The sequence below is a fragment of the Sciurus vulgaris genome, assembly GCF_902686455.1.
Source record: "Sciurus vulgaris genome assembly, chromosome: 15".
Taxonomy (NCBI): Eukaryota; Metazoa; Chordata; class Mammalia; order Rodentia; family Sciuridae; genus Sciurus; species Sciurus vulgaris.
This window is the reverse complement of record NC_136476.1, coordinates 33,947,686-34,236,043: the sequence shown is the minus strand read 5'-3', so window position 1 is coordinate 34,236,043 and position 288,358 is coordinate 33,947,686. Positions and strand designations below refer to the sequence as shown.

At 38.8% G+C, this 288,358-nt stretch overlaps 1 protein-coding gene, 2 long non-coding RNA genes and 1 pseudogene across 9 annotated transcripts; 3 read left to right on the top strand and 1 right to left on the bottom strand.

The window, feature by feature from the left end:
- Positions 1 to 19,389: 19,389 nt before the first annotated feature.
- Positions 19,390 to 38,384, bottom strand: LOC306645219. Its single transcript, XR_013759570.1, has 3 exons — positions 38,241 to 38,384; positions 22,194 to 22,306; positions 19,390 to 19,537 (listed from the first exon to the last, which is right to left on the bottom strand). It is a non-coding gene; the product is annotated as an uncharacterized lncRNA (long non-coding RNA).
- Positions 38,385 to 98,175: 59,791 nt separating this feature from the next.
- TTC39B (tetratricopeptide repeat domain 39B) lies at positions 98,176 to 229,754 on the top strand. 6 transcript variants are annotated; one of them, XM_079112676.1, is made up of 21 exons: positions 98,185 to 98,369; positions 137,331 to 137,365; positions 138,072 to 138,123; positions 177,293 to 177,388; positions 191,719 to 191,829; positions 194,079 to 194,210; positions 195,135 to 195,211; positions 201,107 to 201,174; positions 204,282 to 204,346; positions 207,256 to 207,361; positions 208,735 to 208,800; positions 210,571 to 210,679; positions 211,234 to 211,301; positions 211,392 to 211,451; positions 212,899 to 213,060; positions 213,642 to 213,733; positions 214,874 to 215,000; positions 218,154 to 218,262; positions 222,805 to 222,922; positions 225,276 to 225,392; positions 228,388 to 229,754. In XM_079112676.1, the coding sequence occupies exons 1-21, from the start codon at positions 98,365 to 98,367 to the stop codon at positions 228,476 to 228,478; spliced, it is 1,866 nt and encodes a 621-aa protein (XP_078968802.1). In that variant the 5' UTR covers positions 98,185 to 98,364; the 3' UTR covers positions 228,479 to 229,754. The 6 variants fall into 6 exon arrangements, 5 of the variants coding, with proteins under 5 accessions (XP_078968803.1, XP_078968802.1, XP_078968804.1 ...); XM_079112677.1 differs by lacking the exon at positions 138,072 to 138,123 and having other exon boundaries at positions 98,176 to 98,369; XR_013759568.1 differs by lacking the exons at positions 225,276 to 225,392; positions 228,388 to 229,754 and adding an exon at positions 219,490 to 219,563 and having other exon boundaries at positions 98,182 to 98,369.
- On the top strand, positions 185,366 to 189,168 carry LOC306645216 (cell division control protein 42 homolog; annotated as a pseudogene). Its single transcript has one exon. The product of its transcript is annotated as a cell division control protein 42 homolog (transcript).
- A 16,018-nt stretch (positions 229,755 to 245,772) lies between the features above and the next one.
- Positions 245,773 to 282,160, top strand: LOC306645218. Its single transcript, XR_013759569.1, has 5 exons — positions 245,773 to 245,840; positions 247,744 to 247,847; positions 251,024 to 251,116; positions 261,689 to 261,778; positions 282,054 to 282,160. It is a non-coding gene; the product is annotated as an uncharacterized lncRNA (long non-coding RNA).
- Positions 282,161 to 288,358: the final 6,198 nt, after the last annotated feature.

The following is a 288,358-nucleotide window of genomic DNA, read 5'->3' as shown; positions in this document are numbered from 1 at the left end:
GCCCTTAAGGCAATTAGAGATTGCTTCTGCATGAGGAACCTTGAATTTGGCTTGTGTTTATGTGTCATAATGATGTCACATTTGGTTAGCCTCTGGAAAAAATATGCCAATAGCCTTGACATTCTTCTTTATTCCTTTGCTGTTCCCCCCCCCCCCCCCCCCATATAACATATGATTGAATGAAGCAGTTTTGTGTGCTCACAACTTCATCCAACATTCCTGAGGAAGCTTGAATTTACCGTTTCTTGAGTAAAATTTGGTGTATTGTCTCCTTTACTTCCCTGGTCTATAAAGGTTATTTTAAAATGTCTTCTCCTACTGGAGTTATCATATCAACCGCTGTAATCCCAGCAACTCAGGAGGCTGAGATAGGAGGATTGCAAACTAGAGACTAGCCTCAGCAATTTAGCCAGGCCCTTAGCAACTCAGAGACCCTGTCCCAAAAGAAAATAGAGAAAGTGCTGGGGATGTAATTCAGTGGTAAAGCATGCCTGGGCTCAATCACCAGTACCAACCAACCAACAAACAAACCCCTTCTCCTCCCATTTTTGGTAATAGAAACTTTTTTTTTTTTCCAAATGAAGTATCTATACAGAATTCCAAAATGTAAACCAAAAGTACATGAGTATGAAAAAGAGTTAGCATATCAACCGCTAAGAAAAAAAAATCCTGTTGGGAAAAAAAAGGTTTTTGTATTGGAAAAGACTTATGGTTAAAAAAGTGAGACCAGTTTAGTGCACTAGAAATTAACATACATTTGGAGGTAGAGGAATTGCACAGAGGTAGGGTTCAGCAATCTTGATAAGCTAGAGTTCAAGGCTCCTGAAATTGGTGAAAAGACCTTTTTAAGAGTAGATGTGGCTATGGCTGTGGCTGTAGTTCAGTGGCAGAGCACTTGCCTAATGCATGAGGCACTGGGTTTGGTCCTTAGCACAACATAAAAATAAACAAAATAAAGGCATTCTGTCTATCTATAATTAAGAAAAAAACAAAGAGAGAGAGAGTAGATGTGTCTAATGTTCAATTTTGAAGGGTTAGGTTTCTGGGATGCAAATCCTATGCGTTTCCCCAACATTGTCTGCTGTACACATACACACTCTTATTGTGAGGGTGGTTCTTTGCTTGTATGGAGTGGGTAGTGGGGGTGAAAACTAAGAAAAAGGACTGAAGTTCCTCATAAATGAAATTGATTCATCGAAAGCAGAAAGTATCATTTTGTCAAGTTCTTCTGGGCTCTTGGCAATATACTTGGTGCATTTACCCTTCTAAATAGCTCTAGGAAGTGAATGCTATTAAGCCCAGAAAAAATAAATTGTATGAAGTTACCTAAGGAGCAAGTGGTCAAGTGGTGAGTAGGACTTGAATCAGATTTGCCTGACTATAAGACACATTTCCTTCTCTCTCTCTCTCTTTTTTTTTTTTTTTTGCAGTGCTGGCAATTGAACCCAGAGCTTTGTTCATGCTAGGCAAATGCTCTACCACTGAGTTATACCCCTCTCTGCAATACACATTTCTTATCTAGTCACTGCCCTAAATGGTTGTTCATGTGGTTAGGGATTTAATCATTGGGATTTGGAGCTAGTAGCAGATTATCCTTTTTTTTTTTTTTTTTTTTTGCGGTGCTGGGGATTGAACCCGAGGCATTGTGCTTGCAAGGCAAGCACTCTACCAACTGAGCTATATCCCCAGCCCGGTTTTTTTTTTTTTTTTTTTTTTTTAATTAAAATATTTTGTATTTCACAAGCCAAAGGAATTTATAACTAAATATAAACATGAAATCAAATTTTCTTGATAATAATACATAACAATTTGAAATCTGTTCCGCATTATAATGTATAAGGTAGAGAGTCACATCATAGAAGGCAGTATAACCACAGTTAAGAGTGCAGTGGTAAAGCACCTGTCTAGCATGTGTAAGGTCCTGGGTTTGGTCCCCAGTATTACTCCCCTTGTCAAAAAAAAAAAAAAAAAAAAAAAAAAAAGAAAGAAAAGAAAAAAGAAAATCCAAAAAAACAGAGTGAAGGTCTGAACTCTTCGCTCAGACATTTCTTGCCTACATAGAACCAGGCTAATTACTTAACCTATCTGTGCCTTTATTGTCTGCTTTATAAAACAAGGCCTATAGACTGGTGTTATTATTTTATAGTCTCACCTTCATTTTCTTACCTAAACTGGATCACCCACTTTGATTGTCTTATTTTTCTGTTCAGACTTAGATCTTAATAATAATTTTGGCTTGCTCCAAAAAATATAAAAGTTTCATAAAATAATAGTTACAGATGAAGCAAAAACAATGCTCTGAAGGCAACTCATTATAGAAATTTTAAAAATGTTTCTAGTAATAGCCTTCTTATCTATTTGAGCATGTGGTTTCCCACGGAGGTAATATTGAATGGGTCAACATTACTTCATTATTATCTGAAGTACTATAAAACTAAAGAAATCACACACACCCTTTGGGGGCATCTGAATCCAGACAACTGGGAACCCAGAATGATATCCTGGAGAGATGTCCTAAGAAGTGTTCCCTAGAAAAGTACACTGGAAATTAGGGTGCAAAACATTAAGGTTGAAGGATATAGTTCTTAACATTAAGTTTGGGGATGTTCTTAATTTCATTAATAACAAATCCTGTTAGCTACCCAGTTGGTTTGGTTTGAATGTGTTCATGTATTGGAAACCTAGTCCCCAATACAATAGTGTTGGGAGGTGAGGCCTAATAAAAGGTGATTAGGTCATGAGGGCAGAGCCCTCATAAAAAGATTATTGTTATTGTGGAACTGGATTAGCTACCATGAGAGTAGGCTTGTTATACAAGCGGGTTTGGCCCCTCTTGCTCATTTGCTTTCTCAGACTCTCTTGCCCTTCTGTCCTCTACCCTGGGATGGCATAGCACACAGGCCTCACCAGAGGCTGGCACCTTGATGTTGGACTTCCCAGCCTCCAGAAGTATGAGAAATACATTTCCTTTCTTTATTATCCTGTGTGTTGGATTCTGCTGTAGCAACAAGGAATGAGCTAAGACACCAGTGTTCCCAGAGGCTAGGTGGACTCTATCAGTCGTCATGTCACCTCCAACCCTCTTGTCTGCTATCTATTCAACTCTTTGCAGTTATATTGCCTACTTCTTTTGGAATTTGCGAGTAGACTGCCTTTTCCCTACTTAGATAGATACCTTGGACCTGTTCTATTTGGATATTAGCCAGTAGCATTCAAGTTGTCTTTTGTTTCTATAATACCTGAATGCCTGATTGTCAGATTCAAGTTTCCCTAAATGAAATGACTCCCTAGTTTGTTCCTAAGTTCATATCTCAACTTCTCTGGTTGTGATCCGGTCAGATACCACCCACCATCTAGTTACAACATAGTCAACCTGTATTCTACAGCCTGCAGGTGGAGACAGGGACATGCTTACCCTTGTGTAGGAGGATCTGGTAGGTGAAAAACAGGAGCAGAGCCAGATAATAAGAAATGAAACTAGCAGGCTGAAAAAATAGGAAAAAGGTCATAGGGTAGAAAAAGATAAATCACTATCAGCTTGTCATTGGTCAATTGTATTTTAATCTACCCAGGCAGATATGATAAGTGAATAATATGGCATATCATGATATCTTCAATATTTATTATTGCAGTGTTATTGATAGTAGAGAAGTTTACAGTAATTTTCTATTTCAATGTAGAGAAGATTATATGCATTTGAACAGTTTTGTCTTTTTTGTTTGTCACGTGGTGGTAAAAAACAGTTGTTGATATATCATGTAGTATATTTGAAATTGTTTTGATATTTTAAAATCAAACTCTATTTGAGTGAGACAATTTCCCATGAAGAAATTGCACCAGTTTGGGGATGGAGCCAATACTGTCTTTTTTTCATTCATTTATTCATTCAACAAACACACACTTTTTAAGCTCCTCTTATTTGCAAAGCATTCTGGATATATAAACAAGAATGATTTGTGTGGCCTCTGATTCTGAGAAGCATAGGGTTGTGTAAGGGAGATAAAATTTGTATTCAGTAAGTAAATTACAATGCAGGAGGGACAATGAGAGTTCAGAAAAGAGATGACTTTTACCTTGAAAGTTTAGGAAAAACTTTCCAGAAGAGATGGCAATGTAACCTGTTTTTGAGAAGGCCTGTTCAAGGAAAAACTAAGCAAACATACTTATATAGGAAAGCACAGCATATCTATAATGATACATTTACTTTATCATCTTGGATTAAAGATGAGATTATATTCCATTTGATAACCAAGTTCTGAATTAATATCCTATCTGCCAGGAAAATGTCTTTTTTCTCTCTTGGAGTTCCTTGCTCTTTCCCATGATGAATAACAATTTGCTTCAGGGCTTATTATCACTTAATAGAGGTCCTGATGGTCTGTTTTTGTTTCTAATTAAAAAAATTTTTTTAGATGTTGATAGACCTTTATTTTATCCATTTATTTTTATGTGGTGCTGAAGATCGAAAATGTTTCACACTTGCTAGGCAAGTGCTATACCACTGAGCCACATCCCCAGCTCCCTGATGATCTATTATAATTTCTGTATTCACAGGGAGAAGTACTTTAGACCCCTGTCATCACCCCAGATCAAATGACTATACACCAGGGATTGCTCTAGTTTCAAAAATCTTTTTCCTTAGTAGTATGCTTATTATGATAGCTCCATGCCACTTCTGTTAGTTAGATTTGCATTATTGTAACAAAATATCAGAGACAATCAACTTAAAAATAAGAAAAGTTTATTTTGGCTCACAGTTTTGGAGGTTTCAGTACACGTTTAATTGTCCCTGTTGCTTTTGGATCTGTGCCAAGGCAGTACATTATGACAGGCACACATGACAGAGAAAGCAGTTCACTTCTTGGTGGCAGGGAAATGAATGAGAAAGAGATGAAAAGGGACCAGCATCCTGCAGTCCCCTTCAAGGGCACATCCCCAATGACCTAAGACCTCTCTCCAGGCCACATCTCTTAAAGATTTCTACCATCTTCCAATATTGCTAAGCTAAGGGCTCAACCTTTGTTTTGAGACAGGGTGTCATTATGTTGCCCAAACTGGTCTCATTTCATGATTTGCCTGTCTCAGGCTTCCTAGTAGCTGGGATCACAGGTATGCACCTCTGTGCCCAGCCTAGGACTATGCCTTTAACACATTAGTCCTTAGGAGACATTTCTAAATTCAAACTATAGTATCACTGTAGGCATGGGTCTCAATGTGTTAGTTCTTTATTCAAGATGTTTAATTTGTCCTCCCTGCAAAGCATACAACCTATCCCCCTGGTCCAACACTTACACACATCTATTTTTCCCAACATACTAGAAAATGTCAGGGTAGTTGAATCAGGGAGAGTTTCTAGTCTCTGCCACATGTATTCCTGAAACTAGCTCTTTCCCCAACCCTCCATACATCATCATGAAAAATGGAAAAGGAAGACTAACTTCTTTTTTAAATATTTTTTTTTAGTTGTAGATGGATACAATGCCTTTGTTTTATTTATTTTTATGTGGGTGCTGAGGATTGAACCCAGCGTCTCATATATGTTAGGCAAGTGCTCCACCACTGAGCTACAACCCCAGTCCAAAACTAACTTCTTAATACAAAAATTTTAACCACTTTCTGGATCAGAATATATGTTATTTCTTTTAGATGTAGATTTTTCCCGTGCTTAAAAATGGAAGATCCATGGAACTGGAGTAGTGGCTCAGTTGTAGAGCACTTGCCTGGCATGTGTGAGGCACTGGGTTTGATTCTTGGCACCAGGTATAAATAAATAAAATAGGGGTCCATCAACAACTAAAAAAATATTTTAAAACAATGGAAGATCCAGACAGTTTCTTTTATACTGAACTAAGTATAAGTTCAACATTTAAATGCTTTCTTCCATCAAGATTTATTAAGCCCTTAAGGATTAAGTAAGAAAGAGCAAAAGAACTCACTTTTTAAAAAATTCTGAGCGTTTTGAACTTCCGTGTTTAACCTTGAAGGAATGCCTGTTTTATACTCTGCCTTCAACCATAAATAATTCTAAATCTGAATAAAGTACAGATAGTATGGGCTATGATCCTTTAAAGAAGGGAAACATGAGGTGAGCTCCAGGTTTTGCTGTTTTCTGCCTGTGGGAACTCTCTGGACTACAGAAGATAGATCCTAAATATAGAGCAAGGGGCTTCTGGTGCCACTGAGACAACAAACCATTGAGTAGGCACTGCCTCAGAGAGAAAAGAGGAGAAAGGGACTAGAAGTGTTCATGAGGTAATTCCCTTGGGTTCCTTGGCCAGGGTTGGAATACTTGCACACAAAGCAAGGACTGGCAAAGCCCAGTAAAGGCAAAAAGTGGAAGAACTGATTAGGAGAAGCAGACAAGTCCAGGTTATAGCTGGAGCTTTTAACCACCTTTCAGTAACTGATAGAACAAACACACACACCCACACACACCCATATACACACACACAATCACAGACACAGAAAATTTGAAAAATACTATCAGCCAGCTTGACCTACTTGACATTAGCAAGTACTACCCCAACAACTGGAGAGTACAAGTACACATGGGGTGTTCACCAAGATAGACTATATCCCGGACTATGAACAGAGATAAATAAAATTAGAAATGAATAACCATATATTTTAAAACAATATGCTGGGCCTAATGGCATACATCTGTAATCCCAGCAACTTAGGAGGCTGAAGAAGGAGGATCACAAGTTTAAGGTCAGCTTCAGTAACTTAGTAAAACCCTGTCTCAAAATAAAAAATAAAAAGGGATAGGATGGGAAAGGGTCCTGGATTCCAACTCCAGTTCCAAAAAAAAAAAAGAAAAGAAAAGAAAGTCCATATATTTTGGATATTAGACAACATACCTTTGAATAATTTGTGTGTCAAAGAAGAAACCATGGGTTGGGGATATTGCTCAGTTGGTAGAGTGCTTGCCTCGCATGCACAAGGCCCTAGGTTCAAATCCCCAGAACCGCAAAAACAAGAACAAAAACAAAAAAAACCAACAAAAAAACCTAAGTTTCTAAAACTTAGAAACTTTTCAAACAAATTACAAAATTTGTAAGATGTAGCTAATGCAATGCTTAAGAGGAAATTTATAGCCTAAAGTGATTATATTAGAAAAGACAAAAGGGTTGAAAACAATGATGTGAGATTCTACCCTAAGAAGTCAGAAGAAAAAGAAGCAAATTTATAAATTAATAGAAGGGACTGGTGCTGTGGCTCAGTGACAGAGTGCTTGCTTAGTACGTGTGAGGCACTGGGTTTGATCTTCAGGACTGCATAAAGATAAATAAATAAAATGCATGTATTTGTCCATATACAACTAAAAAGAAAAAAAGTAAAAACTAAAAACTAATAAGAAGATTGCAGTGGCAATGCCTGTAATCCCAGGTACTCAGGAGGCCAACTTGGCAACTTTGCAAAATCCTGTCTCAGAATGAAACATAAAATAGGATATAGTCAGAGGTAGAGCACTTGCTTCAGACGTCCAAGGCCCTGGGTTCAAATTCCCAGTATTGAAAAAAAATAAAGAAGATAAAAAAGGATAAATCACAGAAGAAATAGATCAAATTACTAAAAGCAATACATTAATTCTTGTTGGGTGCTTCTCAGCAATTTAGTGAGGCTTAAGCAATTTAGCGAGACCCTGTTTCTAAATAAAATACATAAAAAGGGCTGGGGATGTGGCTCAGTGGTTAAGTGCCCCTGGGTTCAATCCCTGGTACAAAAAGAAAAAAGTTAATTGTTTGAAAAGATGACTAGAATTAAGTGCTAGGGATGTAACTTAGTGATAGAGGACTCGTTTAGGATGCCCTAGGCCCTGGGGTTCATCCCCAGCACCACAAAATAAACAAATAAATAAAATTGAGGAAACTTAATAAAGCAAAAAAACAAAGAAAAGGCAAATCACAAATACCAGGAATGAAAAAGGAGACAATTACAAATCCTGTTTTGTTTTGTTTGAGATAGGTCTTATATTTCCCAGGCTGATGTCTTAACTCCTGAGCTCAAGTGATTCCCCCATCTCTGGCTCCTCAGCAGCTAGGACTAGAGGTGTGAAATACCATGCCTGGATTTTAATTTTTTTTTTTTTTTCCCAACGGTGGGGATTGAACTCAGGACCTTACACATGCTATGCAAGCACTTTACCCCTCCTCTACATTCTTAGCCCAACAAAGCTGAAGGATAATGAGGGAATATTTTGCTGACCTTAATGCTAATAAGTTTAACAAAGAAAAGGTAAAAGTCTTAGGAAAACCTATTTTACCAAAACTGACAAAAAGAAATTGAAAATAAGTATAGTCCTATAAGTGCCAAACAAATTGAATTTGCTATTTTAAAAAACCCCAAGACAAAAACTCAGGCCCAGATTACTTCATATAAGAATTATAGCACAAATGTGTGTGTGGGGTTGTGTGTGTACGTGTGTATTATTCTTGGGACTGAATCCAGGGCCTTGTACACACTAGGCAAGTACTTTATCATTAAACTATATTCCACAGTCTTATCAAAAATCTTAGGAAGAAATAATGCCAAATCTTATATCAACTCTTTCAGAAAAAAAGGAGAAGATAATAGATTATTCTGAGACCAGCAAAACTCTCGTAACTATACCTGACAACAAGGGTATTATAAGAAAAAGAAATTGCCTTAATACCTCAAATGAATAGAGACACAAAAATTTAAGCTATTTATTAAGAAACTGGATCTAGATAAAAATACATATGAGAATAATATATCACAGCAATGGACTTTAGGCATTCAAAAGTCAACCCATAGATTTATCACATTAACTGAATAAAGGGAAAAAGTTAAATCTCAATAAATACAGAAAAAGCATTTCACAAAATTCAATAACTAATATGAAAAATTTCATGAAACTATAAAAACAAGAGAACTGGATCAATATAATCAAGAACATCTCTAAAAATTATAGCTAACTTTCTAGTCTGTGATGAAAGATTGTTGCTTCCCCTTTAAATTGTGATGAAGGCAAGAATGACTACTCCAAATACTTCTATGTAATATTGTATTGGAGGTCCTAGTTACTTTAATAAAGCAAGAAAAAGGAAGAGGAACAGAAGTACTAAAAATACCACAATCAACTTGATTGTTTCCAAAGGAATTCCTAAGGAACCTACAAAAAAAGCTAGAAATAATAAGTAAATTGGGAAGGCTAAAAAATAAATAATAGAAAAGAAATTATAGGGAAAAATGGAATTTAAAATTAAAAAATCGATGGGGGCTGGGGATATACAGTTCAGTTGGTAGAGTGCTTGCCTTGCAAGTACAAGGCCCTGGGTTCAATCCCCAGCACCACAAAAAAATTTAAAATAAATAAAAATAAAATCGATATGATTTAAAATATCATCAAAAAACACAAAATACTTAGGGATAAATTTAATGAAATAAGATAAGACCTATATATTGAAAATTATAAAACATTGTTAAGAAAAATTAAAGACCTACTTAGGATATGTACACATGTTCAGGGATTGGCAGCCTCTATACTCTTAAAAAGTTAATTCTGCCCTCCCTCACAGCTCAAATCATCTATAGGTTGAATGCAATGGCAATCAAAATTCCAGTGGCTTTTATGTAGGCAGTGACCAGCTGTTTGTCAAGTTTATATAGAAGTGCAAAGGACCTAGAATAGCCAAAATACTCTTGAAAAAGAAGAACCAAACCAGAAGACTTCATACTTCCTGATTTGAAAGTTTAGAATTAGCTGCTATAGTCAAGACTATTAAAATTATGTTGGCAACTGAATAGTACATGAAATTTCAAGCTATACCCACACACATAAGGTCAATTGATTTTCAAGTTTCCATGCAGGAGGGTCTCAAAGGGTCCTGGATCAACATTAAAACATATAAATATTAAAAAATGGACATTAGTGGTATATACCTAGAGTCCCAGTTACATAGGAGGCTGAGTTAGGCTTAGAGGTTTGAGACCAGCCTGGGATACACAACAAAATCCTGTTTTAAATAAAGAACAATGAGTAAAAATTAACTTGAAATCCCTAGTAGATGCAATGATAAAAGAGCTAAAACTACAAAATTTCCTAATGAAAGCAAAGGAGAAAAATCTTTGTGATGTTGGGTTAGGCAGTTTTCTTAGATGTGACACAAAAATATGACTATAGAAGAAAAATGAATAAATTGGGCTTCATCAAAATTAAAATTTTTTATTTATTCAAACACACTTGAAGAAAATTAATGGCAAACCACACAGAGAAAATATTTGGGAATTTGTACATTATAAAGGACTTGTATTTAGAATATAGAAATATATCTCTATATAAATATAATAAATAAATAACGCAATAAAATGGGAAAAAGAATAGACATTTCAACAAGGAATATAAAAAATTATCAAATAAGTCTATGAAAAGATATTTAATGTCTTCATTCATTAGGGAAATGCTAATTAAAGTCACAATAAGGTAACACTACAAAGCACTAGAATGATAAAATTAAATGAATAACAATACTAATTTTTGTTAATGATATGAAGCAATTACTACTCTGAATAATAGTTTTTTGTTAGTTTACTTTGTGGTGCTGGGGCTAAAACCCAGTGCCTGGCATATGTTAGGCAAGTGCTGTACCACTGAGTTATATCCCCAGCCCCAATAAATTTTTTTTTTTTTTTTTTTGCAGTGCTGGGGATTGAACCCAGGGCCTTGTGCTTGTAAGGCAAGTGCTCTACCAACTGAGCTATATCCCCAGCCCCCTAAATTTTTTAATAAATTTAAAATAGGCTTATAATACATTCTAGCAACCTCAGTACTGAACTTTTTTTTAAAAACATATTTTTTTTAGTTATTGATGGACCTTTATTTTATTCATTTATTTGTATGTGAGCTGAGAATTGAACCCAGTGCCTCACACATGCTAGGCAAGCACTCTACCACTGGGCCATAACCCCAGACCCAGTACTGAACTTTTATCCAAGGAAAATAAAAACATTTATCCATTCAAAAACCTGTACTCAGATTTTCATAGCAGCTTTATTTACAACAGTTAAAACTGGAAATAACCCACACATTCACCAATTGGTAAATAGCTAAAAAAATTGTAATAGCAGGGGCTGGGGATATAGCGCAGTTGGTAGTGTGTTTGCCATGTAAGCACAAGGCCCTGGGTTCAATCCCCAGCACCATTTAATAAAATTGTAATATTAAAAAGAATCACAGAAAGATGTAATAAATGATTCCATGCAGTGCTTCTCTTCCTTAAGATGGAAAGGACTGCTGATCTGCACAAAAACACTGGTGAATCTCAAAAGTTGGTAAGTGAAAGAAGAATTTCATTTATATGAAAGGAAAAACTTTCGGGATAAAGAACTGGGGACTTGAGGAGGGAACTTTTTGGGGTGATGGGATGTTCCATATTTTGACTTTGTTGTAAATCAAAATTATATATTAGTCAAACTTACCAAAATGCACATTTAAAATGAGTGGATTTTATAGTATAAAATTACATTTATAAATTGTATCTCAATGAAACTACTCCTTAGGAAAAAGATATTGCCTTTACAAGGAGCAACTTCATTTACTTGTCAAATCAAGTAAATCAACTTATAGCTCTTCATATAAAAGAAAGACAGGAAGGAATAAAGAAAAAAGAAAGATGAGAGTAAGCTTCAAATGACTTAGCAATACTCAGAGTTAAACTCTCTAAGACTTACTAGAAAAAAAGAGATCTATAAAGAGGGTGCTTCAGTTGAGGATATTGCTCAGTGGTAGAGCACTTACCATGTGCAAGACCTTTGAGTTTAATCGGCAGCACTGTAAAAAATAAGTTAGATAGATAGATGGTAGATAGATAGGTAGATAAAATCCAGAGGCTGCTTGAAGATAGGCTCCTGGAAATTGATTAGCTAGATTTAACCAGATCGCATAGGCCTGTGCTCTCTGCCATTTTCAATAGAGGGTGGCAGTCAGAGTAAGCTTACCTTGCCTTGCCTTTATAAACCGTGTGGTCTTTTTTTTTTTTTTTTTTTTGAACCCAGGGGTGCTTAACCACGGACGAACATCCCAGTCCTTTTTATTTTTTATTTTGAGACAGGGTTTCACTAAGTTGCCTAAATCCTCAATCCTCACTAAATTGCTGACCTTGAAGTTGCAATCCTCTTACCTCAGCCTCCTGAGCTGCTGGGATTACAGGCATGTACCACTGAACCTGGCTGCAGACCATGTCTTGGTTAAATTTAGATACCAAGATGAGAGTTGCTTAAAAAAAACAAAAAAAAGAAGAGAGTTGCTATGTATCATCACTACAAACTCGGCATAGCCCCAAGTGAGCATCCTTCTAAATGACAACAGGCTGTGCTCAGGCCTGGGCTGGCCCTTATGTGTTCCCTAAAGGCTAAACACAGGCCCATATTCAGATCCTCTAAAGATCTGTCTAGGAAGGCAGACAACTTGTAACGAAAAGCAAGCTCTTGGTAAGAGTGCAACATTACCATTTTCAGAATTTTCCTGAACTAAATAGCTGTACCATATGTTATTCAGACCCCTTGGGACATGCCCTGGAAATTATGCATGAAAGAACCCTCACACTCAGGGTTAAACAGGAAGGGCAGTTGTTTCATAATGGGCTTCAAATAAAACAACCAATGAGCAGAAAGCACGAGCAAGCAATTAAGGAGGTCACATAGGATTTAGTTTCTTCAACAAGCTTGACGCAAAGTCATTCCCAGCGGAAATCTCAGATCTCAGAACCGAGCTCAGTTGTTTGCAATGTCCAAGCTAAGGCGGGGTGATAAAAACAAAACAAATGATGAATGGAAAAGAATTGTTTTCTCTGTTTCTAGAGTTAATCTGGTATGGAAAGATAGTTTTGTGGCCTAAGTCACTTAACTACTCTGTATGAGATCCTCTCTCCACTTCCTCGATCTCCTAATAATTCTCTTTTATTAAAGAATATAATAACCACCTTGATAACTATTGTGAGGTTAAAAGAGAAAACATGTAGGCACCCAGCACCATGTCTGGCACCAAGGAACTCAATGAACAGTAAATAGCATGTGTAACAGCATACTAATATCATATGCTGAATATGAAATTGTATATATCATACAGAAAATAGTAAATAACATTTGTGTGATGTTGTCTGTGGACAGACAGAAGCTGTCACCATTGCAGGATTAATTCCCAGGGGGTTAAGAATGTAAGCATAGGGGCTGGGGATATAGCTCAGTTGGTAAAGTGCTTCCTTATATCCTTATAAGCACAAGGCCCTGGGTTCGATCCCCAGCACCAAAAAAAAAAAAGAACGTAAGCATAATAGAGATGCAGTTGTTCTCATCAGGGAAGCAAAGATGAGATTCCCAGTGAGGAGTTTGTTCTGGTCATCTCATCGTCTCATACCCATCATTCTTCCAGAAGGCTATCCCCTGAGAAATCTATTACGGGAACTCCTTTGCTGGCCAGAGACTAGTTGAGATTGATCTGTGTGAGGCACTGTCAGGAGCTCAGACTGAGCAGGAGGAGGGTGTTCTGGGTGTTTTCTCCTGCCATCTCCCTTGTGTTGGCAGTATGTCTTGGGTGGTGTTTGAATCCTTCCAGGACTATACGAAGACCAATGGCTGCTTCCTCACAATCTTGGTGCTCACTGGATTCTGGTATTAACTATTCCTTCCCTTGTCCTTTTGTGCTTGAAGTGGTAATGACTTTCCCCTGTTATGAATATATATATATTCATATAATATATGTATAAATATATATATATATACATATATATATTTTTTGCAGGGGTGTTACTAGGGATAGAACCCAGGGTCACTTTACCACTGAGTTACATCCCCAGTCTTTTATTTTGAGACAGGGTCTCCTTAAATTGTCGAACTGTCCTCAAACTTGCAATTCTCCTACCTTACCCTCCTGAGTCACTGGGATTACAGGCATGCGCCACTATACCTGGCTTCCCCTGTTATGAATTTTTATGTGACACTGTCTTTCCTGTATTCTGTTAATACTATACATGCCTTTATAAGCATGCCATTCCTTAGCATCTCTGATTGAACCATCTGAGGCAAGCACTGTTTTATGCTAGCATCCTGATTGATCAGAGGCCTCCAAAGAACTCACAAATGTACCTATTAGAGAAAGACAGTTTTAATCATTTGGCATTTCCAAAGGGTGCCAACTACTTAGCCACAATAGTGCAAGTAATAATTTTCTTGGCAACATTAGAAAGCTAACAAGATGGAGGAGGAACAGCAAACACCCAAGTGGGAGAGAGAGAGAAGCTCCTAACTTCTGGTTATAAGCCAGAGCTAGAACAATGGGGAGAGAAGACTCAATTTAACATGAAATTCCATGTTGCTGTATTTGTTTGTGTTTGGTGTGTGTGTGGTGTGTGTGTTGAACTCAGGGGTGCTCTACCACTGACCTATATTCCCATAGCTTTTTTAAAAAAAATTATTTTGAGACAGGATCTTGCTAAGTTGCCCAGGCTGGACTTTAACTTATGATCTTCTTGCCTCAGTCTCCTGAGTAGCTGGGATTATAGGCATGCACCATTATGTGCCCAGCAAATTCAAAGTTTTAACTATTACATGAGGCTGATGCATTAAAAATTAAACAGAGGACTTTGTATTACCTCAGGATAATGAGAAAATTCAGAGGACTTGATTCAGTTTTTATCCAGGGGGAGGAGGAGGAACAAGATCAGTGAGTATATTTAAAGGGAGCATATAGAGTTAAAGTTGCAGCCCACTAGTACAGCATAGGTGAGGCCCAGCACCCCCAAAAAACTAAAGTTAAAAATAAAGGAGGGGGCTGGGGATATAGCTCAGTTGGTAGAGTGCTTGCCTTGCATGCACAAAGCCCTGGGTTCAACTCCCAGCCCATTAAAAAAAAAAGGAGGAAGTAAATTTGCTCTACTTTATATATCAAGGTTATGCTCTTCAATATAATGCTTACCTCATTCAGTGGTATGAGTCATAGTTATGGCTCTAGAAAGACTTATTGCACAGAAGCAGTCATGGAGGTGTCTCAACTACTGGCTGCATGCCTAGTCAGTTCTAGCCTGGATACCAAATCATTAACCTTATCATACTGGAATAGCAAAGAATCTGTTCATTTCCTTGTTATTTTATGGACAGAGAAATGTTTCCTTCCTATTTCTTTGCCCTTCCTTAATTTTTTTACACATGCCATACTAGTCTATAAATATATGGTATTTTTATCATTTTTTTCCTGGTACTGGGAATTAAACCCAGGGGTATTCTACCACTGAGCTATACTCCCAGCCATTTTTCACTGTTTATTTGGAAACAGATCCCATTGAACTGCTGAGGATGTCCTCAAACTTGTGATCCTTCTCCCTCAGCTTCCCAAATATCTGGGATTACAATTGTGGATTACAGTAGGTTTGGTATTTTTATTCTTACATGGTACCACATCATAAATCACATAATGTTTTGTTGGGGGCTGTGCCATGAGGACGTCGCCACAAAGGCGCCTGATCACGAAGTCAGTGAGGAGGTTAATTAACATAAGCACCCTCAGGTGATTTATCACTGGCCGTATTCACTTAAGTTCATGCACAGTGCGCATGTGTTCTGGAGCACTCCTAATCGTGCCTGCTGGGACCTAGCTTCTTGCCTAATCTTTGCATAAGAGGTGTGGCCCTACTCTCCGCCTCCTGGAGGGAATATAAGCGGGCAGCAGGCAGGGCGCGACAATAAGGAGCAGCAGCAAGCAGAGAAAAGCGGGGAGCAGAAAGAGAAACAGCGCACCTTTAGTTCACAGGATGCAGGATGCACCTTTAAGAAGAAGCTGCAGAAGCCTAAGAAGAAATAGATCTCTGATAAGCATAGAAGCCTTTCTTTCTCTATCTTTCTCTCAGTCTCTCTCCCCTCAAAGATTCTTTCTTATGCAAAGTCTCTCTCTCTCCCTCCCTAAGAAAAAGCCTTTCTTCCTCTATAGCCCAGGGAACAAGGGAATAAGCGAGAAAGCAGCCCACTAAAGAAAGATAGTAAAAGTAGTTAGTTTCTAGTCCACCACCCATAAAGACCCGCACAAATTGTTGCTGCAGGTGGTGACAAATACCCGCGGATTTGGTACCGCAAAGAGCCAGCAACAATGTTTAGTTTTATTAGTTTAACTATTAATGTGAACTCTCAGAGAAGTGTTGTTGCTGCTGTTGATTATATCAGAAGTCAGAGGTGGATGTGCAGGAAGGCGGTGCGACACGCTACTCAGGAAAGAACTGCCTGTTACCCTAACCCAACTCCATGTGGCTGCCATCTTTTCTGATTGCTATATTCCAGGGAATGATAATTGGTTTCGTTGGTTCTGAAATTCAATTGTTAGGCCATCCAAAGGTGTTTGAATTATAGGAGACTGACACCCTTGGACAAACCCTCAAGTATATATGTATACACAAAAGGCCCATTTGTTAATTAAAAATGAGATCTGTAGATATTATAACCAAAATAGTTGTGTGGCTGATCAATGCATTCTTGTCCTATCTGCAGAATATACATGGGAAGCCAGCACCTAGTAGGATAATTACTTGGTAAGCTTAGAATTAGCACAAGGGGAATCAGTTGGATGACATTAACTATTAATGTCATCCAGTCATGATAATTAGCGGGATCTGGCTATGTCAGGCTATCTGGAGCCATGACCCAGGGGCCTCACTAACTAATGATTCACTTACCAACCCAAATGCAATCTGATAGATAATTCTTTCTTTAGTTGTGTTAACAGTGATGCTTGAAGTTATGGTTACATTTTACTGGTCCAGGAATCTTGCCATCTATCTCTGTACCATAACTTTGCTTATCTTTGATACAATTCTTTCTTTGCTAGTATTATATAATCCAGCTCCCAGAGGTTAATCTTCTTTATCTCTGGTTTCTCAGGGAATCCTCATTCTTGACACTGTATGCCACCTATGGCTACCATATGGGAGTGCAGGATCCATAGGACTTGTCTTACCTAGTGCAACGCTACTCTTAATTTTAAGCTACCAACCAGAAGGACACATGGCTATCTTTCAGCAGCTGTTTCTCTGTATTTTTCTGATCTCTGGACCTTTTTAATGGACACATTTTGGACCCCATAACACCACCAGATCTAAAACTTGAAAAGCCTGCACGCGGATCACAGATTCCTGTCATTTCCAGCTATCACATCTTTACTTCTGCAACTCTTAATCCTCAGTGCTGGAGGAAATTTAAATTACCTTGATCCCTCTATCTATCCCCTCCTGGCCATATTCCTTCTTTAGCTATTTTCTAACCTGATAGACTATCACTTCAACTGTTCAAGGATCATGTCCTGTTGTTCTTCTATACCTGCCCCATAGTCCGTATTGGTCTTTCTTGCTTCCCCATGGGTAGTAGAGTATTGCTGAAGGAAAACCAAACATTAAGTATAAGTTGGAACCAATTCAAATTTATAATTTTAACTATATTCATCTTTCAATCATTCCTCTACTTGATGATGATCAGCTCCTTTCCTATTTTGCAGTTAGAAAATTGCATGAGTTCTCAAGGCCCCTAGCTAACCTCCAACACTGTCTCCCTCAATTGATGATCGTACTTATTTATCTCATAGATAAAATAGAGGCAATTGATAGACACTTACTTATCACCCCCATCCCCAGATTAAGAATGTGTACACAGCCACATGCTTCCTGATTTATTTGCTCCTTGCTCAGAGAAGTAGCCATCTCTCCCTACAGTACTCCCAGGCTAATCCTTCCACCTGGGTTCTGACTCAGCTGTGGCTTTTAAAAATCATCCCTTTTCTTTCTAACCAGAATAACCTTCCTCTACTGGTTCCTTCTCAGCCTAGAAATATGCTCAAATCTCTTTTATCTTCAAAACACAAATAAAAGCAAAGCCCTTCCTTAGTTCTACATGGTCTTCTACATATGAACCTCTCCAACTTGCTACCATCTACCTCCTGCCCCCAGATTTTCACTAAAATTATTCTAGAAAATGTTATCAGTCCAGCTGGAAAACTCAATTGACTTTTTTTTGGCATGGGGAATTGAACCCAGGGGTGCTTTACATCCTCAGCCCTTTTACTTTTTATTTTGAAACAGTCTAGCTAAGTTGCTGAGGCTGGTCTACAACCTGCAATCCTACCTCATCCTCCCTGGTAGTTGGGATTATAGGCATGTGTCACCATACCCAGCAATTGACTCTGATTTGATCTTGATACAGAAGTTACCACTGTTTGCCATACGTTCCTTGGTGGACAATGTTAGCTTCCTGTTGCTGTGAAAAAATACATGAGGTAATCAACCTACAAGGAAAACTTATTTTGGCTCATGGCTTCAGAGGTTTCAGTCTGTGCTTGATTAGTCCCATGGCTTTTGGGCCCCCAGCAAGGCAGCACAACGTGGTGGGGAGAGTGTGCTTACTTGATGGCAGTTGGGAGCAAAAAAGAAGAAAAAGACTAGAAGGGGTTAGGGTCCCAATATCTCACTTAAGGGCAATGCACCCAATGACCTAACTTCCTTGCAACAGTCCTGCTTCTTAAAGGTTTCACCACCTCCCAGCAGCACCACAAGCTGGCAATCAAGCCTTCAATGCATGGGCCATAGGGAGCATTCAAGATCCAAATTGCAGGGCTGGGGGAGATAGCTCAGTTAGTAAAGTGCTTGCCTTACAAGCACAGGGCCCTGGGTTTGATCCACAGCACCACCAAAAAAAAAAAAAAAAAAAAAAAATCCAAATTACATAGCTGGGTGTGATGGTGCACATCTGTAATGCCAGTGACTTGAGAGCCTGAGGCAAGAGGATTGCAAGTTCAAAGTCAGCCTCAGCAATTTAGGGAGGCCCTGAGACTCTTAGTGAGACCCTGTCTTTAAATAAAACTTAAAAAGGGCTGGGAATGTGGTTCAGTGGTTAAGAGCCCTGGGTTCAATCCCCCGTACCCCCCCCCCCCCAAAAAAAAAAAAAATCCTAACTACAGTATGAGTTTTTTGTCATCCTTTTGGGAATTCAGCATAGAATCCTTTTCTTATGCTGAGTGATTTTTTTCACTTCATGAATCACAGGAGAGGCAAATACTACATTTCAAAATTTTAAGGCATTTCCAGACTCCCTTGCAGCTAGGACATGGGCCATCACCTAGGCTTGATCATTCAAATGTGTTTGTCCTGGAAACTGAATCCGTAGACACTGATGCAAAGGCTCAAGGACAATGACTTCTTTCTGATGGGGAAGAACATGGCAGCAACATTAAACTTCTCGAAGCAGTAAAAGTGGTCCAGTCTTCAGACTGTGGTATCCTGTGAAACCAATTCTGTCATGTGGTTTGTGGTTGTGATTTGATTGCATAGCCTCTGGGGCCTTCCAAGTGATTCAATGAACTATTCAGTAGCCTTCATTTATTTTTTTCCCTTTATTTTTAAATCAACCAGAACTGGTCTCTTCCATTTGCAACTAAGAACTCAAGATTGTGATACTACTTCATTTTTTTAACAACTTAATTTTTGAAATGCCTCCTTTAGTTGATAAATTCTTCATTCCCATTTTCTCTTCCTTCACTAGGCACCATCTGAAGAAATAAAAGGGAAAATAAACTCAAACTCTAATACACTCAAAGCACAGATCACTTCTGACACCAGATGTGTAGGGTTCCCCCTCTCCCACACACCAAGCAAGCAATCAATGTTGGAGTAGGCACCAGCTGGTTGTCCTTTAATTCAACCCAGTTCTGACACTATCTACCTGAGATAGCATTAGATCCCATAGGATGGGGGCTCAGTTTCCCAAACGGCCCCTACATTTTTTTATGCCAATCACAAACCCCAAGTTGTTTTACCTGTGCTTCTAATTGACCAGCTACAAATTTGTGTTCCAACAACCCCCTCCTCAGGTTCAATTGATATACTCCAGTGGTTCACAGAACTCAGGGAAACACTTTTGTTTGCTGGCTTATTATAAATAATACAGATGAAGAGATGCATAGGGCAAAGCATGTGGGAAGGGGCACAGAGCTTCTCTGCCCTCCCTGGGTGGACCTCCCTCCAGGAACCTTATACACATTCAGCAATCTGGAAACTCTGAGCTCTGTCCATGATTGAAGCACAGACAACCATATTGAAATATGATTTGACAAAAAGAATATGATCTGATGCTGTTAGACTGAGTGGGGAAACCCAGGAAGCACTGTCTGTTCAAATTCCTCTTGGCCTCTCTGTGCAGCATTCCTTCCTCCCAGGTACAAGGCAGAGCCCCTTCTGAAGTTGGAATCCTATGATCTACTCTCAGATATGGTAGGTCATACAATTTCTTTATGGATATCTCCAAGGTATAAAGGTGGGGAAAGATTAGAGTTTCTATGGCATACCTTATGGAAAAGAAATTCAAGGGGTTGGGGGTTGTGGCTGAGTGGTAGAGAGCTTGCCTAGCATGTGTGAGGCACTGGGTTCAATCCTCAGCACCACATAAAAATAATAAATAAAATAAAGATATTGTGTCCATTTACAACTAAAAATAATTAAAAAAAAATTTCAGATTTCTATGGCCTGTCTTGGGGTAGGGGTTATGAGCCAGGAACCAAGAATGATAACCAAGTTATGTAGCCATTTTAATGTATGAATATGTATCTTTGAACTTAAATGTGTTCTTAAAAATATGTGATTTTGTGTGTTTTTAAAATTTATATAAATAGTATTTTTGCTAGGACCTCTTTCTTTGCTTTTAAAATAAGTTATTATTATTATTATTATTATTATTATTATTATTATTATCATCATCATCATCATTACAGTGCTGGGGATCAAACCCAGAGTCTTATTCATGCTAAGCAAGTGCTGTACCACTGAGCTATACCCCAGCCCCCTATTTCTTTTTAAAACTCAGCTCTAAGCTTTAAAAATCCATGTAGTTATATATTCAGCATGTTGTATAAAGGCATTTCTACCTCATGTCTGAAGTCTAAGACTCTCCTAGTACACATGACCCCATGCTTAACTATTTGAGAATGTCTGATATATTTTGCCAAAAGTGAAATTGCTGGGACATAAAGAATATATTTATTAAATTTGGGTTGTACTGCTGTATTGCCCCCCACCATGGTAGTTGTACCTACCAATAGAAGTCACCTACCAATAATGTTCTTAGGCTCTATGTTCTCACCAATACTTATTATACATCATCTTACTTCTTTTTATTTTTAATTTTCATTTTTTTAGCTGTAGATGTACACAGTACCTTTATTTGTTTATTTTTATGTGGTGCTGAGGTTTGAACCCAGTTCTTCACACATGGTAGGCATGTGTTCTACCACTGAGCTACACCCCCAGCCCAATACACATTATCTTAATTCTTAATGACTTTACAGTCATGGTAATTTTTTTCACAGTTGCTGTAGAAAACTAATACAAATCACTCAATGACTTTTTTTTTTTTTTCTTAACATAGCCTACATCTGTGATACCACCATCTGGAGCACCTGGGGTTAAAGGTGTCCCATAGAAGTCGGGTGGGTGCAGTGGCTTTGGCCAGAGGTGAATTTCCCTGACAGTAGTGCCCTCAACAGCAGATTTCTCTGCAGGGAACTAGAGCAGAACATGAAGATAATAAGAACTACCACCAGGGTTCCTAAAAATAACAGAAAAACTTTGGGAGGAGATGGATTACATTGAGAATTTGACCTCCATTTGATTCCATTCCAGGTTAGAACATGCTCCTGGGAACATGTAATTATTCTCTGCCTGCCCTCTTGTCTGAATGCTCCTTGAACCCACAGACTATATCTTTTACCTGACCATATTTTCAGTTCCTATATTTCCTGGCCAACAGTACATAATTACAAAATGTTTGTTGGATGAAGAGCTACTTTCTTCTCTCTGTATAAAATTAAGAGCTTTCTCTTACTATAAATGATGTTTATTTTTTCATTTTTATTTCAAAGCCCCAGATAGCAATTAATTCTAAACTTTACTCCCAATCTTGGCTTTGAAGTTTCAACATTGGCCATCTTCAATTTCAATATACCTTTCACAACTTGATTCCCATCTTCTCTGTCTTGATCTCACAGCACTTCATTATGTACATCTGCAATATCTGGGCTTTAGGATATGTCCTTGAATATAAGAACCCTGAGCTTGATTACTCTAAGGCCTTTTCCTGGATAACACCTCTTTCACCCCTACCCAGCCCTGGGAATGTCTACTTACCCTCCAGACACATAAAAAAAATCTCACCTCTACAAGTACAACTTCTTCAATCTCCCAGGCAGAGTTAGTCATCTCTTTTAATCTCCTCATCACTTTATTCTCACTCTAGTAAGTCTTTCCTTGAGGTGTTGAAATTTCTTCTGCATTCAAGAGAAAGTATCCCATCAATAAATTTACATGGGTTCTCATTGATTAGAACAGTGCCTAGCATACAGAAGGTGCTTAATACTGCACAGAAATAGTACCAATAAAAAGAATGGAGAGGTAGATGATGTGTGTTCACATGTACATGCTCAAGTGTGGTGCTGGGGATCAAACCCAGGGCCCTGTCATGCAAAGCACACATACAAAGCACACAAACTCTCCCATTAAGCAATAGACCTAGCCCTAGTTTTATTTATTTTAGGAAATTGGCTCACATATTCGTGCAGACTGTCAAGTCTGAAATTTGCAGCCTGAAAATTCAGATACAAGTTGATATTATAGCCTTGAGTCCAAAATCTGCAGGACAGGCTGGGAAGCTCAGGTTGGATTTCATTGTTTTCTTTACTTCCTTTCTCTCTCTTTTTTTTTTTTTTTTTTTTTTTTTTGGCGGTTTCCAGGGATTGAACCCAGGAGTGTTCAACCACTGATCTACATCCCCAGAACATTTTTTTTTTTTAAATTTTAAATTTTGAGAAAGAGTCTCACTAAGTTGCTGCAGTTGGCCTCAAACTTGCAATCTTCTGGCCTCAGCCTCCCAGTTGCTGGGATTATAGGCATGCACCACCATGCCCAGCCTCAGGTTGGATTTCTATATTTCAATCTTGAGGCAAAATTGCTTCTTCTTCAGAAGAACCTTAGTATTTGTTTAAAGTTTTCATCTAATTAAATCAGTCTTTATCAAGGTGATCTGTTTTACTAAAAGCCAACTGAGTTTAAATGTTAATTATATCCATAAATACCTTCATAGCAACATGTACATTAGCCTTCAATCAAACAAGTGGGCACAATAGCTCAGTCAAGTTGGCACACAAAGTTAACATCATAGTGCCTAATAAGTGTTTGTCATATAAATAAATGAACATATCTGTAATAAATATTTCAGAATTTTAGAGAAGAAAGCAATGGGTTTGGCATAGATTTATAAACTTGAAATGTTCTCAACAAGTACAAGAATAATATTATTTTATTCATTAAGCAAATAGCCACCAGAACCCCACACCAATAACTATCTATATCAAATATGAATAAATTTCACAATTTTAAGAAAAATGATGTATGCATGGCATATGATATTACTGGAGTCCCTGGCCAGAGATCCAACCCTGAGGGTTCCAAAAATCAAATTTACTTACTCATTCCAAAAACCAAATGAGAAAAGAAATGTTGGAAAGTAGGAAAGGAACTTTAATCAATATGGTCATACTGAAAAGATGACTGAGATCCAGCATCTCAGCCTTATCTTTTGAGGGTAGTGATATAAGCTGTAGGTTTAAATAGAGGAAGAATTAGGGAAATGGATGAGAAGTATGCATAATTAAACAGTTTTTGTCAAACAGTGGTCTGGTTGACCATTATCTCAGTTCTGGTCAGAGTCTTATTGGTGTCAGGAAAATTGCTGCTGCTTAGGAGGCAATTTCCATTTGTTTCACAGAATGTTCATTGACTAAAACTGTGATTTTTGGAGGGAGGCAACTTAGTTTCCATGAGACAATTGCTTCTGCTTGGGGGTGAGGAGCAGTCTCATCATGAGGTGATCTGCCTGTAAAGCTCTGCTGTTCCTGAAAGGTGGAGGGAAATAGAGACTTCTAGGTACCATACCATGTGTGTCTAGAACAGAATATGTAAAAGTTGGCAGTTGAGTGTTTCTGAAAATCTTAAACACCTAAGTTACGCTTATCTTGGTGTCCTTAGTATTGAATGGAGAAGAGACAGGTTAGGTGTATTTAGGGTTATGAAACCTTGTCTTAGCATGCTAACATGCAGAGCTGAGGAAGAATCTGAACTGAAGTTTGGGGTAATAAAGAAGATAAAAGAGGAAAGCAAAGATGCCAAGCCTTATCCTGCTCTTTGTTTCCCACTAGGCATCTGCAGGACCAAGTGAAGAGTCAGTGTTTTTTTAGCAAAAGTAACCTCTAATTCTGTGTTGTAATGAAACATTTATCTAAAGTTTAGAACTTATAAATCAATACTATGTATTATTTGTGGGTCTCTAAATGCAAAAAAAGAACCTACCTGAGAATTATGAATACAAATTCATGATAATAGTTACATTTTTAGTGGGAATGAACAATGCCTGTGGCATTTTGTGCCTGTCTTTCTTTCGAGGAAGAAAAGTATTTTGGTTCAGTTTCAGAGGGTCAGTCCATGGTCAGGCAACTCCATCACTCTGGGCCCAAGGTGAAACAACATCATGGTGGAAGGGTGTGGCAGAAGAAAACAACTCAGGACATGGCAACCAGGAAGGGGTGGGAGCAGCGAGCACGCTCTGCTCACCAGGGACAAAATATAAACCCCAAGGGCTTGCCTCCCAGTTACCTACTTGCTTCAGTCACACCCTACTACCTATAGATACAACCCAATTAATCCATATCCAGGGATTAATCCACTGATTATGTTAAAGCTTTCAATATTGAATCATTTCACCTTTGAACATTCTTACATTGTCTCACACGAGATTTTTTGGGATACCACACATTCAAATCATAACATTCTGCCCCTGAATGATGACCATCTCACAGTGCAAAATACAATTAATCCATTTCCAAGAGTCTCAAACTTTTAAAGTTCCAGCATTGCCAAAGTCCAAGTCCAAAGTCTCATCTGAGACTCAAAGCAAACTATTGGATGTTTTTCCTCATAAAGATCAAAAGCAAGTTATATATATCCAATATATAATGGCACAGAATAAACATTTCCTTTGCACAAGGAAGGAAATAGGGTCAGAGAAAGAAGGGATGAAACCAAGCAAGACTGAAATCAAACAAGTCCTGTAGCTCATTGTCCAGTAACTGGAAGCAAATGGCATGGTGATGCTCTATCCAGCAGTCTTGTGTAGCTTCACTCCATGGCCTTGCTGGTTACAACCCATATGGACTCTCTCTTGTTTGTCTCTGCTTAATTCCTACATCTTTCCTTTGCAGATGTTCCACATTAGTGGCATCTCTTAATCTCAGGGATCTGCAGTGAAGCTTTGGTTTTCTTCTTGCATCTTCACGCACTGTTCTCTCAGAGTCTACCTACAGGGATTCCAGCCCTGCTACACTTTGTGTGGTCTCCCAGGCCTTCTTTTGCAATCTCAGTGGAGCCTCCATGGCCCAGTAACTCCAGCATCCTGCATTCTTGCAGAATAACTACCATGTGGTTGATGCTGAGGTTTGCCACCATCTTGAACAGCAGCCAAGCACATGGGACTATGGCTGCAGTAACCTCTCAGTGCCTGGGTAGCTGAGCACAGTGAAACAACTTCCTAAGCCCACCTGTGCAAGCAGGGCAGCCCCATGGTCTCTTCTCAAAGGAATTTTTATTTTTATATCTTTGGGCCTGAGATGGGTGTGGTCTTGCCAATTCCTAAGATGCTCTTAAGCCATCTCTATTATTGTTTCTGGGTAACATACTTAGTATTTCGTTAGTGGCTATAATGTCTTTAACAACCACATCTTCCTTAGCCCAGTTTTATTCCCACTTTTCTGCCCAAATTGTAATTTTTCCAAATCTTTATACTCTGCTTTCTTCTCCTGATTATCACATAAACTTTACAAAAACCACTAGAAATATCCATGGCACCTGCTGAGTGCTGGGCTACCTTGAAATTTCCTTCATCAGATTATTTTGTTCATCACCTTTAAATTCAACCTCACAAGTCTCAGGGTGTGGGCAAAATGTAAGCAACTTCTTTGCTAAAATGTCACATGAATGACTCTAGTTGAATTTCCAATAGAGCTCTTCTCTTTTGAAACCTCATGAGATCAGTCTTTACTCTCCACAATCCTAGCAGCAATATGGTCTTCTGAGTTCACATCAGAATCACCAATTAAGGTCCACTCACAACATTTTAAAGCTTTTCCACCTTGCATCTCTCAACTTTTAATTCCTCCTACAAACCAATCCCAAAGACTCCTAAATCACATGGTCAGGTTAGTCACAACAACAGTCCCACGTCTTGGTACTAATTCCTTTTTAGTCAACTATGTTGCTGTGACCAAAAGAACCGACAGGAACAACTTAGCGGAGGAAATGTTTATTTTGATTCCCAGTTTCAGAGGTACAGTCCATGGTTGGACACACCATAGCTCTGGGCCTAAGGTGAAGCAGAACATCATGACAAAAGGGCCTGGTAGAGAAAAGCAGCTCAGAGCATGGCAACCAGGAAGCAGAGAGTGGCATTTTATTTCTTATCTGAAGCAAACATAGCATAAGACAAAAATTTGATAAATCTGAGAGTTGGATCCACAGATACCAATTAAATTTTGTGTTTGAAAACCTCACAATAAGTAAGCACATTTTTAAAAATTTTGCAAAATGTTTTCTTTCTAAGTCACTGTCCCCAGAAATGGTTGTTCCTCCTTTCCCAGTTTGGAAGTCTCCCACACATGTTAACATGCTGTTTTAGTTACAGCTGTTCACACTGTTTAATGTGTCATTAGTTGAAGTCTTTTTGTTAAATGGGCTCCTTACATGCTCACTGTAAAGAGATTGGTGGGCGATCCATGATGGCGGACTAGAGGGTGACTGCATCTCCAGTCACTCCAGAATCCAGGATTCAAGAAGGGGAGGCATTGAGAAACTTGGACTAAAATAGAGCCATGGGGTGAGTGTCCCCCACCGGGTGAAGCTCGGCCGGGGCTAGGCAGGGCAGCTAGAGTCTTCCCTACATAGCCCTGCTCACTCTGGCTATGGGCTCCTCCCACACGGCCAGCTTCTCGGAGCAGGCCACCAAGTGAGAGCCTTTCTGCACAGAACCAGCTCCAAGTCCTGCCAGTGGTGAGCTCCGGCCGGGAGGCAGCTTCAGGGACCAGGACAGGGCAGCCAGGGACTTCCCCAAGCAGCCCGGTTCCCTCCGGTGGGAGGCACCTTTCAAGGCTAGCTTCTCAGAGCAGACCGTCCAGTAAGAGCCTTTCCGCACAGAGCCAGCTCCAAGCCCTGGAACCAGTAGCGGGCTAGGGAGGGGCAGCTTTCTTCGGAAGCACTGCATTATCAAATTCCTCCAAGACTTCTGGCTACTGAAGGCTGGGAGGTGATACACTAGAAATTTACAGAAACACTATAAGCCAATAGAGGAAATCTGCAATATCTCAGAGTCCCACTGACATCTGACCAATATGAGAAAACAAGGGAAGAAAATGTCCCAAACAAACCTAGATACTATATTAATAAAACCCAATGACAGCACAGTAGAAGAAGTGTCAGAAAGGGAGTTCAGAATGTACATAATTAAAACAATCGGGAAGCAAGCGAGGAGATGAAAGAGCAAATGCAGGCATTGAAGGAGGAGATGAAAGAGCAAATGTAGGCATTAAATGATTGCACCAATCAAGAGTTAAAAGAGCAAATATGGGAAGCAAGAGATCATTTCAATAAAGAGTTAGAGATATTGAAAAAAAACCAAACAAATCCTTGAAATGAAGGAAACAATAAACCAAGTTAAAAACTCCATAGAAAGCATAACCAATAGGATAGAACACTTGGAAGACAGAACCTCAGACATTGAAGACAAAATATTTAATCTTAAACAGTTGACCAAACAGAGAAGATGGTAAGAAATCATGAACAGAATCTACAAGAATTATGGGATCTCATGAAAAGGCCAAATTTAAGAATTATTGGGATTGAGGAAGGCTTAGAGAAACAAACCAAAGGAATGAACAACCTACTCAATGAAATAATATCAGAAAATTTCCCAAATCTGAAGAATGAAATGGAAAACCAAGTTAAGAGTCTTATAGAACTCCAAATATACAAAATTACAACAGACCCACACCAAGGCACATTATAATGAAAATACCTAACATACAAAATAAAGACAGACTTTTAAAGGCCGCGAGAGAAAAGAATCAAATTACATTCAGGGGGAAACCAATAAGAATATCAGCAGATTTTTCAATCCAGACCCTAAAAGCTAGAAGGGCCTGGAACATTTACCAAGCCCTGAAAGAAAATGGATGCCAACCAAGAATCTTATACCCAGCAAAACTTACTTTCAGATTTGACAACGAAATAAGATCCTTCCATGATAAACAAAGCTAAAGGAATTTACAAAAAGAAAGCAGGCATTACAGAACATTCTCAGCACAATATTCCATGAGGAACAGATGAAAAACAATGATGCAAATCAGCAATGGGAGGAACTAGCCTAAAAGAATAGCCAAATAAAGGAGAAACCAAATTATGTCAAAAAACAAAAATGAGTCAAATGACTGGGAATACAAATCATATCACAATAATAACCCTGAATGTTAATGGCCTGAACTCATCAATCAAAAGACATAGACTGGCAGATTGGATTAAAAAGAAAAATCCACTCTTCCTGCTAAGGGTTGCTTTAGCTATTCTGGGTTTCTTATTCTTCCAGATGAATTTCATAATTGCTTGCTCTATTTCTGTAAGGTAGGTCATTGGGATTTTAATTGGAATTGCATTGAATTTGTATAGCACTTTAGGTAGTATGGCCATTTTGACAATATTAACTCTGTCTATCCAAGAACATGGAAGATCTTTCCATCTTCCAAGGTGTTCTTTAATTTCTTTATTTGGTGTTGTATAGTTCTCATTGTAGAGGTCTTTCACCTCTTTTGTGAGATTGATTCCCAAGTATTTTATTTTTTTCGATGCTATTGTGAATGGGGTAGTTTTCATAATTTCTCTTTCTGAACATTCATCACTTATGTATAAAAATGCATTGGATTTATGAGCATTGATCTTGTAACCTGCTACTTTACTGAATTCACTTATGAGTTCTAAGAGTTTTCTGGTGGAATTTCCAGGTTCCTCTAAATATATAATCATGTCATCAGGGAACAGGGATCGTTTGAGTTCTTCTTTTCCAATTCATATCCCTTTAATTTCTTTGGTTTGTCTAATTGCTCTGGCTAGAGTCTCAAGAACAATGTTGAATAGAAGTGGTGAAACAGGGCATCCCTGCCTTGTTCCAGTTTTTAGGGGGAATGCTTTCAGGAAGAGTGAAACAGGGGGTATTGGAATACCAGATCTTCAACTCTACTACAAAGCAATAGTAACAAAAACGGCATGGTATTGGTACCAAAATAGACAGGTAGATCAATGGTACAGAATAGAGGACACGGACACAAACCCAAATAAATACAATTTTCTCATACTAGACAAAGGGGCCAAAAATATGCAATGGAGAAAAGATAGCCTCTTCAACAAATGGTGCTGGGAAAACTGGAAATCTATATGCAACAGAATGAAACTAAACCCATATCTCTCACCCTGCTCAAAACTCAACTCAAAATGGATCAAGGACCTCGGAATCAGACCAGAGACCCTGCATCTTATAGAAGAAAAAGTAGGTCCAAACCTTCAACTTGTTCGCTTAGGATCAGATTTCCTTAACAGGACTCCCATAGCCCAAGAAATAAAAGCAAAAATCAACAACTGGGACAGATTCAAACTAAAAAGCTTTCTCTCAGCAAAGGAAACTATCAGTAATGTGAAGAGACAGCCTACAGAGTGGGAGAATATCTTTGCCACTCATACTTCAGATAGAGCACTAATTTCCAGAATCTATAGAGAACTCAAAAAACTCTACACCAGGAATACAAATAATCCAATCAACAAACGGGCTTAGGAAATGAACAGTCACTTCACAGAAGATGTACAAGCAATCAACAGATATATGAAAAAATGTTCACCTTCTTTAGTAATAAGAGAAATGCAAATCAAAACTACCCTAAGATTCCATCTCACCCCAATTAGAATGACGATTATCAAGAACACAAGCAACAACAGGTGTTGGCGAGGATGTGGGGAAAAAGGTATACTCATACATTGCTGGTGGGGTTGCAAATTAGTGCAGCCACTCTGGAAAGCAGTATGGAGAGTCCTCAGAAAGCTTGGAATGGAACCACCATTTGACCCAGCTATCCCACTCCTTGGCCTATACCCAAAGGACTTAAAATCACCATACTACAGAGATACAGCCACATCAATGTTCATTGCTGCTCAATTCACCATAGCCAGATTGTGGAACCAACCTAGATGCCCTTCAGTTGATGAATGGATAAAGAAACTGTGGCATATATATATACAATGGAATATTACTCCGCTATGAAGAATGATAAAATTATGGTATTTGTGGGCAAATGGATGAAATTGGAGAATATCATCCTAAGTAAGATAAGCCAATCTCAAAAAACTAAAGGACGAATGATCTCGCTGATTAGCGGATGAGGACATATAATGGGGGGTGGGAGGGGTTAGCATTAGGGTTAGGGTTTGATTTAGGGTTTGGGATAAGGAGGGTAGTAGGAATGGAAGAAGGAAGGACTGTATAGAGGGAAAAGAGGGGTAGGAGGGGTGGGGGTGGGGGTGAAGGGAAAAATAAACAGAAAAAAATGCAGTCTGTAAAAAAAATTGAAAAATAAATATTTTTTTAAAAAGAAAAGAAAATAAATAAATTGGTAATACTTATTCGGGTATTAGATAGTCTGATACATGAAATCATATTGGTGATTCTTCTATTCATTCAATTTAGACAATTTCCCCCACCACCCTGATAAAGACTTCTAGGATCACTTTCTTTAAAATAACACTGACAATAATAAATAAAACATTGCACCAATTATTTTCAGTTTTGCAAAAACAAAACAAAACAAAAAGGGGCTGGGACTGAAGCTCAGTGGTAGAGCGCTTGCCTAGCATGTGTGAGGCACTGGGTTCAATCATCAGCACCACATAAAAATAAAATAAAGGTGTTGTATCCACAACTAAAAAAAAAAATAAAAAGAAATATAATTTAATAATATATTTGAAGTTTGACATGTAACCCCATTATCTTATAGAAGTAATCACTATCCTGTCATTCTTTTCTTTGCCACTCCCCAAGCACACCTATTAATGTTCTAAAGAGTGGCTATATAGTTACTTCCTATTCTAAAACAATGTCCATGCACAAATGATAACCGTATTTAGGACCTGTCAATCCCACCAAAATTTGCTTACAAACTTATTTGCTTTATGCAAATTCGCCCCAGCCTAGACTTGTTATTTTGCCATTTATAGCTATTATTTTTTTATTGTAAACAAATGGGGTACAACTTGTTTCTCTTGTACATGAAGTAGAGACACACCATTTGTGTAATCATACATTTACATAGGGTAATGGTGTTTGATTCATTCTGTAATTTTTTCCTTCTCCTCCACCCCTCTTTTCCCTCTATACAGTCCCTTCTTCCTCCATTCTTGCCCCCCTCCCACCCCCCATTATGTATCATCCACTTATCAACGAGATCAACAAAGATCATCCTTTGATTTTTTTTTTTTTGAGCTTGGCTTATTTCACTTAGCATGATATTCTCCAATTTCATCCATTTGCCTGTAAATGCCATAATTTTATTATTCTTTGTGACTGAGTCATATTCCATTGTATATATATACCACAGTTTCTTTATCCATTCATCAATTGAGGGGCATCTAGGTTGGTTCCACAATCTGGCTATTGTGAATTTAGCAGCAATGAACATTGATGTGGCTGCATCACTATAGTATGCTGATTTTAAGTCCTTTGGGTATAGGCCAAGGAGTGGGATAGCTGGGTCAAATGGTGGTTCCATTCCAAGTTTTCTAAGGAATCTCCACACTGCTTTCCAGAGTGGCTGTACTAATTTGCAACCCCACCAGCAATGTATGAGTGTACCTTTTCCCCCACATCCTCGCCAACACCTATTGTTGCTTCATTTATACCTATTTTTAATCCCATAAAATTGTGTAAAATGAAACTAAATTTGGCTTGAGGTTTCCTCCATACTTTGAGTTCTTACCTAACAAACAACAACCTAACTTAGTAGGGAAACCAACTGAAAACCTAACTTAGAATATACTTTTGTAATAAATAGCTAAATCTCAGGCAATCACAGCAGCCAAGCATCTGTCAATCACAGACTGCTAATCCATCAGACCATATTCAAGGAAGAGGCCTGGCCTATCAAGGTGTTTCTATACCTCACTTAAACTTTCTGTCTATAAATGCTTACTATCCACATTGGGCAATGGAGCTCTCTGAACCTCTTCTGGTTCTGAGGAATACTCAACTTGAGAATTGTTCTTCACTCAACTGTTTAATTTGTCTAAAGTTCTTTTTATCAGTATCTTTATCATATAGTCAGAATGAAATTGGAAAATATTTGGAAGGTAAATGAAGGTGACTGAGAGTTGCTGACATAGTTTGGAGTTTCCTAATTCAAGATACGGTACCTAAAGAAATTAATTCTTTTTAATCCTGGGGTTCTCCACCATTGAGCAACATCCCCAGCCCTTTTTACTTTTTATTTTGAGGCAGGATCTTACAAATTTGCCCTGGCTGTCCTCCAACTTGCCATTCTTCTGCCTCAGCCTCCTGAATAGCTGGGATTACAGGCATGCACCATGGGCAGCTGCCAAGAAAAAAGATCTTGATATGGTTTATGGAAGCCAAGTGTGCATAGCCGTGTTGGGAGCATGATGCATTGTGGTTTTGAAACCCACCTTTAGGGTTGTTCTTAGCTGCTAAGGGCAAAGAAAGGTGCTTGCTCTATTAAGGAATATGCATTTCTGGGTAAAACTAACTACTAATGAGAAATTTGACACTTTGAACCCAGTGTCTCACACATGCTAGGCAGGTGCTGTCATTGAGTTAAAACCTCAGCCCAATATTTGACACTCTGAAAGAAGATAATCAAAATGAACAGTGGGGGCAGAGTTGCCGTAGCTCCTCTAGAGCATGCCCTAGATACTGGCTCCATTCCCAGTACCATCTTAAAAAAAAAAAAAAAAAAAAAAGGCTGGGTATAATGGCACATACCTGTAATCCCAGCTCCTAGGGATGCTGAGGCAGAAGGATAACAAGTTTGAGGTCAGACTGGGCAACTTAGTGAGACCTTGTCTCAAAATAAAATGAAAAGGATTTGGGATGTAGCTCAGTGGTGCAGTGATTGCCTAGCATGCTTGAGACCATGGATTCTGTTCTCAACACCACAAACAAGCAAAAATCAGCAGAAGTTGTAATGGACACAAATGATTGGAAGAATATAGGGAACTTTCTTTAGAAAAGATGGTGGGAAAGATGTCTATGGTATTGTATCAAACAGTTGTCTAGAGGTTTACTGTGTATCAAATAGATGAATGGTTAGGGGAGTAAAGACTAAAGAATTAGATTTTAAATTGAAGTGCGAGCTGACCAGGTGTGGTGGTGCATACCTGTAATCCTAGCAGCTTGGGAGCTTGAGGCAGGAGGATCACAAGTTCAAAACCACCAGGCTCAGCAACTTAGTAAGGCCCTGTCTCAAAATAAAAAAATTAAAAAGGACTGGGGATGTGGCTCAATGACTGGTTAAGCACCCAGGGATTCAATCTTTGTTACCAAAAGAATAGAAAAATCAAGAGCTAAATAACATAAGTGGGAAAATATTCCTGTGAAGATTTGGCTACTCAGCTGAGTGAAGAACAGAGCAGCCAAGAATATCCTTCTCTTCTTTTAAAGGAAACTGGAAAAAATAGTTAAAAAGAACTTACTGAAGTTTATGGCAGAACACTGACATATATTGTGAATTTGAGTCACAATCTTTAGATGTTTTTCTCTGTTTTTTATTTAATCACTCAAGACCAAACTGACCTGTTAGCAGGGCATTTAATTAACTCAGGAGAAATTGTTTTATTCTTCTCTTTGTTCATCTGTGTTTTTCAGACTCTTCTTTGATGCAAAGTAGGCTTTTGTAGTAAGAAAGTTATTTTAATTCTTAAAAAGCTAATAAGAAAGAGCAACATTAAATTCCTTTGACAGTGTCATTTAAAAACATAAAACTAGAGAAAGGCCCCAGCAGAAATTGTAGAGTTCTCCCCCTGAGATAACTTTTTTGCTGGACATTTTTTGTATCTGTGGGTTTACTTGTTTCCATAGTAGCAACCTAGATCAACTGAGAGCAGGTGTGTTGACTTTGCTGTTGTCTATGCCCTTTTAATATCTTATAAATTAAGATTATGCTATTTGGACTTATGAGACCAAGGACAAGAGTAGCCAAAGAACAAACTCATAAAAGCAGATTTTTGAAAAAGTTTGTTTAATAGTCTTTCTGTCGGGCTGGGTGTAGCTCAGTGGAAGAGTGCTTGCCTAGCATGTACCATGCCCTGGGTTAGATCCCTGGGTTAGCACCAAACACAAATCAGTGAAAAAATGAGTAAATACTTATCAAAATTTCCTCTGCAAATAATTATGTATTATACTCCAAGATTTAGTATATGTATTATATGAACAGAATAACAAAGTGTTTTCATGGATGATATTTCTCAAATTCCCCAAATAGTCAATTGCATCTTGTTCTTCATTAGTCTATGTTAATAAGAAATGATCTACTAACATCTAATGGGTCTTATAATGTTAAAACTTAAATAATATTGCATGTTTTATTCAATCTTTTTTAAAAAAATGATAGTTTCATTAACTCTTTAAAGAGTTATTAATTCCTTAGTTAATAAAACAGAAGTTCAAACTCAGCTCCTAGGGTTGATAATGGGAGAAGTATGCGGAGTTGATTAAATTTGAAATGTTTGTCTTTTGCCTTCCTGCCATTTGTGTGTGTGTGTATATGTACACACACACACACACACACACACACACACACAAACATATACACTCTTTTTATCTATCTATCTATCTATCTACCTGTCTCCCCCAGGCAAGTTGAAAGTTAATTTTTTTCCATTTGATCATTCATTTAATAATTAACTAAGAACTTCCTCTTTTTTTCTTGCCTGTACAGGGCCTCACACATGCCAGGTAAGCACTACCACTAAGCTACACCCCAGTCCCAGGAGCTTCCTGGATGAGATTAAATGTCTCTTGACTACTGTTGCTAATAATGCTTTGAGCACTGTACTCATTGTGCTTATAAACCTGAAAGCAGGTCAGAGGATTTTGACTAGCTTTACAAAAGTATGCTTAGCCAATTTAGACTTTTTCTAGTAAAAGTGAACCATAAACCCTTAGCTACATATAGAAAAAGTATGAAATTATATTTACTTTTTGGGGACAACTTCTTTAAAATGTACCTTTCCTTTCTTCCTTCTATGGAAAAGATGTACTCCCCCTCCCACCCTGTATCCCTGATCTCTTACAGAAACCAGTTGTGTTAGAATTCTCCAGATATATATGATCTGTATATAAGATATATAAGATACATGTACAGGAAATTGGCTCATGCTATTTTTTTTTTTTTTTTTCGGTACTGGGGATCAAACGCGGGCCTGGTGCTTTCGAGGCAAGCACTCTACCAGCTGAGCTATCTCCCCAGCCCTGGCTCATGCTATTGTGGAATCCAAGGAGTCCCCATTAAATGACATCCGCAAACTGTAGGATCAGGAAAACTGGTGTTGTAGTTCAGGCTAAGCATGAAGGCATGTGAACTTGGGGAGGCAGAAGACAGATGCCCCATGTTCCACCTCTGGAAGAGAGTACATTTTTTTTCTTCTACCTTTATGTTTTATCTGCTTTCAATGGTTTAGATGTTGTGCTTCCATGTCATTGAGTACCGAAAACCACCGCTTCCTAGCCCGGGTTGCTTCAAGCGGCTCGGGCTACTTCTTGCTCTTTCGGCCGGACCAGCAGGACAAAAGACATGTACTCTTCCAAAGTTCATGAAGCAGCTTCCCCTTTATTCAGATATCACCCTCAATATATAAGCAGTCTCATGCATAAGCAATTGTAACCAGATATGTCCATCCAATCCTGTTAAAGGTCAAGTGATCACTCGCTCAAGCATACATATAAACTATATTTGTCCACGTGCTAGGCGGCTGAACTGATTATCATACAGCCAATTGTAAACGCTTCCTGCCTCTCTCCAGGCATAATCAGGACACCGTTTGCTCTCTGCCAGTCGCCATCTTTAGATGCACATGGCGTAACCCTTGGCCCCGGGTCTCGCCCGCCACAATTGAGGGCTGATTTTTCTTAGTGTGCTGACTCAAATACTAATCTCTTCTGGAAACAACTTCACAGACACACCCAGACCTAATGTTTCATCAGTGATTTGAAAGTCACAACCCAGTCAAGCTGACACCTGAAATGAATCATCAGACCAGTTCAATTGATTTTCATTTATCCATCCATCAAACTTTACTTAAAACATACTACATACTGCACACTATGGCTGGCAGTGGGGTACAAAGGCATAGTCTCAGCACTCAAGGAGCTCACACCAAATTTTTTTTTTTGTTTCCCCACAAGTTATCCTTTTTAAATTTATTTTATTGTAAACAAATGGGATACATGTTGATTCTCCAAATTTTAATTATTATGATGGCAAAGATAAATCAGAACAAAATAGTAAGTAGATGTGGAAGAAGAGATGTCAAGAAACGCTTCCTACAGAAAGACAAGGCTGTGTACATTGTCACTTGCATGGCACAAAAACATTTCAAAATAAACACACCTAAAACTAAATCCATTATCTTCCTTCTTCTCTGGGGAGCTGATATCTAGCATCTGTTGTCACCTCCATCCACCTAATCATCTAAGACAGAAACCAGGGAATCAGTCTAGATTTCCTTTCTCCCTATCCTTGACCCTCTTAAGAATCTAGAGCCAGCCACTCCCACGGATGACAGCGGCCCTAGGATAGATGGGTCTTGAGCCCAGTCAAAGCAGGAAGGGTGTTTTCCTGTGACACAGCAAGGTGGAGAAATAAACTGTCAAATAAGGTGGAGTTTGCAGCTAGAAAAACAGGATTAAGCATTGAGTGGGAAATACAAGGCAAAGGGAAACACTGGAAACAAGGATCAAGGTTGGTAGCTAGCAGGTTTGAAACCAAGATAGTCTAAGATGCCAGGTTGAGAAGAATGGATCAGAAGTGAGTTTTTGGGTTTGGGGATAATGCTCAGTTGGTATAGTGCTTGCCAAGGATGCACAAGGCCCTGGGTTCTATCCCCAGCACCACCACTAAAAAAAAAAAAAAAAAAAAAAAGTGAGTTATTAATAGTAGGAGTGAGTGGCAGCTTTCCTTTTAATTTCCTTTTAAGTTGTGGTAAATTATGTTGCTGGGTATTAACATGGTGGCATAAAGGATGATGCCACATTTTTACTGGCAGCTCTGAAAAGAAACTCTCTGGATTGTAATTGGTCTATGAACCCAGATGAGAATGATATTTTAAAAAAATTACACAATGTATACACATCAAAACATTACATAGTATCCCATAAATATGTACAATTTTTGTTTTTGCATATCAGTGAAATAATTCTAAAATTAATGACATAAGGAAATTTTATATTTTATCTAAGTTAAAACATGTAAGCATATATTGATTTCTTAAACTTTTTTTTTTTTTGTTGTTGTTGTTGCTAAGGATTGAACACAGGGCCTTGTGCATGTTAGGTAAGCACTCTACCAGTTGAACTATATCTACAGTCCAGTCTCCCAAAGTTTTGGTGTAGGTACAAGACCTTCCCTTTGAGGTTAGGTCTACTCTTCAAATTCCTCTTTCTTACTTGAATTACCCCCTTACTTTCCATTACCAGAAAATTTTCCACTGGTCAGTGTTGGCTGTCACTTAAACATCAAAATGCCATGAAAAGACCCTGTTTTTCTTTTCAACCTTGCTGTCAGTCCCTTATGCTCACCATCTGCTTGTAGTCATACTAAATAATAGGACCATTTACAGACCTAAATATAACAGCTGCTTCTGATTTCAATGCATTCACATGTAATTCCTTCAGAGGAACACCTTTTTGCTTGAAGGGAGTCTGTTGAATTCCTACTCAATCCTTTGTGATCTGACACACTGACCGCCCCCATAATCTTTCCTGATTCTCCCAGGTGCAAATAGCTGCATTGTTCTCTTTGTTCCAACAGCACTGTGTACATATTCTACAAAAGCACATACCTCATTCTCTCTTTCCAGCAGATTGAGTTCTTCCAGGCCAGGAACCACAGATTCTTCATCTTCATATTGCTTGTAGTTAACGCAGTTCCTGAAACAGAATAGGTTTTTCTGGTTTTTATTCTTCTGGGGACTGAACCCAGGATGTCACACAGCTAAGCAGGTGCTCAATCACTGGCCTATCTTGATCAATGTTTATTGAATAAATACAGTCTTATAATAGCTGTTTAAGTGTGTATACAGTATCTTGTGCAAGATTAAGCTCCATCTCATGTGACAACCTCGATGCTGTCTTGGGGAGGTATGTGAGCTCTGTGGGCAACGGTGTCCTTATTCTGGGCAGCCATATATTTGCTCATCCTGGGCTCCATTTTTTCCTTTTTTTTTTTTTTCCAGTTTCTGCCCCAGACTGTATAGTGCTTGATTATAGTCTGAATGATATCACATACAGAGAGCCATATTTGCCATACTAAATAATAATTTGGATTACTAAATAATAAAATGGATTTCCCTTGCATGTATACAAATTGGAAAACTAATTATTTGCGATTCTAGCTGTACATTCGATTCATCTGTAGAACTTATGCATTTTGCATGTCTGGGCCCCATTTCAGATCAAATGAACCAGAATCTCTGGAAGGGAGCCAGACATCAGTTTTTTTCAGAGCTCCCCAGGTGATTCTTTGTGTTGCCAGGGAGGCAAAGGGATGACTTATATCCGCTCTGCATCTTACCATTGTTTGGCTCAGGTTGAGTTTTTCTTAGTCATCTGGATCCAGAACATAATGGAACATATGAAATGACTGTTATTACTAGTGCAGTTTAGCTGCTTCATTAGCTGTATTGATTGCAAGACTAGTGGCAGACAGAGCAAATAAAAATAAGGTCAGCATCTCTCTTTGGTGTTTTGCATGAAAAAAGAATTAAAGTCAAATTTGAAGGGAGTGCCAACCTATCAAACTGACCTGTGGTGATACTTATAGGTCCCTGCTATGTGTTCACCAGTGGGGGAAAGGAAAAATAGCAGAGATGTTGTCCCTCACCTTGAGCAGGGAAGGGGAATGGAGGAGCAGTTACAAAGCTATTCCTATGTCTAAAGCACGATGATGCAGGGCACTTACTGTTATAATCCTCACGACATCTGGAAAATAATGACTGTCTTCACAAGAAAATAAATTCTTTTACACAAAGTGAGAATATTGTTTTTAATCTTCCCGGGTTATTCTGAAGATTAGTTAAGTTATATTAAGCTCTTAGCATCACTGGCACATAGAAAACACTCAATAAAGGTTGTAATTATTGGTATGCCAAGGTCTCAAAACTAGCAAGTGGAAAGAGAAGTAGGATTAAAAAGACCACCTGACTCCATAAGCCTTGTACTTTTCCCTGTGAATTGTAACCCAGATAGGGATTTAAGAATTCAGGGAAGCCGGGTGCAGTGGCACATGCCTATAATCCCAGCGGTTCTGGAGGCTGAAGTAGGAAGATCTCAAGTTGAAAGCCAGCCTCAGCAATAGCGAGGAGCTAAGAAACTCAGTGAGACCCTGTCTCTAAATCAACTACAAAAAAAAAAAAAAAAAAAAAAAAACTGAGGATGTGGCTTGGTGGTTGCACTGAGTTCAATCCCCAGTACCCACCCACCTCCCAAAAAAGAACACAGGGAAACTGCAGCATGAAGTTGCAATAGATGCAGCATATAATGAAGTGCCAGGGGAGGCAAGGGCAGGAGCATGAGTACTGTCATTCATACTCAACAAGGGAAGATGCTGAGCATGGGGCACAGAACGCAGAAACTGAAGATCTGGATTCAAATCCTGCCTTCGCCGTGGACTAGTTGTCTGATTTGGGTTCAACTATATCTCTAGTGGTCTTAATTTCTTCATTTGCAAAAATGCTACTAATAATAGTGCATATTTCATGTGGGTTTTTTTGAGAAATTTAAATCTGATCATTATACAAGAGGCTTATGCTAATTAAGTCATTTGTTTTTAGTTAGGGAGAGGAAGAGGTGTGGAAACACAGCTTCTAGTGTTGGGGCTACCATTACCTAGCTTTGTCATTTAGACATATTCCCTGACATCCTAGCTTTGGTTTCACCTCATATTAAATAGAAGGGGACAGCATGGTAGGCATTCAGGAAATGTTAGCACCATCTTTTTCCTTTCAGTGTCTTGTAAAATGAGATAATTGGAATATGCTATTGTTTCACAATGCTGGCCTGCTATTAGTGTGTGGGTGGGGGTGGGGAATTCCACTGGACTAGATGATCTCTGAAATTCCTTCATGCCCGAATGGTGGGGTTATTTTTAACTTCATGGAGAAAATATGACTTAAGCTTTAATTTAATTTAATTTGGTACTGGGGATTGAACTCAGGGTCACTTAACCACTGAGCCACATGCCCAGCCCTTTTTTATATTTTATTTAGAGACAGGGTCTCACAGAGTTGCTTAGTGCCTCACTAAATTGTGGAAGCTGGCTTTGAACTCAAGATTCTCCTGCCTTGGCCTCCGGAACTGCTGGGATTACAGGTGTGCACCACCATGCCTGGCTTGAGCTTAATTTTAAATTGTTTATTCTCTTACAAATTATTTGAGCCACTTTCTAACATTAGGCTATGACAAAAATAAAAATATATGAGATCAGGAAAGCTTGAAGGCTTACTGTGAGGGTAGGATGTGGTAATGCAGTGGAGGCTCAACAAATGGCAGCTACTGTTATCTGGGTGACTGGATCAACCAAAGCTGTCCCTAAATGTCACTTTTTAAATGGGTTTGGAGAAACATGAGGCAGCCAACTGATGTTAGAGTCTCTTGAACACAGTAATTCTTATTTTTGATTAATGGAGGATTGAAGGAAGCCTTGTGCAGTGAGGGAAGGACTTTCCAGGGGAAGAGGACAAGGGGTGGGTCCAGGTTCTGGCTTGGTGTGTCTGGGTCATCAGCGAGACTGGCTGAGAGGTGGGATGCTAGGAAGGCAGGTCAGATTACAGAACCTTGAAGGTTGAGCAGAAAACTGTAAATCTGGTGTGCTAGGAAGGGAAGTAGAAGCTACAGTGTAATCCTTAAATTTAAACCCTTTCTGTTATAGTTTGCCTCACTCCAACTGCAGCTGTTTTCAAGTGATTGTAGTCTCTTACCCCAGACAAAGTTAGACACCTGCAGGGGTGTTCCTCTTCCCTCTTTTGCTTCTGGGATTCTCATTAACATGGAGGAACCTTGAGGTCAGGGACTGAGCTTTACTCTTCTTTCATCCGCCACCATATGCTGTGCACAGTACTGATTGCTGCTAGGAAAGTGACGGTAACCGGGGGCTTGAATTTATCCAGTGCAAACGTCCTGCTTTCAGTTTACAGTGAGCGTAGTGCTCTTTGTTCACAGAGGGTGACTAAACCTGAATCTGCAGCCAAACTCCCACTCCTATATGGTAATGGTTGCATTTTTTTCTTGTTCCAAATCCTATCGGCAAAGCTTATTGGAAATCTTAAGACAACACTACCAATAAGTGTAAATGCGTATGTGTGGTATTCTAAGTTTCTTGGTTAAGATTTTGGAAATATGCTGGTATTTCAAGTGTGTTTGTCAGAGGGATGGTCAAAACACCTAATTAAAAGCACTATTCTGGGGCTGGGGAGATAGCTCAGTTGGTAGAATGCTTGCCTTGCAAGCACAAGGCCCTGGGTTTGATCCCTAGCACTGCAAAAAACAAATAACAAACAAAAAACCATTATTCTGGTTGTATTATGTTCATTCCAAACTGCCCAGAGATAGAATTGGATTGATGCTAAACATTATAAACAATATCCAGCGATTTCTTTTTTCCTTCTAAAGCCAAGTTGGAACCATCCATGAAAATATAAAAAAATGAACCTTGTGATAAACAAATACAATATGTTCCTTCCCATGTTATCTTTGACCATTTTTTTTTTTTTTTTTTTTTTTTTTTGCAGGGGGTGGGGTGTTTGTTTTGAGATGGAGTCTTGCTCTGTTGCCCAGGTGGTCTCAAGTTCATGGGCTCTGGTGATCCTCTTGCCTCAGCCTCCTGAGTAGCTGGCATGTACCACCATGTTCAGATTTCTTGGCAAGTTGCCAAGAAAGATGCCTAGAGAGGCATCTTTGCTTTTGCAAATAATAAGGTCTTAGGAATGTATTTACACATTGAATATCTGAAAGTCAAGTACCTGACTCACATGTTATAAAGAGCATTCCACTTTTAGATAGCTGAACTATATCAAGCAGTTACAGTTTATGCAAGACTTCTTTCCTTGGAAACAGGTAACTGGGCATGAGATAGTTCAGGAACACCTTGCTCTGGGGTTAGGGGAGGGAAGGCAGGGGGGTGAAGGAAAGGTGTTTGACCTCCTCAAGTAATGCTAGGTGGATTGTCCAGAGCATGGTACGGCAGAGGGGTAGGTAGTAAGCTCCAGGGCTACAGAGACAGGAATAAGATCATGATAATACCTGGAGGAGCATGTCTGTACTAACAAGATTGTTACTACCATAACTGAAGGCAAGCAACTTTCCCTGACCCCTTGCCTGATACTGACATTGCACAGTGACTGGTCCTTGAAGGTGATGTCATCGTGTGATAGTTTAAAGTTATCATTGGTCAAGTGAAGTAGGAAGACTAAAACCTATCCAGAATGCTTTATCTGTATGAGTGTACAAAGTATGTCGAAGTCAAAGGCTTCCTGTTGTGGAGATCCTTCACATAATTGAACATTAGTCTTACTGCATGTAAAGAAGCAAACAGAAATACTCCATGATTTGCAGGATATTGTCTCTATAGACTACCGGATTAAGTTGCAACAGGAAATTTCCAGAACACTGCAACCCAAAGGCAAATACGTTCTAGCAGTTGAAGTCATTTAGAGAAAGGATATGTAGTCATGTGATATATGATGACATTCTGGTCAGTAATGGATCACTTATTTCATGGTGGTCCCATAAGATTATATTACCTAGAAATGTCGTAGCTGTCTTATTTTGTGTAAGTACACTGTGATGTTCACTCAGTGAGAAAAATCCCTTAATTGTTTCTCATAATGCACCCCATTGTTAAGGGAGGCATTTCTGTATGGTCCTTGTGGTGGGTTACAGCTGTGCTTTATTTTATCAATGGATGCTTTCCAAGTTAGTCAGATATTAAATGTTTACAAATTGAGTCATATGTTAAAAAAAATTCAAGTTTTTTATTTAAATGAATAATAATAATTAACAATCTACTTTTAGTGAAGAGTTCATTATATGAACTTCATTCTTTATATATCTTTCAGGTATTTTAAAAATTTTTTTGAAAAATTGAGTCCAGTAGCTAAGTTGACTCTTAATGATCTTTACCTTCTATGATCCCCACCCATACTGAAGCAGGGTTGGCCCTGTGTGACTAATAGAGTAGAAAAGAAGTGACGGTGTACAACTTCAGAGAATAGGTAGGAACAAAGTAGCAAAGTAGCTTCTGCCTTAATCACCTGGATCACTTGCTCAGCAGAAAGCCTGCCGCCATTCTATGAGGACACTGGAGGATCCCTGTGGAAAGGCCACCAGGAGAGGAGCTGAGAGGCTCCTGAACAGCAGTCAGGAGCCAGTCATGTGAGTCTCAGCCACATCCCAGGTCACTGCAGATCTGGCTCTCATCTGACTACAGACTCATGGGACATGAAATCAAAATGGGACATGAAATCAAAATGGCCTGGTGAGCCACTTCTCAACTCCTGATTCACAGAGACTGGGCAAGAAAACACACTATTACTATTGTTTTAAGCTATTAAGTTTTGGGGCAATTTGTTGATCAGCAATAAGTAACTAATATATTAAGTTCTTGAAAGTAGCAGGAACTATCTGTGTTATGTAGTCCAACTATGAGTTTTAAATTTTTATATATTAATCTATTTATTTATTTTACGGTGCTGGGGAATGAATCCAAGGCCAAGGGCATGTTAGGTAAGTGTGCACCACTGAACTGCCCGAAGTTTTTGTTCTTGTATTTGAGATTTGATAACAGTGATAGGTATTCTCTAAAATGAGATCTGACTGGAGATTATGTTGGGGTTTCCCCTCTTGCGTTCTTATCAGGCAAGACCCGAGACTGAGTAAAAGTATAGCAAAGTTTATTAGAAGGAAAAGAAGGGAAAAAAGACACTCTCAAGGGAGAATGTAGATCCTCTCAGGAAGGAGAGTGACAACTCACCTCTCTGTGGTCCACCTTTTATTGGAGTTGGAGGGAGATTGCTAGAAGGCCCAACCCAAGTGTCACTAGCTGTAGATTGACAGACTATATTAAGGCAGACTCTAAGGGCAACTCTTGGTCGTCTTGAAGCAAGAACAGGTCAGGCAGTTAGTGTAGACAGATGAATAGGGTCGGGCTGGGAAGATGGAAGCTGGTTCAAAGAGGAATGGAATGTTAATAACTTCAGGACACATCTCCCTCACTCAAGGCCAAAGTCACCAGCTTTTGGGGTACTGGAATGTTAAGACCTTCAGGACACTTCCTCCTCCCCTAACTGATAACCAAAAGTCACCTGCCTTCCGGACAGTGTCCCTCACAGAAGGGATTTATGAATGAGTATTTCCTGGACAGCTCCCCCTGAATTGCACCCCTCCCGCCTTTTTCACCCCATGGCCGGGATAAAGGGAGGGGACTGAGAAGTAAGACACCTGGAAATTATAAAAAGGACAAGAATAACCCCTCCCATGGATACCCGGCTCTGGGCATCCTCTGTGGAGAAGTATGTGTTACTATTTTTTAAATAAAACTTCTTTTCTACATTTCCTGGGTATTCAATCTTTGCATCTGGGGAAGTAGAACTCATAATCACTGGCAACCAGTGATAACATAATCTTGGTCCCTGCTGACAAATCCCAAGTGGAACTGATTTTGTGGAATTTTAAGTCAGTGAACTCCAGTCTTATTTATTCTGCTTCCCCACATCTGGGACTCTCTGGTCTGTGTCGTTTGTGTAAGAGCTTGCTTAAGATGTCTTATCAATTAGGCTCTTTTGAACAAACATATCCTTGTGCTTTGGTTCTTTCCCCCTGAATTTGTCTTCCTCTTGTTGTAAGAGGAATAGATTTTAGAGCTGAGATCATACAAGGGTCCTGATATAACAATCTTGTCAGATCTTGTGGTACCACTGAAGCAGGGCTATCAATTAATTGATTTGTTTCACACTAAGTATTTTCTTGAACTCCTGACCCACTGTTCATGTCTAACTGCTACTGACCAGGTTGATTAAGCTTCTTGGATTCATCAAATTTGGAAAATTTTAGTCATGTCTTCAAATATTTTTTTCTGAAAGGCTGGGGGTATGGCCCAGTGGTAGAGTGCTTGCCTAGCATGCACAACACACAAAGATGTGTGTGTTGCTGGGGATCAAACCCAGGGCCTCGTGCATGTTAAGCATTCACTTCACCACTGAGCTACAACCCAGTTCATAATAACAGTTTAAATGTCCATGCTTACTAATTCATCTATGTTGTTTCTGGATCAGTGTCTATTGACCCCCCCCCCCCCCCCTTCTGGGTCACTGTATTAGTCAGGGCTCTCCAGAGAAAGAGAAACAATAGGAAATTCAGCGATGGATCAATTGATTGACTGGGTTATCTCATGATTGTAGAGGCAGAGGAGGGTAAGATCTGCAATTGGCAAGTTGGAGACCCAGAGGACACAGTGGTATAGTTCTAGCCTAAGTCCAAATGCCTGAGAACAAAAAGAGATGGTGGTGTAAATACCAGGTCTCATCCAAGTCCAAACACAAGGGAACACTGATGTCCCATCTTAAGTCAGACAATGAGAACAAGTTCTCCATTACTTAGCATCTTTGTTTATTTGGGCTTTGATAAATTGAACGAGGTCCACCCACATTAGGAGAGGCTCCAGATTGAAATGTTAATCTCATCCAGAAATAGCCTCACAGATACATCCAGAATGTTTAACCAAACATCTGGACAACATGTGACCAGTCAAATTGACACATAGAATTAACCATAGTAGTCATTTTTTCCTACTTTTTTGGATGCCTGATATTTTTTTATGAAATTCCAAACATTGTGAATTTTATCCTGTTGAGTGCTCTATGTTTTACTATTCTTTTAATTCTTCTTGAACTTTTTCTGGGACACAGTTAAGTTACTTGCAAATGTTTGTATCTTTCTGGGTCTTGCCTTTAAGCTTTGTTATGCGAGACCAGAACTGAATTTGTTAAGGACTAATTTTGCATCACTACCAAGGCAATTCCCTTTGGAGTACTTTATTTAATATCCTGTGAATATTAGCACAGCTGTGATCTCCTGGATTCTGTGTGTGTGTGTGTGTGTGTGTGTGTGTGTGTGTGTGTGTGTGTGGTAGTTACTGGGGACTTAACCCAGAGGTGCTTTACTGATAAGCTGCATTCCCAACCCTTTTTAAATTTTTGAGACAGGGTCTTGCTAAATTGCCCAAGCTGGCCTCGAACTTGTGATCCTCCTGTAATAGTGGTCCAGCTCATGCTTTGAATATAACCCTTGCTGCTCTGCTGCTGAGGCTTATTTTAGAAAGGACATGTTTTTCTTTTCCTCTTCTTCGTCTCCCCCAGCCTAACCTCTGGAGAGGAACAAGCTTATCTTTTTCACATTCTAGGCCAAGTTATCTGTCTTTGATACACACATCTACCACAGGAACTAAGTAATTTAGACTTCAGGGATGGCCAGATCTGGGGAAAGGCCATCTCCCAAATTAACAAGTGAATCACAGTCCCCCTACAGGGGACATCTGGAATGGAGCCTTTGAATAGCTTCTTTAAAAACCCTCTTTTCCCCTATAATATAAAGCTGCTCCCTCGCCCTTTCCGCTACAGTCATTTCCCTGCCTCCCAACTTCTTGTCAGTCTGTGAACATTCTAGCTAGCTGTTGGTTCATCAGTCAGCTTGCAAGTATCCTTCTCCATTATTGGTCCCGATAACCCGCGGAATTCAACTGCTTAAGGATAGCTCCCCACCATTCTCTTTCTCTCCTCCTCGCTTTCATACTCTCTCCTCCATTTCACTCTCTCTTGCATGCGCGCTCTCTCTTTTCCTCTCATTTTTTCTCTTACCCTGCAGGGAGACACTCTGTTTGCTTAATAAACTCTCTTATGTGAGTTCCCGTGTCCGAAGTGGTTTCTGGGTTCTCCCTCCTGGGAGAAGTCTGTAATATTACTACTTTTTAATAAAACCTGTTTAATCTGCTTGCCTTGGCATGCTTCTCTAGTGTTCAAACTTCAATATTAGGGGAAGCAGAACTTGTCACCAGTAAACAGTGGTATCACCACCACACTTGGGATGAACTGTCAGACATTGTGATCTTTATTTCTCCTAATAGCCAAAAATAAAGTATAAATTCCCTCTTTGTAAAGAAAACTTCCATTTGTAAAGAAGGTATTTTTGTACCTACAAGAAAACTACTTTAGGAGTAGCTCTTATCATTTAATCACTCATGTGCTGATAAGTAATTACTTGAGGACTTTCTAAAGATCTCCAGATTCTCTTTTCTGTGACTTTTTGCCCTGTGAACCCTAACTGCATTGGCCTCTTCAGACTTCTACCTGCTCTTTAATTCAGGGAGGCATTTGGGCTTCATCTACTTTACCTCATTGTAAACCGAACTGGAAACTCTGGACAGAAAGCTTGGGCAATTATGGGCTCACTTTGCTTCCAATCTCTCAGGGATCACTATCTTGTACTTCCTGATGCTAATGTCTAAAATGCATTGTTTATGTACATGGGTTACATACACTAATTTTCAGTCATTTCAAGCAGCTAGATATAATCTGGACTTTGCTACTCTTTTTTAGGAAGCAGATGTCACTTCCTTTTTTATTTTTGAGGTTGGCATTGGAAAATGTCGGAAAAAGTCTCCTTGAAATATGCCTTTTTGGCATATGAATTATTTTGCACTAAAGGCAATTGAGAACCAGCAGTTGCAGGAAAAGTTCTTTATTCCCTTTAACAGCCAAAAATAAAATAGATTCCCCCTTTTGTAAATAAAATTAAAATTAAAAATTTTAAGGAAAGTGTCCATTTGTAAAGGCTTTTCTGTATCAAGAAGAAAGCTACTTTGGTAGATACTGCTTATCACCTGAGAGACAAGCCTTATTTTTCGTGTATTCCCTCCTCCACTTCCTAGAACATGTCACCCTCACATGGAAACCCCAAACTTCTTTTCTGTAGCCTAAAATCTTATATAAGCCCCAATCATCTGGCCATCTCCTTGAGTGTCATTTCTTTGTGAGATTCTTCTTGTACATAAACATTTAACCTTTTCCTCCTTGTCTGATTAATTTACAGGCCCCAGACAAATCACCTAGGAGGTTAGAAGGGAAATTTTTCCCCATTCCCTACAACATATGTGATAGAATTGCTCCTTTAAAGCTTGCAGTGTGTGTGTGGGTGTATGAATGTGTGTGACAAGGTGGTTAGAATTGAAGGGTTATGGAAAATAATATTCCTATAAGATAACTCCCCAAGAAAATGGAGGGACAGTATGGCTCAGGAAGTGGGAAAGGAAATTGACCAAACATTAAACCTGTCCCAGAGCATTCTTTCCTGATAACAATGGACCCTAAGAAAAGGGGTGGATATGGAATGCAGGCCCTAAACCTTGGCCTTCCCCATGTCCACCTAGTCCTCAATGATAGTGGGCAAGATTTGAATACTCATCCTTTGGGGTCTGACTTTAACCTGTACAACTAGACCCTGATGGTCAAAACTGCAAGTACACAATGATTACATCCTCCTCCTCCTCCTACCCTATAAAACCAGAATCCTCTCTGTAACTGAGGGCCATTTTCCTATTCGGAAAGTGGACACGAATGATGCCTGAGTCTGCGGAGGAATAAAGGCTTCTCTGAGTCTGTGAGGTCTGCTTGCCATCCTTTTGCGCTTACACAAATCATGGAGATTGAGGTCATTTTTTTCTTTTAAAAAACAATCTCCAAGCTGGGCATGGTAATGCACACCTGTGATCCCAGCAGCTCTGGAGCCTGAGGCAGGAGGATCTCAAGTTCAAAGCCAGCCTCAGCAAAAGTGAGACACTAAGCAACTCAGTAAGACCCCATCTCTAAATAAAATACAAAATAGGGCTGGGGATGTGACTTAGTGGTAGAGTCCCCCTGAGTTCAATCCCAAGTATTCAAAAACAAAAAAATTAATCTCCAAGCCTTGTGTGATGACATGCACCTGTAATTCCACCTACTTGAGAAGCTGAGGTAGCAGAGATCACAAGTTTGCAGCCAGTGTGGAAACTTAGACATTTTCTTAAAAAGGACTACCTAAGTGTGGTGGCACATGCCTGTAATCCCAGCAATTTGGGAGGCTGAGGCAAGAGGGTCCCAAGTTCAAAGGCAGCCTCAACAATTTAGTGAGGTCCTAAGCACCTTGGTGAGAACCTATCTCAAAATAAAAGATAAAAAGGGCTGGGGACATGATTCAGTGGTAAAATGTTCATGGATTCAATCCCTGGTACCAAAGGGGGGGAAAAAAAGTTAAAAAGGGTTGGAGATGTAGCTCAGGGTAGGGCATTTGAACATGTGTAAAGCCCTAAATTTTGTCCCCAGTACTATTGCTGAAAGCTCGGTCCTTGTCCCCGATGCCAATCCAATGAGGACATCGTTTTGAGAAAAAGGAAAAAGGTTTATTGTTTTGCTAGCAAAGGAGAAACACAGGACTCCTGTCCCAAAGGTTGTGATTCTGCTCATCAACAGGAGCAGGGGACTTTTAAAGAGGTGACTCAAAGGCTACACTGCATGTGTTCTATGTTGGGGTTGTAATTCACTTGGTAATTTGGGGGACAGTCATTTCTGAGATCTTCTGGTGCCAGTCCCAAAGTCTGGATTACTTTGTTCCTATGGTGGGCATGCACTCAGGGACAGATAACTGACTAGGATGGGGAAGAAAGGTAATCCTGTTTCCCCTGAGAATAGGGAGGGGGAGAGATTAGGAGGAGCAGGGAGAGAGGAAGAGAGAAACATGTCCATTTTAAAAATAAGTTGAAGTGGCAGAGCAACAAGGGTCATATTCAAAGGACAAAGTGGACCACTATTACACTGTCAAGGAAGAGAGAGGGTCCTCTTAGAGAGGAGAGGGTAAATGTACCTCTCCTACACTCTAGTTTTATTGGGGATCCTGGAGAGTCATGCCCAGGTCCATCTCTTGACTTTTGACTGACAGCAGGGTTAACAAACTTTCAAGTCCCCATTGCCATTATAACTCTGTGTTCCCTTGGCCCATGCTGACTGGTTCTAATTGGATTCTTAATCATTTTTACAGGTTTTATAGTTAGGAGAAATTATCCTTATAGTCTGGGGTCTGGTTTATAAAAAGGGTCACAAAAGTCTCTGTTTTCAAAGTTACTTGGGTTCCTCTTATCAGTGTTATCTCCTGCCTATATTTCCTTGCAGATAATGATACCACCATTTAATGGTGACAAGTTCTGCTTCCTCTAATGTTGAAGATTGAACAATAGAGAAGCACACCAAGGCAAGCATATTAAGCAGGTTTTATTAAAAAGTAGTTAATATTACAGACTTCTCCCGGGAGGGAGAAGGGGAGGCATGGCTGATGTTCTAGAATCCCCAGAAGTGAGCACACCCTACATCTTTTATAAGTTCAGGTGTCTTTTGTTCTCCAGTTTTCTCAGTTTTCTCTCCCCTTATCTCTCCTTCCTGCCAACAGGACTAACCCTGGTTTTATAGGTGAGGTGTAAAAAGTGAGAAGTGAATGGGGCAGGAGGAGGGCCAAAGTGATTCAGCCAGGTAAGGGCCCAGGGGAATTAATTAGCAGCTCCTTGCCTGCAGTCCCTGACAAGCACAGATAAAATTGATAATCAATGGGCTCTGGAGATCCTTGACATTCCATTCTCCCAGGGGCAGTCTCCAACTTCCAGAGGCAGATGACTCTCATGGCCTCCATCTCCTCAGGTTTGACTTGATCCCCCATTTCTACACTAACTGCCTGTCCCCAATTCTGGCTTCATTCCCCCCTTTTGTTTAGGAACTCCTTACTGCTGTAAGGAAAGGGGGCAATGATGACTCTGGCTGCTTCCAGCTGGAAGGGGACGGTGTGGGGCAAGCAGTTTGGAGTTCGCTTTTAGAAATCTGGTTAATCCAGGGGTCCAAGGTAGAAATCTGGTTGGGGAAGAGCAGGTTGTAAAGTTGTCTGGGGGTGGGTGCTTCTATGAGAGAGAAATAAAAAGGTCATGAGTACTAAAATGAGATCAATACAAAATAAATGTTGCAGCATCTGGAACATGTCCATGAATATCATGAAGATAACAGAAATCCATCTCTCACCAGGAATTGGAAGAACTGAGAAATTGTTCTCAGGACTAACAAAGGCCTAACAAAGGTTGGAAAGGACAAGGCCTTTATTTGGGAAACTTTAACATTGTCCAAGTTCTCAGGAATGTAAACACAACACTTAATTTTTAATGTCATTGATGTCCCCAGAAAAATATAGTTAAGCTAGTTAATGTCATCTGATTTTTGTAAGATATCCTTTTTAGTATAACCTGTGTTTAGTAGAGATTTCTGTTACTTAGGGTTAGATAATTTTATTAGCAAACATGGATATAAGCCTACCTGTGTAGTTTAGGAAGACCTGTAGGCCTTAAACTGAATAAAAATTTCTGACTCTGACAGTTTCTCTTGATAGTTATCAGACACATTTGCCTAAGAATCTCTCTTTTGTAGCTTCCAGTCTTTATTTATTCTAGGGGGCTAACACAAGTGTACACTTTAAGTTACATTTAACTATTGTTTTTGTAAATGCTCAAGAATGGCTGTTTTGGTTTTAACTGTTTTGCTAGATGTTTAAGATCAAGCTGGTCAAATTGACCTGTTCCTGTCAGAGTCAGCTCGTGGAGAACTTGAGAGCAGCTTCTTAGCTCCTTTAGTGTCATTCACTAGGTAGGGTCTCCTTGATGAGATGCCTTCCCTTGGAAGCATGAGGCATGTCTCCCTTTCCCAATAACCCTCCTCTGCATCAGGTGCACTGATTGGCTTTTCATCTTCCAGTGGCCTCATAAATCTCCCCGATCGGGAGGTCGTGTGACCCAGAGTTGCAAAGCTCCTTAGAGAAGTTCTCTTGTTTCCTGGGTTCAGGCTGACTCTGATGGTAAAAACCAAATACTGTTTTTTTTTTTTTTTTTCCTTTTGTTTTAATCTCAATCCCTAAGTTCAATCTTAACCATCCAGAAAGCCAACCTCACCAGTCATACAATAAGACTACTGGGCTTTAACTTCAATGTCTATAACTTTACAGTTATTTACCCTTTTATTTAACTGGAGTCTGTATTAGTTCTGGAAGTTACCATTATATACTATCTGTCCTGTAAGTGATGGCTTATTACATGTTACCTATGTTGTGTGTCCTTGAAGGAGCTACTTCTGCAAAGCATTAACAGGTAACAGTTTTACAAAATGAAATTAGCAAGAGTAAAAATATATTCAGCTTGTATGATACCTATCTTGAATTTTGGCTGAGCTATACATTAGAGTTCCTGTTTGAGATCACAGTAATTCTACAACAAAAACCAATCTTCTGAATATAACTTTAAATAAGCTGGATTCTGGTTTATTTTGGAGCCATTCTGACATGCAGCAGGGTGGAAGGCACAGCCTTATCTCAGGTAAGCTAGGGCTCTTTACAAATCTTAAAATGTTCTAATTCTGATGCTGATCTTTGCCTTTTTCTTAAATGTCATTTTAAGAAGTTTACATATATCGTTTCCTGAGTCTATATGAACATTAGTTAACACAATTTAACATTATATCATGAATCAAAGAAAGGCTGAGGAGTTGGGGATTTAGCTCAGTGAGAGCGCTTGCCTCTCATGCGCAAGGCCCTGAGTTTATTGGCCCTGAAAAAAAAAAAAAAGGAAGGCTGAGAACTTTTAACTTTCTTTTTGTGTGGCAAAGTGGCAAAATGGTTGTTTTTTTTTTTTTTTTTTTTTTTTTTTTTTTTGTGCTGGGGATCGAACCCAGGGCCTTGTGCTTACAAGGCAAAATGTTTTTTTTCCCCCCACATATTATATGATTTTATTCATATACAGAATAAGTAATTCCAAAGAAACTGAAATAATGCATCATGTGCCTGAAAACATTTATGTAGAGTAATTTTCTTCAAGGCATATTTTAGTAAAAACTTCTGTTAAAAAGCAAGAGAACACCACTACAGTATGTAGGCAAAAACAAATCCATGACTTTATAAGGGGAATAAAATTATAATGTTACACTGATAGCTTATTCTCATGCTTTTATGCCATAAGAAGATAGAATACATATTTTAGATATCAAGGAAAGAACATGTGATCCAAGGATTTTATGTCCTGCAAAAGGTAAAATTTTTTTTGTTTCATAATTTTAACCTTTAAACAAATCAGCCTCTCACTACTTTTAGAAATACATTTACATTTAAATTTTTTATCTCAGTGTAAAATGTAACAAATTTTACTTATACTCTATTGATAACAGATCCTGTAATAGAACATTAAATGATAGAAATAAGTCCCCAATAAAATTTACTCTTCTTATGAGTTTATACCATTACGGACAAGTTTAGTTTAGAGAATAGCAGCTTGATAAATTTTCTGCCTTAAAAACTTGTATACCTGGAAAATATAAACCCATTTAATATACAAAGAATGATCATTCCACAATTACCTTGATACTTTTAGATTAACCAAATTTGTTTGTTAAAGAAAAATTTAGACTCTGTAACATAGTACAATATTCTAAGAGTTGTTGTTTAACCATAATTGTATAAACCAATTTTTAAGACTAATTGTTCTAAAGAATAAAACTTAACAGACATAATGTTAAGAGTAAATTAGTGTTTTTAAGAAATCCTTGTCATTTTAACATATAGATTAAACTCTAATTTATATCAGTACATTAGTATTTGATCTTAGGAAAAACCTTAAATGTCTTTAACTGATTGTCTCACACATAACCAACTTAGTGAAGCCAGAATTGGGAACAGGTAGTTAGTGTAGAAATAGGGGATCGGGTCAAATCAAGGAAATGGAGGCCATAAAGTCATCTGCCTGTGGAAGTTGGAGACTGCCCCTGGAAGAATGGAATGTCAAGGATCTCCGGGGCCCATTGATTACCAAATTTACCTGCCTTTATCAAGGACTGCAAGCCAGGAGCTGCTAATTAATGCCCCCTGGGCCCTTACCTGCCTGAATCACCTTGGCCCTCCCCCTGCCCATGGTTTCTCACTTAATGCAAAACCAGGCCCAGTCACTCAGGCAGGAAGGAGAGATAAGCGGGGAGAGAACTGGAGAACAAAAGAGAATGTAACCTATAAAAGATGTAGGGGTGCGCTCACTTCTTGGGACTTTAGAACATCAGCCATGGCCCCCTTCTTCCTGCCGGGAGAAGTCTGTATTATTACCTTTAAATAAAACCTGCTTAATATGCTTGCCTTGGCGTGCTTCTCTAGTGCTCAATCTTCAACATTAGAAGGAGCAGAACTCGTCACCGGTAAACGGCGGTATCATTAGTTACATGCAAACTTGTTGAAATTTGCTCTTTACTTACACACTTTCTTAACACTTACTTTGACCCTCATGTATTTCATCACACAAGCACTTTTTTTACCCAGAAACATTTTCTTTTCTCTTCTACTAAATATATTTCCATACCTAGAACCTTTTATTTTCTCTTTCCTATCTATTGACCCCTTTTGTTCATTCTGATACAACTCTTATGAAATTTTTGAATTTAAATAAATTACTCCATTTTAATAATATGAAATACTTTGTCATGTACAGTACTCTAATTGAAACACAGTTGAAATTTTTGGAATCCTTTCTATATAGAATCAGACCTGTTAGGACTTAACTCTTAGTAACCTTGTTTTTAGTGATGACACAAAGCAATTTTAAACCCTTTTTTTAATCGATCTATGAAAACACCAATAATGTTTAAATATGTTACCCCATGGAATTTAAGGAGTTAAGAGTACTTGATGTTATTTAACAGTTAACATTTTAACTTTGTAAATTAATCAAATGTCTCTAACAAACACATTTGAGTAATCCTATATATGTCAAATGTAATTTATTTTACTGTAAAAACCAAGATATTAGACAAGTGTATTGAATAGTATCTGCTGTCTCTTTCCTGTTGAAAAGTCCTAGAAACAATTGATATTAAACATTTTATAAGTGATCAACATTTTATTAGTTTGACCACTTAGAGACTTGTGAGTTAAGTAATTTTAAAGACATTTAACCTTCACTTGTTTACCCAATTTAAATTGGACCTCTTAAAAATCACTGGAATTAAAGTTATCTCAATTCATTTTTTAAATTTTAATGAGTGCTCAATTTTGATATCATGTACATGATATTTAGATGGACATACAGACAACATGATGTCAGACAACACGATATACACATAACATAAAAGCAAAGGCCTTGTAACTTTATAGGTGAATCGCCATTGCAATGTTAATTGATGTTCAAAAACTCTAGTTGAATAAAAATAGAACTAATCAAAAACATAAATGTCATGAGCTCAAAAATATATAATTTAAGGAAAAAACAAGAGTCCTGGAAAAAATTGATACGACTATTAATTGTTTGGGTAAAGCACCATACAATTTAGTTTTGCTGGAGTTCAGGTAAGACTCTTTTTGCTTTTTTTCCTCAGGTTTGAGACTGGTCTCCTACTGAGCCTTCTGGCTTCCTCTATTTACATTTCAGCCTTGACTGAGATCTGAATGGAGCTGAGAGATAACGGGTTCCAGCTGAAACTTGATGCCTAGGGCATTTTAACGATTTCTATCAGGACAGGTTTGAACGTCAAAGAAAATTGAGACCTTATTTTCCATTACTTTTGAGAATGAAGCTACTATGATAAGCTCCTCACTGAGATATACCATTGGTTATTGACCTGCTGAATATTTTTAGGATTATTTTCCTCTCAGTGACAAACAGGTCAAATCTTGCTTCATAGGTAAGATGAAGACAGGGGCTTGATGTAAGGCCCCTTTGTGACATTTTTAGGGCAGAGGATATTGTCTTATGGTGGTTATTTTCCTATCCTAGCTTGTGGGTTCCTTGAGATACAGTTGCAATTCTAGGTATTGAACAAGTTGATGGCATAATTAACCTTTATTCTTTGAGATCTTATAATCCCTATCAGCTAAGAAGTTTAGGAGCTCTGTAAAGGTCTTTTGATATTTCTTGTGGGTGGAGACATTTAAAATATGTCATTTAGAGGAGGTTTCAAGATGGCGGCCTAGAGGGTGGCTGCATTTCATGTTGCTCCAGGACTCAGGATTCAAAAGAGGAGATATTGAGACACTTGGGACCAACTCAAAGCAGCCGGGTGAGTCTCTCCCATTGGGGAGGCGTCCCGGATGGGACAGTGGTCCCGGAACGCAGGAAACTTTGTGAAGTAGAGCTGCCAGTGAGACGCCCCTCCCCCCGCTGGAGCAGTGAACTCGGACAACTAGGAGCGCCGAAAAGGAGGCCACTCGGCACAGCGCTGGGACTCGGAGCAACCACTGGGGATCCGGCGGCTGCCCAGGGGAGGAGTGGCGAGGAGAGCTGTGTGGACTCAGGACACCGGGGCCTGCCCTGAGGAGGAGGAGGAGGAGCGTGGCCACTTGGATTCGGAGAGACTCCACCAGAGCTACAGGCGGTTGCCAGAAGAGAAACTCCGCGGCGAGCTGTTTGGACTCAGAACGACGCTTCTGAACCCCGGGGCCTGCCCTGAGGACGAGGAGGAGGAAGAGGAACGCGGCCGCTTGGATTCGGGGTGACTACAACAGAGCTTCAGGCGGTTGCCAGAGGAGGGGCTGCGTGGCGGGCTGTTTGGACTCGGACCACTTCTGAACCCCGGGGCCTGCTCGGAGGAGGAGGAGAAGCGCGGCGGGTCCTTTGGACTCGCAGTGACTGCATTGGCGCTCCAGGCGGCTGCTCAGAGGAGAAGGCGAGTGGTGAGTTGTTTGGACTTAAAGGGACAGCGCCTGAACACAGGGGGGCTGCCTGGAGAGGAAGCGTGGTGGGTCGCTTGGTCTTGAGTGGCCGCACCAAGAGCTCCGGGCGGTTGCCCATAGGACCCGTGCAGCGGGTCACGTGGATTCAGAGCCACCCAGAGCGACCACTCCTGAACACTCGGGGGGTTATCTGGAGGAGGAGGAGGAACGGGGAGGGTCACTTCGACTCGGAGTGATTGATTGCCCAGGGCTACGGGTGGTTGGTGGGAGGTGGAGGCACGCAGTGAGTTTCTTGGACTCCTAGTGACCGCACCGGAATACTGGGCAGCAGTCTGGAGGAAGAGGCGTGTGGCGGGTCTCTGGGACTCAGAGAGATCGTACGGGGCCCCAGGTGGCTGCTCAGAGGAGGGGCCGCATAGCCAGGCAATTAGGGGCAGAGCAGGGTCCCAGGATCTAGGAGGCTTCTGGGTGGAAGAGCCGTACAGAGACAGGCTTAGGGCGGAGCAAAGGTTCCAGGCCTGAGGGCATATTCTCTGAGGAGGGGCAGCCTAAGGAGATTCATCTGCGAAGGGTGAGGCTCCCAGGCCCAGGAGGTAGGGCCGGGCCCCTGAGGACTTTGCAGAGGAAGGCAGCCCAGCCCAGGTGGTAGCTGTAATTGAGGGGAACCTCTAGGAGGGTACTGACCAGCGAGACCTCCCCACCGGGTGAGTCTTCCCTGCCGGGTGAGGTTTCCCCACAAGGACGGTAAAACTAGAGACTCAGGCCCAAACAGGCCTTGCCTCAGCCCGCAGCCTAGGTCCCCTTTGGATGACCATTGGTCAACAAGTGGAGGCACCTCTGCCCACTAGCAGGGATTATACCCCTCCTGAAGGCCACCACTCCTAGAGAGGCAGCTTCCTTGTGGAGCTCCGCATTATCAACTTCCTCCAAGACTTCAGCCTACTGAAGGCTAAGGGGGGATATATATAGAAATCTTCAGGGACATTGTAAGTCAATAGAGGAAATCTGCAATATCTCAGCGGTCAACTGATACCTGAACAATATGAGAAAACAAGGAAAGAAAATGCTGCAAACAAATCTAGATGTTACATCAATAAAACCCAATGACAGCATGGCAGAAGAAATGACAGAAAAGGAGTTCAGAATGTACATAATTAAAATGATCAGAGAAGCAAACGAGGAGATGAAAGAGCAAATGCAAGCATTGAATGATCGCACCAATCGACAGTTAAAAGAGCAAATACAGGAAGCAAAAGATCATTTCAATAAAGAGTTAGAGATATTGAAAAAAAACCAAACAGAAATCCTTGACATGAAAGAAACAATAAACCAAATTAAGAACTCCATAGAAAGCATATCCAATAGGATAGAACACCTGGAAGACAGAACCTCAGACATTGAAGACAAAATATTTAACCTTGAAAACAAAGTTGAACAAACAGAGAAGATGGTAAGAAATCATGAACAGAATCTACAAGAACTATGGGATATCATGAAAAGGCCAAATTTAAGAATTATTGGGATTGAGGAAGGCCTAGAGAAACAAGCCAAAGGAATGAACAATTTATTCAATGAAATAATATCAGAAAATTTCCCAAATCTGAAGAATGAAATGGAAAATCAAGTTCAAGAGGCTTATAGGACTCCAAATACACAAAATTACAACAGACCCACACCAAGGCACATTATAATGAAAATACCTAACATACAAAATAAAGACAGAATTTTAAAAGCTGTGAGAGAAAAGAACCAAATTACATTCAGGGGGAAACCAATACGGATATCAGCAGACTTTTCAATCCAGACCCTAAAAGCTAGAAGGGCCTGGAACAACATTTTTCAAGCCCTGAAAGAAAATGGATGCCAACCAAGAATCTTATACCCAGCAAAACTTACCTTCAAATTTGACGATGAAATAAAATCCTTCCATGATAAACAAAAGCTAAAAGAATTTACAAAAAGAAAGCCAGCATTACAAAACATTCTCAGCAAAATATTCCATGAGGAAGAGATGAAAAACAAAGCAGCAAATCAGCAAAGGGAGGAATTATCCTAAAGGAATTGTCAAATAAAGGAGGAAACAAGTTGTGTCAAAGAAATAAATAAATAGAATTTAAAAAATGAACCAAATGACCGGGAAACCAAATCATATCTCTATAATAACCCTGAATGTTAATGGCCTGAATTCATCAATCAAAAGACATAGACTGGCAGATTGGATTAAAAAGAAAGATCCAACAATATGTTGCCTGCAAGAGACTCACCTCATAGAAAAAGATACCCATAGACTAAAGGTGAAAGGATGGGGAAAAACATACCATGCGCATGGACTCAGCAAAAAAGCTGGAGTATCCATCCTCATTTCCGATAGTGTGGACTTCAAGCCAAAGTTAGTCAGAAGGGATAAAGAAGGTCATTTCATACTGCTTAAGGGAAGCATAAATCAGCAAGATATAACAATCATAAACATCTATGCCCCAAACAGTGGCTCATCCATGTATGTCAAACAAATCCTTCTCAATTTCAGAAACCAAATAGACCATAACACAATAATACTAGGTGATTTTAACACGCCTCTCTCACCACTGGACAGATCTTCCAGACAAAAATTGAACAAAGAAACCATAGATCTCAATAACACAATCAATAATTTAGACTTAACGGACATTTATAGAATATACCATCCAACCAAGAGCGAATACACTTTCTTCTCAGCAGCACATGGATCCTTCTCTAAAATAGACCATATATTATGCCACAAAGCTAATGTTAGCAAATACAAGAAGATAGAGACACTAGCATGTATTCTATCAGATCATAATGGATTGAAGTTAGAAATAAATGAAAGAGTAAAACACAGAAACTATTCCAACATCTGGAGATTAAACAATATGCTATTATATGATGAATGGATAACAGAAGATATTAGGAAGGAAATTAAAAAATTCTTAGAGGTAAATGAGAACAAAGAAACATCATATCAAAATCTCTGGGACACTATGAAAGCAGTACTTAGAGGGAAATTTATTTCATGGGGCGCATTTAATAAAAGAAGTAAAACTCAACAAATAAACGACCTAACACTACAGCTCAAAGCCCTAGAAAAAGAAGAACAGACCAACACCAAAAGTAGTAGAAGACAGGAAATAGTTAAACTCAGAGCCGAAATCAATGAAATTGAAACAAAAGAAACAATACAAAAAATTGACGAAATAAATAGTTGGTTCTTCGAAAAAATAAACAAAATTGATAAACCTTTAGCCACACTAACAAAGAGAAGATGAGAGAAAACCCAAATCACTAAAATTCGGAATGAACAAGGAAATATCACAACAGACAGGATTGAAATACAAAACATAATTAGAAGCTATTTTGAAAATCTATACTCCAACAAAATAGAAAATTTCGAAGACATCAACAGGTTTCTAGAGACATATGAATTGCCTAAACTGAACGAGGAGGACATAAACAATTTAAATAGACCAATTTCAAGTACTGAAATAGAAGAAGTCATCAAAAGCCTTCCAACAAAGAAAAGTCCGGGACCAGATGGGTTCTCAGCCGAGTTCTACAAAACCTTTAAAGAAGAGCTCATTCCAATACTTCTCAAAGTATTTCATAAAATAGAAGAGGAGGGAACCCTCCCAAACTCATTCTATGAAGCCAATATCACCCTGATACCTAAACCAGACAGAGACTCATCAAGGAAAGAAAATTTCAGACCAATATCCTTAATGAACATCGACGCAAAAATTCTCAACAAAATTTTAGCAAATCGCATACAAAAACATATTAAAAAGATAGTGCACCATGATCAAGTGGGCTTCATCCCAGGTATGCAAGGTTGGTTCAACATCAGGAAATCAATAAACGTAATTCACCATATTAATAGACTTAAAGTCAAGAATCACATGATTATTTCAATAGATGCAGAAAAAGCATTTGATAAAATACAGCACCCCTTCATGCTCAAAACACTAGAAAAAATAGGGATAGTGGGAACATTCCTTAACATTGTAAAGGCCATTTATGCTAAGCCCATGGCTAATATCATTCTAAATGGTGAAAAACTGAAAGCATTCCCCCTAAAAACTGGAACAAGGCAGGGATGCCCTCTTTCACCACTTCTATTCAACATCGTTCTTGAGACTCTGGTCAGAGCAATTAGACAAACCAAAGAAATTAAAGGGATACGAATTGGAAAAGAAGAACTCAAACTATCCCTGTTCGCTGATGACATGATTATATATTTAGAGGAACCTGGAAATTCCACCAGAAAACTCTTAGAACTCATAAGTGATTTCAGTAAAGTAGCAGGTTACAAGATCAATGCCCATAAATCCAACGCATTTTTATACATAAGTGATGAATCTTCAGAAAGAGAAATTAGGAAAACTACCCCATTCACTATAGCCTCGAAAAAAATAAAATACTTGGGAATCAATCTCACAAAAGAGGTGAAAGACCTCTACAATGAGAACTATACAACACTAAAGAAAGAAATTAAAGAACACCTTAGAAGATGGAAAGATCTTCCATGTTCTTGGATAGGAAGAATTAATATTGTCAAAATGGCCATACTACCTAAAGTGCTATACAAATTCAATGCAATTCCAATTAAAATCCCAATGACGTACCTTACAGAAATAGAGCAAGCAATCATGAAATTCATCTGGAAGAATAAGAAATCCAGAATAGCTAAAGCAATCCTTAGCAGGAAGAGTGAAACAGGGGGTATTGCAATACCAGATCTTCAACTCTACTACAAAGCAATAGTAACAAAAACGGCATGGTATTGGTACCAAAATAGAAAGGTAGATCAATGGTACAGAATAGAGGACACAGACACAAACCCAAATAAATACAATTTTCTCATACTAGACAAAGGTGCCAAAAATATTCAATGGAGAAAAGATAGCCTCTTCAACAAATGGTGCTGGGAGAATTGGAAATCCATATGCAACAGAATGAAACTAAACCCATATCTCTCACCATGCACGAAACTAAACTCAAAATGGATTAAGGACCTCGGAATCAGACCAGAGACCCTGCAGATTATAGAAGAAAAAGTAGGTCCAAATCTTCACCTTATTGGTCTAGGATCAGACTTCCTTAACAGGACTCCCATAGCACAAGAAATAAAAGCTAGAATCAACCACTGGGATAGATTCAAACTAAAAAGCTTTCTCTCAGCAAAGGAAACTATCAGCAATGCGAAGAAAGAGCCTACAGAGTGGGAGAATATCTTTGCCAATCATACTTCAGATAGAGCACTAATCTCCAGAATCTATAAAGAACTCAAAAAACTCTACTCCAAGAATTCAAATAGTCCAGTCAACAAATGGGCTAAGGAAATGAATAGACACTTCACAGAAGAAGATCTACAAGCAATCAACAAACATATGGAAAAATGTTCAACATCTCTAGTAATAAGAGAAATGCAAATCAAAACTACCCTAAGATTCCATCTCACCCCAATTAGAATGGCGATTATCAAGAATACAAGCAACAACAGGTGTTGGCGAGGATGTGGGGAGAAAGGTACACTCTTACATTGCTGGTGGGGCTGCAAATTAGTGCAGCCACTCTGGAAAGCAGTGTGGAGATTCCTTAGAAAACTCGGAATGGACCCTCCATTTGACCCAGCTATCCCACTCCTTGGCCTATACCCAAAGGACTTAAAATCAGCATACTACAGAGATACAGCCACATCAATGTTCATAGCTGCTCAATTCACAATAGCCAGACTGTGGAACCAACCTAGATGCCCTTCAATTGATGAGTGGATAAAGAAACAGTGGTATATATATACAATGGAATATTACTCAGCCATAAAGAATGATAAAATTATGGCATTTGCCGGCAAATGGATGAAATTGGAGAATATCATGCTAAGTGAGATAAGCCAATCTCAAAAAGCCAAGGGACGAATGATATCGCTAATAAGTGGAGGATGACACATAATGGGGGGGAGGGAAGGGTTAGTGTTAGGGTTAGAGTTAGGGTTAGGGAGGGGGGCAAGTATGGAGGAAGGAAGGACTGTATAGAGGGTAAAGAGGGGTGGGAGGGGTGGGGGGAAGGGAAAAAATAACAGAATGAATCAAACAACATTACTCTATGTAAATTTATGATTACACAAATGGTATGCCTTTGTGCCATGTACAAACAGAGAAACAACATGTATCCCATTTGTTTACAATAAAAAATAAAAATAAAAAAAAAAAAAAAAAGGAATTTTGGTTCAACACATAAGACACATGACCCAATCAGATTCAATGAGATCCAAGGGGACTTTGAGTAAGACTATTACAAAAGAGGTTTGGTGTCCTCCTTAATGAATTTGGACCCTGGAGATAGAAGGACTATGGGTCATAGCAACCAACTTAACCCCCAATGGAGCAGAAAAAGAAACCAATACAGAGAGCAGAGTCCAAAAGTAGTGAAAGTCCAGATCCTGGGTAAAATGCCTCAATATCCCAGATTAAACCATGTTTGAAGTAACAGATTTTTCAGAAAAATGAGCCCATACAGTTGAGTTGAACACTATTTAAAATAACATCTTTAAATGTTCAGTTGTTACTAAATTGATAATACACATGAAAGATGATCTGTATTCATTCCAACTTTTATTGAGTAATTACTATGTTTCAAGTACCAATATTATCTAATAAAATCCTAAATGCAAAAAAATAAAAAATAAAAAAAAATAAAGTATGTCATTTACATATTGGAGAAAAATTACAGATGTTTTATCTCTGAATTTTTTAAAGTCCTTAGCTAGGGTTTGTCTGGACTAGGTGAGGGCCATCTCTAAATCCTGAGGCAACACTGTCCAGGTTGAGATCAACTATCTGGTTCCTCAAAGGCAAACAGATATCATGATTGAGAGACTAGGGTATACAGGAAAAGTCATCTTTTAAATCTAACATAGTAAACTTAGCAGGAACTGGAATCCAAGATAAGAGAGTATATGGACTAAGAACTACAGGGTGGAGGGAAATGACTGCTTAATTATTCTAAGGTTTTGGACTAGGCAATTTGCTTTTTAATTCCTAAAATGAATGAATTGCATTGACTGTTGCAAGGCATTAAATGTTTCTGTCATTTTGAATAATCTTTAAGGTTTTGAATGATCTTCAATAAGCCCTTTTTCTTGTCCTTATGCTCCCTTTCTTTTTCTTTTGATCTCTATTATAAAAAATGGAAGATGCAAGCAGGAGAAGATTATCTATGGATTGATCAGGGCCATGTGCCAATTTTTGTAATGTCCTCTAAATGTTTGGGACTGACTGAATGATAAATTTACCCTTTAGAAGTAGGTGGCCCTCTCTGGATTCAGGATCTAGGGTGGTGTGTTTTCTTAGTGCCTTCCTGAGTCTCTCCAAGAAAATAGCAGGACTTTCCTGATGACCTCATATAATAGTTTTTCAGGCATCCTACTCATTATTTAAATCCCAGTTAGGATGTTTTTGGGGGACTTCCTGTGCTCTAGATGGTTAAGTAACACCATAAATTTTCCAGGTGAAGTCAAATACCTGGCATGAGTTTTGAAACATCTCAATATATTTATTTGGATCCTCCAAAAACCTTCCCCACATTTATTTTTATCTGTCTTAATTTGGGGGGGGGTCCCCTCTTTTCCCTTAGTAGGTGATTCCTCAAGGCTTTCTCCTCTCATGGTAGAGCTTATTGATATCAAGCCTGGTAACATATGAAAGGCACTTTTCTTGATCATTTCTATTTTGCAGCATGCAGGCTAGTGGTGAACCTGGCAATACTGTCGAGAGAGAAGCTCCCATCTGAGTTAGAAGTCTTAGGGACATCTCCCTAATTTTGAGCTTCCTTACAGTCCAGAAAAACCCGTTTCTCACTAGCTGGCTTTGCCAAAGTTATTTCTGGCCTTTTTCAGCAAAGTGCTGAAAGAATGGACATTTTTTTAAGCTATCTGTTTTATCTCAACTCCCTAAGGTTTCCCTCCCAGTAATGGGAACAAAGCCCTTAAAGCTGTTCTCTGTTCCCAAACAGAGAGTAAAAGAGTAAATTGAGCCTGATAGCCAGATAGTGCTCAAACAGTAGGATTACCAGAAACTATTGACCAGAATCTACAGCCTGTTGTAAAACATTGTGAAACATTTTGTCAGCAAACCCAGACCCCCTTTGAAATTTCCTGGCAGCTTTGTCCCCCTTTTCCCTTTCATGTGTGACCCCTCCCGATGTGTGGTTTCTGCCTTTATAAACCTACAAGATTTTCTGCTAGGGACTCGACTCCTGGAGTTGGGTCCCAGCGCGCTGGAATAAACACCTCTTGCGGTTTGCATCAAGTGACGCCTCCTGCGGTTGATTGGGGTTGCCGTCCATCCATGGGACAGAGTTGGGGTTTCCTTTTTGGGGGGCCTTACAGTGCTAGGGTCCCAGTTTGCCCTGTAGCTTTCCTCCCGCCACTATAAACTCCTAATTATGAAAAAAAAAATGGCAAAAGTAAAAAAGTGTGCATTTTTGCCTATCTTTTTGCCCTGTAGACTAAAGGAATCTCCAGAGGGTGAGGGGACATCTATTGGTTCTTAGCCCTATAACACCCTTTTCTTGGAGGGCCTCATGGGAGGGTTTGATTTTAAATGCCTCCCTCTTGCAGTTTAAAGAGAACACAGTGAGCACATGTACGCACAGGAACGGTAATGGAGATTCTAGAGAGACTAGTGAAGGCTAACTACGTGAACAAGGGAACCTGGGTATTTTCTTACTAATCATTCCAGGTCTTTTAATTTCACAATTTGAATTCCTAATGTCTGACTGGCAAGGAAAGGGTAGGATCCAAGAGGGAGTAAATGTGTGGGGGAGTGTTGTGTAGCCCATGCGGAGGCAAAGGTAACTGGCACTTTCCCTCAGGGCCATTCATCAACCCATCACCCTAGATACCCCTTAGGGTGGTGGTGGGGGGCAGTCAGAAGAAGGAACCTTTGAGATCTGCCCGAGAGTAGCCCAGGCCAGGGAACCCTGCAGTTCTTCCAACACTTCATCCACCTCCACGCATCTGAAGTCAGTCAGGACTGGGGACACTGTGTACTGATGGCAATTGCCTGGACAGAAAAGTAGGAAACAGCTTCATCAAGACCCAACATGCCTGGTCTGCATAGAGCAGGTGATTGGGAACTGCCTGGGCCGGGAAAACTTTCACCTGAGTCTTAAAGGATGGCAGCTGCACTAACTGCATTTAAGTAGCCAACGGGTGCCCATTTTGCCCTCCAGAAATAGATAGAAAGATGCACCTCAAACTGATGTGGGGTGCATAGAGAGAAGCTTACCTTGGTGTAGATTTTGGTTTGGATCTCCAAATCTAATACCGCCGTTTGCCGGTGATGAGTTCTGCTTCCTCTAATGTTGAAGTTTGTACACTAGAGAAGCACACCAAGGCAAGTGTGTTAAGCAGGTTTTATTAAAAAGTAGTAATATTACGGACTTCTCCTGGAAAGGAGAAGGGGGTCATGGTTGATGTTCTAGAATCCCCAGAAGTGAGCACAGCCTACATCTTTTATAGGTTCAGGTCTCTTTTGTTCTCCAGTTCTCTCCCCTCTTATTTCTCCTTCCTGTCAACATGACTAGGCCCAGTTTTGCAGGTGAGATGGGCAGAGGGAGGGCCAAAATGATTCAGCCAGGCAAGGGCCCAGGGGGCATTAATTAGCAGTTCCTTGCAGTCCTTGATAAGGGCAGGTAAATTTGGTAATCAATGGGCTCCAAAGATCCTTGACATTCCATTCTCCCAGGGGCAGTCTCCAATTTCCAGAGGCAGATGACTTTCATGGCCTCCATTTCCTCGATTTGACCTGATCCCCTATTTCTACACTAATTGCCTGTCCCCAATTCTGGTTTCAATAATAGGTAATTTGCTGAGGAATTGAAGTAAGAATTAAATACAGTCAATATAAACAATAAATAATTAGTCAATATAAACAATAAATGATCAGGAAGGTGGGGACTGATTGAAAAGAAAATCAAATGCTGCCCCTTTCCCCTTCCCAAACCCTTCCTCCTGCTCCTGCTCCAACCTGTTGCTAAGGTAACCTTCCCATGAATTGTTCCACCCTGCAGGGAGTAGTAGAAGTTGTTAATCAATGCCTTCTGGTCTGCTGCTCCCTGCCCATCTGCTTAGTACCTTGTGGCCAACCCATTGGCATCTCTAGTGGAAAGATAAGAGGGCAGAGAACAAAGAAAATCTAAAATGTATAAAAGGGGCAGGGGCAGGAATCTTGGGATTCCATCTGTGTAACTACTTTTTAAATAAATCTTGCTTTCTACACTTCCGTTGGTGCTTCTCTGGTGTTTAATCTTCACCTCTGGGAAACAGAACCGGAGGTATCAGAATGTGAATATCCTGTCCCCTTAGGCCAGGCAGAGTTGCAAAGAAAGCATGTGGGGTCAGCACAGTGGGCTCATTTTATAGAGTTATTCTTTTTCTGTTTCCACAATCCTCATGTGTCTGTCCCCTGACAGGTTCAATTTCTAGTGCCAAAAATAGATAAATAAAAATTTTTAAAAACCAATAAAGATAGTGCAAATAATTTAAAATGACATCTCCTGCATGACTCACAGCTCTATCATTCAATTCTATCCTTTTTTTTTTTTTTGCACTGGGGATTAAATTCAGTGGCACTCAACCACTAGCCACATCCCCTGCCCTATTTTGTATTTTATTTCATAAAGGGGTCTCACTGAGTTGCATAGTGCCTCACTTTTGCTGAGGCTGGCTTTGAACTTGCAATCCTCCTGTCTCAGCCTCCCCTGAGCCACTGAGATTACAGCCACCAGGCCTAGTTCAATCCTATCTTAATCCCCAGAATGAATCACACGAATCACAGCTTCATTTTGGGGCATTCACATGAAGTATTTCTGAATTGGAATATAGTGTTTTGTGTTCATGAAATATAATTCAATTCATTTTGGCATACTTGATCATTCCAGGTTTTCTTGGAAAAGTGATTTGTCAGTTGAAAGAGTCATTCTGACAAAAAGATGTGGGCAGGATTATGTGAAAGCACCCAGAAACCACTCCGATTGCAGGAACTCACACAAGAGATTTTATTAAGTGGATAGACAGTGTGTATGCCTGCAGGGTGAGAGAGAGAGAGAGAGAGAGAGAGAGAGAGAGAGAGAGAGAGAGAGAGAGAGAAAGAAAATGGCGGGGGAGCTTTCTTAAGTAGTGGAATTTTGCGGGCTAATAACAACGGACCAATGGTTGGCGAGGAGGTTCACAGGCTAACAGTCTGGACCAATTAATGGCTAGGAAGTTGGAGAGTTAACAATCTGGGTTGTAAAGTGGTGTGGGGAGCATAATGGTGGCAGTAAAATAGCAGATCTTATGCCAATGCTAGTGAGGGTCATACAGTGGATGGCTCATGAATCTGAGGGAATGGAGAAGGCTGTGCTAGTCAGTTTTCCATCACTATAATGAAATTCCTGAGATAACTAATTTATAAAGAGGCAAGGTTTATTTTGGCTCACAGTTTTGGAGGTTTCAGTCCATGATTCTTTGGCTGTTGCTTTGGGTCTGTGGTGAGGCAATACATCATGGTGGAAGCATGGTAAAGCATAACCCCTCACCTCACGGCCAAAATTCAAAAGAGGGAAAAAAGAAGGAGCCATAATCCCATAATCCCCTTTGAGGGTACATCCCCAATGACCTAAAGGCCTCCCACTAAGCCCCACCTCTTAATAAGTTTCCATAGCCTCCTCAAAATACCATCGGAGGTACAGAGTACTTAATATATGGTCCTCTGGGGGATAGTCAACATCTAAACCATGGTAAGGCTCATGTGATGAAGCACAAAAAGTGGACCTTAGTAGGCAGAGAGAGATCATGATGATAGGGGACAGACATGAGAGGTGGGAATATGAAGTTAAGAGAATTATTCTATAAAATGGGCCCAATGTGCTGACACTCTCATGCTTTCTTTTCCAAGAAGCATTTACCTGCAGTCCTGTTTGGTTTAGGATATGTTACAGTCTTCAGCAAACCACCTATTATCTGCAGGAGAAATGCAGGCCTGAAATGCTGATAAAAGGAACACAAGTTACCCTCAAGAGAGAGACGTCTGTGATGCTAACTCAGGGAGCTAAGATTGGGGAACTAAGCATAAGATGTTTAAGTGTAAAATCTGTAAGAACAGGTTCCAATTAGAACCAGTTAGCATGGGCCAAAGTGACCTAGAGTAATTACAGCAAGTGGGAACTTGAAAATTTGATGTCATCCTGCTGTCAGGCGAAAGTCAAGAGGTAATGCCCGGAGTAGTAGTGAAAGAATGGACATTTTTTTAAGCTGTTTTATCTCAACTCCCTAAGGTCTCCCTCCCAGTAACAGGAACAAAGCCCTTAAAGCTGTTCCAGGAAACAGCCCCAAACAGAGAGTAAAAGGGCAAATTGAGCCAGATAGCCAGATAGTGCTCAGACAGTAAGATTACCAGAAACTATTGACCAGAATCTACACCTGTTGTAAAACATTGTGAAACATGTTGTATGTTATCAGCCAACTCAGACCCCCTTTTTTTCCTTTTTTTTCCCTTTTTTCCCCTTTCATGTGCGACCCCCTCCCGATGTGTGGTTTCTGCCTTTATAAACTTGTAAGATTTTCTGCTAGGGACTCGACTCCTCGACTCCTCGACTCCTGCGTGAGTCACGAGTTGGGTCCCAGCGTGCTGGAATAAAAGCCTTTTGCGGTTTGCATCAAGTGACGCCTCCTGCGGTTGATTGGGGTGGCCATCGATCCGTGGGACAGAGTTGGGGTCTCCTTTTTGGGGGTCCTACAGTAGAGTATGCTGTAATCCCAGCAACTCAGGAGGCGGAGGCAAGTTTGAGGCCAGATTCAGCAACTCAGGGAGGCTCCAGGCAACTTAGCAAGACCCTGTCTCAAAATAAAAAATTATAAAGTGTCCCTGGGCTCAATCCCCAGTACTTACCCCCCAGGCCCCATCAAAAAGAAAAAAAGGAAAAAAAAAGTCAAGAGGTGGAACTGGGAGAGACTCTCTGGAAACTTCCCTGGAACCACCAATAAAATTGGAGGACAGAAGAGGCATGCTGTCCCATTACTCTCTAAGAGAATCCACTCTCTACTTTGAGAATGTCCCCTTTTCCTATCCCATCTACATATGCCTGTAACTCTGAGTGACTTGTCTGAAATCTTTCTGACTTGATTGCAAGTGTCAGGGTTTTTAGGAGACTTCACATTGCCAGAAATCCCAAGCCCTGTAACAATATCTCACTGGGCCCTGTAGGCCACATTAAGGATGTGAGGCTTTATCACAGGAGTGATAAGAAGCCATTGGAGAATTAAGAGAAGCATCAACATTAGATTTGTGTTTTTAAAAGGTCTTTGTCGCAAGCACCAGGCCCTGAGTTTGATTCCCAGTACCGCAAAACAAACAAACAAACAAACAAACAAACAAAAACGGTCTTTGCTAGTGGAGAAAGTGAAAGGACAACAAAAACAAATGCAGGGCGACTGGTCAGAATACTAAGTGGGTCAGGTAAGCAAGGATGGGTACATTGGGGATGTACCCTCAAAGCAAGTGAAAGTAAAAGTTATGGTAACGGGAGGATGTGTGGGAGGGGAGAGGAAGATATTATGGATGACACCTAGGTTTTTGGATTTCAAAAGTATGTGGACAAAAATATATAAAAAGAATTTTGCACTATGACTTATTAGGATTTAGCCAGGCACACAGGCTGGTTTGACATCCTAAATCAACAAATATAATGTGCTACATCACCAAGCTAAAGAGGAAAAAATTTATATGATTGCATCAGGTGACATAAGAAAAGCATTTGACAGACTCTAATATGAATCCATGTCTTAGTAAGTTATAAATGGAGGCACGTTGTTTCAACTAGATAAAGAACATATGTAAAACCTCTAGTTAAGGTTATAATTCATGGTGGAAGCCTACAAAGTTTGAGAAAAACTGAATCTCCAAAAAGGGCCTCAATTTAAAATGGAATCTGATGGCCATTCGCTGATGGGATGGGGTGTGGGGGGATACATGTACTTTCTGTTCTCGGAAGGACCATAAACTGAACTTCGAGGTCTTAACCAAGCATGTTGCTGTTTCGATTGCCAAGGTAAACGACCTCCAAGAAGTCCTATTGTTACCTGGATCTGACCAATGAGCTATGCTTACAGTCAATCAAGCGGGACTGAGGCCCCCCTGCATGCTTGCACCTCTCATTTGCAAAGAGTACCAGAGTGAGAAGTAGGCCGGAAGTCTTTCTATATAAGCCAGCCCTTTTTTGTCCCTGCAGAACCCACCTTCGTTTTGTACTGAAGTCTATGTCTCTGGGGTTTTATATAGAGCAGCAGGTTGTCTCAAGCTATTCCATTTTGTACAGAGCAGCAGTCTGTCCTGTGTTGCTCCATATTGGGTACAAATTCTCAGGCAGAATGATTTGGCATCTTGTTTGTACAAGTAAACAATCACCATCTGCCCAGCAGAACTATAAGATACAGACTAATAAGTGACTAGTTCATATTAAATTACTACCCATGAGCTTACTGGACACATCAGTCCAATGAATGATGCAATGGCCTCATCCAAGACACACAAAAGAGGCACTTCAGACTGCAGCCTGGCACCCAGGTCTATCACTTGGCCTCTCCATGGTCTCTGCCCAGGGGATCACCAGGCAAAGAACTCCTGACTGTCCCTGAACTTGGCTCAGTGCCATCCTCCCTGCCCTTGACATGCCTGCTTCAACAACACATTTTGAATCTTTTCTTTAACATCTATCTGATGGGTTTTCTGTGTGATTGGTTTGTTAACTCAATGCCTGACCTCCTACAATGATTCTTTACATTGATATTTATTCTTCATATGTATGTAATTGTGTGACGTGTGATGTGTGATCAAGTGCTGTAGATATTATTAGTTAGTTAAGACTGAAATAAAACAAAGAACTTGTGCTCATCAAGGTCAGAACTCCAAGTGAAACCAGGAATACTAGTTTGCAAATTTATTGTCATTCAATTCAATTCTGAAAGACCCAAGTGTGTTGATCTATGTTATTGGCACAGTATGCTCAGGACAGGTTTGCAATCTGTTTTGTTTTGAAATAAACCTCCCTTTTTGTCTTAGATATTTTCCTAGTGAATTTTTGTTGACATGAATGCTTTTCCCACAAGATCAGAGGAAGACAAGAGTGTCAGCTCATACTGCACACCCAATATTACGCTACATATGTAACACTGGAGGTTCTAGCTACTGCAATACACAAGAAGAAGAAATAAAAGTCATATAGATTAGTAAAGAAGAAATAAACCATCCCTGTGTTGTCTCAGCCAGTGGGGATCTTGATTTTGCTTGGACCCATGGAGTCACCCCAAACTTAAATTTTCTACTTTCTAGTAGCTCATCATAACACTTCCAAACAAAAAATATTCTCTCCTGTTCTGGTACTAGTGCTTATGATTGGGGAAAAAAAAAAAAAAAAAAAAAAAAAAAAATCCACCTTTTTGCTTGCTTCTTCTAGTGCTTCTTCTGTCTGGTGTTTCCTGCTCCCAGCTCAGTTCATTCTTCTTCAGCCTCTCTCTAAACTACCTCCTGGATAAAGATCACTTCCTTCTTTGAAATCCCCAAATGCTTTGTCAGTGTTTTGAGTGTCAGTTGATACTCCCTGTCTTACATGATAGCTATTCATATGTCAGTTTGTTTCTATTAGACTACCAACAATCTGGGGGCAGAGTCTCTCCTCTTTCCGTCCCTCATCATGCTGAATTTATTTTATAGTGCACTAAATTGTTGAGGCTGGTCTCGAACTTGCAATCCTCCTGCCTCAGCTTCCCGAGTAGCTGTGATTACGGTCATGTGCCATTGTGTCTCATTCTTAAAATAGTATTCTAGTACAATTTTAGAAACATTACCGATGGGCATGGTGGTGAATGGGAGCGTATAAAGCTGAAAGGGTACTATTTTGAATTTCAAAATATATTCAGCAGGAAGATGGTCCTTTCAAGGTAAGGCAAGCTGGGTAGGTTTTTATCTTATTATCATGACTTCTTTAAGTTCTTTAATTGGTTTTTTATTTCATCAAAATTGCTACATACATCTTATTGTCCATTGTGAACATCTGCCAGTTTATCTACCCTGCATCTATTCACTCTCCTTTTGGTAATGGTACCTTAATTCCCCCTCGGAACCTTCATTGCCTTGAGTTAGTAGTCCATGTGGCTGCACTGTGGCTGACCCTATCCCCAGAATCAGGGGTAGACAGATGACTTAGAGTGGCAATCAGAATACTCTATTCCTATGGTCACATTTACTAGTTTAGTGCTGGGTATGTGACTTACTTTGGTCCAATTAGATTGAATGCCAGGGCTTTTGCCCTTTCTGCTGAAGTTGCTAAGATAAAATAAGGTAATCCCATAACTTCTGGCAGCCATCCTTCTAAATAATGAGACTCTGAATACACTGTGATCACAAAAGAAAACAGCTGAGTCCTTTACACCTATCTAGAGTCCCTGCATCCAGAATGTCTAATGCTTGTTCTGCTCTTGGACTTTTAATTTATGTAGGTTAATAAATTTCTTGGTTTGCTTAAGCCAGCCTCATTTGTGTTTTATCACTTGCAAGTAAATGTATACAAAGTAAATAACTTTGGAAAATAAAATTATACATATTCATTTATCTCCAAATAACTAGATTTTTTTGGGTGGTTGCTGGTTCATTTGTTTTAGGAAATCTTGCATTTATTAGGGCATATCACCCACTTGGAGCAGTAGGATTTTTTTTTTTTTTTTTTCAATTCTAGAATCTGAGTTCATACTGAGTCTAAGTGCAACTTGGTATGGGCTCTGCTCCATGGTCACTCAGAGGGGCCCAGGCTGAGGGAATCTCCACCATCTTGTAGAACTGCCATCTGGAACACATGGCCTCCTTGGTTAGCCAATGGGAGAAAAAGCCTCATTAAAACTCCCCTTAAGGCATGTTTTGGCCCATTTGATAGAACTAGTCACATGGCTCCACTTAAATGCAAGGTGGCTAGGAAGTGAAGTTGCCATATGCCCGAAAGGTGAGAAAACAGTATATACTAGTAATATCTATCATGTGAACAAGCTTAGATTTTTTTAGAGTGCAGAGAAGAATTATAATAACAGCTAAAATGTACTAAGCATTTTCTGGGTACAGTGGCGCATGCCAGTAATCCCAGTGATTCAAGAGGTGGAGGCAGGAGGATTGCAAGTTTGAGGTCCACCTCAGCAATTTAGCAAGGCCCTAAGCAACTTAGCAAGACCCTGTCTCAAAATAAGAATGTAGCTCAGTGGTAAAGTGACCCAGGGTTCAATTCCCAGTCACACACACCAACACCCACACCCCCACACACAAATTCTAAGCATTTATATACACTAGACATTTTACATAGGTTATTTTACATATTTCTTGTAAGACCTTTATAAGTTATAATTACTACATGAAGAAATTGAATTTTACTTGGATTAAATCATTTGCTGGAAGTCCAAAGCAAAGCAACTGAGATTCCATTTGCACCTAACCTGGAATTTTACTGTTAATTCTGCCATATTGCTTTCCTAATGAGAAGAATTCATTGGTGAGGCAAGGAATTGGGGTCAGTGAGATCAGCTAACTATTCAAATGAGAAATGGTGAGATACTACTGGAGATGAGGCAATATAAAAATGAAATAAGATGCAGTGACAGATCAAATGTGGAGGAAGAGGGACAGGCCAATGACTTTTCTAATAGTTTAATGGGGGAGGGGTTTAATGTGCCCTGAGAAGTGTGGGAAGAGATGTCAAGTTGACAGATGGAAACAGATTTGGGGTTGGAGTGGAGATCTGACTGGAGCTGTTAACTTGGGAATCCTACACTTAAAGATGTCTGTTTAGAAAGATAGTGCCTGAGATGATCCAGGGAGAAGGTAGCATGCAATGAATAAAGGGTCAAGATAAAACTTTTGGGGAGGGGTTGGTGAAAAATGTATGGGATTCTATGGATGAAGGGAGGAAAGAGAATAAAGACTAAGGAATTCTAAGGAACAGAAAGCATCTATGGGAAGGACTTAGACCTCTGTCTCCATGACAACCTGGATTTTATCAACAACAAAATCCCTTTTTGAAATGAGTGATCGTGCTGGGCACAGTGGTCCATGCCTATAATCTCAGGTGCATGGGAGGCTGAGGTGGGAGGCTGAAGCAGGAAGACACACAGTCAAGGCCAGCCCAGGCAACTTAGTGAGACCCTGTCTCAAAACAAAAAATAAAATGGTGTGGGGATGTAGCTCAGTGGTAGAGCACTTGCCTAGCATGTGTGAAGCCCCAGGGCCAGTTCCTAGTAAGGCACATAGCACGGAGAGAAAAAGTTAGAGAGAGAAAGAGAAAGAGAGAGAGAGAGAATGTAATAACAAATATAGCAAAGAAACATGTATTATATCATATAGTTATAATTTTTGTGATAAGAAAAGTTAACATCTACACTCTTAGCACTTTTCAAGTGATTAAATAGTGTTTTCAATGATTTTCAATGATTGAATAGTATTTTTGTGTATATATGCCACATTTTCTTTTTTTTCAATATTTGGGATTGAATTCAAGGGCACTGGATCACTGAGCCTTATCCTCTGCCCTTCTTAAAATTTTTTTATCTTGAGACAGAGTCTTTCTCAGTTGCCCAGGGTGGCCTAGAACTTTCCATCCTCTTGCCTAAGCCTCCTGAGTCACTGGGATTGTAGGAGTGCACCATTGAGCAGCTCTATTATTAATTTTTTGAGGACCCTTCATACTATTTCCCATAATGAACATACTAATTTACATTCCTACCAAAAGTGTGCTAGGGTTCCCTTTCTTCCACATCCTCACCAGCACTTTTTATTCTCATCTTTTTGATAATAGCCCTTCTAACAGGTGAGAGGTAATGGCTCATTGTGGTTAACTTTTTTTTAAATGTAGATTTAAAAAATTCTATTGGGAAAAAAAATAAAGAGTGCATCTTCTAATCCATGGTAATTAAGTTTTTATTTTTTTTATTTTTGGTGTTGGGGATGGAAAGCAGGACCCACATGCTCTACCACTGAGCTATATCCTCAGTCCCTCATTTAAATCTTTAAAATAATTTTCCGCATTTATTTTACTTTCTGCCTTTATTTCGGTCTTTAAAAAATCTTTCACCAAATATATATAGTTTTCATGTAGTAGTTTTTATATCTTTTAAAAAGAGATTATTTCTGTGCATTCAATATTATTTAATGTTATTATAAATTGCATTTTTAAATTTTAAAAATAAAAACGCCACAAGGAAAATAAAACAAGAAACCCTAAAAAACAGAAATCTAAGTTAATTGGAGGTTAAACTCCTTTCAGGTCTAGCATACTTGTTTAGAAACAACATTTTATCAAGGAAAACAATGTAAAAATAAGATTAAAGAGAAATGGCTGGGTCTGGTGTTGTGACTCAGTGGTGGAGTGGTCACCTAGCATGGGTGAGGCACTGGGTTTGATCCTTAGCACTACTTAAAAATAAAAGTATTGTGTCCACCTACAACTAAAATATATATATGTGTATATATGTGTGTGTGTGTGTGTGTGTGTGTGTGTGTGTGTGTGTATGAGTTATATATATGTAAGTTATAGAATGATGCTACTTTAATTTTATTTTATATTTAGGTAAAGAAAAGTATTGAAAAAAATCAGAGTAGAAGTTTGGGAACATTCAGAGAAGAGATTAATCCTCTCCTCTGCCCTGAGAAAAATGAAATACAATTCCTAGATTCTAAAATAAACACTCTTTCTACCAAGTTCCCTGACTAGGGAATGATTCTCTCCCAGATCTTTCTGTATTTAATACAGGATGACACTTATACAGCATAGGCTAGTGGAGACACTGTGGAGTGGCCAAGGGTATGGGAGTTGTTTAATTTCCAGTCTTAGTGCTCACTAGCTGAGTGATTTGGAGCAAGTTATCTTTTACATTTGTTGGCATTCATCTGCGAGCAATGGAAAACCCCAAAACTAATGGGATTCAAACAAGACAGATTAATTTTGTTTGGCATTAAAGATATTCAGATGCAGGTACTAGAGGCCTGATATGGTGGCTACCTGGTCAAGAGGGATCTAGGTTCTTTCTATTTTGCTAATGCAACACCTTTAGGTGCAACCTTCAGGTGCAACAGAAACCATTTCTTGATAATTGAAACATAAAAGCTACTTAACAAAAGGATATTAAGAGTATTTTGCTTGTTTTCCAGAGGCTTCAGAGAACTAAATCAGAAGCTTCACAACCAAAAATGGTACCAAACAGCTTGCCACAGTGCAGATCCCATGAAGAAATCACCATTGACACTGCAGGTGGGGTTGCAAGTGCTACTGACAATGGTTGGACCGTGGTCACTGTTGCAAGGAGTGCTGCATCTGTCTCTAAAAATTGCTTGTAGTAGCCTCTACTGAAGGATTATGGAAAATAACATTCCTGCAAGACAACCCTCCAAAGAAAAGAAAACGAAGAGAGGTGTAACTTTGGATGGAGGAGAAACTAGCCAAGGATTAACCTCCCAGTGAATCCTTTCCTAATAACAATGGTCCCTAAAGGAAGGGGCGATACTGAGTGTTGGGCCCTGAACTTTGACCTTCCCCCATGGCAATTTAGTCCTAAATGGAGGCACAACACATATTGAAACTCCGGAAAATGATGGATCCCAGAGAAAGTAAAACAATGGGCAGGATTTGAGTACTCATCCCTCAGGATTTGGACTCCTATCTCCCCAGACAACAATGAGTTTCAACCTTCTCACGACTACCGTCCTAAGTTAAAGTTTTAACCTGTGCAACTAGCCCCTGACTGTCCAAACTGCACGTGTGCGGCTTCCAATGATTAAACCATGCTCATTGTACCCTATAAAACCCAAATCCCCTCTGTAACTGAGGGCCATTTTTGCATCCAGAAAATGAGCCCCAACAGTGCCTGTACCGGAGTCCAAGAATGCATAAAAGGCTTCTCTGAATCCCTTGAGGTCTGCATCTGTCCTTATGCATTTACATCTACTACCACTGCCCATTTCCAGAATGGATTTTGCAAGGTTCTTACTTCTTCATATACTAACAATTCAGTACCTGGGTTGGGCACTTGTGATAAGTGGAACCTAGGTCATAGCTCACTGCCTAGGAAGTCTCTGGCCAACTCAGCCTTGTAGGTTGAGTTCCCTAAACACAGTCAGGGTTTTAGATGCTGGTGGCTAAAGTGAATGAGAAATGCCCACGCCAGTGACTAATTCTTCCACCTTCAAATAGCAAAAGAACTTCATTACAGGACTGAGGGAAAAATCTTTTATGGCTTTAAGTTTGTCTCTCTCTCTCTATAATTCCCAGATGGAGGTTGCTGAGAATTTGTAATCAGTATAATTATTGCTAAAAATGAGCACTTGAGAAGAGCTACAATCTCAGTATGTATTGAGATTGAAAATCTCAGTATTAACAATAACCCTTTCCAAAACAGCACTTTATCAAACTTTTAAATCTTTGTCTGATAATTAAATATTTAAAAAACTGCTATAATTAAAAACTTGTAAAGAGTAGCAGTATATGCTACTCCAAAACATACTTGTAACAAAACCTTTATTACAAGGTTTATTTGGAGCTGAAGACAATGGAGAAGAAGCAGAAATGAAGAAAAGAAGAAATCTCTTCTCTCTCCCTATTTGCTTAAAAGTAAGACATAAATTTTAAAATGTCCTCTCCCCCAGCCCCCATCATCCAGGAAAGACAAAAATTAATCACTATCAACAACTCTAGACCCTTATCAGCCCAGAGTTGGCACCAGAGGAAACTACAAAACAAATTTTATTAACTAGCCTTATCTTCCAGTAGTTTCTCCACATAATTATCTTCCCATAATTTGTCACTTCTAGATGCTCAAAATCCTTTTCCTTCATCCCATCACTTTTCTAAACATCTGTCTTGTCACTTCTCAGTTTGGGGGCTGAGGATATAGCTTAGTGGTATAACATGTGTTTAGCATGTGTACCTCCAGCACTGGAAAAAAAAATAAAAATAAAAGATCTAGCTGGGTTCAGTGGCGCAGGCCTGTAGTTTGAGGTATTTGGAGGCTGAGGCAGGAGGATCAGTTGAGATCAGGAATTCCAGACGAGCCTGAACAACATTAAGATGCTATGTAAGCCCTGAGTACTAAATACCATTTCGAGTTATTTATCACTGAGTGCTCCCATGTGTATATATAATACACATTTAATAAACTTTGTTTTTCTCTTGTCCATGTGTTTATTATCAGTCTAATCTTATGATCTTATAACCAGAGAACTGGGGATGAGTAGAGATAAAAAGGAAAATTCCCCTGCCCTACATTTTTTACATATATTTTTTGTAAAAAATATTAAATATTTAGAATTTTGTAATTTAAAAAATGATCATATATTAAAAAAATAATAATTATTATTATTGCAGTGCTGGGAATTAAACCCTGGGCTTTGTATATGCCAGGCACATGGTCTACTACTGAACTATACCCTCGTTTAGCCTGCTATTTATCTCCAAGTGTTAAGATCCTAGAGAAGAATTATTGGATGTGCAAAATTTTAAATTCTTTTTTTAAATTCTTTTTTAGTAGTGGATGGACTTTTATCTTGTTTATTTATTTATATGTGGTGCTGAGGATCGAACCCAGTGCCTCGTACATGTTAGGCAAGTGCTCTACCGCTGAGCCACAACCCCAGCCCCCCAATTTTTAAATTCTTGATCCTTATTGTCCAACCTGTTTTTCAGAAATATGTGCCAATTTTTTCATTTCTACTTAAGTGTGAAAATAGACTATAAGGAAGTAAAGTGCAGAGGGTAGGAAAACAGACTTTACACATCAGGGTTTGATTTGGATTCTTTTAGATCTTCTGAAGAGTATTAAATTTTAAAAAAAAGTCAGTTGTTTCCTTCACTGAGCCCAGTAGACCTTCTTTACCCTACTGTGAATAGCAGCTTAAGTTTTTTTTAACAGCAGTAATAAACTAATATTTATTTCTAATCTAAAGTATAATTTCACAGGATAAATTTTTTGAGATACTTCTGTAAAAGATAAAACAAGTGGTTTTGGCATAATATTATTTTAAAATTTGGTAATTAAGATTTAATAACATGAATAGAACATTTTCCAGTTTTAAGCCAGAGGGTCATATGCTAACATTTAGTAGTTGTTAACATCTTTTTGGGGGGTGGTCATTCTTTTTTTTTAATTGAAGATTATTTATTATCATTACTGCATACATTACATGAATAAAAAATGAATGCTTCTTGGACTACACATAAACGTGTGTTTTGAGCACTCATACAATTTGGTTCTACACATTGATTTTTATATCTTCACATTCTTTTTTCCTTTAAATTTAAAAAACGTAAAAATTGTTCAAGTCTCTAAGTGCAAGTTTCTAAAATTTTTTTATTAAATTTTTAATTTTTACAGACAGCATTTTGGTTCATTGTACACAAATGGGGTACAACTTTTCCTTTATGTAGTTGTACACAATGTAGATTCATATCATTCATATAATAAAGCAGCTTAAATTTTATCTGGTTTCTTTTAACATTAGCTGGGCAGTTGGTATTGGCCTCGTGTGCACAGCCAGAAGTTTGGACTAGTTTCCACTCAAGCTAGAACTCCTCCTTTCCACCCCTCCTTCTCCTAGACTTCTCTTCTCCATTTCCGGTGGTTACAGTTGCTCTGAAGTCTGTCCTTGGGTTCTCTGAACTGCACACGTTCTATCCTTAGCCTTGGTGCAAACTGGGGTTTATCCTTAAGCCAAAATTCCCTCCACCTTTAGAATATGACTATTTTGGTTCTCTCTCCAACACCTTCGAGTAGGTTTTTGTTTCTTTTCTTTCCATTCTTTTCTTTCTTTTTCTGGTCCAGAGTTCATAATTGTTACCTGCGTGCATGCACGTGAGAGGGTTGATCTCCTGGAAGCTCCTTAGCCATGACTGGAAGCATCATTTCCGACACCTTTGTTTTGGTGCTTAGTGCCTCTCTGCATCTTACATACTCTTATTCCTTTTTAACTTCATTTCCCCCATGGGAGTGCAAACTTCATGAGAGTGAAAGTTTCGTCTTACTTAAACAATATACATTATGAACATCATAATACGTGCCCAATCAGTAGGACACATCCCTGAATGTCAGCAGTGATTTGAACTGAATATTAACTCCCACTAATAGTGCTAAGTGAATGAATTGAGTAATTTTGTACCTTTTTTTGTGCGTGTCACCAAGTGGTTTTTGAAAGCCCAGAGGTGCCATGAAGCTCCGTGGTCTGGCTACGTATGGAATCCGGAAGGAGAACACAGTTGGCTTTCTGAAAATATAGAATCACTTTCTTTTAAAAATGAAGTTGAATTCATGTACATAAAATTAACCACCTTAAACTGTATCATTCAATGGCATTTAGATATTTACAATGTGTAATCAGCAGTTTTATCTAGCTCTAAAACATCTTCATCATCCTGTACTAAGTAATCATTCCTCATTTCTCATCTTTCCCACCCTGGTAACTACTGATCTGCTTTCTGTCTATGGATTTACCTGTGCTGGATACTTAATTTAAATGAAATTGTAGGACCCCCAAAAAGGAGACCCCAACTCTATCCCTTGGATCGATGGCAACCCCAATCAACCGCAGGAGGCGTCACTTGATGCAAACCACAAGAGGTGTTTATTCCAGCGCGCTGGGACCCAACTCGTGACTCACGCAGGAGTCGAGGAGTCGAGGAGTCGAGTCCCTAGCAGAAAATCTTACAAGTTTATAAAGGCAGAAACCACACATCGGGAGGGGTCGCACATGAAAGGGAGAAAAAGGGGAAAAAAAGGAAAAAGGGGGAACAAAGCTGCCGGGAAATTCCAAAGGGGGTCTGAGTTGGCTTATAACATACAACATGTTTCACAATGTTTTACAACAGGCTGTAGATTCTGGTCAATAGTTTCTGGTAATCCTACTGTTTGAGCACTATCTAGCTATCTGGCTCAATTTACTCTTTTACTCTCTGTTTGGGGCTGTTTCTTGGAACAGCTTTAAGGGCTTTGTTCCCATTACTGGGAGGGAGACCTTAGGGAGTTGAGACAATGGGAGGGAGACCTTAGGGAGTTGAGATAAAACAGCTTAAAAAAAATGTCCATTCTTTCAAAATCATACAATATATGATCTTTTGCATAATGTATTTAATGTTCATCCTCTTAACAGCATGCATCTATATACACTTCATTTTATTTCATGGCTGAATAATTTTTCACTATATGAATATGCCACATTTTTTTCCCATTCATCCATGGAAGGACATTGTTTCTGCCTCTTGGCTCTTGTGAACAGTGCTGCTATGTGTAAGCACAAATAACATAGATAGGAGCAGACCTCAAATGGCTCAGCAAGCTGTCTTTATTAAGCATCAGGGGAATGGCACATGACACATTTTCAGGGGAGAAATTGGCACTAGTTACAAGAGGGGTCAGTTTTTTATAGGTCTTAATGACAGTTAATTATAGCAGAATGTTTAGTGTGACTTAATCATTAGAGACTTGTGCAGTCAGAAAGCTAGTTGTATAGGTTAAAAATCTAATCCAGGAAAACAGTTGTAAAAGCTCAAAATTTATTCTAACTCAGGGAAACAGCTGTTAAAGCTGGAAACTTATTGTTACTGGGATAAAAATTTAGAGCCCAGCATGCATTCGGTTTGCCTTCCCCTCCAGGACTCCGTTTTACTGGGAAAGGATAAAAGCCCAGAGTTTGGTGCTCATTGCTTATCTTCTTCCTCTGGGATCCAAGGTTACCCAGAGCTTCACTATTTGCTTTTCTCCTTCCTGGACTCACTGGCAATGGGAAAGTGTGAAAGTGCAGGGCCCAGGGCTCAGTTTCTGTCTCCTTCCTTCAGGACCCATCACTACTGGGAAAGGATGAACCTTTGCCTTCTTCCCCACTCCCTCCTCTTGGGCCACACTGTCCTCCTTTCTTCTGGGGAACATTATTTTTCATATTATTCACTATGAACATTTGCATATCAGTATTTGTTTGAACACCTGTTTTCAATTCTTTTGGATGTGTACCTAGGAGTAGAATTGCTGAGTCATATGGTAATTCTATATTTAATTTGTTGAAGAACTGCCCAAACTGTTTTCTATAGTAACTACACCACTTACTTTCTCACCAGCAATGTATGAGAGTTCTAGTTTCTCTGTATCTGGGCTGATATTTATTTTCCACTTTTTAAAAATATTACAGCCATTTTCCTGGGTGTGAAATGCTACCTCATCGTGGCTTTACTTTGTATTTCTCTCATGACTAATGATGTAGAACACTTTTCATGTACTTGTTAACCGTCTATATGTTTCATTTGGATAAAAGTCTACTCAAGTTCTTTCCCATTTTTAAATTAAAGTTCTAGCTATGGCTAATTGATGTGTATTATTATTTTTGTAGATTTTAAAATATGTATTCTGGATATTAGACCTTTATCCCATGTATGGTTTGAAAATAATTTCTGTGATTCGTATGTTGTCTACCCACTTTCTGGGTAATATCCTTTTATGTACAAAAGCTTTACATTTTGATTAAATCCAATTCATTTTTTTTTTTTTTTTTATAATTGTTGCTTGTACTTTTGGTGCCATATTTAAGCATCCATTGTTAAATCCAAGGACCTGAAGATTTACCCCATGTTTTCTTCTAAGAGTATTAGACTTTCTTTCTTACATTTATTGTTAGCGCAAATGAAGAAAGTGGGAAATGCAAACCTGCCATCAGCCAGCTCTTCTTTATTCAGTATTCAGCGGAGTCAATCAGTGGAACACCTGGTGAACACCTGGCGTCGCTCATTTTCAGGATAGAAAATGACAGCGGATCTGGGTCTTGTAGGCTTCCTTTAGGGTGGGACAGAAGGGTAATTCCTGGGGTTCATTGTATTGGGGTCTGATGATCCATTTGAATGGGACAGGAATGTGAATAGGGAAATTCCTGGGGCTTATTGTGTTGGGGTCAACCATTAGGGTTGTGGGGGGAGGGGGGGTCTCAAGGTACCAGTCTGCATTCCTTTTGTGTTCCTTTATTCTGGTTGAGGCCTAAGATTTTAAACGACAAAAGCTTCAATTTTACCCCAGACAAGGTGGATGGTGGAAGAGCTGTAGATAGGGAAATTGTCCTCGGACTTATTTATATCCTTCATTTGTGTCTTTGATCCATTTTGCATTATTTTTTATATAGTTGTGGGTAGTGGTTCAATTTTATTCTCTGGCATGTGAACATCCAGGTGTCCCTCACCATTTGTTGAAATGACTGTTTTTGTAGGTTTCAATGTACAAATTTCATACTCCCTCTATTATTTTTATTTCTAAGTATCTTATTTTACACTATTACAAATAGAATAGTTTTCTTAATTTCCTTTTCAATTTTTCATTGCTAGAGTATAAAAATACAACAGCTTTTTGTGTGTTGATCTTGTGTGCCACAATTTTGCTAAATTTGATGACTAGTTCTAAATTTTTTGGTGTGACTTCTTTGGTTTTCTATATGTAGGATCATGTCATCTGTGACCATAGTTTTAATTCTTTTCCAATTTGTATGTCAGTTATTTATTTTTTGCCTAATTGCCCTGGTGAGAACTTCCTGTACAGTGTTGAAGATCAGGGGTAAAAGAGAGCATCCTTGTCTTATTTCTGATTTTGGGGTAATAGTTTTCAGTTTTTCAAACATTGGGTATGATGTCAGCTACAGAGTTTTATTTTTTTTGGGGGGGGGAGGGGAGCTGGGGCTTGAACTTGTGCTTCCAAGGCAAGCACTCTACCAACTGAGTTATATCCCTAGCCCCAGAGTTTTTATATATGGCTTTATCAGGTCAGAGACACTCTATTTATAGTTTGTTGAGTTTCTTTCTTTTTTTTTTTTTTTTAATCATAAGAGGGGATTATACTTTTGTCAAATGCTTTTTCTGTATCAATTGAGATGATCATGTTTTTTTAACTTTCATTATAGTAGTGTGTTATATTATGTTGGTTTTTAAATTTTATTTTATTATTATTTTTTTGTGTGTGGTACTGGGGGTTGAACCCAGGGTCTTGCACACATTAGGTAAGTGCTTTAACTACTGAGCTATATCTCCAACACCTTAATCTTTTTTTTTTTTTCCTTTAATTTTCAGACAGGGTCTTGCTAAATTGCCCAAGCTGGCTTCTAACTTACAATCCTTCTGACTACCTCCCACTAGTTGGGATTATAGGCATTTGCCACTTACTCTGCTGTTGATTGATTTTTGTATGTTGAACCATCCTTGCATTCATGGGATACACCCTACTTGGTCAGGTATATAATACTTTCAATTTGTTGCTGATTTTGGTTTATTAGTTTTTTTTGAGAATTTTTACATTTATAGTCATGAAGGAAGTAAAATTATTTCTCTCCAAAATACAAAGAATTGTTGAGCTGAAGATGATCAAGATGCAAGAAAACTCTCTACCTTCTCTCTATTTCCCTAAAAGCAGGACAGAGAATCACAGAAATGAAAGGTCTTCCCACCTTCCTCTTTCCTATTTCACTGTCAAGAGTGAATATAAATTCTGCATCATAATGCTGCTTATCAGCTCAGAGACAGTGGCAGGAAGCCTGGGACTGCTTTTCCTTTATATTATCACTTCTCTAAAATTTATTGTTCTTTGTTGAAATACTACTTAAGGTAGCTTGCTAGGCTATTGTTCTGAGTGACTTTTCTTCCATGCATGTTAATTACTGCTTATTTTTCTCTTGTTATTTTTCTCTGTGTTTTGTTACAGGAATCTTTCTCAGCTACAAACTTATGAAGACTGGGGACCAATTATACTCCTTACCTGTAGTTGAAAGGAATATTGGTTTATAGTTTTCTCTTCTTGTGATATTTTTGTTTGACTATAGTATCAGGGAAAATATCTTATGTCAACTTCCGTTCTTGTTGGCATGATTTTTGACTATTTAAAAATTGAGCTAAAAGTATTTTAATGTTCTTTCTTATTAATATTAGTAAAACATGTTGACTTGTAACCTGGTAGTTTTAACTTGCAAAAACTTAATTTGGATCCAACTTTTATAAATGAATGAGTTTCATATATCTGTACCTAACTCATGGCTAAATGTTTTAAATTAATCTTTGTGTCCATGTATGTTTATGTATGTTTATAGATGTATACAAGTATACTTTTACATTATGTCTGTACAAAATAAAATCCTCTAAATGAATTCTATTCAAATTGTTTTAAAGATAAACACTTATAAATTAAATATAATTAAAACTGGTAATGAGAGAAACTAACCCAGATGTTTCTCAAGTTCATGTGACTTGGTATTGTGTGTGTGTGGTGCTGCGGATTGGACCCAGGGTCTTGTGCATGAGAAGCAAGTACTCTACTAACTGAGCTATGTCCCCAGCCTGGAAAATTTTTAATAAACAAAACTACTGTTGGTTTAATAAAAACAATTGTGTTTTCTGAGTTATCAGAAAAAACTAGGACATTTTATAAAAGGGCCTCACAATAACCAGGTCTGCTTTTTAACTACACTTATATCTTGACTTAGAGCAATGATAAATTGTTATCCCTAATTGTGATACCGCTGTTTACCGGTGACGAGTTCTGCTCCTTCTAATGTTGAAGATTGAACACTAGAGAAGCACGCCAAGGCAAGCGTATTAAGCAGGTTTTATTTAAAGCTAATAATACAGACTTCTCCCGGCAGGGAGAAGGGGGCCATGGCTGATGTTCTGAAGTCCCAAGAAGTGTGCTCACCCTACATCTTTTATAGGTTAAGGTCTCTTTTGTTCTCCAGTTCTCTCCCCCATTATCTCTCCTTCCTGCCTACGTGACTAGGCCTGGTTTTGCATTAAGTGAAAAGCCATGGACAGGGGGAGGGCCAAGGTGATTCAGGCAGGTAAATTTGGTAATCAATGGGCTCCGGAGATCCTCGACATTCCATTCTTCCAGGGGCAGTTTCCAACTTCCAGAGGCAGATGATTTTATGGCCTCCATTTCCTCGATTTGACCCGATCCCCTATTTCTACACTAACTACCTGTTCCCAATTCTGGCTTCAATTGTACACACACACACACACACACACACACACACACATTCACCAAAAACATTCTTTGTCTGCCATACATGGGCCAGAAAAAGTCAAAAACCCATAAATGACCTTTTGGATGTTTCACCTATACCAGGCCTACAGATGAAAGAGGAATCTGTTACTGATTTCCAAGCTTACCTTGGGGTTTTGATTTACTTGACTTTTCAGCCAAAGTAGGAAAATCAAGGCTTTCCAAAATAGTAGTCCTGTAATTACAATGATTCCAGAGCAACTGAAAATCTAGGAGGAACTTTGGACCTGTGTAATAAGTGACTCTTACATCAAGGCGTTTATCCGCTTAGGAGGGCTATATTTGTTCAATATCTTATGAAAATTTCCAAGCTTAGCTGCAAAGAACAGTAAGTTAAATGAGATCTAAGTGGCATAAAAGTTTATAAAGGAACTTTATTATGTTTGGGACTAGGGATGTGGCTAAGTGGTAGAGTGCTTGCCTAAAATGTGTGAAGCCTTGGGTAAAATCCCTAGCACCACTAATAAGCAAGCAAACAAAACGATAATTATGTTTTATAATATGTTTACTTTAAAAGTTTCCCAAATCTCTTCAGTAACTATGTCATTAGCATTTTGCATAGTTAAATTAAATGAGGGATAGTCATTGAATATTAGATCCTTTACAAATAAGATAAAATATTAAAACATCAACTGCTGAACATAGGTTTAAGTTTATTCACCTTTGACTTCTTAAATTTTATAAAAATACAACATATACAAGTTGGTTAGTAAACATGTCCTGCTCCACTTTGAAAAGTGTTGTAAGACAAAGCCTTAAGTTTCTAAAAATTATAAAATGGGTGTTCATAAATTGTTGGTACTTGACAGTTTGAAATTGCTTACTTAAGTTTTCACTAAAAATTAAGGTTACTAAGATTGAAATTCTTACATATGTAATTATGACCACTAGAAGTAAGGGAAGCAGTCTGTCTGCAAAGTATACAAGGAAAATGAGATGTGTTTTTTGTTGAGAAAAGTTTTTTTTTTTTTTTCAGAAAACATAATTTTGTTTAGGTAAAGATTATTTAAAGATTGTTTCAAAATGAATAAACGAAGAAAAAGTGATGTGGATATAACTGAATGCATTTAACTGAGAGGTGCTCTATCACTGAGCTACACCTCAGTCCTTTAAAAAAATTTTTTTTTTTTTAAACCAGGGTCTCACAAAGTTGTTCAAGCTGGTCTGCCTCATAAAACTGAATGTTTGAAATGATTGGTAGTAATTATTTAAATGTTGGATAGAATTCACCAATGAAGCCATCTGGTTCTGGGCTGTTCTTTGTTTGGAAATTTTAATTACTGATTAAATCTTTTTACTTGTGATAGCTCTGTTCAGGAGTTTCTATTTCTATTTGAAGTTTTGGTGGTTTGTGTATTTCTAGGAGTTTTCCATTTCATCTGGGTGATTTAATGTGTTAGTGTGTCATTGTTCATAGTATGCTCTTATACTCCTTTTTATTTCTGTAAGGTCAGTAGTCAAGTTTGCACTTGCATTTCTAGTCTGAGTAATTTGAGTTGACTCTTTTTTTAGACTACCTAGGGATCTGTCACTCTTGTTGATCTCTTCAAAGAATTGCCACTTGGTTTCATTGATCTTCCCTGTTTTTTACTTTCTATTTATCTCTAATCTTTATAATTTCTTTTCTTCTGCTAATTTTGGACTTAGTTTGCTCTTCTTTTTCCAGTTCCTTAAGGTGTAATATTAAGTTATTGACTTGAGATCGTTATTGACCTGAGATCTCTCTTTTCTTTAATATTAGGTGCTTGATCCTCTTCCCACTGACTCGACATTTTAAAATCTTTTCCTTCTGAATAATGCTTCAGTTTTAAATAAAAATTTCCAGAATTATTTCACTGTTCTTCACAGTACAACCTCTATAATATCTATAGGTGTCCTGTGCATGAGCAGTGCCATTAAAATACATTCAAGGGTCTTTGTTTCCAATGACCTTGGAATTGCCTGATAATGAACAAAATAGCATTGGGATGGTGGTGGGGTAACTGGGGAGCTTAAGAGCTTCTAGGGCTTGATTGTTGTACTGAGACAGCTTTTGGGGTATTATTTCTTTCCTAATCTTTCTCTGTAACAAAACAAAACAACACAAACTAAATCTCCATACTGGCTCTATCCTTCATAAAATACCCTTTAGAAAAGGTCTTAACATGTATTTTTTTTCTCATGCTGTAATGACTTTGGGCAAGTCATCTAACAGTTTGGAGTTTGTTTCCACATGTGTAAGATGTAAGCCCTGCCTGTGTCATGAGGTGCTGTGAAAGAGCTTGAGAGACACTGGAACAGTTTATGAAGACAGAATTGATGCTGGGCTGCCTCAGAACCCTGGTGGAACTGCTGAGCCAGACCAGAACTCCCAGACTGTACCTGAGCCCCATCAGCCTATGTTGAGAACAGGGTGACATCTGTGCAGCCATCTTGGGTAAACAGACCATTTCGTGAACTGGCCTGTAAAACCCCCCACAGGAAGGGGCACTAAGGAATGAAGAACTGTCCTAATCACCAGGATGCCTCAATACAGGACAAACAGGACATGCTGGGCCCCTGAGCTTCGCATAAGTTCACCCCTTCCCTCCTCCCTTCTTCCTCCAGGACCCTTCAGTTTTGGCCAGACCCAATGAGATTCAAATAGATCAGCGGGACCCAACCAAAAGGGGACAAATTTTTAGCTGTTCAAATGTTAACCAATTATGTACAGGTCTTTGTGTGTGAATGCTTGAAAATCCCTTAAATAGAGTGCTTTCTCACCCCTCGGGGCCGCTCCCCACTCAGAGTCGTCTGAGAGGCTGGTTGTGGTCCAAGCTCGAGCTTGCAATAAAACCTCGTTGTGTGTCTTGCATTACCGTGTGTGCACTTTGACTCTCTGGGGATAGGTTGGTATTGGACCCTAACACCTACAGCCCACTTTCCAACATTTAAATATGCTTCCAGATAAAGTTCTCTGTTGGAAAATTAAGGGGGAATTTTAAGTCAGCAGGAAACTTCAAAAAGAGGTGAATGTAGATACATAGTACGAAATACCTAGAAAGGCAAAAATTATGTCATCTTAAAACTCTTTCCCATCTAACACATTAAGTACCTGACATTTTGGTGAAATTATGTGATACTTGGTAAATTAGGAGCATGTAAAATGACCTACTTGGCTATTTCCATTCGCCACATCAGTCTCCACCAAAACTGAATTAAGGAGATATTCCTTCATTTCAATCACTAGAATCCCAGAATTACAGTCAGATATGGAAGGTTATGTAATTTAACCCCTCATTCTCTTTTTGTTTTGTTTTTATTTTTGTTTTGTTTTTATGATACTAAGGATAGAACCCATGTCCTGGTGCATGCTAGGCAAGTGCTCTACCACAGATCTATAGCCCAGCTCCTAACCCTTAATATTATTTTTAACACACACATAAAACTGAAAGAATTAAAGTGGATTGTGTAATACAAAGCTGATCTCCCGCCCCTTCCGTTGCACCACAACCTAACTTGCCAGTCTGAAAGTTGCTCTGCCCGCCCCCTTACGTTGCAGGAATTTCCCGCCTAGGTTACAGCCATTTCCTGCTTCCCACGTTACATCCGAGCTTGTCAATCTGAACATGCTAGCTAGCTATTGGTTCATCAGTCAGCTTGCAAGTATTCTCCTCCACTATGGTTCCTTCCAGCCCGGGAGATTACAATATCTGGGAGAAGCGTCCATGCCATTTATCTCTTTCCCTTCTTTTCCAACCCCAGAGTGGACGAGCTAGTCATCCGCATAATAAAGTCTCTTGCGTGAGGTCCTGTGTCCGTCGTGGATTTCTGGGAGCTATTGTTGACCCATAACTGAGACCGGGTGTACGGAGCACCAGTTCCGTCAGAAGGGCTGGAGCCACCACGGGTCCTGAGCTGCGCTGCATTTTTCCTTACAGATTGTTTAATGTCAGGGTGTTTGTCCAATTTTCAGTACCACATTGAAAAGTCTGAGGCAGGTTTCTTTGTAAAGGAAAGACATTTATTTTGGCTCTTAGTTCTGGAGGTACAAGGTCTTGGGCCTTATCTGGTGATGGCTTCCTTGTGGGCAGAGACTCAAGGTGGTGCAGAGTTACATGGAAAGAGACAGAGCACTTGCTTGTGTCTCTCTTTCTCTTATAAAGGCAAGAGGATCCAATATGAGGGCTGTACCCTAATGACTTTATCTGATCCCAGTCACCTACCAAAGGCCCCATCTCTAGACACAATAGTTGGATTGTTTTCACCCTCTTAAAAAACCCCACAAGGGACTTTAAATTTTTTTTTTTTTTTTTTTTTTTTTTTTTTTTTGCGGTGCTGGGGATTGAACCCAGGGCCTTGTGCTTACAAGGCGAGCACAACTGAGCTATCTCCCCAGCCAGGGACTTTAAATTTTAACCAATGAAACCTTGGGGGGTGCCCAAACCAATTTCAAACCATAGCAGTCAGAGCTAGCAGATGAGGCTTTCCAACTGGTGGTCTGGTATCTTGTGGGAGTCAGGCTGTGACTCCAGAGCAGTGAGACACTAGTTTTTTTTGTTTTGTTTTTGTTGTTGTTGTTGTTTTTGTTGTTTTCTTCACATCAATCATCTTGACAAAATAAAAACTTAAACAAATTAAATGAATTGGTTTTATTGAGTCACATAAGATCTATTCTTACCACTTTTTTTTTTTATTGTTGAACAAAAATCAAAGAGAAAATTGTGACAATTTTTCATTTGGATGGAACATTAATATTAGGCCATGAGTGTTAAGTAGTAACAAGACTTACATTTTTAGGGGGTGCTATAACATAATACCTTAGACTGGGTAATTTATTTTATTTCCACTTTTCTGTTGGTGCATTGTAGTTGTACACAATGATAGGATTCATTGTTATATATTTGTACATGCATAGAACATATCAATATAATTTGAATATCATTCCTCAGTATTAGACTGGGTAATTTATAAATAATAGAAATTTATTTATCATAGTTCTAGAGGCTGGGAAGTCCGTGCTTAAGGTGCTGGCAGATTTGGTGTGTGGTGAAGGCCTACCCTCTGCTCTGCAGATGGTGACCCTTGCTGTGTTCTCACGTGGGAGAAGCAGGAAGGCAGCACCTTTCAATCTTTTTTATAAGGGCACCAACCCATTAATGACGGTAGGACTCTCATGACTTAATCATTTCCTAAAAGGCCCCAACTCTTAGTACTATCGCATTGAGTATGAGATTCCAGCATATGAATTTTGGGGGATACTAATATTCAGACTTTAACACAACACAAAAGAACTCTTCCAGTTTAGTTGAAGTGAACATTTAGTTTGTGGACTGTGTCTGGAAGCCAGACAGGCTGCCTATGCCCAAAGGGACTCAGATTGCTTGTCATGCTTCAGAGCGGTAGTTCTCAAAGTGATTCTTGAATTAGCAGCAGCAGCGGTGGCACCAAGGGGGATCCACCCCAAACTTACATAATCAGAAACTCTGGTGGTTGGATTGGGACCAGCAATCTGTGTTTTAACTTGCATGTTCAAGTTTGAGAAACACTGCTTTAGAGATATTTGGAGCTAATCATTTTAGCATTGAGTTAAAACTGATGTTAAATATAGATGCTACTATGTTTAGGTCTTACGAAGAGCTTTTGTGTCTGTGACTCTTCTTTAGATTAGTTTAGAAACTGCCTGATACAAACCCAAAGTGCCAATCAGGAGTGTTGTAAATACTAGGCCTAAACGAAGCAATGAAAATAGAATTGCTAAAGATAGTCAAAGGTAATTATCAGTTTACTTGTACTATGCATGAAACACAATGAAAATGTCATGCAAAGAAGATGTTAGTATCCTTCAGAATGTTGAAAATATTTGGACTTGTGGGATACTAAGAGACCCTGGCAATATGAGGGGAAAGATGCTGGAAAAGAAGGCACAACGGAACCAGAGAACACAAAATAATAGTGGTCTAAATAATATAGCAATTGATTTATCATTCATATAATAGAAATCTGAAAGTTGGTAGTCCAAAGACTTGTGGGTCAGCTCCACAGTGATTAGGAACTCTGACTCTTCTTTTTTCAGTGCTGGGGATCAAAGCCAAGGCCTCACCCATACTAAGCAAGCACTCTACCCCTAAGCTACACTCTCAGCCTAAAAAAAATCCTGACTCTTATCTTGTTGTTTAATTATTCTAAATTATGACTTTTATTTTCAAGGTATTACCTCATGGTATAGGAAAGCAGCAACTGTAACCATCACATCTATTTTAGGCTATGGGAAGGAGGAGGGGGCAGAAGAGCAAAAGGGCAAAAAGGTACACACCCTAATTGGGTAATTTCCCTTCAGATAGTCTTCCTTCCTGGAAGTCAAATATAATATAATGTATTCCATTGGCCAGATTTTAGTTACATTAGCCATTCCTAATTGTAAAGGAGTCCTTAGAAATATTGTCTTTTAGCTAGCTAGGCACTATGCTGCCCTATATAAAGTCAAGTTCTCTTACTAATGGAACAAAGGCGAATGAACAGCAATTGGCAATGAAAAGCCTCTCCACAGATTCACCATTTATTCCCATTGGTTTTGTTTTTAAATCTTTAACCTTCTGCCTGGAGATCACATATTGTCCAAAGCGAGTCTTGGTGTTGTTGCTCTCCTTTCTGGGTCTCTTTTAAAAAAAAGTGTAGTGGGGGAATTGGTCTAAAAGTCACCGTGAAAATAAATAGAAAGGATATTGGAAAAAAATTATATATGAACAAGCAACAGTTAAGCAGGATAAAAGAAATGTTTACTTAGCTCCAAATGCCTGGAACAGGTATATTCTTAAGGGAGGGTTTCATCTCTACTGAATGATGAGGTCTTTTTCCCCCCTAGCATCTAAACCTCTCCCAGTGATGTGAATTATTCCTCTTTAGGCACTAAGGGAACTGGAAGTGCTTAGCTCTTGTATAATTTTGGGGGAAAAAATGAGTAGGCATTATAATTATCATGCCTGCTACATTACCCTAAAAAACAGTATTTACTTTTAAACTACACATAATTTGATTCTTTGAACGTCCCTCATTTTTACTGGATTATGCTAAACCATTGGTATTGGCATTGCAAGTTTAAACAATAATTCTCAATGTGCTATAAACATTTTGTACTTTTATTTATTCATTCAATAGCCTATTAAGTATCTATTAGTTTTTGACTGGTTCCTTCTCTCATAGAGCTTGCATTGTAGTGGAGGTGTGTGTTACTGAAGGACAAGACCTTGAACAAGTTAACAAGTAAATGAGCAAGGTGGGTTCAGGTTATTATAGTGCTGTGATGACAGTAGGAAGATGTGATGGAATGTGACAGAAAAAGGGGGGCTGTTTTCATCAGGGGAAGTTTTCCTTGGGGATCTAAGACATGAATCTGAGGCAGAGTCATTGTCAAACACACAATAATGATTGCTTATCGCATGGATCTGAGCTTCTACTACAAGTACAAGTGGTGAGATGCAATTTTTACTTAGGTCACATATCAACAAAAAAACCCTACATCAGCTAATAAATTCAGGAATCTTTTTTTTTTTTTTTTTTTTTTTTTGGTACTAGGGATTGGACCCAAGGACACTTAACTCCTCTTTTTATTTTTCATTTTGAGACAGAGGCTTGCTAAATTGCTTAGGTTCTCACTAATTTGCTGAGGCTGGCTTTGAACTTTCAATCCGCTAGCCTCAGGCTCTGAAGTCACTGGGATTACAGAAATGTACCATCACACTCAGCTCAGGAATCTTAAAAATTAGATTGTCTGTGATATTATATTTATTTTGAAACCCAAACAGCTTCTAGTATGTGTGACTTCAGAATGAAACAATTTTAACACTGCTCTTGCTTAATCCCTATGCTAGTTACTTCCAGGAAATGGAATATTTGAGTAATCTCACTTGACAGAGTATAACGTTACCAGGAATCTGGCAGGAGAAATTCTGTTTTAAAAACAAATCCATTCTGATTGTTTCTGGGAAAAAAAAAAAAAAAGTTCTTTTGAATTTGTGATCCATGATCTTGTAAAATTATACATGTACAGGAAAAGAAAGTTGACATCAAGGTAAACTTGGCTAGTTGTTCCAGTGACTAGAAGACATTTATCATTTAGTTTTTATAAATAAAATGAGGGTTGCTTATACAGTGACATGATTTTACAACATATAGTGCTTCAGATTTGATCCCTAACATAAAAAGAAACAAAATCTCACCACACTCAAGCTGTAGGTATAGAGTTTTGAAAAATTAAACCTGATTATCATTATAACATAGTCATGTCACTAATTAAAGCCAAGTTTTTACATCTTTTGAAAATCCGGAGTTGAAATTCATAACAGAATAATAAAGCATATGGGAAAAGAAGTCATGAGTGAGATAATTTCACATAAACAATATGTGATATTAATTTAAGAACCAATGAACTTTTAAAAATGGCTTCAAGCATGAGTAATACAGAGTAGAATCTGGACCCAGACAAGAAACCTAGCCTTGGAAAGTGAAGCACAAATGGGAATGGGGATAGTAGTAACAGAAACTTTCAGGGGTATTAGAATTAAGGGACCTCTAGGTGTCTTATTGTGATGGGCTGACAGATCTGACTCATGAGAATGTTATAAGCCAAACTCTAAGGGAAATGACAAAACAGACTCCATTTTGCTCTGAGACTCTCCATGTTATGTATGAAATAAGCTTCTCGCATGGGAACACCCCGCCTCTGTACCCATCCTCAATACTTAGTGTGACATATTTAGCAATACAAAATGACAATTCTTATGAAAAATTTGCTCTCTTTTGATCTCTATTGCTCTTAACCAATGTACCATGTAAATGGCAATTGTGTGGATATTAGTAACCATTCTTTAGTTTGTACCTAGGTAAGGGTCATTTTGACCCACTTCTCCCTCTGTTGATGATCTCATGATGTTAGTTTGTAATTTCGAATCATAGCAACAGACGCTTATGTTTGATGTGATTTTCAGTATAAGAACCCCTACAACTCTATGGTTGGGGCTGTTCTCCAAATAGTCATTTTTTTGGGGCATTGTGTGAGATAGTCAGTCGGCTGACTTAATAAAGACTCTCAAATTTAGACTTCTCAGTGGTGATCAGTCTGTTCTTAAGTTGTGCCCCATAACATTATATCTGGCTCTTAGCACCCGAAGTATGTATTAACCAGTTTTTAAAAACAGTTTAGTAAGTAAGTTTAGTAAGATCGTTTACACAATCATAAATTTCACCCATTGGAAATATACAGTGATTTTTAGTAAATTCAGTGTTGTGCAACTGTTAACCACAATCTAACCCAGTTTTTCAAGTTGTTTCTGGGGTAGAAACCATTTTTATCTTTCTTGTATAAAGGTACATGGTGACTCAATACAATCACAGAGCAAGTATCAAGGATGCAAAAATGATTCACTGAAATTGTGTGTAACAGACATGTGCAGGTAGCTGCTGTACTGAAACCAAGAGGGAGAAAGAAAGGGATGGCTGGAGGCAGTACTGAGCCACCCTTACAGTCAGCTCTAGAGTCAGACTGCTGGGGTTCCGATTCTGTCATCCCTACTAAGTTACTAGTTATCTGACCTCAAGAGAGTAACTTAACTTTCTGAGCTTCATTTTACTTATCTGTAAAATAATAGTACCCTACTTCATAAAGGTATGAAGAATAAATGAGATAATATATGCAATGGGTTTCATATAGACCCTCATAAAATATTAAGTTAAACTTAGGTATTTTTATAATTTTTACTGGGTGACTATTAAATAACATTTCATAAATTAGACACAGATGATCACATACTGTGTGATTTAATTTATAGGAAATTCTAGAAAAGGGAAAACTGGTGCCAGAAGGATGATCAATTGCCAAAGGCCAGGGAGTGGGGGTAGAAATTGACATCAAAGGGTCACAGGAAACTTTTTGGGGTATTCTACATTAAGATTGGAATGGTGTTTTGTAAACATTTATCAGGGAATTACACACTTCAGTGAATTTTATTGTATACAATTAAAACCAACCCCCCAAATTAAATATAAATTTTCCATTTGGATAGTTCAGTTGTTTTACAGCTCAGAAGCAGGAATCGATTCTAAACACAGTCCACTATGTGCAAGGCATGTTTCTCAGTCTGGGGTATGGCTTTGAAGAAGACAGTATCTTTATCCTTTTTGGAGCTTTTTCAAGCACGACTTATACACATATATTTGGAATTACAAAAGGAATCAGCGCGGGATGCTATTGGTAGAATAATCTGGACAGGGTGCGGGGAGACAGGGGGAGCTCTAAGTTGTTTTAACCTCTTTCCCGTGTTTTGTTAAGATTTTCAAACATGCACAGAAGGAAACAGTTTCTGTATCAAAAGAGGATGCACCAGACATAGCATCTGGGCAGGTAGTGTGTCAGAGGCCTCTCCTAACCGGTGACCCAAGGTTGTCCCCTGGCAACACCATCTGTAGACGCGGTGCCCACAGAGATAGGGAAACAGACTGGCACCAGACCAAGGACCAAGAGGACGCTTCCACGGGCCCCAGTGAACTCATGACCTTGTGAGCTCCGCACTTTCTAGGCTCCCGGCGTTAGCCAGCCCTTCGCAGGGAACTAGCTGCCGATACCCTTGGGATACTTTCCCCGAGGCCGGGTCAGACTCACCTCGGTCTCCGCAGGGCGACTCCGCCCACAAGAATGACTGGCTGGAGGCGGGAAACGGAGGCGAGTTGAGAGAACCAGATTGGCTGCTCCGCGGGCGGAGGGGCGGGGCGATGCCTGTGAGGGGGCGGAGTTAGTGGCGGGCAGGCTGCCGCCCGGCGTGCTTTCGGGAAATGGATGCTCCGCGGGTCTCCAGAGCGGTGGGCGGGGAAAGCACACGCTCCAGAGTGCGCGCCCCGCCCAGGAGTTGCCGGGAGCGCGGGGCCGCAGCCTTCCTCCCTTACCAGCTCTTGGCTGAGCACCCAACCGAGAAACAGAGTCGGCTGTCAGTTCTTCGCTTGGTTTTTGGGCGGCAGCAGTCGTAGAAGGAACATGGCGCTTGTAGGCAGCCGAGTGGAACTGGAAGCTGATGAGGTACTAGCGGTGGAGAACGCGGGCGCTACCCTTGGAGCCCGCACCAGGGCGCGGGAGGGATGGGCGAGCTCCCCTGGGATGACTGAGGTCCCGCCCCCTTGGTCCCGGGTCGGGGACCAGCCAGCTCCGGCTCTGAGGAAGGGGAAGCGGGGGGGTCTAGTTGCGGGTCACTGGCCTTGGCAATCTGTCCCTTTCGGGACCGGAGGGACCTTGCGGTGTGCCGGCGCCACGGGTTCAGGGATGTTGGATCCAGAGTTTGGCCCGGGGGTGGGTGGGTGCATGTGAGCGGGAACGCAGGACCCGGAGCTCGGAGCTGTTCAGAGCTTACCCAGGGACGCCCGGGCTTTCCAAAGTCGGACCTTGAAGTCCCGACACTGGCCCTCTGCGGTTCTGTGGAATCGTTCTGGACGTGGGAATCTCGCCTTCTATGGAAGTTTCCTGGTGGGAGAACTGAAAGGCTAACTGCCGATGAAAAAGAGGGCAGCCAGAGGAAAAAGGAGCCAGACGGCCGGGGCTGCCGGAGGAGCTAACCCCCAGGCAGTGATACTTCCTGCTTTTGCCAGGGTGCCGGGACACTTCCCAAAGTGAAGGACCTTTGAGAACTGTCAGTGGCCTCCGGTGGTCTCAACTATTTGATTAGCCACTTTCTCCTGTCGCAGCGCACCTGGGGCTGAGCACTCTGCGGCCCTGCCGCAGGCGCGCAAGACCTGTTGATTTACTGACGGTTCCTTTCAGCACTTGCCAGCTCCAGAGAAAGCGCTGTCTTGCTCTTGAAGTTGAGGCTGAGGCTCCCGCGGCAGCAGTAGGAACTGCAAAGCCCCGCAGCCGCTGCTCCTGCCATTTTACCTGACTTGAATATTACAAGTCGCTGCCTGAGAAGGCTTTGGTTTTAAATGATGTAATAGTGACGACCTGGAGGAGACGAGTTAAGATTCCTGTCCATCTCTTTAATGCCGGGAAACACCCGAAAACTAACAAATACTGGGCTTTAAATGTGGGCCTAATATAAAAAACGGAACTACAGTACTTTTGCACGACTGGTAGACAAGAGGGCCAGCACGATGTCCAGAACCTTTCTTAACAGTGTATCCCTTGCAGTGAGGGCCCCAAGACCACAAAACAGTGAACTAGAACATGCTTTAATGCATGTACGTTATTGAGACTTAAACTATACATAAAGGCCGATGATGAAGTAGCATATATTTGTTGCTATTTTTCAACTTCTTCTTTTTTTTTTTTTAAATAACTTGAGGCTGACTTTTTAATATGACCTGGAGCCAGATGTTTATTTTCCTTCTTCCAATCTTAGATCTGCTCTGTAATCAGGGTACTAACATTTTCACAGTTCTTTGACCATACATTCACTTCCTTCCTCAATGTTTTTTTTTTTTTTTTCCTCAATGTTTTTTGACTCCTGATTGTATATAACATTAAATATCCATGTTCCTGGTATGCACATCTCTCTACAAGTGTGATCTCAATCGTTTTTCCCAGGTTTGTCCCCAGCTGCCTCCCTGTGTATAACCATTTAGTTCAATCATATTTTAAACAAGGAAGAAAGATTGGGAGTAGCTAGTAAATGTGAAGACAAATTTCTGAAACTGAACTGCTTGTCCAAAATATTTGCTATGTTTAGGGCAGGACTATGATGCTATAAACAGGAAGCTATTAATGATTAGTTTTGGAACAATAGGTGTAAACTGGGACTGTTCCAGCTGTACTGAGGCATGTGCTAACTCAAGCTGTGCCCACTACCTACAAGATGAACCAAAGTACTGAGATGTGTGAACTGGTGGGGAGGTCTCTAACTCTGTTGGGGAAGTTAGGTTTCAGAGCAGTAGCAGCCCACATTTGGTAAATGTTTGTTGAATGAATGACTGTAGAAAAGATGTTGCTTGATAAAGTCTCAGTTTTTGCCAAATAATTTGTCCATGACTAGGCTCCTATTTATTACATGCAAGGTACTGTGCTAGCCTAGGAGGTAGCAAGGTACAAACAGAACTCATAGTTCATGCCAAATCCACGTTTGCCACTCATATATCATATAGGTAGTATAAATGTACCAAGCATTTATTGAGCATTTGCTTTGTGCTCAAACTTGGTAGGTGCCTTAGGAAAAAAGACAGTTTTGGCTCTTTAGAGTTCTCAGGGTAGAAAGATATGACCTATGTTAAAAAACAAAACAAAACAAAAAACCTCTAGAAAACAGCTAAAGGAAGGGTGAGCAAGTAAAAGGAGGGTGCTGTGTAGACTGAGTATTCTTGGCTTTTTTGGTAAAAGTTCTCTAACTGTAAATGGACTGAAGAATTTATACTCATGAATGAATAAGACCCTGTTCTTCAATTTTCAGGGTGTATAAAATGAATATAGCTTATTTTAACTGCCTTGCTTACATCTGATCCTCAGTGGTTTTTGTGTGTGACTTGAGATTTGAAGGTTAAATAAAAGCTTACATGTTACTATTTAATTCTATTAAAGTATGCAGCATTTTCTCTTTTCATCATTTAACAATAATTAGGTGCTGAAAAAAGGTTTTCATGCTCTTAAGAAAAATGCTGTCTTTGTGCCCATTATATGATACTCTTGGGAAGTAAAAAGGAGTCTACAGTTGGAAAAGTATTAGGTTAGGAATTAGGCAAACTGGACTCTCAGCTCTCTTTGCCCCATAGTCATTCACTATTATTATATGTACATTTATGGAGACTAATTTGCCCATAGTCATTCCGTCATTTATATGTGGAGACATTGGATTATCCTAGGTGCCAAGCCCTGTTCTAGCCTGAAGGTACAACAGTGAACAAGACAGACAGGCCCTGTTCATGACTAATGATCTTGATTGAGCAAGTCTGTCACCTCTAAGGGTTCTTTCAGTTTCCTCAACTGAAAAAGGTTGGGCTAGAGAACTCTGTTTCTCCCAGTTCTAAAAATCTATGCTCTCTCTGTGTGTGTGTGTGTGTGTTTTGAAGGGGATGGAGGAGGGGATCTTTTTGGGTGAAAGGCAGACAATATGGAAATCAGTTGGGAACACTGAGGTTAGAATTTGTATCCTCAATGGGAGTAAAAATTTGATTCTTGAGGGAGACAAAACATCTTAGATATTATGTTTTGTGGTTCTTCAAAGCTCAATCAACAAACTCTTAACATTTTTATTTTTCTCACATGGTTTTTCTGGGTATTACATGGGCAACATTGATATCAAGTTCATGGACAATGTAAAGATGTGTGCAAGGTCGGTACAACACATTCCTGGCAAATAGATGGCTATCATTAGAGGTTGTTCTATCAGTTGCTTGATCTTAAAGTCATATCTTAATTGGTGACTTTAGTTGGCTGCCATCAGTTGTACTGTGGATGTGGCTTACATTTGGCCTTCAGTTTGTGTGTGTGTAACTTGAGATTTGAGGATTAAATGAAGACAGTTTATATTTTATTTAATTCTATTGAAGTATTCAGCATTTTCTCTTTTCAATGTTGACAATATTTAATATTAAGTGCTGAAAAAGAATATTGACAATACTTGAATGAATAGTAGGTAAATTTAAAATTATTTTATCACATGAAACAAAAAGTTCACTAAAAATAACTTATTTATTCTTTATGTATGTATGTATTTTGTGACAATGATGATTGGACCCAAGACCTTATGTGTGCTAGGTAAGGGCTCTACTACTGTGCTGCATCCCCAGTACCTAAAAAGAACTGGAAAAATAGGTTTTGAATTTTATTTTTAATTGGTACTGGGAATTGAACCTGAAGTACTTTACCACTGAGCCACATCTGCAGTTCTTTTTATTTTGTATTTTGAGACAGGGCCTTGCTAAGTTGCTGAAACTGCCCTTAAACGTGAAGTCCTCTTGCCTCAGCCTCTTGAGTTGCTGGGATTATAGGTTTGGGCCACAGTTAAGCTAATTCTTTTTTTTTTTGTGGTGCTGGGGATTGAACCCAGGGCTTTGTGCTTGTGAGGCAAGCACTCTACCAACTGAGCTATATCCCCAGCCCTCAGCTAAGTTTTGATTGTTGTAAAACAATTTGGTTACATTGGTGTTATTATATAGAGACAGAAATTAGCAATCTGCATATATGATTTGATACATTTTATATTGTTAGTAAATTCTTGAAAGGTTAAGTGTTAATAGCTTTAAAATTTTGAATTTGACTTTTGCAGTATTTAGCTATTCTGAATTCATTGTTGAATAAAAAGAGTAAGCTCTACTTGTTAATTTTATGTATAAAACATATGTATGTTATTAAAATTTCATGGGGAGGTGCAATTAGGAAAATGAATGTATAAAGACTTCTTAGGAAAGTGATGATGAAGAAAGGTTGAAAAACACTGAGGGAAAGAAATTGCTCATGTGACAGATGCTTTCATGGCCTGTTTTATTTATTTATTTTTTTCTTTTTTTGAGATAGGGTCTTGCTATGTTGCCAGGCTAATCTCTAACTCCTGAATTTAAGCAATCCTCTTACCTCAGCCTATCAAATAGCTGGGACTATACACATGGGCCACCGTGCCTTCATGGATATTTAAGATCTAATTCTGATCTAGACATTTTTCCCTTTGAAATTTAGATGAAGGCTTTGTTTTTGTTTCTTGGTTGGTTTGGTTTCTTTTGAGGCAGTACTGGCTAAATTGCCCAGGCTCACCATCTTTCTGCCTCAGCCTCAGGAGTAGCTGGGATTATAGGCTTACCACCTGGTCTGGATGAAGTTTTGATAAAATTGATTGTCACAATTTTCTTAGAGTCAAATTCATTCTTTCATTCCACTGATGTTCGTTGGGCACCTCCTAGATGCCAGTAGTCTCTAGATGCTGAAAATGCACAGTAGAATAAGACCGTTTCTGTCCTTGAGCACATGGTCTAGCAAAGACAGTTACACAAAGCAGCTAGTTCTGTCTTTGTGTCAGAGTAGGGTTTAGGTAACTGAACTTGGTCCTGAAAGAAGATCAGGATTGCGCTAGGCAGAAAGCAGGATAAGGTGTAGGCCTTGGTAGAAGTCGAGGTGGGCAGCAGTGAAAGCAGAGCATCCACATGGTGGAAGGAGAGCCTCGAGACTGAAAGCCTGGTTCCGCTCACGTGCTGCAGTATCTGGAATGTCATGCTAAGGACTTTGGTTTGTATGTCCAAAAAAATGGAATCTGGAAGGTTTTTAACCAGGCAGTATGATCAGATTGTTTATTTTAGAAAGATAAACCTGGTGATGTTGATGTAGCCAGATTGTGAAGTTGGCAATCCTCTTACCTCAGCCTTTCAAATAGCAGGTGGGGCAAGGGGCTGTTGCAACAGTTCTTGTGGGAGGTGACAAGGACTTGAGTAGAGCAAAGGCTGTGGGATTGAAGAGGAGAGGCCAGATTTGAGGGACTTCTTAGTGAAAACACGGAAGAGGACTTGGCTTCATGGCCAATTCCCCAGTTTGAGGGTCAGTAATATAGGAAGGGAGAGAGGAGTCATTTAGTGATAATTCTGGGTTCCTCGTGTAACCATAGGTTGAGTGGTGATGATGTCACCTAAGGAAGAGAAGAAGGGTTTGGGTGGGTGCAGAGGATGGGGAAGGATGCAAACAGGAAAACCTGTGGTTCAATGAAAGTTTTCTTACTGAGGGGCGTGGGTGGTTCTTTATGAGGGTATGGATTTGAGCAGAGTTAAGAAATGATATTTATAACTTGGTAATGCAGGCTAGTGGAAGGAAAACTCAATTTACTATCAGTCTCAACTCCAGGTCAGGTTAAGCAATGAGCAATTTTGCCAAAACATTCAGTCTTATCTCTTTTGAAATCCCATCTATTCTTTGATTCCTTCTCCGTGAAACTTCCCCTTGGGTTCTCTTACCTTTCCCCTGTACCTGGATACCCCTTTCTTTCCTTTCAAGTTGAGTAAAACAGGTAAACTCCTGTAGGTACTTCTCTGTTCTTTCCTGTGGAGCTGTTGCCTTCTTGTCTTAGTTTCCTTGCCCATGGATGCTGTTACTAATGACCCACAATGTGAATCTGATACTGTGAATTTAGTGAGGTTCATGGTTTCCACCCAGCCATCTGTGGACAACCTCCAACCTCCCCCAAACTAGGGTGCCCCAGTAGTCATCTCAGTAGTCTCCTGGAGTCACTTTGCATTTGCTGGCTGGCTGCGTTTGTGTGTAAGGCTTCAGGGGATCGGCGGGATGGTTGCAGTTACCACCCTTTCAGAACTCTCCTCTTCCACTCCTGAGTTTAGTGAGTCTGTGCTTCCTTCTGATTAATCAAGATACATCAATTCTGTTTATACCTAGAGCCACTGTGGCCAAATGGTCATGTTGGTGAGGTTGTCAACACCTCTAAAGGGACTTCTGAAATGTGAAATGCCTGGGAGTTCATAATGCCATCTCACACCTTCAGCCCTTTAGTTAAAGGTGTGTGTGTGTGTGTGTGTGTGTGTGTGTGTGTGTGAATACTTTTAAACTAGATCTGTGGACATGTCCCCTTGGTATCGTTCATACTGTGCTGACACACATTGGACCTACATCTTATTAGATATTTTAGTAAAATAATAAATTATATGTATTTATGGGTGTGATGGTAACTAGTAACTAGTGAGAATGATTCTGTCTGATTTAATATATTGAATACTGGTTGCAGGGAAGGCCAGCAGAGCTTATGCCCTAGGTTGTGGTCTAGAGGGGGATAGATGAGAGCCATAAAGGCAGGGATGCCATGGTGCTTTAGGAGCAAAGAGGAGGACACCTCACTGGGAGAAGGAGTCAGGGATGGTTTCCTAGAGGAGGCCATTTCTTAGAAAGCTAAGTCTTACAGGATGAATAGAGTTAGCCCATGTAGGAGTGTTTTGGGGATGAGGAGAGCTTTTGGTTTTTTTTTTTTTTTTTTTTTTTTTTTTTTTTTTTTTTGCGGTGCTGGGGATCGAACCCAGGGCTTTGTGCTTGCAAGGCAAGCACTCTACCGACTGAGCTATCTCCCCAGCCCTGAGGAGAGCTTTTGAAGAGTTTTCCGGGGAGAGGGAATAGCAAGCAGGATAAGGTATAGAGTTGAGGGTTAGCCTACAGTGCCTTGGGTAGCTGGGAGGAAATGAGACTGGAGGGTAGTATATTAGGGTTCTTGAGAGACACAGAACCAATAGAATAGGGAAGGTAGATAAGTAGGTAGCTAGATAGAAGAGAACATTTTATTTAGGAATTGGAGGTTGCAATATGTTCATTATAGACTGTTGAACCAGAAAAATTGGTAGCACGGCTCACTCCAAGTCTAGAAGCCTCGGAACCAGGGGAGCTTGTGGCAAAACTCTCAGTCTGAAACTGGAGGCCTAACAACACGAGGGGTTATCAGTATAAGTCCTGGAGTTTGAGGGCTGAAGAACCTTAAGTTCTGACATCCATGGGCAAGAGAAGATGGATGTCTCAGCTCCAGAAGAGAGAGAAAAAGCAAATTCACGCTGCCTCTGCCTTTTTGTTCTGTTTAGGCCCTCAGCCAATAGAATGGTGCCTGTCCACATTGATGAGGGTGAACCTTCCTTACTCAGTCCACTGATTGAAAGTCCAGTCTCTTCTGGAACCACTTTATAGTCATGCCTAGAAATAATGCTTCATTGGCTATGTGGATATCTCTTAATATAATCAAGTTGACACCTAAAGTTCACCACCAGGAGGGCCATTTAGTTTTGTACACCACACTGTGGAGACCATTGTGTGCCTTTAAGGTTTTGAGTTGTGGAGGGATGTAGAGAGTTAACCCATTTATCTGTCTGATAAGACATGGAAGCTGATGGGACAAGACCAAGGTAGGGAGGGAGTTGGGTTCTGGTGTTTATAGATTGAGTATTAGAACCCACTGAAGGCTTGGGATATGCCGGGTTTACTAAGTACCGACTGACTCACCTATGATGGGTAAGCTGTAATTTTTGACTCCTCTTAAGAAGATGGTCAGCAATGTGGCCACAAATAGATAGCTCTGATGTGAGGCATGGGAAGAACCCGGAGAGAACATTTGTAAGCCCCGTGCTCCAAGGAGGAGAAAAAAACCGACTTTTATGGGGCATTCAGCTGGGATGTCACAAGTGTCCCCTAACCTTTGGGCCCTTGGTTTCCTCATGGGCAAAATGAAGAAGCCAAAATTGATCATCTGTAAAGTTCCTTTCAGTGTTGACATCTGTCATCTTGAAGGGGACATCTGATCTGGACTTGAAGGTTTGACATCTGTCATCTTGAAGGTGACATCTGATCTGAACTTGAAAGGGTGAAATTTCAGCAGGTACCAAGGAAGCAGATCATCGTCATTCTCCAGGCAGGGGAAACATGCCAGGGCATGGATGAAGCATGAGGCCATGAGACTGCAGGACAGGGCATGTGAGAGTTAAGTGGCTGGGCAGGAGAGCTATAGTGTGTGTTCTAGCCAGATATTTGTGTGTGTGTGTGTGCGTGCAGTGCTGGGGATTGGACCCAGGGCCTTCTGCGTGCGAGGCAAGCACTCTACCAACTGAGCTATACCCCTGTCCTCTAGCCAGATTTTGATAGGCCTTGAAGTAGTTCAGCAAAGGAGGTTTTTTTTTTTTTTTTTTTCCTTTCCGTTTTTATTTTTGACAGTGGGGAGAGATATAAATCCTCCTGTGTTTGGGAAATGTTTTCCCTTTTCTCCTCCCCTTCCTTTTTTATAAGGGAAGTAACAGTATCCCAATTCAGTAGTTTCACATTCCCCTCTTTTAACCTTACTTCTCAGACTATAAACTGAAATGCAATGGGTAGATCAGACACGTCTGAGGAATTCCAGAGGCTTACATTTCACCACATAGATTCTCAAGTTCACACTGGAGCCCATGGGACCTGCCACTCACTCATCTGGTCAGCAGGACCAGTCGCCATTTCTCTGAGCATGTGCTGGGCATTCCTTTGTTCCTGCCCTGCTTCTTCTAGCCACTGTGTCCTGCAGTTCTGGGATTACTGGACTTTTTCGATGCATGAAATGCAGTCCTTCCACTCAGAGCTAAAAAAACAAGCCTCAGATTCTTACATAATTTTTCAAGCCCCGTGGAATGTGGTCTTTTTGAGAGGAGGCAGACAAGATAGATAAGGAGAGAGTGAGACAGAGTCTTGAAGAGAGGAAAGTGAGGCCTGACTTACAGATCCTCTCCCAGAAGCCCTCATATGTCATCTGGTCAGAACCAGCTGTCAAGTACTCATTGACCAAGACCAGCCACCTCCTGTGCAGAGCAGTAGGAAGCTTCTGAGGGAGCATCCAGCTGGGTTCAGGTCCAAGTTTCCTTGTTGTCTGACCTTGGGTTCATTATGTAACTTCTCTGCTGTTCATTTATGAAGGATGAAATCAGATTATGCTTTGCAGAGTACCTGGCACATGGAAGTACTCCTTTTCCCTAATGAATTTACTTTAAGATACCTCACCAGTGTTCATGATTTATGAATTTGATGAAGAATCTGCAGATAGTATTTTGGTGTGTTAAAATACAGTTTTATCTTATATTTACAGTCAGTTGAGAAGAAATTCTGCAGGAGTACATGTCTTAGAAAAGAAAGAAAATAAAAAGCTTGGGTCACTCAGTTGGCTTAGGTACAGAATCAGGGTGAGAAGCCATGTGCTCTGACTCTAAATTTATGCCCTTTTCCCAAGGTCAGGGGCCTGAAAATTTCATAAAAAGGCCAAATGCAGCCTGTACTCCTACTACTTGTTTTTGTAAGTAAAATTTTTTTTTTTGGATACAACCATGCTGATTTATTTAGGTGTTGCCATGGCTGCTTCTGCATTATAAAGGTATATTGAGAAGCTGGAACACAGACTGTGATTCCTACTGCTGAAATACCCAGAGGTCCTTTGTAGTTTGCTGACCCCTGTAGTAGATTTCTGGGAATATGTATAAGTTTGTTTATGATATGTTATAAGCCTTATAAATTCAATTTGTGTAGTCCATTAATACTTATAGATATTATTATGGTTTGAATATGGGGTGTCCTCTGAAAGCTTTTGTGAGATAATTCAGGAATGTTCAGAGGTGAAATGATCATATTATGAGAGCTGGGACCTAACTGGTGGGTTAATCCATTTGATGAATTAATAATTTGAAAGGATTACTATGCTGGGTAATAACTGTAGGCAGGTAAGGAATGACAGGATGAAGTAGTTAAGTGGGGGCTCCACCTTTGGTATTTTTATTTTGTCCCTGATGCCTGGATATCTGTCTGCTTCCTGGCTGCTATGAACTGTGCAGTTTTCCTCTGCCACACTCTTGTGCCATGATGTTCTGCCTTAACTCAGGCTCAGACAATGGAGTTGGCTGACCATGGAATGAACTTCTGAAACCATGAGCCAAAATAATGTTCCTACTTTAAGTTGTTCTTGTCAGATATTTTCATCAAAATGATGAAAAACTAATAAATATTAAAAAATAAGGAAAAATAGAAATTTATTTGATATATCCCATTAAGTGGTATAGTACAAATTCTGGAGTCAGATGGACATGAATTTGAGTCCCTGCTGTTCCTCATATAGCCTTGGATAAGTTACTTAATCCGTCTTCAGTTGCTTCATCTATGAAATGGAGACAATAGAAGCTACTTCATGGGGCTATTGTGAGGATTAAAGGTCTATATAGTGCTTGGCACTCGAGGCTCAAATACTAGCTCTTAGCACTTTGTTGTTAAGGCTGCTCTGTGTCACTGCTTGGCACTGTTTTCTTGGGTCTGTAAGAAACGGGCATTGGATAAGGGTTGGCCCATCCAGGGTCCTGCACAACAGTCCTGCTCCACTGCTGGATCCTAGGACTGGTACAGTTGACTCTTAGGCTAATACCTGGGACTCCAGCTGGGTAAATTCTACAGATTTACAGTCCTCATGGCTTTCCTTTCCTGAAATGAGGGGAGAAACCACTTAACACAAAAGAGAATGGTAAACATAGACTCAAAGGGTCATCTATTCTAGCTCCATCTACAACTGAACAGTGTTAATACTTGTCAGCAGGTGAAGTCATCATGTCAGTAATATTTAGGAAACAGCATTTGCCACTGACACAAAAATCGTGTTGCAACCTCTTGTTTCTCTAAAAACAGTGTTCTTAGAGGGTCTTTGTGTAGCAACTATGTGTTAATAGGAGACACTGACCTGTAAGAAGCATGTTTATATTCAACTACTGTATTAGTTCATTTTGTGCTGCTATAACAGAACCCCTGAGACTAGGTAATTTATGAACAGAGATTTATTCAATACAGTTCTAGAAGCTGGGATATTAAAGACTTGGGGGCTATATCTAGTAAAGATCTTGCTGCATCATAATCTGGCAGATGACATCACATGGCGAGAGAGCATACATGCATGCAAGAGAAAGAGGAGACTGAGCTGGTTTTTGTCATATTCCATTCTTGCAAAATATAACTTATTTAAAAGTAGCATTAATGTCTCAGGAAGGGAGCATCCCCTCCAATGATGAGAGGGAGTGGGGTATAAAAAATGGTGGAATGAGACAGATATCATTACCTTATGTACTTGTATGATTACACGAATGATAGGAATCTACATTGTGCACAACCATAGAAAGGAAAAGATGTACTTTTGGGTAGATTTGTGTACAATGAATCAAAATGCAGTCTGTAAAAAAAAAAAAAAAAAAAAAAAAAACAGCATTAATGTATCATTCTTAAAAGATCCACATCTCAACACAATTGTATCCGGGTTTAAATTTACAACACATGAACTTTGGCGGATACAGTTTAAACTGTAGCAGTTACCCAATATAAGAAGCTAAAAGGTAAAGGGAGGAGACAAATGTGCATACACTCCTGGGTTCTGGAGGGAGCTCTAGGTTCTTGTTCTACTCCAGAGCAATGTGTCATGATAGACTGCTCTTTCTCAAGTGCACATCCACTCTCACCTTGTTTCTTAAAAGTTTGTCCGTAGCTTCTCATTGCCTTTGAGGTAAAATGCAATCACTCTAGCATAGCTTAAGGTCTCAATTCAGTGGTTCTCACATTTTAGTGTGTATAAAAATTACCTGGCGGGGGGCAGGTGGCTTGTTAAGATGCACATACCCGGTCCTACTGCCAGCATTTTTTAGTAGGTCTGGAGCAAGTCTTAGGATCTTGTCTTCCTAACATGGACCTTTCATATCTGCTATTTTGAAGTGCTTGTGGTTTCTTTTCTCATGCACATTCTCCCAAAAGGTGGTCCTTTGTCATTTTCCAACTCTTTCATCTGCCGTTACCACAACTGGCTAATTCTTTTCATCCTTTAAGATCTCCTATAGGGAGGCTGGGGGAATAGCTCAGTCGGTAGAGTGCTTGCCTTGCAAGCACAAGGCCCTGGGTTCAATCCCCAGCACCCCCCCCCCCAAAAAAAAAAAAAAAAAAAGAGATCACCTATAGGCATCCTTCCTCTTTCAGTCCTCCATATTCTGCTTTCTTCCTTTCCTTCCGGATGCTATTTAGCATTCCTGGCTACCTCTAAGGAGAAATATTAGCCCTTTGGCATACACTGGGATTCAGTAGGAAAGGGCCCGTTTCCCCCATAGAGACAAAACAGCAAAGGAACTTCCTTTAGTGCTTTCTAACAGCATGGTACTTTCCTCTTCTCAATGGGAGAGAGAATTTACCTCTATAGTCCATTAGCATTACCACAATACACTTAACTCCAGCATTATCAGTTGTGATTTACTTACCATAAAGTTCACTCCTTTTTGTTTGTTTGTTTGTTTTTGTGGTGCTGGAGATTGAGCACTGAACCTTTGCACTTGTTAGGCAAGCACTGTCCTACTGAACTACACCCCCAGCCCAAAGTTTACTTCTTTTAAGTGTTCTATGATTTTATTAAATTTATAGAGTTTTGTAACCATCACCACAAGCCAATTTAAGAACATTTCCTTCACTCTATAAAGATCCCCTTTTCCCTTTTCCTCTCAGCTTAGTTTAAAAAACCATCAGGCGAAAATAAAGTTTCCCAGGCAGAAATGAAAAATGAGCATATGTTGAAAGTAAATGAAAGAATACAAAAAGAAAAAGAAATGGAAACTGAGCCTCAATGGGTCAGCGATGCTTTATTAAGCAAAGGAGGGCCACATTTTCAAGGGGAAAATGGCAATGGACTACAAGGGGCTGAGTTCTATAGGATTTAGCAGGGCCTAAGATATGTTTACTAAGATGTGAGGCCCTAAAAGTCAAATCAGAGAGCCAATTACATTTGAAATTTAAAAGGTTAAGCTACCTAGCAGGGCCAGGTCATGGGAGGAATTTTGGTAGTTTTCTCATTTAGGGTGGGGCAGAAAGGTGGGTAGGGGAGCAGTTGTACTGTTGGGGACAGATGGTTCAACTATAGGTGGGTTCAGGTATGAGTTCCTTCTGTGCTCTCCCCATTTTCCCTTCCTGCCTTCCCTCTAGCTGAGGCCTAGGCTTCTATTTTATCCCATTGCAATGACAAAAGCTCCAATTTACCACAGACATCTCGCCACACGCATGACAAGAGGCAGGTTGGGGAACAGTTGTAGATACGGGAAGTTCCCAGGGGCCTAGTTTCCATATCCTTCATCTGTAATATATGATGAGGATAAAGCACAGATGTTAAGTACCAGTAAGCAAGGTTGGAGAGCAGAGTGCATTTGGGTCAGTGGTTGATGTGGCTTATACACTGTGACATCATGAGAAGGAAGGTTGCTGAGCTCTGTGCATTACCCCTGCCCACAAGAATAATTTGTTCCCTATGCGAGAAAGCAGATGTGTAGTTCATATGAATGTTTTTTTTCCCCTCTGATTGTCTAGTTAATTCCCCAAGACACCTGCTATTTGTTCAACATGTTCAGGTTCCTGCTGGAAGGATGCACAAGTAGTTGGCATTTCTAAGTCATTGCTGGTTGAGTAAAAGGAACTGTATCCAGTCTCAACTAGGACCCCCCCAAAAAAAAAACAACCAAAAACAAAAACAAACCCAACCAAACAAAATCAGCTTTTTTGCCAGCACACCTGAATTTCAGACTTGTATCTGTTCCAAGCAAGGCATGTGGGAGTGAGGAAATAACATGGACAGGCTTGGATTAGCGGGCATGATTGGACTTTTGCTTCTTGCTGGCAGCATGACCTTGGCCAAGTTACTTAACCTCTCTGCGAGCTTCATTGTTTTCATCAGTCAAATGGGGATTCCAGAGCCCACTTCAGAGTTGCTGGATGAAGCTCTGGCACCTTACTCACTGCCTGTCATACTATAAATACTGGTATTAAATATTTATTTGCTGATATTAATTTTAAGATCAACTTTAAGAAGGTAAGATTTCATTTTCATTTTTATTTTAAATTCAAACATGATAAATGCCATTTAGGAGTATTGATTCAAGTCAGGGAACCAAGGGCGAGGTACTTCAAGCCACAGTTTCCTAACTCATGCCGTGGAAGCGGAATGCAATGGCATCTTTGCACCCTGTTACCTGGGTGAATGAGTAGCACTCACAAAATGGGGATGATTGTACTTTATTCTTACAGTGCTCCTGGAAGTATTGTTTGAATGTTCACAGTTCTCACAACTTGCTTGTTTAGTAATAATAATTCATGTAGTATTTATTTCTCACAACTTTTCAAGATAGAAAGCATTGAGATTTTTGGAATTCTTTATCAAAACATGGCAAACCTAGTTTGACCTTCTAACAAAACTAGAGATGAGTTTACTAGGATGTGAGGCCCTAAAGGTAAAATCAGAGAGCCAATTATGTTTAAATTTAAAAGGTTAAGCTACCAGCTTAGGAAGAATTATTTTCCTCTATAAAGTTTTCCTGTCATTACCTTCCTTTATAGTTTATGGTGGAAGAGGTCACGTTTTAATTGACATAAAGAGTGCCTCATTTGAAGTACACAAAGCCCACCCAGTTCAAGTAAGAATTTGAGGTCTTAATGCTTGGGGAGGCAGGTTTCACAGGGGAGTAGATTAGGTTTGGACATTTTAAGACAGAGGGATCTGTGACATGTATAGTGAACTCTGTTGAAGGCTGCAGAGCATTCCATTTCTTTCATAGTTGGAGACAGTCTTCCTTTTTGTAATTTTCAGGAGCAAACACAGGGCTTTGAAGACTGATTCAAAACAGTAATGCACAACCCAAAACAGCATTGCTCAATCCCTCAAAATCATTTCCTCATCCCTAACGCTTTCCCTTCCTCTGCCAACACACTTTTGTCATCATTAGTCCTGTTGAGTCCTCCTCCAGGACATGACTCCATTCCAGCTCCCTTTTTCCACCCCCACTGCCACCTCCGGGGTCCCATACCATAGTCCTCTCTTGAACTCCTGGGAGAGTGTCCTGGTGTTCCGGCTTCTTCTCTGCCCTCTGCAATCTTCTTTCTACCCTGAAGCCCTAGTGTTTTTTTCAGATGTTAATGACATGTTACTCCCCTGCTAACAGCTTTTTAGTGGTTATCTGTAGCATTTAGAAGAAAACCCATGCCCCTTCCCCATGACCTGAATAGTCTGTCTTTTGCCTTCTTCCTCCAGTTTGTCTCCCGCCCTTCCTCCCATTTCCATCTGCTGTAGCCACCCTAGCTCCCATTCAATTTCCTGAACATTCCAAATTCTTTCCCACCACAGTGATCTTGCCTGGGTGCTTTTGACTTGTGTGACTAATGTCCATCTCTTCAACTTCCTGTCCTCACAGTGAAGGTCAAGTCTGGAGTGAGGCTCTCTTCAGGTCCTATCTTCAAAGCAGACTTTCTCTTTTCTGTACTTCATATCCTGTTTGCTTCCTCTCAGCTATGATCACTATCTGTATGCTTTTGTTTGTCATCTCTCTTGGTCCATCAAGTTTCAGTTGCAGGAAACAGCTATTGTAGTCCTTAGTTTAAGGAAGAAGAATTTAAGAAAGGGAACGTGCTGTTGAAGGAGTGCTTGGTTCTAGGCTGGTATTCAGGAATGGCTGCCAGTCCCATATAGAATTGACCCACTTAGGGGAGGTGCTGGTACTTTGTGGGTGATGAGTCTGTGTCTGTGTTAGCTTTCTGTGGATGTGACAAAATATAATACTTGTGATAAAGAACTTAAAAGGAGGAAGAGTTTATTTGACTCACAGTTTCAGAGGTTTCAGTCCATGGTCCCTTGGCACTGTGATTTAGGCCTGTGTCAGCACAAGTAAATCATGGCAAGAGCAGATTTTTCACTCTAGTCACTAAGGAAATTGCTCTTCTCATGACAGCTCTGAAGGACAGAGAGGGGAAAAGAGAGAGAGAGAAGAAGAAGAAGGAAGAGGAGGAGGGGGAGGAAGAGAAAAAGAGAGAGAGAGAGAGACAGAGACAGAGAGAGAGAGAGAGAGAGAGAGACAGAGAGAGACAGAGAGAGAGAGACAGAGAGACAGACACCAGGGTCCCAATATGTTCTTCAAGAGCATGTCTCCAATAACTGGTCTTCTCCAGAGATTCTACTTTCTAAAGGTTCCGCCACCTCCCACCAGTACTATCAGCTGGGGACCAAGCCTTCAACCATAGGGGACATTTGGGGGACATTCCATATCCAAATGATAATGAGAACTTAGAGTTCACAGTGTTCTGCAGTAGCTATGATCCAGGAATGGAGTGCCAGAGTCAGGAAGCTTTTCTGCCATTGCCTTTTATATACATCAAGTGGGAGAGTGGACTGTAATGCTTCTGGAATAACCTCAGTTTTATTACCTCTCTGCTGGACAGCAGAAGAAGTCAGAATGGGACAGGAAAGTGTCCCAGCTCTCTGAATCTCATACAGGTATCTCATAACAGGTGGAATCTAATTCATTATCAAGTATTTAAAACAATGAGTTAAGAGATCAGCTAAGGATTAATAATGAAACTCAACTTCAGACAGTAGCAAATCAAGAAGACCCTTAATATTCTCATTTTAATAAAGTCCATTTTAGAATATACATTAGAGCATCAAATATGAAAGTCAGTGGCTGTATACCTGAGTTTTCATTAAGAAAATTGGAAAAATGAGTGAGTCTTACTGCTAACGTTTAGATATGCCTTAGCTATGTGAGGTTAAGAATTCTCACAATATGAATTTTCATCATAAACAAGTTCTAAGTATTAGAACATTTCCCAGAGGAGGTAAGTTGTGATAATTTAAAAGTTATCCTGGCCAAATTGGGGACAAATTGAGCATTGTGATAATTAAGGGCAGTAGTGTATAGTAGAGCATTGAAAAATAATAGGAATCCTTGAATTCATATTGATGATAAATAACAATAAAAATGGGGGAAGTATACAGCTTTTGTTTTAGTAGAATGCCAAAGGCAGATTGGAAGGAATGGAGGGAGTGCTGAGGTTGGAGACTCAGTTTTTAGCTGTCATCATTAAGATTGATTCAGGAAGGACTCATCCTAGGTGCTGAATCTGGGGTCACATTTGATAAGGAGCATGATATCTTTCCTGGTCTTACACTATCTCATCACAGGATCCTTAGTAATAGATAAAAATAGTAACTTTTGCAGAGGAGAAATAGGACAACTGCATACCATGTGATCAAAATTAACATCACTGAGCGGATGGATGAACATCTGTGTCTCCAGATATAAATCTCCTGAGAAGGACACAGTGTCTCTTCTGTAGTAGTATAACCTGATTACTCACAAGGATACATCAGAGAAACTTTTTTTTTTTTGTACCTGGGATTTGAACCCAGGGGCAATTAACCACTGAGTCACACCCCCTCCCCTTTTTATATTTTATTTAGAGACAGGGTCTCACTGAGTTACTTAAGACCTCCTAAGTTGCTGAGGCTGACTTGGAATTGATGATCCTCCTGCCTCTCAGCCTCCTAAACACTGGGGTACAGGCGTGCACCACCATGCCCAGCCATCAGAGAAACTTTAAATGAGGAAGGTTATAAAAGAGAGAGAGGAGGGCTGTATACCTGAAGTTGTCAGTGTTATAAAAGATAAAGGCTGTGAAAATGTTCCAGATTAAAGAAGGCTAAAGAGAAATGACAGCTAAATGCAACAGCTGACTCTAGACCAGATGTTGTTCTGTAAGAGAAAAAATTCTAGGAAGAGCATTCTTGGGTCAGTTTATCAAATTGAACAGAATTGGGTAGAAGTGTAAAGTAGTTTAATATGTAGAAGTGAACAACCATATTTGGTTATGTGAGAGAATATCCTTGTTTTTAGAAAATATACCCTGAAGTATTTAGGGACAAAGTCCTGCAATGTTTGCAATTTATTCTTAAATGGTTCAAAAAAACTTATTATTTAGCTAGATAGGGTGGAAGGTAAAGGGAAGTAGGGTTGGGGAGAAGGAGGAACAGATTATAAAACAAATAGGACAAAATGCCAGTGGTAGATAAATCTGTATAAATGGCACACAGGTGTTCTTTGCTCTATTATTCTAAACTTTTCGATAAGTTTGAAATTGTCTGAATAAAGATTTTCTAAAAGTTGTCTAGAGACTGAAAGTATTGCTTGCACATACTCTGTGCAAAAGGATCTGACTTGTAAACAAATTGATTTTAGGAATTTCTAGAATGGGTCTCATTAGAACTGAGTTGTACAAGGACTTAGGTGAAAACCATTCCAAAGAATGTATTAGCTTTAAAGTGATAATGTTTTTTTCAGAGCTGTAGCACATAAAGAACTCACAATTGCTATACCAATTATGGACGAAAGTTAGGAAAAAATATTTCAACTAAAATGGGGAAGACAGTATAAAACATTTACAAAGGGAAAACAAGTTCAGAATAAAGGAATATTTACAGGATGATGAAAAAAATGATTCATCATTAACCATAATGAGGCCCCTTCAAACTCCCAAGACCTTTGCTTACTCCTTTCGTTCTTGCTCGTGTTTCTTCCATTGCCCTTCCTGGTCTGGAAATGAGGTTATTTTTGTTTTCTTATAGGCTAACTATATGTTCATTCAGAGACGTATTTTCTATGGATTGCTCCCTGGTTGTAGCTTTCCTTTGCATGACTCCTAGTTGGGTTGAGACAAAGTGGCCTTCTGGTCGTGGGCTAGTTTTTTACTGGAGACTGGAGTCTGTTGCCACTTGTCAAGTGACTGGGGTAGTAACAGTAGCGGAATCCCTTTGGTAATCTTCAGCTTGAATGCTCTGAGCACTGTCTGGCTTTTGGGGTACTCCCATATGTGGTCACATGGAAATTTTCTGGCTAGAGCCTTTGTCAGTGAACACGTATGCTCATTATCTCTAGTAACAGCTGAAAACTTGATATTCATTTTAGTTGCTGAGAAAGTGGAGTGCCTAACTGAGCCCTTCAGACACAGTGCTCCCACTTTTTTGGCAAACTTTCATTCTCTCAATATATTAATCAGTGAACTCCATTTCCTTAAAATGGACCTTGTGAAACGTTAAGTTTGGAGTGGTGACTGCAGTTCTTTTTATTGTTCCCAAGATTGGAAAACCCATCTGTGTAGAGAGACTTTCTTTCTGAAGGTATCCTTGAATCTTCATTGTTCTTTCTCATTTTCTAGAGAAAACTGCGTTCTTATTTCCTTGGGTCTGGTGTGGCAGGAAGGGAGCTTTTGCAGTACTTCTGAGTTCCTGATTTTCCTACTTTTCTTGATTCTGGAATTCAATGGGAACACTTATTTTTATGTCTGGAATGATCCTGCTAGGAGTTAGAGTGTATATAATATAGAGATATGTGCCCATATCTGGGTGTACACCAAAGGCTTGTCTTGTGCCTCCTCCTTGCTTTGGTGACATCCTCAACTGGTCCCTTAGGCTTACTCTTACCTGTTAATCAGTATCTCAATTTTATCAAAGGAGGATGTGGATGTTTGATTTTCATTCTGATTTTTATTTTCTTTTCTAGCTTGGTATTTAGGGTGAACTTTTAAAGTTTTTAACCACTTGTTGGCCCTCAGGTTAGCCTGGAGGCCCAGACTCTTGGCTAAGTAATGCAGGTTGCTGTATTTAAAGAAGTTCAGCTCCTCTGTACAGGAGTTGGGCATCCTCTTCTGCAGTCCAGGCAACACACTGAGGCTCTGTCCATGAACCTAAATGGTGCCGTTCAAAACTCTGGTGCCAGTCTAAGCGTTGACCACTATTAACAATCTCACAAATTTTTCCAACTATATGAGCCAAAGTAATATCACTTTTTAAGTGAGCATTTCCAAATTTGTTGGCTATTGGATTTCTTTTTCACAAGAAGAACATTATACTCTTTATCTGTTATTCCTTTTGATTGTTTCTATTGTATTTGGTACTGGGGATTGAATCCAGGGACACTTTACTACTGAACTACATGCACAGGCTTTTTACTTATTTATATTGTTTTAAGACAGGGTCTTACTAAGTTGCTGAGGCTAGCCTGTGACTTGTGTTTCCTGACTTAGCCTCCCGACTTTCTGGGATTGTAGGCCTGCATCACTACTCCTGACTTGGTTATCTATTTCTTTCTTTCATTAAAAAAAAAAAAAAAAAAAAAAAAATTATTTATTTATTTTTATGTGGTGCTAGGATCGAGCTCAGTGCCTCACACATGCTAGGCAAGTGCTCTACCACTGAGCTATAGCCCCAGCCTTTGATTGTCTATTTCTTATTGATGTTTTTCTTTATGGTTTCTGGTTCTTGTATCTTGCCTGAAAGATAGTCTCTATTTCTTTTCTTGTTTTTGGTTCTGGGGATTGAACCAAGGGCCTTGCACATAATAAGCACATACTCTACCACTGAGCTACTCTCAAGCCCTATTCCAATATTGTAAAAAAATTACCTTAAATTCATTTATTATATTTCTCTCTTTAATCTATCTGGAAATAGATTTGTGGGTTCACTTTCATTTGTGTCCCAATAAATAACCAATTTTCTCAGTACCATTTGTTAAATAATTCATTATTCTCTCCCCAGTGTAAAATCTTTTTTTTTTTTTTAGTACTGGGGATTGAACCCAGGGGTGTTTAACCACTGAGCCACATCCCCAGGCCTTTTAAAATATTTTATTTAGAGATAGGGTCTTGCCGAGTTGGCATGCCTTGCTAAGTTGTTGAGGCTGGCTTTGAACTGGCAATCCTCCTGCCTCTCAGCTTCCCAAGCTGTTGGGATTTATAGATGTGTGCCACCATCCCTGACTCCCAGTATAAAATCTTGACTGAATAATGAAATAAATTTCCATCTGTATAGGAATGTGTCTCATGTCTGTTGATTTCTTTCAACATATATATTCCTGGGCCAGTTCCATAGTTTTTGTCAGAACAAATTCTATAAAATTTTTTCCTTCCAGATAACTTTAGAACTACTTCTCAGGTTCCACTGAAAGTGATATTAGGATTTTGAATAACCAAATTCTATGTAAAAAAGTTCTCATGGCATAATGAATAGGTGCTTAGGCTATGGAGCTAGATAGGCTTTTTCAGAAACTATTTATTAGCTCTGATGATAATCACACCTAGTTTAGAAAAATGTCATCAGGTTCTGTGTAACAATATATAAAAATGCAAAAACCTAAGACTTGGTGCATAGATATGCTAAAAAACGTTGTATATATCCCCATAGTGACTGAGAACTGGTGTGTTCAATAACAGTTTTTTTAATTGGTTGTTGATTAGAATAGCCTCTACATTCATTTAAGAAATGATGTATATACACATGCAAACAAACATATCCACATATGAGTATAATTTTTATTTATGGTAGCAGTTGATGTATAAGTAAATGTATTAATGTATTCCTGGGCACATTCATTTGTTCTTTTTTCATCCTGCAAGTAGTCTTTCTGGTTCAGGTGCTGTGTGTAGGCACTGGGCTTGGTGATTGTGGATACAGCTTGAGGCTATGCCTCATGATACCTGTGCCTAGTGTGGGGGCAGACATGAAACAGACAACTACACATCTAATTTTGTAATTATGATTAAGATATGCCTTGTAACGATAAGTTAGATTATAACTCTGGGCTCAGTGTGACAAAGTTCACTTTGTTAAATATCTCAGTGTTTTGAATTTACAGATTTTACTTCTTATAAACAGTTTTAAAGTCTGTAAGAAAATGTCTGTCAATCAGATTCTAAGGTTGGACTCTGTGGGCCCAGGTCCTATTTCTGACACTCCATATGCTTTGTGACCATGGGCAAATTACTTACCTTCTCTACCTTAGCTTTTTCATTCGTAAATGGGGGTAGTACTAAGCCACTTCAGAGGGTTATGAAGAACAAATGAGTTAATATACATAGCATGTACAACAATAACAGCATCTACATTTTTAGCATAATTTAGAAAATTCATATTGAAAATTTACAATATTTTCCCCAAATTTTTAAAAACCAACTTTTATCAAGGTATAATGTACATGCAAAGAAATGCACCATGTTAAGTGCATGGGTTTAGTATGTTAAAAGTATAAACTCATTTAACCACCACTATAATCCAGATAAAAGAACATTTCCTTCAGCCCCAAAGTCCCCTGGTGTTCTCAGCATTCATTTCAAATTCTGTTTTTTTGTTTTTTCTTTTTTGTAGTGGGCATTGAACCCAGGGGTGCTTTCCCACTGAGCTCCATACCCAGTCCTTTTTGTTTTGTTTTTTTTTTTTTTTACTTTGAGACAGGGTCTTGCTAAGTTGCCCATGCTGGCCTTGAACTTGAGCTCTTCTTACCTCAGGTTCCTGAGTTGCTGGGATTAAAGGGATGTGCCATTGTGCCCAGCTTTATTTCCAAATTCTGTTTAATGCATTTAGTTTACTAGGACTTAGTATTCATTTTTAAAGCATGTTTAGAATTTTAAATTCATTTAAATAGATAATATATATGGAATTTGAGATACTAATTACATGGTCCATTATACTAATAATCTCTTCTGGCATTTCTCTCCTTTGTGCTAGGTTTGAATAAGTTTTTGTACTTAATTGCTTCTCATTAGAAACCAGAATGTCAGATTATACTTACAATGGTATTAATTCAGTTAATTTGTTTTATTGTATAAAGTTTTTTTTCTACATAATAAAAGTGTACAGGGAGGTATTTAGCTTTTTGCTAAAAATTTCTTGCTCTTGAGGGGAAAATGCTGGTGGGGGTAGAGGAGAATTTAGTTTTAACACAAACAATGTGACAGTCTTAGACTTTTTTCCCTGAGACTGGCCTAAAGGAATGGATTATAGTTTGCAGTATTTCTGCTTTGCTAGCATCTATAATTCCTATGAGGATAGAGACTATGAGAGGGAAGATATTGCTCAGATGGTCTGGTATTTGGACAAATAACTTTTCCTTGTAGCAATTACAATGAAAGTAATAATTGAATTAGAGCTGACATTATTCAGTACTATTGGGCCAGGCACCACCAAAGGCTGGTTACTGCTCATTTTATTCTTTCAGCTCCACAAGTTTGGGACTATTGCTGTTCCTATTTCATGGATGATGAGTATGAATCTTGTAGAGTCTAAGGAATGTGCCCAAGGCCACACATAGTTAAGTGATGAAGCTGATGGGGGGACTTTAGCCCTTATTTTTAGCATTAGTTCCCCCTTAAATTTAAAATTTAAGACCACTTGGATGACAGTGATCTTTTTTTGGGAAATAATTTCTCCTGCCAGTCCTTAAAACTTTATTGTATAGACTTCTCACATCTATTTGTCATTCTATCTTCAGGGCCACCAGTGGGTAGGGAAGGAAATCAAATGTTTCATTTGTGCAAAGGTAGGCAAGCTTTTTCTGTAAAGGGACAGATATTAAATGTTTTGGGGGACCATATCGTCTCTGTTGCAACTGCTCATTTCTGCAGTTGTTATAGGAAAGCAGCCTTAGACAATATGTAAAGTGACTGTGACTGTTTTTCAATAAAACTTTATTTATATAAACAGACAGTCACGATTTAACCCACAGGCTGTCATTTACTGACCCTGTGATGGTAGACCGATCTGTTTGGGGACATTATGAACTGTTGTCCAAGAGGAGGCAGAACCAGGATTCTTAATGCCGAATGCTATGCCCTCTCCTCTCTCTAAACTCCAGGCTGCAGTGCATAGTACTACTCAGCAGTGCCTTTAGGACACAGCTCACAACAGTAACGGTGATAATAACTAGTGTTTTCTACTGGATGATTTGTTCTGAGTGTTTTTTTTGGGTGACATTTAATCTGTGCATAGCCCAGTGATATGGGAAACTGTGATATGCTTGCTCACAGAGCTGATGGGAGGTGAAACTGGGGTTTGAACCCAGAAAGTGACTATAAACATGTGAGCTCAAGTTTTCTTACCTTCTGTCTCTGCTTTATGGGGTTTCTCAGTTTGAGGTCCCTGTTGAAACCTCATTCTTCAGGAACTACCTTCCTGAGTACTCACATTATGTGACAAGATTTTGTGTTCTCCTTTTAAGACATTTACTTTGAAGCAGAGTTATAAGTGAGGGAATGCTAGCTCTTCCATTTTTTTTTTTTTTGTGATAGCTGAAAAGTTTGAGGGTCAAACAAGGTGATGCAAGAGGTTTCTCTTTGTTTATCCCGGGCTTTACCAGAGACTTTGAGCTGTAGAACCATTTTAATGATAACAGTAGAGATTATTTTTTGAGTGTCTGTTATGTCAATGCTGTGCTGAGTGCATTAAATATCTTAGTTAATTAAATCTTAGCAATGCTAAGATTATTATTCCCATTTCATAGGTGGAAAAATGGAGGCTCAGCCATAGGTAAATTAATTAAATCTCTCCAAGTCTTGATTTCCTCATTTTAATGTCATAATTGTTCTTTCATATAGGACAGCTATGAAGATTTAATGAGTCAAAGCATCTTAAGGATCTATAGCAATGCTCAGACTCAGTCACGTTATCTGTTAGTATTGTTACTGTTTTAATTATCAGAACAGAGTGGTAGTAGTGGTAGAAGAAGTAATTGGAGAGGTGAAATGCTCATTTTTTATGATCATTTGTGAATTAGAAATAAGCATATAAGTATCCAACCAAGTACCTGGGTGTTAGTGAATTTATGATTATTCATAGAAAGAGCTATGTAAACTCTCTCCAATTTTAAAATGTGTCCATCAGTGATGGTTTTAAAAATTAAATAAGTTAAAACTAAATTTCTTGGCTCTTTTTGTTGTTGTTTCCTTTGTATAGAATTATCCTGCAAAACAGCCCTAGATGTTCCTTTGTTCCCTGTAGATTGGGTATATAAGGTAGGGCCAGCCCTAGAGGGCAGGAGTGCTTGACAAATTAAGTGATTTACAAGGTTCATTTTACAATTGTGAAAATAGCAGCTGAACAGTATGCACAGGGGAGTAAAATAATTTGCTCGTTTATGTGAAACAAATTCAACAATACACAATTGTAAACACCTACATTTTATATGTGCTCTTTGTTATATATGGACAATGTTGTGCACATTTGGTGTTTGTACTTCCCATTCCTCTATGGGGTTATGTCCAAAATTATGTGTACTTTATTATAATTGCAGTTTAAAGTATTTGTTCAATGGTAATTTTTACTGCACATGATGTTTTTAAAGTACTGACCTTAGTACTTAACTCTTGCTTTAAACTGCAATTCTCTATTTATAATGAAATGCAAAAAGGGGAATTTTTTCCTTTTCTTAAAGTTAACTTTCATTTTTAAAAACATGCTAATCTAAGTAATAGAAACTGAAGTCATGCTAGCCAATTAGTTTTTTTTTTTGTGAGAGCGACATCTGGTGGTTTGTTTTTAATTCTCATGGTTTCCTGGTTCTTGGCGAGAAGTTGTTGAAAATTCCAAAGAATCATAGTGCAAATTGGTTGTTTTGCTTGGTACTTCACACTAGGTGGCTATCCAGGATGAAGTTAGTACCATGGGTGTGGTTCCGACTTTAGATAAACCCAGTGTTCCATTCGGATATAGTCCCCCTAAATGCCAGGCTTCCCTGAGTAATTTGTTTTAGTGTATGTGATGGGCAAACAGTTGCTTTGGAAAATATTTTTGTTTAATACAAAGAATTTAGGGTTTTGAATAAGGGATGGAATATATGTCAACCTCTCTGCTTTACTCTCAAGGAGGCTAGAGCCCCAAAGTTTGAGTGCATTAACCAAAGTTATACCGTGTTAGCCAAAGTCGCTCTGTGTTGGCTAAGGTTGCTCTGTGTGAGACAAGGTTGTGCCGTGTTGGGCAAGGTCACTCTGCGTGGCCAGGGTTGTATTGTTCCCTGGTGAGCTGAGGTCCTGTGAGGCTTATGAAGTTCTGTGTCTATGAGTTATGTTTTTCTTGCTGGGCAATTCACTCAGTGAGAAGGGAGTATGTGTGAAAGAATGAAGGCAAGGGCATTTTAAAACAAAGAAAAGGCCCGTGCACACATATAATCCAAGCAGCTTTGGAGGCTGAGGCAGGAGGATCACGAGTTCAAAGCCAGCCTCAGCAGTGGTGAGGTGCTAAACAACTCAGTGAGACCCTGTCTTTAAATAAAGTATGAAATAGGGCTGGGGATGTAACTCAGTGGTTGAGTGCCCCTGAGTTTAATCCCCAGTAATCCCCTCCACCAAAAAAAAAAACAAAACAAAAAAAAAAATGAAAAAGAGGACAGAGAAAAAAAGGCAGATAATATTTTTTGAATACCTGTTTGCTACAAATATTCTCACATTTGACTTCTTTTCTCTCTTCTAAAGGAGCTGTGAAAAAGAGCTGTTGAGGAAGTACAATAAAGGACCCCGCTGTGTCTTCCTGAGTGTACTGATCTTATATCTGGGAATTGACTATCTGGATGGAATTGTGTTTATGGAGCCTGTTTTGAGTCAGACCTGTTCTATGCATTATCTCAGTACAGATAGTACCTATTAGGAAATGAAGGATAGAAGGGGCTAGACCTGCCTGTGATCAAGGGTGGAGGAGGCATGATTCAGACCCAGAGAGGACTACCTTCCAAGCCTGAATTTATGTTTTGCACTGTGCTACATCAGCAGTGTAACTAAAATTATTAACGTGTATTGACTTTTACAGTGATAGTACTTCGGGAGTAGAGACCGATTTGCTCTTTAGACAATTGAGCACATGCCACTTAGAATTTCCATCACGACCTATGGTAACTTATGGGAGTATTCTTTTGTTGTGAAGAGAGGAGGAGGGAGGGCTCATGTCATCATCATATCACAATTGCATTGATGGGCACTGACTGTGCTGGAAACTGCCTAGCACTTTACTTTCTGATCTTCCTAATGATTCTCTAAGGTAGGGACACTTTTTTTTGATGTCCCCCGTTTACAGATGGTAACTCTGGAATGGAAGGAAAGGATTTGCTATGGGGTAGGAAAGAAGAGGAAGAAGAGAATGGGTGGATGGTTGGCCCAAGAATGCTTGGGCTGTTCTGGTTCTCTGTGCTGAACCTGGTAAACCTGAGTAGAGCAGGAAGGTACACTTGAGCTACACTCTCCTCCCATTCATTGCGGCCTGCTTGCCACAAACCTGAAGAGCCTTTGCAGACTCAAGTAAAATGTCCTTCCCATCACCCCTGTGTATTTCTCCAGTTCCTCTACTGTCAGAGTTGAAACGAGAGCACAGGGCCCTTCTGTATCAGCTTCCAGTCCCTCACAGACAGGTCCCTGCTTGGTGAGGCACAGCTCCATGGCAGCATTTGTTCCTTACGTACATGAAGCTTGAAAGCTCTCAGGTGTCCCTTATATCTTCTTTTACTTTTAAGACATTGTCTGTGGATCACCTCTAGGCTGCTGTACTACTGGGTGCTTATAGATTCCATGCACATGACTGTCTCTCCGACTGCCTTGGCTCCCGTGGTTCATAATAGGGAGCCATGTGTAAATCATTATTCCTGTGTCTATAAAGAGGCTCCTATCTTGGAGCCTTACCTCATGCAGTTCTCTGTGCCTCCCCACTCCCTACCAGCCCTCCATCCAGTCCATTCTTCTTCCCCTCTGCAAAGTTAGGTCCCTCTTTTTGGTGGTCTCATTGTGGCTATATACTCTCCTTTCCTCAGGAGATGAATTTGTGAGAGCAGGGACTGTGTCTTTTGTTTCAGTTTGACTAGTGATTGGCATGTTGATGCTTAAATGTTTGAATGAAGCATTTGAATAAAGTATAACTTGTTGGTGATCTAAGATGGCGGACTAGAGGGTGACTGCATCTCCAGTCACTCCAGAACCCAGGATTCAAGAAAGGGAGGCATTGAGAGACTCGGACTAAAATAGAGCCACGGGGTGAGTCTCCCCCACCGGGTGAAGCTCGGCCTGGGCGGCAGGCCCGGATAAGGGCGGCTTATCAGAGCAGGGCAGGGCAGCTAGAGTCTTCCCCAGGTAGCCCTGCTCACTCTGGCGGTGGGCTCCTCCCACACGGCCAGCTTCTCCAGCTTCTCGGAGCAGGCCCTCCAGTGAGAGCCTTTCTGCACAGAACCAGCTCCAAGTCCCGGAGCCACCTCGGTGAGCTCCGGCCCGCAGGCAGCTTCAGGGACCAGGACAGGGCAGCCAGGACTTCCCCAAGCAGCCTGGCTCCCTCCGGCGGGAGGCGCCTTTCAAGGCTAGCTTCTCGGAGCAGACCGCCCAGTGAGAGCCTTTCTACACAGAGCCAGCCACAAGTCCCTGAGCCAGCGGAGAGCTCCGACCCACAGGCAGCCTCTGGGATCAGGGCAGGGCAGCCAGAGACTGCTCCAGGCAGCCCTGCCCCCTCCGGCTGCAGGTTCCTTCCATGGGGCGATCCAAGATGGCAGACTAGAGGGTGACTGCATCTCCTGTCACTCCAGAACCCAGGATTCTAGAAGGGGAGGCATTGAGAGACTTGGACTAAAATAGAGCAACGGGGTGAGTCTCCCCCACTGGGTGAAGCTCGGCCTGGGCGGCAGGCCCGGATAGGGACGGCTTATCAGAGCAGGGCAGGGCAGATAGAGTCTTCCCCAGGTAGCCCTGCTCACTCTGGCGGTGGGCTCCTCCCACATGGCCAGCTTCTCGGAGCAGGCCACCCACTGAGAGCCTTTCCACACAGAGCCAGCTCCAAGCCCTGGAACCAGTAGTGGGCTAGGGGCAGCTTTCTTTGGAAGCACTGCATTATCAAGTTCCTCTAAGACTTCAGGCTACTGAAGGCTGGGAGGTGATACACTGGAAATCTACAGGGACAATATAAGCCAATAGAGGAAATCGGCAATATCTCAAGAGTCCCACTAACATCTGACCAATATGAGAAAACAAGGAAAGAAAATGTCCCAAACAAACCTAGATACTATATCAATAAAACCCAATGACAGCACAGCAGAAGAAATGTCAGAAAGGGAGTTCAGAATGTTCATAATTAAAACAATCGGGAAGCAAACGAGGAGATGAAAGAGCAAATGCAGGCATTAAATGATCACACCAATCAACAGTTAAAAGAGCAAATATGGGAAGCAAGAGATCATTTCAATAAAGAGAGATACTGAAAAAAAAAAAAAAAACAAATCCTTGAAATGAAGGAAACAATAAACCAAGTTAAAAACTCCATGGAAAGCATAACCAATAGGATAGAACACCTGGAAGACAGAACCTCAGACATTGAAGAAAAAATATTTAATCTTGAAAACAAAGTTGACCAAACAGAGAAGATGGTAAGAAATCATGAACAGAATCTACAAGAATTATGGGATCTCATGAAAAGGCCAAATTTAAGAATTATTGGGATTAAGGAAGGCTTAGAGAAACAAACCAAAGGAATGAACAATCTATTCAATGAAATAATATCAGAAAATTTCCCAAATCTGAAGAATGAAATGGAAAGCCAAGTTAAGAGGCTTATAGGACTCCAAATATACAAAATTACAACAGACCACCCCAAGGCACATTATTATGAAAATACCTAACATACAAAATAAAGACAGAATTTTAAAGGCCGCAAGAGAAAAGAATCAAATTACATTCAGGGGGAAACCAATAAGAATATCAGCAGATTTTTCAATCCAGACCCTAAAAGCTAGAAGGGCTTGGAACAACATTTACCAAGCCCTGAACGAAAACGGATGCCAACCAAGAATCTTATACCCAGCAAAACTTACTTTCAGATTTGACAACAAAATAAGATACTTCCATGATAAACAAAAGCTAAAGGAATTTACAAAAAGAAAGCCAGCAATACAGAACATCCTCAGCAAAATATTCCATGAGGAAGAGATGAAAAACAATGATGCAAATCAACAATGGGAGGAACTAGCCTAAAGGAATAGCCAAATAAAGGGGAAACCAAATCATGTCAAAAAACAAAAATGAGTCAAATGACTGGGAATACAAATCATATCACAATAATAACCCTGAATGTTAATGGCCTGAACTCATCGATCAAAAGACATAGACTGGCAGATTGGATTAAAAAGAAAAATCCAACAATATACTGCCTGCAAGAGACTCATCTCATAGAAAGAGATACTCATAGACTAAAGGTGAAAGGATGGGAAAAAACATACCATGCACAAGGACACAGCAGAAAAGCTGGAGTATCCATCCTCATTTCAGATAATGTGGACTTCAAGCCAAAACTAGTCAGAAGAGATAAAGAAGGACATTACATATGTTTCCTGCTTAAGGGAAACATAAATCAGCAAGACATAACAATCATAAATATCTATGCCCCGAACATTGGCTCATGCATGTACGTCAAACAAATCCTTCTCAATTCCAGAAAGCAAATAGACCAAAACACAATAATACTAGGTGATTTTAACACACCTCTCTCACTACTGGATAGATCTTCCAAACGAAAATTGAATAAAGAAGCCATAGATCTCAATAACACAATCAACAATTTAGACTTAACCGACATATATAGAATATACCATCCAACCAAGAGTGAATACACTTTCTTCTCAGCAGCACATGGATCCTTCTCTAAAATAGACCATATTTTATGCCACAAAGCTACTGTTAGCAAAGATAGAGATACTACCTTGTACTCTATCAGATCATAATGGATTGAAATTAGAAATAAATGACAGAATAAAAAACAGAAACTTCAGAGATCCAAGATGGCGGACTAGAGGGAGGCTGCGTTCCTTGTCACTCCGTAACCCTGGATTCAAGCAGAGGATATCTGTTTCTCGGTGAGGCAGTTTTTGCTGCTTATCGATCCCCTGGTGTTTACCCCATTTGTCTGCTGTGATGACCTGCAATCTGTGAGCATATCAACGCCTTTTTTGAGAGCAGATTGCTCACTGTCAGGCGTCTATCATCCGCCATTTGCCTGCCTCTCGCCTGTCCATCGCCTACCTTACCCCTATCCATCACCTAACGCCCAAGGTTCACCTCCCGATCATCCGACAGCTGCCAGCAGACTGACTGCAGACCGCCAGTGGAGCACCAGCTGCCTGCTGTCGCCTGGAAGTTCACTGTCACAGTACCTGCAGGTTTGATTACACGTGGCTGCTGCCATTTTGAGACAACAGCCAAGCCCCGTAGGATCCCTGGCCAGACTGACTGAGCCCCATCTCCAGGATCCCTCAGCCCGACTGACCACTCCCTGCCTCTGGGGCCCTCACATCTACTGACTGCTCCCTAGAAAAAGAACAGAATAACGGCAAAATTAGCAGAAGACAGGAAATAATTAAAATCAGAGCTGAAATCAATGAAATTGAAACAAAAGAACAATTCAAAAATTGACAAAACTTGGGCTGGGGAGATAGCTCAGTCGGTAGAGTGTTTGCCTTATAAGCACAAGGCCCTGGGTTTGATCCCCAGCACCCAAAAAAAAAAAAAAAATCGACAAAACAAAAAGTTGGTTCTTTGAGAAAGTAAACAAAATAAACAAACCCTTAGCCACCCTAACAAAGAGAAGGAGAGAGAAGACTCAAATTACTAAAATTCATAATGAAAAAGGAAATATCACAACAGACACCACTGAGATACAGAACGTAATGAGACGCTACTTTGAAAATCTGTATTCCAACAAAATAGAAACTACCGAAAACATTGACAAATTTCTAGAGACATGTGCTCCTCCCAAACTGAATCAGGAGGACATACACAATTTAAACAGATCAATATCAAGCAATGAAATAGCAGAAGCCATTAAAAATCTACCATCCAAGAAAAGCCCAGGACCAGACGGATTCTCAGCCGAGTTCTACAAGACCTTCAAAGAAGAACTCATTCCAATACTTCTCAAAGTATTCCAGGAAATAGAAAAGGAGGGTACCCTACCAAACTCATTCTATGAAGCTAATATCACCCTCATACCCATGAGGAAAAGACACATCAAGGAAAGAAAATTTTAGACCAATATCCTTGATGAATATAAATGCAAAGATCCTTAACAAATAGTGGCAAACCATATCCAAAAACATATTAAGAAAATTGTGCACCATGATCAAGTGGGCTTCATCCCTGGAATGCAAGGATGGTTTAACATCCATAAATCAATAAACATAATCCATCATGTCAATAGACTTAAGGATAAGAATCATATGGTTATTTCAATTGATGCAGAAAAAGCATTTGACAAAATATAACACCCCTTCATGCTCAAAACACTAGAAAAAATAGGGATAGTAGGAACATACCTGAACATTGTAAAGGCTATTTATGCTAAGCCCATGGCCAACATCATTCTTAATGGAGAAAAACTGAAACCATTCCCTTTAAAAACGGGAACAAGACAGGGATGTCCTCTTTCACCACTTCTATTCAACATTGTCCTCGAAACTCTAGCCAGAGCAATTAGGCAGATTAAAGAAATTAAAGGGATACGAATAGGAAAAGAGGAACTTAAGCTGTCACTATTTGCTGATGACATGATTCTATATTTAGAGGATCCAAAAACCTCCTCCAGAAAACTTCTAGACCTCCTCAATGAATTCGGCAAAATAGCAGGCTATAAAATCAACACGCATAAATCTACAGCATTTTTATACACAAGTGACGAAACAGCTGAAAGGGAAATGAGGAAAACAACTCCATTTGCAATAACCCCCCAAAAAATAAAATACTTGGGCATCAGTCTAACCAAAGATTTAAAAGATCTCTACAATGAAAACTACAAAACACTGAAGAAAGAAATTAAGGAAGACCTTAGAAGATGAAAAGATCCCCCATGTTCTTGGATAGGCAGAATTAATATTGTCAAAATGGCCATACTACCAAAAGTGCTATACAAATTCAATGCAATTCCAATTAAAATCCCAATGATGTACCTTACAGAAATAGAGCAAGCAATCATGAAATTCATCTGGAAGTATAAAAAACCCAGAATAGCTACAGCAATCCTTAGCAGGAAGAATGAAACGGGGTATCGCAATACCATAACTTCAACTATACTACAAAGCAATAGTAACAAAAAGGGCATGGTATTGGCACCAGAATAGACAGGTAGATCAATGGTACAGAATAGAGGACACGGACACAAACCCAAATAAATACAATTTTCTCATACTAGACAAAGGTGCCAAAAATATGCAATGGAGAAAAGATAGCCTCTTCAACAAACGGTGCTGGGAAAACTGGAAATCCATATGCAACAGAATGAAACTAAACCCCTATCTCTCACCCTGCACAAAACTCAACTCACAATGGATCAAGGACCTTGAAATCAGACCAGAGACCCTGCATCTTATAGAAGAAAAAGTAGGTCCAAATCTTCAACTTGTTGGCTTAGGATCAGACTTCCTTAACAGGACTCCCATAGCACAAGAAATAAAAGCAAGAATCAATAACTGGGATAGATTCAAACTAAATAGCTTTCTCTCAGCAAAGGAAACTATCAGCAATGTGAAGAGAGATCCTACAGAGTGGGAGAATATCTTTGCCACTCATACTTCAGATAGAGCACTAATTTCCAGAATCTATAAAGAACTCAAAAAACTCTATACCAAGAATACAAATAACCTAATCAACAAAAATGGTCTAAGGATATGAACAGATGCTTCACAGAAGAAGATGTACAAGCAATCAACAAACATATGAAAAAATGTTCACCATCTTTAGTAATAAGAGAAATGCAAATCAAAACTACAGTAAGATTCCATCTCACTCCAATTAGAATGGCAATTATCAAGAATACAAGCAACAATAGGTGTTGGAGAGCATGTGGGGATAAAGGTACACTCATACATTGCTGGTGGGGCTGCAAATTAGTGCAGCCACTCTGGAAAGCAATGTGGAGATTCCTGAGAAAACTTGGAATGGACCTACCATTTGACCCAGCTATCCCATTCCTCGGCCTATACTGAAAGGACTTAAAATCGGCATACTACAGAGATACAGCCACATCAATGTTCATAGCTGCTCAATTCACAATAGCCAGACTGTGGATCTAACCTAGATGTCCTTCAATTGATGAATGGATAAAGAAACTGTGGTATATATATATACAATGAAATATTACTCAGTTATAAAGAATAATAAAATTATGGCATTTACAGGCAAATGGATGAAATTGGAGAATATCATGCTAAGTGAGATAAGCCAATCTCAAAAAACCAGAGGACGAATGATCTCAGAGATAAGCGGATGATGACACCTAATGGGGATGGGAGGGGAGCAAGAATGGAGGAAGGAGGGACTGTATAGAGGGAAAAGAGGGGTGGGAGTTGTGGGGGGGGGGGGTAAAATAACGGAATGAATCAAACATCATTACCATATGTGAATGTATGATTACGCAAATGGTATGCTGTTCCTCCATGTACAAACAGAAACAACATGTATCCAATTTGTTTACAATAAAAATAAAGTTAAAAAAAAAAATCTACTCGTCAGAATTCTGGGCAGCTCTAGAGTTCTGCAAGTTCTGCGAGTCTGTGGTACCAAATACAGTTTCACTGATCAGTAGGATGGACTGCTAGGTAAATACTCCAGCGAGGAGGGTCTAGTACTATGAGGGTGTGGGTAGGGACTTTTTCATTGAGAGGAAAGTGTCCCTAAGCCCCATCAAACCTTTTCATCTCTGTAAAGAAAGGGCTGTGGTTAAATGGATACATAGTAGCATACACTCATGGGACCATGAAGTTATCCATATGAGAAAAAAGGAAAAATAGAGGAAGGGACAGAGGAAGATGAGGGGAGGAAGGATGAGAATCTAGAGAAGTGATTCAACTTTTTGGATATACAGTACATAATTTTCCTATTTCATCCTTTTCTTTCATGGAGTAATATTTGCCATGTATTCCCTTTCATACCACAAAATGAATTAAAATCCAGATGAGGAGTCCTGAAAGCTACGTAAATCTGTTTGGTCTCTTTGGAAATTAATACAGAATATTAAAATCACTACTACTAATAGTATATTTGTCATCTTTACTCTTTGCTTTTTTTCCCAAGGGATAAAAAAATATAAATATTTTCATCATTAATTTCTTTTTATTTAAGAGTCTTAAATATTTATTAAGAACATGCTATCACTTAAATGAACTTGCATGCATTTTTGTACTTAGACTATGGCAAAATCAACATTTTAAGATGAAAATTATTTGGAAAAACCCTATTAGTTGATGCAGCATCTCAACCCCTTTCCTTCTCTGTCAGTTTCTGTCTGGAGCCTCCATCCATCAGGGAGCAGGGTAGGTTTCAGGCTGCCCTGCCAGTAGGGAGTAGGGTCTTGGGTGCTAGTCTTGCATCTGGGAATCCTAAACCTAAAAGGTTAGCCCATTTGCTAAAGTGCATAATGAACTGCTTAAGGTAAGGACCTTCCATTTCAGGATGAGGGTACTTAGCCAGCAGGGAGCCAACAATAATTTACTAAATGTCAGTAAAGTATAAAGTACTGTGCTGGGCTATCAAGTGGATTCAGAGAGTACAGTGGCCCTTGACTCCAACCAGGGAGTCAAAATAGACTCTTAAAAACTTTGGTATCAGATATATAATTAGGAGTTAGGTATGGTTCTATTAAAATGTTGTCACCCATGCTCAAGGGTTGTAGTATCTCCTCAAGTTTGGAATCGCCATGGGAATGGGACAGTCAAATGCAGTTGCCTTTGTGGAAGGAACTAAGCACAGGTTTTCCTATCAATATATCATATTTACTAGCAGCATGAGCTTTCCTGTTTTACTTTCCTCAAACCAGAAGAAATCTGGATGCCTCTCTAACTATACATGTTTTAACAAGAGAATACATGGTGAAACCTAGTACCGAGGGGTTTAAAGAGGAACCAGTTATAGTACGTGCTATGAAAACCAACACTGGAATTCTACTGGGACGTTGATGATGAGTATAGAGAAGCAAAATACTGTAGGTGGGAAAATTTAGTTATGCTCCATGATGAATATAGGTGACTACACTGGGTGCCAGGTGAAGACCGTGTAGCAGTAGCCAGCTGCAGGTCAAGTGCCAGCCCGAGTCCTAATGGGACTCCTGCAGAGAGAAGGAGCTCCCTGAGACAGATGCAGGAAAGGAATAGAATTTGAGTTGGATGTTGGGACCTTGAGTGATCCTCCATGGGATAAGGTACAGGATGGATGAGCAGTCTCTGACTTCTGGCATTTCCTCCCCCAGGTGGTACCCACATCACTTTTCCCAAGGAGCTCAGAAAGAGGTACCCAGGGGGAGAGTGTGTTGTCACTATTAATGTCAAAGTGTAATTTCCCTAAGTTAGGAGTATGACTCTCATAAAGATACAAAATAAATGTCAAATTTTGTTTAAAATCCCATCAATTAGAAAACTAGTGAGATGGTGAACTGACTGAAAAGGCATTTAAGGAAACTGATCAAATTATGTTATATGCATGTACCAATAATCCACATGAAATTTACCACTTGGTGTAATAAATATGCACCAATAAACAAAGAATTTAAGTACTAAGCTATGCACAAAGCTGGATAATGTCCTACACAGCAGTAAAACCAGAATCTTTGTGGTAATCTTTTCTGCCATTCAGTCTTCCATAAATTAATTGGTAACTCCACAGGGTCTGCACTCTACTCAATCAATAGCAAAGTCAAATAACACATTGTCCTGCCTTGGCAGGGCTCCTTAAGCATGTCTGCAACCTGACATTGGGAAGATGTCCTGCCTCCTCTTTTCCAACTCCCTCCCCATTTTCACCTGACTGCCTCATTTCCAAGTTTTGGATAGATTTTATTAACATTAAAAAGAATACTTTGGAGTTAAAGAAATCTGAGATTGAGCTCCAGTTTCCTCACTTACCTAGTTGCGTAACATGGTGCAGGGAATTACCTATAGTTGGATGTAGTTGCTGCAAATTAGAAGAAGCAAGTGGCACAGCTTTTGTAAAGTGCCTGGGATGAGATAGGTACACAAGAATTCCTGGTTCTTTACCAATATCCTCTTCTTGAAATGAAAAATGTTTCACTTTTTGTCTGGTTTTCATAGATTATGCCTTATTTACAGAACTCTATGTGATGTTTCAACAAAAATGTTTCAACAAAATGGAGAGATGTTGCTTAAGTGACTTCTTACTTGATATTCTTAAGGTTTTCAATTTTTGAAGGTGGGCTGAGGAAATATTTCTTGTTTTATGGAAATATTACCTGGTAGCCATGGTATTTGTCTGTAATTCTAGCTATTCAGGGGTGGGTAGGGTGGGGGCACTGAGGCAGGAGGATCCCAAGTTTGAGTTGCGAAGCCAGGCAACATAGCCACATCCCTTCTCAAATGATAAAAATGGCTGGGGATGTAGCTCAGTGGTAGAGCATCCCTGGAAGAGAAGGAAGGAGGGAGAAAACCAGCTTGCTTCCTTTTATTTGGAGAGGTGGTTTCCCAAGTTGTGAAGGGAAAGAGGTAGGGAAGGAGGAAGAAAGGAAGGGAGTTGTGACAAGGGCAGAGAACTGAAGAATGTATGGGAGGCTCCAAGGTACACACCTTGACAGTCCAAGCTTAATTTTTTCATTCATTAGGCAGCAGGTATTTATTGAGCAACATTTCTATGCCAGGCCCTGACGATTTTCTGTTTACATGTTAAGAGCCTGTCCTGATGGAGACAGACAGTAACGATATAAACAACGACGATGATTAGAGATTTTAGAAAGTATTGTGAATGAAATCAATCAGATGATGAGAAACTATAAGAAAATTGCTGTTTTTTGTAACTTTAATTAGGGTTATGACTAGAGACTATCTTTGAAGAAATGACTCTCTGAGTTGAAAAATGAAAAGGAGTCAGCATGGGAAAGGTTGAATGAAGGAGAAAGAGGGAACAGTGCAGAGAGGTATGGGATGAGTATCCTGTTCAAGGAATAGAAAGATCTGTGCCGATGTGGAGTGACTAGAGGCAGATGAGTGGAGATGTGAATGGAGGATGGCAGGGCTGTTTGAGGGCTCCAAAGTCATGGGAAAGAGTTTGGGTTTACTCTAAGTGCAATGGAAAGCTTTTAAGAGGTGGAATGGCATGTGCTTATTAAAAGAAGAGAGAAAAAAGAATAATTAAGGGTCTGTGGGAAGAAAGGAATGGTGAATAGGACTAGGGAGACAAATGAAGTGATCCTAGTAGGGGTTGTAGTGGATCTCAAACCTTTGTGGATGAGTGGCTCGGGTTTGATTTTGCTGCTATGAGAGAGCCATTGTGTATGTGTGAGTTTTTGAGTGAGGGTATGTGCGTTTATGAGTGTGTGTTGTATTACTGTGAGTCAGTACACGTGAGCATGGAGTGTGCATAGATTGTGGGTGCATATGAGTGTGTGTGTGTTTGGGTTTGTCTCCTGTTATACCTTTTGAACAGACTAGTGGCATGAAGGAAAGGGCTTTTATATGTGGCACAGATTCAACTAGAGGAAGGCTAGTGGCAGGAAAAGTAGCTAGGAGGGTAGTGCAGGTAGCTATGGAGTGAAGGCCTAGAGGATGCTCACTATCTAAACAAGGAAGTATAGAGAAAGAGAAGACTGCAGTAAGGAAGTCCTATTATTTATGTGTTATATTCCATGTGGAATGAATGAGACTGAGAAGTGAAAGATAGCTCCATTAAAGAAGTCATGCTCTCTTCAAAGCCCAGTTTGATTGCAGGCTGAATATTTTACCAATCTTAATTATAACATACACACACACACACACACACACACACGTCCATCACTTAAGTTCACAGATTTCTGTGAAAAGAATTCCACTTGTCAGAGATGAGTGATTCTCCTGCATGCTTTACCCTTTTACCAACCGCCCCCCGAATACATGCTCATTTCCTTTTTTTACAACTTAAATTCTTAATTCTTGAGAAATTCATTGTGTTTTTTATCCTCCCCTCCCCCAGGATATCTTTGAAGATGCCTTGGAAACCATCTCTATGTAAGTAATAACATAATAAAAACTGTGTTATAATGAAAAATTGATGATTTTCATATGTAAAATGTAAATTTCATTTTCATTTTTTTAGAGTAGTAATCAGTGTCGAGCAGTGGTGGGTGGAAAGTCACTACTCTGATATTAAAGTATTAGGATGTGATTATGCTAAAGAAATAATCTACCTAATGTTACTTTCATATACTTTTTAGTATTATTTCTTATAACATTGATGTAAAATAAAATGTTTTCTAACAAATTATTTTATATAAACTAATGCTTTTAATACTTACATTTATTTACATGGTTAACCTCTTATTGTATTTGCAGTAATTTTGTTACAGGCATTTACACTAAGCCTGTATAGTTTTTGTAATAATTTTAAATGACTAAATTATATTAGAATCAAGTAGAATACCACAACTTAACTTATCCTTTGTTAGATATTTAGATTGTTACTGGGGGTTTACAAACTTAAAAATAAGTAATACATATTTTCATGCATATAGCTTTATTGTATTTTGAATTATTTCCAAAGATCAACATTATAGATGTAGAATTTTTGGATTAAAAAGGATGCATATGTTTATTGTTCTTCATATATTTGACAAATATATGGATATAGAATTTTCCTTTCTACATTTGTTAGCTTAAGCTACCATAACAAAATACAATAGATTGGGTGACTTAGATAACAAATTTATTTTCTCAGCTTTTCAGAGACTGGAATCTTGGGAGCAGGGCATCAGCATGGTTGACTTCTGGTGAGGGCTCTATTTCTGCTTGCAAATGGCCACTGTGTTATCTGTATCTTCACATGACTGAGAGACAGATGGAGCAAGCTCTCTGGTGTCTTCTAATAAGGGCACCAATCCCATCATGAGGGCCCCATTCTCATGACCTCGTATAATCATAATAACTACCTAAGGCTCAGTCCTTAAATATGATCATATTGGAGGTTAGGGCTTCAAATGTGAATTTATGGGTGACAGTGGGGGAGGGCACAACACTTTGAAAAGAGTTTTATCTGTGTACAAGGCTACTAATACTGTGTAAGGAAAATTATTTAAACTGTAGCATTACCATCCCTGATATTATTTGAAAAATAGTTTTGCTACTGAAATGATACTGGCTTAAGTGTTTTCAATTTTTCCTTATCCTCTTATTCATTGCTTGTTACACAACATTTTCTTTTATATGACTTCTTATCTTTTAGCCTGTTTAACTCTTTCCTCTATGTTTCTTTTAAGTTCTTATGGACTTTTGACTATATATGCCCTAATTTTTTTGTCCTGTTAGTTAACAGTTATTTTTCTCAAACTGGTATTTTTATCTTAGAATTACAAATTTCATTTTGTCCAAAATTTTTAATGTTTATATTGTTGAATGTTCATATGATTACAAAAAGACTCAGTAGTGTTTAGGAGTTCAGAAAAAATATTCTGGTTATTTTGGAATAGTTTCAGATTTACAGAATTATTGTGAAATAGTACAATATCTGTATACCCTACACCAGTCTTGTTATTAATTTCTTCAGTTAGCATGTTACATTTGTTACAATTAAGGATCCAACATGGATACTGCTATAGTTTGAATCAGGAATGTCCCTCTGCCCTAAAAGCCTTCTTCCCCAGTTTGGCATTGTTGGAAGGTGGTAGAAAACTTTTAAGAGGTGAGGCCCAATGGGAGGTTTTAAATCACTGGGGACATGTCCTTGAAAGGGATTAGGGTACCCTGGCCTTTCTTCTTTTTCTCTGCTTCTTATGCCATGAGGTAAGTGGGTTTCTTCTACCATGTGCTCCTACTATGATATGCTGCCTCATTACAGGTCCAAAAGCAATGGGGCCAACTGACCATGAACCAAACCTCTACAATGTGAACCCAAGTAAATCTTTCCTCTTTTGAAATGAATTCATCTCAGAAATTCATTATAGTAATGGAAAATAAATTAACACAGATACATTATTATGAAGAATAGTCTTTATATTTTTCATATTCCTTTGGTTTTCAGCTAGTGTCTTTTTTCTGTCCCAGGATTCCATACTACATTATATTTAGTTACCATCTCCCCTTAGGCTTCTCTTTATTGTTAACAGTTTCACAGACTTTCCTTATTTTTGATGACATTGGCTGTTTTAAGGAGTACTGATGAGTTATTTTGTAGACTGTTCCTCAATTGGGATCTGTCTGTTTTTTTCTTATGATTTGTCTGAGCTCATGTGTACTTGGGAGGGAGACCACAGAGGTAAAGGGCCACTTTCAACACATCATGGCAAAGGCACATGATATCCGTGAGACTGACCACTGTGATATTAAACTTGATTTCCTGGTTTGAGGTAGTATTTGCTAGATTGCTCCACTGTAAAGTTATTCTTTCCCACTTCCCTTTTCATATTGTGCTCTTTGGAATTTGTTTGTTTGTGATATTATATATGTAAGTGTGTGTGTGTGTGTTTGTTTGTTTTCACCTGTGGTTCCAAGATCACAACTCTCTCCCCAAGGCTGACCATAGAAACTAAAATTTCTTCTCTTTAAAGCAAGCAATATCCATAGACCTACCCTGTCTGATAATATATCACAAGATCCCTATTCAGAAGGGGTCTTCTCCTTCTGAATTCCTTCTTCTGGGAAGAAGGAATGCTGCTTAGAGAGTCCAAGAAGAATCTGAACAGATAGGGCTTGCTGGGTTTCACCACTGTAAGCCTTACTTCATACCCTTTTTGTCCAACCACACTGCTGCATAGTTGTTTGTGCTTCCATCATGCCTACTTGATGAAATTTCCATAAGAACCCAAAAGGACAGTGTTCAAAAAGCTGGATAGTTGAACATGTGGAGGTGGCTGGGAGGTTGTGGGAGCTCCATATGCCCCTCCCACATGCCTTGCCCTGTTCTTCTCATCTGTATCCTTGGTGATATCCTTTGTAATAAACCAGTAATTGCATTTCCCTGAGTTCGGTGAGTAGCTTGAGCACATTAATCAAACCCAAGAAGGGAGTTTTGGGAGCCCCTATGTATAGCTGGTCAATCAGAAGCACAGAGAGAACAACTTAGTGCTTGTGAGTGGCATCTGAAGTGAAGGGAGCCAGGCTTAGCGACTGAGCCCTCAACCTGTGAGGTTTGAAGTTATCTGAGAGGTAGTGTGAGAGGATAAATTAGAGGACACTCAGCTGTTGTCAGCTGCAGAATTGATTGCTTGTTTGCCATTGGGAAGAAATTCCTGCATCTTTGGAATCCCAGATGTCTTCTATGTTGATGGCTATGGTGTGAAAGCAGGGGAAAAATTTTTTCCTGTACTCAGTGCAATGTTTTAAAAAATCACTTTTAAGGTAAGTGAGTCATTGCCATCCAGAAATCTTATAACTATTCAACCCTGATGCTATGGCTCCACCTGGGTGTTGGCAGGAACCGAGATTGGGCCACAGAGGGAGTCAGAGGTCCAGGTGATGGGAAAGGACCAGGCTGTGGGACTAGTGACTAGAATTCATAAGTGAGGAACTGCTCTCCCCAGCAGGAGGCTGGAGCACCAGACACATGCCAGGAAGAGGTTCTGGCCTCACAGAGGGTGACAGGCTGTTGCACCTGACAAGACCCAAGAACAGCACACATTAGTACTTGTGTATCTTCCAGCATGCACTTGCTGCATTAAGCTGGTAGCAACTTTGCCTTTGGGGTATATGAAAGGCTCTGAAAGTGATTTCTAATAGTTTTTAAAAATTGGGTTATACCACCCCCCCCCAAAAAAAAAAAAAAAGAATTAAAAGCAATATGTGAACTAAGCCATTTAAAGTTAATTTTGATCCCTATGTCATGCTAGCCCTAAAATTACTAGGCTATTATGTATTCCAGCATCATTTTCTTTTTTTTTTTTTTTTGCGGTGCTGGGGATTGAACCCAGGGTCTCGTGCTTACAAGGCAAGCACTCTACCAACTGAGCTATATCCCCAGCCCATCCAGCATCATTTTCTAAGTCCATGAAGGAAAGAAAATTTTTATATGATGTTTCTTTTATAGGATGATAAATATATTAAAATAATAACACTCTGTTTTGGGCTTTCTAGTCTGTTCTTTGATTTATGTGTCTGTGTTTGTACAAAAGTCGCTCTTTTGTTCAGCTGTTTTAGATGTTTACTTTAATAGTATGACTGATTCTCAGGAAAACAGTCATTCTAAGTGACCCTTGTGATGGAAATGTTTTTGTTTCATGCCTATCAGATACCTCTTCATATGCTTTTTAAATGAGGAAATCAGCAAGACTTGTGTGCCTTGACTTCTTTTGTTCTATTGTGAGCCATATTACAGTTTTTCTTATCCTGGAAACAATAGTTCCTTAACATTTCTTTACTTTGTAATTATCTAACATTTTCTCTTCATTGCCTCTTTGCCTGTCTTTGGCAAAGAGGCAATGTTTATCTGCCTCTGTATTTTCTTTCTTTTTCCTACTTTTAACTTCTCTGCCCTGCTCAGCTTAACAAATCCAAAGGCTTTCTGTGTTAGTTGACATTCTATTACTTTAGCAAAATACCTGATATAATTAACTGATAAAGAGAAAAACTTTATTTCTAGTTCACAGTTTTGGAGATTTCAGTTCATGATTTAGTGGCCCCATTGCTTTGGCACCATTGCTTTGAGGCAGCACATCATGGTAGGAGCACAACCACTTTCTACATTGCCAGGAAGCAAAAGACAGGAAGGGACCTGTGTCTCATTGTCCCCTATAGGGCATGCCCCCAGTGATCTAAGTTCCTTCCTCTAGGTTCCACCTCTTGAAGGTTCCACCACTTTCTAAAATTTCTACCACTTCTCAGTAGCACCAGCCTGGGAACCAAACCTTTTAGCACATGGGAACTTTGGGGGACTGTGAAGAGATCTAAATTATAGAATTTACCCATTCCAGAAGTTTCTTTGCTCTTTTTTAAGATTTCTGTGTGCATTGTTTCTTATGTCCTTTAAGATGATCTCTGAAACACTTTTGTGTTCTCTTTCAGTGTTGTGGAACTGTCCCCATACAGACTTCTCTTACCTTCGTCATAGCAGTACAATATAGTAACACTTTACCTAATAGAGAACTTCATCTTTGTGAATTAGATCTTGGGTCACAAGAGTCAGGCATCACTGCTCCTGCTCTAAAAATTTTGCACTTCACTTCCAGTACAGATCTGCACTGGAGTTTCTTTACAATTGGTTTTAATCTGATTCTAATAAACTTAGCTTTTTAGTTTCTTGCATACTTTTACCATATAGAGTTCTGGGAGGTGTTGTATGCCTGTGTGTGGGGGATTAGGTTTAGAAGTCAGGTCATTGATAATAGCCAAAATGGTAGTGAAAGAGGACAGTGGGTATTCCACAAATCTGTCCAGTTCCAAAGCACAGCAGTGTAGCTTCATTTTGTTTACATGTGTATACCTACATGAACTCTAGGACCCGTCTGCCTGTTACTGACTGGATGGCCTGGACTAGTGTCTCTGAGTCCATTTCCTCATCCTCTCATAGATTTTTTGGGAGGATTATATGAAATTTAATTTGAATGTATATAAAGCATACCTACTGTCCCCTTCATATTAGTCTGGGTTCTCCATATGTCCCAATGGGAGGGATATATCTCTATGTGAAGAGATTTACCATAAGGGTTTGGCTCATGTTATTATGGAGACTCACAAGTCCCAAGATATGCAGTTGGCAAGCTACATATCCCAGGGAATCTAATAGTGTAATGCAAGTCTCTGTTGGAGGCCTGAGCACCAGAAGATATGATGGTGTGAGTTCTAGAATGTGTCAGAGTCCAAAGGCAGGGATAGACAGATGTCCCAGCTGAAAGAGAGAAGGAAAAGCCTTCCTGGAAGGATCCCTTTATTTCTCCAACAGAGAATAGTGTTCCTTTCACTTGAGTATCCTGCATTACTGAAACTTTTTGAGATTAAAAATGTTGTAGAAATAATTTGATAGTATTTTACTTTTAAAATTTAAATGTTTCCTCTGGTTGTAAATGCATGTTGATGGTAAAAAATTTTGAAGTGTTTTTAATGTGAATTTTCAATTAATCTTAATTTCGGGGTTTGTCAATATTTCTCTCTTGTTCCTTTTAGATTTATAGTGCTACAACATTCCCTTTTTGACCCAGTGACTACTAAATTCAGTAGTTTTTTCCTGATGCTGAATGAACCACACATTTTGGTTTTGGGCTCCCAGTGCAGATAGAAATATTTCAGCAAGATAGGATGTTCTTGCCAAAGTGATGATTAATTTCTTCCAGTGAATATTTTCTCTTAAATTCCTAATGAACAGATTCACACAAACAGATGGAGAACTTAAATTGTTTTCACAAAGGAGATTCTATTTTTCTTTTTTGCCTGATGGATTTATCATCTAGATATAGATTTTTCTACTTCCAGGTCTTTAGGATAACAACTCTGTTATGGTAACCAAGTATTTTGGGAAATTGCCAGCTTTGCAAACTGGTAGATCATACTAAATTCTCTGTCAGTTAGAACTTGAGGAAAAATTAGAGATTAAAAACATATTAAAAACAAAAGTGGCACATTGACCATGTCCTTTTTCAAAATTAAAATTGTTCATGAGCTATATGACCTGCTTGGCATGAGGAGGTGATTTCCTAGGGAGGGACTTCAAATTAACCCAGTCTTATGATGTGTAGAAATTTGCCGTATATAACATGCAGTGCTAGATTAGCTCTCTTGCTTCCTGATTTAACAGCTCCTGCTGGCATTGACTTCTTAATGCTCTGCCTAGTATTCTCCTTTCTCAGTGTTTGTGCCTAATTACTGCCTCTGACAACATAAGAGTGGGTGTAATAAAGTCTGTTCATAAATCAACCGACATGGTACATGAAGAATAAATAAAATTAAGAAAGCAGTTTTGAAGGTAGTGGCAAGAGCACTGGGCAATGGGTGTGGAACTCCCATAGGTCATAGATGCAGGTCCCAGAGGATTTCTGTCCTTCCAAGTGGGGAATGGACTAGTCACTTGGAACTGTCAAGACTTGGTGTTTTTTGTTTTTGTTTTTTTTGTTTTTGGTGCCTTATAATTATTTATGATAGTTGGGTTTATTTTGACATAATCATACATGCATAGAGTTTACTACATTTCAGTTCCCTGTACCCCTGCTTTCCTGCCTTCCTCCTTCTCCCTCTTCCCCTTTCTTTACTAATTTTCCTTTCACTCATTTATTTACTTATTTTTAATTGGTGCTTTATGGATATACATAAGAGTGGCATTCATTCACTGTGGTATATTTATACATGTACAAAGTGTAATTTTGTCATATTCTTTCTGCTTTTCCTCCCCCTTCCTGTCCCTCTCTCCCTCTGTCTCCTTTTTTTTAAATTTAAAACTTGTTCTAACTAGTTGTCCATGACAGTAGAATTCATTTATATGTTTTCAGTCTCCTGATCTTCCCTCTACCACTGATCCCTACACCACTGATCTTCCCTATACCTTTGTGAATCCAACATCCCTTGGTGGTATTTTTGATGAACCTCTTTCATGAAAACCACAGAGGGCAATGGGACAGAACTCTTAACTCTGGGAGGTACTAGTTAATCAAGATTTTCTTCTCATGGTAGTTTAGAGAAGTCTGGGGAGATAGAGCAAACTTATGTTTAAAGACTGTTGGAACAGATGCAGTTTAATATGCTCTCAGCAGTGGTCTTTCATATTCCATAGCATCTTATTAAAGTTTTGGATTTATTCTTACATAGAAATTGGTAGGTGTTTAATAGAGTCCTAAGGCAGTACGAAAACAGTGGTGATGAATGTGTGATGTGCAAGAACAGCTGTGAATTTTTACTTACCTGTAAAAGTTGAAATAGACAGATATTTTTAGCCAGGTAATTAGACGCTTACAATGAAAATAAAAACATTTTGTAAAACATCATTTCTCATGAACTTTTAAATTCTTCATACCTTCTCTTTTAAACCACAAGTTATAGACTAGATTAAGATAAGGCTTTTGGGGCCATATTTTTTTTCTCAATAGATTAGATCAGTTGATGATAATACCATAGTTTTGTGTGTTTTAAAATTAATTAAGAGTGAATATTGGTGAATGATAGCTGGAAAATACCTAATTGATAATTTTCTTCATACTGGTTAAAATATGAATGTAACAATAGGCAGAGTTGAATTTATTTTCATTTTTGTCTGCTCTTTTTTTGGCTGCAACTTGCCAGGGGCCTTTTTTTCCTTCCTTAACCTTATTTTCCTAACCAGACTGATAGTTATTTTATTGGCTCTAAGATACTATTGTAATATATAATATTACAAAGGAAAGAAAAAAGATAATGAGGGATTTTATAGGAGACTTCGTGTACGGGAAAGGGAGGGGGAATACTATGCAGTGTAAGGCCCCAAAAAGGAAACCCCAACTCTGTCCCATGGATCAACGGCAACCCCAATCAACCGCAGGAGGCGTCACTTGATGCAAACCGCAAGAGGCGTTTATTCCAGCGCACTGGGACCCAACTCGAGGAGTCGAGTCCCTAGCAGAAAATCTTGTAGGTTTATAAAGGCAGGGACCACACATCGGGAGGGGTCACACATGAAAGGGAAAAGGGGAACAAAGCTGCCGGGAAATTTCAAAGGGGGTCTGGGTTTGCTGATAACATACAACATGTTTCACAATGTTTTACAACAGGGCATAGATTCTGGTCAATAGTTTCTGGTAATCCTACTGTTTGAGCACTATCTGGCTATCTGGCTCAATTTACTCTTTTACTCTCTGTTTGGGGCTGTTTCTTGGAACAGCTTTAGGGGCTTTGTTCCCATTACTGGGAGGGTGACCTTAGGGAGTTGAGACAATGGGAGGGAAACCTTAGGGAGTTGAGATAACTGGGAGGGTGACCTTAGGGAGTTAAGATAAAACAGACAGCTTAAAAAAATGTCCATTCTTTCATTTCCCCATTTTCTTTTCTGGCAAACTCTAATCATGGAACTTCTGTCTCTATATACTCTTCTCCAAAGCTATTTCCTTGGCGGAGGGACTGGTATTATTGCCTGAGCATTAGTACCTGTACAGCACTTATTCTCTCCCTGATGAAGGTGAACATCTCCGTGAAGGAGATGTTCAGAGGGTTACACCACCCTTGGTTGTTACATTTGGCTGCAGTAAGATTTTGCTGTACAGTTATTAAATCCCAGAAGGAGGTGGGGTGCCAATAAGTGTTGCCAGTAGTTTCATACCCTCATGCAGAGCAATAATAATGGTCTATACCTCCGCATGTCCTTGCCATATTCCGTGACCTCCCATCCCGGGGGCAGACATAGAAAGGGGTCTGTTTTAGATTGTCACGGGAGCATGGGTAGTTACATCCTGGGTTGTACCCTTCAACTAGGCGGTATTCTGTTCCCCGAAAGGCCTGGGTGATGTTGGCCAATGTCTATGGGCCTCCTCAGAAGTCAGGGTAGGGATATCCCAATTATCTAACCCAGCTACTAAGGTGCAGATGTCTGGGGTTAGGGACGGCCACCAAACCCAAAGGGGTTTCTCCCTGGTGGTGCTCCATATTATATCTCCAGTCTGGGAGAGGACTTGCCATGTTAGTCGTTGGGGAGCATGAGGGTTGGGACTACTTATCGGCGGGAGGTGCGTCAACAGGAGCAGGAACACGGTGGATGTGGAGCTTAAGGGGGTTGTCCAATTTTTCCACTTTCCACGTTGGGTCTGGTGGTGGTGCAGGCTTGACATGCAAAGCGTGAATCCAGGCAGTGATGCCATCGATTTTTCAGGCAGGCAAGAGCCCAGGGGGTGGGCCACCAATTAGCAGCCCCTTGTTTGCAGTCCTTGATAAACAGTCCTTGATAAAGGCAGGTAAATTTGGTAATCAATGGCCTCTGGAGATCCTTGACATTCCATTCTTCCAGGGGCAGTCTCCAACTTCCAGAGGCAGATGGCTTCATGGCTTCATTTGCTCGAATTGACCCGATCCCCTATTTCTACACTAACTACCTGTTCCCAATTCTGGCTTCATTCCCCTCTTTAGCTTTAGGAACCCATAACTGCTTGTTAAGGAAATGAAAAGGGGCGTCGGTCGTTCTGGCTGCTTCGAAGCTGAATGGGGGCAGCAAGGGGCAAGCAGTTTGGAGTTCCTTCTTTTTAAAAAATCGGGTCAATCGAGGGGTCCCAGGAAGAAGCCTGGTTGGGGAAGAGCAGGTTGTAAAGTCACCTGGGGGTGGCTGCTTCTATGATAGAAGAACAAAAAGACATGAGTACTGAAATGAGATTAGTACAAAGTAAATGTTGCAGCATCTGAAACATGCCACTGAGTATCATGAAAATGACAGAAGTTAATCTCTCACCAGGAGGTGGAAGAACTGAGAAATTGTTCCCATAACTAGGCCTAGCAAAGGCTGGAGAGGACAAGGCCTTTATTTGGGGACTTTAACATTGTCGAGGTTATCAGGAATGTAAACACGACATTTAACTCTTAATGTCATAGATGTCCCCAGAAAATATAGTTAAGCTACTTAATGTCATCTGATTTTGTAAAATATCCCTTTATTGGTATAACCTGTGTTTACTAGAGATCTCTATACTTCTGTTACTTAGGAATAGATAAGCATACTAGCAAACATAGATTAAGTCTACCTGTGTAGCTTAGGAAGGTGTGCAGGCTAAAACTGACTAAAAACTTCTGACTCTGGCAGTTTCTCTTGATAGTTATCAGGCACATTTGCTGAAGAATCTTTCTTTCATTTGTAGCTTCCAGCCTTTATTCTAGTGGGCTAATACAAGTGTACATCTTAAGTTACATTTAACTATTATTTCCTTTAAATGCCCAAGAATGGCTATATTTTGGTTTTAACTGTTTTGCTGGGTATCTAAGACCAAGCTGGTCAAATTGACCTGGTTCCTGTCTTGTTAAAGAGTCAGCCGAGTTCCCACAGGGGTCACTCGTGCAGAACTTAAGAGCGGCTCCTTAGCTCCACCAGTGACTTTGATTAGGCAGGGTCTCTTGATGAGGTGACTTCCTTTAGAAGCATCAAGGGATGTTTCCCTTTTTTCATGACCCTCCTCTGCAGCAGATGCACTGAGTGATTTTTTCATCCTCTAGTCTCAACAATCTCCTTGATCAGGAGGTTGTGTGACCCAGAGTTGCAACGCTCCTTAGAGAAGTCCTCTTATTCCCTGGGTTTAGGCTAACTTTGAGGGCGAGACCCAAATATGGACTTTTCTTGACCTCTGTATTTAACTCCAATCTCTAAGTTTGATCTTAATCATCCAGCAAGCCAGTCTCACCAGTCATAAAGTAAGAGTACTGGGCTTTAACTTTAATGTCCATAACTTTACAGTTATTTACCCTTTTATCTAACTGGAGTCTGTATTAGTACTGGAAGTTACCACTATCTATTCTATAGGCGATGGCTTATTATCACAAGTTACCTAGGTTGTATGTTCTTGAAGCAGCTACTTCTGCAAAACATTAACAGGTAACAGTTTTACAAAATGAAATTAGCAAGAGTAAAAATATATTCAGCTTGTATAATAGCTATCTTGAATTTTGATTGAGAACTACATTCTATCCCCTATTTGAGATCACAGTACTTTTACAACAAGAACCAATCTTTTGACTATAACTTTAAATAAGCTGAAGTCTGACCTATTTTGGAGTCACTCTAACATGCAGTAAGGTGGGAGGCAGAGCCTTGTCTCAGGTAAGGCGTGGCTCTTTACAGATCTTAAGTGTTCTAATTCTGATGTTGATCTTTGCTTCTTCCTTAAATATCATTAAGTAGTTTACATATACTGTTTCCTGAGTCTATATAAACTTTATAATTAACACAATTTAACATAGTATCTAAAACATGAATCAAAGAAAGGCTGAGAGAGCTTTTAACTTTCCTTTTGTGTGATTAAGTGGCAAAATGTTTTCATGTTTCTTTCATGTTTCACAATATTAACCTTTAAACAAATCAGACTCTAATGTTTAGAAATACATTTACATTTGAAATTCTTTATCTCAGTGTAAAAAGTAACAGATTTTACACATACCCTATTGATAGCAGGTCCTATAATAGAACATTAAATGATAGAAATAAATCCCCAATTAAAATTTACTCTTTATAAGTTTAAGATTACCATTACAGACAAGTTTAATCTGGAGAATAGCAGAACTTAATAAATTCCTTGCTTTAAAAACTCGTGTACCTGAAAAATAAGAACACATTTAATATACAACTAGTGACCATTTCACAATTACCTTGACACTTTTATCTTACCAAATTTAGTTTTTAAAGAAAAATGTAGACTCTGTAACATAGTACAATACTCTATAACAGTTGTTTAACCATAATTGTATACACCCCAATTTTTAAGACTAATTGTTCTAAAGAATAAAACTTAATAGACACAAAGTTAAGAGTAAATTAGTGTTTCAAATCCTTGTCATTTTACCATGTCATTCTACCATGTAGATTAAACTTTGGTTTATATCAGAACGTTAGTATTTCACCTTAGGAAAAACCTTAAATATTTTTAGCTGTCTCACATACATAAAACCAACTTAGTTACATACAAACTTGTTGAAATTTGCCCTTTACTTACACAGACTTTCTTCGCACTTACTTAGACCCTCATGTATTTCATCACACAAGCACTTTCTTACCCAGAAACATTTCCTTTTTCCTTTTACTAAATATATTTCCATACCCAGAGCCTTTTATTTTCTCTTTCCTATTTGTTGACCCCTTTTTGTTCACATTCTGAAACAACTCTTATGAAATTTCTGAATTTAGATAAATTACTCTATTTTAATAAGATTAAATATTCTGTTGTTTATAGTACTCTAATTGAAACACAGTTGAAACTTTTGGGACCCTTTGTATATAGAATTGCACTTGTTAGGACGTAACTCTTAGTAACCTTGTTTTTAGTTTAGTGATGACACAAAGCAAGTTTAAACCCTTTTATTTACCAACCTATGAAAACACCAATAATGTTTAAGTATGATACCCCATGGAATTTAAGGAGTTAAAAGTACTTGATGTTATTTAACAATTAGCATTTTAACTTTGTAAATTAATCCAATGTCTCTACAAACACATTAGAGTAATCCCATACATGTTAACTCTAATTCACTTATTCTGTAAAAACCAAGATATCAGACAAGTGTCCTGTACAGTATTTGCTGTCTCTTTCCTGTTGAAGAAAAGTCCTAGAAACAATTGATATTAGACACTTTATTAACATCAGTATTTTATTAGCTTGACCACCTAGAGGCTTGAGTTATTTTTGAAGACATTTTACTTTTATTAGTTTACCCAATTTGAACCTTTTTAAATCACGTGAATTAAAAGTATCCAGATCCATTTTTAAATCTTAATTTTAGGAGCGCTCAGTTTAGATACAGACAAAACATGACATCAGACAGCACAACATACAAATAACACAAAATCAAGGCCTTGTAACTTTATAGGTGAATCTCCATTGCAATGTAACAAATGTTCAAAAACTCTAGTTGAATAAAAATAGAACTGATCAAAAAATCATGAGCTCAAAAAACATATAATTAAAAAAAACAAGAGTTCTGGAAAAATGATATGGCCATTGATAACTTTAGTAAAGTACCATAAAATTTACTTTGCTGGAGTTTTAAAGACTCTTTTTACCTTTTCTTTCCCTGGGTTTGAGACCGGTCTCCTACTGAGCCTTTAGGCTTCTTTTATTTATATTTCAATGTAAGCCTTGACTGAGATCTGGAAGGATCTAACAGGTTTTAACAGAAACTTTGTGCCTAAGGTATTTTAGCCATCTCATCAGGACAGGTTGGATGTTAAAGAAAATTATGAGACCTTATTTTTCATTACATTTGAGACTGAAGCTACTTTGCTAAGTTACCCTTCAGGGCTGTCGGGAGGGGGAGTCCAGAGAAGGAACCTTTGGGGTCCACCCGAGAGTAGCCCGGGCCGAGAACCCCGCAGTTGTTCCAACCCTTCCTCCACCTTGTCCGCCACAAACACACAACAGAACCAGATACAGACGGGCACCAATCTCTGATCCACCAATTGAACCCGATCAGCGCCCTTACCGAGGGAGACTACCAGGTGTCCCTGGCTCTCCTCCACCCTTAGGGCGTCCCCCAGGGCTGCAACCTGTGGCCCCCCCAGGCACGTCTACTGACCACTGTTCGGCCACTCTCACTAGTCACCGAACGGCTGCCACCGAAACCGAAAGCGCGCTCACAGAACCAGACCAACTAACAAAACACAAGACAAAGACAGACAACTTCGGGGTACCCCTTCTTACCTCCAAGGTCGACTCCGTGGATGAGGGGGGGCCGTCTTATCCCGGGCGAGCCCCCAAATGTAAGGCCCCCAAAAAGGAAACCCCAACTCTGTCCCATGGATCAACGGCAACCCCAATCAACCGCAGGAGGCGTCACTTGATGCAAACCGCAAGAGGTGTTTATTCCAGCGCGCTGGGACCCAACTCGAGGAGTCGAGTCCCTAGCAGAAAATCTTGTAGGTTTATAAAGGCAGAAACCACACATCGGGAGGGGTCACACATGAAAGGGAAAAGGGGAACAAAGCTGCCGGGAAATTTCAAAGGGGGTCTGGGTTTGCTGATAACATACAACATGTTTCTCAATGTTTTACAACAGGGCATAGATTTTGGTCAATAGTTTCTGGTAATCCTACTGTTTGAGCACTATCTGGCTATCTGGCTCAATTTACTCTTTTACTCTCTGTTTGGGGCTGTTTCTTGGAACAGCTTTAGGGGCTTTGTTCCCATTACTGGGAGGGTGACCTTAGGGAGTTGAGACAATGGGAGGGAGACCTTAGGGAGTTGAGATAACTGGGAGGGTGACCTTAGGGAGTTAAGATAAAACAGACAGCTTAAAAAAATGTCCATTCCACCTCGTCTAGGGCAACTCTTAACCCTCACTCTCTGCCCTCCAGTTATATAAACCTTATTCGGCATTTTGATTGAGTGAGATGTTGTTGCTCTAGGTTTGAGCATTAAGGTCTCTCAGACTGCTGTGTGCTTCCTGCCTTTACTTCAAGAACTTCTTCTATGGCCATCTTTAGCATTTAGCTGGTATGTTCTCCTACCTTCTTAATGACTACACCCAGGTAGGTTGGTTACTCTTTCCCCATTTCTCTTTCTTGGCATCTTGTTTTTCTCACTCCATTTCTCAATTTGTAGTTAATTGTTACTTGTGTTTTGATGACTGTTCCTATGGGATCTGAGTTCTATAGGGATGGGTATGGTCTACTCATCATGGTGTACTCTGCACCTAAGTAAATCATGCTTGGCACAAAGTAGGTACTCAGTATATCTTTGTTATATTAATGAATTTATTAAATTAATATACTGTCTTAATTCATTTGGTCTACTATTACAAGTCCTTGGATTTGATAATCTATAAACAACAGAAATTTTATGAGAACTCTCATAGTTCTGGAGGCTGGAAAGTCCAAGATTAACGTGCCAGCAGACTCACTGTCTGTTGAGGGCCTGTTCGTCATGGATGGTGTTTTAGATGTATCCTCAATGGTGGAAGCAGGTGGGGGGAAGCAAGGCTTTTTATAAGGGCACTAATCCCATTTATAGGAGGGAAGCCCTCATACCCTGATCACCTCCCAATGACCCTACCTTTTACATTGTCACCTTGGGGGTTAAGTTTTAATGTATTCATTTTAGAGAAATGCAGATATTCAAACAGTAGCATGGACTATTCAGAAAATATAGATATTCAAAGTAGAATGCAAGGATTTTCAGTTCATGAAAAACACCAGCCATCACCAAGTTAGGCCCTCAGCATATGGCACAGTGGTCAGTTCTGTGGTTGTTCAAAAGGAGAGTGAGTAAAAAGGCCTTTTGGGATGTATGTATCTTAAATAATGATCTATGGCTGGCTGTGTTCATCAACTCAGACACATACATAATTCAGTAATGTCCAATTGTTTGGGCAAAGTAAACACTATTCTGAACTGGTAATGCTTCTTTGCTACTTCTCAATCATGGGCTGACTCAGTTTTCATTTGAAGCTTATGTAAATGAGCTGTCAGAATCCTAAGCAATACAGTGAGCTCATTTCCTTTTGTTAACTTTGTACATCTTTTATCTGCCCTTTTTTCTGACACATCTATTCTCCTTTCATCTCTTGATAAAAATAGCAACTTAAAATGACTAATAAAACATTCAAAAGCAGGCAGTTGGGAGTTTTGTCTTTTGAAATGTACCAAACCTCACTACTGTTTTGAAAATTATTCTCTTTCCGCTTCTCCCCCCACTTCTTTTTTTGCTTCTCATTATATTTGTAGGACTATACGTATAGAACTCCTTAAAGGCATAGCAATACTTGGTTTAGGTACATTTTTGTGTAATGTGTAGTTTTGCATCATGTATTTATACATTTAGTAAATATTCTTGTTAGGTCGGAAATTAGGCAACTGTAGGGCGCACAGCTGAGCAACTGGAACAAAGACCAGCCCACCAAAAGGTGACCAGAAAGTTCCCAGCAAGGTGGATGGAAAGTTCCACTGACCCTTCACACCCACCTGTCACTCAGCAGGACCCCCTCCAATCCTAGTCTATAAAAACCCTGGGCAGCCAGGGCCACGTGGGATTTTCTCTGGGTCCCTATACCCCAGGGATCTTGGAATTTCGCCGGAGAGCCAAATTCCAATAAAGCTTGCTTCAGCCACTTTCTGTCCCATTTTATTTGGCTGCTAACTGTGCCTGCCAAGCACGCTGAGTTTACATTTGGTCCCACTGTTAAGTCCGCCAAGCCCAATTGGGCTTACAATTCTGAAGACTTAAATAGCAGTGAACAAGTTGGAAGAACTCTGCAATTACTTAAAACTAAAGAGGGATTTGAGGAATTACATATAATTTTCATTATTATATAAAGTAATTTCAGTGTCATTTATTTTATTTTTTGTGTCTAGAATGAAAATATTCAAGGCAGCATTTTTTTATTTTTTTGGTACTTACGAGCAGAATATTATAAGTAGAAATACACATGTAGTTCTGGTGAATTCAGAGGTGAGGAAATTGTTTTGGTCTCCCTTATAGGCAATTTAGTTGTAAGGTTTTAGTTTTATTTATTTTGGCAGTTAAGAAAGTTTTCTGCAAAGGTAACTTTGCCTTTATGCAGTTAAAAAAAAGGTATGTGTGTGTGTGTATATAAAGTTATGTGTGTCAAGTCTCCCATTGACTTAATCTCTTAAGTCAATGGGAGACTTTGCCATTTAAAAATTTTGGACCCAATCAGGCAGGCATGGTGGTGCTCACCTATAATTCCAACTACTCAGGAGGCTGAGGCAGGAGGTTCACAAGTTCAGGTCCAGCCTGGGCAACTTAATAAGACCCTGTTTCAAAGTAAAAAGGTAAAAGAACTGGTTATGTAGCTCAGTGGTAGAGTACCCCTGGGTTAAATTCCTAGTACTACCAAAAAGGGGGGGGGGCAATTTAAAATAAATCACACTCATAATGTATAGTTTGCTTTGATTAAAATAATTCCATGTAATAACTACAAGAAAATTGACTCCATGATTTGTTGTTTAAAGAATATGTTCTCCAAAAGAGCATTCTAATTGTTTTAGTACAATTCAGTCATTGAAATAGTGTCAGGATGCTTTTTCAGACAATTCATTTAAGTAAAAATTGTTTTATAGTCTGTATCTTTAATCTATGAAATAATTTATTTAAAAGCATTTTGTAAAACTGCAACTTGTGAGTAGGCATGGTAGTTCATACCTGTAATCATAGGGACTGGGGAGGCAGGAGGATTGTTAAGTTCAAGGTCAGTATTGGCAACTGAATAAGACCCTGCCTCAAAAGTAAAAATAAGGCATGGGATGTATCTCAATGTTTGTATTTCCCTGTGTGTGTGTGCAGGATGCCAGCACAAGGACACATATATATTTAGTGTGTTTGGGATTGGGTATTTCAGTGTTGTGGGGTTAAAAGGTATTTATTTTTATTTGTTCTAATTTATTATTTTTAAGAAGTCTCTTTTATGGAATATATTTTATTAATGATCAGAAGAAGCAAAGTTAATTTCAGTTTGGGAAAGAGAAGTTTTTCCATAGTTTTATTTTTTTAAAAAACAATTTCAGATTTACAGAAAAATTAAAAAGATAGTACAGAGTTCCTACATACCCTACATCTAGTTTCCCCTGTTGTTAATATTTTACATTATCATCTCATGTTTCTTAGTTTGTGAACCAGTATTGATATGTTATCACTAACTAAAGTTAATTCTTTGTTCAGTTTTCCTTTATTTTTACCTAAATAACTTATATTTGTGTTCTAGGATCTCATCCAGCATACCCCTGTACATTTAGTTGTCCTGTCTCTATAGGCTCTTCTTGGCTGTATCAATTCTAAGACTGTCCTTATTTTTTCTTTTTCTTTTTCTTTCTTTCTTTCTTTCTTTCTTTCTTTCTTTTTTTTTTGTGGTGCTGGGGATTGAACCCAGGGCCTTTTCCTTGCGAGGCAAGCACTCTACCAACTGAGCTATCTCCCCAGTCCTGTCCTTGTTCTGATGAACTGTACAGATTTGAACAGTACCAGTCAAGTATCTCGTAGGATGCTCTCCTATTGAAATTTGTCTTTTTTTTTTTTTTTTTTGCTTGTGGTGTTATGGTTTGGATATGAGGTGTCCCCCAAAAGTGTGTATGTGAATGTGATACAATGCAAGAAGGTTCCGAGGAGAAATGATTGAGTTGTGAGAGTCTTAATCCAATCAGTGAATTAATCCCCTGATAGGGATTAATTTCGTGGTAACTGAAGTGATAGGGTGTGTTTAGAGGAGGTGGGAATTGGGGGCATTGTTCTGGGGTATGTATTTGTATCTGGCAAGTAGAGAACTCTCTCTGCTTCCTGATCACTAGGTGCTGCTTCCCTCTGCCACACTCTTTCACAATGGTGGTGATCAGCCTCACCTTGAACCCTGAGGAATAGACCTGGCTGTCTATGGACTGAGACCTCTGAAACTGTAAACCTCCAAATAAACTTCCTCCTCTACAATTGTGCTGATTGGGTCTGTTAGTCACCATGATGAAAGAACTCATTAAAACATATGGTCAGGGGCTGCAATTGTGGCTCAGTGGTGGAGTGCTTGCCTAGTATGTGGGAAGCACTGGATTTGATCCTCAGCACTACATAAAAATAAAATAAAGGTATTGTGTCTACAACTTAAAAAAAAAATTAAAAAAACCAAAAAACCCCATATGGTTTACTTTGGAGGAAGATCACAGAGGTAAAGTGCCATTTTTCAATATAACCTATCAAAAATGTATACTATCAACATGATTTACACTGTTGATGTTGCCTTTAATCAAAGGCTGGGGAACTGTGTGTCACCTCTTTCCACAATAAAGTCATTCCCTGTGCCTTCTTTCCATGTTGTTAACAGTCTTTGGAAGGAAAGCACTATATGCAACCCACTCTTTTTTTTTTTTTTTTTTTTTTTAAGTGCTAGGGATCACACCCAGGGCCTTGCACATGGTGGTTAAGCACTATAGTACTGTAATCTACTCTTAAAGAGTCTGGGGAGTTGTGCTTCTTTTCATTTAGGGCAGGGTATCTACATAATTTATTTGGACTTTTTTTCTCTTCGTTTGCATCAAAATGTAAGAAAAACAAATGCATATCAGGTGTTGCACCCCTTCTAACATTCTCAAAGGAGCCTTTTTCGCTTTTATGGGATTCTGAGCAAGTCTCATTTAAGTTGGAAATGCCTAGAAACTTGTGGTAACTGATCAGTTAGGAGATACTCTGAAGTTATGTGGGTGGCCTACCTTTTGTAATTTCTTTCCTTTTTTTTTTTTTTTCTTTTGGTACTGGGGATTGCACCCAAGGACACTTTACACTGAGCTATATACCTAGTCCTTTTTATGTTTTGTTTTGAGACAGGGTGTCATTGAGTTGCCCAGGCTGGCCTCAAAACTTACTATCCTTCCTTAGCCTCCAGAGTTGCTGGGATTACTGGTGTGTGGCATCTTGTCTAGCCCTTTCTGGACAGTAATTTCTGAAAGATTTGTTTTAATTGACTAAATGCATAAGATCTATACAAGTTTGATCAGTTATTTTCTTACATATTGCATATAATTCACAAAAGTAAAGTTGGAAACTAGTCAAATTTTTTTTGATGTAGGAAAAAGAATAAATATTAAATGATAGATATTTATATTGGTGGAAAAATGAAGGTGTGATATACACTGTACTTATAATTTTCCACTTGGACTTGCTGTTCTCTCTTCCTCTCTTGATAAACCCCAGCCATTACAAGACAGGCCACTTACAAGTTTCTGACATGTCTGTAGTTCTCTTTTGTTGTATAGTAATACCTACCACATTTGCTTACGTTTGGTGAATAAATGACTTCCCTACTGAACCTAGAGTTCCAGGGGAACAGAAACCATGTATGTTCTGTTCATTCTTTTTCCCCTCTGCCCACAAATAGATATTGGGTATGCTAACCTTTTTGAGTTCTTTCAGAAATATAGGTGGTTAACAATAAGTCACATATGTGGGCAAATCATCATAATTCTTGGTGAAAAGGGTAGTATAATATATGTAAAGCAATAGTATTAAAAAATGCATATAGTTGTCAGGTCTCCTTGATATGATGTATATGGAAGAAGACTACAAGTAAGTTTTTACAAAACATTAACAACTCTAGATTATGAGATTATGACTGATTTTAATCTTCCACTTTGTTTTGTAGTTTATTCCAAGGAGTTTGATACTTATAATCTGGTTACATCAGAATATATTACCTGGTATAATTTAGATAATCAGGTCCCAAAGGAAAAATGGTTCAGTTCTATTATGTGCAAAAGCCCTTGGGGTAAGATAGGAAGCTTGTCAAATCACTGACTATCTCATTCCCCAGGAGAGCTTTTAGCTATTCACAACCAAAAGGTATAACTGAACTTCAGAATTATGCTTATTTTAGAATCTTTGAACTTTTCTCTAAGCCCCATTTAAAAAAATTTCATCGAAGCCATTTCAAATATTATTCATCAGATGTCTATTTAAAAGTGATTGATATGATTGTCATGTCATATGTAAGTTTAGTTTACTTCGCTAGTTTAACCTGTTAGACTAAAAACTCCAGAGAAATTGGTTTTCCCTTATTGAGCTTTAAAAAAGCTCATGGGATATAAAATCTTAAGTCAACCTTGGCGCAACAGCCTGTTCTTACATTTTCCTTAAAACAAACAGTAATTCATTTTATCCCTTAATTTTCTTGAGATGGGAGATGAATCCCTAGATTAGGTAAAAAGTCATTAGAAGTTCTTGTAGTTTCTATAAATCCAAATCATTTGTATTTTTCTTGCCTATTTCTCTAGTGTAATTAAACAGTGATGGATTAAAACTAGGCTGCAGCAGAGATTGGGGGAAAAAAATCTCCCGGCATCCCTTCCTGCGGAAGCATCGCTACAGCAGTGAGTGCAGCTGCCACTTTAACTGACATGTCTTAAATTCTGCCCTGCAAAGCTCTGGGATGCTGTCAGTCGCCTCGGCAACTTCTTTGCTTGTGCCTGATAATTGAGAGTCTCATTGGAGCCAAAAGAATAGAACAAATTGAAGACTTTTGTTGGCTCTTATATTGACGATTGTTTCTTCTTTAGTGGCTTTAAAAAAATCTGGTAGAAGAGAGGGAAAGACATTTTCATAGTGGAACTGTATTCATTCCTCCAAAGTTACAGCTGCTTTAAATCTGTGAGTATCTTGTATGTATTTAGCAGTTCCTAGAGATATTATTACAAGGTTCTCTTTAAATCTGTGAGGATTTAAGGAAAGCTATGTAAAAATTTGAAACCAGAGTTAAATTTTATCGGAGAGCTGCATGTTTTGTAAGATGACATTGTCTTCATTAAAAGCTTCATGTCAGGCTTGCTAGGGTTCCCCTGCTGCCCTCTCTCCATCTTTTAACTTCCTAAGGAGGAGAGTTGCAATTGGAAAAAATAGGCTTCTGGCTGCTGCAGAGGCTCCAGTCCTCCCGAGATGCCATGACTGGTTTATTGCTGCTGCAAGGTGCGCATGGTGGGGGTTGCTGCAGAACAATGGCAGGATGATAATGCTTCACTTTGTATTTACTGTTTGTCTTCTGCTGGCTTCATTATGGATTTTGTTTTGTTTTGTCACAGTAATTAAAATATTAAAGATTAGTAAAGTGCCATGCACTCAGAAATAGTGTGTTGATTGTCCTAGACCTTTACCTCTGACCGTGCTATATTGACTTGAGCCTGTCTCTTTGTCATAGATTATAGTAAACACAAGCTCCCACAAAGTGACCCTTCATTATCATCCTTTTCTAATTGTACATTGAAATCAATGCTGGTTTTTTTGTGACGCAGACCCCGAAGTCTAAACATCTGTTCTTAGTCATCATGTCCCACTTTCCTACTTTGGAATTCACTAGAGGCTACAACTGTATCCTGGCTGAATTATGTGTAGAGGAATGAATTTTGAGCATTTTGTAAAGACAAAAGGTTAATTTTTGATTCTTACTATAACCCCCATATGTTCTTGATTTGTCTTTGTTAAATGAAAGTCTTATTATTTTAGTGAATGGATTCATGCGGTTGGTTACTGATCTCATTCCTCTATCTTAAAACCATATTAGCTAAAGTGATTTTTAAAAGCTGTTATGTTCAGAGATTAGTAGTTGGAATACTTTTCGACAGCCTTTGGTAACAGTCATCTTTGTAGATGCACAATATGCTTGGCTTAGGCTAACATAGTATATGAGCTTTTTTGGTGCCAGTATTTTGGTTGACTTCCTACAGCATAAAATAAATGAAGAATTTTAAAAAAGAAAATTTCTCCACCACCCAGAGATCAAACATCTGCTGTTTTTATTTTTAAACATTTTGTCATACAATGCAGCAACTTTGAATTTAATTAGGGAGGATTGCTAAAATTAGGAAATCCTGCCTTATTTAGACTTGCAGAGAACTTAAATTCATTCAATTATCATTCGTTCATTCAATAAATGTTTACATTTGTTGCAGAGCTCTTACCCGGCTCTGGGAATATGATGCTGAACAAAATATTTTATTTGATCTTATGGAGCAGATATTTTTAGCAGGTGGGGGAGGCATTTAAAAAAACAAATTACAAATTAATTTTTATTACAATTGTAGTAGTATTTTCAGCTGTTGAAATATAGATACTTTGTGGCCAAACAAATATAGGACATATAAACGCTTGCAAATAATTCTGCCTCAGATCTGAAGCTGCAGATCCTTAGAATGCTTGAACTGGAAAGAGATGTTAGAAATAATTTAATTTGCTAACAAGCATGTGATAGGCACTATATTAAGTGCTGGATTTAGATAAGAATTAAGCAATGATCCTTCCTTTGGAGGAGCTCACAGTGTAGCGGGAGAGGAAGGGGAATTGGTTACGTTCCTATATTCTGGGTCATCATTTTTCTTAGTGGAAAAGAACTAGATCCTTTTTAAAACTTGTTCTGTGCCAGTTCCAGTACTTATGGTTAACCTGTTTTTTGTTTCTGTAAATATATAACAACACTGTCTTGTCACTCTGGATTTGTAGATGAAGAAAAAGAGGTGCACAAGGTTAAATCCACTGGCCAAGGTCATTCAGAGTGTAGCCCATAACTGTTGTGTTCAAAGTTGGCAAACCTATGCTTCTTGAAGCTTTGTGTTAACTTCCTTAACCCTAGGTTGATTGGGAGAGCTCCCTCATTTTCTTCTTTTTGAAGCCATAGTACACTTCTGGATATAATGCATCATGAAAAATAAAGATGCTTAGTGTTTTTGGCCTCATGCCCAGACATTTTCCTAACATTTTGCACTTGCTTTCCACTTGTTAACACCACATTTACACAGAAATCTTTGGCTTATTTTAGAAAGTGTTGGCCTGTGTATATGGGCAGATTAGTGGCAGGTCAGTTAAGAAAGAAGTGCATCGTAGAACAGGGATGCTAATGGAAAAAATCAAGGATTTCTTGAATTTTGAGATTAGATTGCTGTCTATCATCAATTCCCTACAGAATTGGAATATTTAGAGTTGAACAGGACTTGCCTCTCATTGTAAGTTACGATTCTTATGGATTTGACATTTTTTGAGGGTAGAGAGTAACTTTTCAGTAGATATTCTAGCCAAAGATCTCCATTGACCCCCCAAACCATCTATCCATTCCATTTCTGAAAGGCTATTAGAAAGAGCTTCCTTAACCAAAATACACTTTACCTCTCGGCAGCCCCTCACCCACTGATCCCAGGATAAAATCATTCTGGCATTTTTACGAAGTAATCTTTCAGATATGTGAGCTGCTCTTCCTCCCTCACTGGTGTACTTTTGCATTTCTGTGTTCTGTCTTAGACCTATCACTTGTTTCTCATGTTTCATATTTCATATTTCTCACCATTCTGATTTCTTTGCATTTGACCTGTGATCGTTTCTAGATGGTGACAATTAGAACCTGACACTCTCTGGGTTATATTCTGGGTCAGCGGAGAGTGCAAATGGGCCATTTCTTCTCATGACTCAATATACTACACATGTGCTACTTATCAATAGCTGTGTAACAAATCACTGTGAAATCTAGTTGGTTTAAAATAATAATAGCAATCCTTTATTTGCTTCTGCATCTGCATTTTCAGTAGATCACAGAAGGAAAAGCTCATCTTGGCCCACTTGGAATCACCAGAGGTGGCTTAGCTAGAACTCAAGGATCTGTTTTCATGATGTCTTACCTGGCTGGCCATTTAGTGCTGGTTGATGATTGGGAACTTAGCTACAACTGTTGGTCAGAGGCTTTGTTCTTCTCCATGTGGTTGCTTGAACTTCCTCCCAGCATGGCAATGAATTTCTAAGTTTTAGTATTCCAAATAACCAGAAGTGGAAACTACTAATTTTTAAGACCTGGGTCCCCAAATGAAATCATTATTGTATTGGTCAAGTAGTCATTGAGACCACCTAATTTAGGGGAGGGACCATAGATCCCACTTTTTTTTTTTTTTTTTTTTTGGTATGGGGGATTGAACTCAGGGGCACTTGACCACTGAGCCACATGCCCAGCCCTATTTTGTATTTTATTTAGAGACAGGGTCTTACTGAGTTCCTTAGTGCCTTGCTTTTGCTGAGGCTGGCTCTGAACTCGTGGTCTTCCTGCCTCAGCCTCCCAAGATGTGGGGATTATAGGTGTGCACCACCATGCCCAGCCTGGACCCCACTTCTTGACAGGAAGAATTTTTGACCATATCTTATCTACCACACTTCCCAAATTATTAGTCCCCTTTCAGATGTGTTATTCCCCTTCCAGATGTGTTACACATCTTCTCAACTAAGCCTCAAATAGTTACATTTGAATTCTTGCTAAGTTGGGCTCCTCATCTCGTACTTGGACAATTCATATTTTGTTTGTTAGCAGTTTTGTTCTTCCGTTGTTTCTTTCAGCCTTACTCTTTTTAAGTTTATTTGGAACTCTCTCTCTCTCTCTTTTTTTTTTTTGGCGGTGCTAGGAATTGAACCCAGGGCTTTGTGCTTATGAGGCAAGCACTCTAACAACTGAGATATCTCCCCAGCCCCTTTATTTGTATCTTGACTATGGTTTCTTTCATATGAATTGTCCCTTCTTTGTGTCATCCACATATATAGTGAGAATATTTATTGTGTTCTCACTGAAGGCATGATCAACCTGTTGTACAGCACAGGTCTGTGGATATTGGAGATCCCTCAAAACATTAACCAAAATGTCTTGTGATGCTGGTGACTTAATCAGTAAGAAATGACTTAATAGAAAAAAAAAAAGAAAAGAAATGACTTAATAGTGCCATTCTACGACATTTACTGGCTTAGCTCAAGAGAGGTAGGTGCTTAAATTGAGGAAGACCAAATTGTAACATGAGTTTGATGGGAATTTCTTCTATGGTTCACTTTCCTTTTGATATTCCATTACAAGTGTTGAAAGCCTTTAGTGCCCATTCAAGTGGTATGAATGGATTTCTTTGGGGATTATCTTAGATCAGTGGATTATGGAATATCTTATTTGAAGTCATTACAGGTGACTGCATTTTAGAAAACAAGAAATTATGGAACCAAGAGTTGAATTTCTCTTGTAGTTTGGTGTTGAAGTCATTGTCTTCTTAGCTAGTGGGCACGGCAGAATTTCCATGATCCAGGAAACCAGGACCTAATCTAGACACATAATTTGCCATCCTACCTCCTTAGTATTAGCTTAGGTTTTTGTTTTGTTTTGTTTTGTTTTAAGGCATTAGCATCCTTGTATAGCAAAACCATTTTGTGTGTTTGCTTCATACCACAGATTGAATATAGCATATCAACTGAAAATAACCATACATTGAAAGAAGATTAAACTCTGGAGCTTAATTACTTGAGTATTTATCTGCTTCTTATTTGGTTTCAGTTGTTTCTCCTAATGGATGTTTGTGGGGAAAGCCCTTGTATTTACTGAAAGCTGCTTGTTTGTGCCTGGAGGTCTCTGTGATAATTTTTTCATGAGTATTTTCTGTGATCTACCCATATGATACAAAATGCCACATAAAATGTAAGAATACTATTTGGTTCAAAGGTGCAAATAGAATCAACAAAAAGGTAACTCATTTATCAAACACTGAGCATCCCTGGACCAAGATTATTTCTGTCCTTAAGAAGTTCATAATCTTCTTATCACAAGTAAAAAGTAGACCCATGTGTGGGCACTACATGGCTACTCAGGAAGCTGAGGCAGGAGGACTGCAAGTTTAAGGCCATCCTGGGCAACTGAGCGATACCTTGTCTCAAAGTAAAAAAAATAAGGGTTGGGGATGTAGATCAGTGGTGGAGCACTCCTGGGATCAGTCCATAATTCTGCACTTGTGTGTGTGCACACACATACACAAACACAAAAGATCAATAATCATATTGTGATGAGTTGTAAACTCCAACCACAAGAACCCAGAGGGGAGACAAACTACCTATTTTGACACAATAACTTTTGGACGGCCCTTAGTTTTTCTTCCCCTCATGGATCATGAGGCAAATGAAAGGAAAACTTGCTTTTGCCGTATAAAATTTTTTTTCTTTGTTATTCTTTGCTTTAGGTTGTGATGCTTTTTAAAAAAATGATAAATAACTTCTTCCCCTTCAGTGTCACAATGAAGGAACCTGCATTTGCTCTGTATCCCTAGGGACATGATGAAATTGGCAAAATGCTGCTTTCCTAGTCTCAAACCCATGACTGCTGGAAACCTTAAGCAGAACTGCTGAGCATCAGTAATGTCATGGTCTGTCAATGGGAAGTTCTTGGCTCTCATCACTTAACTCTACTAATAACATCACCTAATAACATTACATTTATGTGAGGTTTGAGATTAAAAAGTGATTTTTACAAAATGGAAAGTATTTCTTCCATATAACATATTTGTGAGGTGGGCATGGCAGGGATTGTCATGTCTCCTGTGCTTCTGCAGCTGGGGACACTGAGGCTCATAGGGGTGAAGAGATGATCCAAAATCATGCTGCTTACAAGTGGTGGCACACCTACGGTAGCAATCCTGAGTTCTGCCTTGTGTCCCAACCCACATTCTCCTGAGTCACATTGCAGTTTCATAGTGAAAAAGGATAAGTCTTAGATTAGGTAAGTTTTCTATAAGAAGTAAGAGAGTCCTGCAATAGGAAGGGATTCTTTCTTTTTTTTTTTTTTTTTTTTTTTTTTGCTTTGGTTTTCATTTTTAAAAAGATCAGCAAAGAGAACCAAGAAAATGAAACAGGAGCTGTGCATATCTCTTGCCAATCTAACATTCCATTGTGGTTTGTTTTCAATAATGTGAGGGACTATGATTTACTTTGCCTAAGGAAAGAATTTGAAAAGACATTTGTTGCGGCCCGCAGCAACAATCCCACAGGAAGGAATCGGAGGTGGACTGGGAATGAACTACTTATCTTTTTCTGGGCTGCTTTCTTGCTTGCTTACTTGTTCGCTGGTTTATAGAGGAAGAGAGGCTTGCTTAGAGGAAGAGAGGCTTTGCTTAGAGGTACTATGCTTTCAGAGAGGCTACTTATTAGAGAGAGGCTAGCTTTCAGAGGTGCTGCTTCTTAGAGGTGGGTCACTTCTTGGAGGTGCGGGGTACGGTGTGCAGCATGCGGCCGGCGACCTAGAGGTGTGTCCTTAGTCCTCCGTCCTGCGATCTCCTCTCAGGTGAAGAGAATGTCTTATATACACTAAGGCAGCCAATCAGCTTAGGATTAAGTAGCACAGTTGGAGCATGTGCCACGGTACCAATCAAGAAAGAATGAGGAACATCTGTTGACCACTAGCGCAGAGGAGACCTTAACCAATCAGGCAAAAAGTCATGAGAGATCACGCTGTATTAAACTAATTATGCACCACCTCTTGGTCCAACGCCAGCCGCCATCTTAGGGCTATTTAAACATGTCTCTATAGACATTGCTCTGGTTTTAGTTTCCTACTCTGTTGGTGCTTTGCTGTGACTATGGGCAAGGAAAATGGCATCAGTTGGGGATTGTTTCTGTTTTCAAAAGAAGTAGCAATTCCTACCTTCCATTTTCTTAGTAAGTAGGGTGTGAAAATGGTTTATATTTATATGAAAATGAATTTTCTTTTTAACTGTTCTGACTTTGCTCTAAAACTGTCACCCCATTGAGGACAGAAAAAAAATTAACTTGTTAAGTTTTCAATTAAATGTTACATCTGTTCATATTTTAGTCTCTTTTTGAGTGACTCAGATTTTTTAGAGAGAGGGAAGTGGTAAATGCCCAGTGAAGTAAAAATATGAACTTTGCACCAGGCCTGTATCTTTCTTCTCAAAGGATTTCCCCACCTCTCCTTCCAAGACGATGCTGAGTAGAGGAAGAAGTGGTGTGGGATGGTGCTCCAGGATGGGAGGTTCTGTCTGGTCCAAGGCCTCCTCCAGTGGTCTTTGCATTGACCTTTCTTCTCACTGACTCTGACTGCTGGCTGGTACACCCATGACCTGAGGGCTTTGCTTTCTCCCTTGGTGTTGGTTGGGCCACAGGTGACTGAGATCTACTGGTCACTCTTCATTTGTTCCTGACTCTGTTCTTTGCCACTAAGGTATCTTTAAAAAAAAAAAAAAAAAATCTTATTTTGTGATTGTTTTAGTCAGCTTTTTTGCTACTGTGACCAAAAGAACTGACAAAAATTAGTGGAGGAAAAGTTTATTTTGGGGCTCATGGTTTTGGTCCTAGTACATAGATGGCCTACTCCATTCTTTGGGGCCTAAGGCGAGGCAGAACATCCTGTGGAAGAGTGTAGGGGAGGAAGGTGGTTCAGAACATGGCACCAGGAAGGAGAGAGAGAGAGAGAGAGAGAGAGAGAGAGAGAGAGAGAGAGAGAGAGAGAGAGAGAGAGATTCCACTCACTAGGGACAAAATATAAACCCCCAGGTCATGCCCCCACTAACCCACCTCCTCCAGCTGTACTATACCTGCCTACAGTTACCACCTAGTTCATCCCTATCAGAGGATTAATGTATTGATTAAATTAAGGCTCTTAAAATAACCAATTATTTCAACTCTGTGCATTGTCTCATTCAGGAGCCCTTGGGACACCTGAATTATAATTATAATTATAATAATTATAATTCCCAATATAAGAAAACATGTAAGAATAATACAGAGGATATATGAATACACTTAATCCAGGTTTTTTTTTTTTTGGGTACTGGGGATTGAACTCAGGGGCACTCGACCACTGAACCACATCCCCAGACTTATTTTGTATTTTATTTAGAAACAGGGTCTCACTGAGTTGTTTAGCACCTCGCTTTTGCTGAGACTGACTTTGAACTCATGATCCTCCTGCTTCAGATTCTGAAGCCGCTGGGATTACAGGTGTGGCCACCCTGCCTGGCTTAATCCAATTTTGACATTTGGTCATATTTGTTTTATCATCTGTCCATATAAATATTACATATTTTTTCTTTGTCATTTGAGAATGGATGAAGCTCCAGACAAGGTGATTTAGAAGAATGAACTGGAATCTTCCAAGTGAACAAGGGAGATTTTATATTCTTTCCTTTGCTTTCTTCCAACTCTTTTTTCTTGCATGTCCCAGTGTGTCTAGGACCTCCGGTAGGCCAAATAAGACTATTTTGACCAAAGGAGAGTGGTGCTGTCCTTCAGTTGCTTCTTTGTTCATTTATACAGTTAGTCAGCAGGATGTTGTTGAAGATGTCCACTTGCAAGGCATCGTGCTAGATGCTGTGATACAATGTTACCTTCAAGAAGTTTGTATTCTGATAGAGATGATTATTTAAAAAAAAAAGCTAATTAAAAGAAAATTAGGACAAACCATCACTAGGACAGACTTTTCTTACTCTAGATCCTGCAATTCTAATAATACTGCATAAATTGCATCAGAGTTAACATTCTGTTGTGTTCATCAGTTCACTTTTAAGTAATTCACAACTTTCACATCTCTTAAAGGGGCTAAGTCACATCCTTTTTATCCTGCTTTTATTCATTTGGATCTTTTGATTCAAATTCAGGAATTTATGATCTGTTCTCACTCAAGATAACATCTTTGAGAGCAGAGGCAGGATGATTTTAAATGTCTTAACACTTGGTACAATGCTTGGAATATGGGACTCTGAAATGTTTATGAATGAAAATTAAATTCTAATCTATTAAACATAACCAACCCATTTAGACCATTCTTTTTTTAGGTTAGGGTTCATTTACTGCTGTCTTTCCTAGCTTTATCGGTTTCTGCAGAGTGGCTTATCTTATTTTCTCTATTTTAATCCCAGTTACTAATAAAAATGTAAAACAGGATAAAGGGAAGAACCTTTTGAGCAAAGCTGTCCAAATTGTTATGGGTCTACCTACAGTAGTCCTCACTTATCTGTGGTTTCCTTTCCTGTGGTTTCAGTTACCTGCATTCTACTGTGATTTGAAAATATTACTGGAGTCCAGAGAGGAATTTATTTGTATGTATGTGCATTGATATAAATACATATATGTATATACATATCCATATATAGAGAGAACATTTATGTGAACTTTATTAAAATATATTGTTAAAATTATTCTATTTTATTATTGTTAATTTCTTACTGTGGTTAATTTATAAATTAAACTTCAGCATAGTTATATATGTATAGGAAACCCACATATAGGGCTCAGTTTCAAGCATCAACTGGGGGGGTCTTGGAGTGTCTTACGTGGATGAGGGGGACTGTGTTTGTATGGCTCTGTCATTCCCTTTCTTTCATACAGGGCTTTGGGACACTTGACAGATACCTTCTGACACTCACACAGGTTCCATGTATTACATTTTTCTGATCTCCAGAGTTGGCAAATGAGGCTGATTTTAGAGAACTCATGATGGTGCCTGCTGATTGCCATCTCTTAGCTTCCTGTGAGTGCAGTTCCTTCAATAAGGAATAAATCATAGTTAATTTTCAGCAAAGGTAAATACATTCAAGACCTGGTTGAGATGGTAAATATATATAAAGTAATAATTTTGAGAACAATTCAAGAATATGATAATAGAGCTATTTTAGTTTAAAACTTAAAATACCATTGAAGCATTACCAATGTAGGAAATAGAATAGGAGAAATTAGAAAACCATAACATTTAAATTCTGACTTTTCAAAGTAATGAAAATTTAGAAAATTTCTGAAATAACTTTAGAAACACATTGAATAGTGATGTATTTTGACTTCTTCATGTGTAAATGACTAAAAATAATAAATTACACTGTTCTTATATATTTTTAGAAGAACCATTTTGAGCTATGTGTGATATAGAAAATGATAAGAAGGTAGTTTCTTAAATTAATATTCATATATTCCTTTCATGAATTTTAAATTGCTCAAAATATATACTTAACTTTAAAACAAACAAACCTGAGCCTGGGGTTGTGGCTCAGTGGTAGAGTACTCGCCTAGCATGCATGAGGCCCTGGGTTCGATCCTTAGCACCAAAAACATTAAATAAATAAATAAAATAGAATAAAGGTATTGTGTCCACCTACAACTGAAACAAAAAAATATTAAAAAAAAAACTGAATGAACAGTGCATGATCATTTTTGAAAATCTGAAAAGACGTAAGCCAAATACAGAGGATTTCAATTCCCTCAACCCCTGCAGGTTATATTAAGGTTTATAGTTTTGATTGAGGAAAGCTTTGTAGTATGTCAATCATAGGTTACTTAGGGGAAGATTATCTAGTTTATCAATTTGCCAATTTCTTATTTAATAGAATAATTAGTATATTTATATTGCCCTTTGTTCTCAACTTTTAGTTTTTCCTTCTAAAGGGTCTGCCTCAGAGCAGAGAGAAAAAGTTGAAATACATTCTTTTGATTCTGATAGCATTGGTGACAGGCCGGTCAAATGACATTAAGGGTGACAATAAAATAGCATTTGGCAGGTCATCTGTTGAATTCTGCACTGTCCTTACTTTCTTATCAATAGCAGTACCTGTCCCTTCTGACCACTGGCCATGAGAATTGCCATTTGAAGGGATCATCCACTGCGCAGAGTTTGGGGTTGGTGAGCAGTTTTCTTTAATAAGAAAGACAAGCTGTTCATATGGTCATTAATAGTAAGCAATAGATTTCCAGGGGTGTTTCAGAGTCCTGTATTTCCTACTCCAGAGGATACCAGACTGTGAAATATGTAAATGGTGACCCAGGGTAGGTCACTTGGCCTATTTTCATGGATTCCTCTTTTCCCCTAGGAAGAAATTTTAACTTTGATGAAAAAGTTTGCTGAACATTACGTATATTTCTATTAATTTTTTTGAAAAATTTTTTCTTTTTTTAAATGGGCTAGCTTTTATCTCCTTGTGCAGGAATATGACATGTTGTGTTGGATTTGGGGGGGAAACTAACTTTCATTTGGTATTGCTAATTATGGTTTGATTGAGAGAAAAAGTGCAAGTAAAGATAGCTGTGGTCTTTTCATTTGAAAATAGTTCTACCTAGTTGTTATGGTTTAGATGTGAGGTGTCCTTCAAAAACTCATGTGAAAGACAGTGCATGAAGGTTCAGAGAAGAAATGATTGGGTTACGAGAGTTTTAACCCAATCAATAAATTAATCCCCTGATGGGGGTAGGGTGTGGATGGAGGAGGTGGAAATTGGTGTGTGACTTTGGGGGTATATATTTGTATCTGGTGAGTGGAGTCTCTCTGCTTCCTGATCTCATGTGAGCTGCTTCCCTCTGCCACACTCTTCCCTCATGATATTCTGCCTCACCTTGAGCCCCGAGGAATGGAGCTGGCCTTCTGTGGACTTAGACCTTGAAACTGTGAGCCCTCAAATAAATTTTCCCTCCTCTGCAATTGTTCTGGCTGGGATCTTTTAGTCACAGCATCGATAAAGCTGACTAAAACACTAGCAATTGAAAATTAGAGCAGTTTTTAAATCAATAATAAAAAGACAAATAATCTAATTAAAAATGGGAAGAGTATCTGAATAGGTATTTCTCCAAACAAGATATGCAAATGCCTAATAAGTGCCTGAAAGGATTCTTAGAATTATTAGTCATCAGGCAAATGCAAGTTAAAACCACAATGAAATATCACCATAGCCACTAACATGGACAATAACAAGCATTTGCCAAGATGTGAAGAAATTGGAAATTTCATACATCATTGGTGGGAATATGAAATCACACAACCCCATTGGAAAACAGTCTTGACAGTTCTTCAGAGTTTCAGACAGAGTTACCATATGACATAGTGATTCTATGTTCATACAAGAACTTGTAATTCATGATATCAAAAAAATGGAGATAATCCACATATCAACAAAGGGAGTGATAAGCAAAATGTGATGTAGCTAAACAATGGGATATTATTTGGTAATAAAAAGGGATGATGTAGCTGGGTGTGGTAGGGCATGCCTGTAATCCCAGTGGCTGGGAAGGCTGAGACAAAAGTTAAAAGCCAGCCTCAGCAAAAGTGAGGTGCTAAGCATCTCAGTGAGACCCTGTCTCTAAATAAAATACAAAATAGGGCTGGGGATGTGGCTCAGTGGTTGAGTGCCCCTGAGTTCAATCCCCAGTGCCCCTCCCCCCAAAAAAAGGGATGATGTATTGTTATATGCTATAACATGAATTAACTTGAAAACATCTCAAGTGAAAGAAACCAATCATGAAAGACCATATATTGTATGATTTCTTTAATATGAAATGTCCAGAAAATGCAAATCTATAGATGAGAAAATTGTTTAGTGTTTGCTTAGGACTAGAGGTAGTAGGAAAAGTGGAGAGTGATTGCTAATGGATGGATACATTTGGGTGACAGAGTGTAAAATTATATTGTGATAGATGCAAATTTATGTGACTATATTAAGAAAAGCATACTGATTGTATACTTTAAATGTGAATTTTATCTCAACCTGTTTAAACTTTTTTTAAAAAAGAAGAGTAGTTAAATAAGAGCATATTTTCCAGTGTGGGTGCCATGCCTATAATCCCAATGACTCTGGAGGCCCAAGCAGGAGGATTGCAAGTTCAGAGCCAGCCTCAGCAACTTAGTGAGACCCTAAGCAACTTAATGAGACCCTGTCTCAAAAAAAAAAAAAGTCCCTGGAATGTGGCTCAGTGGTTAAGCATCCCTGGGGTCAATCCCTGGTACCAAAAACAGAAACAAGGGCATATTTTCCAGTAATAACATTTGTAATTATAATATGTCATGTTACTTTCTTTAGCCTCCATCAACCAAATAATACTGTTTTTCTCTAGCTAAAAATACATTTTTTTCTAACATATGAGTGTGATATCCAGGTTATACTCAGGAGTGGAACAAACAAGTATTTTGTTCAGTTAAATTTTTAATGACTATGCTTACTTTGGTGATATAGATTCTAAAATTAGAGCAATATAAGGCTCCAACATGACTATTTTGCAAGGATAGATGAGCGTCAGTGCAATGTGCATATACTAAAAACCTTTAACCAGCAAATAAGGCTTGAATAAATGTATTAGTCAGCTTTATGTTACTTCAACAAAGTAACTGAGTCAAAATGGAAGTTTTCTTTAGTTTTATAGTTGTATAGATTTAATGTCCAAGATCAAATGGGGTGAGGGCCCATTGGTTTGACCTGTGGTGAGGGCAGCATATGGGTAGCACATCTTGGTGGGAGCTCCTGAAGGATTGAGCAGTCACATCTTGACAGGAGCAGAGAGAAAGAGGACCACCAGATTAGGCTTTCTCCTTTTATAACAGTGGCCTTGTGAGAACCTACAGGGTTGCAGTTGAATATTTCATGTCCCCAGTGACCTAAGGATCTCCCACTAGGTCTCACCTCCCAAAGGTTCTACCAACTTTCAACAGCACTATCTTGGGGACCAAGCCTTTAATCACAGGGGACCTCAAACCATGTTCAAATCACAGCAATATGTGTTGATATTAATATGAAGAAACAGTATTGTAAAGAGCAATTCTCTGCAGTCTTCCCCAATAATGTAATGAAGTCTTACAGTCACTGATTCTAAAATTTATAAATAAGAATGAAGCTATGAAAAAATAATAAAAAGCAGAAACAAAAAAGTAAACAACTAAAATAAATGAAGTTTTATAATAACAGTCTCATCCCTCCAAAAAGTCTATTTAGTAAAGTAAAGGACTTGTTCCCATTGACTTACAGTTATCAGAGAACCATGATAAGGAAAACTGGTGCAGAGGGAGGCAGGTATGTGTGTGAATAAAAGAATATACAGAATCAGACTTGCGTATACATGGTAACTTGCTCTGTGTTAGCGATTGCAGTATAACAGTGTGTGTCAAGGGAAAATAATTACAAAATCAACACATGGAAAGATTTATATATCAATGAGGAAATGATCAAGAATGTGAAATCGTTCCAAGAACATTTGGGGATCTGAAGAAAAAATGTCAGATTGAGATTTATTAGATACAAAATTGGTTTGTCTTCTGCATAGCAATAAAATGATAACCCCCTTAGACAGAGATTGTTTGCGTATCTACCAGACCAAAAATATCTATCAGTTAACATCTCATTTTACGGAGTGTAAGTCTTAATGTAAATAGCAAGTCAAACAAAGGTAAATAAATCCCTTAGAAAACATATATTCCTTGGGTGAACATGTCAGGCAGTGCTCCTTGAGAGGACATGCAGTCTGACTTTTGTCTTCTTTCCAGTTAACATGAACCTGAAGGATGAGTTATTAATTATCTATCTGGAGGGCAGTTAAACTTAGCTCACACTATATACAAATATTGTACACATATACTGCATGTTCTTTATTTTCTCTATCTGAATATTTCTTATAAAAATAAGAAACATTTCTTGCAAAAAATAAAATGAGAAAATAGGTTCTTGATGAAATACCAGACAGTAGTTTAAATGAATGAGTTAGGTCTGTATCTAAAAACACTCAATGCGCTGAAAGTGAGTGGCCCATCCAGGTGCACCTGACGGAGCAGCAGGTGTAGCAGTACATCAGTGCATCTGTGGGGATAAATGCCTGCACTTTGCTTGTTTGTTGAGAGTCCTGTTTGAGGAACGTAAGAATGAAAACTAAGTCCACCCAGCAACTGAGAGAGGTGGAGGAATTCTGGCACATTCAGTACCCATAGGCATACATCTTCCCTAACTCTCCCGGGGGCTTTTCCTGTGAGTGAGTGATGCAAGGTTCCAGTGTGGTGCATTTGTCATTTATGTCTGTAAGAGAAGGCAATTCCTCCTGATTACCTTTCCAAGACAAAGCAGTGGAAGAAACCAAAGACGAAAGCTGGCAGCAAGGGGTCATGCAGCTGGGGAGAAGGAAACCCCACCTGGTGATCCTAAGACTGGAACTTTGCCTCTGAGTAGCCCTTGGAGAGACAGACACAGACAGAAACACTGACATCTCCCCATTCATGCTTGCAAGTGAAATAATACAACACACACACAGTTCCCCTAGTAAAATTAGGAAAAAAATAAAAATACTGCCCTTTAATAAAAAATCATTTTGTAGGTGTGATATGCTTATTGTGATATTTATATAAATTTTAGAAATACTAGCATTTCTGAGATTTCAATATGGATACAAGTATAAAGGACTGGAGGCATCTAATTTAATCTTTAATACCTCAGAAAAGATGAATAAATCTAACATTATGTTCTTAATAATTGTTACATTCTGCTAGATTCTGTTGTGCCAGTAAAGATGCAATAATTGTAGCATTTGTTAAAAGATAAACAGGTATATTAAAATTTTAATGTGTTTAAGTATTTGTGATTTGCAAATCCAGCAGAGGCAGTTCAATGCTCTACTGAGCGGGTATGAGGAGAATCTTCTACAAGGTATTCACAGAAGCAAGGCAGAGTGCTTGGCTAGAGGAGAATGTCCATAGATAGTTGGTTAAGAGTTGTTGATTGGCAAATTCTCCAGTTAGAGGTTGGTTGATTGGTTAAGTGTAAGTTTCCTTTTCACTGTTTATATGGAGTTGGGTTTTGGTTTGCCTATGTAAGAATCCAAGGTGGTGGAACCTAGTGACTTCCCAATTATTTTAACACTTTGAAATATAATATTAACTGGTACAACATTCTCATGCTGATATTTAGTATTTTATACATATAGCATGTCAAATCATTGGGGAAATATGTGTAATTTAAAAAATGATCTTGGGAAAATGGCAGAAAATTAAGAAAAAAATATACAGCACTGTTTTTTTTTTAAAACCAGATATTCAACTTTTGTAAATAAACAAATTACATATTTAAAAGTAATAGACAGGTAAAGCTAGGCTATATAATCTTTGTAGCGGGGAGATTTTTCTAAGAATGCTCTCGAAACAGAAATGTTAAAGAGTGATGGTTTTAATTAACTAAAAATGTGAACATTGGAGGGAATTTCATTTTTAAAGGTAAAGGCAAATGAGAGACTGTGTGTTCCTAGCCCATATAAATGAGTTTGCAAGAGAATAGATGGATGGAAATAGTCTAAAAGGGTAGATAGTCGTGTTTTCAATCCCTGCTTATAAACAGAGACTGTTTTAATCAACCTTTTGTCACTATGACCAAAAGACTTGACAAGAACAACTTAAAAAGGGAAAAGTTTATTTTGGCTCACAGTTTAAAAATTCAGTCTGTGGTCAGCTAAATACAGAGCTCTGGACCCAAGGTGAGGCATATTATCATGGTAGGAGCACAGGGAGGAGGAAAGAAACTCAGGACATGGCAACCAGGAGTAGAAAGAGCTCTGCTCACCAGGGACAAAATAAAACTCAAAGGCACACTGCCCAGTGTTCTACCTGCCTGCAGTTACCACCCAGTTAATCCGGATCAGTGGATTAATTCACTGATCAGGTTATGACTCTCATTCTGATCATGTAACTTCTGACATAATACCACATATCTAAACCACAATGAGAGTATGGCCTTCACTTGTATTTGCTTCTTGTCACTGTGAGAAGATACCTGTGGAAGACAAAGGAGAGTTTATTTTGGTTCACAGTTGCAGAGGTTTTGGTTCATGGTTAGCTTATCTCATTGTCTCTAGGCCTGTGGTGAGGGAGTACAACATGGTGGAAGGGTGCGACCGAGCATAGCTCACCTCATGGAGGCCAGAAAGGAGAGAGATAAATAGAGAAGGGTGAGGACAAGATACAGTCCACAAGGGCATACCCCAAGGACCCATTCCCTTCAATGGAGTCCTTTGTCTCCCACAGTTTTCTGTACCTTCCAAATAGTCCATTCAGGTATGAATCGGTTGATGGATTAATCCATCAATGAAGTCAGAGCCCTTATGATCTAATCACTTCCCTAAAATACTGCCTCTGAACATTGTTGCACTGGAGACCAAGCAGGAACCTTGGGGAGAGGGTTCAGATCCAAACCACAACACTTTCCTACAGTTGTGCTTATTTAAGTGTTCCCTCTCTTCTCCTAGTAAAAAGTGTTTGTATTGGAGACCAAGCCTTTAAACTGCATTTACTCTCCTCTGTGGGTTTTTCTTCCCTCCCCCAACCCCACTTATAGCTACCCTTGTAAGAAGATCCTTGACTGATGTGTAAAATTTAGGGAATTTGTCGTCCCAGATGAGATGAATATTGAATGTAAAACATTACAGGGCATTGGAAAGTTGAAAGGTGGGTTATAATCATATTTCACTTTATTGAGAGCATTTTACATCTTAAAATTAAAAAAGAAATTCCATAAAGTTAGTGCAGTCAGTAGCCCTTTGTTCTGCCCCTTTTGTTAAGGGCTGTAGTTCTTCTTCTTTTTTTTAAGTTCTTTTTTTAAAAAATATTGCTGGGGATTGAACCCAGGGCCTTGTGCATGGGGAGGCAAGCACTCTGCTAACTGAGCTATATCCCCAGCACCTGTAGCCCTTCTCGATGGAATGTGTGCTGTCAGATGAATGGAAGCTGAAAGAGATTGGCATTCTAGTATAATACAGGGCAGGGCTTATTCTTAAACTTTCTGAAAGTTTCCTTCTCTGAGTGGACCTGTCCTCTACTTGTTTTTGTGGGGTATCTCTGGACCAATAAAGTTGCTTAAGATTTTCAAACCTGATTGGTCTTCACCTGTATGTTCCTTCGTCTTGCTATGGTATATATAAAATAGGAAATTAGATAGTTTATTCAAAATAAGTTCTGAGTAGATTTACTTGGGAAAAGATTTAGAAGGATATATATATATATATCCTTCTAAATCTATATCTATATCTATATATCTATATCTATATCTATATCTATGATACAGTGCTGTCTTTGGGTAGAAAGCTGTGAGATTTTAGTATATTTTTTGTGTACTAGAATAAATTCAAATATAAGATCAGTCTATTGGGACCATATTTCAGGAATATTTAATGCATGACAGTAGATTTGTGTTACTTGATTTTTGAAAAGTGGTGAGACTGGAAGTGATGTGTACAAAATAATTGAAAGGCTTACATTGTGAACTTGCATTCTTGTAGACTTTTCTCATAGGATAAAGAAATTTAAAAAACTCACTTTGCCTTTTTAAATCAACAGGTCTCCTCACTCAGATATGGCAACAAGCAGCTTTCACTTTGCATCATGTGATACAAAACGGGCATCCCGACAGCTTGGATCATCAGATGTGAGCAGGTCAGAAGAGTGTGTGCGCATTTTTGGGGGATCAGGGAAGAAATTTTGGGGGATCAGGGAAGTCCAACCTTTAGAGAATATAATGCTGATATTCCTAAAGTGCCTTGTGTTCAACAAACCAGTGAGGTTGGAAGGATCTTAGGCAATTACAGTGTCATTTTGCAAATTAGAGAAGAGGATGTGTAGCTGCTGAGTGACTCAGTGTTATAGAAAATCCAAAAAGCTAAATTAGACTTTTGGGGGCACAATTTCCTTTTGAATCGTTTTTAATCTTTAAAATTTTTAATGATTATTTTATTATAAAATAATATAACCACATTGCCAAACATCAGGGATGATGGAGGAAAGGAGAAACATCAACTGTAATTGCAGCCACCATAACAGACTACTAGACTTTGGTATATTTTATTCCAGTCTTTTCATAGCCATGTGTTTCTTGATATAATTGTAACATTAGCAGAAGTTGAGAGTTCGTTAACTGTGGAGTGTTGTGGTTTATTCTCAGTCCTTGGGTATAATTATCTAAGATTAGGCAGTTATCCTGGTGTAGTTGCGGAAGTATACAATGAGGCAGAGATAGATGGTGTGTATGGTAGGTTTATTATAAGGTGAACAATAGGCAAGAGAAAGTGAGGTGCACCCTGGGGTAGGAAGGCAAATTGGCTAGGGACTGAAATGCAAATGATTACATTTTGGCCTCTTATTAGGTTAGGAGGTTGGGAATTTTCATTGGTGTGAACCTTGGCCACACTTTTTTGCACTGGTGCTTTGTATAGTTTTTGCCCATTTTTGGGAAGCCATATGCTGAGTTCTATTAAAATTGAGGTCATGTACCCTCAATTTTATACATGGGTCATTTTGTCCTTTCTGGCTTTGTGCCATCAATGGAAGGTCACATAATGGTAAAATGACCCTCACAGCAACTTGAGGGGGTGCATGAGTGACCTTGGTAACATGATGTATGCTCATTAATCTATGGGAGATGGTGTTGGGCCTCTTTCTGGAATTTGGTAGAAGACTGGTGGCTTGGGTCAGTCATTGGTCAGAGACTCTTTACAGCTGCTACTCTTTTTTTTGTCCTCCCTCTATTCTGGCTCATCTAGCTAACTACCTGCACTAACATTTAACTATTATAAATGTTTTACTGAATATTGCTTTATAATTATTTTTCTTTTTAACATTTTCTTATAACCTTGGTTTAAAAATACATTTTAAGAAATGTGTCTATTATAGAAAATTCAGAAACTATAGGAAGCACAAAGAATAGAATATAAAATACACAATCATAACTTTTTTCTTATATAGAGATATTAAATTTTTTTTTAGTTGGAATCTTGTTAAATTTACTGTTAAATCATCTGCCTTTTAAACTTAAATATCATAACATTTTCCCTTTCCATCAGATATTTTTGTATAAGATAATATTTAATTGCTCATTACTGTTTCTTTCCAACCTATTCTAGAATTATTTCAACAGATTCTCTCTCTTTGAACATGTAGGTTGTTCCTTTATGAGTTATTAAGGAAACTTTAAATCAGCTTTAGTATCATGAGAAATAACTTTCCATCCTTTCTTCCAGGTTTATTAAACTTTTAAAATTATAGAGCAGATCCTTAGCATTTGAAATTTTAGGTGTTTACCAGTGTGTTCATTATACTCATGGATTTAACAATTTGTCTTTTTTTCTTTTCCCTCTAGTACTGGGGATTGAACCCAGTGCCTTGAGCACACTAGGGAAGTGCTCTACCACTAAGCTACATCTCTAGCACTTTTTATTTTGAGATAAATTCTTACTAGGTATTACTCAGGCTGTCCTTGAATTTGTGATCCTCCTGCCTCAGCCTCCCAAGTAGTACACAAGTAATATTACATGTGTACATCACTGTGCTGTTCACCACTGTGCCTGGGCAGTAATTTGTCTTAATCTGTGGAAGGGGTTGAAGAGTGGGAAGAGAGTTGACAGTAATTTGTAAAGGTCTTTAAGTCATTCATTTCCCACATTACTTTTTTATTCCATATGTCACCATGGAAATCTGTTTATTTTTCCCCTAGAAAGAAAATTTTCTTTCTTATAATTTTCTTCCAATCTTTTTGATAGTTTCCTAGATAACTACTGTATCACCATTGTTAACACTGAGTTTGAAAGGTGTAATAAAATAAATAAAAAATTATTTAAGGCAGTAATGGGTAAGGGTATGACATTCATAGGGAGCACTGAGCTGGATCTATAGACGAGTACTCTTTTAGCATGTATGTAGTTGTTGAAGTCATGGACTGCAAATGCTATTAAGAGAAAGAAAAACAAAATAGAAGGGACTGGGTGGAGGAAGGAACTACAAGAACACAGACAGTGAAGGATTGTTGAGGGAATGAGAATTCAAGCAAGAGCTACAGAGATAGTTGCCATAGGACGGGCAAATTGGTAAGGAATTTGTGGGGCGGTGTGAGTTCTGGAATCTTGTCAGCAGAGCCAGGTATTGGAAAGAACTCTGCATTGATTTAGGCTGAAAAGCATCCTTTGCATTTTGTAGTCAGTTCATCAAAGACCTTTATCTTGGAGGGAATTTAGAAAGTTGGGACAGAGCCAGCCTGTAGCAGCTAAAGATGTCAACTCTTTTTTGAAGCTCTTGCCTGTGAAGAGAAAGAGAGGGAGAATGTGGGGCTGGGGATATAGCTCAGTTGGTAGAGTGCTTGCTATGCAAGCACAAGACCCTGGATTCAATCCCTAGCACCACAAAAAAAAGAAAAAGAAAAGAAAAGAAAAAAAAAGAGAATGTGTTAGTTAGCTTTGTGTTACTATAACAAATACCTGAGATAATAAGCTTATACAGAGAAAAGGTTTATTTTAGCTCACATTTTTGGAGGTTTTGGTTCATGATTGGTTGGTTCCATTACTTTTGGATTTGTGGCAAGGCAGCATATCATGCTGGGAGTTGGAACAAAACTTCTCACTTGATGGCCAGACAGCAAAAGAGAGTGAGGAGGGAGCTGGAATCCCACAATCCCCTTAAAAGGCATCCTTAATTACCTAAAGATTCCCATTAGGCTCCACCTGTTCCTGGCAGCACCTCCCTGGGAACCAGTCCTTTAACACGTGGGCCTTAGGAGGACATTTAAGATCAAAACTACACAGAGAAGTTGTGTGGTAGGAGAGAAAGCAAGATTGAGGGAAAGTTATCTTTCTTGCTGGATTTGTTTTAAATAAGAAATTTGTGCATGTCTCTGAGTTGGAAAGGGTCAGAGAAGAAGTTAAAGATATGTGTAAAGGAAGAAATGGAGGTGAAATATAAGAAATAATTTAGAGGTGTTTCCATTGTAGTATCAATGTTTACAAATTTCATAGCTTCTTTTAAAAAAAAAACCAAATAATGAAAATTCCCACTCTTCCTTTTAATCAATAGGTCTTCTAATGCACCAATAAAAACAAGCACTTATAAGCATTGTGGAGCAGAATGAAAAAGACACTTACAAAGTAGTGTGAGGCTTCAGACTTCAATTATTTACATGTGGCACTTAACTATTTAGGCTGCACAGAAAATAACATTGCCTTACCTAATGTGCCACTCCTCATGGTACTTTTCACTCCACAAATACCCGTTTGCTTCTCAACACAAAGTTGTGAGGCAGGCAGTGAGGGAGTTTCAGTTTCTCATTTGTTAAAATGTTAAGGTACACACCCAAGGTGCCCTTAATGTAAAGGTACACACCCGTGGTGCCACAGCCTGGCAGTGGTGGAATTGCAGCTTGTCACTCTATTTTCTCATTTCTGGGCAATACACCTTTCATGAACCCATTTGCGTCCTCATAACGAAGGACAGGTTAACAGGAAGAAAGCATACACATTTACTTAACATGTTTTATGACATGGGAGCTGTTATAAGGAGAGGAAAACCCAAAGGAATGGGAATCCTGAGTATTGCTGAAGGATTTAGCAAGGCCTGTTCAGATTTCTTCTGTGTCTCTGTGTCTTCATATTTTGTGTAGCATGTCCTTGAACCCCATCATTATCCTCTTGCTCAGCTGAAAGCTGCCTGGGTAACTTCTGAAACATTTTTGGCTTATGATGCTCACATATCCTTAGTTGAAAAACTGATTACTATTGAGCCCTGATTACATGGGAATGGATTCAGAATAAATTCGTATTAGAACAGCTTTTGAAAATTTCTAACATGTTAATATTTATTCAATTAGGTATGCAGTCATTTTAAATAATCACCTTTATCAAATAAGTAAAAGAAGCAAGTGAAAATGTAAGAAATAATTTAGAAGTATGCAGAAGTACATCATTATCATATATTGGTTTTGTAGACTTTATTTTAACATACAGATCCCTTCTCTCCCTTTTAATCAGCAGGTCTCTTTAATCAGATATGAAGATAGCAGTTTGTCAGGAAATGAGTAAAGTACTGAGCCATTTTGCCAGGTCACAAACATGTGAGTGTATATGTGGTTCTTACCAAGTGAGGCTGGGCAGTGTGATACTCTTGGAGAATTGAAGTAATGCCTCAGTACATATAGGTGCTTGTACATTTATTTCCATAAGCTTGCCTGATTTTCACACTACCTCATAAAGTAGTAAGAACAGTCTTGACTCTATCTTAGTGATAAGGAAACATAAACTTAGGTAGGATGAAGTTGTTCTAGATCACAGAGATGGGAAATGGTAATGATACAGCTTTTTTCAGTTTTCCTTTAAAACATTACTTTTTAAAAATTTCATAAATTAGTTTTTAATTATAAAAGTAATGTGAACAGAGTTCAAACAATTTGGAAAGAGGAGAAAAAAAGTCACTAATAATCCTCCTACCCAACATGTCAGTATGAATTGTGAATTCTCAGAGGGTAGAGACAAAATATCTAGATAAATAATTAGAAATGGTTTTGAGAGTTCATAATCTGGTTATCTACAGCCACAGTGTCAGCTGAATTAGTATGTTATGGTGAATCTTTGTGACTTTTGAGGCAAAGGGGAATCTGGATCCTTGAGGAAAGTAGGAACTCTCTCTGGGTATACTTGGCAAAGAATCTAACATTCTTGCCTGCTCTCTGCTCCTTACTCCCCTGATCCATAATAGTTTTGTCCCCAAAAACACCCACATTCTCAAATTTTCATAAATAATAAAATTCAGACATGCTGACTATCCTATAGAGAATATTTAACCCACATGACTAGCTTTTCCTACTTCTGTTTGTCCTTATTGCTAGTAAGTTTCTCATAAGAAAAACTCTTTACAAAAAACATTGCTTCAGCTGTTCTGTACTTAGTTTTATTCATTCATTCCATATTTCATATTCTGTCCCCATGCTAATCATTGCTAAATTGTGTGTTATTATACTGTTGATAACATGAATGAACAAATATTTATTATTAAGTTCCTTCAAATGTTATGTACTTGAGAGTTCTGAGTTATTGAAGGCTATTTGGTTATTTACAAAATAATGTTAGCATTAAATCTGTGTAATGCTTTTGGTAGTGTGCCCATTTTGACAATATTAGTTCTGCCTATCCAGGAGCATGGCAGGTAGTTCCATCTTCTAAGGTCTTCAATTTCTTTCTTTAGTGTTCCGTAGTTTTCATTGTAGAGGTTTATTACCTCTTGTGTTAGATTGATTCTCAAGTTTTTTTTTTTTTTTTTTTTGAGGCTATTGTGAATGGAGAAGTTTTCCTAATTTTTAGTAGATTCATCGCTGATATATAGGAAAGCATTTGATTTATGGGTATTGATTTTATATTCCGCTACTTTGCTGAATTTATTTATGAGTTCTAGAAGTTTTCTGGTAGAATTTTTTGGATCTTCTAAATATAGAATCATGTCATTGGCAAATATTGATAGTTTGAGTTATTCTTTTCCTATTCATATCCCTTTAATTTCCCTTTTTCTTTTTCCTGGCTAGAGTTTCAAGGATGATGTTGAATAGAAGGGTGAGAGAGGGCATACTTGTCTTGTTCCAGTTTTTAGAGGGAATGCTTTCAATTTTTTTTCCATTTAGAATGATGTTCACCTTGAGTTTAGCATATATAGTTTAATGCAATTCCTGTTAAAATCCCAATGACATTATTCATAGAACTAGAAAAATGCATCATGAAATTCATTTGGAAAATTAAGAGGCCCAGAATAGCCAAAGCGATCCTAAGAAAGAAAAATGAAGCAGGAGGCATCACAATACCAGACCTTAAACTGTACTACAGAGCCATAATAACAAAAATGGCATGGTATTGACACCGAAATAGACACATGGACCAATGGTACAGAATAGAAGACCCAGAGACAAACCCACATAAATAGTTTTCTAATTTTAGACAAAGGAGAAAAGATGGCCTATTCAATAAATGGTGCTGGGAAAATTGGAAATCCACATGTAACAAAATGAAATTAAACCTCTGTCTCTCATGCTGCCTGAAACTTTGATCTTTGTGGATCAAAGACTTAGGCACTAGAACAGAGACCCTATGGCTAATAGAAGAAAAAGTAGGCCCAAATCTTTATCATGTTGGCCTAGGATCTGAGTTCATTAACAAGACTCCTAAAGCATAAGAAGTAAAATCAAGAATCAGTAAATGGGATGGATTTAACTAAAAAACTTCTTCTTAGCAAAGGAAACAATCAATAATGTGAAGAACCTAGAGAATGGGAGAAATTCTTTACCATATGCACCTCAGATAGAGCACTAATCTCCAGGATACAGAAAGAATTCAAAATATTTAACACCAAAAAGAAATCCCCAAATAACCTGATCCATAGACTAAAGAACTGAGCAGACACTTCAAGAAAAAATACAGTCTGTCAACAAATACATGAAAAAATGTACATCATCTCTAACAATTAGAGAAATGTAAATCAAAACTATCCTAAGATTTCATCTTTCTCCTGTCAGAATGGCAATTATCAAGCATACAAGTAGCAATAAATAGTGGTGAGGATATTGGGAAAAAGTACTCTCATACATTGCTGGTGGGATTGCAATGGTGCAACCATATGCAAAGTGGTATTCCTCAGAAAACTTGAAATGGATCCACCATTTGACCCAGCTATCCCACTCCTTGGTTTATACCCAAAGGACTTAAAATCAGCATACTATAGTGACACAGCCACATCAATGTTTACAGAAGCTCAACTCACAATAGCTAAACTATGGAATTGACCTAGGTGTCCTTCAGCAGATGAATGGTTAAAGAAACTGTGGTATATATACACAATGGAATATAAAGAAGAATGAAATGATGGCATTTGCCCATAAATGGATGAAGCTGTAGAATATCATGCTAAGCTGAATAAGCCAATTCCAAAAAATCAAAGACCGAATGTTTTCACTGATATGTGGATGCTAATTCATGATAAGGGTGTGGCTAGAGAAGAATAGTTACTTTGGATTAGGCAGAGGTGCGCAGAGGGAGGGGTGGGGGTATGGGAGTAGAAAGGATAGTAGAATGAATTGGACATTTTTACCTTATGTGCATATATGACTACACAACTGATGCAGAAGACATGTTTGGGTAACCCTAAGATGGCGGCTGGTGTTGAGCTAAGAGGTGGCACATAATGTTAGCATGGCGTGATCTACCTTTGCCTAATTAGTTAATGTCTCCTTTGTGCTAGTGGTCAACAGATATTCCTCATTTTTCTTGATTGGTACCGAGGGGCGTGCCTCAATTGTGCTAATCCTAAGCCGATTGGCTGCCTTAGTTATATAAGACACACCTATAGGAAGCACCAGGAATAACCGGATAAGCAGCTAGCAGGAAGGATAAGCACTTATAAGCAGCACCTCTGATAGATCGCAGAACGCAGGACTAAGCCACACCTCTAGATCGCTGGGTAGAGGATAAGCAGCACCTCTGAATGATGGCAGAACGCAGGTTGCAGATTGCAGAACAGAGAAATAAAGCCACACCTCTAGATAGCAGAGTGAAGGACACACGATGCAGGATCTCTCTCTTATGCAAAGTGTCTCTCTCTCTCTCCTCTCAAAGCCTTTCTTCCTCTATAAACTAGGGAGTAAACAAGGAAACAAGCAAGAAAGCAGTGCACTAAAGAGAAAGATAATAGAAGTGGCTCAGTTTCCAGTCCACCTCGGATAAATACCCGCGCAATTGTTGCTGCAGGCGGTAACAAATTGCCATGGGTGGTGACAAACTGATGTGATTCTATATCAGGTACAACCAGAAATATGAGAAATTATACTCCATTTATGTATGTGTGAAAGTGCTGTTATACTGTGTTACACTGTCATGTATAACTAATTAGAACAAATTAAAAAAAATATAAAAAACATTGTTAGCATTAACTGGCAATACTTGAGGACTTCTATGTGTCACTGAGCACATTATCTGTATTAATAGCACAACTTGTGAGATGGGAGTTTTATTAAATCCATCTTACTCATCAGGAAATGGAATATTAGGGAGGAAAAGTGACTTCCCATGGCCACATATAGTTAGGATGGAAGTCATAGAATGAATAAAATGATCTGGTTCTGGAATTCAGATCCTCATCCACTATAGTAAATGTAGCTCTCTACAACCAAGTTTATTAAGTAATTAATAAAGGAAGAAATGTTATTAGACTACAAGAGATAATGTGAGCTTAGTTCTATTTTTTAATATTATGTTTGGTTTTGTCTGTTTTTTAAAATATAAAACTAAGAGACACATTCACCTTTAACATAGCTTATAAATTAGAAACAGGAAGAAAGACTCTTTACTGAAGATATATATTAAGAAGGGCATTTGGGCTGGGTTCTGACAGGTCTGGAATTTGAGCATGAGGGTTGAGCATTCAGAGATTTTGGAAAATTATGCATGGTTGTTAATTCACATAGGGCTTGAAAGTCCACAAAGCACTCTCCTAACAGCAATTGTCTTTGTTTCTCTCGCACAAGTTATGAAATGGGAGAGCATTTGGGCATTTCAAAGATGAAGCAAGAGACCCAGGGAGGCTAAGCAACTCTCTGAAGGTCACATAGATAGAGAAATGGCAATGCAGACTTCTGATTCCCAGTTCAGGAACTTTTTCATTCCATCATCCCAGGCATGAGGGTGATGCCCTGTTGATGAACCTCTTGCAACATGCTGGGCTATTTTTATATAGCCATGCTCGTCACTCCAGTCTGGGTGGACAGGTGAGGTGGGGCCTAGAAGCCAGAAGAGTCTGAACTTGACATGGCAGGTGTGGGTAGCTGTTTTTGGTTATTTACTCTAAGGAGGTAGTATCAGGAATATCTGTTTTAGGAAGAGAAGTTTGTGAGTGTCATCTAGTATGAATTAAAGCAGGATTAATATCATCTGGAAACCTGTCCATACCAGGCCTGCTGATTCTGGGGAAAGGACTCAGCGGATATTTTAGTAAACTCTCCCGATGAGTCTAATGCATGGTGAAGTTTGAGGACCATGAAATCAAAGCAGGCAGGTATTCAGAATTCAGAAATGAAGTGACAAGCATCTCAATTCATGTGATGGCAGTGCATATGGAGAGGAAAACGTGTCCCCAAGAGACGTTGAGAGGAGTCCTGGCCAGTGAACACATGGCACCACCAGTATTTTGTGTGTTTTGGGTGGTGGGGGGAGGGTGTTAATTCCAGGTGAGTCTCATAATAGACTACTACTTAGAAGGGCTGTGCTTACCATGTTTGGAGGTAGTGATCTCCGTTTTTGTCTGTCTAAGCTGGGACAGGTGTAATGTGTCCTTCCAGATGGCAGAGGCCAGCTGAGAATCAGAGATGGTTGTTTGGCAGGGAACCATTATCTATTCACAGCCCATTTCCTTGTGTTAAAGGATGAGTTGTAACTATAGAGAAATGGTGTTCTGTCTTCATTTTCTCCTATTCTTGTTCTTATTCGTCACATCCCCAGTTTAATTCTTTCTCTGTCTCCAACTTAGATATTCCCATGGCTGACTCCATGTACAGCATTTGGATGTCGCCTTCTTGGCAACCATACGCAGACACACCATTTCCTAAACTAGGTTCTATCCCAGGCTACTTATCCCAATTTGAGATGATCTTAGGTTTTGATCTGCTTATGTAAGTCTGCCTTCCCTTCTCCCAGAGAACCCAGGATTCTTTGTGTCTTGTTCATTGCTCTATTGACAGTAATGAATACCTGGCATGTACTGCATAAATATTTGTTGAATGAATTTTAGGAAAACATTTGATGGGGCTGGAGGGGTAGGTAATAGGGAGAAAATAGCTCTGCACCCACTAGGCAACATAGGAGCTAACTTGAACTGTGTGATAGAGATTTAACAGAATAAATCCAAGGTGCATTTAGAAGGTAACACTGACACAGTTTGCTGATGGACTGATATCAGGGTGTCAAATAACTTTTTGTGAAAAATCTTGCTGTGAGAGATTTGTGAACTCATAGTATTATTTCATCTCCTCATTCTCTGAAAACTTAAGGGCACAACAATTCTTAGTTCTTCAGCTACCCCTCCATAAGAGCTGGTCTCCTCAATGCCCCAGCGGAGAAGCTGAGGTCAACATTAAATTTGAAGTATTTAAAGCGGATACAAAACTATTCCTGCAATGCAGACAATTAAGTGCGTTGTTGTGGGTGATGGTGCTGTTGATAAAACATGCCTCCTGATATCCTACACAACAAACAAATTTCCATCCGAATATGTACCAACTGTTTTGACAGCTATGCAGTCACAGTTATGATTGGTGGAGAGCCATATACTCTTGGACTTTTTGATACTGCAGGGCAAGAGGATTATGACAGATTACGACCGCTGAGTTATCCACGAACAGATGTATTTCTAGTCTGTTTTTCAGTGGTCTCTCTGTCCTCATTTTAAAATGTGAAATAAAAGTGCCTGAGATAACTCACCACTGTCCAAAGACTCCTTTCTTACTTGTGGGGACCCAAATTGATCTCAGAGATGACCCATCCACTATTGAGAAACTTGCCAAGAACAAATAGAAGCCTATCACTCCAGAGACTGCTAAAAAGCTGGGCCGTGACCTGAAGGCTGTCAGGTGTGTGGAGTGTTGTGCACTCACACAGAAAGGCCTAAAGAATGTGTTTGATGAAGCAATATTGGCTGTCCTGGAACCTCCAGACCTGAAGAAGAGCCGCAGGTGTGTGCTGCTGTGAACACCTCTCCAGACTCCTTTCTGCGCAGCTGGTGTCGGTCGGCATCCTACTAAAAGCAATGTTTAAATCAAACTAAAGATTAAAAATTAAAGTTTGTTTCTGCAATAATGACAAATGTCCTGCACCTACTCATGTGCACTCGTGTGAGACAAGGCCCATAGATATGCCCCTCGCCATACTAGTTCATTTTGAGTAATTGTGTATTGTCAGAAAGTGATCAGCACTAGTTTTTGTTTTGTTCTTCCAAAAAAACACTTTTTTGTTTTTGTTGTTTAAAAGCAAGTCATGTTTGTGATGTTTGTGATGACTTTGTAACAGACTAATTTGTTGAAGCTGTTCCCTGGTTCCAACCTGGAGAGTAATCTGGGACACCTTTGTCCACCCCCCGCCTCTTTTTTTTTTGGGTGGGGGGTGGAGTGTGTGTGGGGTTTGTTTTTTAGTCTTTTTTTTTTTTTTTAATTCATTAACTGATTGACAGCCCTTAGAGGAGGAGGAGAAGTTAATTCCACATTCTACTTCCTAGATCTTGTTTAGAAAATGTGTTCTCCACCTGGTGCTATTAGAAAGGAGTATAGTAGATGCCTCGTTTAATAATATACTCCTTTTTGAAAATTGCCTTTTCTCTCCACCCTTGAGTAGATTCAGTATTTGATGAAAATGGGTGGCAGCTGTCTTGCCCCTCCTCTTTTTAGGATGCACTCTATATGTGACTGTGACTTTCAAGGAAATTTGTTTGCCATTTGCTGGTGTTTTTTTTGGGGGGGGGGACAGGGGCGGGGTTCATTTCTAACTTCTTTCACTGATAAATGAAGAAAAGTACCTTTTGAAATACACCAAATGAATTTGGTTTGTAATTAAAAAACAGTTTTTTTCCCTGTCAGTCATTGTCTTATATACTTAGCATAGATTTGCACCTCAGCTTGTGGTGTTCCTAGAGGCCAACTGAAGACCTGGCACAGGGAAGGACTATGAGGGGTGGTGCTAGAAGACAGATGCCTGCAGGATGATTGGCATCCTTTCAGGCTTGAGGATGTAGGCCTGCTTCACTTAAGAAGCTGGGGGTGGATGGGGTGGGAGAACATTTACCAACAAGGGGACTGACCAGTTGGGAATCCCCTTATTTCTGTTTGCATATGAAGTCCCTCTAGCCCCCCATATTCTCCACTGAAAATCATGGCAAGAGTCTTGGAGAGTCTTCATAAGTGTTAATAGGGGTTTTTTTTGTTTTTTTTTTTTTTTTCTTCAGCTTATTTGGTTGCAGTTTCTGGTTTTTAATAAAAATGTTTAGGTAATCTTTCCACCTTGCCTAAATCCTAAATCTTGTAGATTCATTGGTGCTGAACCAATGCTTTTTCCTGTCTCAATTCTTTGTACATGCGTTCTTTTCAGGTGTATTAAACAAATGAAAACCCTTCACATACACACACACACACACACACAAAAAAAAAAAAAAAAAAAAAAAGAGCTGGTCTCCTTTCTGCTTCTCCCTAGGGGGAAGGTGCCTCAAGCTCTAAGTATGAGGAGTTTTCTGTTTTCACCCAGAATAGGAACCTACCCACTCAAGTATATTTATTGAGCATGTTCTAGATACCACCAAAGGCACTGATGACACACAAGTGACTCAAACAATCTTCTTACTCTGATATCCTAGAGAGGGAAGACAGATACATATATCCACAAATACTACATTCACAAGATCCTGGAATAAGTGGTATGGAAGGAAAACTGGAGTATGGGGTGGGCTCAACCACGCCACCCTGGGTTGGTGGTGTATTAGCTGAGATGTGAATAATGAAGGAATTAGGAGCTGAGAGCAGTATGCCTGTAATCCCAGTGGCTTGAGAGACTGAAGCAGGAGGATCGAAAGTTCCAGGCCAGCCTCAGTGATTTAGTGAGGTCTTAGGCAACTTGGTGAGACCCTGTCTTAAAATGACAGGGGATATAGCTCAGTGGTAAAGCACCCCTGGGTTCCATTCCCAGTACAGGAAAGAAGGAAGGAAATGAGGGAGGGAGGGAGGGAGGAAGGACCATGAATTTAACTCAGGGGCACTTTATCATTTCCCAGTACTTTTTATTTTTTATTTTGAGACAGGGTCTTACTAAATTGCTGAGGGCCTGCTAACTTGCTGAGGGTGATCTCTAACTTGGAATCCTCCTGTCAGCTTCCCAAGTTGCTAGGATTATTGGTGTGCACCACCACTCCCAGCTCAGGAATTAGGATAGCTATGCCAGGAAGGCAAGGGGACCAGTGTCCTTAGCACTCTCTTCAAGAATACTGACATCAACTTCTATATTATATTGCAGAGTCAGAAGCATGCACAGTCAAGCAGTCTTGGTCAAACTGTGCTCTAGTTGATCATTATAGGGTTGGTGAGTGGTGGTGGCTGGTGGTTGTGAGGACCTGTAAGAAAGCTACTGTTTCCTGGTTGGAGGCGGGGGCGTTCGTTTCCACTCATCTCAGTGTGTTTTCTGATAAGACCTGTTGTTTCAGGAATCCAAAGAGACTCAGAGCAAAGGAGACAGATGCAAAATGGAGGCAGAGATGCTAAACTTTGTATCCTGCTTCTAGTTACTCATTGGACTTTTGTAAGTCCAAGTGAAGAGTTAGTGTTCATAATGCCTACTATGAGCATTATTTGTCAGTTAATCTCATCCTCAAAACACCCCATCAAGTAGGTTGGGGTGTCCCATTTTGCACGTAAGAAAGTTGAGATTCATGGATGTTACAGACAAAGTTAGTTTTGGGGTGCAGAAAACAGTACTCCAAAGTATGGCACTTTGACATGCTGAGTGCTTTGAACCAAAGTAGCAGACTCAGAACCAAAGTCTCTCTAACCTTCTCCCACCCTGTCTCTCCTCTATCTCTTAGGAAGCACCAGGAAGAAATTTCTTTCAAGTTCCTTCATTCTTCTAGAAAGAATGCAATTGTCATGGGATCCACCATTCCCAATAACCTCATTAGTCAGGGAAGATTAACTAGCAGAAAAGAAAGACCACACTCAGAACCCAGAGAAACTTTGTTTCAGGCTATTCTCTGTTCTTTGGACCATCCATCTCCCCTAAAAAATATTTACAAGAGGACAGAGGGAATGTTCCCTTTGCCCCTACATTAGTAAGTGGCAGAGTTAGAATTTCTGTCAGTCCTGTGCCTCCAAAATTCATACATACTCCCTGGGAAAATGTGCTAATAATAAAACTTATAAAAATTCTTTGTATTTTTTTCTTGATCTTTAGTTCATCATCAACCAGAGTGGATCTCAAGAGTGGCCTAGAAGAATGTGCAGTGGCATTGAATTTATTTCTAAGTAACAAATTTACAGATGCCTTAGAATTGCTTCGTCCAGGGTAATTTATTTTAGATAAAGCATTTTTTTCAACTGTTTCTTTAATGTCATGCTTGTAGGTTAATTTCTGTGGTTTTGCCTAAGTATTTATAAGCTTACTTGGTTGAGACTCCTTATTGTAGGTCAATTTTAAAATTCAGTTAAGATATGTCTTTTTAAATTTAATCATTAGAAAATTTCTGATTATTTCACATATTTTAATTTCTATATTTGGTTCAAATATTGTCATGTGATATAGTTTTGTAGGACTTTAATTTTGTTAAAATTGATATGAGTGTTTCTTTTAAGTATCATTGGGAAAAGTTTCATTTGAAATGAGAAGGCAAAGAACTAGAGTATGCAAATCTCAATGTTGAATTTTAAGATAATATTTATTGGAATCCCTATTTATGTGATTAAACAAGTTAAGCTATTTCATTTTAATTAATACTCCCTGTTAATTTTTCAAGTCATGATTTACCAATTAACATTTCAGAAGTTAAGAAGAAATAAGAAGATAAATGTTGAGATCATAGGCTAAGGGACATTGTCAGGGTTGTTTCTAGCTCTTGTCTCAACCTCTGTCTGCCATGTCAGTTTTCTTCCCTCCATCCTTCTAGGTCCTTTATTTACTTATTTATTTTTAAAAGCAACTTATTTATTTTTTCTGGGGATTGAACCTATTGCCTGTGTATGCAAGGGAAGCACTCTACCAGCTGTTGTATCTCCAGTCCTGTTTGTTAGGTCCTTTAGACAGTTTTCTGGCCTTCTGCCTCCTTTTGTAGTCTTCTGTCTTTTTGTCTTTCCTTCTTTATCTCTCCTTCGGTCTCCTTTCCCAGACTACCTACTTCTCTCCTGTATTTATTTTTTTATTCAAACAAGTCTCCTTTTTTTCCTCTTCCCTTGACACCTGATTATAACATAGAATGAAAATAAATCATTTATTATTGTATCCAGTGAAGTTCTATAGTCCCTGATATTTATGCATGTGTCATTGTTAAAAATACTTTTTAATCCCACTTGAACTTTTTTCCCCCTTCTTGGAAGAACATTTAGTTAGGAAAATACAATGTTCGAAGGCACAATTAATGAATAACTTCAGGCTGCTCTTATTCCCTGTGGTCCTTTTGAACAGGCAGCAGCCTCACTGTGTAGGACAAACTGCAAATTACCAAAGGATGGTTAGATTAATTCCATGGGGGAGGGGGAAAATAGCGTGGTTTATATTTGTTTCACATAGCAGCAGTCTGTTGAGCCTTAATATTTAACTTAAATTACAAACAAAACCATACATTGGTTTGTTGTTTTGACTGTGCTGGGAATGAACCCAGGGCCTTGCTACCTAAGCAAGTCCTTCACCACTGAGCCACATCCCTATCCCTTTTTTAATTTTTATTTTGAGACAGGGTCTTGCTAAGTTTCTTGGGGCCTTGCTAAATTGCTGAGGCTGGCCTTGAACTTGTTGATCCTCCCAGGCTACTGGGATTACAAATGTGCTACACTGCACCTGGATATGCATCGGTATAACATCAGAAGTTTTGAGAAGAGATGGTGATGCTTTTACATCCTGGAAATTGTAATGTCTGCTCTACACTAGAACTAATGAACATTCTTAGATTCTCGAAGCAGTCCTCACTGATAACTTAATAACTAAAATTATCAAGAACTTTAATTAGGAATCTCAGATAGTGCAATTAGATCAGATACAGTATCTGAGATTTACTTTCGTCAGGCCTTTTTGGGGCTGACCTACTTTTTTTCAAAAATCTTGCTTTTTCTTGACCTCTGGCTGTAGAAGAGAGGGGATGATTTTAAATGAGTCTTCTTCTTTCAAAAAACATATTGAAATCTCTCTGTCACAAACTACATTTCCATTAGCCTTTTTTAGCACTTATTTCAAATCTTAAGACAGTACACCACACCTTTTTCAACTGAAAAAATGGGTTTGCCTTGAAAGCTTTTCTAGGAAATGAATCGACAGGCTGCCCCCTTGTGCTAAAGCAGAGAAAGGCATGTTGTCCACTTGAGCTTTGCCTGGAACATTTTGTCCTGCCTGTGTGGGTTTAAATTGGAAAGTTCTTGATACTAAAGTTCTTAAGCACATGCCTCTCACAGTCTGTAACATTTCAGTGATTATGGCGAAGAAGTTAAGGTTATTACTGTGGAAGTCATGGCATGTATTCATTATGCTTTCTTGTGATCAGTATCAAAAAAGCCTAGGTTGTTTTTTCCATTTAATTGAAATGTACTAATTCCCTGTGTTCTTTCCAGGGCTAAGGAGAGTATGTACCATGCCTTGGGCTATAGTACCATTGTGGTGTTGCAGGCTGTCATGACCTTTGAGCAACAGGACATCCAAAAAGGCATTTCTGCCATGAAGGACGCTTTACAAACCTGCCAAAAGTATGACTGAAGAGTTAAATACTTGACATATGACCCCCAAACCCTTATCCTTTGTGATAAAATGAGCCCTATTTGGCTGACTGAAAACTCTGTGGTTGAGAAAAGAACTTCAGCTTCAAAACTTCTTGGCCTCAAGAAGTTTTATATAATAGTTAAAAAATTCTTACCAGGAATAGCATGGTTCCCATTTGGCATTTATTTGTTTCACTTTTCTTTTTGATAGCTTGGGGCCTGAGCTAAAGAGAAGATCCGGGAGCGATTTCATTGGGATTAACAGCCACAGTCTCAGGTGTCTCCTGAGGTGGATAAGATTTGAGTACTCTATGCCATGCCAAGTCAAGCAAGGAGCTTGTTTAACATGGGATGCTACAAATTCTGACAGAATTGTTTTGTTCACATGAGAAGAACTTATAGTTGGGTACTTTGGATTGGCTAAATAAGATGGATTTTTAGTCTTATTTTAAGCTTTATTCTGTATGTTTAGGAAAAATATAGTAAAAGCTATTATTTGTATTAGTGAAATTTAACATGGGTAAAATGACATCCTTATCTAATTATGTTGTAAGCCCCTCAAATGAAGAACATTTCCAAAGAGTGCACTTTAACTCCATTTTTAACTCTGTGAACACTTTCACTGTAGTAATACAGGGAAGGGCCTTGGCAGGTTTAGTATTCAGTGTGTGTGGGTTTGTCCATACATGTGGGATGGCTGTCTACAGGTTGTTAGTCCAGTACTAGGAGATGGGTGTGCAGTTGATGAAAAACAGTGACCTCTGCTCTGCAGACTTGAGGGTTTAGAGTTGTAGCTTAGTGACTATTTGGTGTGATTGTGACTGCTGAACTGAATGTCAAATGAAAAAGAACTCAGCCTGATTTGTTTTTATTTTTTTTCTTTCTATTTCCCCTTCTATTTACTTAATGCAGATATAGGAAAAAGTGCACAGTTGTAGAATCTTTCTCCAGTCTTCTTTCTCGAGGATCATTGGAACAACTGAGTGAAGGTACAAGTGATTTCAAAGATTAATTTTTATTTTCTTTTAAAAATTAAAAAGTAGTCATGTTCATAGAATTCAATACTGAAGTGTAGAAAGTAAATGGAATATCTTTTTCTATTCCCCATTGTGCTCATTCTCCTGAAGTAACCATTGTTAATGGTGAATTTAAAGCCTTGCAGACTTTTCTATGTACAAATATATGAGATACCTAGGTTTATGTGGTTGTTCATGTGCTGTTCACTTTTTTGCAAACATGAAATCATATAATGCATGTCGTTCTATAATATTATGTTTTCCCAGGTCATATAAATTTACCTCATTCTGTCTCACAGATATGTAGTATTGCACAGAATGAATATACCATAGTTTACTTGCTTTTTCTCTATCAAAGGACAGTTACATAATTTTTATTTTTTCATTGTTGCAAATATTGATGTCCTAAAATCCTTGTACATGTGTCTTTACACATTTTACAAAATATTTTGTAGGGCTGGGGTTGTGACTCAGTGGTAGAGTGCTTGCCTCACATGTCTGAGGCACTGGGTTTGATTCTCAGCACTGCATATAAATAAATGAATAAAATAAAGGTCCATCAACAACTAAAAAAATTTTACAGAATAGATTTCTAAAAGTGGAATAACCAGTTGTTTTAGTCCACTTTTTCACTGCCATGACTAAAAGCCTGACAAAAACAATTAGAGGAGGAAAAGTTTATTTGGAGGCTCATAGTTTCAGAAGTCTCTGTAGATGGTCTACTTCATTCCTCCTGGACTGAGGTAAGGCAGAACATCATGGCAGAAAAGTGTAGCAGAGGAAAGCAGCTGGGGACATGACACCAGGAAGCAAAGAGAGAGCTCCCCTTACCACAGATAAAATATAAGCCCAAGGGCATGGCCCCAAAGACCCACCTCTTCCAGCCACACCCTACTTGCCTTCATTTACCTAGTTAATCCCTACCAATGGATTAACACACTGATTAGGTTAAGGCTCTTATAACCCAATCATTTCACCTCTAACTTTTTTTTTTTTTTTAATTTAACATGTATTTATAATTTTTCAAAGGTAGGAACTTCCTTCATCTGATTAGAAAACAAAAGTATATACAAGAAAGGAACTACAAATGTAATACATAGCAGTGAAACATAAGTGCTTCTCTCTCAAATTGGGAATAGGACAATTACCTCTGATTTTCTTGCATTGTCCCACACAAGAGCTTTTGGGAAACATTTTATATCTAAATCATAATACTAGTTCTAAGGGTTTGAAATTTTAAAATATTTACAGGTATTGCAAATTTTTTCTCCAAAAACTTAAATCACTTTATGTTCTTACTATCTATCTATGAGAGTTTCAGTTTTCTATATTAACAAGATTTTTTCCAAGGTCAAAGTAATTTTGATACCTTTTTAAAAAGTGTTAATACGTCATAGTATGGAAGATACTCTGTTTGTGGGCAGGTAGTTAGGAATAGTCAGGAATCCAGGAGTGCCTGCAGCACCCTGAGCAGATGGATGGTTGCCAGTTACTTGATGTTCCTGTTGAGATCAGGGTAGATGTTTCCAGTTGTTTTATTGGTGTTATACACTAGTGAGGATGGCTTACCAGAAAGGAATATCCAGGTAACTCTGCAGAAAAAAAACATGTCCTTCAAAAACTTCTGACATTTCAGTAGAATCTGTTCCTGCATTGTCATTGTCAGACTTGCTTTCTGGAAGAAGTAACACAAAATACTTGACATCTCTGTGGCTGATTAAAGAGCAGTTCTGAAAATTATCAGAGTCATTCCTCATGGTCAAGTGTATGTCACACACATTGTTGAGTGTGTTTTATCATGAAGTATTTATTTTGTTAGACAAATGTCATCATCTTGTGGACACTGGAGAACTTGCGTGATGGGAGTTTCAAGTATTGATTACAGGAGAGGATTGATGTACATTACATCTTTAGGACTTGTTCTTAAAGGGTGTGATGTTGATTACCAAACCAAATGGCATTTCTTGGTCATTCTGTTATAGGGCAGAGGCCTACTGTGAAACTGAGACAGTACAGAGGCCCCCCCTTCCTCTTGAGATTAGGTCAGAAAGATTTCAAACTTATCGCTCAGAGTTAGCAGTTATGAGTTTGTAGATGGGAGAGGAAAGAAGTAAAGGGGACTCTCTGAAGGGAGAGGTGGGTCCTCTCAGAGAGGAGAGGGACATTGTGCCCTTCCTGCTCTTCAGTTTTTCAGGGGAGTCTTCAGGAATTTTCCAGAGTTCTGCCCCAAGTCCATCTTTTGATTTTTTTTTTTTCCTGATAGCGTAGGAACTGCATGGACTATCTCCAGGGGAGGTTGGCATGGTGCTCAGAGTTGGGGATTTTAACTAGAAATAGAACTCCCACCCAATTTTTGCCTCAATTTCCTGCCCCCTTTATTGGTTATTACCCTGGAATAACCATCAGCAAGTTTTCTTGTGAGCATCTTGATATTTGGTTGCCAGGATGATTGAGGGTTGTGATAGTTGTGACAAGGGAGGATCCAGACCACCTGGCAGGGTGTGGCCTAATCTTGAAACAGTGGTTTTTCTTTCTGGGAGGTAATCATGGCTGGGGGATTTTAACATGCCAGGCCCCATTCCAGGTGCTTGTCTGTCAGCAAGGCTCCCTGTGGTTTTCGGTCACCATTCTTTGTCTTTCCTCTGCTCACCCATTCATGGTTAACTAGCTACTTACCTACTCTAGGCAGCTGAAACCCATCTTTTTTTTTTCTCCTTCTTTCAGAAACTGACCTCCAAGTATCTATAGAATAAAAATTTGCACTAGTAGGTCTATAGTCCTCTAATGAAGATCAATAGGAGATTAAACAGGCTCTAAAGAAATCCCAGGAAATCTGAGGCCTCTGTTTGTATTCCTGTTCTGTTATACTCTATATGGCCTCTCTATTGGCCCATTACCCCTGCCTCCCTCTTTCTTTGTAATATGAAAATGATATTGGAGATTTTTTAACCTTAGTTTTGGGAAGAATGACATGGTATGAGTATAAATAATAATTTAAAAAATAATATGATAATGATCATTTAAAAAAAATGCTCTCTGTGTGTCAAACATCAACCAATGTTCCTTAACATTAACCAATCTGTTCCATGTAACCTCTTCTGTAAACTAGGAGTAATGTTCAGGAGATTGGATAGGTGGGCTAGGTCACCACCCGTCGGAGCAGGGTTTAAAGCTGATGTGCCTTTCCTGGTACCACAGATCTGTCCATTGTACCCTCACTTGTTCCTGTAGGTGGCTAGGAAATGGGTGAGGGAAATGTGGGATCATTCCTGTGTTAAACCTCTTGAAAATAGATGATACTCTTCTTATCCTTTTATAATTTCTTTGGATAGTACACTTTAGGAAGTCTGGAATAAGGTAGAAAACTGTGACTATTAAAATTGTACTAGATGGTAACTGTAGCCTATTCTGAAATATAAGTTTATTTAAACTTTATATCTGAAAGTTGCGCTTGGCTAACATTTCAGCATACCATGAATTTATTTCCTTTAGTGGACTAAGGGTTTTATAATTAAGTGGCATTCTGGTAGTGCTTATTTGTAAGTGCCCAATGACTAATTTTGAGAATCAGAGAACTGCTCAATGTAAATCATCTGCAGTAAAGGAAGAAGTAAGACTTTTATAAATTAAGTTGCTTTTTCTTTCCAGTGAGCTTGGCTGTCACTACAACCCAGACAGACTTTGTGTTCAAGAGAGCATGTCAAAACATTGTCGTTTTAGTATGTGATTTGTTTTCCCTCTTGGTAATTTTCATTTACATCGTTGAGTGTCTGGTTGTCTGCAGGAGTGAGTATATTTCATTAAACTTTTCATGGGCTTAATGTGGAACACACCTGCTCTTCCCTGGTGGCTGGCGGATTCTGCTGAACGGGTTTCAAATTGACTTTAAAAAGAGATATTTAAATGCAATGTCTAGGATGTGAGATATAATACTCATATGAAGAATACTTACACGTGGAATATAGAATTGGAACTCTCACGCCTTTTTATCTTTGCTTTATTGTTACATCCTTTATACTGCTATTCCATCTGTCCAGTGTTAACCTAACCATAATCCATTCACCCATCTGCTCATCTCTCTTCAAGGATTTATGGTTGCCTACTGAATCAAGTGCAGGCTGTGACAGTCAAGGTCATCCATAATTTAACCCCTATTTACCTTTCCAACCTCACTGTTCTCTCTCCCTTCTCTGCACACCACATGCTACAGCCAAAGGTGTCCTGGGCTTCTCTTGCTCCATGCCTTTGTTCCTGCTGGTCGCCTCTGTACATGCCCCACCCCAGCAATCTGTTCCTGAGCACAGAGTTAACAGCCCCTGACAGTTCTTACTCTGTTATAGAGTTACCTAGGAAGAGGATATTCTGGTGACTCTAAAAATAAAAGTTACCAGTTTCTATCCCACTGAAGCACTGATGAAATCAAGAGATACATTTTTAGGGAAGATGTTCTGAAGAACTGTAACTCTGTTATTGATCCTGCTGGGATACACACAGGCAGGTAGAGGTCCTCAAATGCTGCCTGTTGTTGGTTTGTCCTGTCTATGTGCTGTTGGGGAACTTAGTTGCATGTTTACTTCTTCGTAAATTGAACATTTGGAAAATGAGCACAGCAAGAAGTTGAACCCATAGGTGAGAGCCAGTGGGTTTTGTGTGTGTGTGTGTGTGTGTAATTGAAAGAAGCCACACATTCTTATCTAGTCTTAGCAATAGCATTTCTAATTCTATAGACATACCTATTTTCCCATCACTAACTTGACATAAAAATGCTTTCTTCTTTCTAAGTTTTTACCCAAAAGTACTTGGGTCAAAGACAGTAATCTTAGTGCAAGTAGTGCTTACTGTATATAGTGAACTCAGTGCAGCACCTCACTTAATCCTTCAGCCATGAAAGAGACATTATTAGCGGACTTTATAAATGAGGCAACCAACAGAGAAAGGGAGGGTAGCTTGCACAAGGTCCTAGAGCTAGTACCTGGCAGAGCCTTTCCTCCAAACTCCAATGTTTAAATAACATGTCAATTTGCAGCCTATGGAGAAAGCAGGAACCTGTAGATTTTGTCTATGCAAAAATGCAGGATTTACCTCCCTAATCTCTGCAAGTATAATAGGTTATTTAGGAAGATAGGGAGTGTGTTTTGGGGCATTCCACATATCCCTGGGATGTACAGAGCCTCCACAGCCCCCTTTTGCTAGGCAACTTATTTTTGTGCTGGATATCCGAATGACAAAGTTACCCTAAAACTGGAATAGTGCTGACCTTCTTTAGAACAAATTTGATTTGCATGCAAAGCCCTGACTTGGATATGTAGAGCAGTAGAGAATTGCTCTAGAGAATTGCTGCATTCACTTCAGCTCTAGAGAATTGCTGCATTCACTTCAGGTTAACAATGTTTCTAGAGAATTGCTGCATTCACTTCAGGTTAACAATGTTTCTAGCCATTGTCATGATTATCATTCATATTTTAGAAGTTAGAGTTCATAAATTTTATGTAGTTTTTTTTTCAACCTTTACAACTATGTTAAGCTTTCATGTTACTGTTAAGTTAATAAAAAAAGTTTTGTTTTTTTTTAAAGGACTTTTAAATATTGGTTCTCATTATGAGCTGAGTTTGGGTCTTTGACATCAAATGTGGACTCCTCTGTTATGTTTGAATAGGGCCAATGATGACTTCCCTGAACTTTGCATACATTCCAGAAGAATCTTGCTGAATCAGCACCAAGAGTGGATTATCATATCCCTTTTATGGAAGCACCAAAGCAATATAGCAATCTGTTGGACTCATTTATTTAACAGTCTTTTTTGAATATCTATGGCAATTATTGTGGACTTGGAATTTTTCTTAACATATTTTTATTTGTTTTTAATAGAGGAAATGCATGCTGAAATCTGTTATGCCGAGTGTCTCCTACAGAAAGCAGCACTCACGTTTGTGCAGGTAATAAATGTCTGGCTTAGAATTGGTATTGGCTGGGAAACCTGCTAATACAGCATAGAAAAAATATGACTCATTCAAATGTTAGTGCTCCAGTTATTTTGACTTACAGTGGCGATGAAAAATATTTGTTATTCTGATAAACTTTAGCTGGAAAAAAACCTTCAGAGAACTTTATATCTACTCAAATACACTTTAGAGTCTATTTTGAGTTTTTCATTTGCTGGGACTTACTGCCTTTTAAAGAAATGCCTTGTAAAGGCCACACCTAATTTCAGAATGCTTTTTCATGTGAAAACTGAGATTATTCCATTTTGTACTTGCTTATGGTAAAGGGCCTCCCACCAAAGTGACCCCGACAGAGGAAGTCTCCTTTTTTCTTCACCTCTCTCCCTGCCTTCCCTCCTCCCAGGTTTGCATATGCTAGGCAAGTGCTGTACCACTGAATTGCATTCCAGCCTGGCCATTCCTTTTTTGCAATGCATGCTTTGGCAAAGCTCCACCATGGATGCATAGATAAGCCCATTTTTCATGAATCCTTCAGATTTTATTTTTTACATCACTTTCTATTCTTATTCCCCTTTCTTTTATTTCTTCCTTTGAAAGAGAAAGTTTTAAAAGTTGCTAGATAAAACAATGAATCCTTTTCTTATGAGGCACTTTAATTTCACCTCTAGGAATTGTTTTAGTTGGTATTTTGCCTCTCTTTCTATCTCCCAGTACCTCTAAAAAATAGATTTTCATATGGTAGCCTCTTACGTGATAGTGATGGCCATAGGGGTGGGGGTCAGGAGTATAAGGCAGAAGAAAACTCAACTACAAGATGATAACTCTTCCAATCTCAATCTTTTGTATTATTTTGAGAGTTGCTTCTCTCTTTTTTGTGAAGTTGACCTCTTAGGTTAGATTATGGGTTAGTAAAAGTGAATCAGTGTGATGTTTTCCTAAAACCCTGTACATTACAAAGTCTGTTTAGTAACAACAATCTTACTGCCTTAGTGAAAAACATGCAGCTATTGATGGAGGCCCCCAATCTTTTCTGATGTGTTTTCCAAATGGGGATTAGATAGTAGAATATGGGATTTTAAAACTTATTTTATATTTGGGGACTTGAAATTTAACAACTGGCAGATATACATGATTTTCCCCAATTCTTTGTGCATCATAGCACTTTCATATTCTTGTTTCTTTTGCCTTTTAAAGATTGTTCAGCTTCGTCTCTTCTTTGTTGTAACTATCATTGTCGTAGTGGAGTTGCTTATCAGCTCTTGCCTGGACTGTGCAGCAACCTAGTGACTCTATCTCTAATTTCCTTTTACCTTCTGCTCATTTTTCATTCTGCCATTGAGTATACTTTTAAAAAATGAAGACTCTGACCTTGCCTTTCTCCATTTCAGCATTTAGTCACTCTTACTGACTATGGCAATGACCTCTATCAGAATATCACAAGTTGGGGAGGTGTTTCCCCACAAATTCCCTACTCCCTGTCTTCAGGTGTTACTGATGGGAATGTTACATATTTGAATGGCATGGGGAGAGGTAGCTTTCCTCCTCCTTGACCACTACTTTCTTTGCCATAGATTAGTCAGCAGTGCTTGTGTATGTCTGCACAGATGGCCAAGCACATCATGATTTTTAATGCTTCTTGGCTTTTCCATTTCAGTTTTCCTTTGTTTGTAAATTTTACATTACTTTGCCTTTCTTCACCTGGTCACTTCCTAATCTTTTTTTTTCTTTTTTTTACTTTATGCATTGATGCTTCCAAGAGGCTTTTCTGGTCCTCCCCTTACCCCCATTTTGTGTTTTCATGGCAACCTGTGCATACCTTCATCTCTGTCTTTGCAGTCAGGGGCCTGGTATAATATAGGCATTTAGTAAATGTTCGATGAATCATGAAATGAAACACTCTTATATCAGATTTTAATCTAACTCAAGAAATTCTTTCCTGACTAGTGTTGGAACTTGTATAAGATTCCTTAAAATAAAGTGATTAAACATTTAAGTTGCATAGTGAATTTTGTATCTACTGATTCTTATGACAATTGGAATATGAAATATTTCAGTAGCTAATGAAATTAGTGAACTAAATTCAGTTTTTTTTTTTGCTTCAGAAGGATTCTTAAATACATAAGAAGTAAATATCAGAGCATCTTTCTGATATCAATAGACTAGAGAAATTTCCTCCCTGGAAATATGAAGCATGACACTGTCTCTGTTAGCACCATCTATTACAGGAAACTTCTTCCAGTGGTTATTTGATAAAATTTATTAAGAGACTCTCTTAGAATGCTGACCTTGAAAATGCTATTCATCTCGGCCAACTGCCTCAATTATATGGTCAATGACCATCAGGCAAGGAGAAGTAAAGTGATTCTACCCTCCATCCTCCCAGCAAAATTGCACATTAGTGATTGCCACTTCAGAATCCAGACCAGTTGTTTTGGTCTAGAAATGTATATGAATGAAATTCACAATGTTAAATAGGCTCTGCAAGTACCCTGTGAAAGAGGAACCATAGTCCCATTTACTGGGTATGATGAATGAGAAAGTTTAGCTTTAGAACAAATCCTTTAAATCAACCCTTTTAAATTTGAATGAAACCAGAAGAAATTTGCTCAGTAAATGATGATATTTATTAAAGTAATTGGTAAGGATTTTGTTCCTTAGGAAAAAAGTGAGCTGGGCACGGTGGTGATACATGTAATCCCAGTGGCTCAGGAGGCCGAGGCAGGAGGATCATGAGTTCAAAGCCAGCCTCAGCAATGGTGAGGCACTAAGCAACTTAGTGAGACCCCATCTCTAAATAAAATACAAAACAGGGCCGTGGATGTGGCTCAGTGGTTGAGTTCCCTCTGAGTTCAATCCCTGGCACCCGCCCCCCAAAAAAGAAACATAAAGTGATGCAAGGATTTTAAAAATACTTTTATTATTTTCTAACGTATAACAAAAATTACAAAAGACACATTGCAAATGTTAAGCAAGAAGAATGTGTTAATTTCAATACTACATCCTCAAAATAATAGTATTTTTCCCGTTACACAGATATGCAACTCTGGATAATTTAAAATTTTCTGCTAAGTGATTTGTTTATTTAATTGAATTATTTTCAGGATGAAAATATGATCAACTTCATCAAAGGTGGACTCAAAATTAGAACAAGTTACCAAATATATAAGTAAGTTTAAAAAGTGAAACATGACTTTTAAATGATTTTTGTGCTTATACTACTTTGTTCTTCAAAATTCTCATAAACTTAATATGATTAGTTTTTTAAACTTTTAATAGAGGCAAAAATGTACTTGAGTTTTGGTTGAGTATATATTTGATGTCCTAGGACAATAGAAGTTTAAATGAAAATTTAAGAGTGAAACAGCAGAAAAGAAAGTGACTGACATTTTTTTATCAGATAATCCTGGTTTCTCATGCCTAAGAATAATTTATACATTGCAAATAGTAGGTATGTCTTTGGTCCAGAATCTAGAGCAACTCTGCCCATTAGAACACACAGTGGGGCTGGAGATATAGCTCAGTTGGTAGAGTGCTTGCCTTGCAAGCACAAGGCCCTGGGTTCAATCCCCAGCACTGCAAAAAAAAAAAAAAAAAAAAAAAAAAAAAACAACAACAAAACTCACAGTGGATGAAAATGTTCAATTTAGGTGGCTTATAGAGTTATTTATGTTTTCTGTATACTTACTGATTTTTATCTAGTTGTTCTATCATCTCATGAGAGTGTTGAAACTTTCATCTTGGAATATGGAGTCATCCATTTCTCCCTTTAGTTCTATCAGTATTTGCCATATATATTTAGGACCTCTGTTAGGCTCATATATATTTATTTGTAATTGTTCTGTTTCCTTAATGAAATTAGCCATTTTTTCATTATAAAATGTCCCTACTGGTAGGGACATGTCTAGTAGTATTTCTTGTCTTAAAATCTATTTTTTTGATAGTAATATAGCCATTCATGCTTTTTTATAATAAGTTTTTGTATGACATATGTTCTTTTACTTTAAATCTACCTTTGTTTTTATGTTTAAGTTGCATTTCTTGTAAATGCACAGTTGGACAGTTGATATTACTTGTAACTGCCGTTTTGCCTTTTCTCTTTGCTTCATCTATTTCCCCACCTTTTTCCTGTCTTTTGTTTTAATAAAAAATTATAAAATTCCATGTAATCCTTTGTCCTCTTAATTATATTTCAAATTTGTTTTAGCAGTTGCTATAGTGATTACAATCTTCTTTTAAATTTATCACAGTCAATTTAGAGTTAATATTGAACCATTGAACATAAAACATAAGAACTTTGTAGAAGTATAGTTTCATTTACCACCTGCTATCTTTTGTAATATTCTAATTTTTTAAATTTTGCATTTGTTCTTTTTAGTTATCTATGACAGTAGAATGTATTTTGACATTTCATATATATATGGAATATAACTTTCCATTTTTGTAGTTGTACGTGATGTGCAGACTGGTTGTGTATTCATATATGGACATAGGAAAGTCAATTCCAATTCATTCTACTGTCTTTCCCATTCCCATCTCCTCTCCCTTCCCACCACGTCCCGTTCAATCAGGTGAATCTCCTCTCCCACCCCTCTGCTCCTCCTATTGTGAGTCAGCATCCACATATCAGAGATAATATTCAACCTTTGTTTTTTGGAGATTGGCTTATTTTGCTTAGTGTGATAGTCTCCAGTTCCACCCATTTACTGGCAAATGCCATAATTTCATTCTTCTTTATGACTGAGTAATATTCCATTATATATATATATATATATATATATATATATCACATTTTCTTTATCCATTCATCTGTTGAAGGGCACCTAGGTTGGTTCCATAGCTTAGCTATTGTGAATTGAGAGGCTGTAAACATTGACTGTGTCACTATAGTAGGCTGATTTTAAGTCCTTTGGGTATATGCTGAGGAATGGGATAACTGGGTTAAATGGTGGTTCCATTCCATGTTTTCTGAGGAATCTCCACACTGCTTTCCAGAGTGGTTGCATTAATTTGCAGTCCCATCAGCAATGTATGAATATACATTTTCCCCACATCCTTGCCAACATTTATTATTACTCGTATTCTTGATAATTGCCTTTCTGACTGGAGTTAGATGAAATGTTAGTTTTAATTTGCATTTCTCTTGCAATATTCTTAGAGTATACAGTAAAATTATGTATATTCAAGCCTCAATACCACAGCAGGTTTAAACTTTAAATAGTCATGTGTTGTCATCTTCCCTGTTTACTTAAATAATCACTGTTTTTAGTATAATTCATTTATTCCTGCTTACTTTCAGACAGAACTTCCTTTAGCATTTCTTGTGTATGTCTGCTTTCAAAATTTTTTTTTCATTTATTCAAAATTCTATTTTTCCTTCATTTTCGAGGACATTTTGCTAAGTAATATATTGGGTCAACAGGTTTGTTTGTTTCTTCTTTCAGCCTTTTGAAACTGCTATCTGTTGTGTTAAGGTCTTTGTTGTTTGTGTCAGAAATCAGTTGTCATTTGTGTTATCATTTTTATCTAATGAGTTATTTCTTCTCCCCTCTTTGAAGACTATTTTGTGTTTTGAGTCTCAACACTTTGACTATGATATGCCAAAGTGTGGTTTCAAGATCTCTGTGGTCATTATGCCTTCAAATGTATATATGTATTTTCTTCCCATACTCTGTCCTTTCCTTCTGAGTTGCCAAAATTACACATTAGTCTGCCTGATTTTATTTAATAGGCTGCAGAGGTATTCTTCATTAAAACAACATTTTTTTCAGATTGGATATTATTTCAACATCTGTGTCATCTTAGAGTCAGTTTCTATTGACTGCCTTTTCTTTTGACTATGTCAGCTTGCTGATGGTTGAGCTCTCTTTCTTTATTCCCAGAAAGAAAAAATGGGTCCATTTTCCTTAATAATTCTTCCCAGATGGCCTTAAGAGTAAATGCAGCATAACATTATCCATTTAAATATTCTGTGGTATTTTGCCTAATGACATTTATAGTGTGTAAGTGTGAAATTTGACTTAACATTTATTTTAAGTCATGGGAAAATTATGCTATAACCTTTTCTCTTCAATCCAGAGAATGTCTTTCTATCCTGCATGTAATGCAGAAGAATAAACTTGAGCAAGAATTCTTTTATGAGTTTGAAGGAGGTGTCAAGCTTGGAACAGGGGCCTTTAACTTGGTAAGATAATAATTATATAGAAACCAGTTTTTTGTAGAAGAACCCAAGGTTTTCATTGTGCTCTTTACTGCATTTGAACCTGATCCTTAACCTACACCTGAGTTTAGGGGATAAGTGGCTGAAGTGGGTCCATTTTTTGTGTGTGTTATGACCCAGTGGGGGCTTTGGCTACTATGTGTGGTAAAACTATACGTGTTCTCAGGGCGGCTTTGGCTTGTACAGTGTAAGGGAAGCACACAGCACTCTGAATGGACTAGTAAGACCTTTAGTGACAAGAAACTTAGAATCTAGTTTCATTTCCATATCAGAAATATTGTTGCTGTGACAGTGATGGCTCTGGGATTGGAAATACATGAGGGAATGATTGATATAGCTTGAGAAATAATTTTGACTATCTCTAGGGGAATGAAGACTCTCCAGTATATTATTTGGAGATTTTTAAGTTTTATGAAGGTTTGACTGGAAGTCATGAGAAAGTGGTAGAATCATATCTATGAGTGTATGTGCCACCATGGCCATTTTTTTTCATGAACCTATTGTTCTTTGACCAGTAGCCAGAAATAAAGGCCTATTCATATGCATGGAATGGGTGATCTATCCTCTGGTTATTAAAATCCTCAGCTTTCATGTGGGATACAGATATCTTCACACTTTCTGCCTAATCAGAGAAGTCCGTCCACTATCTCTTCCCCAGACATTTTTGCCACTAATTTTCCAATCATGTTCCTTCCAAGCCCCTAAGGCATGTAGCCAAACCATTGACCACAGGCCATAAATTGGAACATAAACACATATGACCATTTCTGCTTCCAAGCAAATTGTTTACCAGATTCACTGCCCTGGCTCTGTTTACCAGATTCTCACTGCTCACAAGGAGAATCTCCCTTCCCTACTTACCTCAGGGACGTCCCAGAAAGGAGCTATAGTGCTGCAGCTGTCTACTTCCAGGTAGGGCCTGTATGTTGCCCAGAATACAAAAGATTTCTCTTTCTAAGAAAGAAACTTAAAAGAAAACTTGTCTGGAGAGGGGTGCTGAGGAATTGCTTTCCTGTCATTTCATCACTCCACATAAAAGGAGCTAAGCCAGTGTTCCTTAGAAAATCATGGAAACGACAGGCTTTGTTTTTTTCTTAAAAAAATTTTTTTAAGGTTCATCACCTTAGTAAATGAAATTAATTATTACAGTATGTGGTGATTGAGATATATCTAGTGGTTTAAACTTGTTTCTAATTTTTCATATTACTGAAACATTAAAACTTACAAGTTGTTCGGATTTTACCATTTGTCTATAGTTAGATATATTAACATAAATATACTTATTATACATATGTGTGTATATATATATATATATTTTTTTTTTTTCCCCCTTACAGATGCTGTCCCTTTTACCAGCAAGGATTATCAGATTATTAGAATTTATTGGATTTTCTGGAAACAGGGTACACATTTAATTTTATATTAGTTTTGACATTAGTTTTTGAATATGGGAACATTGTAACTTGTCCTCACAACTAGCATGAAAATGATTGGCAGTTTGCTTGTAGGACAATAAAGTATCATTGGTCTTGATCATATCTTTCAGGAATTAGGCATGGTTTTTCTGTTGAAAGTTTAAAATCTTATGTTTCTTACCTAAATTCTGGGTTTAAAAATTATGTTTTACTAATATTGCTGCTTGGTGGATCTTTATTACTTCTATATGGTTAAAATATACTTCCTTATCATTTTATTAAACCCAGAGTTATCTTCTGTAAAACAAAGAAATTGGGATAGATTTCTAAATCAATAGAGTTTATAATTCTGACAGATTAATTGCATGTATTAATTATACATTATGGTGGCAATATTTTGAATTTCCATATTTTTTACAAATTTCACTGTGAAACTGAGTGAGAAAATTTGCTTTCCATGAGTTTTATTCATTCAATTTCTGTGTGGTGGTTGTTTTGTAGTGAGTATATAACATTTATTAATCATAACACTCAACTATGCTTTTATAAGAGTTGTCTCATTGCAAAAGCTGTCTCTGTAAGTCAAAGGGCAGGTTTTGAGGGGCTTGGGTTGTAGCTCAGTGGTAGAGTGCTTGCCTGGCACCTGCAGGGCACTGGGTTTGATCCTCAGCACCACATAAAAATAAATAAATGAAATAAAATTATTGTGTCCATCTACAACTAAAATTATTTTTTTAAAAAAGCAGGTTTTGAGACATGTAATGAGAATAAGTGAAAGAAACTATAATAGTTTTTCTGTTTATTCCACTGTCCATATTCTTCCTACACAATTATGATTTGTAGTGATCTCCTTATGATAGGTTTTGTATATTTTTGACGCGGTACATTGTTATCCTACTCCTTAACCATTCATCTTCCACCTTATTCCTTCAGTAGTTCCCTGTTGCCTTTTTTTTTCCCCCTCCCTGTATACTGGGACTGATTGGGGGTCTAATGCATGTCAGGCAAGTGCCTGACCACTGAGCTACATCCCCAGGCCCCAGTTCGACTCTTGAATAAAGTCCCAACTCTGACATGGCCTAAAGGTTCCCATAATCTGAATACTCATGCTGAACTGGACAGTTTGTTGTTCCTTTAACAGGCCCTGAGCTTTCCTGTTTCTGTTCTGCTTTCTGGTTGTCTTGGTTTTCAGACATCTTCCCTAACCGGCTTCCTCCCAAGGTATCCCTGGATACCTTCTCTGGAGAGCCTCTCCATTCCCTAGATTTGAAATAAATGCCACCCATTCCACAAAGCTTTCCATGGTAGTCCCCCAATGGGCTCAATCATTCCTAACTTTCAAAATCATCTATTTGTCTTTCTTAGGGCACTCACTGTGTTCTAATGATGTGATATTTGCATGCTGTCTTCCTCATTTGATGGCAGGGTCTTTGCACTCACCAGAGTGCCTTGCCCTTGAACCTTCAGTATGTTTTAATAAGTTAATATTTTTATTAGAGAAATATAGCATGTCTGTGAAGTGAGCACTACCATTTTCTCCCCTGAAAATCACTTGATACAAAAGAATTTAGGAGATTGTCTTATGCCAGTCAAAATATGAAGTTTGTTTCTAGTTAGGCATTACCACTGTTTTAAACTTCTAAAAAATAAACCCCACCTTCATGGAGGGCAGAAATAGATGAATTAGCATGTGGAAGTTCTCATATTTAATCTTTCAGTTGTGTTCTTGTGTTTCTAAAATGTGTTTGATTCATGTAGGAGTTGGGCCTCCTGCAGCTTCGGGAAGGTGCATCGGGTAGAAGCATGAGGTCTCCACTGTGCTGCCTAACCATCCTGGCTTTCCATACTTATATCTCCCTCATACTTGGTAAGGTCTAGGTTACATTAGGTGTCATTGAAAATTATCTTTAATCTGAATAAGTAAAAATGTAGAAAAATCAGTAAAAGCCAGTAGTTCTTACTTGTTTGCTTTTTTGTCTGAGTAGAGATGGAAAATGGTGACATTGTCATAGTGACATTTGGCAGAGGGTGTTGGCTGCTTCTTTCGTTGAAGATTTTCTCAGCTAAAATTTCTGCATTAAAGTGAACTATTTTATCATAGTTATAACAGATTTATTTTTGTGTGAAATTAACTTTTGGCTAAAACAATAAGTTAATATTGCTATTGAAACCAGAGATTACAAGAAAATTAGGAATTTAGGACAACTACCTCCATTCTCAAGAATTATCAGACCCAGAGCTGTCTTAAATAGTCATAGATAACACTTGTTTTTATTTTTCAAGTGTAAAAAATGAGAAAGTAATAATTTTCATTTTTTTCCATGAATAAATCTTTGCTTTATGTTAGTGAAATTTAGAGTGTCAGTTATAAACACCTACCATGTTTTGTGAAGACTGAGGCTTTTCCTGTTGAATTTCTAGGTACAGGAGAAGTGAATGTTGTGGAAGCAGAGAGTCTCCTTGCACCCTTCCTCCAGCAGTTTCCGAATGTATGCTAAATATTTCAAGTGTATGTTTCAACCATAATCAATCAGCCAGCGTTGACTGTTGAACAGTGTGTTTTCTTCCTTTCTGCACAGGGCTCCCTCATGTTGTTTTATCATGCCCGGATCGAGTTGCTGAAAGGGAATATTGAAGAGGTAACTTTTTTGGTGGGAGTTGTTTGGGGGAGTTACCTGCGTGGTAGAGTTTCATCACACAGTCATTCTCTATAACTAAATTCAGCCGTGTGGATTAGCTAAAAATAAAGAAAAAGACATTTTAATTAAAAGGACAAAATTTTAACTTGTATACATATCCTATTATATGTAGTAGGTTACTGAAAGCATCCTTACACATAAAGCACATGAGTCAGTTCAGGGTAGAATATACAAAATAACAGGTGGGCAGTCTGAGGCATTTTCAAAAACTTGGACGGCTATCAATTACTGTGTTCTATATTGACTTTGGAATATAGACCCTGTATAAGACGTAGTTCCATTGTATTGTGTGTGGACTCCTCATTAAAGGAACTTATTCACATGTCCCCTGAAGATGTAAGAGTGAGGAGCCTTTTGTATGCATACACACACAAATGAAACGATTTTCTTCTACCCATGTGGGATCAAATATATATTTTTTCTGTGATTTTTTTTTTCCTGTTTACAATGTATCTTGGATCTTTCTCCAGGTCAGTATACCTAATTTTCCCTCATTCTATCTGATAGCTTGGTTTCATTTTCTTGGATGATTATACTATACCTAACTAAATATCTACTGTTGGTAGATATTTGTCCACTACAAATAATGCTCTTGTCAGCATCATTGTATGTACATTTCAGTGCACAAGTGTAGTGACCTAAGCCGGATTCTGATCATTAGAATAGCTGGGTCAGAATATGTTTGCATTTTGATGTATCCAGCCAAATTGCCCTCCTTTTTTTAAAGGTTCTTCCAACTTAAACTCCTGTAAAGATATGAGAATGCTTGTTTCCAGTGTTCTTTGTTAACTTGGGACATTTTCCATCTTTCAAATTTTTGCCAGTGTGATGGTTGAAAAATAACAATCTGATTTTTATGTTTATATTGCTCAGTTTACAGATTTCTTTATATATATATCATTTGTGTATCTTTTTCTGTGATTTGCTTGTTTCACCATTTTTCCCTTTGAATTTTTTCTTAAAGAATTTTATAAAATTTTTGTCTGGTAAGGGGTTCATTAACCTTTTGCCAGGTGAGCAGGCATGTCTTCTCCCAGCCTGCTAGTGCCTGGCACTGTGTTTATGGTGTGTTTTTGTCCATTGGAAGTTCTACCTTTATTATTTGTCAGTATTCTTTTTAAAGGACTTTGGCATTTTATAACTTATCTGGAAAGGAGCTTCCCCACTCCCACATTATAAAGAACCAAGGTCCCCTCACAAAGTTACGTGGAGAGGCAGAACCTAACTGTATTATTGCATATAAGCAGAGGATCATGTAGTCATATTGAGTGGTTTAATAAGTGATCATTTTGTTCTTTTTGTACAAAGTGTTTTATGTATTTTTCCATTAGGTTATTTTCTCCTTGTCTAATATCTGGATGATCAGCTTTATGCAATTGACTTATAGGCACAAGAGATATTTCGAAAATGCATTTCAGTTCAAGAAGAATGGAAACAGTTTCACCACCTCTGTTACTGGGAGTTAATGTGGATTTATGTATTCCAACAAAATTGGATGCAGGCATATTACTATTCAGATCTGCTTTGCAAAGAGAGTAAGTGGTCCAAGGTAAGTGTAGTGCTTTCATTTGCTTATAAATGCCAGGACAAATTTCATTTAGGATTGTTTGTTCAGCAGTATGACATTGAGGGAACGTGCATTAGGTACCTAGTACTTAGCACTATTGTGAGTATTATGTGCTTTAAAAGCCATCCAAAGAGTTCTTTCTAACAAAGAGGTTCTACTCTTTAAGATGAACTGCACTTATATTTAAAGTTATTACATATCAATATTGTAGTCTTGATAATTTTTTGTAGGCTTCCCAGTTCCCTGATGACCAGGCTTTTCATAATAATTAAAATTAATTCTGATTAATTTATGAGAAGTTGGGAGAAGTGAGACAGAAGACTTTCATTCGTTTTGCCCACTTTCTCATCCACAAGTGATATATAATAGGAAAATGCTCTAAATTAACTGGACAGTGTTTTTCTCATTTGGAGAGGGCAACTTAAAACTTCTATTTCCTTTGATTTCTTTGATGCCTGTTAATATTACATCTGGAAGGTCTGTAGGTCATTTCTGATTTGCAAGATAGAAATTTCACGTATCTCAAGATATTCTTATAGCAAGCCCCTTTTCTTCTTCTCAAGGCAACGTATGTATTTTTGAAAGCTGCAATTTTGAGTATGCTTCCTGAGGAAGATGTGGTGGCAACTAATGAGAACGTGGTAACTTTATTCAGGTAGGCGAGACACTATTTCTTTAACAAAGACTCTGAATATTTAAAGGTACACTAATACATCTTTTGTTTTTTTTCCTTAGGGCTCCCTCATGATTCACTTTCACATTTCTGTAATTCTTTAATTCTTTTATTTTAATTTATTTTAATTATTTTATATTTTTATATTTTAATTATTTTATTTGAATTTCTTTAATTCTCTACTCATTTAGATGGGAATCCCTAAACAATTTATTTACAAAATAACTAAATACAATAAATACAAGATAAAGTCAAAATATTTTTCCAGTAGGATTTTGCATATATGCTTGTGTGACTGGGAGTCTTGAGAACATATTGTTTTATGTTTTGAAACTAGGGTTTTTTAAACTGGGGATTTGCTACTGCAATTCTACTGGATTTTCCCCCTATTTCATCTTACTCTTTCAGTGATGTAATTGGACATTTCCTTGAATTCTTGGTTGATACATTTGTAAAATTGTGCATAGGAAAGTGTCCCTAGGAATGTGTAATCTTCTCACTGTACTTTCATTTTTATTTGCTTCTGAAATTCATAATTGAAATTCCTTAGAATTTTGAGAGGAAGTTTATAAACATGGTGCATTTCCTAAACTTGTCATTTCCCAAATCACCTATGCTTGGGAAACATTTTCTCAAAGTACACATTAATTGATGGCTGTCTTTTAAGCCACAGTATTTTATAGATCTGTATCAGACTTGCAAACTTGGAACGGGAAGTGTAACAGTGTATGCTCTGTTCCCTCTCTGTGGGTATCCACACTGAAAGTAAATACCTTGGGCTATTTCCTGCTTTCTTATGTGAATTGCCAATTTTATACCTAGATTGCCAGAACTGTATTTGATATATGTAGTTTATTAGCTATGCTGACTAGAAAGAAATGTGTCAATCAGTGATTCTCACTTGAGTTTACATCAGAGTACATACTGAGTGGGCATCAGACTCCACGTTGCTGGTCCCACCACTGGAGTTGCTGATTTAGTAGGTCGGGGATAGGCCCTGAGTATTGGCATTTCAAACAGACTCCCAGCATCTGCTGCTGCTGTGCAGCATGCAATGTGAAAACCACAGGTGTAAATATTGTGTGTTCACTGACCTTTCATTGGGTTTGGGGCTCTTCACAGACAGGTGGATGGTTTGAAGCAGAGAATTGCTGGTAAATCTCTCCCTACTGAGAAGTTTGCAGTGAGGAAGGCTCGGCGTTACTCCCCCTCCTTGCCTGCCCCTGTGAAGCTCATCCTTCCAGCCCTGGTGTGTGCTTTTATTTTATTTACTATCCACATACTAGAAATAGTGTACTCAGAACATCAGGGAGAATGTTAACTCTGGTTGGGAAGATCAGCTCTAATAAAAACTATTTTTTTTTTAAGGTAAACATTTATAAATGATTTATTAGCAAATAATAAAAATGATAGCTAATGTTTTTTGACTCAATATATTCCAGGCATTAAGATAAAGGTTAGTTTTTTTAAAAAAGAACCATATCATTTAATTCTTACAATATCTATGAATGTGGTCTTGTTTGCCCCATTTTATAGATAAGGAAGTTCAGGCAAGGAAGTCCGGGAAGAAAGAAGGGAAGTTGACTTCATTGAAGTTGAATTAAATTAGAATACAAGTCACTAATGTAATCGTCCCTTTTCTATTAGTTTATTAAAAAGGTAAAAGGAAGCCTGAAATTAATTTTAAGATTATATTTTGTTTAACCAAGTACATGCCAAGTTTTGCCATTTCAACATGTAATGGATAAAACTTGTTCATAAGATATTTCACATTCTTTTATATCGCACTAGTTCTTGGAAGTCAGTGTCTCTCATACTTATATGACACCTCAGTTTGAACTAGCCATACTTCCAGTGCTCAAGAGTGTCAAGTGGTTGGTGCCTGTTTTAGTCCAGGTGGAGCTCATACTCCTAACTGTTATGCCTTTTAGGTAAGACTTCTGTGAAAAACACAATTTCAATCTCAATTTAATTAATGAAACCTTCTTTTAAAGATACATTTGAATAAATCAAGTTACCATGACTCTTTGAGAGCTTTAGATTGTGCAAAGGTAGTCAGCAGAGCTGTTCAGTGAAAGCCGATATCTGTAGTCCTCCTGTGAGGGTTCCTGAATCTATTTGCCTTTTTATTCTAGATTTTACTTAACCATTCCCATTTGACTGTTCAGTATGTTTTTCTAGTTTTTACTATTACAAACATACAATAGCAAAGATCCCTTGTTTCTTTTTTTTTTTTTTGGTACATGTATGTGTACTTCCCTCAGAATGATTTCTAGAGTTGGAATTCCTGGTTGAAGGGTATTTAATTTAATATTTTGGTAAAAATTTAATATTTTGGTAAAAATATTTAATATTTTGGTAAAAATTTAATTTAATATTTTGGTAAAAATTGCCATATTTCCCTCCAAAAAATCTGTACCAATTTAAATTTCTACCAACAATATTTTATTCTTATAATTTTCATTTCCCTACTGGTGCCATTGAGCTTGTTTTCATGGGTTTGTTCATTTCTCAAGTGCCTTTTTTGTGTGTGTGGCAGTACTGGGGATTGAACCCAGGGCTGTTCTCCCACTGAGCCACATTCCCAGTACATTTTTTATTTATTTATTTATTTATTTATTTATTTATTCATTCATTCATTCATTCATTCATTCATTCATTCATTCATTTTTGCAGTGCTGAGGATTGAAACTGGTGTGTGTGGGTTCATTCATTTTTATTTCTTCTTTTGTGAATTGTTTACATCCTTTGTGAATTTTTCTTTGGGTTGTTTCTTGATCTTTTACTGACTTACGGCACCTCTGCAACCCTAGCAGGTATCAGAAGTTGGCCTGCAACTACCACCTAGGCACAAGTGTTTCAAACTTAAGTAAACGGTAACACCAACATTAGGTTCCTTCTGTGACTGTGATGAAGGTAGACAAAAATGTGACCACTCTGTAATCACGTCTGAGCACAGATAAAAGCAAGAGCAAAGACAACGAAGCATCTTCTTCCTTTTTCAGCCAACACGAGAGCCTGCTGCTGCCTTACCAGTTAGCTTCAACCCCATCCCTCATTTTTTTTTTTTTTTTTTTTTTTTTTCAGTGCTGGGGGTTGAACCCAGGGCCTTGTGCTTGCGAGACAAGCACTCTACCAACTGAGCTATCTCCCCAGCCCCCTCTTTTGTTTTTATTAAGTAATCTGCACCAGGGAACTTTTTTGTCTCACGGAACCTTCCTGAGTATTTTCTAGACCATGAATTTCTTTCTCTGCCCTAATACTTAGGTACCAGTGCATAACTGTATCCTGCTTTGACTGTTAAGAACCATGAATATAGGCTCAATAGGTTATTGACTGGTACCTAGGGATTTTTACAACAAGCCTTTGTTCATAAAATCTCAGAGATGAGCCTGCCTCCTTCTGATAAAATATTCCATCAATAAAAAAATTTTAAATCACCATCAGTTTAAAAATATTCTCTCAGTTATTGAATTGAGCTCTTACTCTTTTAGCAGCAAGAAACTATGTAAAATGAAAGGCAGAGTGCTGTGATCTTAGCCTTCAGTGTTATTAAATAAACTCACCATTCTGCCTGAATGAGGCTCCACATTTTCACTGCTTCCCTTAAGAGGCTTTTCAAGCAGAATGTATCATATTTTAAAATTTATTTCCAAGAAGATACTAGTTATTTTGCTTATTGTATGCCCTTCAAAATATGAACTGCACTGTCAGGAGCATTAGAAAAATATTTTTAAGCAAAAGCACATTTGCTTTTGATCCAAAAAAAATTCTCATCTGTTAGCCAATTGAATATAATAGGCAATGAGAAATCATTAGTTTACATTTTCAGGAGCTGTCATTTAGCCATATGGCTTTAAATGAGTGCTTTTCTGCATATTGAATTGCACTACTGGACCAACACATATTTTTAATGGTATAAAAGAACCTGAGCCCAATGAAATATTCCAATGTTTATTTCCAGTGATATGCTTGGAAACATTTTATGTAAACAACTGGCAGATATTTAAAAATATTTCCCTTTAAAGTAACAATAAAAATTACATTAAACAGAACTGTTCATAGTGTCATTTTAAAATGTTATATTTACTTCTGTATCTATATTTTATTCTAAAAAAAATGCATACTTCTAGGTACTTAATATTTGCTGAATGAATAAGTTGTTTTTTCAGTAAAATAATATATGTACTGAATTACTTCACAGTACAAAAGACATATCATGAAACAAGGGGAAATTATATATCACTAAATTCCAAACGAAGAAAGCTAAAGAAAATGATCCCTAAATACTGTCTGGTGATCCCTAGCAACCTTGGCAAAACACATGTATGTACTTTTGAGGTTGTAAGGGACTTTGAATAACCTCACATAATTGGCATGAGTTTTCATTCTTCCTCATTAGGAAATGATGTATGTCTGGAATGGTTTTTCAATAGTGAGCAAAAGAAAAGACCTTTCTGAAAATCTCTTGGTAACCGTTGAAATGGCTGAGGCAGCTTTACAAAATGAAAGTAAGTGTGAAAAGTAAACCTGTAGTTGTCCTTCTCTGTGCTCCATTTCCATTCCTTTGCCCTTTCCCTTGCATCTCTGTCCGTGTCAAAATGTGTGCAGCAAGGTGGTTGATTTAATCAAGATGAAGGGAGGAATGACACGTGTTGCAACAAGGATGAACTTTGGAAGCACTGGGCGGCATGAAAGGAGCCAGTCACAAAAGGCCATTTGTTATATGATTCCGCTTATATGACATGCCCAGAAGAGGCCAGTGCTTAAAAACTGAAGTCAGATTAATAGTTGATAGGGATGGAGGAATTGGGATGGGATGTGATAGCTAAAGGGTATAGCATTTTATTGGGGAGGATGAAAAAATGTTCTAAAATTGTGATAATTGAACAATTATATAAATGTACTAAAAATGACTGAATTAAATGCTTCAAATGAACAAGATTTATACCATGTAAATTGTATCTGAAAACTGTTTAACAAAAAAAAAAAAAAAAAAAGATGAGGGAAGAAGACAGATATTCCAGTGTGGGGACAACACAAAGAATTGGGCTCTTCCTTCTGGCTTAGCTGTGACTCTTTCCAGGCCTCCCAATTGCTCTCCAGTCTAGAGTGTTTCTGTAGACTCGAGGAACTGTTTGTTTTCATGTTTGGATCTTTCACCACTTAATTTTCCACTCATTACCTTTGGTGAGGCTCGTGATTTACCAAGGTTTGCTGGAGGTAGCTGACAGAATGGCAGGGGCATCAGAACTGATGTGTGGCCCCAGCTCTGCAGCTGTCAGACTCAGGAAAACACCTGTTTCTTTTGAAATGGGAGCAGTATTGGGCCAATGATATCCAAAGTTGTTTTCTTGCTCTAACATTTCTGTTTTTTTAAATAGAGGATTTATGTTGTGATAGACAGTGCCATCAGTGATAACCTCTATTGCGTTCCTTATCAATGCCAGACCACTTAGGTATTATCTCAAGGTTATGGTCTTATCTTTTGGAATGTTCTGACCACAGAAGTAAAATGAAAATTTTCCAGTGATAAACCTGGTAATGGGCATAGAATAGTGTGCGTGGTGGGAGAACTGTAACAGTTAAATCATTTTTCTGTTTTTATTCTTTTTCTTTCCTTCCTTCCTTCCTCCCCTCCCCTCCCTCCCTCCCTCCCTCCCTTCCTTCCTTTGGTACTGAGGATTGAATTACTGGTACTGAGGATTGAGCCCTTTTTATTTTTTATCTTGAGACAGGGTCTCACTAAATTGTCCAGGCTGGTCTCAAGCTTGTGCTCCTGCCTCCGCCTCCTGAGGAGCTGTGATTATAGGTGTGTGCCACCACACCCAACTCATTTTTTGTAACAGGAAAAAGATGGATACTCAGGGAGCTCTGGCTCCATATTCAGTAAGCTCCCCACAGTGGGGATTAAGCTATTGAGTATGGCTGCAGGGGTGAGGACTTCATTTGGATTTTTTTTTTTTTAATTTTTATTTTTGGTACTTGCATCTTTGTTATCAGGCCGAAACTTTTAATGAGACTTCCCTTTACAATTATTCCTTTAAACACATAATTAAAATCCTTAGGTATAGGTGGGGAAAGTCACCTTTATTTTTGCTATGATTATACAACTAATTTAGAATTATTTTGTATTTCATCCTGCTTAGAGTTACAAACATAAGGTATATGAATATATTCTAGCCTAGAGTTTTTTTTTAATTTAATAAATTATAACTGTTTTAAGTGTCAGTAAATAGGGTTTATGAATTTCAAAAGCTTCATAGCATTCCATGAAGCGAATGTATCCACTCTTTTGGTGTCATTGGACATTTAGACTGCTTTTCCCATTTAAAATAATTCTAACTTTAGATTTCCATCAATAAGAGAAGAAATATAAAAAAATGAAAGCTGAGTCAATTGGCTTATCTGCTAACAAGGTCAAGGTTTCAGACAAGATAGCTATAGAGTCGGAACAAAGGGATCAAAAAGAGGAATTCGAAGTTTGTACTTCGAATATTTATGAAGTGCTGACTGTAGACTTACTGCATGCACTTTTCAGACTTTGTATGTTCTTCTAGATATTCTGGTATTACATTTTCTACATAGTTTCTATTAGAGTTATGATAAGAGTCCTAACTTTTTTTTTAACAATTATCTTTTTAAAAAATTCTTATTTCTTTTTAATTATGATTAAAAACACATAAAATTTACCTTCTTAGCCATTTTTAAGTATACATTTCAGTGGGTTAAAGTATACTCATATCATTGTACAAACAATCTCTAGAACTTTTCCGTATCCATTAAAAATCAACTACTCATTTCTCCCTTTTTTTCTATTCCAAGGCAACAACCATTCTTCTTTCTGTTACTGAGTTTGACCACTCTTGATACCACATATAAAATGGTATCATATAAGTAGTTGTCTTTTTGTGACTGCATTATTTCACTTGTGTTATATCATTCACGCTGTGGCATGTGCCATAATTTCCTTCCTTTTTAAGGCAGAGATTAGTTTTAAATTAGCAATTAGCATTTCTACTTTTAATTTTGTGAGGAACTGCTTGTCTTAGTCTATTTTCTAACAGAATACCACAGACTGGGTAATTTACAAAGAAAAAACTTTGTTTTTCATAGTTCTGGAGGCTAGGAAGTTCAATATCAAGTTTCTACCATCTGGTGAGAGCTTCATGCTATATCATATCACGGCAGAGGGCATCACATGGAGAGAGAGAGAGACAGAGACAGAGACAGAGACAGAGACAGATAGACAGACAGACAGACAGACAGACAGACACAGACAGACAGTTCTTACCTCCCAATTCCATCACAGAGGCTATTAGATTCAGTGTGAGTTGTGGAGGGACATTCAGACCATAGCACCAATGTAGTGTTTTATTTAGTGGCCGTGTCATCTTACATTTTTCCCAATGTTACATAAAGTTTCTAGTTTCTCCTTGTCCTCACCAACACGTGGTATTTTTTACTTTTTCTTTTTTTAGTAGTAGCCATTCTAATGGGGTAAGGTGATCTTTACTATTTTTAATGTGAAATAATTCCAGAAAGAAATATTTTCTTTTGAGTGGAAATCAGCATAACTGTGTCATTTTGAAATTCAAATGAAATATATGAAAGTCCATCTTTAAAAAATGAGATTTCATGAGATGTACTTCCATTAAAGCCATTTGGCTTTTGAACAAACTTTGTTCAACTAGTCTGACTACCTTTTATTAATTTGCCTGTTCCTTTTCGAATATATATTTCAACCAACATCCATGACTAGAGCCTGGATAGATTTTTTCTTTTGATAGGAAAAATTGTCCTAAATTAGTAATAGGAAAGGTAATGTGGTGTTGGCATCTGTGATTTTCTTAATGAACAACCTATCAGCATTTGAAAGTTAGAGGTGAATCTCAACTGTTTTTAGCACCTAGAAGCAAAGTGACCCCCTTCTAGTTGGCTAAATGGCATTCTTAACCTCCCATAGACAAGCAGTTTACCAATTAAAGCACCAACATGTGTCACTGGTGATTCTGAGGTTTATACTGAAAGCATAATTTCAATATGAGGGACTCCCAGGGTCTTATTATTTCCCTTTCCTACCCCTCCCCTCTGTTGTCACAGCCTGAAATGTGTAAATTAGCAGTCTGTCTTGGAGTGACTCCTTAGTTGCATGTCACTTGCAAACAAAAAACAAAACAAAAAAACCCTTCAAAAGTGGTAACTGTGGAGTGGGGCTATCTTGTCAGATGATGTCACACACATTATGGTTTCATTCTGTTTACTTGTATTTGAGTTTAGCTGTAGAAGGCAGTCATTTTCAAAAAGAAAAGAGTGGTGAAAGAAAATCCTTACCCTCAAGCATTCAGAAGGTTGGGGATTTTTGGTCTTTCATGTATTTCAGAACAGTTTTGTCTAATTTTACAACATAATTTCCCCCCAAAAGAACATAACCTGAGAAAATTGATAAGTTGTAAACATAATGATCTGGAGAGGGTGTTCTACTTCCTGAATTTTTAATGGGTGCAAGGCCATCTGCTTCTCCATATGGAAGTGCTATCCTTTCCTGCATCGAAGCCAACACAGTTAGAAGCCAAAACAACAGGAGGAGGCAGCCTTCTTGTTCCTCCTGGTTGTACCTTTTATAGATTTATTAAAGCTCTTTATTTAGAGTTCATGTTTCTGTCATTGTATCTAAGGTCACAAAATTTAGAGTGTGACCACCTGAAAAAAAAATTTTAAGTGGATAGAGTGAATCCCTAAATAAAACGGTGTACTAATGTTATAAATTCAGTGTTCTCTTGATTTAAAATATTTTCATTGTGGTATTTAGTGAGGCACAACAAATGCTAAAAGCATTTTTTCTTATTTTTGAATGACCCCTCTGAAACCAAATAGCATTTAGATTTTCCTCTTAATTAGGATTTTTAAAAGTATTTTGGGACTGCAGGTGTAGCTCAGTGATAGAGCACTTGTTTAGCATATATGAGACTGGTTTCGATCCTCAGCACCACCACAAAAGAAAAAAAAAAATCTAGTTTTTCTTTTTGTGTATGATTTCTGTTTGTTTTAAGCCTTTAGTGACTACTCTGTGGATGATGAGTGCTTAGTGAAATTACTTAAAGGATGCTGCCTCAAGAACCTGCAGCGACCATTGCAAGCCGAACTGTGTTTCAATCACGTTGTAGAAAGGTAAGAAAAAACAATAAAACCAGCCTGAGTGCATGTTTTGCTTTCTGGGGAACTGATGCGAGAATAATACAAAATACTTTTACTTGATGTTTAACTTTTACTTGATGTTAAAACCAAAGAGAGAATCCAACAGAGTTTTCTTTGTTCCTCATGGATAAAACTATGGTCTAAATGGAACATGGCTTCATGCATTTCTACTTGTGTTTAAAGATGACCCACAAAAACTAAATTTAAGGCCTGGCTAATAGGTGTTTATCCAATCTCTGACAGCAATATACTGAGTCTCTGACACTCTTTTAACTCATGCGTTTTTTTTTGTTTTTTTTTTTTTTGGTCTATTTATTTATTCTGCAGATATTTGAGTACCCAGCATGTGCCAGAGACTGTGCTGACTCCTCGGCATTGAGAGCTGAATAAATAGGCTTGCCATCATTCTTATAATCTGGCAGGGAAAAAAGACATGTGACAAGTATCATAACTGTTTTTGGCAAAGGGTGTTTATTTGCATATAAATTTTTTCAACAGCAACGATAATGAGGTCTTATTCCTTTACTAATCATAGAGTTGAATCAAGGGTCTGATGCCTGGCCCTCTTCTATTAAAATGCAAATAACTCTAGGGGCCATACTAGTATCCTTACTGAATGACACAGGCTCAGTGATGTAGGAAAAGAAATTGGAGGGCAGTGTGGATTGGGGAGGTTGTGTGTTCTAACCACTCTTCAGCTGTAAGTGATTATTGCTGTGCATAATGTGGTTCAAGTAACAGTAGTCCATACCATTTTTTAAATGAAAAGCCTAGAAGCTGGATTTTATCTAAAATCTCCTAATTTTTAAATATCGTCTCAAATTTTTTGACCAAAAAGATCACTTCTGTAGACTACCAGTTGACATCCTAGTTTTATTATCATGTGCCTTTCAATCAATGGACATCTGATCCCCTTCCTCCAAATAATATTTATGAGAATGTAAGAAGACTGGTGTCTGTATAAGAAGAGACAGTATTTATTTCCCAAATAAGAAATACACAGTATTTAGTAAACATTTTAAAGAACTATGCATGGAGTTCTGTGTTATTGGTACTTTAATAAGAATCAAAAAGAATGATGACCCATTTGTACTGTTTATTGAATCTCATAGTGAATTGTTTGCTCATACATTTTATTATTTTGGATTGTGAATTCACCTTCAGTTGGGTTTTATCTTCAAATTCTTACAGTGCTATATCAAGGAAGAGTCTCTCTAAAGTGATTTTGCTTTTATTTCTGCCAGGTTCCCTAAAGGCATTTCTATCCCAGAGCCACTTTTATGTTAATTTCATTGCTTATAGGTTCTTGGGTTATTTGAATTTGAATTGAAAGTTCATGTGAGGATAGGCCTATGGGTTATTACTTTCCCAAGGATGGTACTTTTTTTCTTCCCACAAAAAATGGGGAGACAATTTCTTGTTTTGCTCCTATGAGCAAAAAATAATAATAATAAAACAGCTTTCTTAACTCTTAATAGAGTCATTTCCTTGCTTGTGCCAGTGTGTTTCTTCCAATGTGCCCTTTCTCTAGAGGGGTGCTCCTCTATAATCTAAAACTTTAAATTGAAGTTTCAGTTCTACCTACCTGCTTTCTGTGGGCCCAAGACCTCATCTGCATGTACATTAAAAACCCTGGATGGTTTGGATGGAAGCAAAACCCAGGACTCATTCAGCATCATCCCACATACCTAGAGTCCTATTTTTTCAGTTCTAGCTCTATTTTTGGCACCTGAGAGATTTCCTTATGTTCTATTGAGCTAAGTTATCATTTGAAAAGGTATTACTCATATTTCCCCCAAAGCTTCTGGATGTTTTATAACAAGTGAACTTTCATAATGATTCTGAAAACAGAACTGTTGACTACTTCTTTATTGACATTCTAAAGTCTTATAAGACTTTAAAATGCAAATGGAATTGAATTTTAGTAAAAAAAAAATAATGAAGCTTTCTTATCTTTAAATGGATAAGAGATGAACACCTTCATGTTTGAAAGGAAGATCTTGTCATTTTGGGGGTTCATCTTTAAAGGTCTGGGTGGATTCATCTATGTAAGAGATAGTAAACAGTCATCAGAAATAAATCATTGATCTTGGGAAAAAAGAATTATCAGTGCTGGATTTATGGTAAGGAATAAAAGATTAGTATACCAAGAGCATACGATTTATTGCCATAGTTTATTAAGTTCCATAACTATATAGTATAGCTTTTTTTTTCTGATAATAGGCTTGATGCTGCACCTGTTTTTTGAGGAATGTGGTTTAAGTCTTGCAAAATGATATGCTTCTTGCTCTGTTAAAACTTAATTGATTTTCATTTGCTCTTTTAGTGAAAAGCTACTGAAGTATGACCACTACTTAGTGCCATTCACTCTGTTTGAGTTGGCATTTTTGTATAAAAGCCAGGGGGAAATTGACAAGGCTATAAAGGTCCTAGAAACTGCAAGGTAAGTGATGAAGGTCGCTCTTCCTTGATGCTATTGAGTCAGGAATATCAACACATTACAACTAAAACAGCAGCAGTAATCTCAGACACTTAAAGGATAATAAATTAATGCAGAATTAGTAATGATATTACTTCTGCAAATTAGCAATAGTGTTACTTTTGCTGGCTTATGTGTTATGTTCATGCTTTTTGCTTCCGGTACATCACTCTGTTTCTTCTTAAAGATGTGATTGTAGGTATTCCTTTCAGCGATTGCTAAATTACTCTCTTCTATGTCAGAAGTTGAATAATTTTTCTGTAAGTGGCCAAATAGTATTTTTGGCTTTATAGTGCAAAGTCTCCTTTGAAACTAATTATATCAAAAATAGTCATAGAATATAATATGTAAATAAATGGGTGTGTTTGGATTTGACTCTTGGGTCATAATTTGATAACAGATAAGGTCATTTAAGTCATAACTTTCGTTTCCTTAATGAGCCACTGATCACATGAAGCTCTTTGATCTTCCCCTGAATCTCTCTTCTTTCCATCTACCATAGTAGTTTTGAAGTATTTTTTTTATCATTTGAGCTAGACAGTGGCTCTTAAACTTGTGATCATGGTCTACTTATTTAAGGCAAAAACCTTTTAGTCTGTTTGCCTTGAACATTTTGTGCAGTGAAGAAAGAATACCATAACAGCTTTAGTTGATAAATAGGTTGGTAATTCATTGGTTTGTTGATTTCTTTAAGTTCAACAGTATTCATTGAATACCTATTATGTTCCAGATACTGGTAAAGGCTCTAGAGAGACAACTATGTTTTTTTCCTGAAGTTTATAATATGATACAGGGTACTCAGATGTTATTTTAGATTTTATTGTTTCTAAAAGATTTCCTTGAGAAGGTGATATTGTTATTGACATTTGTATAATTAGAGCAAGTTTCAAGAAAAATCAGTCATATTAAGTCACCAGAAGACTGGGTAGGGAGCATTTCTGGCAGAAACCAACCACAGCTAGGGAACTTCTATATTGTGGAGTTGATCTACTAGGTCAACAGTGATCATTTTTACTGAGATGGGGAATACTTAGAAGAATAGCTTTGGGGAAAGAAAGAAACGTACTTCTCTTTGGACCATAATATTTGCAGATGGCTAAGTACCCCAGGTAGAAATGGTGAGTCAGCAGTCAGATATGTAAGCATTGGGTTCCCTGGTAATTCTAAAATCACCAACACAAGATGGCAATATTTAAAGCCATCATACTTGATGAGGTCATTTTGGGAAAGTTACAGAGAAAGGATGAAGGTCTAGTATGGTGTATGGGATATGCTTTCATTTTAGAGATGAATCAGTAAAATTAAGATTAAGATTTTAATATGATCAGGTAGAGATAGGAAGACATCCAGAAAACCCAAGCACCTGATTAAAAAAAAATACGAGTAGTCAGTTAAAGAGGGCAGCTGCTGAGAGGCCAAACAACCTAAGACCAAAGAAGGCCTGTTGAACTTGGCAGCATGATCATTGGTGACTTTGACAAGTGAGGTGAAAAAAGAGTCAGTTATTGGAGGCAAGGATTTTCTAAAAAAATGTTTAGAGCACAGTGATAGGATAGAAGACTTAGGGACATAGGGCAGCCAAGGACTTCTGTTAAAAAAAAAAAAAAAAGTTGGTATGAAAACAAGTCATTTTTAAAATTAATTTGTTGAGTTGGAGATGTGGCTCAGTTGCATGAGACCATGTTTCATCCCCAGTATTGCCCTCTTCCAAAAAAATTGTTGAGAGTGAGAATGATTAGACTATAAATATTATTGTTCCAGATATTTATTGTTTGGATATATTTAGTACTATACAGTGTGCAATAAGGCAACTTTATAATAATGACAATGGAAGACTAGTCACTACTTTTGCAACCCAGAGCCACCACTAATGTCAGATAGTACTGATGATGCAAACATAACTTGTTCCCCAGTAATTTTAAGACTTTCAGTAATCGCAGTTTCCTTTATGTAGTAGGAGCTTTGTTAAAGTTGCCAAAGTCGATGACCATTTAGGAAAATTGTCAGGTACATCCTTTGGTACACTGTGGTAAGATGATGATTTTAGTTTATGACTAATATATTTTATTAGTCCTCAGCAACACTACCACCGAGTAGCCCTTAGACCTATGTGAAGTGAAAAGCTATAGAAATAAGTGCTACTGCAAAGAAAGAGGTTATAGATCAAGACAGTGTCTGAAAGTAGGAGACCAAAGTTGAAGCTATTCCATTTTGTTGGTTCTTAACAATTCTAGCAAAAGGAGGTCAACAAGAATGATTTCAGTCAAGTTTTAAAATTGGATTTTGATGACCCTTTTGACATTGGCTGATTATTATTTAATTATTGACCAAATCATTTATATTTGCTCATTAGAATTAGAATAGGTACTACTAAGTAATACTGCTGTCTTTGTTGCAGGTCTTCCTTTTCTTCCCCTCCCTCCCTCCCTTCTCCTCTCCCTTCCTCTTCCCCCTCCCCCCTTCTCTTCCTTCCTTCCTTCCTTCCTTCCTTCCTTCCTTCCTTCCTTCCTTCCTTCCTTCCTTCCTTTCCTTCCTTTCCTCCCTTTCCTTCCTTTCCTTCCTTTCCTTCCTTTCCTTCTTTCTTTCTATGATGTTTGCCATGTTTATATGTGCCTACCTTCACATTTTCCAAATTAAAAAAAGGCAGTCAAACTATTTAGGAAGAGTTCACGCAATTTGTTAGGTCCCTCTCAAAACCTTCTTGCTGTGTTTGTGAACGATTTGTTGATTAAGTAGAATTTTGCTACTGAAAGTATGGCCTTTAAAACACCACCAGGAAGCTTCTGGAAATACTGACTTGTTGTCCCTACCCCTACCTCCAGGCAAAATCTGCATTTTACTAAGATGCACTCTTATGCATATTAAAGTTGAAAAGCAAATAGCATATTAGGGGAAGGGAAGGGGGGTTGCCCTGGTGTACAAAGAAATTTTGACTATATAATTTTATTTTTGTCTTCAGAAATAACTACAAAGATTACTCCTTGGAGTCCAGGCTGCACTTCAGGATTCAGGCAGCTCTCCACCTCTGGAAAAAACCCTCCTCGGATTGATCAGGACACAGATGATGGAATTCTCCCCAGTTAGCCTGGGCATCTGCTATAGATGAGACCTTGTTTTAAAGTGGAAAAGTGCTCTTGTGAATAAGAGATGGAAAATTTATTTTATTGTCAATATTTTCTGTCATCTGAATGGTTTACTGTTGGTATCCATAAAAATGTTTTTTTCCTATGGAATGGCATTCAGTAATAGCTAGAAAATCCCTACACTTTGCCTCTCCAAAAAGAATTTCACATTAGGTTTTAATTGGGGTGAGGGGATAAAGATGTCTTTTTCAAAGACTCACAGGTACAATAAAGATAAATTAGATTATTTTTTTAATGTAGAAATTAATATTGTTTAGCAAATGGCTTACAAGTCAAGCCATTTTTAGATTTGTTCTTAGTCAGTTAAGCTTCAGAGATATTTTGTTGCCTAGTGTTTAAATCTCAGAGGGGAAATAAATATTGTATTCAAATTATTTAATGAACTTCTGAAGACTGAAAAAAGAGTGCATAAACTGAGTTGGGATAATTACTTCATGTTTTAAAGAGACTTGTACCTGTAAAAGATCATGAAACTCCAAATTATTGGGTTTTTTTCTCCTCATATTGGTTAAAAGTTGTGACAGTTTTGAGAGACTATCTTCATTTTGAATGTACTTAAGTCTATCATAATAACAAAAAATTTTAAAAGCTTGTGTATATAAAGGGAAGAAAAAGTCATATTTTAGAAATTATCCTTAACCTTAGTGATAAAGCCTAAAATATATACATTGATTATTTTTCTTATAGGAAGCAAAATTCTTGCTGCTTTAAATTATATATTAAAAAATCAATAATTTTTACACTTATGATAAGATCTCATTTTCTAATCTCTCAAGCACTGTGATGGTTCCTTATAAATATTTGGACTGTGCTTAATCCTTTAACTGGGAAACAGGATCAGGGCATGGAGTAGGGAAAAGCCCAGCTCTGTGGTCCTGGCTCTGCCACTGATGTACAGTTTAACAGGTGACCTTTAGGGAGTCCCTGCTCCCTGTGCATCACCATTGTTTCTTCATCTATGATACAGAAAAACAACAGATGACTTTCAAGGTCTCTTTCAGCTTTATAACTGTGTGACTGTGTATTAGGTATTTATTTTCGGCAGACTTTTGTGAAACGTTTCATCCAAACCATTCCCACCAAGAGCATGTTTTATTTTTCAGTCATCACCATCCTTGCCTGTGTTTATGTGTTGTGGCCAAGGATCAGATTGCATTTAGAATGAAGAAAAGCTGTTCATGAATCTATGAGTCTGGGTTTTGTCCTATTTCTAATTTAAAGAAGGGCGCTTATCCTGGAAACCTCTTCATTTTTACAGAAAGAGCCTCAGATTGGGAGACCTTCTTTTTTGGTTAATAGTTCCATGATATTGGAGCAAGTGGTTTATGCTTTGTGGGGCTCAGTTTTCCCAGTGGGAATAGCAAAGTAGTACTTGGTGCTTGTGAGGACTTAATTAGATAATGCTCACGATAGCATTTTGTAAACAGTGAAAGGCTATATGAATCTGAGTTGTTGTAATAATTATGGTTTTTAATGCACTGATCACAGTACAAAGAAAAGTATTGGCTGAGTCTTTGGTCTCTGCTGTAAAATGAAAGAAGTATGGAAATTGGAAACCATTAAATTTATTCATGCATTTGGCACTGACAGTAGCCCAGATTATGGATTTCCTCCTTGCTCTCCCCTGTTGCAGGATTCTTTTCCTAGCAGGCATTTGGCGATGTTTTCGTTAAAGTACAAATTCTTGACCACTGAAGATGTAGTTCCAGTGGAAGCTAATTAATACAAGTCAAGTCAGAATAGAGTCTTCAGATGGTATCATGGCAGATATCAAGATTCATTATATAATTACTTTAGGTACAAACTGAAGAGAAAATAAATTAACTCATTATTACTGTGATTAGTAGTAGAAAACATTCGTTAATTATTTTCTGAATAACTTTGAAAAAAGTTTATAAATTCTTTAGGAGAGCTTTGGTAGCAATATACCCTTATTATTTTTGTGAGAAGCTGCAAGTCAAATAAAAAAATTCTTGTTCTGATATAAAATGAAGAAATCTTAAGCTAATAGTGGCTATTTTAATTTTAGCTACATTATCAAACATAAATTCATCTGTCCCATTTAAATTTTTCCTGTTCTTTTTCTTCCTTTTTTTTTTTTACTTCCTACTCTTTTCATAATTACCTGATAATATGGAAAAATCTATATAGTGCACTCTTAAGTACTATTATAGCATTAGTTCTAGTATATTTGTTTTCTGTCACGCCTAAGATTTTGTGCTAGCACTAAATCCTTGATATCAGCTGATAGTTGCATTTTTGGAGTTATATTGTAATTTAGGATGTTCTTTGAAGAATGAGTGCTGAAGTGACAATGTTTTATCTAATCTTTTGAGGGGAATGTGTGACGACATTGAATTGCCAATGTGTCTGACAATGTAATTTGTATAATAGCTGGTAAAACTGCCTTTTTTTCCCCTTTTTAATGGAGAGGCAGTGTTCTGATTGGTGCATCATACATTTTGTTTATTTGTTCTAATTAGTTACACAGGACAGTAGAATGGACTTTGACACATCATACATAAATGGAGTGTAACTTCTCATTCTTCTGGTTGTATGTGATGTATGAGTGTACCTGTGTCCTCATAGTCTCGCCAACACCCATAGTTGCTTGTATTCTTGATAATGGTTATATGTGATGTAGAATCACATTGGTCATGTAGTCATATATGCACATAGGGTAATAATGTCAGATTCATTCTATTATCCTTTCTACCTCCATACTCTCTCCCCTCCCTTCACTCCCCTCATCCTAATCCAAAGTAACTCTGTTCTTCCTCTTTTCTTCTGTAGGTGCTCCCCCCCACATTGTGAATTAGCATCTGCATATCAGAGAAAACATTTGGCCTTTGGTTTTTTGGGATTGACTTATTTTGATTAGCATGATATTCTCCAGCTCTATCCATTTACCAGCAAAGCCATCATTTCATTCTTCTTTAAGGCTGAGTAATATTCCATTGTGTATATTTACCACATTTTCTTTATCCATTCATTTGTTGAAGAACACCTAGGTTGGTTCCATAGTTTAGCTATTGTGAGCTGCTGTAAACATTGATGTGGCTGTGTCACTATAGCATGCTGATTTTAAGTCCTTTGGGTATAAACCGAGGAGTGGGATAACTGGGTCAAATGGTGGTGGTTCCGTTCCAAGTTTTCTGAGGAATCTCCATGCTGCTTTCTATATGGTTGCATCAATTTGCAGTCCCACTAGCAATGTATGAGTGTATCTGTGTCCTCACATTCTCACCAACACCCATCGTTGCTTGTATTCTTGATAATGGCTATTCTGACTAGAGTGGGATGCATTGTAAATTTAAGTAAAGATGTGTTTCATAGGATCGGTGAAAAGGCACTATTTCCATTTGACATTTAATGATAGACTGTGTTGGCTTTTGACATGTATTGTAATGTTTTCTATACCTACAGATCTAAGTAGTTCTCAAATTTTATAGAAGAAAGAAGTTCATTGATTCTTCCTTCAGAGGGCAGAGATGAGAAAGTGGATAGAAGCTGTAGGAAGGTGAATTCTAGATTAATCAGTGTCAAGAAAGATTTTTAATCATTAGAATGTTCCAACAGTCTAAAACAGTAACTAGCTCTTTGGCATTGGGGTGAATTTAGTAGTGCTATGTGACTATCATTCCTACCTGGCCTCAATGCTTGGCTAGTTGAATTTGAGGTCAGTCTATGAGTCTTTGATCAGGGTTTCAAATAAGAAGGGGGTTGGGTGTAAAGAAGAAAATGCCCCTTCAAATAAAAGTGACTGTTTCATCTTTGAAAGGTTCTTACATTATGATAGGCACTAACAGTATCTGCTATTGATACTCATTATGATTCCACTTCTGTCTCTACGAAGTAAAGTTATTGAAACTATTGATCTTTGAAGCTATTGATCTTTGTGAATAGACATATTTCCCTCCTCGAATGATAAAAGCAATAATTAAAAAGTGGTCTTTGTGACCAACTAGAAATTTTTTTGTAAATGATTAATTTTTTCCCATTTGTTTTTTCTTAGTGGGACTATCTGTATTCATGAATCTTAAATTCAAATATATTTAGTTAAAACAAATTAATGAAGACTCCATCAGTCATTTTTGAGACCCTAAGGTTTGGCTTTTCATTGGGCCTGGAATGGATCTGGGAACATTATCTTATCCTTTCCAGTCTCTCAACCGTGTGATTCTCCTTCCATCCTGTTCTGTTCAGTACAATCTCCACTTGCCACCTTGTGGCTATTGAGCTGTTGAAATGTCCAGGGCACATGGGCTGATGCGGAGTGTCACAGGGGCTTCCTTTATACATACTGCAGTTGTTTCTAAAGGATCCCAGGATCCTGCTTCCTGGCACTCTGGCTTTTACTTGCTGCTACTGTGACCACCCAGTCACCACAGTTGCATCAGGAATTGTGTTGCAAATATGTCTGTGAGGTTTACTTCTTCTGTTTAAGTGCTCTTAAACCTTCATTTCTTTGTGTTCCTTCGCAGATGTTCCAGGTCATTGGCAGGTTTGAACATTAGTCTCATCCCCTGCTGAGCTTGTATACCAAATTAAAAGTTCTTATTTTTAAGATTACAGTTTTAATCTGATTTTATAGACATTCCTTGATTTTCCACAAAGTACAGCTGTTAGAATTATAGAAGAGTGACATTCAGCTTTGAAATGTTAGATTTCATGAGTAAAATAATAATAACTCATCAGATATCATTATTTTGAAAAATTTAATCCCTTCATCGGTATGTCAACATTGACTCTCTTAACTAGCCCAATATTACTCTTTTAAAGTTTTTAGACCCAAGTTAATTATTTAGAATAATTTGGCAGATTGATATTTAAAGTTAAATATTTTATGCCTTTTGCTGCCTATTATTTTTGAATGTGTGTGATACTTAAGCAATATGCATGACATATTTTTAGTCTCTAGATATTTCTTGATTATATGTGTCTATTGATTGATAGACAAATATATACAGAACAACTTACTAGTATATAGACAATGTTTTATACTTTTTTTTTTTCAGGAGTTCAGGATTTTCTCTAAATTGTTCTTTCTAATTATTTCCATTTTTTTTCTTTAAGTATTAGAGTTTGTTCTATAACCCTGTTATTGCTTCCCTTGTTGGTAGTTTTGTCTTTTGTGCATTTACTGTTGGATTTAGTTACTTTAGAATGTTGAGCTTGAAATGTAATGAAAAGACATCAGAATTTATCATACCATTTGTGTTGAGCAGTTCTATCTGATCTTGACAGATCCCCTTCTTAAGAGGGGACTGTTGAAATCCATTCCAGTCTGTCTGTTTGTTTATAAAACTTCTTTACTATGGAAAATGTAAGAACAATTCTGTGTATTGAAATAGTTGAGCAGGTTCTTGGCCTAAGCCATTCAGAAGGCTATGTGGATCTAGCTTCCAGGAAGTCCGAGCCCCATTCCCTCCTGTCTTCAGTGTACCCATGACATGTGCTAACATAAATACTGTAATAGGACTTTGCATGGAAAAAAATCAAAGCAGCTGCCTCACTATGTTTAATAAAGAATGTCTACAATGCCTGCCAATTGGATATTTAATAGGAAAAGTCAAGGTGTGTGCATACCAAACTTTAGTAAGTAAAACTTGCTGAACATACAGTATACCTTGTGTTGCTAATCCAGTAGTTCTTAGAAATGTATAATTTAAATGATGAATGTAAGGGATGCTGGCATATCCCATTGGGAGCATTTGTTTTATTGCTATTTAACATTTTCTAGCATATTGGTTTTAATTATGGTAGGCTGTTGGGTATCATTTTGGGGGAAAATAAAGACGTTAGTGTATCAGAACTGATAGCAAGAGAAATTAAATTAATGAGCACATTAAAGAATATAACTTATTTCATTTTTAAAGGAATTACATTTTTTTGAAATTTTAAGGTATACTCAACTTGAAGGTACACTGCTCTCTGCTTTGGAAATTATGCAGATATTTTAATCCATTCTTTAATGGAGCCAAATGTGCAGGAAGCAATTTTGGAGATAATAAATGAGTTTAAATAATTTCCGTTAATTTACTTTTTTCCTGAAGCAATTTATTCTTCATAGTAGACAGTTGCTTTCTGTGTAAGAAAAAATTTAAATGAAAAGAGAGATTATGGTACACATTTTTGCATCTTAGGCTGTTTGATTTAATGGCTTAAGAAAGTAGCTCTGTTGGGTTCTGTTTAAGTGAAATTTACAGAGGGAGGGCACATGTGTTTGACTATGTGCTGTCCAGGAAAACTGCTTAATTCTCAACAATATGTAGCATTCTTATATTGTGTCATAGAAATTCTATAAGTAGTTTATTTATTATCATTTTTCCCCTTGCTGATTGTTAGTATCTAAACACCTGAAAGAGTATTGACTCATGTATATATTGGTGTTTTAAAATATTTATTTGCAAATGTTCATAGAACACTTAAATTTTTTTGATGCAAGTTGCTAAATTATATTTAAAAGCAAATATATATATTTAATAAGTGAGAAGTATTATTTTCTTACTGAAATTTATTTTCCAAAGCAGATTTATTTTATACATGTTTCATTTGGGAAATTTTGCTTTCCCTCAAAACACAGAAAATAAACCTGTCTTGTAATCTGGTCACCTAGGAGTCCCTAATTTTAACTTGTACATGTAGGAGGATTTTGAAATTCTTTGATACCCTTTTTTTTCTTTTGTTTGAATTAAAAAAAAAAAAAAAAAAAAGTTGGAAGCCATAGCATTTTGTAAACCAGTATGGAGTTTCCTGTTGAATAATCAGAGCTATGTATATGAACTTTATAGTTCAATTTTCTATTAGTAAAAAATTTTCTGTATCTTACCTCTTTGCTCACCACATTTGACCTTAATCTCCTGCCTTTCCCATTCTCAACATTCACAGTTTTATGACACAGAATGTTTTTAGAAATTGAAGGTGTAAGAGTCTGTGTAAGATGAATGTGTTAATAATATCCTTCTGCCAGTCAACTAGGCATTGGTTCTGATACCAGAAAGTAAAATAGATTAAAGCTATAAAAGCATTTTATCAATAAGTCAAGAAGAAACTGTGAACTTCTGATAATTTTAATATAAAAGCTGTGTTCCCAATGAGTATTCTCTTGTCAATTTTGTGTTAATGTTTTATCTAGTTTGTAAGTTTAATGCTGACATGAGATCTAAATTTTCAACATGAAGATAGCACTTCCTGTAGGCTAATTTTTACCATTCAGACATTTTTGAAAACAGATGTCATCTTAGAAATTGCATTTTTAAGTGCAAATAAATCATCCCAACTTGCAAGTCAACCTGTTTTATTTTTAATTCCTTGGTATTAGAGAATATTCTGCATTATTAAATACATATTTAAGTTGCCAGGTTTTGTTTTTCAGAATTCTGTATTTTCATATTGCTGTAATTAGTTTACCTACAAGATGCAATTGAATTGTTCCTTAAATAAATGACACTTGATGCATTTGCAGTGTAATTTAATTTGTGTATATATAAAAGCAGCACAGCATATGTTTCACTGGTCTTTAATTTTCATGTGATATAGACTTACATTTTTGTTTCCTGATAAGACTCTCCTCCCCATACCCTTAGACTTGACAGTTGTGAAGGCTCTTCCTTGTCCTGTATTCTTAGCTGAGCCCTAGGCATGAAGAGATAAATTGGATGGTACAGTTGTCTTGAGGGGGGACTACCTTCTCTTTTATCTTTTTATAATCTATTTAATAGCCCAGAGATTTAAATTAACAGCTAACTTGTCCAGTTGAGGGAGTCTTCAGCATTCTCTATAGCACAGTGGATGAGAGTTCTAGTCCTAGGAATCAGGAAGTCTGTCTTTAAGCCTGGACTTGGCTACAGGAGACCTGTGATCTCCATCCTGAGCCACTTAACCTCTCTGAACTTTGCCTACCTCTGTAAAATGGGAACAATTCTACTACCTCATTCATCTCTGAAGAGGATCAGAAGAGGCATGTGAAGATGGCAGGGGACTAATCTAACATAAAATACTCTTGTCCACCCCACAAACCCTTGGCTAGATCTCAGCCACGCTGCTTTACCTAATGACAAAAGAGACAGAGAAATGCAGTCTACCTGTGGGCTCAGGACTTTGTGTGCAGGAGTGAACCAGATATTCAGTGTCTAGAAAGGCAGTCATTAGTGCTGTTCATCATCTATTTCTGGTGTTTCCTCCAGACACATATAGGGGACATACTATCCTGCCCGGCTAGAAGTGGACATGAACAGTTCTCCTGTCTCTGTCATATCCACATTTAGGCTGGATCCATTTGTTCTCCACGTGTCCCTTCCTTTCCCACTTGTCATCCTTTATTCTTTTGTATGAAGAGCTTGTTAGATTTGCAGATAATATTAGTTACAACTCTTTCGTTTGAAAGGGAAGAAATGAACAGCGGTTAGCTTAAAAACAAAACTTGCAAGGCATATCCAGGGACAAGAATGTGGGAGATCCTTAGGAAGTCTGTATATCCAGAATGGAAAAGGTTTTGAGACCTGGGAAGAAATTCTCCTGTCTCTCTGTACATCTCCTTTCTTGGCAGAAGAACTTCTGCTAATGGTTCGTAGTAACAAAGGCCTTAATTTTTTTTTTTTTTTTTTTAATCATGTTCCATCACTATTTCAGGCTAGTGAGAGATCAACTCCACATTGTTCTCATTCAGGCCCCCGGACTGCCAGTGTGTCCACCATCTAGCATCAGAGGAGAGGAGGGGAATGTGGTGCTATATGACTCAAATCTTAAAAACATGCATTTCCTGTCCAAGCAAGTCTCAGCTTTAGGTAACCTCAGCCAGGCAGGAAAGTATGACCTGTACACGTGCCTGGAAGGAGAAGCACCAGAAATAGATGATGAACAGCACTACTGGCTGCCTTTCTAGACACCGAATATCTGGTTCACTTGCCCTGCCACTAAGTGCTGACTGCTCCAAGGAAGACAACCCCCAAATCCCTTCTGATGGAGACATGTCTTGCAATCTTATTTCAAATCCAAATATGGCTTCAAATTGATGTGAACGTCACGAACTATAAAGCTGTTTGCCCTCTACATAAGATTTCCATATTGGCTAAAGAGAGAGGACAACCACAATAAATATTCCCAGAAGGCAGAAGGTGAAGCATGGGAAATTGCAAATACTGGACTGTGACAATTCTAAAATTGCATATTTTGAGCCTCCCTACTTTCAGAAAAGGAAATGTGCCTTGATTAGACTTTGATCCCATTTCCTAGGAACATTGTCTCTATCCATTGTTTTCTGTGGTATCTGGTTTCAACTTCTGGGAGATTTTTAATTTTTAAAAATAATTTATTTGGCCACATATGAAATGGTAGTCAGGGACTTGCCCCCTCCTCGGGAACTGAGCAACTTTCTCAGCTCTTTCCTGCCTCACAGTGAAGTTGAAGAACCATTTTAAATCTCAAAAGTCTCAAGTCACAGTCAACGTATGTTGTCTTCAGCAGTATCATTCTCTAAAAAATAGTAGTCTGCTTTTTGTTTGATTCTGTGCCATATGCCAAATAACCATACCTCAGAGTGTTTTAGGCATTGCTGTCATTCCCATTGATAGAAATGTCTCAACTTACTAGCGATTTGAGTCAGTATCATCTCTGGAATAGATTTCTGTATTAATCAGAATGCACTGGGATATGCTGTGGTAGCTAACAACTCTCAAGTCTTAGTGACTGAAAATGATAGTTTATTTCTTGTTCACATTACATGTCCATTTTCCATCTGTAGAGAATCCTGTTCTGCATTGTGAAAGCCATTGGAAACTCCACCATCTGGAATACCCATTGCCATGGCAAAGGGGAGGGAGTTTGGCAAATTGCATACTGGCTTTCAAAAAAATAAAAACCCTATTGTTATAATTTAAGTACACAAGTCTACATTTATTAAATATATGCTTTTATGCAGCCAACACCACAGTGCAGATTTAGGGCTTTCCATCACCTCCAGAGTTCCCTATTGTCTTTTTACTGTCAATCCCAGTCCCATCCCCTGTCCCCAGGCAAACACTGACCTGTTCATTTCTATGGTTTTGCCTTTAATACAAGGTTCATATAAATGGAATCACATAATATATAGTCTTTTATTTCTGGCTTTCACTAAGCATAATGTTTTTGATAGTCACCCAAAATGGACATTTTTATAGTTCATTTTTATTTTTAGATTGTCTTCCACTGTATAAGTATATGAAGTTATCCATTCACCAGCTGTTGAGCATTTGGGTCACTTCTAGACTTTTGGTTTTCATGAATAACACCACTACAGACATTCACTTAAAAGTCTTTGTTTTAGCTGGGCATGGTGGCACACACCTGTAATTCCAGCAACTCAGGAGGCTGAGACAAGAGGATCACAAGTTCAAGGCCAGTGTCAGTAACTTAGTAAGGACCTGTGCTGTGCAACTTAGTGAGACTCTGTCTCGAAATTAAAAAGGGCTGGGCATGTGACTCAGTGGTAAAGTATTCCTGGGTTTAATTCCCAGTGCTCTGCCTCCCTCCCCCAAAATTCTTTGTTTTGACATAGTTTTCCTTTTTCTTGAGTAGATACCCAGGAATTCCACCTATGGGCATAGGTTTAAACTGCCTGTCCCTAATTGGGGCTGTGAAATGTTACATTCTTGCTAGCAGTGTATGGGAATTCCTGTATCTCGACATCCTCATCAACACTTGATGATGTCATTATTTTAACAAGTTTGTTTTATGTAAAGTCATATCACGTTGGAGTTCTGACACTTTTTTTATTGTAAACAAATGGGGTACAACTGTTTCTCTGTACATGAAGTAGGGGCATACCCTTTATGTAATCATACATTTACATAGGGTAATGGTGTTTGATTCATTCTGTTATTTTTTCCCTTTCCCCTCCACACCTCCCGCCCCTCTTTTCCCTCTATATAGTCCCTCCAGTTCTGACATATTTTTAAAAATTGAATTATAATTCACATAACATAAAATTCATATTTTAAAGTTTACAATTCAATGACTTTTTATATACTCACTATGTTGTACATCCATCACCATTATCAATCCTAGAACATTTTTATTGTTCTAAAAAGAAGCCTTCTACCCATTAGCAGTCAATTCTGATTCCTCCTCCTCCCATCCCCTGATAATCACTCAATTTCCATTGGCATGGATCTACCTATGCTGGACATTTTGTATAAATGGAATCATACATTATATTGCCTTTTGTATCTGGCTTCTTTCACATGGCATACTTTTTTGAGTTTTATCCAAGTTGTAGCATGTAATAGTACTTCATTTTTTTTTAATCCATTGTATGGATATACCACATTTTTTGTATTCAATAGTTAAAGGACATATGGGATATTTCTACTTTTACTATTATGAACAATGCTGCAATGAACATTCTTGTGTAGGTTTTCGTGTGAACATTGGTTTCCTTTTTCTTGGATATATACCTAGAAATGGAATTTGTAAGTCATATGGTACTCTATATTTGTTTCTGAGGAACTGCCAAACTGTTTTACAAAGTAGCTGTACCTTATTACATTCCCACCAGCAAAATACATGCCACTTTCTCTATATCCTCCCCATATCTGTTAATTCCCAGCTTTTTATTATAGTCATCCTAGTGGGTGTGAAGTTGTATCTCATTGTGACTTTTGCTTAGTATTTCTCTAATGACTAATGATATTGAGCATCTTTTCACATTCCTATTGGTTATTTATGCATTTTCTTTGGAGAGAATGATATATTCAAAATCTTTTAATCATTTTAAAATTTATATCTCTTTAATATTGACTTATAGGAGATCTTTATATATTCTAGAATATACTTTACATGTTCTATATCGCTATCAAATATGTGATTTGCAGATATTCTGTCCTATTTCATGTTTTTTTTTATTCTCTTGATCATGTGAGGTCAAATTTTTGTTTTGGTTGCTTGTGTCATAACTAAGAAACGATTGCCTAATTTTCTAAGAATTTATAGTTTTAGATATTACATTTAAGTCTTTGAACTATTTTGAGTTATTTTTTGTATGTGGTGTGAAGTAGGGGTTCAGTTCATTCTTTTGCATGTGGATATTTCACCATTTGTTGAGAGCACTCTGACTTAACTTCATTGGTCTAAGAAAGTCTTGTGATTATACCCAACTTCAGCAGGACAGGTAAATACAATCTACCAGATTGGTGCATGGTTCCAGGTTCACATGTTAGGGCTCCACAACCATCTTTCTCAGTCTAGGTTCTGTGTCTTTGAAGGGGAGTTTTTTATTGGTCTAGCTGAGGAGAGGTGCTGACCCTTCCCTCAAACAATTGTGACCAAGGAAACAGCGTCACTGGGGATAAACATTGCTGGTGAAAGTTCACTGGTGTGAACTGGTGAGTTAGACAGTTAAGGATCATTATAAACCTCAAAATATCATATATGATTTTGAATATAATTCTAGTTTATTTGAAAATTGATCGTGAATATATATTTGCCATTGGTACATTTATTTAGCATATCTTTATTAAGTTCCTTGTGTTTCTTATCAGACACTGTTGCAGGCACATTGAAATAGTTTTGAAAAAACAAATATTGCTGCCTTTTTGGACCTTCTAGTAGGATGAGAAGACATTGAACAATAAATATGAAAAGTAAATTATACAAATGCAGGCATTGGCGATCTAAGATCTCAGGCAGGCTGCCCAGTCTTAATAAATATTTACTAGAACCTAGTAATGCTCATTCATTTACAGGTTATCTATGGCAGCTTTCCCACCACAATAGCAGAGTTAAATAATGACCTCAAGGCCTGCAAACTTAAAATATTTATTGTCTGACCCTTTAAGAAAACCTTCACTGACACTCTGTATCTATGAATGGCAATGTGTGCCATGGGAAAAATAAAAGAAAATGTAGCACTGAAACAAGAGAACTGGGAATGTTGAGATAGGGAAGAGTGTCCATGGCAATTTTAAGTAGGATGGTTGGAGTCTGCCTCATTGAGAAGGTGAAATTAGAGCAAAGACTTGACAGAGGAAAGGAGCTAAAGAAGCACCCTAAAGGTTTGTGTTATGCTATAGAATCCCAAGCTCAAGGAACCCAAATCTTTTGTAAAGGACTCTTAGCAGGCTTTCTGCTCTTCTCTGAGAGGAGACATTATCTTTGTGACACTTTGAGTGGTAAACAAACCTAACTTATGCTCTAGTGGGAAACACCTCTCTAATCCTCCAAAGTTGTTCATTATCCAAACATTTTTGAAAAGATGGTCTGGAACAAAGCTGGGCAGTGCCTTTTCCTTGGAGACGCACAGAAAAACAAGAGACCTGTGGAGAATTATCAAGGGCAAGTATAGGATGCTTTTTTAAGATAATGGGACTGTGTTGATGACTTTGACTTTTATTCTGAGGTGAAGAACTATGTCAGTTTTCAGCAAAAGAATAGCATGAGCTGACTCACATTTTAAAAAAATTGTCTTGACTGCTATGTTGAGGGTGTGGGGTTGACAAAAGCAGAAGCAGGGCCACTACTGCACAAATTCATACGAGAAATGAGAGCTCAGACCAGTGTGTAGTATCTTGAGTTTGGGCCTGGACAACTGGAAGGATGAAACTGCAGCAACTAAGGTGGGAGAAGTGGCAGGACACGTAGATTTCAGAAAAATGTTTGGAAGTTGGTTTGAGCTTTAAACCTAAGCTCATTAAGTGAAAATGAGCTTAAGATCTCTATTAAATACCTTGGTATTGTGAGGGAAGATGAATAAATGACTCTGGAATTAGAGAGGTTTGAGTTGAGATAAAAAATTTGGACCCTAAAAAAAAATTGGGAGATCTTGGCTTTGAGAGGTGTGACTTGAGGATTTAGGAGGGACCCTCAGGAAGTGCCTCTTATTTCATCAATAATTACAATGGAGGCTTAATTATATGTTCTGTTCACCCTTAAAGCTGAATCAAGTCTGATAGGATTCAGATTGGATAAAAAACAGGTGAATAATAAATATTAAGCACAAGCTTTTAAAAGAGGTCTTTTAAAAACAATTGGGGACTTCGCCTGGCTTTTTGATAACTCCTATATATGTAAGAGAGACAGAGTGTCACTTGAGCTTTAAGGCAGTGGGGATGGTGGTAGGAACCAATCATAGAATTTCAAATTTCAATTAAGAAAATTTGACAGTGTTAAACAAAAAGCAGCTGCAAGGGGGGGGGGGGTTGTGTATTTTTAGTTCCGCTTTGAAAGCCTCAGATTGTCTTTGGACAAAATGGAGCAAATTGTTACAAATCTTGTTTTCAGAGAAACCAGTTATGTCAACATTACAGCATGCCACTGCTACAGCCAGCATGCCAAAAATAACATGAAAAGGAGTGACTGCAAATCTATTTAGAATTAAACCAGTAATTATTGCATTTGTGATCATTTCTAAGAATTGCTCCTACTCAGATATTTTATGGAAAACAAGAAGAGCTTATTCTGGTCCTGAAAGTTTCCATTTTGCTTTTTGCCTTTTCTTCACTGACTAATGATTTGTATTAATAAACTACTAAAAGTTTAAAAAGAGTATTTCTTTTTAAACACAAAAACTAAAAGCCAAGTCATTTTAGTAATATGGAGACTATATTTTTCTTTATTTAGGTTCATTTAAGTCTTAGGACACCAACTATTTCCTGATGCCCTCCATTATTGAAGGAATAAATCTTAATTTGGCAAAAAACAAACTAACAAACAAACAAAAAAAAAACTATTTGGCAAACTCTGGATGAACATGGAGATAAAAGTAGGGAAAATGGAGCCAACATAGTGATAAAGCTAAACCCTGTTTCATTTGTTTTTCAAATGGCTTCTCTGAAAAGAGATGGGATCCTTTATTCCAAGAATATATATATTTTTAAATAATTGTAGTATGATTAATAAATTCCCTTTATATATTTCTGGTTGCTTCTCTTCCTGTCCCCACACTCCCCTTACAAGTGCACTGTATCAGGAGACCATGTACATTTTTCTGACACTTATTAAACTAGTAGGAAACATGTATATTCTGACATTTCGGAACCTTGGGGGATTCTTTTTTCCTACTAATCTTATTGCAGATTTATGCATAAGAACAAGAACACATTCCCTCTCCATCCTCTCTCAGCCAGGTGATCTTCCTGAGGCAAATCAGGCAAAGATTGACACAAGTGGTGACTTATTGAATGGCTGTCAGAAAGGTAAATGCTTTTTTTAAAAAAGTGTTGCATGATGTTTCTTGTCAATGAATCCGGGACCCTTGGAAAGGATGCTGCAGGCCTTTTATTATATTTAGGAATGTATGGAAGGCTCAGCTCATTTTTAGAACAAAGATGGAATCTCTGGTGTGATGCTGCTTTAGCCATCTAGCTTCATCCGTTCCTAGGGCCAGATGTTGTGCCTTGGCCATTGGCAATCAACATAAGGACTGCCGGTTACAATGTAGTTTAGTGTAGTGGTCCTCAACTTTTTGCATCTTAAATTTATGAATCTTTTTAGGAGGACTATGGGGAAGGAATGGGGAGGACACGCAAAAAATCTATCTTTATTATTACTCTTGAAGCACATCGTGTGGAAGGGACAGTATTTCACATGGGTGCACCCCTTGTACCTACAGGGTGCCCTCCTCTTTGTCTTTTTAGATGATCTCTGTGTTGCTAGACTTAGTTTACACAGCACCATAAAAAAATAGTAATGTCTAAGATTTTTATTAACAAAATTCATGACTGTATAACCATTGGTGGATGCTTTGTTGTGTAGAATGTGGGGACTGAGGAATTCTTAATAGTGTGTCTTCTAGGCGAGGTGGTGCATGCCTTGCATGCCTGTAATCCCAGCGACCCTGGAGGCTGAGGCAGAGGGATCACAAATTCAAAGCCAGTCTCAGCAAAAGGGAGGCATGAAGCAACTCAGTGAGATCCTGTCTCTAAATAAAATACAAAATAGGGCTGGGGATGTAGTTCAGTGGTCAAGTGGCCCTGAGTTCAGTCCCCAGTACTGCACCCCCCCCACAAAAAAATCCTGTGTCCACTATTTGGTATGTAGCAACAAGCCAACAAAATCTCTTATACTTAGAAGAATTTTCATGGCTCTTACCCAAAAGTGTCCACATGACAGGGAAGTACAAACTCACTCATTATGCAGTTTTTCCTTTCAGGTTGTCTTTCCTTCTCCATATCCCCCATCATAACTTTCAACATTTGAGGCTCATTTTTTATTTCCTGTAAAATTGGAACCTGAGAGGCTTTCAAAATCTTATGAAGGTTCAATTTTTATCTTGTTCTTTTCTCACCTGTTTCATCATAAAGTTGATTTCCAATCTATAGCCCTCCAAGGAGAAGGTCCGTAAAGCTTAGTCCAAGGAAAAATATCTACTGTTCCAAGGACAGCAAATTTCTTCCTCCAGATAGCCTGGAGCAACTAGCTACCAACCGCCTCCTCCTTCCTGCCTTTGCCTCCTACCCCAGGTGTGCACATTACCAACAATCCCTAGCTCTCCAGCTGCTTTAGCTCTTCTGGCAGTAGCACCTTCCTTGCAGAGAATATGGAGATGAAGTAAAAGCTGCTTCTTTTCCTATTTTTTGGACATGTTGCCATAGAATGACATTGGTAGTTCACTGTTGGGCTGGCAACTGCCCTAAGATTGGGATTCCAAGCTCCCAACTGGGAGAGTAATGGAGGTTGTGCTCCGTTTTTGGGGTTGTACCTTGGACATTTATTGAATAACAGTTTTAAGTAGGACTCAGTATGACTACAGGAGATTCTGTTAAACCTTTGCCTGGCTCTCACAGTTATGAAGGTAAATACTGCTTCCATGTTTATAGGGTTAGCATGATAGATGGAAGGGAAGCTGACATCTTCCCAAATTCTTCATCCCATCCTCAAGTTACTGGATTTAGACCTCAATCGCTGTGAAATGTGGATCGCTGATAATTGTACTGGCTGTTGTTTTTGTTGTATTGTTCCAAGCAAATATATGCTTTTTCCCATCTCTATTATATGTTCTGTTATATTAAATTGTTCAAATATACTGAGTATGAATAACCAGGTACCTACCGAAATAAAGGTTTTAAATTGTAGGAAGTTATACAAAATCAAAAGAATGAAATGACTATAGAAGACAGTATAGTTACCAAAAATGAAATATTGAGAAAATAGTAGAAGGTCTACTAGGGCTTTCCATTCTTCATTTGGTGAAAGGCCTCAGGTAACACTTCCTATCTCTAGACAACAGGCAAAGGCGTTTCTCAGTTTGAAAACTTCTGAATTGGATTTACTTGGAGAACCCAGCTCATCAGACGTAAGTTTAATAAAACAAGCTTTATCACTATTTAACTCTACCACTTGGCTCAGAGGGGAAAGGGTAAATGTTAGGAATAATGGAAAGTTCCAAGCCAGTCTTTAAGGTTAGAAACTGCAGCATGGAGATCCGTGTAAGCAATGTGCTCTCACTGGAAGTCTCAGAGGCATGCCTTGTCAGCCCCATCTGCTCAAGATAGACAGCAATTCTGCCAGTGGGACTTTGGGCAGGTCACATAACAGCATGGCCCAGAGTCTGTTAGCTCCAGATGCTCTTGGGGAGGGCTGGAGGGCTCCTTCTGAAGGGGGTGACTGGGGATAGTCTGGGCACTTATCTAGGATGGCTGGACCCTCTCAATCAGACCATAGGGACACCAATACCATGCCCAAACCCTAGTTTCTCTTATGAGCTAATGAAATTTCACTCACTGCACTTGAACAAATGAGGTATCTTTGACATTTTTTTTAGGTCAAAGCCTATAGACCTCAGTCTGTTGAGATGGTAGCAGTCTGTTAGCCAAAAGGAAAAATCACATTGACAGATAGCATTTGCTTAGAGTCTTAAGGCTCCACAAGAGGTCATTTTCCCCAAATTCACTGGCAGTTCAAAGCACACGTACATGCATGCATTCTTAGTGCATGTACATGCAACACACAGAGGAAAAGTCTTTGACTTGTGCAATAATATTGTGAAATTTCCAATACTGAATGACTTTCCCACCTTTCCACCTCATCTTATGCCTATGAGGTTCAATGTCTGGCAGGAGGCTGTTTCCATTTTGGTTTTAGAGCTGCAGTACAATAGGCTCAGACAGGTGCCTAATTCTACTTTGTCAAGCCTTCTGCTTTATTCCAAACAACTTGGTGTGCTCCATCTGGGTAAAACTCTGTAGAACTGGCTTTCTACTTTGAAATGTTAGTGGAGATTTATCTGCAGGGATATGTGATTGATAGCTACCTTTTAGTTTCCTGTTGGATTACATTTATAGCAATAATTTGCTGATGTGGGGACTTTCAGAACTTTTGAAGTGTCTCACAAACAGTCCTGCAAAGCATGGAAATTCAGCACATGTGGAGTGATCCCAAGGATTACTGGTGCCAGGTGTCCTTCTGTGGACTTGACTCAGCATAATGGATCTCAGGTTGTGTTGCCTTTTGAGAGGACTATGTAAAACAGACAGAAGAGATATCTAGAAGACATATGACTAAGCCTTAGCATAGAGAAGGGGAGGTGGCAAGTGAAGGCATTTTCCTCTCTAGGGTAGTGATTGAGCAAAAACTCCATGTGTCCACCAACTTGTTTGCCGGTAAGACCATATCCTGATGTTGTGGGAAGATAGTGTCTGCCTCCCTTGTGGCTCCGGCTCTTCTCTTAGGACATCTAGCTAAATCCATGTCTAGATCAGAGGCAGCCCAGGTGTGTGAGACACGCAGTTTTTTAAGCTTTCCAGCTTATTTTGTTCAGGAAGGCACAGTCGGAGGGATGAATGCCGAGTAACCCTTGTCTAGAACTTTCACATCTGGTCCCCTCAGCCTGGCAGCAGCTAGGCTTACCCAGAAAGCGGAGAGAGTGTGTGCTCATGAGGATGGTCCTGGGCAGTACGCCTGAAGGAGTTCAGTGGGGCAGATGCATTCAGGCAGCCTGGGCAGCTGGGACAACAGAGGCAATGACTTCTGTAAAGATAGCAGCTCCCAGTTGGGTTAGTGGCCATGACAAATGCCCCAGGTTTGGGGGTGGGTTCAGTGAGTGCTGGCACCTTTCTTGACATCTGGGACCCCCCTCCCCCAATCTAGCACAGCTCCTCCTGGGAAAAGCCCTAGCAGGTTATTGGGAGGAGAGCGCTTCCTGACTACCTTCCCTCCAGAAGCATCGATGGCTTCTGCACCTTGTGGGTTTTTCGTAGGTGACTGAGGGGAAGATGGAGAATTCGTAATTGAGGGTTGTCTTCCCCAGGACCTCAAGTTTCCTCTGGTGGTGCCAGCAGCTTCAAGACCAGCCTCTTGCTCCGTAAGTGGGAGAAGAGTGGTGGGTGACCTGAAGGGCGTGCATAGTCCCGATGAGCTCTCCAAAGAAAGTGCATGTGGAGTAGGTTCTTCCAGTTTCTGAAGTTTCTGGCCGTTAGATCTTGATCTTGGCCACAGGGCAGGAAGGCACATGATCAGATGGGGAAGCTAATGTCCTAGTTAAAATAAGAGAAATGACCTTCATGCTAGATCATGTCAACTCTTACTTTAAAATCTCCTGAAGCTTCTGATTTGCATGAAGTAGAAATCCAAGCTCCTCATACAGCCCCCAAGGCCATACTTGATTCAGATCGTGCTCAAGGTTGACTTCAACTCCTCTTCCTCTTCCTTGCTCACTCAGTCACAGCCAACTCACCTTCTCCCCATCCCTTCAACATGTCAACTATGTTTCCTCACAGCCTCTGCGCTCACCATCTGCTGTGCCTGCACCTCTTTCCCTCAGCTCTTTGCCTGGTTAACTTACTCTCACCAATTGCATCCAAAGGTCACCTCCTCAGTTACTTCCTTAGTAAGAGATGGGTGAGTTGTATGTGAGGAAAGTCACAAAATTTAGTGGGAAATAGAATATTTGAATGAAAGGAGAAAGACACCATATTTATGAACATGAAGATAAGATCTGGTCATAATATCTATTTTTATCAAATCAATTTTCTGTACTCAAAATACCAGTGGCATGACAAATCAATTCTACAGTTGCTAGTGAAAAATTAGTATGCCATAAGAGCTGAGAAATTAAGAAAGGAAAATTGGAGGTGTTTGCCTATAAGCTCTAAAACATAAAACTACAAAAACTAGGAAGTCCTGGTATTTGAAAAAGAAATGACAGTGGAATACATTAGTGCCCTTAAACCACTACTTATATAAAGAATAAACTTTAATGTACAGCTATGATCAAGGGAACATCACAAATTACTGAACGAGGGATTATTAAACAATGTATTAAAGTTTTACTCCTAGAGATAAGTTCTGGAGAATTATAAACATATGTCTACATGGAAACTTACACATGAATGTTTATAACAGTATTATTCTAATAGCCAAAAAGTAGAAATAACCCAAATGTCCATTAACTAATTGTAGTAACTGTTGATAGAATAGAATTTTTTTTTTTTTTTTTTTTTTTTTTTTTTTTTTTTTTTTGGTGGTGCTGGGGATTGAACCCAGGATCTTATGCTTTCAAGGCAAGCACTCTACCCACTGAGCTACATCCCCAGCCCCTACAGTAGAATATTATTTGGCCAAAAATGTTTGAAGTACTGACTCATTCTAAAAAATGGGTGAAACTTGAAAACATTACATTAAATAGAAGAAGCCAAATATATTTTAAAAAAACCCCACCTGATTCAAATAATATGAAATGTCTAGAATAGACAAAGTAGCTTCGTGGTTGCCAGGGGCTAGGGGGAGGGTGGAATGGGTCATGACTCTTAGAGGTATTTTAGTTTAGATATGAGGTGTCCCCCCAAAGCTCATGTGAGAGACAAGCAAGAGTTGAACTGATTAGATTATGAGAACCTTAACCTAATCATTGGATTAATCCACTGATATGGATTAACTGGGTGGTAACTGTAAGCAGGTAGGGTGTGGCTAAAGGAAGCAGGTCACTCGGGGCATACCTTCAGGGTGTATATTTCCTGATGATGGAGCTCTTTCTCTGCTTCCTGGTCGTCCTGTCTTGAGCTTCTCTCCTCTGCCACACCCTTCTGCCACGATGTCTGCCTCACAGCCTGACCAAATCTATGGATTCAACTGACTGTGGACTGAACCTCTGAAACTGTGAGCCAAAATACTTTTCTTCCTCCAAGTTGTTCTTGTCAGGTCTTTTGGTTGTAGTACAACAAAGCTGAATAAAACAATAGATACAGGGTTTTGTTTTGGGGGGCTATGAAATATTTTGGAATTAGGTAAATTGTGATGATTGCACAACTTGGTGACTATACTAAAATTCACTCAGTTGTACTATTTATTTTGGTACTGGGGATTGAATCCAAGGGCACTTTACTGCTGAGATACATTCCAGGTCTTTTTAATTTACTTTATTATTTATTTATTTATTTTTGGTGGTGCTAGGGATTGAACTCAGGGCCTATTTATGCATGCTGGGCAAGCACTCTACCAACTGAGCTATGTCCCCAGCCCCTTTATTTTTTATTTCAGTATTTTAAGACAGGATTTTGCTACATTGCTTAGGGCCTCGCTAAATTACTGAGACTGGTCTTGAATTTGCAATCCTTCTGCTTCAGCCTCTCAAATTGCCGGGATTACAGGCATGCACCACCATACACACTTGTACATAAAATGGTGAATTTTATGTTATTTGCATTTGTCTTGATCTGCTTTACTACACTCTAATAAAATACTTGAGACTGAATAGTTTATAAAGGAGTTTTTTGGCTCACAATTCTGTTGGCTAGAATGTCCAGACGCATTGTGCCATCTGAGAGGGGCTCTTGGCTGCATGCAGAAGAAGCAAAAAGGGGAACAGGAACATCAGAAAGGCACGTGTGTGAGCGGCACTCTTTCATAGTGACCTGCTTGTGAGAACTAGCTCAGTCTGCAAGAATGACATCAATCCCTTGTAAGGGTGAAGGCTCCATGACCTACTCATCTTTCAGGCCTCCCCACTTGAAGATCTACCACCTCTCAATGCCTCCTCACCGGGGACCAAGCTTCCAGCATTGAACATTTGGGGAACACACTCCAACCATATCCAAACCATAGTAGCATTATATCTCAATAAAGACAGAGAAACTGATTATGCAGATAACAATATCAAGTTTGAACCATTCATCAAAATAAATCTAGATGAACTAAATCATTACTCTGTTTTGTGAAGTTTCTATATATAAAAGTAAAACGTGATATCTCAAAGAAAATTACCAGGGGCTGGGATTGTGGCTCTGTGATAGAGTGCTTGCCTAGCATGTGTGAGGCACTGGGTTCGATTCTTGGCACTGCATATAAATAAGTAAATAAAATAAAGGTCCATTGACAACTAATAAAAATATAAAAACACCAACATATTTTTCTTCAAAAAAAATATAAACCTTCTATATGTCAAAACATGTGAAACTAATAAGTAATAATCTGGGATGGTACTTTTCATAGACATGTTAGAAATAAAGTTAATAGTTTTAATATTTTAAAATTCCAATATAGGAAAAATTCTAGGACTCTGGTAGAAAAAAATTGCACATAACCAGTTCATGAAGGAAGAAACAGGAATCAGCAACAACCTACAAAAAGTGAAAGGTAAGATTCAGAGTTTGAGGTACTGCTTTCTTCTGCCTCTATTTCACTAGATAAAATATATATTTTTTTCATTCCCAGCATCATCGGAAGCAAAATGTGAGTCAAAATTTACAATTAGGTTGTGGAGCAGGAGGTACTTCTATGTAGAGAGTGTGTGCCTCTTTAATTAAAAAAAAAAAATTCTCATGTGCTTGTTTCTTACCCTTTTGATTTTATTATCAAACTTTAGCTTGATTGGAGTTTTAGTTTTTAAAACCATAGTGTATTAGTCTTTCACAAAGCTTAATATATTACCAAGGTCCAGCATGATTTAATTTTATATAATACTTATAGTTTTTTTTTCCTCAGAAAAACAGTAGAATACACCACCTGTCACAATGCTCTCCATATTAGTAGGTTTCCTATCTTTCTCTCATTTGCATCGGTAGTAGAATAACCATAATAACCATATTTTTTAACAGAAATAACCGAAAGGCAGCCCACCAGAAGTTCCTGTTCCTTACCCTGATCTTCAGGCTCAGCAGAAGGCGAAGGGGTGGTGCTGGAACCAGGAACATATTTTTAGCTTCCAGCAATCCACTCCGTGTGGTCCCCACTTCTGCCCCCTTTTCTCCAGCAGATACTCCTCCCTTCATGCCCACTGTGCGCAGACAAACTCACCTCGGACCCACGGAAACCTGAAGTTAGTTCTATACTGTAAGGCCCCCCAAAAAGGAAACCCCAACTCTGTCCCATGGATGGATGGCAACCCCAATCAACCGCAGGAGGCGTCACTTGATGCAAACCGCAAGAGGTGTTTATTCCAGCGTGCTGGGACCCAACTCCAGGAGTCGAGTCCCTAGCAGAAAATCTTGTAGGTTTATAAAGGCAGAAACCACACATCGGGAGGGGTCACACATGAAAGGGGGAAAAGGGGGAAAAAAGGAAAAATGGGGAACAAAGCTGCCAGGAAATTTCAAAGGGGGTCTGGGTTTGCTGACAACATGTTTCACAATGTTTTACAACAGGCTGTAGATTCTGGTCAATAGTTTCTGGTAATCCTACTGTTTGAGCACTATCTGGCTATCAGGCTCAATTTACTCTTTTACTCTCTGTTTGGGGCTGTTTCCTGGAACAGCTTTAAGGGCTTTGTTCCCATTACTGGGAGGGAAACCTTAGGGAGTTGAGATAAAACAGACAGCTTAAAAAAATGCCCATTCTTTCATTTCCCCATTTTCTTTTCTGGTAAGTTCTAATCATGGAACTTCTGTCTCTATATACTCTTCTCCAAAGCTGTTTCCTTGGCGGAGGGACTGGTATTGTTGCCTGAGCATTAGTACCTATACAGCACTTACTCTTTCCCTGATGAAGGTGACTAGGTGATTTCAGGCAGGCAAGAGCCCAGGGGGCGGGCCACCAATTAGCAGCCCCTTGTTTGCAGTCCTTGATAAACAGTCCTTGATAAAGGCAGGTAAATTTGGTAATCAATGGGCTCCGGAGATCCTTGACATTCCATTCTTCCAGGGGCAGTCTCCAACTTCCAGAGGCAGATGATTTTATGGCCATTTCCTCAATTTGACCTGATCCCCTATTTCTACACTAACTACCTGTTCCCAATTCTGGCTTCATTTCCCCCTCTAATCTCAGGAACTCCATGCTGCTGGGGAAGGAGGTCGATGACCGCTCTAGCTTCTTCGAGCTGGAAGTGGGTGGCGTGGGGCAAGCAGCTTGGAGTTCCTTTTCTAAAAATCGGGTCAATCAAGGGGTCCCAGGAAGAAGCCTGGTTGGGGAAGAGCAGGTTGTAAAGTCATCTGGGGGCGGCTGCTTCTATGATAGAAGAACAAAAAGACATGAGTACTGAAATGAGATTAGCACAAAGTAAATGTTGCAGCATCTGAAACATGCCACTGAGTATCAGGAAAATGGCAGAAGTTAATCTCTCACCAGGAGGTGGAAGAACTGAGAAATTGTTCCCATAACTAGGCCTAGCAAAGGCTGGAGAGAAAAAGGCCTTTATTTGGGGACTTTAACATTGTCATAGATGTCCCCAGAAAATATAGTTAAGCTACTTAATGTCATCTGATTTTGTAAAATATCCCTTTATTGGTATAACCTGTGTTTACTAGAGATCTCTATACTTCTGTTACTTAGGAATAGATAATCATACTAGCAAACATAGATTAAGTCTACCTGTGTAGCTTAGGAAGGTCTTAAACTGACTAAAAACTTCTGACTCTGGCAGTTTCTCTTGATAGTTATCAGGCACATTTGCTGAAGAATCTTTCTTTCATTTGTAGCTTCCAGCCTTTATTCTAGTGGGCTAATACAAGTGTACATCTTAAGTTACATTTAATTATTATTTCCTTTAAATGCCCAAGAATGGCTATATTTTGGTTTTAACTGTTTTGCTGGGTATCTAAGATCAAGCTGGTCAAATTGACCTGGTTCCTGTCTTGTTAAAGAGTCAGCTGAGTTCCCACAGGGGTCACTCGTACAGAACTTAAGAGCGGCTCCTTAGCTCCACCAGTGACTTTGATTAGGCAGGGTCTCTTGATGAGGTGACTTCCTTTAGAAGCATCAAGGGATGTTTCCCCTTTTCCATGAACCTCCTCTGCAGCAGATGCACTGGATAATTTTTCATCCTCTAGTCTCAACAATCTCCTTGATCAGGAGGTTGTGTGACCCAGAGTTGCAACGCTCCTTAGAGAAGTTCTCTTACTCCCTGGGTTCAGGCTAACGTTGAGGGCAAGACCCAAATATGGACTTTTCTTGACCTCTGTATTTGACTCCAATTTCTAAGTTGGATCTTAATTATCCAGCAAGCCAGTCTCACCAGTCATAAATTAAGAGTAATGGGCTTTAACTTTAATGTCCATAACTTTACAGTTATTTACCCTTTTATCTAACTGGAGTCTGCATTAGTACTGGAAGTTACCACTATCTATTCTATAGGTGATGGCTTATTATCACAAGTTACCTAGGTTGTTTGTTCTTGGAGCAGCTACTTCTGCAAAACATTAACAGGTAACAGTTTTACAAAATGAAATTAGCAAGAGTAAAAATATATTCAGCTTGTATAATAGCTATCTTGAATTTTGATTGAGAACTACATTTTATCCCCTATTTGAGATCACAGTACTTTTACAACAAGAACCAATCTTTTGACTATAACTTTAAATAAGCTGAAGTCTGGCTTATTTTGGAGTCACTCTAACATGCAGTGAGATGGGAGGCAGAGCCTTATCTCAGGTAAGGCGTGGCTCTTTACAGATCTTAAGTGTTCTAATTCTGATGTTGATCTTTGCTTCTTCCTTAAATATCATTAAGTAGTTTACATATACTGTTTCCTGAGTCTATATAAACTTTATAATTAACACAATTTAACATAGTATCTAAAACATGAATCAAAGAAAGGCTGAAAGAGCTTTTGTTATTTCCACAATCCGAGAGTGCTGGGACTCGAACCCAGGCCTCCCGCTTGAGAGTCAGGAACTCTACAAGATGAGCTAAATGGCCTGCACTGAGAGAGCTTTTAACTTTCCTTTTGTGTGATTAAGTGGCAAAATGTTTTCATGTTTCTTTCATATTTCACAATATTAACCTTTAAACAAATCAGACTCTAATGTTTAGAAATACATTTACTTGAAATTCTTTATCTCAGTGTAAAAAGTAACAAATTTTACACATACCCTATTGATAGCAGGTCCTATAATAGAACATTAAATGATAGAAATAAATCCCCAATAAAATTTACTCTTTATAAGTTTAAGATTACCATTACAGACAAGTTTTAATCTGGAGAATAGCAGAGCTTAATAAATTCCTTGCTTTAAAAACTTGTGGTCCTGAAAAATATGAACACATTTAATATACAACTAGTGACCATTTCACAAATACCTTGACACTTTTATCTTACCAAATTGAGTTTTTAAAGAGAAATGTATACTCTGTAACAAAGTACAATACTCTATAATAGTTGTTTAACCATAATTGTATACACCCCAATTTTTAAGACTAATTGTTCTAAAGAATAAAACTTAATAGACACAAAGTCAAGAGTAAATTAGTGTTTCAAATCCTTGTCATTTTACCATGTCATTCTACCATATAGATTAAACTTTGGTTTATATCAGAACATTAGTATTTCACCTTAGGAAAAACCTTTAATAGTTTTAGCTGTCTCACATACATATAACCAACTTAGTTACACACAAACTTGTTGAAACTTGCCCTTTACTTACACAGACTTTCTTAGCACTTACTTAGACCCTCATGTATTTCATCACACAAGCACTTTCTTACCCAGAAACATTTCCTTTTTCCTTTTACTAAATATATTTCCATACCCAGAACCTTTTATTTTCTCTTTCCTATTCGTTGTCCCCTTTTTGTTCACATTCTGCAACAACTCTTATGAAATTTCTGAATTTAGATAAATTACTCTATTTTAATAAGATTAAATATTCTGTTGTTTATAGTACTCTAATTGAAACACAGTTGAAACTTTTGGGACCCTTTGTATATAGAATTGCACTTGTTAGGACATAACTCTTAGTAACCTTGTTTTTAGTTTAGTGATGACACAAAGCAAGTTTAAACCCTTTTATTTACCAACCTATGAAAACACCAATAATGTTTAAGTATGATACCCCATGGAATTTAATGAGTTAAAAGTACTCGATGTTATTTAACAATTAGCATTTTAACTTTGTAAATTAATCAGATGTCTCTACAAACACATTAGAGTAATCCCATACATGTTAACTCTAATTCACTTATTCTGTAAAAAAAACCAAGATATCAGACAAGTGTCCTGAACAGTATTTGCTGTCTCTTCCCTGTTGAAGAAAAGTCCTAGAAACAATTGATATTAGACATTTTATTAACATCAATATTTTATTAGCTTGACCACCTAGAGACTTGCAAGTTATTTTCAAAGACATTTTACTCTTATTAGTTTACCCAATTTGAACCTTTTTTAAATCACGTGAATTAAAAGTATCTGGATCCATTTTTAAATTTTAATTTTAGGAGCGCTCAGTTTTGATACAGACAAAACATGACATCAGACAGCACAACATACAAATAACACAAAATCAAGCCCTTGTAACTTTATAGGTGAATCTCCATTGCAGTGTAACAGATGTTCAAAAACTCTAGTTGAATAAAAAATAGAACTGATCAAAAAATCATGAGCTCAAAAAAACATATAATTAAAAATATAGCATTTACTTTACTGGAGTTTTAAAGACTCTTTTTACCTTTTCTTTCCCTGGGTTTGAGACCGGTCTCCTACTGAGCCTTTAGGCTTCTTTTATTTATATTTCAATGTAAGCCTTGACTGAGATCTGGAAGGATCTAACAGGTTTTAACAGAAACCCTGTGTCTAAGGCATTTTAGCCATCTCATCCAGACAGGTTGGATGTTAAAATTATGAGACCTTATTTTTCATTACTTTTGAGACTGAAGCTACTTTGCTAAGTTACCCTTCAGGGCTGTCGGGAGGGAGAGTCCAGAGAAGGAACCTTTGGGATCCACCCGAGAGTATCCCGGTCCGAGAACCCCCCAGTTGTTCCAACCCTTCCTCCACCTTGTCCGCCACAAACACACAACAGAACCAGATACAGACGGGCGCCAATCTCTGATCCACCAATTGAACCCCATCTGCGCCCTTACCGACGGAGACTACCAGGCGTCCCTGGCTCTCCTTCCACCCTTAGGGCGTCCCCCAGGGCTGCAACCTGTGGCCCCCCAGGCACGTCTGCCGGCCACTGTTCGGCCACTCTCACGAGTCACCGAACGGCTGCCACCGAAACCGAAAGCGCGCTCACAGAACCAGACCAACTAACAAAACACAAGACAAAGACAGACAACTTCGGGGTACCCCTTCTTACCTCCAAGGTCGACTCCGCGGATGAGGGGGGGCCATCTTATCCCGGACGAGCCCCCAAATGTAAGGCCCCCCAAAAAGGAAACCCCAACTCTGTCCCATGGATGGATGGCAACCCCAATCAACCGCAGGAGGCGTCACTTGATGCAAACCGCAAGAGGTGTTTATTCCAGCGTGCTGGGACCCAACTCCAGGAGTCGAGTCCCTAGCAGAAAATCTTGTAGGTTTATAAAGGCAGAAACCACACATCGGGAGGGGTCACACATGAAAGGGGGAAAAGGGGGAAAAAAGGAAAAATGGGGAACAAAGCTGCCAGGAAATTTCAAAGGGGGTCTGGGTTTGCTGACAACATGTTTCACAATGTTTTACAACAGGCTGTAGATTCTGGTCAATAGTTTCTGGTAATCCTACTGTTTGAGCACTATCTGGCTATCAGGCTCAATTTACTCTTTTACTCTCTGTTTGGGGCTGTTTCCTGGAACAGCTTTAAGGGCTTTGTTCCCATTACTGGGAGGGAAACCTTAGGGAGTTGAGATAAAACAGACAGCTTAAAAAAATGCCCATTCTTTCAATACCATCTTCAGAGCAACTCAGGAAAATATAATTCCTTTCATTACATGGGGGGGGGGGCATTAAATCATGCAAAACTAAGCATTTTATTATTTGATTTCGGTAGTATCATGAATGACCTGCGTGTTTCATTGTGAAAACAGTTATTTTCTGCTGCACACAAAATTCCAGAATCCAGCCTGACCTGCCTAACTCTGAGCAAGTGTTTCCAGGAAGATGCTGGGGACCATGGTTGTGTGTGGACATCAACGAGGGTTTGGGAAAAGCCAGAAGTGTCTATTCCTTGTCCTTACTGTGCAGGCTGCATCAGGATAACAAATCTGTTCTATCAGAAAACTGTGCTAATTAGTTGAAATTTCTCCACATCTTTGAACTCCTGAAATCTAATTACTGGGAACAAGAGAGTACAAGAGAATACACACCCTGTGGATAGGCAGTTAATACATACACCTCTCAGAGCTGCTGATGGGACAGGCCTCTTAATTTCCCCAAAGAGGATTCTCTGGCTTTCCCCCTCCCCATCCTTTAAGTTTTTCTTTTTTAACAGCTTTGTTAATTTAGGTTAAGTGGTTTGGTTGTCATGGAAACCAGTATTCCTCTCTGGCTGATGGTGTCAAAGACATCATTAATCTGTTTTCTCAAATGCTTTTCCTCATCCATCTAATTGCAGCCCCGCTTTCACCCTCCCTTTCAGATGACATCATTTTGGACATTTTTAGGACACCATATGTGAGATTCAGCACAATTTATTTTCTGTTCAAATTCCACACTGCTTTGTTAATTGTCATATTTCCACCCCAGAGGCATCAGGTGGCTCCCTCAGGTCAGGGGCACAGCGTTTCCAAAGGCGGGGCTGCAGGCTCTGGAGGACAGCAAGCCTCAGGTGCCGTTCAGCTTCCCAAACAAAGGAGGCTTGCGAAGTCCCGCCTCTCCCTCTTTCTCATCTCCAGGTTTTTTTTTTTTTTAATGGATTCTAAATAATTTATATTGATGTTTTTCTGGAAGTCATGATCTTTCCAAGAGTAAAGAACCTGTCCTGTTGGGCTGGCGGGGAGTCAGGGTGGCTCAGGATGACTGCTCTCTACTGAGGTGGCCTCAATCCTGGGGAGACTGTGGAGCTCAGTGTCTGCCTAATCCTCCCCAGAGAGTGTTCCTGGTGCAGGACCTTGTGTCCTTTGTGTCTTTTTGCCTTGGTGTCCATTTTCACACCATCCTGCTCAGCAAGAAAAAGTGGTGTGACCCTGACAGTTTGTGCCCTGCAGTTCTGAACTGTGGAAAAATTCTTTCCGGTCCACCTCCAGCCCTATACAGGTTTCTCAATCCCCGGACTCAGCGTTATGAAGAGCGTATGAGCACCAAGGGCATCTTGGCTGTGGGTGGGGCAGAGCCAGTGGCACACGGCACATCCACTCTGCTTCCTGGTCCCCGCCAGGCAAGAGTTTTGAGAATTGTTGGTCTTAACACCTTCCTCTTGGGAAAGCTGATTCTCATCTTTTCCCTATTTGGTTGCTATTTTTATGGGATGGTGCTGAAAGGCTTGGAAGTAATGTTTAATTCAGTCACATATCATTTGCACATAAATCATGTATTAGGATTTTTTATTTTTGTTTTGAAACAGCATATACAAATTTCTTGTGTTTTTATGATATTTACTTGATTCTGAAGCTTCACATCCTTTTCTCATCTCTATTCCTTAGACAAGACTTATTGTTTCTTCCTTTGTTGTTATGTGATAATTTTCATCCATTTATTATAACACGCATACTATTTAATTATAATTAATTTGAAAATATGTGTTTTCAAACATGAGTTATTTAAATTACATTTCTTTTCACATTCTTCTGCCTAGCAGGGTGCCTGACACACTACATGTAGTGTGAATATTTGTTAGATAAGGAAAGGTTGACATAGGACCAACATGATTTTGATTTATAGCTAAATCAGTTTACAATAGAAAGAAAGTGCACATTGGTCTTAATGATCAATGGTGATAAAGATGACAAGATCCTACATGTCAATTCTCTAAGAAGCATTTCTAAATTCTAAAAGAATGAAGCAAAGTGAAAGAAAACTACACAAAGAAGCTTATGCTTTTTAAGTTAAACAAATATAGTGACACCAAATTGGATGTAAGGCATGAGTGGGCCTAGAGGAATCCCAGTTTTCTAACTTAGGTTCCCTGGAGGAGTTTGGCAATGAGCAGGTTTGGCAAGGTGGGGGTGGGGGAATGGGTGAACTGACTTACACTTGAGAAGTTTAACCCTAAACTAGCCCTAGTTTGGAACTGAATTGGGTCTTTCTTGATAAAACATGAAGGAACCCTCAGGTTATGTTTTCTCAGGTGCCTCTTTAATGCAAAGTATCCCATATCACACAGTCTAAGCAAGAAACACTCTCTACCACAGCTACAGAGCATTGCAGATAAGGAAAACAGGAAACAAGAGTACTTGGGAATTAATGCACTATGAAGAGTAAAATTAAGTTTCATATTTTAATTTGGAGAAATCAAGACTTTTGTGTGTCTAGAAAGTCCCTCATTTCCTCAGTGACATTTTTTAAAATTAAAAGAATTAAGTTCAAGGGAAGACAAGAACCAAGGTAGCCCCAGGATCAAATCACACTGTCTGCCTCTCTCTCCATTCCTTTTCTTTCTTTTCATGCTTTCTAGCCCCTGCTTTTTTTGGGATGCTGGGGATTGAACCCAGGGCCTTGTGCTTGCAAGCAAGCACTGTACCAGCTAAGCTTTATCCCCAGCCCTTTCTGTCCCCTTTTATTGCACATTTCTTCCATTCTCTCTCCTGGTCAACTTGGTCTGCAACTTCATTGATTCTGCTTCTTCAAAACTTCATAGTTACAGAGCCCATGTTGACCCCCTGTACTTCATGGAACACTGCTATCCTCAATACCCTACATAGATGGCATTGTTTTCAATTGTCCCAGTTCAGAGTTCTCAGGAGAGGATGTTTATGGTCTATATCATTTTGAAAGTGCTGGGGGTACAGGGCAGGGTTGACTGGCTTGAGGGCTCCACAGAGCAGAACATGGAAAACAAATCTAATTCAAAACACTAGTCTGCCACACCCTTGCACTTAAAATGATGGGATATGTGCCGAGCCGCTTTACTTGTAGAAACAAAGAATTATATCACGGTAGTTCTTCCTCATGGTTTGTAATACAGTGAGAAACATAAGCACTTGAGTGGAGGTTGTTAAATCTATTTATCGGGGCTTTTTCACAACTCATGTAATACTGTTATTAAGTTTCCCCTAACATTTATTGCTTAAAATCCAGGCTTGCTTTCCTGCCTTAAGGAAGTGCGGTATCACTTTGAAGCCACCAGATGTCACTATTGCAGATAGCATTCCACATTCTCTGGCTTGCGGCTGACACTGTCAATGCAAATATTTTAAAAAGAGTTGACAGGCGCCAAGAAGTCGTCAAGACTGTCCACTGATAGGAAGTTATAGAGAACAAGTGAGTGGGGTGGTTTGCCTTTAGTGACCAGATAATGAAAATAAAGTTTACACAGGCACCCATGGTCACCCAAACATGCTTGCTTCCAAAGTCTTAAACTTTGATCAATGAATCTGATTCTAAGCCAAGTTGACATGATCTCAGCCCACCACGTAGCATTGTGTGCTTTAGTTTTGGTTAAGATTGGGTCATTTTGGTAGATGGCATATTCCACATCCCCTGATGATGAGAAGCTTGAGGATCACATCCCAGAGGTAGTAGACTTGCTGTATACTCAGATGACTTCTGGTTAAGGAAGCTCAGGCTAAGAGGCCAAGGCCTAGGAGAGAGGCTGTTCTTCAGGCCACTGGCCAGCTGCTCCCACAGTAATACCACCTTCCTGATGTTTAAACTCAGCTCCCAGGTTACTGAGTTAACGCGCATGGTGGGGTGCTAGCAATCTGAGGTTTCACTAGTCTTCTCCCGATGTTTTCCTTATGTTGCCTTTTTGTTTTTTTCTTTATTCCTCTTCTCCTTTATCCATCTGCCCTCTTTTCCCTTCCCTCAATTATAGTTTCTAGAACCTCTGAAGGTATTTCTTATTTCCATCATTAACAATTGGTGCTCAAAGAGGTACAAATCTGCAACCCAGTTTTTTGCCTTTTCTTGTAGTATTCTAGATCATCAAGAGAAGAATACCAGCTACTAAAAACAGATGGCCAACGAAGAATACCTCTGAACCCAGAGGTTGGCAATCATGGCTGACCCAGGTCAGTGCATCCCACAGTGTGTTCAGCAAAACCACCTCCTGTAGGATGCAGCATGAAAAAGCAGTTCTGTGCAAGTGGCTTTGTGAAATACCACAGCCCTCATTTTCTTTTGGGAGATTTACTATGTGCATAGTGCAGTTAAGGTTCTAATAAGCGTTCAGCAAAAAACCTTCCTTAGACTGGCATTACCACTTGTCTTTGACCACAGGATGCATTTCATGCCACCGCTGACCCACCAGTGAATAGACCCGAGCTCTGTGGGATAATCTTTGGGAACTGTTCTCATTCTAGGAGAGTTTTGCACATCACCCTTTCCAAGAAAGTAAGCTGGAATGCCTCTTCTAGAATAGATTCAGGCTTTAATATTTGTTTTCTGAGTTGTCATATTTAAAGCAAATGGGATAATATATAGGGAATATAACTTTTCAGTGGTGTTTTAGTGAGCTTTTTTGCTACTATGACCAAAGGACTTGACAAAAGCAACTTTACAGAGGAAGTTTATTTGGGGGTTCATAGTTTCAGAGGTCTCAGTCCAAAGATAGCTGGCTCCATTCCTGGGGGCTTGGGATGAGGCTGAACATCAGGGAGGAAAAGTGTGGGGAAAGGAATTGGCTCAAGACATCACACCAGGAAGCAGAGAGCTCCACTCAACAAAGATAAAATATATACCCCAAAGGCATGTCCCCAGGGACCTACCTCCTCCAGCCACACTTACCTGCCTGTAGTTACCATCAAGTTAATCCCTATCAGGGGATTAATACACTGGGTTAAGGCTCTCATAAACCCAATCATTTTATCTCTAAACATTTTTTGCATTGTCTCTCACATGAGCTTTGGGGGGACACCTCACATCCAAACCATAACATGTGGTGTCTTTTATATTACTAAAAATAAATGCTGGATTACTTACAAAGCTGAAAGACATTCTTCTCTTTGGAGGACTTCTCATTGCTTGAAATAGTTACAGCTCTAGATTGTTTAGTTTAATATTTATTGAATCACTGTACTGTCCTGAGGATGCAAGCACAAATAAGACAGCTTTGGCTCGAAAGGAAATCTAGAGTCAAATCTTATAGTCTTACAGTATTTTACTCTCACACTCTTAATTCTCATATTTAAGCAACAAAATGTTATTTGTAATATGCTCAGTGCTGTCTGGAACTGGGTAAGCCTTAAATCTATAAGGGTAGGTATTGTTAACTTGAGTCAAAGAGAACATTTTCTTGAGTCAAAGAGAATGTGGTAGAGAATTTAGGCCTTTCAAAAATTGTTTTCCTTGTAGAGTAAGAACACTAAATACAAACCTCAACTAGATGGCTTCTGATTTGTAAGTGGAGGTGCACTTTAGAATGTGCAATAGTACCCCACAGTTGCAGGAAATACCCCTCCACATCCCCATCTCCTCTAAACTCAGAGATCTCCCTGTGTTTGTGGGGAGATCACTGTAATCGTTTCACTTTCTGAGTACTAAGACTAAATGGTGATGTGTTTTATTGTTGGGGATGTGGATGGTGGAGCAACTCATGCGGATCACAGATTCCTCACATTCTCCCTTGGACCTGCCACCTCTGCAAGGACATCAGTACTGTTGTCTTAGTGGCCATGTGAAGCCATTTCACACATAGGCTGCCTTTTTCCACACACAGTGGATGTGGGAGTCCCCTCAGTTGGGCTTTCTGCTCATAGTTGGGCCTTCCAGTCTGATGCAATGGAGTGTGAGAGGGAGAGCCCTCAAAGACTGAGGGGCCCACCCTGGACCCAGGGCTCCCGCTCCAGTCTGCTTTGATAATCACCACAGCAGGTACCTCGCAGCTGGAGCTCTGGATTTCTGGTCTTCTCAGGAGACAGTTATCTATATTAGCCTTGTGGGGATCCAACAAAGGCAACCATTATTTCTTTATTACTATTAGGTCTAAAGTCAGAGAAGCCTGACCAGTGCTTATTTGAATCAAACTATTCATATTGCCCCTTGAGAGATTATAAGTAATTCCCTAGAAATGGTCTCTCCTTTGACGGAAACTTTGGAGGACCTTGGCAACTTCTTAGTAGATAGATCTATAAGGTATATTCCCAGTTGGGATAAAAACTAATTTTCAATTATCAGTGAAAGTTTAGCTCATGGACAGGATAAATAAATTCTAAATAGAATTAAAAAATCCTTTTGGAAGTTTCTTGTTGATTTATGGACCTTATAAAAATAATTCCTGGAAGATAGTATGCAGGATTATGGGATTTATTTTGTGTGTTTGCAATGAAGATGAAATAGAGTTTTGAAATTATTGAGGCCAGACACAAAGGGAAATTAAATAAGCTCTGTGGATAAAAAGAATTGTTTAAAAAGTACCCTCCAAGACATCTCAGGTAATAAAGCACCAGGGCCAGATGGATACACAGCTGTATTGTACAGAACATTCAGTTATAAATTACTTCTAATTTTAGAAGGGGTTTATAAACATGCTCCAGGAACCATAGAAACTTCTCCTTGTTCCAATTTCACTGGCGAGGCAAAAGAAATCTATGGGCTAAAAACTCATTTTATCCTTTAATTCTAACCAAGAAACCATGACCGTTAGATTTATAAAGCTATTAAGCAGTATATTTATATTATGGAAGTGGATTTAGTTTATGGAAGTTTTCTGAAAAATATCTATTTCTAGCTAATATTACAAATACAGTACTATGTTGTTGAAAAAGAAGAGCTGTAAAAAGCACTCATCTCAAATAGTCACAGAAGGTTTTTGTAGAAATTTTAAGATTAGCCTGAGTCCAGGTAAAATATGTATGACTTTTTCATTTCTATGAATATATCCTTTGATTAATCACAGATGTATTAAAGTATTTGACATTCTATTTCTCTTTTTTCTTTTTTATTGGTACCAGGGATTAAACCCAGGGGCGCTTAACCACTGAGCCACATCCCCAGACTCCCCCCCACCTTTTTTTTTTTTTTATAAATTTAGAGACAGGGTCTTGCTGAGTTTCTTAGGGCCTTGCTAAGTTGCTGAATCTGGCTTTGCACTAGTGATCCTCCTACCTCAGTCTCCCAAGTCCCTGGGATTATAGGTGTGCACCACTGTGCCTAGCATTATCCTATGTATTTTTCATAATGTGGTTTGAAATAGCAATAATAACAAAAAGGAAAAAGCTTTATGTTCAATAATAGGTTTAGTAAATTATGATAAGCTCATATAATAGATATTATACAATCATTGTAAATAATACAGAATATGTAACACCAGAAAAATGCCATAGTGATAAAAGTGGGTTCCAAAGCAGACTTTATGGGATGATTGGATGATTCACTTTTTGCAAAGTAGTAGATAAATATGTGTTTGTGCCATCAGCAATGACTGATCAATTGCACATAAGAATCAGGACTGTCAGAGGAGATGTTTGGCCCAGGTTGGTGTGCAGGGTGTGAGTCGGGAGCACATCTCATCTGCAGAGCAGTGTCAGGCATTGCTGCTCAGTGGGACTCCTTGCAGCAGTACAGATATGCTGGAAGGAGGGGGAAGCACATTACGCAGGGCAAGAGCTGCCATGACTTGGGAGCCTTGTATCTCTCAGTGGTGACATTTCTTGTAACAACTCAATAAACTTCCATGGTCACATTCCAGCCATTAGTGTTACACTCAGGGAACCCTCAGCTATGTTGTCTGATCAGGTTCTTGGAGGTCATTTAGAGTCTCTCCCAATCTGGATGCAATTTACCAATCAATGGTTGTCTTCATCATTAAGCAATGCTGCTTAGTATCAAAGCTGACATTCTACCTGTTGAATGAACTTAAGGGCGATAAACCTAAGATAACGAGCCAAACTAAGAATAATAATCAGCCTTTGACCTAAGTCGGGGAGTGAGCAAGAGGCAGAAGGAGAGGTGCCTGCCCCAGTGTTCTCCCTGAGAGAGACCTTTATCAGGTCTCCAGAAGAACAGAGCTAGAACATTAACTGAAGGAGCAATTTTCATAGAAAAGGGCTTTTAGCACTTTACCCATAGTGTTTATTAGATTAGCATCCTTTTTCACTCTTTCTGGCTCTTTTCATTTGCTCTGTGGACTTGAGTTGTTGTCTTGTGTCATTTTCTCTTTGTGTGCTCAGAGGCTTGGCTGGAAGTCTGTTTCCTCCCTAGAGCTGCAGCTGTGGCCCTGTACACAGTTACCCTGGATGACAGGCTGGGAAGCTTGCTTTGACTCTTTCTCAACCTCTCTGTTGTGCTCTCCACCTCTGTTGGTATCACACCCAGTTGTTGAGCTCCACTAATTTCCAACTGCTTGTTCTGTTGCTTTTGAAAATGCCCTGGGTCACAAATTGTTCCCATGATCTTATCTATTAAAATTTGAACCCCTTTGCAGAGGTAGTCTTTGAGGCCAATCTCTTGAACCCAAGAAAGCCATTCTTAACCAACTTTCCCCTGATTCTCTCTGTTAAACTTCTGCTTACTGATCTACAATTTAGCTTCTTGCTCTCATAAAGTTACCAATCTTAATAACTTGCTGATAAAATCAATACAGGTTTCAACAGTGCCCTGAGGTTCGAACTCTGTTCCAAATAAAATCATTCTTTCCGGAAGATTGTAAGGTTTCTGTTCTCATGTCGCATCTCACTCTCTGGGAAAAAAACCTCTACTGATCCAGAGGCTTGGGTAGGGACATTGGCCCACTTCTCTCAGAGTGACACTTTTGCTAGATGAGCAGGGTCCTGAGTTGGGGAGTAGGCTTTGGTCTCCTGGGCTTGCTTTTCTGTCATGGCCTCTCTGTGCACAAGTGAGCCGGGATGAGGGTGGGTGGAACCTGTTCCTCTCAACCTGCCGTGCCTGGGATAGAGCTTCTGACCTGTGAGTTGAGGGTAGAGGTAGGGAGCCCTAGACCTTTCAGATGTGCTTACTGGAATGGAGCTACTGTAGCATAAAGCTGGGGGAAGAGAAATGCCGTTGGTCTGTCCCTCCTGGGGATTCTCTCGCCCTAGATTGAGCTGTGGTCTTGGCTGTGCCTGCCTAGGTTAGTCCTCCATCTTTCTGACCTGGTAATGGGACGCATGTGGGTGAGGAATGCCACCAATTCTTATTGTTCTTATGGAGATTAGGTAGATTTTCTTGAGTAAATATTTCTGCATTTGCTGTATGCATTTAGGGGATTTTGTTAAACATTAACTTTAAAAAATTATTATTTTGCTAGGGAGAAGGTTTGCAGAGCTTTTTAAATTGCCATTTGAGAAATCAATTCCCCTTTCTTGTTTACAATTCATCTGTCTCGAAGGACCACTAGCCTGTAGTCATTTTATTAAAACAATGCATTTATGTTGACTTAAATTTTTTTTCAGTGGTGGGCTCAAACCCAGGGCCTCCTAGGCAAGCATTCCACTGCTTAGTCACATCCCCAGCCCAACCTCAGTATTTTTTTTTTGTTTTATTTATTTTTATTCTTAATGACTGCATTGTGATTCATTGTACACAAATAGGGTACAACTTTTCATTTCTATGATTGTACACGATGTAGATTCACACCATTTCTGTGATCATACATATACATAGGGTAATGATGCTTGTCTTGTTCCACTGCCTTTCCTTCCCCCACCTCCCCTCCCCTCTTTTCCCTCTACACAATTCAACATTCCTCCATTCTTCCCTTACCCCTACCATTACGTAACAGCATCCACTTATCAGAGAAAACATTTGGACTTTGGTTTTTTGGAATTGGCTTATTTCACTTAGCATAATATTCTCCAGTTCATCCATTAACCTGCAAATGCCATAATTTTATTCTTCTTTATGGCTGAGTAATATTCCATTGTGTATATATACCACTGTTTCTTTATCCATTCATCAACTGAAGGGCATCTAGGTTGGTTCCACAATCTAACTATTGTGAATTGAGCTGCTGTAAACATTAATGTGACTACACAGTCCTTTGGGTATAAAGCAAGGAGTGGGATGATAACTGGGTCAAATGGTGGGTCATTCCAAGTTTTCTGAGGAATCTCCATACTGCTTTCCAGAGTGGCTGCACTAATTTGCAACTCCACCAGCAATGTATGAGTGTGCCTTTTCCCCCACATCCTTGCCAACACCTATTATTGCTTGTATTCTTGATAATAGTCATTCTAATTAGAGTTAAATGAAATCTTAGGTTGGTTTTGATTTGCATTTCTCTAATTACTAGAGATGTTGAACACTTTTTCATATATTTGTTAGTTGTTCTTATATCTTCTTCTGTGAAGTGCCTGTCCAGTTCCTTAGCTCATTTATTGGCTGGGTTCTTTGTATTTTTGGTGTAAAGTTTTTTAAGTTTTTTATAAACTTTGGAGATTAGTGCTCTATCTGAAGAGAATGTGCAAAAGATTTTTTTCCCACTCTGTAGGCTCTCTTTTCACATTATTGATTGTTTCCTTTGCTGAGAAAAAGCTTTTCAGTTTGAATCCATTCCATTTATTGCTTCTTGCTTTCATTTCTTGCACTCTGGGAGTCTTATTAAGGAAGTCTGGTTCTAAGCCAACATAATAAAGATTTGGGCCTACTTTTTCTTCTATTTGGTGCAGGGTCTCTGGTCTAATTCCTAGGTCCTTGATCCATTTTGAGTTGAGTTTTGTGCAGGATGAGAGTTAGGAGTTTAATTTCATTTTACTACATATGGATTTCCATTTTTCCCCAGCACCATTTGTTGAAGAGGCTATCTTTTCTCCATTGTATGTTTTTGGCACCTTTATCTAGTATGAGGTATTCGTATTTATGTGAGTTTGTCTCTGGGCCTTTTATTCTGTACCATTGGTCTCTCTGTCTATTTTGGTGCCAATACCATGCCATTTTTGTTACTATGGCTCTGTAGTATAGTTTAAATTCTGATATTGTGACACCTCCTGCATCACTCTTACTGCCCAGGATTGCTTTGGTTATTCTGAATCTCTTATTCTCCCAAATGAATTTCATGATTGCTTTCTCTGTTTCTATGTGGTACATCATTGGGATTTTAACTGGGATTGCACTGACTCTGTATAGTGCCTTTAGTAGTGTGACAATTTTTTTAAATGTATATATTTTTTAGATGTTGATAGACCTTTATTCATTTGTTTTTATTTGGTGCTGAGAATTGAGCCAGTGCCTCACACATGCTAGGCAAGCACTCTACCACTGAGCCACAACCCCCTCTCAGTATGGCAAATTTGACAATATTAATTCTGCCTACTCAAGAACTTTGGAGATCTTTCCATCTTCTAAGGTTTTCTTTAATTGCTTTCCTTAGTGTTCTGTCATTTTCATTGTAGAGGTCTTTCACCTCTTTTGTTAGACTGGTTACCAAGTGTTTTTATTTTTATTTTTATTTTTTTTGAGGTTATTGTAAATGCAGTAGTTTTCCTATTTTTTTTTTCCAGAGGATTCATCACTGATGAATAGAAATGTATTAGATTTATGCATGTTGATTTTATATCCTGCTACTTTGCTGAATTCATTTATTAGTTCTACTTTTCTGATGGGTTTTTTTTTTTTTTTTTGATCCCCTAAATATAGAATTGTCATTAGCAAATAGTGATTGCTTGAGTTCTTTTCCTATTTGTATCCCTTTAATTTCTCTGGTCTGTCTAATTGCTTTGGCTAGTCCAACTTCAGTATTTTTATTTTGCAAGAAACTTTTTTTTTTTTTAATGAGAAAGAAAGCTTTTAAATAAAGAAGCAACTAAAACAAATCATTTTTCTTTTGTTGACTGGAAAGACAGCCATGAACCTTGCAATTCATTCTCTGCCTTTTATTGAGAGACTCCTTGGAAGGAAAGATACCTTTATCAAATCTCCTTAAAACAGGTAAATGACAGACCTCTTGGCAAACACACTAATGGCATTCAGTGATGGGACAGTTTATAATGATGCAGTGTTTTTAGCATAACAGGATGTTCCTGGTCTGTCTAAAACTGATTATGTTAAACAGAAAGGAATCTATGAATTTATGGGGTGGAACTCTGTGGGGAAAGTCACATGAATCATATAACTATAGGAACATAAAAAACCTTCTTTTGTTAAAATGAAGACTGCATTTGTTAAATATTGCCTAATAGGGCAGGTAGGATATGGAAAGCAGAGTTGGAGGTCTCAAATCTTCCCTGCTTGTTCCACAAAGCACAACGTGAGCAAGAGCTCAGTTCTGATGGATTTTTGTATTGTTTTAATGTCAAAAAAGGAAAAAGAGCTACTCTCTTAGAACTCTGGTGAGTTCAAACACTACTGAAATGGCATTAGAAATCACTGAACTCTAGCCAGGTATAGTGGTGCATGTCTGTAATCCCAGCTACTGAGAAGCTGAGGCAAGTTTGAGGTCAGATTGGGCAGCTTAGCCTTCCTACTTATTCCACAACAGGTATATTTTTATCAAACAGTTGTATAATGCAACTTTAGGTTCTTTTTTCTGAAAATAATTTTCCTTAAGTCAGTTTGGCAATTGATTGAAATGATTTTCTGGGAATTGATTTTTAGTGAGCTGGACGCCTTCTAGGCAGTAAAATTAAAAAGTAAAAATATTAACCTCCAGTTCCTCTGACATTTCAGGGTGTCTGAGTGTAAAAGAGGACTTATCGAAAGTTTTGGAAATGAATATTTTTACCCAAACCATGAACAATTACATGATTTTGTTCTGTCATAGGCCTTTTTCCCCTATGTAAAAGTTTTCCTCTTTGTGCTTGTTTTGGTCAACTTTTTCACTGCTGTGATGTAAAGACCTTACAAGAACAATTTTAAGGAGGAAAAGTTTATTTAGGGGCTCTGGTTTCAGAGGTCTCAGACCATCGACAACAAGCTTCATTCCTTGAGACTCGAGGTGAGGCAGAACATCATGGTGGCAGGGTGTGGCAGAAGGAAGTGTTTTATTTGACTGTCAGGAAGGGAAGAAAGAGAGAGAGAGAGAGAGAGAGAGAGAGAGAGAGAGAGAGAGAGAGAGAGAGAGAGAGAGAGACTGACTCCACTTGCCAGATACAAAATGTATACCACAAAGGCAGATCTCCAATGATCCACCTCCTCCAGCCACACTCTACCTACCTTTAGTTACCACCTAGTTAATCCCATAGAAAATAAATTCATGAATTGGGTCAAGTCTCTCATAACCCAATCATAACCCAATCTGAACCTTCTTGCATTGTCTCACTCATTAACTTTGGGGGGGGACACATCACATCCAAATCATAACATTTCACACCTGGACCCCAAAGCTCATGACCATCTAACAATGCAAAATACATTTCGTTCATTTCCAAGAGCTCCCTTAGTCTTTTGAACTTAACAGTTCAAAGATTGCCCAAAAGTTCAATTTCAAAGTTTCCTCTGAGACTCAGGGCAAACTCACATCATGAGCAACTGCAAAAATCAAAAGTAATTTACAAGTATTCAATATAAAAAGATATATAGTTGTTATGGTTTGGATGTGAGGTGTCTCCCAAAAGATCACCTGTGAGCCAATGCAAGAAGGTTCAGAGAAGAAATGATTGGGTTGTGAGAGTCTTAACCTAATCAGTGAATTAATCCCTGATGGGATTGAGTGGTAACTGGAGGCAGGTGGGATGTGGCTGGAGGGAGTGGTTCATTGGGGGTGTGACTATGGAGTATTTATTTTGTATCTGGAGAGTGAAGTCTCTCTCTCTCTCTGCTTCCTGATGATGTGAGGTGCTTCCCTCTGCCACACTCTTCTGCCATGATGTTCAACCTCCCCTGGAGTTCTGAGGAATGGAGCTGGTCTTCTATAGATAAGACCTCTGAAACCATGAGTCCTCCAATGAACTTTTCCTCCTCTACAGTTGTGCTGGTTGAATCACTTGGTCATAGAGTGAACAAGCTGACTAAAACAATAGTAAACATTTTCATTCAGAAAAATAGGGGCATAGAAAGAAGGGATGGGACCAAATCAAGACTGAAATCCAGCTGGGCAAACAAGTCCTGGAGTTCTGTGTCCAGCATCTGGAGCACATGGCATCATGATGTTCTTTCCAAAAGGCCTGTGTAGCTCTGCCCCTATGGCTTTGCTGGTTATAACCCACATGGTCCTTCTGTTGGCTTGTCTCTACTCAATCCCTGTGGCTTTCCCTAGTGGACATCCCACATTATTGGCATTTCCCAGGGGTCTCTGCTGTAGCTTTGGCTTTCTCCTCATATCTTCTTGTATGACTCTCGCTGCCCACAGGAACTACAACTCTGCTTCACTTGGCCTAGCCTCCAGGCCATCCTTTGAAATCTTGATGTAGGCCTCCATGACCCCCTAACTCTAGCATCCTGCATTCCTGAAAAACCAGCACCATGTGGTTGATGCCAAGGTCTGCTGCCATCTCAAGCAGTAGTAAAACCTCCAGGGACCCTGGCTGCAGCAGCCTCTGGGTGTCTGGGTGTCTGAACACATTTTGAAAAAACTTCTTAGGCCCCCTTGTGCAAGAAGAGTGTCCCATTTTTCTCAAGAGAATTTTTTCTGTTAACTCCCTTGAGTCTAAGCCAATTCCTGAGATGCCCTCCCTTGAGTCTTGCCAATTGCTGAGATGCCCTCAAACCATCCTTTTCATTGTTCCTGGACAAAGTTTTTAGCATTTTTTAGTGTCAGGAATGTATTTAACAACTGCAACTTCCTTAGCCCCAGTTTACTCCCACCTTTCAAGTCTAAGTTTTTAAAATCTTTCTGCTCTGCTCTATGCTCTTGAATATCTTAGTAAACTTGGCCAAAAGCTACCAGCATTATCCACACCACTGCCTAGATACTATGCAGCCTAGAAATTTCTTCCACCAGTTTAAGAAATCCATCACTTTTAAAATCAGTCTCACAGAAAGTCTCAGGATATGCGCAAAATGCTTCTTAGAACATAACATGAATGACCTCTAGTCCAATTTCCAGTAGAGACTTCCTTCTCTGAACCTTCTCTCTTCATTGTATATGGTCCAGATTAGCATTCCAGTCTTCTGAGCTCCCACCAGAATTGGCCATTAAAGTTCTGCTTACAATATTCTAAAACATTTTCAGCTTGTACCGCTAAACATCTCAAAATTCCTCCTGTGAATTCCAAAAAGCTCCAAAACTTCTGAACCACATGGTCATGACCCCACTCCTGGTATGAATTTCTGTGTCAGTTAGCTTATTTGCTGCTGTGATTTAAAGACCTGACAAGAACAATTTTAAGGAGGAAAAGTTTATTTGGGGATTCAAGGTTACAGAGGTCTCAGTCTATAGACAGCCAGCTCCACTCCTTGGGGCTCAAAGTGAGGCAGAACATCACAGTGGCAGGATATGGCAAGGGGAAGCGGTTCAAATGATTGTAAAGAAGCAGAGACAGAGACTGTACTTGCCGGATACAAAATATATCCCCACAAGGCACACCCCCAGAGACCCACCTGTCTAGCTACACCCTACAGCCTTCAGTTACCACCCAGTTAATCCCATCAGGGGATTAATCCACTGGGTGGGTTAAAGCTCTCATAATCCAATCATTTCACCTCTGAACCTTCTTGCATCATCTCACACATGAGCTTTTTGGGGATACTCACATCCAAACCACAATAATGTTAAACTTATAAACCAAGGAAAATTTGAAAAATATAGAAAATACTAAAAAAGGAAACATTGGTTTTGATATATTTTAATGCATTTTCTTCCAAACTTTATTTAGATGCCCAGGATTGTCTCATGTTTATAAGTCATTCTGTTTAGAGTTAAAATATTTTAATGTCCAACATTTCGTTTTAGGAACACAAGTTTATTTTAAAAATCAAATCAGAGATTCCCTTGAATTGCCAAATTATTCCAAAGTTTGAGTCATCAGAAACTCTCCAAATTGCTTTTCCTTTTCCTCCCTGCAGAGATTGGCCCTCTGAACATAACAAAAGGCACACAGGAGAAAGTCACTCCTATTCAGGGGCAGCAATTTCATGGGATTTGATTAGGAGGTTCTAGCCTCAGGTACCTTCATCCCTTGCAGGATAAGTCTGTGGCTGTTTCCTGGGTTGTGATGAGGGAGTCATAGTTCCTGTTTGGGCTGCACTCTATTGTATGTGAAACAAAGATCTCATCTATAGAATTATTCTGTGTGAAAATTGACAGTCCCCAATATGCTAACATGTATTCAAAAGGAATGTTTAATTACTTCAATTTGAATTGGAACACATTTTCACACATAAATAGTGCTCAAAATAATGTTTCAATTTTCAGCAAGTTGGTCAAGAGAGAGTTCTAATGGTATTTTAGTTTTTATTTGCTTCTGTCCCATAATGGATCCTATGATCTGTCTGGACTGTAAAAGTTCAATAACATATGGCATATAAATAGCATAAAGCAATTCCAGTATTCAGATGCAAGTCCTCTCTGTCCACTCTCCTTCCTCACTGTTCATACCCTGACATAAAATCAAAGAGGATTAATAATATAAAAAATAATATTAGCTAACATTTATTGTACTTTCTTCTAGTCATTGTGCTAAACACTATGTGGATTTTCTCATTTAATTCCTACTATGTTCCCCATATATAAGAGCAAACAGGTCTAGGTTCCAAGTGGCTTGCCAAAAGAGAGACCCCTGTCAAGAGGGGAAGCGAGGCCTGGGGTCTCTAATTGTGCTTCTCAACTGCAGCCATAAACCAATGTGTGTTGAACAGATATTTACTATTTCCTCAGTAAGAATCTCCTTACTGAGATTCTTTCACTTAGACCAGCTCATTGTTCCTATTTAGGCTTTTACAACCCTGAATGTAGGGTTGTCACTCTTGTACTAGTATATGCAGTTATTTAATTACTGTCTCCCTGTCTGCTAGACCCAAAGTGACAGGGACTCTATTTTCCCCCTTCCCCTAATGTTAATGCCAGGGATGCAGCTGGGGGCTCAGTTAATAAAGTTAACAGAAACAAATAAGGTAGAAATGGGGGAGCATTGTTTTTATGAGGGCAGAGAAAGAGGGGCACGTGTGGGCAGAATGGGGACTTTGGTGTCTTGGGACAGAACTGAGTTCTAATGTTGACAGATCCTGGGGGTCGCTGCTGTGGCTCTTGGTGCTAGGAAGGGATGGTGGCTCCGGTTGTGGGGTCACTATTTTACCTGTCAAATTCTTACTTCGATCTTCGGTGTTTTTTTTTTTTTTAATAGACAATTTCCAAAGAACCAAGAGTTTACTATCTACACAGCAAATCTGTAATTGACCCATTTCCTTATTCCATCATTGGTTCTTTTTTTTTAATTTTATTTTTTTATTGTAGATGGACACAATACCTTTATTTTATTTTTATGCGGTGCTGAGAATTGAACCCAGTGACTCACAGTTGTGAGGTGAGCACGCTACCACTGAGCTACAACCCCAGCCCCCATCACCTGTTCTTAAGTGTTACTTGTCCGGTGAGGCCTTGACAAACCTCGTAGAGTTCTCTCTGCCTTCGGGGAAAGGTCCTACTTTATCAGCCCAAGGGCCTCAGTATCTAATCTCATTTCCTACAAGTTCCCGGTGCAAGTGTCTACAGCTAGGGTCTGTCCCCTGGACCTTCTCGCTGAGGTGGCTCTTCACCTGTGTCTGTGCCCAAGCCACTTCCACTTCGCATACTCCCCTTAGCCCTTGGTTAAACGCCCTGGGACTCCGGAAAGCCCCTTTAGACCTGCTCTGCACAGAGCCTTCCAGCTGGACCCCACTCTTCTTGTCCCCACAACTGTATCCTGCCCAGTCAGCGCCTTGCTGGTTCTGTGCCTTCTGCTGCCCTGTCAATCTCACCCTGCTCTCAGGATTACCAGCTGCTTTTCTTATTCCCCTGGCATTTCCCCTTTCAAGCCGGCTGCAGTGCCGCATGCTCTTCGGTAGGTGGCAGTCTTCACAAACAGAATTCAGGCAACTTTGCAGCTTTGCTGGAGGACCCAGAGCAGTCACTTCAGCCGATGTTGTTCACTAATTAGAAACACTTGCTTCCTTGGAGTCACAAAAATGTTCCCACTATTATTCTGTTTTGTGAGGGGGAAACAATTTGAATTGTTATTTAAGTGATTCCATTTTCCAGCCCTCATGTGCTTGGAAGATCTGAAGATAGCGACCAACTGCTCCTCTTCATGACTTTTCCCTAAAGAGCGGGAGAAATTACCATTCTCTTTTCCTTCTTGGTATGGAATGTTTCTTTTTCACCAGACGTTGATAGTATTAGAATTTTGCACAGAGATATTGATCATAAATATAATGGGAAGAAAAGAATGCTTTTAAAAACACAAGGCTAGACTGCTAATTGAAAACAAAGACATGAAAAAACTAGGCGTGTTCTTCAGAATTCTGCCTCCAGTTAACAAGAATCTTTGAGTGTTGGCTGCTCATGAAAGGGAGAAGATGGTGGGCATTTTCCTGGATAAATACAAGGGCATGGTCCTTAAGACCGCTCTCTCTGCCTGCGTTCTGGACCTTGACTGCTTGCTGTCACTAGAAGCATCTTGCTTGGAAAATATGTGCACTTCCTTTACTTATGGGTTCCTCCAGAATGTGGGGTCACCAGCTCAAATTTTACTTCCCGTGGTGAGTTTTCCTTGGACCATCTAACTCCTAATGCCACTTGTCCCTCAAATCATCTTCTACTACACGTGTACAACTAGTATAAAGAAATGAGATTGAATTTTAGCAAACAAATGGAAATGTCTGCTTTTAAATACGTGTTGTGTTCTTCATAGAACCACTGTGAGAAACCATGTGCTTTTTTGGTATGACTCAAAACATTTACAAAGTCCTCTTTTGTTCTTATTTCAGAGCCTTGGTGCTGTGAGTTAAGGTCTGTTCTGGGGCCACTTCACAATCCTAAGTTCTGAGGGGGCTTGTTGCTTTCTTGAGCTGTTCCCCTAGGTGCTGTTTATCATGTGAACTTTGTATTATCTTAGGAATAACAAATGCATCCACCCGCGGGTCTTCTCTAACTCCCTCAGGGCAGGTTTATAATATCCTCTCGTGTGTACCTTCAATATAAAACATGCACTCCTTAAAGAGTGGGTATCTGAGAAGGGATACTTCCAGTGGTCTTCGTGCCACTACTACGTGGAGGGGGCGCTCTTCAATTTCTGTTGGACTTACCCACCTCCAAGGTCAGGCTTCACTACTAGCAATACAGTTCTGTCTAGTTGAAATCAAATTGGATATTCAGTTAAAAAGTCATGCATGCAGAATATTTTTAGTGGGAACATTCAGTACGATACTCTACTGGTAAATATGTATCATGATATATTTATCCACACCTATAGAATGCACAATATTAGGAGTGAACCCTAATGTAAAGCATGGACTTTAGGTGATGATTCCCAGTGACTGAAAGCCTGAGGCAGTAGGATCATAAGTTCAAAGCCAGTCTAAGTAATTTAACAGGGCCCTGTCTCAAAATAAAAAATGAAGGGCTGAGAATGTGGCTCAGTGGTAGAGCACCCCTGGGTTCAATTCCCAGTACCCCCCCCCCCCAAAAAAAAGGAATACATACACCACACACACACATACACATACACAATGTATGTGTGTGTTAATGGTTAAAGCAAATACTCAGTTAATATTACCATTCTGTCAGAGTATTTCTTTAAACTTGCCCCTTAGTTCTGGCCATGTAAATTTCCATCTCTTACATATACCTGAAGGACTTTTGGTCTTGGAACTTGGCTGGGGCTGATGAACCTATTTATCGGGGATGACTAAACTTATTTCGACATAAAACTTCATGTGCAAAAGCCTAGAGACAACAAAACAATGTATGGCTCTATTAATTCCCTTCTCACAAAGGGGTTGATGCAACTGTGTGTGTGGCTAGTTAGGAAGTGATGTGCCTCTCTTCCTCACTCTCTGGCTGTCCCCCTTCTGCTGGTCCCGCACTGCCCCAGGTGATGAGGGATGACCCTTGTGTGTCACAGCCCTTACTACTGTTTGTGGCAATCTCTTCCTCTAGGTCTGTCCTGCTCAGAGCCCTCTATTTAGTTATACTCACTTTTACTTTAGGACTACTGTTGTGGCAAAACAATGCACATACATATATAAACAACCAAATGAGACTAAAACGCTGACAGGAAAAGCAGAACCCTTGCCTACTCCATCTTGGGTCTCCCTGAAAGTGACCATGTTAGAATTAAGAGTCTCAATGGTCTTCTAGGTGTTTCTTTCCATATTTATTGTCATACTTCTAACCAATGTGCTCATCGTGGTGTTTATATCTTTTTCCAATTTTAGACATCATTCTATTATTGTAGATGAGGCTGTAGGTCTCTCTCCTGTCACTGCCGCTGGCTTGGCTCCTGACTCATCTTTATATTGTAGAGTTACAAAGTTTTGGTTAAATCAATGCTCAGTATTTACATTATAATGACCATATAAGTCGTTTACTATCGACACAAGTAAGATTTCATGATTGTATTTCCTTCTTGTATCATCTTTTAATCTTGATGTTATTAAAACGGTCTCTCTTTTTTTCATTTGTTTAGTTTCCTATGAATGCACTAATAATTTTGTTTCCAAATGTTTCAATAGATTTCTCATACATTTGTCAACGTTTTTAAACACTCAAATCAAGTTCACAGAAACGGTAGGCTCCAATCCCTCTCTCCTTCCCCATTCCCCCCGACCCGAGTTTTTGCTCCATAGGCCTTAAGCATGAGAATCTCTGTGAAGCACCGCTGATTTTGAACCATTTCTTGAATCTCCCCCTGCCCCCCACTGGCTTCTGCTGATTTTTTTTTTTTTTTTTTTAAAGCACAGCCTGTGTTTGAGAAGCATGTTTTTTGAGTTCATTCTGAAAATGTTTTTATTCTGTATCACACCTCGATTAATTAATAGTGTGGCTGAAGACCCTCTACTTGCCAGGATTTTGAAGGCTTCATTTAGAGCTTTTGCTAATACAATTTTCAGATGCCTATAGCACCCTGACTATAGTTAATAATAAAATACTGTATACTTGAATTTTGCTAAGAGAGTCGAGCTGAAGTGTTCTGGTCACACGACAGACACGGGAAGGCATCTGTGAGGGGCAGTGGACATGTTAATCTGCTTGGTGGTGGTGATCATCTCACAGTGCATGCGCATATCAAAACATGGTGTAGCTAGGGTGGTAAAGCACACCTGGAATCCCTGAGGCAGGAGGAGCACAAGTTCCAGGCTAGCCTCAGCAACTTAGCAAGAATTAAGAAGGGCTGGGTTCAAGTCCCTGGGGTCAGTCATTAGCAAAAATCAAAAGCCCACACAGCAGGTGCACCTTAAATATATACAATTTTTATTTGTCAATTATACTCAGTAAAGCTTTGGAGAAAAGAAACCAGATGCGTTCTAACTCCCATTTTCTTTGTAAGTTTCTTTTCTTTCTTTCTTTTTCTTTTTGATGGCGCTGGGGACTGAATCCAGAGGCTTGTGCATGCCAAGCCAACCCTACCACTGAGCCTCACCCCCAGCCCTCAATATAAGTGACTTCTTATTATACTCCCTTAGGACTTTCTGTTTACCTGTGGTATTACAAAATTCCATGGAAATGTGCCGTGGTGGAGGTCTTCTATAATTCATTTTATGTGCAGATGTGGGTTCTTTCAACACGAAGACCCATGTCCTTCTGTTTTGAAAAATTCTTTAATTTTATTTCTTTGGTAATTTCATTTCCTTTCCTTCCTTCCCTTCCCTTCTCTTCCCTTCCCTTTCCTTCCTTCCTTCCTTCCTTTTTCTTTTTATTTTCTTTTTTGAGTTGTAGGTGGACACAATGTCTTTATTTATTTGTTTATTTTATGTGGTGCTGAGGAGCGAACCCAACGCCTTGTATGTGTGAGGCAAGCGCTTTGCCACTGAGCCACAACCCCGGCCCCTCTTTTCTTTTTTTAAAAAATCTTTTAATTTTTTAATTTCTTCTAATTAGTTAAACATGACAGTAGAATGCATTTATGTATTTTGATAAATCATATCTAAATGGAGTATAATTCTTTCTCTCTGTTTTCTGTCTGATACTTCTGCTAATTGGATCATAGGCCTCAATTCTAATTTTGGATTAGAATTAAAAATCAATCCTGATTTTAAACAATCTTTTATACTATCCCATGTTTTTCCATTCTACCCTTATGTTGCATCTCCAAAAACTTCAACCCAGATATTTTCATTTTCAAAGGACTTTTTTTTTTTTTTCTTGGCGGTACTGGGGATTGAACTCAGGGCCTTGTGCTTGCAAGGCAAGCACTCTACCAACTGAGCTATATCCCCAGCCCCATACTTTTTTGGGGGGGGATGGTGCTTGAAATTGAATCCAAGTCCTTGTACATGCAAAGCCATCATAGGACTTTTTTTTTTTTTAATTTATTTTTATTGTAAACAAATGGAATACATGTTGTTTCTCTGGTTGTACATGAAGTGAAGGTGTACCATTTGTGTAATGATACATTTACATAGGGTAATGGTGTTTGATTCATTCTGTTATTTTTTCCTTCCCCCCCGACCCTCCCACCCCCTTTTCCCTTACAGTCCCTCCTTCCTCCATTCTTGCCCTCCTCCCAACCCCCATTATGTGTCATCATCCGCTTATCAGCGAGATCATTGGTCCTTTGGTTTCTTGAGATTGGCTTATCTCACTTAGCATGATATTCTCCAATTTCATCCATTTGCCTGCAAATGCCATAATTTTATTATTCTTTATGGCTGAGTAATATTCCTTTGTATATATATACACCACAGTTTCTTTATCCATTCATCAATTGAAGGACTTTTAGGTTGGTTCCATAATCCGGCTATTGTGAATTGAGCAGCTATGAACATTGATGTGGCTGTATCTCTGTAGTATGCTGATTTTAAGTCCTTTGGGTATAGGCCAAGGAGTGGGATAGCTGGGTCAAATGGTGGTTCCATTCCGAGCTTTCTGAGGAATCTCCACACGGCTTTCCAGATTCAAAGGACTTTTTATATTGATTCTTAATACTATGTACATTATTTCATTCTTATTTCATGAATATAATATCTACTTTATACCCTTGGGATAGTTTATGATTTTATATTGATCTTTTCCTCTGTTTTCAATGTTTATTTATTAGTTCAACAAATGATTTTCTAACACCTACTATGTTGTTATGATTTGGATGTGATGTGTCCCCCAAAAGATCACATGTGAAACAGTGCAAGGAGGTCCAGAGGGAAAGTGATTGGGTTATGAGAGCCTTAACCGAATCAGTGAATTACTCCCCCATGGGATTAACTGAGCGGTAATTGAAGGTACATAGGGGGTGGCTGGAGGAGGTGGGCACTGGGGGCAGGACTTTGGGGTATATATTACTGTCTGGTGAGTAGAGTCCTGCTCTCTGCTGTCTGATCATCATGTGAGCTGCTTCCCTCTGCCACACTCTTCTGCCATGTCGTTCCTGCCTCACCTGGAGCCCTGAGGAATGGAGCCAGCTGTCTGTAGATGGAGACCACTGAAGCTTTAGCCCCCCAATAAACTGTTCCTCTCTACAATAGTTCTAGTGGGGTCTTTTAGACACAGAAGCAAAAAAGCTGACTAAAACATATGTCTGGCAGTATTTTATGCTTAGAGATGCAGTAGAGCATAAGATAAAGCCCTCTTCTTATGGAATCTAGGATATTTTTGTGTGATTTTATCAAGAACAAGAATAGTATGGGGATTTGGAGGTGAGTGCTTGGAGTTTGCTTTAGGGCACTGTATTAATTTCCTACTGCTGTGATAACATATTACCAGCAATGTATTGACTTTAAGGAACACAACTTTATTCTCTAGTCCAAGATCAATTGTACTGGGCCCCACCAACGTGTCGGGAGGGCCCCACGGCGGGCAGAGTCTCTAAGGGACCATCTGCTTCCTGCCTTCCAGCCTTGAGAGCTGCATTCCTTGCGTTCTTTGGTTGGAGGCCCTTCCCTCCCTCCTCAAAGCCAGCCCTTAGTCCATAGTCAGGCTGCTTCCTTTGTATCACACCTCCCTTTAGCTCCCTCTTATAAGGATGCTTGAGATGATATTTAGGGCCAAATTGGATAAACCAGGATAATCTCTTCATCTGAATATCCTTAACCATCACATGCAAAGTTTCTTTTGCTATATAAGGTGACATGACGGTGCCAGGGATTAGGGCCTGGATACCTTTGCGGGCCACTATTCATTCTACCCCAGGCACTGTGAGTTTGGGATGCCTTTTAGACCTCGGGGGAATGTCAAGTGGCAGCCGGTGTGAGTCTGGAGTTCAGGAAAGTTCTGGGACACAGATACAGCTTTGGGAGCCAGGGGTATATATATGGTATTTGAAGTCAGAGGTGAATGGGAACACTTAGGAGGTGAATGGAGAGGAAGAACAGGGGATTCTAAGCATGGGGCAATGTCACCTGCAGGTGAGAAAGATGAGAAGAAACCACTCAAGCAATACAAGGGCTGGCGGTGGAGTACGGAAAGAAACAAGAAAGAGACAGGCGTCACTAAGTCGAGAAGAAGGAGGTGAGAAACTGCATAAAATTGATAATTTAGAAAAACTGAAGTCATTAGTGATTTAACAAGAACGGTTTTGGGGGCTGAGGATATAGCTCAGTTGGCAGAGTGTCTGCCTCGCATGTATCAAGGCCCTGGGTTCAATTCTCAGCCCCCGCCCGCCAAAAAAAAAAAAAAAAGAACAGTTTTAGTGGCTTGGTGTGGTCACAGGCCTGAGTTGGCATGGGATCCTAAGGATGGGAGAAGTGGAAATAGAGTTAGCAGTCCGATAGCTCTGTGAGAGTGTAGATGTATGTGGCAGAGAACAGAAGCAGTAGAAGGAGGAAGAGGTGGTGCAGGACATCCCTTTAAAAATCCCCTCGATTAAGATAGAATTTTCATACAGTAAAATATACCTATTGTAAACATACAGCTTGATGAGTTTGGGCAAATGTATAAGCCTATGCTACTGTCCCTGCAATCCAGATTTGCAACATTGCCATCATCCCTTAAATTCCTTCATACATTTTTTTCCACCAAAAAATGCTATAGATGGAGATCACTGAAACTTTTAGCCCCCCAAAAAACTGTTCCTCCTCTACAATAGTTCTAGTGGGGTCTTTTAGACACAGAAGCAAAAAAGCTGACTAAAACATATGGCTGGCAATATTTTATATTTCTAGAATTTCATGTACAGGGAATCATACACTGTGTAGTCTCTTAGTATGTGGCTTCTTTGTTTAGCATGGTGATTTTGAGATTTATGCATATTGTGTCTATTCTTATTCCTTTTTATGGCTAAGTAGTATTCTATTGTGCAGATATAGCACCATGTTTATCCATTACCTCTTAGTGGACATTGCAAAAAGAGAAATAATTAAAAATTTCAACTTAAAATGTTATTAGCTTCTTTTATGAGTCCAAGAACAAAATTTCAGCAAATTGAATTTTAAAGATCCAATTGGTTTTTATTATCAATTTATGAACCAGGTAGTACTCAGTCTACAAACAGACAAGAAGCTCTCTAGGAATGGAAGAACAGCTTTTTTTCTTTCTTTCTTTCTTTTTTTTTTTTTTTTTTTTTGTCTATTTTTTTAAGTAGCATAAACAAGAATGAGTGGATTAATAAAGTTTTTTCAGGTGACTTTCCTTGTACAGATTGAAATAGAGGGGGCTTCCTTATGGTGCTGGCTTAGGCCGATGGGGCTTCTTTTGAATGAAAATGGTAAATCTCCTGTTTTGAAAACTGGCTGGTTTGTTCAGTTTGACTATGTGGCACTTAGCATGTGTGACTCCATCTTGGTTTGGTCTGATCTAGTTTAGGGGCCTAGTGAAAAGCTCTGTCCAAAACAGTGGGCTCCATAGATTTTATTTGACACATGGTTGGTATTTTTTCCGTTTTGTATTAAGAGAAACCATTGTCTGGGGATATGGCTCAGGGGTTAAGCGTCACTGGGTCCAATCCTTGGTACCAAAAAAAAAAAAAAAAAGAAAAGAAAAGAAAAACCATTGTCTATTCCAACATAATGGAAATTGTTTTATGTTTCTTCTAGACGTTTTATGGTTTTTGCTTTTATTAATTAATTTTGTGCACTGTGAGGTTAATTTTTTCCAGATTAATATACCGTTGTTCCAGCACTTTTTGCTGATAAGATTTCTATTTCCCAAGAGAATTATCTTGTCATGTTTGTTAAAGATCATCTGGTTCTTAACCAGATAATATTCTTGATTGTTACCTCTAAAAATCACACTGAACTTATTGCCACCATGATGGTTTTGAGGTGAGACTCTTAAGAGGTGGTTAGGTCATGCATGCTCAACTCCCAGAAATGAATTAAAACCTTATCTTGGAAGCAGGCTACTTAGTAACAGAGGGGTTTTGTTATAAAAGCTGTATCCTTTCCTGCTCTTGCCATGTGATGCCCTTTACCTTGTTATGACTCATCAAGGACGTGGCCCTTAGATTAATCTTGAACTTCCTGGCCTCCTGAAGTGTGAGAAATAAATTACCTGACCTGTGGCATTCTGTTATAGCAGCAGAAAATGGACTAAGACACCTCGTATGCCTGTATCTATTTGTTTCATTGTTCTATAAGTCTATCCTTATACCAGTGCCATGCAGCTTATCACATCCTAGACCTTGAAGTCCGGCAGTGTAAGGATTGTGACTTTGTCAGATGTTTGAGCATCCTTGCCTATGTTCTCCTTAAAATCATAACCACTTCATAGCTCCTTGGAAGCTGGTGGGGAGGAGTGTGGGTTTTTGGTTTGTGATCTGACTTTTTCTTTGAGAGAGTCTCTAATATCAGTATCTGTGGTCCCTGACCCCCATGCAATTCTGTAAGAGCACTTGAGGGCATATGCTTTCCAGCAGTAGGGAGATGTAGCCTCAATGTTTGCCCCTGAAGGCTTTGCCTTATCTCCCTCCCTCTTTAGAGCTCCATGGTTTAGCCCAACCCTCTGCTATCACTTCCTTTTGAGTCTCTCAGGTCTGTTTTCCCCAGACATTTCCGGTCTGCTGGGCTATAGGGAGAAAGCTGTGGCCAGGCTACAGAGGGCTTCAGAGAGTAAAAAGGCCCGCAGCGCCTGGTTACTGTTTGGTTTAGATTCACCCTCCTGCTCTCATCCTGCCTCTGGTTCCTGGCTCTTCCATTCTTAGGCCCGTCCCTGGTTCTGCAGGTGATTTGGCTCTACGTGTTTGTATTTTTCTCCCAGATGCTGGCTTGCTGGCCTTTGCTAGAGTTAATACTCCCCTGTCATCTTTCTACCTTTGAAATCACTCACTGGTGTTTATCTTATTTCCTTTGTCCTTGTGGATCTGGGCATTTTGTATTTCTTTATATTAGTGGCATTTCAAAAGTTGAATGATAATTGCACTTGTAGCCATCCCACCTCTGCTGTCCTGTGCCCCTCAGAGAGATGGGGAGAGATGCTGAGAACGCCTTCCACCCATCGGATGCTCACACCTGCTCCCACCCGCAGCCCCAGGGTGCTGCCTTGAGCTGAGTGGAGGGTGAAGAGGAGCTGCCTGCCTTTCCTTTTTCAAAAGACAACTGGCCGTTTTGGTCCAGCTGGAATTGAGAGCCTGTGCCTGAGCTCTCAATGATAGTGGGAAAATATATCCATGGTCAACTTTACCTTTTGAATATAGCCCTTGCTATATTCACAGGGATCTGGGCCTGGGCAGAGGCTGGGACAGCTGCTGAGGCGGAGGTGTCCCAGGGCAAGGAAGGCATCGGCCCAGATTTATCAAGGGAAAGGGAAGTGGTGGTCAGAACTGGTGGCAGACACCCTCTGGAGAACCACAGAAATAATTCAGGGGAACTTTCCAGGCACTGGATTCCTGTCTGAGCAGAAGGGATGGCGTGTTGCTCTCACACTGAGTCTGAAGGTTGGTGAGACTCAGGTGTATCCATAGGCTGGGGACACTGGGGCACCTTCAGGTTTTGCACTGGCCTGCCATCCTGCCTTTTTTGCCTTTAGCACTTCAAGTTCATCCATTCATCAAGCAGGTTTCAAATTAGATGTTAGAGGCATAGATGAACAGTTCTTGTGCCTTACTCTTAAATTACTGGATTTGTAGGGGGACTGTGTAGTGACACTGCACTGGGAGGCTGACAAGGGACCACCTGGGGAAGGGGCGGAGCGGAGGAGGTATCAGGGAGGAGTTCTGAGCTGAGCTTTTGCTTCCGCAAAAGGGCCACAAAACATGCCCCAGGGCAGTGTCATCTCAACAGCTACTGCAGTAACAAGCCTGAGGTGAAAATTTAGTAGCGCCTGGCATGTCCCTAGACTTTTACTCTACTAGAATCCAGAGACTAGAAGGTACTAGGCTTCACATGTAATTGTTGAGTGGAACTATATTTTGGCATCTGTCTAACTTTACTCTTTGGATCTTTTTATGTGGCTTAACTGTGGCATTATTTTGCTGTCACCTGACTATGACATGACATTTTGTAACCTCTTGGCTCCAACATACACCTGTGTGTCTTATCAATTACCCTGTGTCCCACTCTTTTAGCAATTGTTCTCTTTTGGCACATCTTTGGATAATGGCATGGAATTTTTCAAGTGTCTATCTTTTCCATTCAGTAAGACTATGGACTCCTTAATTTGTTTTAGGTCTTTTAACCATTTTGTTCAAGTTCATCTAAAAACTGTGGAGTAAAAGAGTTTTTTTTTTTTTTTTTTTAAAGCATAGAACAAAAACTTCATGTCTTACACGGCGGCCATGTGGTGTATATCAAGTGCCCAGTTTACAAACTCTAATATAGAACATATTTGAAAAGACTCCCAGCTAATCCACACTGAGAATATTTATGCACTTTTCGGGGGGAATTTTGGCAGGGGCGTTTCTTTCTGGAACAGGTGGTGAAGCTAAATTTGTTTGGTGAGCTTGACACACTTGGAGCCTTATATTCTAAGACTTCAGTGGCTGCAATAAACAGTTCCTCTCTTCTTTGTTTACAGGGAGTTGGGACTTTCTCCAGGGTGTTGGATTTCTGTTTCTGCCCCAGACAGTCTGGAAACTGGTCCTGGCCTGCATTCTTCCACAGGGACAGAAAGCTGGGGTGGATTTGTCCCAGAAGACTTGTTGCTCGGCTGTGAGATATGGCCCCCTCGTTCTGTCAACGAGTCAGAATTGATCCCAATAATCCCTTCAGATCCGTAGAAACAAGAAATCCACAGAATAGCTTCACAATCTTCACAATAAAGTGTTTCCTGCCAGTGCCTCAGTGTCACAGGATGGCAGGGAAAGGGAAGGAGAGGGTGTGGGCAGGAGTGTAGATATAAAAACATGACAATCTTTCAGGCTAACAGCAAAGGATTCAGTGTTTTTGTTTGTTTGTTTGTTTTCTTTAAATCCAATGAATGTCCCTGCCCCAGGTTTGTGACCACAAGTCAGGTTCTTCTGCTGAGGGAGGTGTTGCTTGGTTAGGTCCCTCAAGCATGGTGGCTGGTGAGGCCAAACCTGATTCTTTAGTGGTGTAGACTTGGACTTGACCTCTGTCTGGTTGCAGGCTCCTGGGTGCTCCTGGGAGACTCTAGCGATGCCTTTGAGGAGGCGGGTGAGAGACAGTGAACCTTGACACCGCCCAATCCAACTTCGGCTGGCAAGTGTCACTGACATGGCATTATCGCTGTGGTTGCTTTCAATTCTCACGTCCTGTAGTAAACCTGAGGTCTGGACCTTATCTGCAACTGCCAGGATTGTGCATGCACAGCCCACTTTTGTGGAATGCCCCTCTGTCCCTTAGACGGTTATTAGTATTTTTACTCACTGTAAGTTGGCATGGGCTGATTTCATGCTTTAGAGCTCAAACTGACTTGCGTACAGCGCCTTCCCTGGACCTCAGCTCGCCATCCTTTTGGTACACTCTGCTTTTGTTTTTGGCAGGCAGTTCTGTATCATCAGTAAGAGACTTGAGTTTAAATAATATGCTCTGTTATTTATCATCAATGTGACCTAGGTAATGAATTAGTAATGATACAGATTCAGCTGTTGTAATAAAAGCCAAAATAAACTGATTTTAATAGGATAGTTCATATTTCTTTCATATAGTGGAGCATTTACTGTAAGGTTGATATGACAATTTCAGAGTATGAAGTCTCTTGTTCTCTCACTTTCAACCTACGGCTACTATTTCATGGTCCAAGATGGTAGCCCCAGTTTCCACTGCCAAATCTGCAGCCCAGTCAGTGGGAGGGGAAGAAAAGACAAGGAAGTTCCCTTTGAAGGAACAACCCAGGAATCATTATGTCATGTTGCAGCCCATTGCTTAGGGCTTAATTGCATGACTGTGATGGACTAGATGTTTGTGTCCTGAGGTCCAAATAATACATTGAACTCTTCACCTGCATTGTGATGGTCTTAGGAGTTGGGGCCTATGAGAGTTAATTAAATTTACATGATGTCTCGGGGATGGGGTCTTCATGATGGGACTAGTACTCTTATAAGAAGACACCAGAGAGCACTCCCTCTCCCTGACCCTGGCAGTCTTCACATTTTCCTCCTTTACCCCATCAGGGTGAAATCCCATCAGGATTTGCCTCATTTGAGGACTTCATCAGATTCTCTCTCTCCCTTTTGCCCTCCCTCTTTCTACCTCCTTTTCTCCCTCTGCCATGTAAGAGAATAGTAAGAAGACAAAGTAGGAAGAGAGTCCTCATCAGGAGCTGAATTGGTGGGCACTCCCTCTTGGACTTCCTGTCCTCCAGAATTGTGAGAAAT

What these genes read in the sequence shown, in the direction of transcription:
- TTC39B (XM_079112676.1), top strand. An exon ending in TTAGAATTGCTTCGTCCAGG is followed by an intron (nt 191,830 to 194,078) that starts GTAATTTATTTT and finishes TGTTCTTTCCAG; the next exon opens with GGCTAAGGAGAGTATGTACC. An exon ending in GGCAGCTTTACAAAATGAAA is followed by an intron (nt 218,263 to 222,804) that starts GTAAGTGTGAAA and finishes GTTTGTTTTAAG; the next exon opens with CCTTTAGTGACTACTCTGTG.